A 288,358-nucleotide genomic window follows, 5' to 3' on the forward strand; every position below is an offset into this window, starting at 1 on the left:
AATATTGACCTCAAATCGCAAGATGAGAAATTCGCGTTATTAACACTCTTACATTCATCTACGCAATAAAGAAAATCCATCAATCTTTTGCATGTGATGTACAGATTTCTTTTTTTGAGCCGAGTTGAACTCCCTATTGTAAATTAGAACCATGAATTTTTTTCCCTACCTATTCGCTGGTAGCCTAAGAGGCTATTCCAGCTACGCTAGAATGGTTGGAGCTCACGGGTTCAACCTGAGAGAATTTGCTAACAAGAGCCCTAGCAAGAGTAGTGCTTCGCAGAATCTACCAACGGATTGGAATCGCGACCCACTGAGAAGATCCAGCCAGAAACTTAGTGGGCTAAGAACCATGGAGGATAGAACTCCATGATTAAAACAAATGTAATTTCTTTATGTATGTATAGTCCGGTGCGTTGAATCGTGACAATCTACGCAGCACCTTACCGATGCCCCGCGGACTTTTTGGTGGGAACGCGAGGAGTGAAGTTGTGTGATTTGTTTTATTTTGTTTATTTAGTGTTTCTTCAGGTTAAAATGTGTAATAATTGTAGTTTATTAACTGTTTAATATATGTGAAAGTGCACAAATGTAGGAAAATTAAAAAAAGCCGCTGAATGTAACTTCTCGGGATCCTCCAAAAAGTCCACTGAAAAAATCTCAGTAAATGAACACCATTTTACTGAGATTACTCAGATTATATTTCATCCCATATCATCTCATCTCATCTCATTTCATTTTATTTCATCCCAGCTGGTTAATGTCTGAAATTAATCATCTTCATATAATTTCACTCCATATTATCATTTTTCAAAAAAATTATAATATAAATTAGAATAAGACATGACTTAGAAGTCTTAGTTACCAGGTCTTAAAATTCTTTAAAAAACACACACACACCCCGCGCCCCGTTCGCAGCTTAAAGTCAAATAATTTCATTCAAGTCAGCTTCAGCAGCATAGATAATATACCTCCTGATATACCGATCAGCAGTCAGATTCGATTTCTTGGTTCAGAATTTGGAATTTTCATTTAATTGCTTGTTTTCAGTATTAGTGTTTTGTTATTTTTATTTTGGTTACCGACCGTCATTATCTTATTATGCTTTCATTCTAATTTCTGTCAGCGAGATATCTTTGTAACCGGTGAATTTACAAGCCAAAATAATGAATGACAATGGTTGCATACACCTAAATAATTTTAAGGCTGCTAAAGGCACTAATCCATATAAAATCGTACATGCGTTCTTTGTTTCCTGTACATCGTATGAAGCACGGAGATACAAGGTAAGAACTTTTAAAAGAAAGGCTATATTTAAAAAATGCGAAAGACCTGTACAAAAATGTTTCTGCGCCGCAAATTGTTCCAATAAAACTGTTTGATTTGTTTATGAAAACTAAAGAAAAATGAGAAAAATAAGGATTGTTTTATTAAACTAGTATGAAATTATGTGAGATATTTTTGTGCTAAAATCTGTAATCAGCTGATTAGTGATCTTTGACCTCGAAACAGCTGTTTGCGTTTAGTCGCAATTACGATGCGCCGTTCAATCTTGAGCGTTGCACATTATTGATTTTACTTCAGCAACATTGATATTAACTACAAATATGATTTCTTTGTCATCCATTTATGTATTTCAATGGTAAATTTAACTAAACAGCACAGAATTATGTTCTGTTTTTAGAAATTTACACATAAGGGGAGGAATTTATAAAACGCGTGGTCTTTATTCGTGATAATTTAGCGTAGCTTTCATATAAATACTATAAAATACACACGACTCCTGATTAGCCCGGCGACACTGACATGGTCTCTAGAGACTAGACCATCAACTTAGGTAGTAAAAAAAAATAAAAAGATTCAAAAACGATTTGCTTTTTCAGAAGTTTCTATAATTACAATTCTTGTACTAATAACAATTTAAGAAACAATGCCATTTAAATTAAACTAATTGTTAGTAACAATTGCACACAACATTGAATGATTGATGTTTCAGGCAACATCCTGTCTCTGCTTTGCTTGTGGCCAGCCTGGACCTCGTATGCATTCATGTCTCCATTGTATCTACTTTGCATGCTATGCTGGTCATATTCAAGAACACTCCAAATCTAAGAAACACTTCCTGTATGTTGACCTTAGCTATGGAAATGTCTTCTGTGCCCAATGCCAAGATTACATTTATGATAGGGAGCTTACTGAGATCGCTGCAATACATAAGGCAAAGGAGGCTAAGTATGCATCTTTTATTAAACAAATATAATTTACTTAATTGTACAACAGCAAGGAATTTAGATTTTTTTTTATTTCACCAAACATATTATGCAACTCTAAAAGAAATTGATTATTTTAATGATAAATAGGTATATATTGACAAAGATATATGTAAACCTAACATTTTATTATTTTTCAATTGAACTTTTCGACAAACTAAGCTAATACTATATTTTACTACCATGGTATATCTCAACTTCGAATGTGAAAAAACCTTTACATTTTGGTGCAGGTCCCTTGGTATAAGCATACCTTTTATGCCATGGTTACCAAACCATAATGAAGCAATGGCTCTTCGTCGCCTACGTAAACGGCGCCTTATCAGTCCTCATACTACAATAGGTTTACGGGGCTTACAGAACCTAGGATCGACATGCTTCATGAACTGCATTGTTCAGGTAACTTATTTTAGATGGTTTAAAAGTGTAATCCATAAAATAAAATTATGTGTTATCTCTTTATTTATTATTTACCTAAGTAAATTAAAAGTTTATACAAGTATTTTTCACACATAATTTTATATAATATTTCTACTATTCAGTTCTGAGATACATTTCAAGCAAGCTTAAGTTTTAGGTGTGCTGTTCATCTAGACGCTAGTTTAAATACAATTGAACAAGCTGTTTTTCATTTAAAATCAATTGAAAAAAGCAGACAAACACAAGACTCCAAGTTAATACTGGATGGTTGTCTGCCTTTTTTTTTTATTGTTTAGATGGGTGGACGAGCTCACAGCCCACATGGTGTTAAGTAGTGGCTGGAGCCCATAGACATCTACAACGTAAATGCTGCCGCCCATCTTGAGATATAAGTTCAGTATAGTAACAACGGCTGCCCCACCCTTCAAACTGAAACGCTTTATTGCTTCGCAGCAGAAATAGGTGGGGTGGTGGTACCTACCCATGCAGACTCACAAGAGGTCCTACCACCAGTAATTACCCATATTATAATTTTGCGGGTGTGATTTTTATTACACGATATTATTCCTTAACCATGGAAGTCAATCGTGAACATTGGTTAAGTACGTATTTCATCAGAAAAATTGGTACCCGCCTCCGAGATTCGAACACCAGTGCATCGCTAGATACAAATGCCGACGAAGGACGTCTTATCCTTTTAGACCACAACGACTTATAAACTCACGACTTACGAAACGGCTTATATTCTCAGCAACAAGCTTAAACTTTCAGGTCTCTCCTTCATTGACAAGTTAGCTTAAAAACAAAATTTGTGTGAACAAACAAACAAAGACAGACCAAGACAGTAAACATAAAATGGTTCTCTGAGTGTTAGGTATTAACTAACTTAAATCATTAATTTCTCATCAAGTGAAAGTGATTATAATTTGTCAGTGATTCAACTCTATTATAACAGATATAATTAATAAAAGTTTCATGTTTCAGACACTAATTCACACTCCACTCCTGAGAGATTATTTCTTAGCAGAAAAACACAAATGTAAGTCGCAAAGTTCTAGCAAATGCTTGGTGTGTGAAGTTTCCAAACTATTTCAGGTAATATTTGTTTTGGTGTTCCTCTAAATTACATTATTACCAATGTAGAGAAATATACATTTTCATTTTCACTAATAAGGAGGTAGTGGTCTATCTGTCATTTATATAATGTGTTCTTGTCTACACATACAGACAAATAAGTACACAACAATTTTAGCATATTATGTTTCAATAAAACTCAATCAAATACTTCTGTTAGCATTGTTAAATCCATGAAATATACTCATTTGTTGAAATTTCTGACCTAACCTACTTTTAAGTAACAAGTTTCATGTCAAACAGATAAATCATCTGCGGATATTAACTATGAACATCCAAAAAAATGCACTGACTTCAATATAAATATTTAATGAGTCTGAACAAACAATTTTGATTCGATATCACAGACATAATTATAGTTTCTTTAATTTATTTGTACAGATGTAGATGATTATATTTCTAGGAGTTTTACTCTGGAGCAAAAACACCGCTGACTTTGCATCGTCTATTACATTTAATATGGACTCACGCCCGTCACTTGGCTGGATATGAGCAACAGGATGCTCATGAATTCTTCATTGCCACTCTTGATGTGCTGCATAGGTGAGTCTGAAATTACAGACATAAGCTAAACTCATTAAAACGCTTTATTTACCACTTCGATAAAGCGGCACGACACGAGAACCCTCTAATCATGGCCGCCGATAACTACATTCCCGATCCTGCGAAAAGAATGGAAAGCAGTCGACGTCGCCCCAAACACGTCATTTCGGATCCTCCCGATCCACTAACGGTGCTTTTAGGTCCCTCAAGCACCGGTCATCGTTCTCGTCGAACCCGTCGCTTGCGACGGAGGGCTCGGCAAGTAAATTAACCCCCAGACACAACCCATTGAGTTTCTCGTCGGATCTTCTCAGTGGGTCGCGTTTCTAATCCGGTGGTAGATTCTGCGAAGCACGGCTCTTGCTAGGGTTCGTGTTAGCAACGTCGTCAGGTTTGAGCCCCGTGAGCTCACCTACTGATTAAGGTTACGCTGATATAGCCTCTGAAGCTATCAGCTTAGGTAGGAAAAAAAATTCTTGATATATTGTAATTTACAGACATTGCATGAATGGCGTAGAAGATACAGAAAAAAAGGAAAATGGGCGTTGTAATTGCATTATCGATCAGATATTCACCGGCGGATTACAAAGCGACGTCGTGTGCACCTCCTGCTCTGGAGTCTCCACAACCATCGATCCATTCTGGGACATCAGTCTTGACGTGGCCGGGCCAGGTTCCCTGCAAGCCTGCTTGGAACGCTTCACCAGAGCCGAACACCTGGGCTCGGCGGCAAAAATAAAATGCTCCAACTGTCGCGCCTACCGTGAATCCACCAAGCAGCTGACTTTAGAGACTTTGCCGATCGTAGCGAGCTTCCACCTCAAACGTTTCGAGCATTCGTCTCAGATCGATCGGAAGATATCCGCCTTCGTATCGTTCCCGGCTGAATTAGACATGACTCCGTTTATGTCGTCGCATCGTCGTGCCGTCGACGTGGGCGCGGCCGAGAACAATAACACGCCGGAAGGAATGTTCGAGGACAATCGCTACTCTCTGTTCGCTGTCGTCAATCACTTGGGATCGTTGGACGCAGGACACTACACGGCATACGTCAGGCAAATGAAAGGAAGCTGGTTCAAATGCGACGACCACATGATTACTAGGGCGTCACTTCGAGAAGTTTTAGATAGCGAAGGGTGAGTGTGTTATTACTTGAAATTTTACAAGAGTACAATTTGAGTTTTTTTTTTATTGCTTAAATGGGTGAACGAGCTCACAATCCACCTGGTGTAAAGTGGTTACTGGAGCCCATAGAAATTTACAACGTAAATACGCCACCCACCTTGAGATGTCACTTCTAAGGTCTCAGTATCTTCAGACCGAAATGCATTACTGCTTCACGGCAGAAATAAGCGGGGTGGTGATACCTACCCATGCGGACTCATGTACTGAGAGTGTAGGAGATGTAGTGTGAGTAAAGTTTTTTTTTTCGTTTTTCAGATATCTTCTGTTTTATCACAAGACTGTGTTGGAGTATGAATGCGACGTTTCTTAAAGCTTTTGTTAGGGAGCTTATTATTACTATTATTCTAAATCATGTATCTGTCTGATGGTTACGCAGTGTATCCATCGTTTCTTTGAGGTTATTGTACGAAGGGAAACGTATAACTTTTTGGACATTATGTAAGAAAAAAAAGTCATATTTTCTAGTGATATTAGTACATAGATGATAAAAAGTCTCGATAATCCTTATATTTAATTTTGCCCTGCAAAATTATTTACGAATTTGTTAGTTTGTAAGCTTTAATCTAAACGTACGTAATTTATGTAGTGACTGAAAATTATTTGCTAACAGCAAGAAATTTATCTGCCGTTATGAGGAACAAATCTTTTATGAATCTTAAATAAATCTAGCTTCCTGTTGCGTTTAAAGCAGCTTAAAACAGTCATAGGTGCAGTGTTTAAAGTAACAGTAGTAAAAACATTTTCTGCATAACCTTACCTGTTCAATAAATGTATTTAAATGTTGTTCAAGTGAAGTGTTATTAGTGTTAAGGTTCATGTGTGTGTGTGTTTGACGCGGAAAGCGTATCATTCCTAATTTGTTGTGCGAACAAACAATTCAATCTACCTCGCTGTTTTATCATTTATGGCATTTGATTGGAAGCCTGTATTGTTTTTAAATCCCATGTGAGTGTTGCTTCGTTTTAATGAAATTAATTTTATCCGTATAACATTATGATAACTTCACTATTAGTTTCTAGTATTTGATTCATTTCCTGAATAGTAAATAATTTAAGTATTTTATAGTGGCTCATATATTACGCATTATTGCTATTTTCCATAACGCCAAGAAGGTACATTAATTTTTTTTTTTTGTGATGGTGGCTTAATCTGGAAATATAGTGTAATGTGAGCGCCGCTAGAACTGGTGTGATCTTTAATCAGCTCGTGTGTAGAGCACAGCGGTGTATAGAGACAAAATGTACAAGGAAGTAATTAAAGTCTTGCATAGATATAAGCCGCGCCAATAAAGAAATGAATCGAAAATGGCGTGTGCGTGACGGATGGTAGGGTCAACAAATAAAAAGAAAGATAGAAAGAAAAAGTTTTTTTTTTTTTAATTTTTTTATTATTCTTTATTAGAGCCATACACCTATTAGGTTAGTAGGCTAAAGAAAAACTTGTTTATTGTAAAAAAATAATGAGAATGTACTTTACTTTACTTCATGCCCTAGCAGAGGGGGAGGTGTCTCATCTGGGATGCAACTTGCGTACACACTTTTGCTGCCAGTCATCTAAGTAGCACAACTCGAAAACGAAAAAACTCGAACTCAACAACAAAGTCAGAACTGATTATTTTTTTTGCGTGCAGTACGCGCCGTGTGCGACTAAAGACAGCAATAGTTTAGAGTATGACGCATGACCGCCGCCGCCATTTTAGATTCGTTTCTTTATTGGCGCGGCTTAAAAGTCTATCCAACTTCTCCATCGGTCTGTGGTAATAATATTTTATTTTGAGAATTGGATTTTAAGTGACAGGACCGACGTCGTTGTCCATTTTTGCTGTGAAGCAAGCTTGCTTTTGAGTTTGATGCGTTTAATTTTATATCATTAACAGCCTGGCCACGGGACATTCGCCGATGCGAATATTCGCGCGGTGCGAACGGCGAAGCGTCTAGCGACTAAAACAAGCGCATAGAAATGTACCTAACAAGCCACGCGCACCGGCGACCGGCGAAGCGACCGGCGAAATGTACCGAGCGAATCGCGCGATGCGGCGGGCGAACAAAACAAATGCATGAATACGGACGGCGCGAGCCACGGAGTCGAGCGGTAGTCGCGGCGAATAGTACAGTGATTAAATGAGTTTAGTTGTTTTCGCCGCGAAAAATTAACGCCCAAATTTTTATATTTTTTATTTATTTTTTATTTTATATTTTTAAAGTCGTCGTGGCCTAACGGACGTCCGGTGCAATCGTGTTGAGCGATGCACCGGTGTTCGAATATCAGGCGGGTACCAATTTTTGTAATGAAATACGTACTCAACAACACTCAACGTTCACGATTGATTTCCACGGTGAAGGAATAACATCGTGTGATAAAAATGAAATCTTCAAAATAATAATTTGCGTAATTACTGGTGGTAGGACCTCTTGTGAGTCTACACGGGTGGGTACTACCACCCTGCCTATTTCTGCCGTGAAGTAGTAATGCGTTTCGGTTTGAAGGGTGAGGCAGCCATTATAACTATACTTGAGACCTTAGAACTTATATCTCAAGGTGGGTGGCGCATTTACGTTGTGGATGTCTATGGGCTCCAGTAACCACTTAACACAAGGTGGGCTGTGAGCTCGTCCACCCATCTAAGCAATAAAAAAATAAAATAGCTGAAATACTAGCTAGACCAGCTATTTGGAAGTCTAGCCACCCAAAGTATTTCTCGTACTTCTTGTGGAATTCTCCATCTATAGGTATACTCCGATTCTTATTCAAATCATGTACTTCACAATCTTTTCCAAATAATAGGTCCTGAACCAAAAAATTATTAATTTGTAAGCAATATCGAGATAATTTCGATATAGACATTTCGCTGTCGGACTTCCTTACTAGTCGCGGCGGCGAACGTGAGTACCCGTGGCCTGCAAACGGTGCTGCGCGAATGGTCGCCTCGCCCACCGCTTCGCTGTTCGCACCGCCGATCCCCGTGGCCAGGCCGTAAGGCATCGATGATAATATCTCAACATGTCTTGCGACATTCATGCTGTTATGTCTATAGGCTCCAGTAACTACTTTGTCTAATATAAACTAGGCTTTTACAACAAGACACACTTTTTATCTTATTTTACTCATTTAGCAATGATAATTATTTTTAAAATACTCTTATAACCTGTACTATTTATTTCTTAGTTATTCTGTCTCTATACATAAACCCACCAATTTGTAATGGTTTAAGTAGTTGGTAATTATGACTGAACTGACATTAGCTTTATGTGATATTTAATATTTATGACATGTATTAAAATATAGTTAGCTGTATGAATTTACAACGATATTAAGAAAACTAGATTTTTAATTTTACAATTTGTTTACAATCAGTTAAAGGTTCGCTATATTAGTCGATCATAGTTTTTAATGTTAATTTTAGTGTTTTTCTGTCGCCAATACAAATATGTACATACTTGATAATATTAATAATGTTTCAGATTGTCTACATTAATGCAATATTCATAAGTTCCTATGATCTTCATTTTATTAATATGGTCGACTAATTTATTTAACGATATATTTTGCATTTAACTTGTGTTAATTCGATCCGAACCTATTCAATTATGAAATATAAAAAATTAAAATAATGTGAATTAATTAATACGCATTGCGTTTAATATATTATATGGAATCAAGATCCTCATAATTATTTTAGCAATTGATGTGAATTATAATATCTTAATCCAACTTTTTATTTTACCTGTGTAGTATAATATCTGGATTGTATTTTATTTAATCACTCCGTATCTCTGTGTATGTGCGTTAGTTCCACTAAGGCTATTTTACATGTAGGTGTAACATGTACATTAATGTTTTGATTAAGATCAATATGTGTATACTGTCTGTATTCGATGTCAGAACTATATTAAAATTTAAAGCGTAACATACTATGAAAAGGGTGTTTTACTTTCTCTTGCTATTAATATCTTACCTGTACTGGTCTTGGTTATGAATCTGAACGAAAACCATGAAAAAATACCTTGGTCAATCATAAAAGAAATTAAAGGTATAGCTCACTTACAATATCTCTGGACCTCGCTGGAATGTGAAGCCCCTCCCTATTTCCCTTTCGCCAGGTCCATAGGTAATGTAACTGGGTTTTATTGTCGAATTTGTGTTTGCATTATGGTGATTTTGTGATGATTTTTGTAAATTACATGAACTATGTATCGAATCGCATCGAATTCGTTTCTTGAAGAATTATTGAATGCATAAAATTGTAACGAAGCTTGTTTCAATCAATTGCAGGCAGCGGCATGTTGAAACGCAGTGTGAATAGCAACCATAGATTATACAATTAATTGATAGCAACTGTCCAGCTAGCCGCCATCCGGGCCGGAGTCCTCAAGAGCTGAACAGTTTGCCAAGTGCGAGTTTTTTAACGTTCTCGATAGCGTAAAAGTTAACCAAATTTTGTATGCAATTGGAAGAGCGCCCCTAGCGGCAAACATAGGCAAACGATCCCATTCCATACAAATATGAGCTAACTTTTACGCTATCGAGAACGTTAAAAGACTCGCACTAAGCACACGAGAGAAATAAACGTTCCGCAATTTTTTTTTGCTTTATGGCGGATAATCTAATTATGCGTATTAGTCCAAAGTGTCATTATAGTTAACTATTAGCAAACAATTTACAAATTAAATTCATAAATATCAATACATATTTGACAACTGAACTTATAGTGCCCGTTGGTAATAATTTCTTTATAAGATTCGACCTTTTTTCTCGTAAAGCTAATATCACTGATACCCCTTTAACCATCTGTACCTATCCCATCGTCAATTTCCAGTGAGCCAGTGCGTGTAGGTGGACCTATCACGACATTACTTATCTGAGCCATAAGCAATCACAGGGATTTCAGTTTGGTGTTGTTATATCAAAGTATTTGAGGGCCCATCGCAAAATGTAAGCAAGCTAGTCATTTTAGGATCAATCTTTCGTATCTGCATCCACAAATGATGCTTAAAATTATTCGCAATATCAAGATTTTCCCATCTGCGACATCCCTAATGGGAATTTGTCTAGTGTCTCTAGATGGGCAGTAAAACCAAGACCAGATATCTATGAGGGCCGGCAACTACTTGACATCAGCCAATAAATTTGACTGCCCATCATAGCTATGTAATGAAGTAAAATAGGGCAACGCTGATTTCTTTGCCTTCCTTTCTTTATTCCTCACTGCTGAGGATCGCGACCACATGGTGTTTTGATCATTGGTGGAATGGACCGCGCGGTATGGACTACCATAAACCGCTTTCATTATTAGATCTGACCATTTGGCTGGTGTACTGTCCGTACGCACTCGCCTTCTATGCGATCCAAAATTATTTGCTTCTTTTATTCACGTCTGGGAGATCGAATGATATCTCCGATGAAGCTCGTAACACTACCACGAAGGCTCGAAGTCGCCTAAAGGATAACACATCCGGTGCATTCGTGTTGCACCGGTGTTCGAATCCCGCAGGCGGGTAACAATTTTTCTAATGAAATACGTACTTAACAAATGCTCACGACTGACTTCCACGGTGAAGGAATAACATCGTGCAATAAAAATCAAACCCGCAAAATTATAATTTATGAACTTACTGGTGGAAGGACCTCTTGTGAGTCCGCGCGGGTGGGTACCACCACCTTGCCTATTTCTGCCGTGAAGCAGTAATGCGTTTCGGTTTGAAGGGTGGGGCAGCCGTTGTAAATATACTTGAGACCTTAGAACTTATGTCTCAAGTTGGGTGGCGCATTTACGTTGTAGATGTCTATGGGCACCAGTAACACCAGGTGGGCTGTGAGCTCGTCCACCCATCTAAGCAATAAAAAAAAAAGAATACACAATAATAAAATTCGCAGATCTAAAAAATTTTTTTATTACTTTTGTCATACATTGTGATGGCATGTCTGGGACATCAGCAATACTGGATAGTGACATCTTCCAGGTTCAAACGAAGAAGCGACGTAGCGGTGCTTATATTCTTAGAGAGAGTTCATAAAATACGGTATAAATTATCTCTGGAAACGGACTGTGGAAAGCGCCGTGGTTCCAGACAACATGGACGAACTCGTCTTACAGATGATGATGACAGATGGGATATAATTTTCATTGAAAGTACTGATTAGTGTGGTGTCTGAATGTTTAAGGTTCCATTAGTCACAATATTTTTTATTTATTACGAAGACAATTCTAAACGAGGCCGTACTCGTAAGGGGGTTGAGGATTTTTTTTAAGAACGTCCAAGATTCGAAGTTTCAGATGAAAAGGACCTCCATTTTAACCTCCATTAAAGCACGAGGTTGAAATGTCAATTGCATTTGATATGGTATGTAACGTCTCATATTTCCCTTGAGCGTAAAATTATAGATACTACTGTATCTGTTAAATTTCGACTCTAGTCTAGAGTTAGAATAGAGACAAATCTGGGATGTCACAACACTTTTGTTGAGTTGTTAGATTTAACTTTGTTGACCTGAAAATGACTTTTATTTAGTGTTTAAGAATATTAAATAGTTTAATTTAGTCATCAGAGTTTTGTAACCCATTAAAGATATTAAAAAGTTAATTACCTAAAGTTAGGTACCTACCTAACAAGTAAATAGTGACAGCCCGATCGAAAAACTTTATTGTTGCTACCTGTTGGTACCTAATTCACCCCAAAGCCAAGATGAATCGGATCAAGCTAGTTTTTTAAATTTTTGTGTATATTTTGTAATGAACTATGTATAATAACGCAACGTATATAAAAATGTAAGCTTCCGGAAACATTTTAAACTCAATTTTATTGGTAAACCATTGAAAATTTGTGTTGGATTTGGAAAGGGTCCCAATTCCCCCCAATCTACGGTATTAAGCTTTTGCCTACAAAACCAATATATGCGCTATTTCTTGGCGACAGCAGCGGGTGTTTCGTCTAGCAAGTTCTCGAGTTGTTTGACGTCTGTGAGGGGAAGCGAACACGCGTAGCGGCGGCACACGTGCGCGCGCGGCCCTACATTCGCAGGCTTCACATGGTGCAACACTGGAACAACAAAATTAAATCTGCAATTGTCAAACAATTTTTTTTATGGCTTAGTTGGGTGGACGAGCTCACAGCCCACCTGGTGTTAAGTAGTTACTGGAACCCATAGACATCTACAACGTAAATGCGCCACCCATCTTGAGATATAAGTTCTAAGGTCTCAGTATAATTACAACGGCTGCCCCATATTACTGTCTAATGGAGAAACTTTTTTATTGCTTGATATATGGACGATCTTATGGCTAACCTGTGTGCTTAGCGCGAGTTTTTTAATTGTCTCTATAGCGTAATAGTTAACTCAAATTTGTATGAAATTGGAACGTTTGCCTATGTTTGCCGCTAGGGACCCTGTTTCAGCTGCATACACATTTGAGTAACTTACAATATCGAAAACGTTAAAAACTCGCACTAAGCACACTGGTGTTAAGTAATTACAGAAGCCCGAGCTAGGCTATCTTATACTATGACGATAATCTTGTTATTAGTCTTATGGATAGGCCACCCCAGATTCTTCAGTTGGTGGTCGAGCAGGATAGAGGGAGACCTTGTTTTTTGCATCGCTTGCCTAGGTTGTGTAAAAACCTTATTCATACTTCGGGTAGGGCAAATCCAAAGTTTTTAAAACATCAACTTCATGGCACATTGTGACATACATTGGTGACACATTTATAGAATCCGGTAACCGCAGATATTTGTATCAGGTGGGCCATGAATTCACCTATTTACTCATGTTTTTTTATTTTTTTTATTGTATAGATGGGTGGTTGAGCTCGCAGTCCTCCTGGTGTTAAGTGACTACTGGAGCCCATAGACATCCACAACGTAAACGCGCCACCCACCCTGAGATATAAGTTCTAAGGTCTCAGTTATAGTTACAGTCATGTACGTTAATGATAAGAAGAAGAAGAGAGAGTCCGGACTCACGTATGTCGGACATACCGGCGGGCGTGTCGGCGGGGTCGGCCACGCACAGCACGCGGCCCGGCAGCAGCCGCGTCCGCACCGCGCGCACCATCTCCAGCGTGCGCGGGTCCGAGCGGCCCCCCGAGATCAGCACCTGCCGACCACACCTTGCTCTTACCCATTCTTTTTTTTAAGGGATTTTATGACCTGGTAACTGAGACCCTTAAGTCATGTCTTATTTTTATTTATATATTTATGAAAAATTATATTATGGAGTGAAATGAAATGAAGATGATTAATTTGAGACATTAATCAACTGGGATGAAATTAAAAGAAATGAAATATAATCTCAGTAAAATGGTGGTCATTTACTAAGATTTTTTCAGTGGACTTTTTGGAGGATCCCGAGAAGTTACGTCCGGCGGCTTTGTTTCATTTTCCCACATTTGTGCACTTTCACAGATATTAAACAGTTAATAAACCACCGTTATTACACATTTAAACCCGAAGAAACATTAAATGGACAAAATAAAACAAATCACACAACTTCACTCCTCGCGCTCCCACCAAAAAGTCCGTTACTCATTTAAGCATTCGCTGGTTACAGATCAAATTTAATATTCGAAATTTAAATGATACAATTGGTAGCTAATATAAAAATATGTATAGATATATTTATTTTTTATGTTTTGTTAATTGGTTACTAGTACTTTAGCTTAAAGCAAAGTGGTCAGCGGATAAGTGGGACGAAGTTACAACGCGAAGAAGTGTAGTGGTCTGTTTGTTAATTAATACTGGAATAATTAAGACATTTGTGAATGAGTATGGAATGACGTTTTGTGACCAATTCAATCACAATTTAATTTAAAAGGGTGTCATTAAAACCAGTGTTTTTTAATCCGGCATCTTAGCTCGTAATAATAGCTAAAATTGTTACTCTTGGCTTTGCTCTTTGTACCTTCACAAAATCATTCAATGTACAATGTCATACAGTTACCTTTTTTAATTATATGATGTAATTCCTTCACCAGAGGTTAATCCTGAAAGCGTGTTAGGTACGTATCACCTTAGAAATATTGGTATGGTCAACTACAAAATCATGGAAATCAAGATCAACAACCCAGTGAGTACTTGAATATGATAACAGATGGCGTTAGTGGCTTAGTAATGACCCAGTAAGAAATCTGTGATTATTTAACTAACTACCGATTAATTATGAAATTATATTTTATCACTACTTCTTTATTTAGAGGGAGTTAATTGTCAATTTTTTTCCAATACTTTCCATAAACTTCTTGCTTGTCTTATTATTTAGGTCACGGACGATCTTTTGTAGAATTAAATTTAAAAACTGGTATTTAGAAGGTTGGTAAACCAGATATTCCAAATGGCAGAATCCGTGCTTCGTAGATCAAAAGAGTATAGTGTAGTTATTCTTATGAATACTACTTGCCTTTGTGGGAGAATCATTGTAAAACATCAATGCGGACATCATTTCGGGTAGGGCAGTGGGCGAGTCATTGAGACGTTTTGCAAAAGCCACAAGTATCTTTTTAGCCATATCTCTTTTCTTCTCACCGCTATTTTCTTCATCACTCTTGTCGGCGTGAGCCGCGAGCCGAAGCAGGTTGTGGCACGAAACACTATTACCCGACGGTTCGGCACCATCGTGATCTGAAAAACAATAAATGCTTTCAATACTACTTTTTTATTTTATTGCTTAGATGGGTGGACGAGCTCACAGCCCACCTGGTGTTAAGAGGTTACTGGAGCCCATAGACATCTACAACGTAAATGCGCCACCCACCTCGAGATATAAGTTCTAAGATCTCAGTATAATTACAACGGCTGCCCCACCTCTCAAACCGAAACGCATTATTGCTTCACGGCAGAAATAGGCGGGGTGGTGGTACCTACCCGTGCACTCATAAGAGGTCCTACCACCAGTGAAAAACCACTTTCAAGTATATACAGGGTGGTAATTTATGAGGGTGCAGTTAATTTGCTCAGTACTTTACCCAGTAAAGCTAGCTACAATAAAAGGTTATAAATTGAGATCGTAATAACGATAAGACCGCTTTTTCTAATCTAATGTTCGATGAACATGAAAGCAGTGAGTTTGTAAAAGATTTAATTTTAATGTCATTCAATCCTAGTGGTTAAAAACTTGAAGACTTCAACAATGTAAAATGGAGAAAGAGATGTTTCAAATGTTTTAAAACTGTGCCCCTATTTTATGTGAAACAGCTAAAGCCACTCAAAACGAATATTTTAGTGAAAGAAAAATGATAATTTGGTTGGAAAACGAATCCACATTTTTTCTAGACTGGTACACGAAATATGTCGCTTCGCACCCAGCTTGAGATATAAGTTCTAAGGTTTCAGACTGGTTACAACGGCTGCCCCATCCCCGTTGCATCTAGACGAAGAAATGAATTAACTGAGAAACCAATCAATTGAATTGAATCACTGAGCTACTGAGCTAAATGAGTGATATATATCTTTAGAGCGAAATGATATGTGACTATCTTTTCAGCTCAGTGATACATTTTGCGCATGACTAATAAACATGGCAAAAAATATTAATGGGAGCGATTGTAACCGAAACTGGCACACTGCCATCTGTCGAACATTGGTGGAAAACTATAATTTCCGCTTACGATATTTAATGTCCTGTTGCACTACGAGTGAATTTGAAATTTTGTAAGCTAGGTATCAATTAATTGTTCCTGAGAATATTTATACAAAGTTACAAATTAATATAACAAACAAACGATCAAACGAAAATATATATTTTTTAATATATACTTATTAAAATTAACATTTATTTTGTTCAAAAATATAAGGTAATAATTTATCATTATTTACGATATTTTCAATACTCGATTCCAATATAGGATCTTAGCTTTTATTCCAGTATGAAAAAAAAACCGAATTGCATTAAAAATTGATGAAAAGGGAAGGTGATGAAAAATGATCACCTTTCCTTTTCCATCTAGGTGCACAGCGCGAAATTTATCCACATTTTTATTTTATTACACTAGACGTGTACGCGAATTTAGGGCTTATTAAACGGTTACTAGAGCTCAGATGTTAGCCTACTAAGTTTCTCGCCGGATCTTCTCAGTGGGTCGCGTTTCCGATCCGCTGGTAGATTCTGCGAAGCACTGCTCTTGCTAGGGTCAGTGTTAGCATCACTCCGGTTTGGGCCCGTGAGCTCATCTACTTGTTAAGGCAACGCTGTTATAGCTTCTCAAGGCTATCAGCTTAGGTAGAAAAAAAAAGTGGTATATACCACCAGGTGATTTGAGGTCGACGTTTCAATTATTTTGACGGTTTTCCTAGCACAATCAAATGGCAATTGGTCACACACATGAATATTAGACAGCTTTAATTACGAAATTTTACCAAATTTAAGAAGTTTTCTTTCATTTTTAGATTTATTGGATATTACAATGTTATCTTCGAAGTAATTTGTGAATACGTATTAGCTTAAAATAATTTAGAAAACACGGTATTTACTCTATACTCTATATGATTAGGGTGTGTATTTTTCTGTATTCTGAAGGGTGTGTTATAATTTAATGATGTCTTGTTTGTAGACAAATATTTACTGTCGCAATAAGGGTTAAAGAACTTACTTTTTCTGTTCGATATTCACCTTTTACTATTTATAACAGTTGTTCAAATACTTAAATTGAAAAGATGCAATTAAAAACACAGAAATACCTTCTTTAAGCCTCAACACTATAGTTTTATCTTCGGTTGAACACGTAAAGTAACCACCATCTTTTGAATCCCAGAACATGTCATTTTGCTTCAATTGTAATTCACGGGCCCAATTTAACCAACGCCGATCAAACGATGCTTCGTACAAATCGAGAAGGCCTTTGATAAGAAAAGCGTAATCATCCAAAAAAGCTTTTATTGGATTTTTCCTGTAACAATAAAAAATAATCATATCGACGCTTGAAAGGCAAACGTGACTTAGCGATAATGCGTGAAATTTAGCGTAGACTAATTTAAAGTTGAAATACCTGAAAAAAAATCTATTTTAACGAATCTAGCTGTAGGATTGAAATAGACCTACAAATATATTTTTTTGCGCATCGAATATGGTTATTGCCTATCATTTATGTATAAAGCAGTTATTGTCGCTTAGTCACGTTTGCCTTTCAAGCGTCGATATACACCAAACAAATATCAATTAAAAAACAATATTATTGTCACGCCGGTAAGAGTAACGCCATCTATCGCCGAATAGCCGAACGAATATCAAAGGATCTAGTAACTAGTGCGACTAGCGTAGAACGCTCGAGAAGTACAACGCCATCTATTGTCAGATAGCGGAAACACACACGTCGAAAATACTCGACTTGTGAGGAATGTTTTCGACGATTCTTAGGGATATCGTATCGATTATAAAAGCGTTGCAGAGATGGCACGCAGTCAGTTAGTAATCGGAACAGCGAACGGATCACCTGAAGCGAAGCGGAAGAAGCGAATGAGAATTTTAAAGTGTTTGTGAAGTGTTTTAAGTGCAAATACAGTTTTAAGTTGTACTTTGGTGGAACATTTATTTATCCCGAACCTCAGCGCGTAACATTATGTATTATGGATTTTATAAACGTTAATCTTACATTTTTAAGATGTCCCCATTGTCATCTCTGTAGCAGGAGTGCAGTAAAGTGGTGGTGCTTACATCGTATAGGTATTTTTTTATAAAATAGGCAGTCTTAATGGCATCATCAACAAAACTATTCTCTCCCAAACCTTGTCCAGCTTGTGCCAATGCAGATAGCATTAGCCCATTCCAAGAACACAACATTTTTGTGTCTAAGTCTGGCCGGGGACGATTTTTTCGTGCATCATATACAATTTTAATACAGTCTTTGATGACTTGGTTAAATTCTTCAGTGCTTAAATTAAATTTTTGGATAATTTCCTCTTTACTGTCATAAATCATTAAGGCATTTTTGTGTACTAGTTCTCCGCGCAGGTCAGTAATCGGAGATATATTTCCTTCTTCATTAATAGAAAAATATTCACAAAAAATTTCCAAGTAAGATATATCATTTATCTTTTTATCATTTAGTAGTTCTTTTAGTTCATTATATTCCCATAGACAAAATGCACCTTCTTTTTTATAAGTAGTTTCAAAAGTGGGAAACGAATCTGAATCTTCAGCACTGAAATATCCACCAGATTCATGTCTCAGATCTCTGTTGACATATTTGATTATGTCATAAACTACATCAGCGTAAAATTCATCCTTAGTTGCCAGGAAGGCATCAGTGTAAGCAACTACCAACTGAGCTTGATCATACAACATCTTTTCAAAGTGATGAACATGCCAATCATTGCCATCTGAATAACGTGCAAATCCACTGCATACATGGTCATGAACAGCTCCTTTAGCGATCTTAGTCAAAGTGTACAAACACATTTCTAGACATTTTTTTCCATCAGGGTTTGATTTATCTCTAGCATAGTAATGGAAATGGAAATTTAAAATTGATGCGTGTGGAAATTTAGGAGCCATTCCAAATCCACCAAACTCTGTTTCATATAACAACATATATTTTCGAACACATTTGTCCCAAATACCCTCTTCTAAGACTACCGTAGATAGATTGTCATCAACAGATAGTTGTTGTAATGCGATAATTACATGTTGACCGACCTCAAGACACTGTTGTGGATTTTCTTTCCATTTCTTAGCTAAAGTAAGAAGGGCTGTTTTGAAACCGAGATGCCCCCAGCGATCTTCTGGAGGGAAATAGGTACCTCCAGAGACCGGTTGAAGATCTGGAGTTAAAAAGACAGACATTGGCCAGCTTCCATTTCCTGTGGATGCAATGACAAAAGACAAATAAACAAGATCAATATCAGGTCTCTCTTCTCTGTCAACTTTGATGTTAATATAATGATCATTCATCATTTTTGCAACATTTTCATTCTCAAAGGACTCTTTTTCCATAACATGACACCAGTGACATGTAGAATAGCCTACTGATAAGAATATCAATTTCTTTTGCACCTTTGCCTTTTCTATAGCTTCTGGACCCCAAGGATACCATTGCACAGGATTGTGAGCATGTTGAAGTAGGTAGGGCGATTTTTCATTGATTAAACCATTTGTATATTTAGGTTTATCTGCAACTGATTGAGTTTTTGAACTTGAGGATAACATTATAGTTTTACCATCAGTAAAACTTCTTGTAGTTTTGCTGCTGATTTTATTTAGCACTGCAGTTGATAGCCTGCAAATAGTGAAGGCAAAACTTAATTATAAAGAGTAGAGATGATGGTATCAGCTTAACTCAAATTATGTCTCTACAGGGTGTTATGGTTAAAGATCACAAACAATTAATCAATATATATATATAAAACAAAGATACTTTAATATTATCTAAAGGATCACATTTTTCTTTAATTATTTAATACTAACTAATATCCATATTAATATACTAAAATGTAGATGCTAGCACTCTGTATAAAATATAAATGTACTATTTGTTTAGATTAAGATGTCTATCTTTTATTCTTTTCCATCTATATACCCTTTAATTATAATAATATATATAATACAATAGTAATAACACAGAAGTCGTCGTGGCCTAAGGATAAGACGTCCGGTGAATTCGTGTTGAGCGATACACCGGTGTTCGAATCCCAGGGTACCAATTTTTCTAATGAAATACGTACTCAACAAATGTTCACGATTGAGTTCTATGGTGAAGGAACAACATCGTGTAATAAAAATGAAACCCGCAAAATTATAGTTTGCGTAATTACTGGTGGTAGGACCTCTTGTGAGTCCGCGCGGGTAGGTACCACCGCCTTGTCTATTTCTGCCGTGAACTTATATCTCAAGGTGGGTAGCGCATTTACTTCGTAGATGTCTATGGGCTCCAGTAACCACTTAACACCAGGTGGGCTGTGAGCTCGTCTACCCATCTAGCAATAAAAAAAACACATTTTTTTCTAATATTCATATATAATTTCATATTATATACTATTCATTATTGATGGTGCTATATTCATTTAGGAAGCCTACCAGCAGAATGACCTTTTTTAACATTTCATAGGTTTGTTGCCTGCTCTGTCAACAACTGTTTTAAAAAGGTTCTCTTGAACTGAATCTTGGCCATTGTGGTGTAAGATATAGTCATATCCTATTATGAGTTTGGCTTTCGACGGGCATTCCATAATTAAAATTAATAAAAATTACAACAGGGACAATTCACACACTGTCACCTAGCCCCAAAGTAGGATTAGCTAGTTTGGATACCTGAGACCAGAGACTGATATACATACCTCCTACTTATGTGTTGATTAAGAAGTGAAATCCAAAAGTAAGTGAAGTCATCAGGGTGGCTTTGATACAAAAATTATACTGTTCATATTATTTTACATAAAGTAAAGAAAACCATTCCATATAAATTCTATTAGATCATATTTCTCAGACAGGTTGTTCCATGTGAAAGAGGGTGGTGACTTATTTTGCAACCTATATACACTGTATATATTGTAGGCATCTTGTTAGCACCCGAATCGACAATAACAATGTATGAGGATGATACTGCTGTCCCGGCTCATAGCATGGCAATACTGCTACATAAAATATGCTACAAAGGAACAAAAAAGAACAAATTATTTACAGACATTATTCTAGCTTATAGCTTTCATAAAATCGTGTTCATTCTAAAATTGTTACCAATGTCAGTGGCCTAAAGGGTATGTGGGTTTCCACTATACTTGTACTGAGCGAGGTCTGTTTAAGGTACTGCAGCCTGTGGCTGGTACCATTTTTTTAGAATGACACACACAAACCTAAAACATGATCACAAATGACTTCACAAAGGATTATCACAGTGTAGTGAAAATTGTACCTGAATTTTTTTTTTTAATTTACCTCTTGGACCAAGGTTATAGGACAATCCATGTCCATCATTCTGCCTGCCACAAAAGAAGTGATGTTTACTTTATGTTATTATTGGAGCTTAGAACTGCCATATCTATGGAAACAATGTGTGACAAAATTACTTGGTATTTTCATATTTGATAATAAATACAAGACAAATTGATTGTGCAAGAAACAAACTCAAATTATTCTTATTCATGAGGAATTAAAGATCCCTTAGATTCTTCACGGCATTCCTTCAAATCTAATTCTTGAATGCTGTGGGTCACTCACACTCACACTGAAGGTAGTGTGAATAAAAATGTGACCTTGTATGATTGACCAAGGCGATAATAAGCTGGCCTAAGAAAGGCTCAAACTGATTATGTGCCTGCTTTATGGCTGTTTGGACAAATCAATTTGGTAACATACTAGACATAGTATGCTAACAACAACCAAAAACAGCTGAAACCCAAGACTAGGCAGCACTTAGTCTGCAGACATTTGAGGCAAGCCTACTACGGGGCAACAAGCATCCCTCTTTTGAGAACTAGTAAATTTCAAAAGCCTACAACTAAGCATTTTGAGGTTCCTTACTGGTTATTGTGCCGCACAAATACCAAAATGTTTATAAGTGTAACAAAGAGTCCTCTATACAGGTTTGAGATGGATGGAGGGAAATGAGACTGCAGCTCACATCCTTCTGGAGTATAATGGAACTGCATACCATGGGCCAAAATAATTTGTTACTTTTGAGATGCTTCCCAAGATTGTTGTCAAGAGGACAGGAGGAAGATATATAAATACGGCAAACTTTAATGCCGGCTGTACACGCTCGTCTCTTTGTGTCGCGTGCCTCTCGCCGCGTACAGTCTCGACACGAGCCCAGTGTACACACTCGTTGTATCAAATGAAGGTCGGATACCCGTTGCGATGGACTTAGAAGAAATTGAAGCAGTTGACGGACGATTGCGTACAGGCGCGCTCTCGTTTTCATCGCGAGACTCCCCGAGACCCTTTGACTCGAGCACAAAAAACCGACACGCTTCCGAGAGCGAACGAGAGCCACGAGAGGAGACGAGGGTGCCATGTACACACCTGTCCTCGGCCTACTCGTGGTGTCTCGAAGAGCGTGTACAGCCGGCGTTAAAGACTTAAGAATCAAAATATGATGACTAAAATTTCATATTATACCTATGCGTCTTTTCATTTTTTCATTTCTCATTTCATTTCACTTGATTTTAGTTTTAGTAATTAAGAAAATCCCATACATACTTTTCCATTTTTTGTGTATTTATTTTGTATTATGTTCAGGTTTGGTTTTTAAATAATATTCAAAATTCAAAAATAATCAATTTTGCAGCACGCAATCATGTTAGTTATTAGCTGATATTGTAAGCATTTTTAACTAAACAAGATTTCATTTTAAAATTAAATAAGACTTATTTTCTTTGTTGTGAAAATGCTTATAGGTAATACCTTTTTTGTGAACATAAATTCCTAGGAATGGACACACGATCAGCGATACGCTCTTTAGAAGCATTTTGGTTCACAATTATGTTTTTGAGCACATTATCACTCGTCAAGAATTTTCGAAGTAGCAAAAAAGATCGAACACCCTCCATAATCATTCAGTACGGTAAGTAATCCCTAATTAAAACGTTTTTGATCTAGATCATATTTTGTTTACTTTGAAAATAAAACAATCACTTTTTGCGGGAAAATAGATTTTTTTAAGGGATTTTATGACCTGGTAACTGAGACCTTTAGGTCAAGTCTTATTTTAATTTATATTCTTATTTTTATGAAAAATGATAATGAAGTGAAATGAAATGAAGTTGATTAATATGAAACGTGATATGAAATGAAAAGAAATGAAATTAAATGAGATGATATGTGATGAAATATAATCTCAGTAAAATAGTGGTCATTTACCTACTGAGTCTTTTTCAGTAGACTTGTTGGGTTGTTGGAGGCTTTGTTTCATTTTCCCACATTTGTGCACGTTCACAGATACTAAACAGTCAATAAACCACTGTTATTACACATTTAAACCTGAAGTAACACTAAATAGACAAAATAAAACAAATCACACAACTCCGCTCCTCGCTTTCTCGTCCAAAAGTCCTGGGAAAATACGTACCACAGACACGTAATAAAGGGAATAGAAAGTAGAAACAAGATACCAAATAATCACAGTATCACAGACTGTGTTGGATGGTTAAATTTGAGGGGACTGGGTTCTGTAGGTTGATGAGGGGCTATTTAAAAACACACTGTTTCATTATAATTATATTCCAAATACTTTGAACTCTGTTACACCATTACAAAATTATTATCTTTATATTTTTATAAAACTCTTACATGTTGTTCTGACCGTGTCTAGATGCCCCCAGCGAAAAAGTCCCGACTTTTTCTTACGAGAAGACAATCATCTGTTTTTTAAACATTAGAAAACAGGTAGAAAAAAAAGAAAAACCGATTTATGTCAATCGTATTTTTTATTGATAAAACTTGACTACGAATGACTAACGGATTGGATCGGATAACTAAAGAAAAAATTGGCTTACTTACTTTATTTTTTTTTGATTGCTTAGATGGGTGGATGAGCTCACAGCCCACCTGGTGTTAAATGGTTACTGCAGCCCATAGACATCCACAACGTAAATGCGCCACCTACCTTGAGATATAAGTTCTAAGGTCTCAAGTATAGTTACAATGGCTGCCCCACCCTTCAAACCGAAACGCATTACTGCTTCACGGCAGAAATAGGCAGGGTAGTGGTACCCACCCGCGCGTACTCACAAGAGGTCCTACCACCAGTAATTACGCAAATTATAATTTTGCGGGTTTAATGTTTATTACACGATGTTATTCCTTCACCGTACAAGTAAATCGTGAACATTTGTTGAGTACGTATTTCATTAGAAAAATTGGTACCCGCCTGAGATTCGAACACCGGTGCATCGCTCAACACAAATGCATCGAACGTCTTATCCGTTAGGCCACGACGACGTTAAAATGTTTTTATATTATTATAAAGCTCAATAGTTACTAAATAAAAAGCGATAAGGCTAAACCGAAGAGCCACATTCAACTAATTTGATTATTATTATTATTATTTTCACACAATTGTATATTTAAGAGATACTAAGCGGTTACGAATACCATGGACGGCCCGCCGCACCAACATATCTATTCTCAGGCAGTTAAAAATAGAAAAGATTCAACGTCTATCCACAATCTGCCTACAAAGAATATTGCGGTATTTTGGTCATGTTGCACGTAGGGATACCAGCAATTTGGAACGCCTTGTGGTGACCGGTAAAATAGAGGGTAAAAGGCCTAGGGGTAGAGGTCCCAAACGATGGTCGGACCAAATAGCGGAGGAACTAGGGATACCTATCAGCGACGCACTCCACCGGGCTGCAGGGTGGGATCGATAGAGACAGTTGGTTGACGAAATCGGATGGAGTCACGATCCTCAGCAGTGAGGAACCGATCGAAGAGAGAGAGAAGCGGTTAATAAGTCACCATTATTACGAGATTAAAATAGAAGACGCACTAAATTGAGAAATAAATAGTAATTTCTATCTGTTTAAGGCGAACTAATTTGTAATCAAGCTTTGTTCACCGGATTTCTTCTATTCTTTATAGAATTAGCAAACGCTAGAATGCAATATTTCTTTAATCGCTGTGTAGATAATGAACGCGGCTAGGCGTGTTTTGATAAATGTTTTAATTATGGTCATTAATGTGTATACTGTCTAAGGTTATTATACTTACTATGAAATATGCTCACCGTGGATCTCAAATAAAACTGTAAAAAACTTTCATTTTCAATAAAACCAAAAGATAACGTTTAATATTTATTAAATAAAATATCACGAAAACTTAAAATATGCTCCAAGCAATATGTTTTTTCAATAAATATTATGAAATAAACGTACCGTAATAGCCATTTCATGACTTTTCGTGACTTAAATTGCACGTCATCACAAAACAATTCTCAGACTGAAATTTCGAATGAGTGAACTAATCAGTTTTCTCAGCCTTAATATTTACCTTCGAGCGACTTAAAATTTATTTTTCAATTAAACAATATAAATGAAGATCATCGATTAAAATTATGTGTTTATAGCTAATTTAAATGACTGACTACTACTACTTATAAGAGATATTTAAATTTTAAACACGCGTTGAGATCTGAATTTGTCAGATCTTACACTTTTGTTAGTTAAATAGCACTATTCTAGAGATTTCGATAAATTTAAATATAAAAGCGGTTAGATCTATTTCACAAAATTAAAGGGTAGAAATCAACCTTGGTTATAAGCATCTGAAACCGAAGTTGGTGTTTGTTATAGTTTGAAATAACCAATGATCTGTTAAACATAAGGTCTACTTTAGTATATCCCAAGCCCCGAACACTGTAAAAGTAGTTTCTAAGAAAAATCGGTATAAAAACTCTTGTCTGCAATCGTTATATAATGTTATCAGCTATATCGTTTTGTTTGCAAAATTACAGCACGGCTATGGCTAATTACTATGTCACTATGTTATGTAATATATATTATGGGTAACACGAAAAAGTATAGTTATGATTAATCATCACATAAACAATCACGATTAAAAAAATCGTAGTTCCATATTTTATTTATTACGAAAAATGGTGCTCTCTAATAGTTTTAACAGAAGCGTGTATTTTTGTTTACTAATAAAATTGTCAGGAAAACATCAACACACATTTGGCAATCGAATCAATATATTTTTAATAGATATATTTTAACGGTACATGACCAATAGAGGAGTACCACAATAATAAGACTAAGTATTTTTATATTTCTGTTCCAAATGAAAGTCTAAAACAGCACATAATAAAACTCTTCTAATTATGTGCACCATGGAACAATTGCAGTGTCATTTGTATACCTTGTAAAAACTAGCGATCCCGCGATGCGCCTCATTAAGTTGTCAGCATTCTGCATTGTTCAATATCAGAATGTTATGCGTCTATAGATTATGCACTCTATGGTATCATGAGATTTTTTTTCAGGTTCTTTCAGGTGATAGGGCTGAACTTGCCTGTGGTGGTCGGTGGTGCGGCCTCAGAACTTTACTTAACGAACTTCGAAATCTTCCGAATATTAGAACAAATTTAGTGATGGGATATAATTTTCATTAAAAATGCTGACTAGTATAATTTATAGGCATATATAGGTTCCCTATTAGTGTAGTCACAAAACTGATATTCTTATTGCCATAGCGTAAGGATAATTAGAACTTATTTTTAAAGAATTTCCTTTATGTTGGGGCATCACCTCTGCTAGCAGACGGTGTATGTGAAAACAGACCAGGAAGAGGGTCTCACCGCCCATCCGTGTGCTTAGTGTAACAGCGCCCCTAGCGGCAAACGCAGGCGAACGTTCAACTCCATACAAATTTTAGTTAACTTTTACGCTATCGAGAACGTTAAAAAACTCGCACTAAGCCCAATGGTGTTAAAAGGTCACGAAAGCCAGAGCCCGCAGATACCGTGAATACCTTAGTTTTTCCTGTAAATAAATATTTCAATGTTATATTTGTAACAGCAGTATATGACTTCTGCTAGGCTACTTCTTAGCCACGGCAGCTGGTGTTTCGTCTAACAAGTTCTCGAGTTGCTTGACGTCCGTAACGGGAAGAGAGCACGCGTAGCGGCGGCACACGTACGCCGTGGGCACGTCGCCCGCAGACCTCACACGGTGTAACACTGGAACAGCAAATGTACAATTAATAAGCCCCGTATCACTACATAGTATAAACATCTGTATGCTTAAATCTTTAAAACTACGCAATGGATTTTGATGCGGTTTTTTTTAGTAGATAGAGTGATTGAAGAGGAAGGTTTATTGTATCATAACATCCATTAAATAGTGGAGAAATCCATAATAAATTACAGTTTCCGAAGCGAAGCGAGGGTGGGTCGCTAGTTTACAATATGTAGAAACATACGTTACGAACACATCGGAACGGTCCCAAATGAAATTGTGTGTATGTAACGTATAATTATTAATGGGTTATCCGCTGACATAGATAACCCAAGGAATATCGCGAGGACTTATATGACACAACAAACAACAAAGATCAAGATACATTAGTTTTTCATTAAAAAGTATAGTAAAATATTGTGATCGTCATCCGCCAACTAATTATAATTGCTTCATTAGGCAGTCTCCATATCTGATTTCTCTACCTATCTATGACCCTAATTTCTGCTAGAGTACGCAGCCCGCATTGGTTATCCATTTATGTTTTTTTTTATTGCTTAGATGAGTGGACGAGCTCGCAGTCCACCTGGTGTTAAATGGTTCAGTGGTGGAGTCCATAGACATCTACAACGTAAATGCGTCACCCACCTTGAGATATAAGTTCAAAGGTGTCTCAGTATAGTTACAACGGCTGCCCCGCCCTTCAAACCGAAACACATTACTGCTTCACGGTAGAAATAGGCAGCGTGGTGGTATCTACACGCGCTGACTCACAAGAGGATCTACCACCAGTAATTACATGTTGCAAACCAATCACGCTTTTCTTTCGTTCAAACTCGAAAACCATCCATTTACTCATGTACGTTAATGATAAGAAGAAGAAGAGAGAGTCCGGACTCACGTATGTCGGACATACCGGCGGGCGTGTCGGCGGGGTCGGCCACGCACAGCACGCGGCCCGGCAGCAGCCGCGTCCGCACCGCGCGCACCATCTCCAGCGTGCGCGGGTCCGAGCGGCCCCCCGAGATCAGCACCTGCCGACCACATCTTGCTCTTACCCATTCAATCATTCGCTGGTCACAGATTAAATTTAACCAGTGGCCCCGCAGTAGTCGAAATTCGACTATAATTAATTGAAATTATAAGTTTAAACATTATGATGGTTCTATTGTCAAACACTATTATAATTCGATAATATAATTACAGTATTCGCCAAAACTGCACTCTAGATCAATAATATTAAAGACAAACAATAGTAATCTATTTTCAATTCGACCAGACTTTAAGCAATAACAAAAAGTTTCCAAATTGACAGCAAACAAAGAGTACCTATATTTTTATGTATGTGTTGTGTCAAACACATGGTAGGGTGTATAATGATTTCTTTATTGATTTAAAGTATCTTTTATGTATTATTTTAAAAAAATATTAGCATTGTGCGCTCCTTCTCTATATTCTCCATAAGTGTGAGAAATTTCATACTTCTCCGTCCGCGCAATTTTCGTAAAAAGGGATACAAAGTTTTTGCTTCACGTATATAGATATTCGAAATATAAACGATAGAATTTGTAGCTAATATAATATGTATAGATATATTTATTTTTTATGTTTTGTTAATTGGCTACTAGTACTTTAGCTAAACGCCAATGAAAGCGGTCAGCGGATAACGGAAACTGTCGAGTCCTCGAAATAATCGGAAATTGTTGTCAAACTTTGTAACTTACAAAATGTACGTATTTTCGTAGCATTGTTTATTAATGTGTGTCTTAGGCGTTCATTCATCGCCTTTTAGATTAAGTTAAATTTTATTAGTTGTTTCTTCAGGGATGATTTCCCGAAAGTTAGGTTGATTGGTACGCCGCCGCGCCGGTCGCTTTAACTGGTGGCTTTTTATTTCAAGACGCAGGAACAGTCTCATTGCCCAACTGGTGTTAAGTGGTTATTGGAACTCATGGACTTTACACCATGAATGGCGAGACCATAAAACCGTGAGACATGAGGTTTAAGTCTAAATTGTATCCCCTCCCTTTAAAAATAAGAGCTCGTTGAACTTCGCGGTAGAATTTGTTTTTCCTAAAGATAACATTATTTAGATACTTATTTTTACAACTTGTCATTTTTTTTTATATTTTGGATATAGCCAAAAGGCTGAATGACAAAGAAAAAACTCGTGTGCAACACTGTTGTCAATAACAGTGCTGTCAATTTTTATTGACAGCAATCTGCGCTCCAGTCCCCAGTCAAATTCGATGGATTGAAACTAGCTGTATATTTTAGTAAATTTAAACATTAACTTTTCACCTTATAGCATAATTAAAACTTAATTTAAACGTTAATTCTTGCCTGTGTAGGAGAGTCACTATAAAACATCAGTGCGGACATCATTTCTGGTAGGGCAGTGGGAGAGTCATTAAGACGTTTGGCAAAAGCGACAAGTATTTTTTTCGCCATCTCCCTTTCCTTCTCGCCGCTATTTTGTGGATCACTCTTATCAGCGTATGCGGCGAACCGTAGGAGATTGTGGCATGAAACACTATTACCGGACGGTTCGGCACCATCTTGATCTATAATCAAATAATATAAAGGCTATGTTTGAGAAGGTAAAACAAATAGCTGCTTTACCTATTATAGTTACAAAGTCTGAAAAAAAAACTAATAAATAGCCATAATAGTAAATGGTTGTAGTAGATAATTTTTTTTTTTGTTCTTTTAATTGGCCTATTATCTACTTTCGGTCAGACAGTGCTTTTATAAAAAAAAGCTATGCTAGCTAGCTAGTTATAATCGCTGCTCTATTTCAAGTTTCTTTCCCTACCTTATCGCTGGTTTGGTAAATATCTATTTACTGTATTATTCATGAACAGGTTCTAATTCCACGTCATTTAAAGTTCTTTTTGAAGTGCTATTAACAATTCTGATTTGTTAAAAAAAATGATTACTTCATAAATTATTATGCAATGTATTTCCAAATATTAAATTACCTTCTTTAAGTCTCAACACTATAGTTTTATCTTCGGTTGAACATGTAAAGTAACCTCCACCTTCTGAATCCCAGAACATTTCATTTTGTTTATCTTGCAATTCACGAGCCCAATTCAACCAACGCCGATCAAATGATGCTTCGTACAAATCGAGAAGGCCTTTGATAAGAAATGCGTAATCGTCCAAAAAACCCTTTATTGGTTTTCCTCTGTAACAAAAATAATGAATGCAAAAATACTGGATAATTAGCATTGCAAACATATTTATGGACTTTAATAACATTACATTTGTATGACGGCTCCATTTTCATCTCTGTAGCAGGAGTGCAATAAAGTATTTGTGGATACATCATAAAGGTTCTCTTTTATAAAATTTGCAGTCTTAATAGCATCCTCAACATAGCATTTTTCGCCCAAACCTTGTCCAGCTTGTGCCAATCCTGACAGCATTAATCCATTCCAAGAACACAGTATTTTGGTGTCTAAATCTGGACGGGGGCGGTTTTGACGTGCTTCGTACACAATCTTTATACAGTCATTGATGACTTGGTTAAATTGTTCAATGTTTAAACCAAACTTTTTTGAAATTTCTTCTTTGCTCTCATATATGATTAAAACATTTTTGTTTACCAGCTCCCCATGTGGATCACTACCCGGAGATATATTACCTTCTTCACTAACAGAAAAATATTCACAAAAAATATCCAAGTAAGATATTTCATTTATCTTTTTATCATTCAATAGTGCCTTTAGTTCACTATATTCCCACACACAGAATGCTCCTTCTTTTTTCTTGGTAGTTCCAAATGTAGGATATGAATCTGCGTCTTCAGCACTGTAATACCCACCAGATTCATGTCTCAGATCTCTGTTAACATATTTGACGATATCATGGACTACATCAGCATAAAATTCATCTTTAGTTGCCAGGAAGGCATCAGTGTAAGCAACTACCAACTGAGCTTGGTCATACAACATCTTTTCAAAGTGAGGAACATGCCAATCATTGTCAACCGAATAACGTGCAAATCCACTGGATACATGATCATGAATGCCTCCTTTTGCAATTTTAGTCAATGTGTATAAACACATTTCTAGACATTTTTTTCCATCAGTATTTGATTTATCTCTAGCGTAGTAATGAAAGAGAAAATTGAAAATTGATGCTTGAGGAAATTTTGGGGCCATACCAAATCCACCAAACTCTGGTTCATAAATCAACATATATTTCTGAACACATTTGTCCCAAGTACCCTCTCCTGGAACTACCGAGGATAGATTGTCATCAAGAGATAATTGTTGCAATGCTGAAATTACATGCTGGCCAGCTTCTAGACACTGTTGTTGATTTTCTTTCCATTTCTTAGCTAGAGTCAGAAGAACTGTTTTGAAACCCGGACGGCCCCAGCGATCTTCTGGAGGGAAATAGGTACCCCCAGTGACTGGTTGAAGATCTGGAGTTAAGAAGACAGACATGGGCCAGCCTCCACTTCCTGTGGAGGCCATGACAAATAATAAATAAACACGATCAATATCAGGTCTCTCTTCTCTATCGACTTTGATATTAACATAATGTTCGTTCATAATTTTTGCAACTTCTTCATTCTCAAAGGACTCTTTTTCCATAACATGACACCAGTGACATGTAGAATAGCCCACTGATAAGAATATCAATTTGTTTTGCACCTTTGCCTTTTCTATAGCTTCTGGACCCCAAGGATACCATTGCACTGGATTGTGAGCATGTTGAAGCAAGTAGGGTGATTTTTCATTTATTAAACTATTTGTATGTTTTGGTTTATCTGCAACTGGGGGGGTTTCCGAACTAGGTGATGCCATTATTATTTTATTATCACTGAAACTTCTTGTGATCTGAGAAGGACTGATACTATTTGGCACTACAGTTGACAGCCTGTAAATATTAAATTAAGAGTTTCTTATTTACACTATTTTTTAATATAAACAACTTATATTTGAGACATTCAATAAATAAATATATTGTTCAATAAATTTTGTTTTAAATTTAGAAAACAAATCTTGCAGCAAACAAGTCTTGTACCTATTAGAAAACAAAATTTTTAGGTTGAAGTGTTTAAAACAAGTTATTTCATAAAACTGTCTAATCTACATAATAGGTACAGTGAAAAGAGGTAATTTAACCTAGTTTTGTTTCAAATTAATTTGTAGAAAATTTACTTTTAAATAAAAGATTTTAGTTACAATTTATTATAATAATAATTCTTAATGAATTTATTAACTAGGACTAATAAAATTCTTTTTTTTTGAACCCCGTTGCACAAGGTCATTTACGTTGTTAGTAAAGCCACCATGTAAACAACAACAAGGTCAATCAGTAGATATTGTGGAGGGAATGAATTTGCATAGTAAAGTTAGGTTTTGGAATAAAAAAACAGTTAATACTCATTTTGGTCCTAATAATAAAATATTTGTAAAATATACATACCTTTTGTGTAGGCCCAAATCCCTGTGAATGCACACAGGATTGGTGAAAAGCTCTGTAGAGATATTTTGGTTTAAATTAATGTTTTTCAACCTGTTATCACCCGTTGACAATCTTCGAAGCAACAAAACAGCTCGACCACTAGGCATAATAATGTAATAGAAATGAAATTATTGATTTTACCACATGAGATTTCCCTTTATTTTTGTTTTTATTACATAATGTCATAATTCATGACAATATCGATTTTTCTTCGAACGTCATTTATGAAGGCAAAGGCCTATGATATTATTATTCCAGGTTTTCGAAATTACATTTTTTTTATGTAGCAAGATGAATCCCGCCGTAGTTCGGTGAAACCAGATGTTTCATGGTCCTTCGAGAGTAATTGGTAATTAGGTAGAGAAAAAAAGAGATAAAGGTGATGCTTGATTTCTGCAAGATGGAGTGTCAGGGTGAATTTTCAGCTCTTCTTTTGTCACACCGAATCTCCACCCGGATCCTGTTCTCGCAAATTCTTGTCAAGAGCACGAGCTTGGACACCAGTGAAGCCACTAATGAAAATCACGCTTTATCGCTCTGTGCGTTGCAATTATGATTAGGAGGAACCGGGCTACCGAAGGCCACGGTCCTAGATTCACGCTAATTTTGATTGTGCAGATGAATTAACGATACATGTGGCATATTATTGGTGAACTTCGAAGAGTCCGCTAACCGAAAAATCCGATGAAAGTCCGACGAGCGTCGGACAGACGTCTCGTGAAGCGCGTATCAGTTTAGTTGAGAAAAGGTTGGTAGCTCTTTTCAAATCTTATCTCAGCCTAGGGATAGAATGCTTGGGTGGAACAGCGTTCTCTATTAAATTTTTTATAATCCATTCTCTTCTACCAGCCGTGATCTCAATACTCACTCTTCTCTCTCACATATTATCATTCACACACTTCATCCATGTTCTTCTTCGGTCGACCTCTTCCCCTTATATCTTGCACTGCCCTTTCTATACAGCTCCTAGTAACATGCAATTTTGATAAAATAAATACAGAATTTATTTTAATCAAAATTACAAATTAATATATTCTGAATAAAAAAGGCAAAAGTAGCTACTGAACTTTAATTTTTTTGAAGTCACAACCTTAGTTAACATTTTATCATAAATATTATGTATAACAAATTAAAAGAAATGGGTTTCATTTCATTTCGACGAAATTGGGTGAATTTAAAATAACCTCTCAATAAAATGCTATAGAACTCAGATTCTAGATGTTGTACTATGTCCAACCCCAGTGGAAGTAGCCAGACTATATAGCACGTTTTGAGGATGATAGGTGAACGAATGATAGTCACTGCGTGGACTAGTTTTCATAGTACTACAGGCACATTGACCCCAGAAAGGTTAGGGTTATAGTTTCTAAAAACTGCTTGTAAAGTCTTTTGGAGTCCTATACCCAGAGAAGGATCTTGATAGAAACAAAGTAAAAAAAAGTTTTTTTTTTATATTTACACGTGTTATTTTTAATTAATAATCTAGCAATTTTAATTATTTTATAGATTTTTTTTATTGCTTCGATGGGCGAACAAGCTCACGGCCCACCTGGTTTGAAGTGGTTACCAGAGCCCATAGATATTTACAATGTAAATGCGGTCACCTACCTTGAGATATGAATTCTTAGGACTCAGTTTGTATAGTACAACGGCTGCCCCATCCTTTAAATCGAAACGCATTACTGCTTCACGGCAGAAATAGGCAGGGTATAACCCTTACGGACTCACAAGACGTCATACCACCAGATAAGTTTTGTAAATATGTATATTTTTTATTCAAAGGCGTCAAAATATTAATTACCATTATAAAATAGAGACAATTCACTAATACGTCCCTGGAATTCACCTGAAATTCGCCAAATTTCAATTTGAAGAAACGTCAAATTAATAAAATAAATCAATTCATCTTCACGCTGCGAACTAATCATGAACTAATCATTCATTCCAATTTAAAGCTGTTATTCACAATTAAGACTTCAACCGCAGTCAGGTCTCAAGGTCAAGGGTCGGTTGCGGTGATCACGTCGGATGTCTTTGTGTTCCAGTAGCCTATTAACAGCAGTAGGACCGTGAGCTCGTATCTTTCATCACGTATCTTTACAATAAAAAACAATATTGTCACTGGATGAATACAATGGATACAATGTAACTAAGAAGGTTTATTTAGAATTTCTTATTAGATTTATGATTAAACACTACGACCCGGAAAACCCTAAAAATTTATTGATTTTTTTTGCTACCAAATGAACATGTAAATGTAGTGCGAACATTTCAAACTAAAATATTGTAAAACGCGGTATGAAACATATTATTATGCAGTTATAGTTGTCCAAGTTTCTTTTTTTTTTATACGTTTTAATACGTGGACGAGCTCACGGCCCTCCTGATATTAAATGGGTACTGGATCCCATAGACATCAAGAAAAGCCACCACCCTCCTTGAGACATAAGTTTTCTCTGCCTTACCCTTCAGACCAAAACGCCTTACTGCTTCACAACAGAAATAGACAGGGTGGTGGTTCTCGTGCTGGCTCACAAGACGTCCCACCACAAATTCTTGAAAAATGAAGAAAATACAATAGTGAAGAGAGCATTCTCTTACAACATACTGTTCAATTATGATTAGGCAAGAACCCTTTTTCATCAGACATTTTTATGGCATTGTTTGTAGCTACATTTTCCTTAGGTGAATGGGTTCCGTCGTTCATAGACATCATTCGCAACGCTAAGTACACAGCCAATCCGTTGCCCATTGCTGGGTATTCTCTACAAATTTTGTACGAAGAATGACATGTCAAGAAATACTATGGAGGGAAGTTCATTGCTTAGCCGAATGGTGCGTGGCAAAAAATATCTCTAGAAACGCACTGTGGATGAACGCAATAGTTATGGATTAGTATGGATTAAATATATTTCGGTGGCGTTAAGTGCGATAATATTCTGAATCCTTGCGCGCCGTAGTATCAGCCAAAAGTAATTGGCAGCTTTTCGATGATATTCCTTCAACATTAATATGCCTTAATTTATTAGTTTGGAGTTGTCTTGTCTACAAGGAACGGTGGTCGTGGCGAGGTCGAATCAATAGGTTTTCGTAATTTCGGTTTTGCAATTTAACATAATATGTTTATTTAAATTTCATCTGATTAAAGTTTTAAAGACAAGTGGGTCTCAAACTAGTAAAATCAGTACTTATTTTATGTGAGCGTTTTACTATCAATGACACCGCGTTCTAAAGACTAAGAAACAAGTCACTGTGCAGGCCAATGTTTTAACATGAAGAGTAATGCTACCTATGAAAGGGCTCCATTCATATCCCCGCAAAGTTCTCATTACATATTTTATAGTGTGCACCCTAAGACCTCAATGGCTTCAACCCCACGACGCATGCGCAAGAAGTTGGGCGCCATTCTCGTTTCCAGCCTTAGGACTGTTTTGACGTCCTACTTATAATAAATGTACACCATGCTACAAAACGGTCTGGCCTAATGTGTTCTTGACACGAACAGTAAATTTCGTGGAAATGAAGTCCAGTGTGAAGTTTCCTTTATGATGGTGGCGTAAATTTGGTGAAAATGAAGGTAACAATTTTTTTTGGTTATGTTTTGTATTGCGGTTTGTTTTCATTCATGTTAAGGATGAGGTTATGAAATTAAAAGAATCTGACATGTAAGGGTAATCTCGTAAAAAATTAATTAACTATTGAACGTTATGATGATTGCATATATTAGATTAACATGGATGTATCTACAATGTGTAGAATCTAATTAAATACAGCCTGAAACTGTGAATGAGATTTTTTAAATTTGGTTTTGCTGTAATTCCAGTTATGTTAGCTGTATAATTTTTTTACGAATTTAACGATAATAATATATCGAACATAATATTTTTATGCAACATCATTGCATTGAAAAAAAATATCGTAGTTTTCATTATTTTTATACTAATAAAGATAAGTTTATATTTTACGCTGAAAACGGAAAATCTTAAAATAAAATTCGACAAAAAAATATGATTATCACATTCAGTATTGAATACGTGGGCTTAGAATTAAGCGGGGCATGAAACTGTGTTCTGTTGCCATGACAACAACGAGAGGGTAACAGCCCCTGATGGTCTCACGTTTTCCTCCCTCAGCTGATTACCTATCTCGCTACTGAGAAAATTTTATTTGATTCCATAACAACTTTTATTCGAAGTCTGTGGGTAAATGTATCAAACTGAACTGAAAATTTAATGAATTATATAATTGCGTTGAAGAATTCTGTATAATGAAAAATTAAGTTGAATATATTTTATAATAAAACGAAAAATTGAGCGGTTAAATTTAATTCCGCGATTACCTTAAGACATGATGTTAAAAACTCAATTGTATTCTCAGTGGTCAACCCTACAAACTACAACGAAATATTGCTTCGCGACTAAATTTAGTCGGATGGTGTGCTATCCGCGCAAGGCCACATTACGCCCTATCAATCGTCACGGGCTTATGAATTACAAATCTGCCAAAATGACAATGCTTAGGTCAGAAAATGAATAGGTATTGTTTCCTGATCACGTTAGGGAAGCCCTTCTTTATTTCCGTTTCGACTTCCGGAGCCATTGATTTACACTGTCCGGAGCAGTCGCTTTACATTCGGTGTTCGTTAATTCGACAAATTACTATGTCGATTTAATAAGGAATAATCGATAAATATTTAAGGACAATAACCTTTATACCTTTATACTTAAGTATCACTGTTGCACTGAACATAAGGTATCATATATGGTTGATATTAAAAAAGTAGTTGTAAATGAAATATTTAGTGAGAAAATTTATGAAATATTCGAAAAATTTTAAGTGTTCTAATAAGATGAATTCGAATGTAAATAATTCGTGAGTTCGAGTCATTCGTACACCCCTACCATGTCACCCATTTTCAAAAACAGCTTTTGATAGTAGGGAGCTAATTCTACTCAAAGATCGCTTTTGTCCTGAACACAAAAGTTCTGATAAAAGATTTTGACTTCAAGGTCGTGAACATAAAATCTGTATTGTTTTAGGAAAGGTCAAATCAATTTTGTAGTGAGGGGTCCGGAGCCTTTAAATAGAGAGAATCAGCTTGAAGTTAAATTAAAATTATTAAAAATTCTTCGTCTATTGTAAGTCTACCCTACCACATAACGAAACTGAGCAATTCGATAATTTTTCTCTTTAAGATTGAAGTCTATAAAATATTACGTAATTTTAAATTTACTCACAATATTTCTTGTCTGGATTCAAATGTTTATATATAGTAATAATATATATCTTTATATTTTGTTACAGAATCAAAAATTTAATTATGGAAAATGCTAAACGTAGTGCCTTAATATCTTCCTATTGTACTAAATATCCTGTGAGTCCAAATAAATCGTCCATTCATTCAACGGTTCCATAAAATCTGTCCAAAGCTTAATGTACAAAGAGACTTAAAAACTGGTTAATAAGTTGTTGAAATTACCACAATATAAATATTAAAGGCTAAATAAATATCTAAATTTCGAGTAATGTTATTACAATTTTGGCCTGTCATTGTGAAATTAGTTCGAAAACCAATGAATTGTTGAATTAAAATCATAAAGTAGCCAATTCGGTGGAGTGGATGCTGTGGTCAGCAAGATGTCCGTTTGGGTGGGGAGAGGAGGCGAAGACCGGGCGGAACCAGCCGGTCCAACGTCCTCCACTCTCTTGTCGAATAACACCTCCATGGAATCTGGGATCGAAGCCGGGGTCTTACCCACAGTCACGGGATCCTTGGCATCAGCACGGGATTCTTTGGGTTCCTTATCACGCGCCGCAGAACCTCTCTATGATACAGATCACACAGATCTTGGTTCGGAATTGGATGAGGCGGAAATACGAAGGGAGTTGATGCACGATGTGAGTTTAATGTGAAACGAATTATTTTAACATAAAATATATACATACTTCTAAAACTTCGACGACTTAATTAATTTGTTTGCTTTCAGAAATGGCGGCTACTTTTCGATCGAGTGAGTGTCTTTCGATATACTCTATATACATTCACTTCTCTGCATCTCTTGTCAAAACATTTTCAATTTCCAGCAATCTAAATAAAATTTTCTCAGTGTTAACATTTTGACAAATAATGGGTTTAAATAGTCATAAAACAGATGGAGTCCTCCTCACAACGAAGGTTCTTGTTAAAGGCTCATATTTCAAAAATGCTGTCATTTACGATCCGGAAACAAATTTCACAGAATATTCTTTGTTTTGGGCTGATTAAAATGTAGAGGGTTGTGGTATAAAATGTCCTTAGGCAGATAAAGCTCGTCGGTAGCGCCAAGGATCAAACGGTGAGTCGTCACGTACAAAACATTGAGATAATAACAAGCAAGAGATAGGGGCGCTTGTGGGTTTTTTGTTCGTCTGTTTTTGGAAATACATGAAAATATCGTAACTGAACTACGCACATGTGTGAAGTGGGAGATAGCACGTGATAATGACGTTCGGATGCTATGTTGAAAACATAATTAGATAGATGGATCTTTGTACGTGACCGTGACTGCCTACTAAAATATTTTAAATACGTTCTTAAGAAACATAACAATTGGGTTGTTAACTCAATGCTTTATTGCAGTTCGATCCAGAGGGTTTTGGCGAGATCCCGTGGCCTGACTTTCTACAAACACTTCAACATCCTGATTTTATAGCACAGGTCCCGACTCATAAAAGAGAGGCAAGTACAGGAATAGTACTTTTTTATTTATTGCTTAGATGATTGGACGAGTACACAGCCCGCCTGGTGGTTACTGGAGCCCATAGACATCTACAACGTAAATGCGCCACCCACCTTGAGATATAAGTTCTAAGGTCTCAGTATAGTTACAACGGCTACCCTACCCTTCAAACTGAAACGTATTACTAAGGCAGAAATAGGCGGGGTATCATATAAGGTACCTATAGGTTAGTTTTTATAGTTCGTACAGTAAAATAGAAATAAAGTTTGTATTAAACGGTTGTACTCTAAAAAATGATTAATAAAGATAGTTATTTTTTTTTTCAGATCCTTTTAGATAAAGCTCAATGTTCGAAAACTAGTGCTATAACATTCCAGGAGTTCGTGAATGTGGTAAGTATGTTATGTACATATATTGAAAACAATTAGAATTTGTAGGCAGCGGCTTGGCTCTGGCCCTGGCATTGTTGAAGTCCATGGGCGACGGTAACCACTCACCATCAGGTGGGCCGTATGCTCGTCTGACTACAAGGGCAATAAAAAAAAAGAATAGCTACAAGCAAATCAAAACCTTTATAATTATAATTGTAATCGAAGTTATTACCTTCGATAAAGAGTGGTATTTGATATGTAAAATTGACTTTTTTATGCTGGTATACCACATGCCTATCTATACGTCGCTATATACCTTTACAGTGGGTTAGGTTATGTCCCACCGCCTCCCACTTTACAAGATAACTAAATTAAGATGCAACATCGATTACGGTCGAGTCTTAACAAAAACCAAGACGTCTCACAAAAATAAAAACACGAATCGACTTAAGTTATACTGAGCGAGATTCAAATTCAAAACATAAAGGTGTCTAAACGCAAACCACAAAGTTAAGTCACTTGAAGCCAGTGTCCAAAAAGCATTCCTTATCGGGTCCTACTGTCGGTTCTCGAAAGTCGATAAGGTCTTCCACGATTTATTAGGTAGACATTTATTTTTGTATGGTTAAATATATTATCTTAAATACGTATTAACACTGAGCACGGTCGTTTATTAGGAATTTATTTTTTATTTTGATAAGATCTTAAAAGGATTTCTACTCGATTCATTTTAATTTTATCTTCGGGTTAAACTAATTTCATTTTATTTCGATGTTAGATACAAAGAGTACTTTTGAAGTTCTTTATCAGATAATCGTAATTTACGGGAATTCGTAATTAATTTTGTCAATAAAATTTGATGACAACAGCTTAAACAAAATTAAGAAATGAAGAGTCTTTTTTTCGTACTTAATAAAGAACGGAATTTACGAGCTGTTTGAAATAATTAGGCAAAAGGATCAACCGTCGTTTATCAACTTAATGTACGAATACGCCAGATACGAGTGATCATCCAATTAATCTGGTCAACAGGGTTAGAAGATATTTTTAATAATATTTACATAAAGGAATTTTAAGGAGCACTTTAAGCTGACCTAATGCGGTACGTGAAATATATCCTTAAGTCTTTATTAATAAAGTTATTTGAAAGGATCGAGTCTTAATTTTATATAAAATTTTATATTAATTTGTGTGTGAATACGATTATAAGAAAATACTTATTAGAACTGTCTCAGTTTTAATTAGCGTTGTTATAAAAATTTAAACCAGTTTGCTCTTCTTTTTTTTTGAATAAAGTCATTGCTTGTATTATTAAGGTCTTAAAGATCAGAATACTGCACTATACATTTTTTTCATGGTTAATGTTGTCTTATGGAAAACGGTCTTCTATTTGACATCCTCATCGTACTGGACAGGGTAGGCACATGTTCTCATGTTATAAATTAATTTGCTTTGCTTGTGGGGATGTTGGTGATCTTAATCATATTTTCTTTGCCTGCCCTTTGAATGACGTTTCCTCCTTTTATAATCATCTCGCCTCCATCCGTGTTCCATTTCCTACTTCTATCAAATCTCTTCTTTCATGTTCTAAATCTGATATATATATACAGCTTTGTCTATTTTCCTGTTAAATAATAATTTGAAATTATTAATATTTATCCTGTTCCAATTCCGTGAGTGATGTCCTTTTTAATTCGTGATAAGCGTTTCCCTGCTTTTGTCAGTGGCATATGCGCAAACCGAGCGATGCCAATTCAAAAAAAAAGAAAATTAATTTTCCTTTAAATTTCGTAACCTCTCTTCTGAGAGATAGGTAAGACGCTCGGTGTAATCGTCTCGAGTCTTGCAAATATGTATAACATGGTTCGAATCTTGGTATCAGTTTTTGTACCGTATACCGTAATACGTATCTAACTCACTTTTTTATTTCATAGATGGGTAGACGAGCTCACAGCCCACCTGGTGTTAAGTGGCTACCGGAGCCCATAGACATCTATAACGTAACCCACCTAGAGATATGAGTTCTAAGGTCTCAGTATAGTTACAACGGCTGCCTCACCCTTCAAACCGAAACGCATTATTGCTTCACGGCCGAAATAGGCAGGGTGGTGGTATCTACCCATGGGGACTCACAATAGGTCCTCCCACCAGTTCACCAACTGTTCCGCGTTTTAAAGAAGCAATAGACTCATGGACCTTATTTCTCCATACAGGCCGTCAGGTTCATCTATCCATCTAGGAAAATGAAAAAAAAACCATAATAACATTGACATTATGTGTATAATGTTACTTCATTTGCTTATATAACTATTAACTAAAGATTTATAATTATAACCAATAGATTTCGTGATTCGAATTAATTTATTTTTATAATAATATATGCATATTTAATATTGGACTGGTTTCCGGAACCTGATGATGGTGACGATCTTATGTTTAATAGATAAATAAAACAACAACTAAAAATACATGAATTTCCGTACTTATTGAGAGATTATCGAGCCTTATGTGTGTCTAATATTATAAAAATCAAAACATTTATGTGTTCAAAATACTATATCTCTATACAAATTAAGTTAATTTAAAAAGGTAGGACCTAAAAAAAAAACAAAATATTGAAATGATTTTACATGAGACACATTTATTAAGTAGATTGTTTCGTTATTCATGTTCGGGCGTATGCAAATAAAAATGTGGCATCCGAATTATTACTGTATTAGTAAAATAATTTAAATCCTAAATTGAAATTGTGAATTCGAAGTGTTTTTGTACGCGTCGTTGTCAAGTTCATTCTTGGTTTCATCGAATATGATTTCACGTACAATTGTGTTTACAGTCGTAAATCAAAATTAAATTCGACGTATAAAGAGACAACGAGGGACACAGGGTCGTGGGCGGCTGTGATGTGGCATTCTTATGCTAATCCGGGCAAGGCACACGAACGGGGTGGGCTAAATTGTTATTTATATTGTCACCTCGCGCTTTTTTGTTTGGACCTACCAAAACTGAGCTAAATTACTGGCTGACTTCATTGCAAAGATATCTCCGGCTATAAATAAAAGAAAATGGCGCACATATTCTTGTTTTCATTTTTGGTAGTATATTTTACATTTAGAGCAAGCAATAATATCGATTTCGACTCAAATGTATTTGTAACTATTTTAAGACGTAAATATTATTTGGTTATTAAGATTTTTTTTCGAAATACCATACGTGTATATTCATCAAGTCGTTTACACATTTAAATAGCTGAACTGACATACGTCAAAGTAATAAATAAATTAATTAATCATTGGGAACATTTAACATTCATCTAATCTTAAGCTGGAATTCTCTGTTTAATCACCGAATGTTTACCCGTTGACTCCGTTGTGGGATTTGAACCCACCACTCACAGTCCAACAGTCAGCGCTAGCTATGACACCAACGATTCAGACACTATAATGTAAACACACTATAATAGGAGTAGTATGATTGATGTTCAAACGCGGCGCTGACTAGAACGGAGGCTTTTAGGGGGAACTGCAGTTGGCAAAGCAATTTCCTAACCGGAAATTAGCCCACTCAATGTCTTTAAGCTTCTTTCACATTTATATTATATGTATAGATGTATATATGGACCATAAATAGTATTCATCTTCTATTTTTGATACTGAACGTTTTTCTAAAAGCCAAAAAGATTCGATTTTGTTTAAAATGCAAATTATCTATATATTTTACAATTGTAGGCTTAATAAATATTAACTACTTATAAAACATTTAAATTGAGACATTCATTAGAATATTCTGTATTAATTCAACGACCATTAAGCATAAAGAGGCAACGTCCAAACATACCTGTGTTGGATCACAAAAAATCTTTGAGTGTACCGCGTTCCCTTAATCAATTTATGGGGCGCTAACTGGAACACGGAAAATGTATTAAAGCATGCTGTGGGAACGAGCCGCACGCCAAACATAGTTTCAAAACACTAATACTGTTAAATTATCACCCTTAAAATGATATCCTTTTATAGATTTTTATATTGTTTACTGGTGGACCTCTTGTGAGTCCGCACGGGTAGGTACCACCGCCCCGCCTATTTCTGCCGTGAAGTAGTAATGCGTTTCGGTTTGAAGGGTGGGACAGCCGTTGTGACTATACTGAGACCTTAGAACTATATCTCAAGATGTGTGGCGCATTTACGTTGTAGATGTCTATGGGCTCCAGTAACCACTTAACACCAGGTGGGCTGTGAGCTCGTCCACACATATAAGCAATAAAAATAAAAAACAGAATAAATGATAAAGGTTTTCCAGTTTTAGACGACAACAGTTTTCGAATGTGGATCGAATCGTTTCTATATGAAGTCTACGAACTTTGGGGTAGTAAACAAAATGAAATACAAAGAAAAACAAACTAGACTACGTTGCGTTTCAAATCCACATTGGGAACAAAAACAATTACTTAATAAAACACACCTCAATCAAAATTAATTGCTTTACGCATTAATCTCTTTATCTACCCTCACCTACAAAACAACGTGTCCGATCTCCAAGGTAATGGAAGCAATCATTTCAGATAAGATCCATCTAATGTGAGAAAAGGTGGACGTTCCGTTTGGATCGTTAATTTAATTTGAAATAATAAAAGTTATATCCATCATTTATCACTTTCGACAAATTTATTTTTAAATGCCCACTTTGAAGTCCTTATCTGTGACTGGTCAGCATTGTGGGGGACAAAAAGAAAGGTTGCTTATAAATAAACATAGGCGTGCCTTGTCAGCAAGGCGTCAACTCATGTATATCATGTAATTGTTGCTAAACGACAATGTATTGCAATTACATATTTACTCGTAATTAATAAAGTCGTTACTGCCAATTAAATATGATATGCACCTGACTGGATTTTTTTCTTATCTTTATTAATGAGTAATTATTTATAAGGCCCACCTAGTGCGAAGTTTTTATTGGGAGCATCACAAAGTGGCCTTAGATACTTCCCGATGAATTGATCTGATCCACTCTCGATGCTGTTGTACGCTTCTAATTCTATGAGACATGTACACATAGGTTACTATACCTACTTGTCGAAGAGCTCGAAGTAATGCTAATGAATTGACTTCCACGGTGAAGGAATAACATCGTGTAATAAAAATGAAACCCGCAAAATTATAATTTGCGTAATTAGTGGTGGTATGACCTCTTGTGAATCCGCGCGGATAGGACCACCACCCTGCCTATTTCTGCCGTGAAGCAGTAATGCGTTTCGGTTTGAAGGGTGGGGCAGCCGTTGTAACTATACTTGAGACCTTAGAAATTATATTTCAAGATGGGTGGCGCATTTACGTTGTAGATGTCTATGGGCTCCAGTAAGCACTTAACACCAGGTGGGCTGTGAGCTCGACCGCATCTAAGCAATAAAAAAAAAGTTAGCCCATGGTATCAGCGCACTGAATTTTTCAGCCAAAATGTTAGAAGCTTGGGCTGTTGTGAACAACAATTGTGAAGAACAATAATATTAATTAGTAAATGACTATTAAGACTTAAATAGCACTTTTCTTCTGTACCTATTTAATTAATTGTACGATTTTTTTTTTTGACATAATTTCGCAAAAGTTATTCGGACCCGAGAATAGTACACGTTTATCTTGATTTATCAACACCATTAGGCGATAAAAAATAAATAAGAAAGACGTCACCGGGAAAAAATACCGGAGCGAGTACCTAATTCGTTAGCAGGTCCTGTCGCGGGGCACATTCCATCGTCGAGTAAGTTTTCGTGTTCAGTCTGACTGTCCGTCCGTAACTCACACGGTATCGGTGCCATCTAAATTGAGATTTTATTGACGATTACTGTTCTAGCGACGGTATCGTTGCGATCTTGGCGCCCGCTCGGCTTGACCGTGCCGGCCTCGCTTTGATCCCACCCCCGTTGAAATGTTCATATTAACCTGAACCCGACGAAGATTTTACGACTGCTTTAGATGGCGTTGGTTTTAATCGCATAGTTTCAAGGTACCTAGATTTCCAATCTTCCGAGATTGTGCTACCGAAAATGCAAGACATGATATTTTATTCGCAACGAGGGTACGTTCCTGTCTATTAAAAATGTTGCAAGTTTTAATTCCCACTAATATGAATATATTCCTTCTGTGTTTGTTCGTCTTTTCGTAAATCTATTAACAATTTTATCTGTTTTAAATTTATGTGAAACTATTTATACGAGGTATAAATAAGCCGTTTACAAAACTGTATTTTGTAATATCATGAAAAAAGTACGTAGATCGATCTTGGGGTAGGTTTTATTAACTTCGTTGATCCCGGATCTCCACTCGGGAGAGGATCCGAAAACTATCAAGGGAGCGCAAGGATGCCAATATATTAAGTCGTGAAGATCTTGTAGGAGATTTTGTCAATACCCCAAAAGAAACAGTTTTACTGGTTACAATTTAATTTCAATTCAGGATTCACGAAGGGCGTTAATTAAATCAGTGTATCTGCGGACTTTTGTAAACGCCGCTAGTATGCAACCACCAAGTGGGCCATGAACTCAACTGTCCAAACATAGCGATAAAAAGAAAAACTACTATTTCTTTTGTTTTTGAAATAGTTACAGGGGCTCATAGACTTTACAACGGGAATGCTGACATTTATTTTAAACTAGAGGTCGAAGGTTATACTGAAAAATGGCTTCTGCCACGTCAACCCCAATGTCCCACTCTTAAAACTGGAACTCATGACTAGTTCGCGCTAGCCAAGAGGACGGAACCTGGCATTGGGGATGAACATTAACCCTACCACCAGTAAAAAGTTGTTGGTCGTATAGCGTCTTATGGACAAACTCATAATGATACTACTCTTCGTTTTTCAGTTTGTAAGTTAAGGTAGCATTATTCTAATGTGAATAATCTGGACCATATTCGGTTTCAAGAAAATTGCTGCAATAAAAACGATAAAGCAAATATATTTTAGGCCATCTCTCCGCGTGCTAATGTGATCGGGAGGGACAATATCCATGATTGAGAGGTCTCCGTAGCGAATCAACATCGGGGGTTGGACGTTGATGGCTCGTGTAATCGTAATATTTTTTATAAGACCACACCGAAGTAAATTTACAGTAATTTCACGCGCGGTGAGTTCACACGCACCTGTGCCCTTTACCTCAGTTTGTTTACGTTGTTCCAACAAAAGAGTTTAGTATTAATGTATAAATTTAATGTCCTAGTGTGACGAAATCGTAGCTATCAAATAATTACTAAAAACATAAAACCTTCTCAAAAACACGTTTAACACGAAGCTTCCTTCTCTACTAGGGTGGTAGAAAATAACGCTGGCGCCAGATGAAATTGAACACAATTTAAGTGTTCAATGTTAAGTTTAGTCTGGGAATAAATTAATTGAAATAATATGCGTAAATTTAAATACGAGCAGGCATACGTTTTGCGCGGAATACAATAATCGGAAACACAGCGAATACAAACAAGACTCATTAATGCATTCCATAAACTTTGTCGGCTTCGTAATATAAGGATATGACAAGGTAACGTAATTTAAGGATATGATAATATTAAGTCACGGATATGCTCATCGGAACGAAAATAGATAAATGTTAGTTGACAATGACATTCATATTAGCCTCGGTGAATGAACTGCCGCGAATATGTGGAGGTGTCGATCGTAAAGATTCCTAAACGGGCCCCCTCGATGATGGCATGGGACCGGTGACATCACCCAGTAACAACAACACCCAACATTAGTCCAAATAGGAGCCGGCCAGCCGCGTCCGACAACAACAAGTGGCATTTAAAATAAGAAATTGAGATCCAAAAAAGCGTAATAAAACAATTCGACAGTTAAGTGAGAACAGGGCGAGTTGTCGGTGGAATGCCGTTCTCTATATTTAGCGAGCTCGTTTGCGTTGTTTCGAAATGAATGATATTATATGAAGTGGCAGAAGTCGAGAGGCCTATAAATTAGCAGATTATCGATCTGTATCACCTGTCGATGCCCACGCGCACGCGACTCATAACAAACAGCACAGCCCTATGCGTTGAGTGCTGATAAGTGAGCTACTACTCAGTTTAACGCTGCCGTTTCAAACACACTTCACTAGCGTCTGCTGCAACTCTCAAGTAAATAAACATCTTAATTATCCGATTTAAGGAACTTTCTCAATTATTGTTTAGCCACCACTTTCTAATCATTATTTACAAACCTGTATCCTGTGTGTTATCGTGCCGCGCACGTTCACGCGTCCGATTGAGAAATAAGACAAGGCCAGTGCCAGACGCATCCCGGACTAAATATTTACAGTGCGACTGTGAGGAAACATAAATAGTGCACGTCCGACAGTATTCGTTAGTTGTTAATTGTATTCGTCATGATGCTGTGATCGACAGTAAGATACTTACTCGCCTGAAACGCTACCCCGCATTTATTTGATTGACAGCTTTAGCGATTCTAAAATTGTATAAGTAGTTTTACATTCGCTTATTCTTAGAAATCACACATTAAATATTAATAGAGATGGGACAGGAAATAAAGCAATCCATTAAATGAAGCGAGGTGCATTTGTAATGGGAATGCTCACAAGCGCAAATTATTAGTGATAGCTGTGCCTACAAAATAAATATAGGGTTAAACGCCCATACTAGCAACGCCAGCGTGCATTTGACGTCCAGATAATAACATGTGTCGTGGCTTTACTGACAATTAACCGAGGTTCCCAGGGAGCCAATTAAAAGGAGCACTGGATTCGAACTTCTCAAAGCCAGAGAATGTACGATAGTGTTTATTTCCCTTTAAAATTAGTATAAGATGGTGATTTAGTATTTCGTAGCTCCTTAAAATATACCAGGTGAACGTTCCCGAAAACGAAGATAAGTCAAAAAGATGCATAATTCGAAAAAAAAGCAAGAAAAAGTCGTACATAAAAGTTTAAATTACTATTGTTTTTCGATTTCGTGTAATATAGCGTGTCTTACTCGTAACTATCCAAGAACTACCACTTTGCTGTAAATCCGTTAGTATGTAAAATCACGAACAAAACTCGTTTAAACATTTTTGCGTAACCAAGTAACAAGCTTCCAAACATTTATATTATTAGTAAAAATTAGCACGGATTCCAAATTATGGGTGAATTATAAATATATTTTGAAAAAGGGAAGTTACGCCAAACTATGTATTAAGATTTAATCGGATACAAACTTCTTTGTAAACAGTATTATGTTAACTTTAAATAACTTCTATAACAATGTTAATGTGAGAGTGAATGATAACAATCTTTTGTATTATCTGCTTTAATTTGTGGTTGCCTCACACGGGATGATTCTGTATGAACTTTCACAAGATCTATATATTTTTATTATGACTTATCTGCCTTCTCCACGATTTGCGTTCCGCTAGTTCGAAGCGACGCCGATTTGATATTATACTTACTAATAATTAAATATTTACCGACGCTACTTTTTGATTAACGTCACATTGTATTTTTTCATTGTCTTCGTCAAATTCTAAATGTGAAATTAAAATACTCGCGGTAAAATAAAGTAAAATTTATACAGAGTTATGTCTTAAAGAGGTCCATGATGCGATGACCTCTTTTAAAAACAAAACGAGTACGTGACAAAGTTGTTGAAATTATTTTTTTCGTTTAACATTAAAAACTTTCAATTGGTGAATGTTTCTCTTGCCCATTTAAAATTACAAATGACATAAGTTTGTAAAACCATGTCACCGCCCACATGTTACATCCATACAAAAAGTACTTATGCGTAAAAATGAAGCGAAGAGAATGAAGTGAAAAAGTCCACCGGATTACTTAGTTGTAATTATCGAGTTTACATCGACAAATTAAACAAGTAAAAACTTCATTTTCAGTGTAGAAAAACTCGCGTGAATTTCATTAGATGTGGCCTAATGAGTTTGTATGTATACAGGTGAAATCCGGTCACGCTCCGCCGTAGCTGTCGTTCATTTTATGAAAAACCTCTTTTCCTTGAAACTACTTGGAGCAAAACTTATAGCACGTTGATTGTTCCACATTTATAATCTCTGTGGTATTTTGATGTATGCATAATCTTATTACACAGTGAATTTTCATCAAAGTCAGTCTTGCAGTTTTTGCGTGAAAGACCATCAAGCAATGCTACTCACAATTTTTCCCATTTATAAGATCGGATAAATTCGTGTAATAAAAATATTCATGGTATCGTCGAATTCTTATTATTTATTTAATCACCTTACAGATAACTGCATGGTAAGTGGTTATTAAAACATATTAATATTCATATACATATCGTCGACTACTATTTGCTAAAAGGCTTTCTACCTTTTAAGGCAGAGCGTGTGATCGTTACGCGGTAAAACCTAACGAAATCTAAAATTCTATTCGATGTATCCATTTAATATATATGTCAATAACACCTATACAATAAAATAACGATATTCTTATATAATGTTATTAAGTGATTTAAATACTAGCTTTTGCCCGCGACTTTCTCCGCGTGGAATAGTTACTTTAGCTTAACGCTAAATTTTACCCCCACTTCATTTACGTAGAAAGTGAAAATATTTTTGAATTATAGAATGTTAAGGAGCTATTTAAACCCCTATTTTGAAAACTTCTTTATTCGTGCTCCACATGTATTGGCCTTGCCGTGATGTTATATATATATAGCCTTCCTCAATAAATGAGTTATCTAACACTGAAAGAATTTTTCAAATCTTACCAGTAGTTCCTGAGATTAGCGCGTTCCAACAAACAAACTCTTCAGCTTTATAATATTATAAATAAGTATAGGTGTTGGTGTTATCAAGAAAACATGCCTACCATGACAATTTTTGGTTGAAGCCGCGCCCGAAAAGCAGAAAATAACAACATTAAATTATTACATTTTGTGACATTTAATATATTCGTCGATAAGGATTTTTTTACTTATCGGCATTAATTAAATTATTAACATCCATAAATATCAGACAAAGTAAAGTCTTGTACACCTATAATTCAACAATTTAAACTAGTAGTTCCACCGATGTATGTTTGAGCATTGTGTTAGTACGGCCTCCGCCCTCGTAGCTTTCTCACGCCCACGGTCCAGCCTGGCCTTTCTTCTTTATTGCTCGCTGATTCATTTGGAAAATATATTACGGTACAATTAAGAACACTATAATGTTAAATACTTTACAACATGCAAGATATTCTGTTCTATTCATATTGTAAATTAATATTTGCACAACACAATGAGCAATGTTTCGAACAATCAATAAAGGCATATGAGATTATCCCAATATCTGAAGTCTTATACTTAATTAATCTCGTAATGAAAAATTACAATTCCATTACACTTTAGGCATTTTGAATAAGTAGGGAAACTTGTAAATGTATCAATAATTTAAATTAATATTTACTTCGTTTTTCGCGAGTTGTAAACGTAATTAAAACTAATTTTATGGAATAAAATCGTCTTATTTTTATTGTCTATAATATAATATAATATTCTCGAATTTTTGAACATTTTACAGTTTTGGTGGTGATAAACAATTAAGGTGTGATTCGTCGACAGTTAATTATTTTGTGTACTACTTTGTAAGGTATTTATAAAAAACATTTTTATAAAGAGGCGTAAATTTATTTTCAAATTAATTAATTAGTTTACTACAGATATTTCGATGAAGACAACACAATATCATACACACACATAATCTAAAACATCTGTAATAATCAAGATATTGCAAATTCTAACGAAAGTATCTTGATTTGAAATGACACATAAAAGTTGCTCAAATAATTAAGGGCGTGAATTATAGCCACCCATGTCGGTATGCTTAATCTTTTTTACTAAGAAAATATACATAATGAAGCACCGGAGGTCTCCACAACGTGTAATTGTAACGGCTGCTTAATGTGTTGCTTATTTTTCTGTGACGTAAATAGATGCTTTTGTTGCATTTTAGCAAAGAGATTTATAGTTTTATAAAAGGTACTTAGAGCACGGTGTGGTCCGTTTGTGTCTAATCCGATAATTCTTTACAATTTCAACGGCATGTTAAGAACGAAGGCGACGCGAACACCGGATCTGGTAGTTTTGCGGCCGCTTATTCATCTTTGATTCTTTGTATAAGTGTTGAACGAATGATTTCAATAGATTTTCCGAATTGCAGTGATTCTAGAAAATTAAAATAAATATTAACAACAACAACAATTAAGAATAAGGAGACAACAATAGACAAATATACTTGGAAAAACAAAATTCAAATTAAATTTATTAGACTAGATAATATAATAATCTGTTCTATTTATTAATCAGATAATATGTACTTATTATTTTCGAACTTGAACATACACATTTACGATCACCGTAGTATCGTCACATTATTTACCTATCTCACTTATTTCTGGACCATCTATTTCTTCTTATGATAAACACAGCCCACTGAATTTCTTGCTGGATCTTCTCAGTGGGTCGCGATTCCGATCCGGTGGCAGATTTAGCGAAGCGCTGCTCTTGCTAGGGCAGATATTTGAAGGGCGGAAGTCCGGCGATTTCCTCCTGACCAAAAAAAAAAGGCCAGAGTTTAGCAAAGTCTTTCAGACTGAGCCCCGTGAGCTCGCCTAAGCAACCGGTGAAGTGAATATCACCTTTTGAGAGTACTAAGATTTGATAGGCAAAAATATATCATAATGGTCGTACGGCATATTATGATAGCATGTGCCCTCGATTTTTAAAATCCTGTCCATTTGTACTACAAAGAAGCTCTATGAAGACTATGTCAAAAGATTTTTAATTATTGTGTATGTGTAGTGTATTGTGGTTATTGAGCCCATAGACATGTACAACGTAAATGCCGCCACCTAAATTGAGATATGAGGACTCAGTTTTTACAGTACCTTTTGAGCCATGAATTCATGATACATGACCAGTTTTCTTGTGGGGCTCGTTCTATTCCCGGTCATAAAAATATCCATTCAACGGGTCAGATTGAGACTTCTACCGAGCACATGACTCGTTTAAAGTAATTTCTCATGTAAGGTAAGTGGAATATGTGAGCACCGGGATTCACCGACAAAGACCCCGGGGGGCGCCCACCGCTGCACGCTGCGTGTGCCTTCTGCTCACCCACTGTCATACGATAATAACATGACACTTTCGGAATTACTGATGCTACCTCTTTATATCCTTGCTTATAAAAATAATAAAGACATCTATTTTTTCTGATGGATAGAATAGTTTTTATCGAACGTTATTTGTTATTTAAAGAGCTCAACAAACTGGATTCATAAGAATGTAATTTTTAATAAAATAAAAATTATTGCTGATATGGGTGGACGAGCTCACAGCCCACCTGGTGTTAAGTGGTTACTGGAGCCCATAGACGTCTACAACGTAAATGCGCCACCCACCTTGAGATATAAGTTCTAAGGTCTCAGTATAGTTATAACGGCTGCTCCACCCTTCAAACCGAAACGCACTACTGCTTCACGGCAGAAATAGGCAGGGTCATGGTACCTACCCGTGCGGACTTACAAGAGGTGTAGGAACTCTCACCAGTAAATTTGTTGTTTTTAGACAAAAATTCTTTTTGGAGTTGAACATAAAACGCTTATTTTTATAATGTACGATGCACTAATCACCAAACATAGCAACAAGTGTGTGATTTAACTTATTATCCTTTTAGACAATACATTGAGTTTTTGATCAATGAATTTCATTTACCATTCAAATGATGTATGATTTACAAAATAAACGTTTTATAACATTTTTGTCACTAATTAATTTACAATGTTAAATTGACAAACAATAAAAAAAAAGGTTAGTAAAAAAAATTATGGTTTTTGCGAAAGTATGCTACACGGTGATGTGCGATTTTAGCCATGTCTTCTAGGTTATTGTACGTTTTCTGCATTATACGCGCAGAAGAGCCCACACGATCGATTTCGTATTAAGCGATTACCATAATTCACAGTAGTATATAAACACACACAGCATAGAACCGGCGCAATAGAGGTTTAAGTATCTAATTGTTATGTAGAAATATGGAAAAAGCTCGGACTCATAGCGATTCAAAAGATAGGTATATAACTGTTCTGTAAAGCGGAGTAACAAATATAATTTGAATCGCATCCTTGAACAAACATTGGCCAACAAAAAACTACAGTTGAAGTGATCACGAACGATTATTGTCGTAAGAAATAGACCTGATGGCGACGGTGGGGTCGTTTGCCGCGACCGGTCGCGTAGGCTCATATTTTGGGCCCAGCCTCCTACACAACTTTATCTATTGTCTACCCACATATGTAGCCAACTTACAGACTTGAGGTCACTTTATCGAGCACACGTGACGTACAATTAAATAATGTTCACTATTGATTGGAAACCTTATTAGAAAAACGCTTTATTTTTATGTAGATTTTAATTTGAATTCTTAAAACAGTGTTTTATGAGTTTAGTTAAAATTCGTATTATTTAAGCATTCATTATCATCTGCTTTTTTTTTTGCCTAAGCTGATGGTCTAGGTAGCCCATATCAGCGTCACCGGGCTAGTAGGTGAGCTCACGGGGCCCAAACCTGAGGTTGTTGCTAACATGAACCCTAACAAGAGCCGTGCTTCGCAGAATCTACCACCGGATCGGAAACGCGACCCATTGAGAAGATCCGGTGAGAAACTCAGTGGGCTGTGTCTGTGGTATAATTCACTCGCCGAGCCCTTCGTCGCAAGCGACGGGTTCGACGAGAATGATGACCACTGCTTGGGGTACCTAAAAGCACATCGGCAATATAGTTACCGGCGGCCACGATGAAAGGGTTCTCGTGGTGCCGCTTTGTCGAAATGGTTGGCTAGATGATGGGCGATCGAGCACTCTATGCACACAGCCGGCTCATACACGAAATCGAAGTTTCACTTTGCATGATTATTGCATTATACTCGTAGTTAAATGTCTAGTACTGGTGGTAGGACCTCTTATGAGTCCGCACGGGTAGATACCACCGCCCCATCTATTTCTACCGTGAAGCAGCAATGCGTTTCGGTTTGAAGGGTGGAGTAGCCGTTGTAATACTGAGACCTTAGAACTATATCTCAAGGTGGGTGGCGCATTCACGTTGTAGATGTCTATGGGCTCCAGTAACCACTTAACACCAGGTGGGCTGTGAGCTCGTCCACCCATCTAAGCAATAAAAAAAAAGTAGCATAACAATTTTTTTACGATGGTTTTATGTAACACCTTTTCTTCAATTTATGTTATGTTTCTTAGTGCTGTGAGCTTTCTCTTTCTGAAAAAAAAAGTTGATGCAACTAATCGGTATGTCGACACAATTTCTATGAAGTCGTCAACGCTACAAAATTGATTCAGCGGCGGTCAATAGATGTGATTTACTGCTTCGTGACAGCAGGTGCGAGAGTTGAGCCAAAACGTGAAACGTAAAATATTACAGAAGGCTCATTTCGAAATGATTTAAAAACCAAATTGTCGAGAACTTAATAGCACGTAAATAATTATTCGGGTTTAAATACTATTGTCAATATAGAATTAAATAAAAGACGTTGATGAGTAATTTGATTGTAAATACTACTAATGGAATAATAACGCGAATTATGCCTCAGCTCGTTTGAATTGTGTTTCAAATAGTAGTATAACACTGATCGTGTAATCCTTCTCTAGAACGAATTATTTTTGTATATATCCCGGATCAGTAGCGACATGCAGCTCGATCGATTATTTACAAATAATCCGATATCTCGAACGTAACCGGACTTTTAGTCTATTCTTCAGTCACGTCTTTAGAAAAAAAAAATATCGTAAAAGTCGTGCGGAAAGCCTTCGTCAGCTTCACATCCGTGTTCCAATTCGTTTAAAGAAATTTTCTCAGCTCTTAACAATCTTCCCATGGAAGTGAAAACATAAAAAAAAACAAATAACCTCAGCTGCTGCAATCGCGTGTAGTAAAAAAAATTGGTGATTCATAATTCAGGATGCTGTCTGGAAGGTCTTTTCATAAACAAGCAAATTGCGCAGTATATTGCACGATAAATAACTGATCTCTCGATATACTTGGCATGAATAAGTTCATTGTTTTGTGTAGATTCGATTGAACGCTACCAAAATAGCTAACTATATCATTTATCCATGTTAATCCCATTTAAAAGAATGTTAATTTGACTAAAGATACATTTCCACAAAATCAAATGTTCAAAATTTTAATTTGGAAGTGTTTGGTCCTTAGGTATGCGTGGATATTATATGTGTTTAAATAATTGATTTAAAAATTATAATCTCGAAACGAAAAATAGAACAAAACCATAGACGAATGCGTGTTTAGGCTACTTTTCGCTTTTGATGACATTTGATTTCAAATCAAATAAAATTATGTTCAGAAAGTTCACTATTGCATACAAAGTGTTGGTAAGTCCACACTAATTATAACAGGAATAAAGTCTTCAATAATTTATTAAAATATGTATAATTTATTTTTTCGAGAAGGATCCGTGAACCGATTATCGCTAACAAGGTGGTCCTGACGCCATGCTGTCTCGTTCTCGCATTTACATTTCCAATAATTATGTATCTCTTTTTGTTAATGTGATTATGGATTAATAAAAAAAACTTTTTAAGAAAAGCTTTGTTTGAAACGTTATTTCTCTTTTAAAACAAACACTGCCTTGTTCATTCTTTTAATGGTTTAATTAATAAACAAACAAATTTGTAATTGCATTTTTTATTTAACAATTACTAATCGATAATTATACTTAGTCTGACCATAAATACTGTTACAATTAAAAATAAACAAAATATTACATTTGAATTTGGAATCTGTCATTTTTATATGATTGCTCATTGAGTTTCCTCATTTTGGCGCCAATACATTGTACAATATTTTGCGATATTAAAATGGAGTGGGGTGATAAAGAGAACCGAATCGCTGTGATTGCATTACACAAAGTAGGTATGGAGCCAAATGCAATACTTAAAACTCTCCATACGCTTGGTATTAGTAAAATGTTTGTGTACCGGGCTATTAATAGGTGCAATGAGACCTCCTCTGTTTGTGACAGAAAAAGATCTGGCCGTCCACGTAGTGCTAGTACGAAAAAGATGGTCAAAGAAGTCTCTCCATACGCTTGGTATTAGTAAAATGTTTGTGGACCGGGCTATTAATAGGTGCAATGAGACCTCCTCTGTTTGTGACAGAAAAAGATCTGGCCGTCCACGTAGTGCTCGTACGAAAAAGATGGTCAAAACAGTAAGGGAAAGAATTCGAAGAAATCCTGTCCGAAAGCAAAATATTTTATCTCGGGAGATGAAGATAGCTAGCACCTAGTACCATGTCGCGTATTCTAAAAGATGACTTAGGACTTGCAGCCTATAAGAGACGTACTGGTAATTTCTTAACTGATAATTTAAAAGAGAATAGGGTGGTAAAATCGAAACAACTACTGAAGCGGTGAACAAAGGGAGGTCATAGAAAATTTTTGTTTACGGATGAGATTTTTTTTACAATTGAGCAATATTTTAACAAACAAAATGACCGTATGCTCAAAGCTCTAAGGAAACTTCCCAATTAGTCGACAGAGTGCAACGTCGGCACTATCCGACTTCAGTGATGGTTTGGTGGGGTATTAGCTACGAAGGAGTGACTGAACCATACTTTTGTGAAAAAGGTATCAAAACATCGGCACAAGTGTATCAAGATACCATTCTTGAGAAGGTAGTGAAGCCCCTTAACAACACCATGTTCAATAATCAAGAATGGTCCTTCCAGCAAGACTCGGCGCCAGGTCATAAAGCTCGGTCTACGCAGTCTTAGTTGGTCAGAGCTGAAGACTGGCCGTCGTCTAGTCCCGATCTTAATCCGTTGCATTATGATTTATGGTCAGTTTTAGAGAGTACGGCTTGCTCTAAACGCCATGATAATTTGGAGTCTCTAAAACAATCCGTACGATTGGCAGTGAAATTTTTTCCCATGGAAAGAGTGAGTGCTTGTTTCTCTATTGATAACTGGCCTCAACGTTTAAAGGACTGTATTGCAGCCAATGGAGACCACTTCGAATCAGCTTTTTATACTTTAAATTGTTTTATATTTATGTATTAAACTAACACACTGTAAAAGTAATAAATGTTATTTGCAATAGATTTTTTTATATTTTTAATTGTAACAGTATTTATGGCCAGACTAAATATAACTAGGCTAACCGAATATACGTATTGTAATTTCAAATATTTCGTTATTTATTCATTGAATAAACGAGCTCATAGCCTGAAAATGATTATCGGAGCCTATGGACATCGTTACGTGAATACCGTCACACACCTTGAGACCTCACGTCCTTACGGATCTCCAATAACCTTTGCATTAGCTCTAGGCTCTAACATTAGGAGCAGGCTTAGGGACTCCGGTAACCGTACTCGTCGGACTCGACAAAGAGGTCGACGTGCAACCCAACCCATGCATCAGCCCGCTGAGTTCTCGCCGGATCATCTCAGCGGGTCGTGATTCCGATCCGGTAGTAGATTTATTCGCGAAGCAGCTGCTCTTGAGTTGTTAGGTCTCCTTAGAGGCGCTCGATCAGCTGTTAGCAAATACCACCCTTCCTGGCTGAGCCTTTACTCCCCCTTCTGTCCTGGTGAAACTGGAAAGCCTCCAAGCCACCAGTAATCCTTCCTAAAAAAAGTTATTAGTACATCCCATATCGCATATTAATAATAATCGCACATTGAACATTTTATACTAACTAGAAATATACGTGTTACGTATGAAACGAACTTTATACTCTACTTATTACCAGGATATTAAATAGTGAATCAGTACAATGTCCCGAAGTGCTTCCAAAAGTACCAATATTTTTAATGTACGGAAGTTCTCGGGATAACATGATCAAGAGAACTTGATACAGGCCGACACAGCAGAAATATGGGCGATTTTAATATTATAATCTTTGAAAACGTTTGGGAAATGTAAGAAGCATCGATCTATTCACGTGAAGCTCAGTATCGCCGGTGCTATTCCTGTCTTGTCTCGGGATAGCAGCGATTCTCGGAAACCGACGGAAGTCCGGACGGATCCCGCGAGCCGTCTCCTTATTAATGGCCTGTTTAGACCAACTACTTTGTTGTTCACTCACGTCTTCACACTATGTTATACTTACAAGACGCTGCAATACTATTCGATATCCTTTACACGTTTTGTGGGCATCAGTTTATATAATATTTAAGTGGAAAGCAATAGTCAGAACTTCTTTTCTGTTGTAGTTTACAATCAAAAGTCGCCCGTTAGTTTATTTCTTCCCTGTTTCTACTAGTTTAAATTGACGTATCCTGTTGTCAGATTTCCTGGCGTTAATCCTTTGGAGGTGTTTTAAATTAGTAACGAGCGGTTTGAGGTGTCCTTTGAAGTTTGATCACGCGTGACTTCAAAGAGAAATTTTAAATGTATCGATTAATTTATCGAACAATTTTTTTTTCTGCAATCTCGTTTGCCGAATTGATATGTCACCTGGCTGGAATTGACAGTATAATTCAAAACCTTTATTATTACTTAGGTTCCTCTCAGTCAACCGTAGAAGTAGATTTCTCGCATTATTTAAGTTCCTCTATTCCTGCTCTTCATTCCTATTTTGAGTAATAATAGTAAGTAATGCTGTAAGTCATGATACCACTCTAAAAATATATTCTTGCGTTGTGATTTATTTACCTGAAAAATGTTAGATTTTTTTTGTTTTTTTTTTAGATTCTATTTAGTGACTTAAAATGTAAATAAATAGTTATTCGTAAATCACGCGTGAAATATGCAAGTCCACATTTGTAATATCAGGCCGATGGTAAAACATTTGAAATTGTGATATGAATTTCGAAGTGAGCTAATTTACTTTAATCATTGGACAATGAGTCACAGCATTCCGCTGCACGTGAGTCAAATTTAATTATGTGTATCGAATCCGGCGACATTCACAAGGCCGGTCGCTCTTCACACTAGACTTTGCATTAGGTTGCGTCTTCGTTACTAACTTCGGGTAGGTTTACTGCTTTCTATTGTAATAATTTGGCTATAGTACTATATTAAGAATATACTCATTTATTAAGAATAATTCGATAACTTTACGATACCGTCGATTCGGACTAGTGATTATGTGTACGGTCAGAAAAAACAATTGGAACACACAATAAATAAAAAAAATGTAATTTTTTTTAACCTAAATTATATTGTAAAAAATAGAATATTATGCCATAATTATAATTTGATTAGTCCCCAAAAAAGCTTTTTTTAGAATCAGACCAAGGTGTTAAAAGCGTTGTCTAATATTACAGATTTCACGAGCCGCAAATTAAACGCCTTTTACGTTTTAGCATAGCATTTTGGTTTTACAATTTCCGATGATTCCAATGGTTTACAGTTTTTCACGAAGATACTAAAATTCAGCGAGCAAGTACTCGTTTAATAATAAAAAAGTAAAGTGTGTAACGATAAAAAAATATTATTACCGTTATAGAAATTGCGATGCAAAAGAAGGAATAGAAAAAAGCACTATGGTAACAACGATCAAACGTTAGTTGACGCTTCACGGTTCTTCAATCTAAAAGGTCTTAAGAGAATTTTACTGCTGGTGGGACGTCTTGTGAGTTCGCACGTGTAGGTATCACCACCATGTCTATTTCTGCCGTGAAGCAGTAATGCGTTTCGGTTTTAAGGCCGGGGCAGCTGTTGTACCGTTAAAATGACACCTTAGAACTCATATCTCAAGGTGGGTGGTGGCATTTACGTTGTAGATGTCTATGGGCTCCGGTAACCATTTAACAACAATTGGGCCGTGAGTTCGTTGACCCATGAAAGCAATAAAAAAAAAAGCGTAATAGGATTTTAAATTTAGAGTGAATTTTTTTAACTGTAATACACAGCATGTCAAAGAGGATCATTCTGGGATTTGATTTTCTTTCAATTGTACTGTGTAATGACTACCCTACCTTTCAAACCGGAACATATGGCTACGTCGCGGCTGGAATTGACAGTATAATTCAAAACCTCGATTATTACTTAGGTTCCTCTCAGTCATCCGTAGAAGTAGATTTCTCGCTTTATTTAAGTTCCTCTATTCCTGCCCTTCATTCCTATTTTGAGCAATAGCAGCAAGTAATGCTGTAAGTCATGATACCACTCTACTAGGAAGTAATCACGCCTGAACTGAATTGTAGTCTGAACTTTTTTGTTTTCTAGGTGGTTGGGTGAACGAGCTCAAAGCCTACCTGTTGCTAAGTGCTTACTGAAGCCCATAGACATCAACAACTTAAACGCCGCTATTCACCTTGAGACGTGAGCTCTAAGTACGCATTTGACAGTACAACTGCTCAAACCGAAACGCATTACTGATTCACGGCAGAAATAGGTGCGTCGTGATAATTACCCGACTGGACTCCCAAGACGAACTACCACCAGTAAAATTCACGCGACTGAATTACCGATTTAATATCTCAAATGACAAGACATTCATCTTGTAGTTTATATAAGGTTGAGTAACGGTCTAACATGTTGTTATCTTAAGATGAATTGTGAAAAAAAAACATTACGTACTTATTGTATTTTTGCTGCGTTTAAATAACAATTTGATTCAAACACTTTGTCATTCGTAGAACACGTTAATACAAAACAAAACAAATAATGAATTTCATTTATTTTCAATCCGACGCTTACCGCAGCGGCTAGAGTAGATGATTGCTCAATTACCAGGACCTCCTTAGAAGTCTGACAGCGGTAATTTTTCCACAAAACTTTCGACTTTATGGAACTGGAGATAGGTGCTTTTACATCGACACGCATTAACGTCGGCTCCACACAAAAGGTGACTTCGAATCAGCGCCTTGTCATTAGAGTACAATCAAACATTGTGTTTAACGATCGCCGACAGCTTAGCGTCCGTTTTTCATACATTTCATAATTTGTTATTCGGTATTATAGGGTAAGTGCCGGTGGAGACAAAGTAAACATTACGAGTTACCACCACGACGGCGAGGTGGTCGGCTCCTGCCGCGATGGTGATAATTGACCTTCATCAAGTTTTTTTGCACCGTGCGGTAGGTTGCAACGGGTGTGCCCAATGTTTTACTCGTAAAAAAAAAACTAATGATGCGTTGCGAATTTTGTGTATAACCCAGACACGATTTCGGTATTGAATTACTTATCTGATTTATTCGCAGTAAGTAAATGTGATTTAATGACAGTTAAATAACCAATAATTATTACAAAACAGTTATAGATACGATAAAATAACCATTCCATTTTACAATTTTTTTTTTATTGCCTTTGTAGGCAGACGAACGTACGGCCCACCTGATGGTAGGTGGTTACCGTCGCCTATGGACTTCAGCAATGCCAGGAGCATAGCCAAGCCGCTGCCTACTTGAAATCTGACAAATAATTCTATTCCGCTATTCCGGACTTAAATGTTTATTAATGTTTGTTTTATTATTGTGTTCGTGATTTGCTTTCGTCTCCGTATAATAAAAGGCAGACGGGTACGGTAATCGGTGCAGTACTGGTTTACGGTAAACTCTGTAAATGCTAATTCGTCTTATTAGTTCCGCCACATGCCGCCTGCGACCGCTCGTCGCTCCGTTTCACGTCGTCACGCTCCGGGGATCCCGGCGATCGGTGTTTGTTTCCATTTTTATTGTCACTCGGAACTATTTGCATTATAAATTACATTGCTAGAAGCATAATAAAAAAAAATTCACAATCTATACTACAATATTATAAAGAGGAAAGATTTGTTTGTTTGTTTGTATTGAATAGGCTCCGAAAATACTGAACCGATTTGAAAAATTATTTCACTATTTGGAAGCTACACTATTCCTGAGTGACATATACTACAATCATTTTTGAAAAAAATAGGGATCCGTACTAAAACTCCAATAATGTAACCAAAGGTGTAAAAAAATTACCTAAAATATTCTTTACATCGCGTGCCCTGCGAAAACTATTGATGATAGAATAAAATAATGTACTAAGACTTTGTAGAACACATTATTATTTACAAAAAGTGTCGCGACAGCATATGTCTAACTATTATAGTTATGCCGTAATAAGTATTCTTTTATTTTTAAAAATTAAACAACGTCAAATATCGTTGAAATTTTTGTTAAAGACCCGAGCGGAGCCGGAGTGGGCCGCTAGTTATAAATAAAGCGACTTAATTAAATCTAAAGTGCCAATATATTCAACGTAGTCGAACACAATTAAATATACGTTATTAAGGTAAACCCAAAAACTACTGGTCAGTTCTTGACGGATCAAATGAGAAGCAACAGCTTACAAATGACAAAAGAAAAATCATCAAAATCGGTTCACTTAGAAAAAAGTTCTGAGGTAATACACAAAATAAAACTACAGTCGAATTGAAAATTTTTTTTTTGAGGTCGGTTAAAAATTAAATGTATTTTTATTTTCCCTGTGAGAGTACCGTAGATGAGTTAGTCTCGGCAGTTATCCATTAGAGAATTAGCTGTGAACTTCAAAATGTGTCAAAGACCCAAGTTCATTGAAGCTTAATGCATATTATATCGCTTGAGATGTATATGTATATATGTGTACATTTATTATTGTTGTGAGATATCATTATTTCGTTTCGGTGTTGAATTAAGAGAGCCTTGAATAAACATTTACCGAGCTATTAAATTTGAATCGGCGAACTGGATTGCATTACGCGTGCAGCTCAATTGTGAAGATTGTACATCGCAGCTGATGCGTTCCGACGTTTTTAGGTAACAAAATTTGCGAATTTGCAAACAGTAGAATCGAACAAAGAGCGACCCGGATCTAGGATCTCCTACCTGCGGCTTCCGAATCCGCGGACAAAAAACGCAAATGATTCAATGGTAAGGCACAAAAAGCTACACTGTGTCCCCTGTATTTAGTGGAGCCGATTCGACTCGACAAATAAGGTTATATTGTTCGGAAAAAATAAGGATTATTGGTATTTGAGTAGCAATTTTCACAATTGGTAAGAAATATTTGTACAGGACAACAACAAAGGTGGATACGGTTCATTTGTTCCGATCTTTTGATTGACTATCGACCTGAATATCATCATGTTGGATTCCGGGAATATGGGTCAGTGTTAGATCACTCCTAGACGTATTCGGTAATGACGGACAGGATGCAGCCAATGATAGTTAACAGAGCTGGTTATTGCGACCCACACAATATACCGCAAGATGTTGTTTCAACAAAATAGTCCTTATTTTTTGGATGTTTAAGCTTTACACATACTAAGCCAGAGCGATTAAGTTATTTCTATTAATTTTTAGTATGAAATTTAAGGGTATATTTTTGGTTGCAATATTTTTTTGCCAAAACTTGCCGTACATAAATTTGCCGCATGATTTTCTAAACACATTAACTCCGGTAGTGGTGAACCTATCAAAGGAAATTTTGTGTGATACGTGACGAAAAAAAAAATCAGCGAATTTATGCGGCGCGTGCGGCAATGAGGAAATGCCTGGGATGTCATGGAGGTCGACACGCGTCATCCATCTCGCAACATTGTAGCTCAATCAATGTACATACATGTGATATTTAATATTAGCAATAGCTGTTTGCATAGTTAATTTGGTCGTAATAAATATGGACATATAATACCCTAAATCAGTTTATATTATGTAGATTTTTAACTGTAAACAAATATTTTTCCGTGTCACATCGTTGTTTTTATTTGTGGAAACACTCGGCTTGGATATAAAGTTTATAAAAGTTAATTGTATAAAAGAGTGATGCTAATGTTATAATGTGAAACGTTACATTAATGTTTTTCATAATCATACAAAAATGTTTGACGAATGTGGATGAAGTTTCACAGAAAGATAGTTTTTAAATATAATATTTATAGTGAAAATAGTAATTCTTTACACAGGACAATACAACGTTTTTAATTTTATTTAAATACAAATTTAATCTGTATGAAGCCGCGGACAACGACTAAGTATTCCTTTTATTTTGTAATAAAAAAAATTGCCAAAATAATATATTTTGATTTTATACAAAAATTACTCGTAGATGCTTTAATCTTATATAAAAAAGAACAACTTTTTTCACATAAAGAAGTATATCATACAAAGCCATCGATTGCTTAGTGTCACGACACAAAAGTTTTATTTAAAAGTGAATTTTCGAATAACACACTTGTTTTTTCTTTCATGCGCGCCACGTAATGTGTTAAATCAATGGTACGTGATTACCAATTGTATTCGTCTTGATCACAAGTGAACGATTGCGATCTTCCGCCGCGAACGACGCGACGACGCCACATAATCACATCACTGGATACGGAGGGCCTTATAAAAATTATTTATTGCTATTATTACTATATACTGCCTTGATAAATTATCGTTGAATTTGCTTAGTCTCACGCGGTGCTACAATCAGTGACAGTATTTAAAATGTAACGAAAGGAATTGTACTGTTAACTATATTATATATCATATAATGCGTTTCGGTTTGAAGGGTGGGGCAGCCGTTGTAACTATACTGGAGACCTTAGAACTTATATCTCAAGGTGGGTGGCGAATTTATGTCGTAGATGTGTATGGGCTCCAGTAACCTCTTAACACCAGGTGGGCTGTGAGCTCGTCCACTTATCTAAGCAATAAAAAAATAAAAATAAAAATATTTGATTGCACTTGGTAGCTCAGTAATTAAGAAAATGTACAATATTAAAACAACAAGTTAAGCTGAAAAGTAGTAAAACCGAAGGCCGTAAACATATTAAAAATCGCAATTGCGAATCAGTTCCGAATGTAACGAAATCGAAGGTTTCGACTACTCAATCGTTTTCTTTTATTTCTAGTACATTATAAATTAAATTAGCTGTAACGGTGAAAGTTTTGTTTTTAACGGGATATGAAAATAATCACAATTTTCCAATTGCCTAAAAAGTACTATTTTTTTTTATTTTTTTTTATTGCCCTTGTAGGCTGACGAGCATACGGCCCACCTGATGGTGAGTGGTTACCGTCGCCCATGGACTTCAGCAATGCCAGGGGCAGAGCCAAGCCGCTGCCTACCAAACCAACTAGTTGTTCTTTCATTGAATTTCCTTACACTAAATTATCAAAGCTTCCTCCAAAGGTGAACACGCTTACGGGCCACCTGATTTTAAGTTGTTTACCAATAGATGGCATGCCCATAGATATTTACAATGTAAATTCCGCCACCCACCTTGAGACATGAATTGTAAGGTCTTACTTTTAACAGCACAACGGCTGAGCCGGCCTTCGAACCGAAACGCATTACTGCTTCACGGCAGAAATAGGCAGGGTGGTGGTACCTACCCGTGCGGACTCACAAGACGTCCTATCAAAATTAATTATTTTTATTATGCCAATGAGCACTGACTGCCGCTACTGTAAATCGATTGGTAATCCGTCTGACGTCAGAAACGGCAGTGAAACACGTGTGCCGTAACTTACGGTATATCGTGACGTAACAGTGAAAGCGTTTTATAAAACATTTCCTCGGCTAAATGCGAAAAGAATACACAAGATTCCAATATAATAATAAAGCAGGTTACCTATCACTATCCTATTTCTACTACAATAGTTTGAGGGGTAGAGATTACATTTTCATTATAATATTACAATAGAATTTTGTGGGGCCTTAAATTTGTGAATTCGCTCTTATTTATTGAAAATCTATCGCTTAACTATTACTTTAATTAACTTTCGCGAAGAAAACTTTCGAAAAGGTTTTTCAAGAACCTTTCGTTTCCTGTATTGTGATATTATGAATGCCATTATATAAATTGGTTACCGATGGCGGTGCCGTCTTGTTCAGAGGCGTCCCGCAGCGCTCAATCGCAATCATTTAAATCATTACCCATAATTGTCAAGGATAACACACTCAATGCTACTGATTTGTTATGCTGATTGATTATGAAGTAATGTTACCATTCTAATTAAGATATAATTTTTTTTCGGATTTTCACGAACGTCTGTTGCAAAAATAATAATATTATTATTTGATATGTATGCTATAATATTTATATGCTATAATAGTTTATATACATAAGAAAATGGAACAACGCATACCATCGTGAAGAACAGTTCACGAAGATAGTAAATTAAGGAAAAAGTAAATTATATTATTTACAAATATCATAATTTTTTTCGAATTTGTTGAGGTTTCACGAGTTGTAAACATAGTTAATAACATCTCTGTGTTTTTAAAGGATTTTTTTCCAACGTTTCGGTTTTTTATTCATGATCTGGGAAAATTTATCGTGCGTCATTAGGTTTGTTCGTATTCAGTATTTGAATACAACCCTAATCAATGACTCAATCGGTTCATACGTAGTTTACACTTAAAAGATAGTGTTTTTATTTTTATTTTTTTAGCTTAGATGGGTGGACGAGCTCACAGCCTACCTGGTGTTAAGTAGTTACTGGGAGCCCATAGACATCTACAACGTAAATGCGCCACCCACCTTGAGATATAAGTTCTAAAGTCGTATAGTTACAACGGCTGTCCCACCCTTCAAACCGAAACGCATTACTGCTTCACGGCAAAAATAGGCGGGGTGGTGGTACCCACCCGTGCGGACTCACAAGAGGTCCTACCACCAGTGAATAATACATTAATTGTACATTAAAAATTATATAAAAAAAACACATACATAGATTTTCTCTCTCTTCGATTGGTTCCTCACTGCTGAGGATCGTGACTCCGTCCGATTTCGTCAACCAACTGTTTCCATCGATCCCGCCCTGCAGCCCGGTGGAGTGCGTCGCTGATAGGTATCCCCAGTTCCTCCGCTATAGATAATTCTCAAATTTATGAATTACTAGCTTTTGCCCGCTACTTTGGCCGCGTAGAATAGTTACTTTGACATAACGCTACATTTTACCCGCCTCTTCATTTACGTAGAAAATGAAAATATTTTTAAATAATAGAATGTTAAGGAGTTATTTAAGGTACTAAAATCACGTTTTTTAACCGACTTCAAAAAAGGAAGTTCTCAAAAGGGATTAAAATTCCGATTTTGAAACATTCTTTATTGGTGCTCCGCTTGCATTGGTCTTAGCGTGATGTTATATAGCCTATAACCTTCTTCGATAAATGGGCTATCTAACACTAAAATTTTTTTTCAGATCGGACCAGTAGTTCCTGAGATTAGCGCGTTCGCGTTCAAACAAACAAACTATTCAGCTTTTTAATATTATTAATTACTAGTATAGATGAATTACTAATAAATAACTTTGTTGAAATTACTCGCACTTTTCGTGCCTATTTGGTTGCTACTCTCATACTATGTATAAAAACATAACCATAAGTGTCAGCAGCAACTGTGCAAAGTTTCAGCTCAGTCGAACAAAAAGATTCACAGTTCGCAAACAAACACATAAATTCACATTTAAATTTAAGTCCGAAAGTACTATTCAGAAAATGTTATAAGTTATTAATACGTGAAGCAAAAACTTTGTATCCCTTTTTACGAAAATCGCGCGGACGGAGGAGTATGAAATTTTCCACACTTATAGAGAATATAGAGAAGAAGTGCACAATGCTAATATTTTTTTAAAATAATGCATAAAAGATATTAAATCAATAAAGAAAACATTACACACACTACCATGTATTTGACACACACACGCATGCATAACTACTATTTATTTATTGTCCAACTTTTGTTCTTGACGTCTGTGGTCAAATTGAGAATAGATTAAATATTGTTTGTCTTTATTAATATTTTTCTATAGTGTAGTCTTGGCGTTGAAAATACAATCATAATAGTGTACAAACTTACAATTCCAATTAATTATAGACGAATTTCGACTACTGTGGAACCTCTAGTATTATAAGTTATTTGAAAGAATTTTGTCCTTTTTTATTTCATTCGACATAGCGGTCGTCAGTAAGTTAAAATAGTTGAATTAATTCGATAGCGTTGACGTTCTAAAATGTTGAAAGTAAAATGGGGTTATTCCGCATTCAACAGTCGAACTGTTCAAGTGATGAATGCGTTTTTCTCCATTTATAGAAGTTATATATATATAGACAAAAATTAATTCGAAATACTGTAAATTATTTTTCTTATTTTTTTATTGCTTAAATTCTCTCATTGAATGTCAGTGCGTGATGGTCAATAAAACAACAAGTGGTTAGTGGTCTATTATAAGATCCTATTTTAAGATTTTAAGATTAAGTAGGTGTTGCATCACTTAGATTTATTTATCAGTCGGAATTCAAAAGAAATAAGACATTAAAACTGAAATTAGTACTACTGAAAAACATTTTGACTATTTGACATATTTGACTTTCAAATTCGTAGAGTCATAGTAGTTAAAAATTATGGGTTTGTTATTCAAATAACGGGGATAGTGACAAGGTTGATTTAAAAAAGTGTTTATTTTTATTTATTACTTAGATGGGTGGACGAGCTCACAGCTCACGTGGTGTTAAGTGGTTACTGGAGCCCATAGACATCTACGACGTAAATGCGCCACCCACCTTGAGATATAAGTTCTAAGGTCTCAAGTATAGTTACAACGGCTGCCCCACTCTTCAAACCGAAACTCTGCTTCACGACAGAATCACGTAGCTTAAGGTTTGTTTAAATCAAATAACTCAGTACGAATGCAAAAGTGACAAACGACTAATTATAAACAGGTTAGTTTACGAAGAAAAATATTTTCCTCTATCATCGCAAAAGCTAGACGGGCAATACCCAAAAGCGAGTCGACCCCCACTTAACCAGCTTAGTCCCGTCTGATTATTTCGTCTTGTTATGAACCGTTAAGATCAAGTACCAAGCACCGCTAATCATGCGGAAAGTGACAAAAAATACGCCGTGATTGAGAACTCAGCATGATGTCGTGAATATCCTCAATCCCAATAAAGTATAGCACACCAACATGCTGAGAATTATTGAGATGTTCATTTTAAGGTTTTTTTTTGTTATTGATTAGATGGGTGGACGAGCTCACAGCCCACCTGGTGTTAAGTGTTTACCGGAGCCCATAGACATCTACAACGTAAATGCGCCACCCACCTTGAGATATAAGTTCTAAGGTCTCAGTATAGTTACAACGGCTGCCCTACCCTTCAAACCGAAACGCATCACTGCTTCACGGCAGAAATAGGCAAGGTGGTGGTACCTACCCGCGCGGACTCACAAGAGGTCCTACCACCAGTAACTATTTACATTACAGTATTTATAAGTAGATACTTGTTTTTATTTAATGTATTTAAGAAATGCTGTCCACCAAGTCAGTCGCAAAGAAACGCATTTTTTACAGACCGTAAAACAAAAAACGTTGCTGTAAATTACCCAATATACATATTAAATAACAAAGCTTTTGAATAAAATAGAATATGCATTCATAAATAAGTACATAGGCTGAATATCGTGATAAAAAATATTTTTTTTATGTAATTTAATTTAATTTAACGTTGAATCACCACATAGTATAAAATACAAAGTCGCTTTCTCTATCCCTATGTATGCTTAAATCTTTAAAACTACGCAACGGATTTTGATGCGGTTTTTTTTAATAGATAGAGTGATTGAAGATGAAGGTTTATATGCATAATAACATCCATTAAATAGTGGAGAAATCAATAATAAATTACAGTTTCCGAAGCGTAGCGAGGGCGGGTCGCTAGTATAAAATATATAATTCCTAATTCATACCACTTTTATTAAATTCGAACGCTGCGAACACAAACTCTCGCAGCTTCCATTGCGGTTCCCATAAATTTCGAACAAAACACTCTTCGACACGTCGCCCATATTTGTTGTGAGCGGCAAACTGGCTACGCAAACATCTAGTGGTCAAATCCCTTAAGTAGGCAGCGGGTCAATATTTTTGTTAATAATTTAGAGTGGGCATATTCCCACGGTCTCCCGGCGCTCACCCCGTAATGGACGGCTCGGTTACAGATCACCGTACGTACAATGAGGGTCACTTTGTTTGATCTATATACACTGTATTCTCAAATGAAATGTTTAAAAAAGCATATAGTAGATATTATTCTCTTTAATACAAAATTTGAGATTGTTTTTTTCAAACCATTCATCTGTTTTCCTCATTTGATCGTGCGTTTACGTGTGAACAGTCAAACATGTAATGATATTGAAAAGAAAATATGACTTCGTGAAATGTTTCTCAATAAATCATTTGTTTTATATTTAGCCTTTTATTCAGTTACAGGATCGGTTATTGCAACGAATGGTACGAGGCTGATACATGATGGGCACAGTCGCTCAAAGATTTATCGCCGCCATTGCCTATTGCTGAATTAAATTTTCTCATTGCAACGTACAAAAATTGATGCTCGTTTCATTGGTTTAGCATTTAGAGTAACAAAATAACGTGATTTTATTTGATAAGTGGTGAAAGTAATTATCGTCGCAAAATATAGGTTGTTAATAAAAATCTGTGTGTACCTATTTGTTATAGTATCATACGTGTGCATTAACACACACAGGAGAAAATTCAAGCTCAGGAACGTTTAATGTAGGATGTTTTTAATACTTAATCTTCCAATAACGTTTATTATTAGGATTATCTTATTTGGAAATACCAGGAAGAGTGATTACCATGTGTTTCGGGAACGTTGTCTTCATGATGTACATATCTTTATACATACAAATATTCCCTATGGTTTTCACAAGTTGACGACTCTTAAAATAATAGACTAATCAGGTAAGCACCTATTTCTCCGATGTTGATCAACCGATTCTAATTTTTCATAATGAACTTCGACGACTACGAGCTTTACTACGAGCTTTCAATGGTTTATTTGGAATATATTTATAAATTATTTTGGAAATAACTAGATAGTTCTTATTCAAAATATCAGCTACAAAACAAAAGAGAAGATGTAATACATAAAAAGAATCTATACATTGAAGTGACCATGATTATGCTCGTATTTTATTCATAGGATGAAAACTAGTTTTATGAAAGCAACGAGAACGTCAATGCGTATACGAGTTATAGTGGAATTTAGATTTAGTACTGTTCCGGTAAGTACTCTCAAACAACAAACAATAGGCTCATTCACACAGGCTGTCATTTAAGATCTGCTAAGTACAGTTAAAAGTTTCCGTGCGTGCTATTCAAATTGCATAGTAACGAGACCGTATCGAATATTGTCCTTTAGTTGAAGTAATTAAATTAAGCTATATCTGATTAAAGTTTAAAGAACAGCGGGTACTTTTTTCAAATAATGTTTATTTTTATTACAAAATAAAGGCGTAAAGAACGCAAGGAAACCGCTATGAAAGTCGAGACATGAATCTCCTGTCTAACCTTTTTCTTCTTGCCCTTATCCCACAGTACGCGCTGCGTGTACTATTATCATGGTGCATAGGCATGAGTTTTACGACTGGCCGTCTGTTTGATGTCAACCCTTATTATGTGCAATTCTCTGCAACCTTCAATTATCTGCAACGTGCAATAAAAAGGGACCTTTCCGTTTCTTCTTCTGGTGTTTCTTTAACCTCATCCATATTTGGTTTTATCATTTGTATTTTACTATTATAAAGATTTACACTAAAATTTCAAATACCAGCAAGTACTATAAAGATGATCTGTCTAACCTATTTATTTATTCATCGTGTATAAGTTTTCTTTTTTTCCGTTTCGTTATTCGTTAATTTTAACGTTCTTACCATGATTTTTAATTTTTACTAGTTTTCGATATTTTGACGCTGTTAAACGTCATAATCACGGATAGACCGAATCCCGCGGGTAGGATGTTATTAGCAAGCAAATTTGTCTACCCTCTTTCTGTCCATTTCTGTATCTCAATATTAGATTTCTTCTCTAAAACATCATATTATTATGCAAGGCTGATGTGCACTTTTATATTGAAGACCATTTTTATCAGTCCTCAGTTACAAGAAGATCAGGACGTTCTTCATTTTTTTAATTATCAATGTTTCAAAACTTAAATCAATCTTTCTTTTACGATCACCGCTATCCGTCAGGTATCGTCGCTTAGTAATTTGAAAAGAAAAGTACATAATCACTTTTTTATTCAACAAGATCTTATATATTATCATATTATATATATTTGAGCAATCATCAATCTGTTGCTTTAAAGTATCCATGTAGTACAATATTTTCTTCAGACTTAGCAAAGTCGTACACTATACATAGATAGCTATTTTATGGTTTCCCTTATCTTATTTTCATTATTATATCCGACATTTTGAATATTTTATAACCACAAAAATAATCCATTTTTAAAGGGTTTGCTTGTAGCAATACTCAATAGCAATAAGGCTGTGCTCGTCTTTTACTTGCAATATATATCTTTCTAGTTCTCTATATAACTTTATTGATAAAGTTCTTCCTTATACCATGAAAAATATGAAACGAATAATATTATTTCTTATATCATGAATCAGCTTGTAGTACTTTCTATGTATGCAATGTATTACGTATGCAAAAAGGGTTGTGAATCAAGAAACGTTGCTAACAAAAGAATTGTGCTGTAACAAAATAACACAATGTTTGTGGACAGGAAACGGTGTAAACCAAAAAAGTTCGATTGCACATACGAAGATTGAATGAACAAACAAATGATTAAACAATTGATTGTTTTTCTTGACAAGACGAATTGAATTGTCTTGATTAGTGGAATTAATATAATCATTGACGACTTTTCCATTAAATCGTAATTATAATTTTAATATTATTACAGTTTAATTGATTCGACTGTTATTCCAAATTTTTTTTTTATATGTCCAGAAAATTGTGAATGAATACATGCTGTGTAAGTTTCTTTGTTATATTTAAAATCATGAAAAACACCATTGTAGCGTATACACGCGTGCATAATCATCAAAATTTATTTCTAGTCTGTTTTTTTTACCTATCTATTCGCTGGTAATCTAAAGGGCTATTCTAATTACGTGCGGACCGGTATGCGTGCTCACGGGCTCAACCTGAGAGAATTGCTAACACTTACTCTAGCCAGAACAGCGCTTCGTTGAATCTACCACCGGATCGGCATCTCGACCCACTGAGAAGATCAGGCGAGAAATGTAGGGGGTGGTGTCTATGGGCTAGTACGATAAGAAGGTTATCGCGTCGCGCCGCTTTGTCGAAGTAGCGTTCTGAGGCTACCTTACGATACTTCAGTACTGCGTATCGGTTCTAAATTTAGATCGTCGTGAAGGTTAATATTTCTCAAGTACTACGGACTACGGTGCTCCAATGGCTATCTTGTAAAAACGGGATTGGGTCACCTGGAGATAATTTATGTGCAGGCGGGCCACGCGAGCGAACTTGCTTAGGTCATGACGGAACGTATGCAAGTTTTGTAGAGTGTATATTTGTTATTTTTCAAACATCGAATCGTGTTTAAGATGTCGAAGTCTGTATGGTATAATATAAAGGATATCCTGTTATTTAAATATGTAGTAAGTTCATCAAAATAAAGTAATATGGGTGATATCAACCTACCCGTACTACTACTTTTTTCCCTACCTAACTACCTAGGGCCTTGAGGGATTATTCAGGTTTCACTGGACGCGTAGGTGAGCTCACTGGGCTCGCCCTAGAGAAGTCGTTACCTGGAGCCACTGCGTTCATCTACAGTGCGTTTCCAGAGGTCTTTTTTGCCACGTACCATCCTGCTTTGGAATGAGCTCCCCTCCACGGTGTTTCCCGAGCGCTATGACATGTCCTTCTTCAAACGAACCTTGTGGAGAGTATTAAACGGTAGGTAGAAGCTTTGCTCTGCCCCTGGCATTGCTGATGTCCATGAGCGACGGTAACCACTCACTATCCGGTGGGCCGCATGCTCGTCTGCCTACACGGGCAATAAAAATTAAAACATTTACGTGAGCACACAATACCCCCTTCCCACTAGTCAAATGTCTTTGCAAAATCGTACCAATCCGCAAATCCGCACTTACAAAACACCAATTAGAATTTTATATTTAAAATATTGTTATTTTTACTTAGTACCTAATTATGCGCTATGCATAAGATACACGATGTTCGCTTATATCAAACATTTAATAATACGGCTTTAATTCAAATTCAAATTTGATACAGATAAAGATATAATCCAGGTAAAAATAAAAATATAGGTACGTTAAAAGGTCGACTCTGCATTAAATTATGAAAATCAAGCACAAAAGAACGAACGACACAATGGTCGTCCTTGTTTTTAGTAAAACATAAAAATAAATGGTTTTCAACAGAAAAGGGATGTCGGTGTGAAACTGTTAAGTAGCGGCCGAGGACTGACTGCATACACGTGGTGTGAATCGCAAATAACACAGGGCTCTCAACACTACGAGCTCCTCCTCGCTTAAAGCGCAAGTCTCACAGCTTTTTTTTTTTAATTATTCGTTTTTGTAGGAAAAGTGATGTTACATTTTTTTTATGATTGAAAGATTACTGGTGGCCCGGAGGCCTTTCCAGTTTCACCAGGACAGGTGGGCGAGCAAAGGCTCAGCCAGGAGCGGTGGAATTTGCTAACAACTGCCCGAGCGCCTCCGAAGGAGACCTAACAACTCAAGAGCAATTGCTTCTCGAATGAATCTACTACCGGATCGGAATCGGTGATGTTACAATCTATGAGTTTAATTAGGAAAACTTCTAAATTAAAACTCAATCTCATTCATGAATATAAAGTAGGTAGTTTTTTTTCCCTAAATCTGACCAAGGTTTAGAGACTGCCGTAAAAGTGGAATCAATAAAGTTTACTTTTCTTCCGAATACGGTAATCCCGTTAATTTCATTAAATAACGGTCATTAAACCTAAAAAAAATTAACACTAGCTGACCCCACCGATCGTTTTGTGTATTTTCTAATTTTTTGGGTCAATGGTGGTTTTCCGAAATGCTTTTTTTTTTTTGGGACTTAGCTTACTAAGCCGTCTAGTCGTTATTAAATAATATGCTTTCCGTTAACCAGTATTCAATTTGAATTTTTATATGTAGAATAATAATAATAATAAGGATGATAATAATAGCTTGCAGCGGGTTAACCTCATCTCATAACCTCATACTTAATTGATGGTACAACGCCAGAAACCTTGACATAAAACCTCCCGTAGGTTCCGTAATATTTGCTAATTTATCCATCCAATTCAACAAATAAGATGCTAGAAAATTTCTAAGATGCAAACTTTCCAAATTTCTACGACTTTATTTGTAATATATGTGCATCTTATTTGTATATATATACATGTATACTGTTAAATTAGAGTATGTGTGTAACCCTATCAGTAATACATATAAATCCACGGCTATGTTTCAAACCTTCTTAACCTTCGTTAGATGACATTAAGAAGTATAAAGCGAATTATTTATCTATATTTATATATATTTAGGTAAAAAAAAATTTATTGCTTAGATGGTTGGGCGAGCTCACTGCCCACTTGGTTTTAAGTGGTTACTGGAGCCCATTGACATCTACAACGTAAATGCGCCACCCACCTTGAGATATAAGTTCTAAGGTCTCAAGTATAGTTACAACGGCTGCCCCACCCTTCAAACCAAAACGCATTACTGCTTCACGGCAGAAATAAGCGAGGCGGTGGTACCTACCCGTGCGGACTCACAAGAGGTCCTACCACCAGTAAAATAAAATAGTTCTTTACCTATGAGTTTGCTATTTTACAATACTGCCCTTTTGAAACTTAATTTATGTATGGCTGCCTAATCCTAAATTGAAATGAATTTTATTTTAAAACTAATGATTTCTATTTTAAAATTGAGTCATTTATTTATTATTGATTTAATGGTTTGTTTTTACTTTCAAATTTTCCAAACACATAATAGGTTTTTAGAGATGTTTTTAGAGCAGGTAGGTATTGTGATAATTAACTGTCTGATTGCGATGTAAGTTTTAAAAGAAGGCTGCCCTTGCTCGAACATAATTTAGAGCAATCGTATGAGAAATGTAAACATTGGAAGGTTGTACAAAACTCGTGCTCATTAACGATAAATTTATGAATATTAGTGTTAGACTGTTAATGTTTGGCTGTTTGTGTTCCAATTGATTTCAAACAGTTATGAAGGAATAAGACATGTTATCCTGACGTTTTTTTGGAAACTTTTTCATGATTGTACGACAGATTTTAAGTAGCGTGAGTAGCAGTTTTAGAATCACGATATCTCTATAGTTTTTAAGTGGATGTCTCTATAGTTTTTTAGGACTGTGGGTAGGTAAGCTGATAACTCTGTACATAAAATTGAGCAAGACTTTTAACATTAATTTGAGCATTATTAATCCTCTTAACATCAACTGAGCCATGAGCTCGTCTTCTTGCTAACGCAAAGTCAATTGAGACACATTTCCGAAAGTTTGCTGAGTCAAATGCGCGTGTGTTGAGTAGTCTACGGCACGGACCTAGCCCACTGAGTTTCTAGCCGGATCTTCTCAGTGGGTTGTGATTCTGATCCAGCCATAGATTTTGCAAAGCACTGTTCTTACTATGGATAGTATTAGCAAATTCTATCAGGTTAACCCCGTGAGCTCATCAACCCGTCCGCGCGTAGTCGGAATAACCCCTTAAGCTCGTGATCGGAAGCGTCCGCATCGAGATCGAGGCGACTAGGTTGCGGTATCTTGGTCTCGTACTAGACGGTCGTTGGAGTTTCCGTGCTCACTTCGAAAGGTTGGGTCCCCGACTGATGGTGGTCGCGGGTTCGCTGAGTCGAATGTTGCGGAACGTCTGTGGGCCTGACGCGGAGGTTCGCCGCGTCTACATGCGTGTGGTGCGGTCGATGGCACCGTACGGGGCTCCCGTGTGGTGCGACGCCCTGATTCACGACAACGTCGCGGCGTTGCGACGTCCGCAACGCGCGATTGCTGTCAGGGCGGTTCGCGAGTGCCACACCGTCTTGTTCGAGGTGGCGTACGCGCTCGCTGGGATCTGAAAGCGGAGGCGTTCGCTGCAGATGACGCGTGGCGATGCGATCTCCGTTCCAGGGTAGAGCCGTGTCGGATGGCGGAAGTTCGAGCGCAGAAGCTTCAATCCCGGCGTGCCGTGCTTGAGGCATGGTCTCACCGTCTGGCGGACCCCGCTTACGGGCGACAGACCGTCGAGACGATCCGCCCGGGCCTCTCGGACTGGGTGAATCGTGACCGAGGACTTCTCACCCGTTCGGCGGTTGGCGGTCGACGTCGACTATCGCCTCAACGACCCGTCGGTCGAGCATCGTCGGGGTGGCGCCGCAAGTCTGATTATAGTGTTGACCGTGAGAAACCCCCTACTCTGACCGGGTTATGACCCCAAGCGGAGATCGGACGTCGGGTGTAAAAGTGCAGGGGAGTCGTTTAGTGCGGTAATTAGTAGCGGTAGGGCTTTAAAACATCCTTGGGCCCACGGTCTGCTCCGAATATGTCTAAATATAATAATATAAACCTGGCATTCTTTTGCGACAATGTTCGATCATCAGCCATTCTCATCCGCATTAAAAAGTTCCTATCAAAACCATTAGGCCTGTGAAAATAACAGTTTAACTATATTTGATATTAAAATAGCTAGATGACGAATCTGTTAATTTACAACGGACTAATGAAGACGCATCTAACATTAATTCACGATGTTTGTGCGTGTGACCCACGTGACATCAGATTTGGGCACAGCACACATGGTACAATGGGTGCACACGATAATCTGTGAATGGACGAACGACAAAGGGAGCGACGCACCAAAACTACAAAACAATAACAACGCCACCGGGACGGCGCGTGCGCCGCGTGCGCAAGTGTAACTAATTGTTTCACACAAACACACCGCGCCGCGCCGGAAGAAATCACACGCGTTTCACAATTCAACAGTGCAAGGTTTTTTTTTTATAGCATTACCTACACTCAGACGGAATTACGGTAGAGCCTCTTTTCAGAATTACAAAAATTACAATTACCTACCTGCATTAAAGATATCGAAGTACACGATTTAGATTTAATTAGAATCTGTTTGAGGTTTCATTAAATCTAATATTGTGTAACCGTGAGTTTGATGATATGTTTGCGACGGGTATAACGGTGGTAAATGTTATGAGAGTTAATTTAAAAAGACTCTACTTGAATTATTATTACGCGAATCGAAACAAATTGTAGCCAAAAAAACTCATCTCTCAAAAAAAAACACTCAGGTTATCTCGTTCAAAATAAATGTACACACTCTTTACACCAATAAGTGGCTAGAAATGTACAATCATTTAGAAACATTCAAATCGTTTTTAAGGCGCACAGTAACTTCGTCAAATTCTATGAGCACTCTGGCTTTTTTAATTTTTTATTCTATTATTATTATTATCCCAATTACAATATTTTAATGCGGTTCATAGAATATGTCTATGTTCTGAATTAATTTGCATATTGAAAATATCTAAAACGTATTCAACGACATCGATCATGTAATAAACACCTACAATTATGTACAGACAATATTTCCCACATTTTAATACAACAATAACATAATGAAAGTTAATTAAAGTCGCAAAATTATAATTTGCATTCCGCTTTAAAGTGTGAGACATCTGTTAAACAATACAAATAGTTCTATCTCATGTCTCAAAAAAAATTGACACTCCGAATATGGGCTACAATGGTCACTTAACCTCAAGTTGGTCGTTAGCTCGTCCAGTCATCTAGTGCAAAAAAAATAAACAAGATAGAATCATATTGTAATCCGTATAATATTAGAGGTCAACAAACTTGGCTAGAGACTAATTTGAAGTTTTCTCATAATTAAGATTCATTATTCAACGTTTTAATTGGATTAAAAGCTATAAGCATAAGAAATATTGTGATTTTTTTTAACATCAAATCATGTGAATGAAAAACACATCGCAACTGTACTTTACAATAATTAAATGCCTTCAACAATAGACCAAGAATAGCGAACGGCGAAGTTAATTTCGTCACAGAGTTTTCGTATGAAATTACTGGTGGTAGGAACTCTTGTGAATTCGCGCGGGTAGGTACCACCGCCCTGCCTCTTTCTGCCGTGAAGCAATAGTGCGTTTCGGTTTGAAGGTTGACGCAGCCGTTGTAACCATACTTGAACCTTAGAACTTACATCTCAAGGTGAGTGGCACATCATAGATGTCTATGGGCTCCAATAACCACTTAACACCAGATGGGCTGTGAGCTCGTCCACCCATCTAAGCAATAAAAAAAAATTAATAGAGTACTTAAGCTGCATCATCTACGAATTCCTGACATCCGGCCCGTTAGCCACCCAATGTGTTTGATGAATGGGTGAATCATAGAGTTGACAAACGGAGCTCGCGCGCCGGAAGCTCGAACGGACATGAATGACGTCGGCTCTGCAATGCCTGCAGGTGAGTGCAGCCCGCAATACAACGCATTCCCGCCAAAGAATAAAACTGATAAAACGGCCTAAGAATTTATCAGCACAACATGAAGTTTCAACTAGTGTTTTTTGAGCATCAAAACTTTTTCTAACCTTTCTTAATTCAGCGATTACCGGGGCCTTTTTGTAGGCTTAATTTAACACTTGTCTAGTATGCTACCAATCAAAACAGAGCGCACGATTTCTTCTCGACGGAAATAGGCAGGGTAGTGGCTCCAACTTGTGTTTTTTTTTCTACCTATGCTGATAGCCTTGAGAGGCTATTTCAGCTTCGCCCTAACGTTTATAGGTGAGCTCACGGGGCTCAAACCGGAGTGTTGCTAACACTGGTCCTAGAAAGAGCAGTGCTTCGCAGAATCTACCACCGGATCGGAAACGCGGCCCACTGAAAAAATCCGGCGAGAAACTCAGTGGGCTCAACTTGTGTACGGATTCACACACACACCAGCAAAACACTGGTAAATTCATAAAATAAAGATGGAGAAATTTTACGTTTACAACAAGCCTAAAACTGAATGCTACTTAAAGTAAATCTGATTATCGTTATCCTGTCCACAAAGCGTTTTTGTCTTACGAGTTAATCAAAATACTATACAAAAAGAACGTTCGTGTATTTTCAAAAAGGTAAGTTTAAAATATCGTAGGAGCGTATCATACGTATTTATTGTGATTTATTCTTTGACGTCGATATCATTTACTGAATTGAACGGCAACCGGTCGACCGTACGTGACTGTACTACGGATCGCGCGGATAGCGGCCACAGATTCATTCAGTAAACTTCGGCGCAGGACAATGACATCAGGTGATAAACCTTTTTAAAAAAGTTTCATTTTCATGTTTACATTTCACAAGCTCATAGAACAGAACAATGAACGCGGTAAACGAAACGTAACGGGCGTCCCCCAGTGCGCATTGTTTACAATGGATACGGAACGTGAGAATGTTGTTTTAAGTCAACTTTATCCTGGACGTGGGTTCTCTACGTGCCCGTACAAAGACGGCACACGACAGACAAAATTTTACATTTTATTGTGTGGGCGGTCCCACAAAAGGTGTAATAAACAATGAATATCTATGGGCGGTATTGGCTGGCTCGGTGCGACACCTTAAGTCAACTTAAGCTGCCGAACTTGCATAGAATCACGTAATAATATTCAGTCGAGGAAATGCAATTGTAACTTCTGTGATTTACCCGTGGGAAACTATTCTGAAGCTATTTGCATGTTTACCTGTAACCTTAGCCGTTTTGCGACTCTTGTATGTATAGTTGCGGGACTTGGCCAGGCGTACGGTTTTGTTACGTCAATGTGATTTAATTTAGCGTGATTGTAATTTTGAGTAAAAAGAAAAGTTTGCAAGTCTACTTAAAAAAGAAATCACGTGAGAAGACCATTGCGTGTCTTTTTATTTCATCAAGAGTGACAAATATTATTTAAAAAAAAAACGATTAACTCATAGAAATTAATAGTAGTACTTCATTATGAACAAGTTCATTATACAAGTAAGTAGATACTCAAATGATCGACGGTGGGACTGCATCCGGCGGACACGTGAGCTTCCGTTTCCTCTATTGTTCTCACCCTCGTCATCAACCGCTTTAGATCCGCAATCAGCCTTTACATATCCCAGCCTTGAAAATATAGTGCTGTGCCTTGTTCGAGAATTTTTGGCCGATCATTAATCGTTTATTAAATCCGTCTTTGTCAAAATAACCAAACTGCGTACGTTCGTCGTCTCAGGTCCTTCTCGATAGTTATAATGCTGTAAAGTAGGTAAAGCTGATTAAATTGATTCCAAGGGCTTAGTAGTAAACGGGTTGGGAGCTTGCATGTGTTGAGGTACTATGATTTCTTCTGCTGCATTTTTTAATCGGCCTTTCTACCAGTAACCTCGAAGGATAATTCTTCAACACATCACTGCTAGGCGAGGTCATGGTGCTCAACCTGAAAAGCCCTTGTAGGCAGACGAGCATACGGCTTATCCGATGGTCAGTAGTTACCGTCGCTCAAGAACGTCAGCAATGCCAGTGCCATAGCCAAGGCGTTACGTACCCTTAAGTAGTTTCCAAAAATTTCATTTGAAGAAACACATGTCACAGCGCTCAGGAAACACCGAGGAGGAATTCTCGTTCCAAAGCCGATTGGTACGTAGCAGAAAGATATCTGGAAACGTACTGTTCTTGCTAAGGCAGAGATTAGCAAAGTTTCTGGCCTCGTAAGCTCACCTACCCGTCCGGTAGAACCAGAATAGTCCCTCGAGGCTACTAATAATTATGTACGAAAAGCATAGGTTTGTTTTTCAATGCTATAGTACTTTGTGTATGTACTTCGTCTGCAAATAGAACAAGTAGTACAAATTATTTCACGACCTATATCTCGTATCACAGTATTGTGACGGTGTGTTGCCTAGCAACCTGTAATCGACCGGCCGTAAAAGGGTAACTGAGCATTACCGTACACGAATACATAACCACATACAACACGAATAGCATTTGGCATAAGGCTAATTAATTATAAGGGAATGTACCAAGCGATTGTATAAAAAAAATAGTGTGTACTTTTTTGTTAAAAATAAACAATTCCTTGCCCAAAAAGTATTAGGCATAATGCGAAGTTCAATAGAAGATTGAAAATTTTTGTGATGCTTTTTGACTCGGAATCGTTATCTATACTTTAAATTGTAAGATTCAAATTAAATCCGAACGGATTTAAGTTTATTTTTATATACCAAGAACGAATATTCCGACAAAATAGTGTATAATTGTAAAACTTTATTAATGAATCTTAGCGAGTACAGTCTTTGCATAATATGACAGATTTGTAATACCAACTTAGATAAGTTTACCAGCCGAAACAGATAACGCAAAGATTTGCACATGAAGTTAATTTCGAATGCCTTAAACGATTTTACGATACTCTGACATGGAAAGGGAAGTTTGGTAAATGTTAATTGACTTTTAACAGCTGTTTAAACGGCCGTAAAAACGACTTAATCGACCGGAGAGACGATTAAGCAAAATGTTCTCTGCCCAAATTAGAGCGCCTACACTTAAACAGAAAATTATCATGTATTTTAATACATTGTAACAGTTTCCGATAATGGGGTTAGGTTTTTTTTTTACTTGGAAGTGGAGACGATGGCTGCCGATTGTCAGTGGCCATGCGACTTCCGCAATAGGGCTGCTTCACACCTCCGGAGTCATTCGAGCGCAGAAACTGCAATCTCCGTCGAAGATTACTGCCTATCCTACAACTTATCTAAGTTGTTATTGTTAGAAGTAGTACAATTTTCAAAACAAGGTCGGCTGCTTATGGCTAATCGTTCTATTAGTCGAAGGAACTTCTCAATCATCAATTAAATGAATACGCGATCATCAATATTCGCGAAAATACTTCAGTACCTGCACGGTCGATTAACAATCTTCTGTCGAATTCTAGCGCAAAGCAGTTATACTTTCCTATTTAAATATGTACATATACTCGGATAGAATCATTATGTCATAAAAGGGATCAAGGTGCTTTTAGGCACCACAAGCACCGTCCTCGTCGAAACTGTCGCTTGCGACGAAGGGCTCGACGAGCGAATTAACCTATAGACACAGCCCACTGAGTTTCTCGCCGGATCTTCTCAGTGGGTCGCGTTTCCGATCCGGTGGTAGATTCTGCGAAGCACTGCTCTTGTTAGGGTCAGTGTTAGCAACTCTCCGGTTTGAGTCCCGTGAGCCCACCTACAAACTTTAGGGTGAAGCTGAAATAGCCTCTCAAAAAAAAAGAAAAAAAAAAAGTCATATTCGTATATAACCAATGTTTGTAATTGTTGATATTAAAACTATCCCGTGTTTCAAAGTCGAAGGTGGTGTTCAGGTGCCGATGTGGTTCCCGAAAGCTGTTTAAAACCAGATATGCCGTGTGCCTATTTGCTTATATATATACGCATATAAAAAATCTTTTTACCGAAAAATTTTACTTAAGATTCTGATATTTACATAACATCGACTACCGTGTGAAAATACTTGTACTGATTCTATAATTAGGTGTTACATTTAAATAGTTTTACTTTTCAAGAATAATTACCATAAACTGTCTAAGTGTGATAATGACGTCCTTAAAAGGCTGTTCTAATATGTATTCCCATTTACTCCTATTATAGATTTAGTTTGAACAGTGAGGTTCCCGTGTTTTCCTGGAACAGTGATGACATCAAATTGTGTATTTTTTAACTCGAACCTATCGAGAATTCAACTCAATTTAGATGTCTTATTCGTGTAATTAGACTCTGTGATGTAAGCCCTTAAAAAAACTGGTAGCAGAAATAACCATGACGGCGGTGCTTACTCTTTCATAGACTAACGAAATAATAGCGCATAACTTAGCGCACTGAACTTAATGAAATAATTTTACGTTGAAAAATTTTTTTTAATGCTTAGATGTGTGGACGAGCTCACAGCCCACCTGGTGTTAAGTGGTTATTGGAGCCCATAGACATCTGCAACGTAAATGCGCCACACACGTTGAGATATAAGTTCTAAGGTCTCAGTATAGTTACAACGGCTGCCCCACCCTTCAAACCGAAACGCATTACTGCTTCACGGCAGAAATAGGCGGGGCAGGTGATACCTACCCGTGCGTCACAAGAGGTCCTACCACCAGTAATTCATAGTAGCCGTTTTTTGTTTCGACTGTACAGAGCGTTACATATTGGAATACGAGTAGCTTCTACCTACGCAACAGAACAGTTGACAATGCGTCGCCAAGTCACCGTGGAAGCTGTTACAATTACTCAATCCGGAGCGGTCCGGTTGAGGCAGCTCGTTGTCACAATGTCACTCGGACCGGTTATGGCATCATAAGATAATTAATGTTGCAAACAAAACTTTCGCTCGCTCGGCACACGTGCTTTGACACGGTTATTAGTTGATATAGATTTCATCCGACCGGCTCATTGTGATTCGTATTACACAATAGGCGATGCGTTTACTATTATCTGTATTAGTAATTACATTTTCTGAAAACATTTTGTGCTCGAAGAGTAAGTACAAAGTTAAATGGAGCGTTTGACCGTAATCCGTTTACAAAAAAACCCATGAAACCGTAAACATCTGTTGAAGAATGTCACTCTTCGTTACGCTTGTATAAAAAAAAACAGGATTAAAACGCTTTAACTGCATTATTCTAAATTCGAATGCATGTCCACCTTGAAATGCGTTTAAGTAAAGGAATTCTGATGTACAATCGGCCGGAAACGGAAGGCCCGCGTTTCGCGATCTCTCGGCGAAATTCGGGCGGCAGCTGTGCGTGGGGCCGGTACCCCACCACAGCTGCTATCAAATAGGCCATTTCCGTTTTGTTAAGCGCACCGCACGCACGGACCGATGCGGTACTTAGAGGTAATACAGTATACGGTAATCTAAATAAATCTAATACGCTGTCTATTTCTGACTTCGATGGTAACGTGGTTAACGTCTTAATTTTTCCGAGCTTAAAGAAATGCATCAGGGTTAGTTAGAGAAGCAATGATAGATTTAAGTTTTGTGGGTTATAAAGTGAATAGAAACAAAAAATATATAGAGTGATTGTTTGATTTTAAGACACAATGAATTTAATAATAGAGTACCCGTTTTTTATTGAATTCAAAGATACACGAGCATAAATTCTAATATCCGATCCATAACCAAGCCGCTTCCTTTATGAGAACAACTCGCAGTTACTACTAATTGCTAAACTAAATTAATAGTGAACAGATGCACACTTTTTATTTGTGTCATCTAAAAATATGATTGCATTAAGTTTAAATATAGATAAGTCGCTGGGGAGATACGGTTATGTGCCGCCGTCAAATTTTCATCTGCTTAATACAAACAATCGCTTAAGAAATGCACATTAATATATCTTTTTGATTGCTCTAATGTATGAATCGCGGAAGCAACTTTGGAGATACTTCAATCTCTTGGATTCCACGATTTTTATATTATTATTAGCTGACCCGGCAGACTTCGTAGTGCCTCAATCGATAAATAAGAGTCCTAAACTTTTGTATAAAATAAACAAAAGGAATCCGTTCGACGCGGGACACATCAAAGGAAAAACAATATTGTTAGTTTTATTTAATCCCGATCATTTTCATATTTATCTACCTTTTAAACCTTCTTTGGACTTGCACAAATAATTCAAGACCAAAATTAGCCAAATCGGTCCCGCCGTTCTCGAGTTTTAGCGAGACTAACGAACAGCAATTCTTTATTATATATCTTTATTATTACGATAATATATTGTCGGGAACGTGCTGTATTATAAATATCGGTTTAAAATACTCCTATTTAGCATTTATCATGCAGTACAATTTTTCATTAAATATTAGACATTTTAGACTAGGTTAGCAGACGACCTCGTGGTCTTGGTGTTGAATGGCAACCTAAAACCATTGGCATCACATCAATGTCACCGTCCACCTTGAATCCAATTTTGTTCCAAGCCTTAATTAGATTATCATTACGGCTATACCGTTCTTGAAAGATTTCATGACTGCTTGGGTGGTAAAAATAGCCAAATCGATTGGGCTTAAGGCACCAGTATAAAATGCATATTGTTATAATATTGAGGGATGAAAAGTCATTTGGTTTAAGCGGCATGTTGCAAGTTTACAATTTTACAAGAGAAGACCTCATGTGAGTCCGCACGGGTAGGTACTACCGCCCTGCCTATTTCTGCCGTGAAGCAGTGATGTGTTTCGGTTTGAACGGTTTGACAGCCGTTGTAACTATACTGAGACCTTAGAACTTGTATCTCAAGGTGGATGGTGCATTTACGTTGTAGATGTCTATGGGCTCCAGTAACCACTTAAGACCAGGTGGGCTGTGAACTGGTCTACCCATTGAAGCAATAAAAAAAATAACGTGTAAGATTTGGAAAAAAAATCATAACAAAAAATCGTCGTCAGCTATTTGAATGGATTAAACTTAATTGAAGTTCAATTAAAAACATCGAACTGGTGATGCGAATAACAAATATAACGCACCTTTAATTACAAAGATTTTTTTTATTTATTGCTTAGATGGTTGGACGAGCTCACAGCCCACCTGGTGTTAAGTGGTTACTGGAGCCCATAGACATCTACAACGTAAATGCATCACCCACCTTGAGATATAAGTTCTTAGTTCTCAGTATAGTTACAACGGCTACCCTACCCTTCAAACCGAAACGCATTACTGCTTCACGGTAGAAATAGGCAGGTCAGAAATTTCGCTTATTAAGGGAAATGTCGCTTAAACCAAACAACCTTCCAACACTTGATTATGTTTTCATATTTCCATATATCAAACGTGGAACACGGTAGAGCACGCTTCTAGATTAAGAGCGCGATCACATTGATTCTTCATAAAAATCGTTAAAACTTTTGATGTGATTCACGAGTTGTTATGCTTGACGTTAACTTGTCCGGAGTCGTTAATTGGTATCTCGCGAAGAGGAAATTTAATAAACCACCACGATTTATTAACTAGTGGAGTAGTGAGTGACATAACAGGAAACGCTATGAACTGAATGAGTGGACGTTTAGCGGTTTCCTCACCTCGATGGTCACTTTGTATCTCGTTTTATGACGTATTCTTTTTGGTAAGGAATAGTCTTATTATTGTGATATATAAAGTTCAACGCAAGCACTTGACACATCAATTCCTCGTGGAGTCGTATTTTCTTTTTCTAAACCTCAGTTTTAATTTAGAAGTAGGTGGCTGCGTTAAAAGTAATGATATTATTAATCGATTCAATGAAGGCTCTATAAGTACAATAATCTTTTTGGAACGAAGTTCCTTATGGGACGATGCGAAGGGGTACCCTAACCGGGAAAAAACGTCCGTAACGTAAGATTTTTATTAGTAATGCACACAGTGTACGACTTAACTTTGTAATAACGTACAAAAAATAACATATTTTTTATCATTAATTGAACACGATCTCAGAGCGTTCATTTGAGCAATACAGTAACTCTTATACAAACACCCGTGAATGAAGTGTATCACAATAAGTTCGCACGTTACTGAATGACCGTGGGTTGTTGCGAAACCTCCAGTTTTATTTTCTTTATACCTCGAATAGAACTTTAAATTAATATTTTTATAATAAGGAACTTCGTTCCTATCCGGTGTCCCACGACACATACGAAATTTATTCATTATTTATTTGTCCTGAATCAATTATGATACTAAAACAACTACCAAAATAGTACATAGTACTTTATACTGCTATAGAGGTGGCACTTATTTATTTATTATCCCAAAGACCCCTCAAATTTAAAACGTAAGTAAATATTGCTAAATCATTTTGAGTTAACCCTCGCGCACATGTGGTTTGGAGCGAAGTGCCTCTTTGGTTTCCATCTGTCGGTGAAACCGTACTGGCAACCCTCTATAGGGCTGCCACAAAAACGACACGCGCCTTCCGCCAACCTGCTTCCGGGACGTTTTTGTATGATTTTTTTTTCTGAAGTCTTTTTCAATATTTCTTTATGGCTGTTTGTTTTGTTTCGTTTGGGTTGTTAAAAAAAATTTAGGAAAATAAGATTATCTTTGTGTCCACACCGTTTGTTATTAAAATAACAAATTTAAGCTTTTTATAATCATTTTTACTATACATACATTTTTATGCATTCTAAATATAATATGGTGTAGCATACACACTCATACTTGTGTATTTCTTTAAAACGTTTGCGTGAAATGGTAACAACTGTATAAGAGTGATTCAGGAATGGCTACATTTGCCGGCTACACGTGTTGTGTTGAAGCGTTAACGAACTGCAAGAACATCTCTGAATACCTCCGTATCTGGCGTGAAACTTATGTTGACAAGTAAACATACGGAAAAAATAATTATGCTCTCGGTACAGATGTTCCTAAATACTCCTTTCAAAATTTATTTTAAGAAATGCATGTTGCAATGCATTGGAGAAACTTTGAGGAAGAAATCTCACTTATACATATAATTCACTCATACTTCGCACACATTCATAGAATAATACATAAATAATTTATATAATAGAAATGCAGTGTGATGAACGCAGTGATACTAAATATATATTCTGGATGAATTCGTCTTGGATGTCGGTATAAACTCCAATAATTCCTCGCGGCACCCGCCAGACAACATTCAAAACTAATATACAAAATTCAATGGATAAATTATAATTAAATTATGTTGTCATTAAATTATTAAAGTAATCTATAAAGGCGGTATTTATGTATGTAAGCGTAATTGGTTGAAATTGTTTGGTTCCACGAATTTGTTTGTTTTATTTATTTTATATACCTGTTAATTTTTCCATTGAGATCTAAATACGATTCATATGTCACTTCCAATTCATATAAATTAGCGAGAAGAGCTGTACAATACAGTAGCGCCGTGTAATCTCGTTACAAAATTCGTTCGAGGTCCTTGTAAAATGAGATTAAGCTCTCAGCTCGTTTTTACGTTGGAAATCCATTGTGTTTGTGGTGTAATCCTATTGTCCCAGCACAATCTAACGCCTGGCGTAACAGTCTTATCTGCTATAGTTATCATTTAACGGCGCCGTCGCAGTAATATAGATGCAAAAACTAAACACCGCTTACGAAAAATAAATAACCTTCTCAGCATAAATGTACGAATACGATTCCTGGATTGTTCTAGCATTTTTTAAATGATAAATTTAAATAGAATTCGAGCAGTTCGTCTAAACAGAATCTATAAATATGAAAAGTCGATGTATGTTCCCTATAAAGTCCGAAAAGGCTGGATCGATTTCGTAAATATTTTCAGTATATCTTCAAATAGGCTTAGTGAGTGACCCTCCTCCGGTCTGAGTTCCGAGAGCTCATCTACACGCTAGGGCAACGCTGAAATAGCCTCTCAAGGCTATCAGCATAGGTAGGAAGAAAAAAAAGGAAGGGCGATCCCAAGAGTTTGGTAGCAATCGGGCAAAGTTAAATCACAGAACAGCCAGCAGACCGGGTTGGGTTTTACTAGATAGTAGAATATAACACATTTTGTTGTTAAGTACTATACGAATCAAACACAATCACTCCTGGTGTTAAGGTGCATAATGAGCCTATACGGGCAGGTATCATGCCAATCGTGTTATATCCTGAAAGGACAGCCGTGTTACGTGATAATATTGTGGTGCGGTGTGATGCGTATTGGTTTATAGTATAGATATTATATAGTATAGATATTGTATAGTATATATAGTATAGATATTACCACAAAATAAAAATTGTAGAAGTTAAAGTTAATTTTGTATTGAGTTCAATATAATTAAAAATAATGCTAATTATAAAGCATTCATATAGTAGGAAAACTACATAAAATGAGTAATGTTAATAATTGAAAGCTCATAGTTATTTATTTACAACAAAAACTGACATAAATGTTTCACTCACTAAAACGACAAGATGTTAATAGTATAATCTGTAAAAACTGCATTTAGATATAGCTTATCGGTGGAGCAGCACCTTAATCAAGTGAAAGATATTAGGTAACTCGATACAAGTTATCTGTACAGCTACTTAAGTTGTTATCTCTTCGGGTGCGATCTTTGTCGCATACAACATCTTTATTTGTATCAATTTGTATTATAATTTGTAAGGGATTTTATCGATTTGCGATAGTCTGTTTGTTTCCTTCTACAGACTGTTTATTGGGGCTTTTATCGATAATGTTTAAATATATTGGATGTAATATTCGTATATCTCCTTTCTCTTATTCGACTAAGTACGCACAATACGTATTCAGGATTCATTTTGAGTTCATATACGGAATTACCAAAGAATATCTATTTTAAGCTTATTTTAGACTTGTTTTAAAACTGTAGACCAAGGTTTAGTTAGAAACCATTACGAACCACTAAGAACTATAAAGCTTACAACTTACCTGATATGAAACAGTCAACGGTGCCTATTGACACCACATGTCGAATGACATTACCCGCCTTGAGATACAACAGAATGAAAAGGAAAATAAATTGATACTAAATGTATTTATGAAGTCGCATTCAGTATCGTTCCAATACATCTGCAATCGAACAGTGCAATAGCGTTAAAGCTCGATCCATCAATGGCTTACGCTGATATCATCTGTGGGGCAAGGTGTCTGCCGTTACCATACAATGAATTGTCACAAATAAATATCATAACATTAGTCGATGGATTATTTAAATGACGGATAGCGTTCGTAAAATTATAAGTTTAAAACTTATAACTTTACGAATCAAATTACCAATGACAGGGTACGACTAAATCGCTGCACACTTCTAATGACAATATTGTTTGAAGTCGGACTTGCAATAGCGTTTGGGATACCCCGTGAAGGGATTTCATTAACGATACAAACAACATTACAAAGTATAGATTTGTCGCGAATGTTAAAAAAAATAATTCACAAAGTAGACCAAGGTCACAGATCTCATCGTTAAACGAAATTGTTACCAGGGCCGAGATTGAATCTAACACAGATGCCGGGTGCTGATGCATTTTTTGTAAGACATGTGCTACTATACTGCTAATTTACAGAGTGGCAAGGTGTTCCCCACACGCGGCTCTCGCAGACTGCACTGATTTGACATGTGCCGACACATGTATCTATTTCGGTCACAAAGTAAGCTCGCAATGTGTATCTTTTCATTCAATTAATTTTGTTTCTCATTTTTATCTTTATGTTGATTATTTCGGGTCATTGTCTTGAAAAATACTTTGTTTAATTGATCACATTTATTTAACCAGCTACGATACTTTGAACACTTAACAAATTTAGTTTTTGTGATCTACAGTGAACATTCACTTTAATTTCACTTTAATTAAGAATCTTGGGCAAGTAAATAAAGTAAGTTCTCGGACAGAAGATAAGTCGAGGAACGTTTGTCAGAGTAGAATTAAATCGGAATAATAGAAGCTCGACGCTTTCGCTAGCTCAGGAACAGATGATCATGATGATGACTTTCGTGTATGTGTTTTGTTCAAGCTGAAAAAGTCTGGTAGGACGGCCAAAAAACTGCTTAATTCATGATATTGAAAAAGTTTTCGGAGTTCAAGAGTAATTTGCCGTTTCGTAGTAGAATAGGGAGGAATAGAGATTTTTCTTATCGAAAGCTACCTTAGATCATTTTCGGGTCATTGGGCCACTATAGTAATTAAATTAAGAAAAAATTTGATTGAAACAGATGCCAAAAGGAATCAGAGTATCAATGACTCAGGTTTTATTTTTTTAGTCGTCCCTAATGTTACTAGATACATGGTGCAGGTAAATAGAGTTTTAAATCATTGATTACACATGAAATTGCAACTATAGCTTATCACAGCGTGCACGAATTTTTTGAAGTCACTTTAAAACATGCATTTATTTCAGGTGGGCCTATACAAAAGCTTTAGTAAAAAAAAAATTGGGCTGTTACTATCAACCATATACTGATAGTACTGTTTTTTCAGTATGTATCATAACTATGAAATAAAACAAGAAAGTAGTCAATCAATACTCGGCATAGCGTGAATCCCCATGACGCAGCGGTCGTAAATGCGGAATGCTGAGAGGGTTCCGGTCCAAATATTGATAATACCTGAAAGTGAACTAGGTAGTACTATTTAATAAAACTTCTAGCTAATTATACTAAGGGCGTGCCGAAGATGAAATGGTCGAAGAGAATCGAATTAGTATGAGAACTCGTCGTAGGATATTTATATTCACCGCGAATGCAGAATGCCATTTTCGTCTCCTTATTAAAAGATGATTCAAAACAAACTTACCTGTTTGTTTATTAGTTTATCGCTTAATTGATTATATTAGATAAGGCTTTGTGCGGCTGCTGTAATTCGTATAGGCTACAGGGTTTTTGGCCCAGAACCCTGCACGTACCTCTACTATGTTCTGCGTAATTTTTTTATTTTATTTCGTGATTTTCATAAGAAAGCGTGATAGAGCTTACTTAGTGATATAGAAGACTTGTCTTCGGCTTAACCTTAGTGTTGCTAATATCTTTAAGCTGTGATATTCACTAACTTTCATATGTTCGTTTACTTTTGAAAACAATTAAAAACAAATTCAATACCATTTTTTATTATCTTTTATTTTCTACGAAGTCAGACGCAGCATACAGCAAAAGTTTTAGTTTTCTAAAATTATTTACACAATTAAACTACATCTGACCCGAGTTACATTGATTACATTATTATTTTATTATTTGATTACATTATTACATTCAAAATAAATTAACCCATTTATTATAAATTTGCCAATTTCAAAATTGGGACATACCAATTGTACTGTAGAAGTAGAATAACATTAAAATACCATTGTAAAATATAATAATGACAAAACACAATCGTAGGTAAGGAAGGATACGTTGAAAATGAGTTTAATTGCTCGCGTCGCATTCATATCAGAGTTTTGAAGAACTCGTGGACCCGGTAGGTACAATAATTATTTACAAATGCTTCCTTTTCACTTCACAGGCCCTATACAAAATGACAATTATGATTACCGCTCAAAAGATTTATTGTTAATATAAATATTATAAATCATACGTGACTTACGAAACCCTAAAAAGATTTTTATTTAAATGCGTTTAAAATGTTCGTTATAATTTATAGCGAAGTTGAGAATTGGATTTTACTATTCTATTTCTAAGAAATATTTGTTTTTTAAATATTTATTTACGATCTAGGTTAGAATTCCTAGGTTTTAATCATTTGTTTTCGAGAATCATCACAGAATAGGGATATAACTAGTGGTAGGACCTCTTGTGAGTCCGCACGGGTAGGTACCACCACCCCACCTATTTCTGCCGTGAAGCAGTAATGCGTTTCGGTTTGAAGGGTGGGGCAGCCGTTGTAACTATACTGAGACCTTAGAACTTATATCTCAAGGTGTGTGGCACATTTACGTTGTAGATGTCTATGGGTTCCAGTAACCACTTAACACCAGGTGGGCTGTGAGCTCGTCCACATATCTAGGCAATAAAAATATATGAATATATATATATATATATATTATATAATGTCTAAATTAGATCATTTTACAATAATTTTATTATTGATTATTTTTTTTGGGAAATATAAACGTCAAATGTTATTGATCTTACTGTTTAATGTTTCTGCTTGGTCATGATGTAATTGACATATTGATTTCCTCATTTTGCACTACGCTCCAAATGAGGTTCTAGAATTTAGGACAAACAATCTTCGGCGCCACAATGTCAGACACGTCTGACTGAACGCTCTACATACGTCATACAATGAATACGATGACAAATATGCCAATGAAATCATGCTATTCTGTGGAATACCTATTAACATGTATAATTCGACTTGATGACTGTCTGAACTAAATTTTTTTTAGTAACGATTATAAGCTGCAAGAATATCTTAAATAGTATATTAGTAGTAGAAATAGTAATAGAAGTGAAATAAAATTGGCCCAAAATTCAAAATTTGTAATATCTGTACACTCTATGGACAAACAGATAGCGCTTTAAATTTTACTAATTAAAATGTCTTGAGAATCAGTTTATTAGTAGCTCAGAATAAATGTTTTCCTATCGTATTCCTGACTACACATTAACACGTTATTACGGATCCTCCCGATCCATTAACGGTGTTTTAGGTACCTCAAGCACCGGTCACCGTCCCCGCCGAGTCCGTCGCTTGCGACGAAGGGCTCGACCAGTAAATTAACCCATAGGCACAGCCCACTGAGTTTCTTAGTGGGTCACGTCTCCGATCCGGTGGCAGATTCTGCGAAGCATGGCTCTTGCTAGGGCTAGTGTTAGTAACACTTCCGGTTTGAGCCCCGTGAACTCCTCTACACGTCACCTACAAGGTCAAACTGAAATAGCATCTCAAAGCTATCAGCATATGTAGGAAAAAAAGTGATTGCACGACACGAATTATTTAAATAGTGCTCCTATATTAATTACTGTTTTTCTTTAAACAATATCTCAGTATTCAGTTAATATTATTAATATATGAGCAACGGAAGCACATAGGTGTTTTCCTAAAAAAAGGTTCATTGTTTTGTTAAATTATTATTGTTATTTAATGTATTAATACAATCTCCTTTAAATGTATACGTATTATAACTTGTTATGATTTTAACAAAATAATATACTGTAACGTGTTCATGATATAAAGAGAGGAGTAGTAATATTTGTGTGCACGCTCGGTGAAACTGGTATAAAAGTTAAGCAAAACCTCTACTATCAAAGTTAAGCAAAAAAAAAAAACTTATTACGAGTAAACGTTCCGTATAGAAGGTACATGAAGCCCGTCAAAAGCGGAAGACGATGTCGCGACACTCGCGACTCCCCTACCCTCCACCGAATTTATTGCAATTCGATACAACGGGCTCGCATGTCGTTCAGGGGAGAATATTTTCGAACTATGCTTATGGTATGTATCAATGGCGGTATTGAGGAAAACTGTTACATAAATATCAAGAATTAGCATTAATATTGAAAGAAGAATTACTCCCTGTTTAAAAATTAGGCTACTCTTTATTATTATGCCTCTGCCACAGTAAGCAGCGGTAACAAATGTAACATCTATATTATATTAAAACTATCAATTCGATTATAAAAGTACATATATTAAATTTAAACATATCAATACGTTATGTACATACGTACGTATAAACGATAGGATGAAGAAAGAACATCGCGTAGAAAACAGGAAAATTTATGATTTGCGTACCTACTCATAACTACAGCTAACCGGGTGTATTGGGGTACTTACGCGGAAAGGTATCATCACTATTCTGTCAATTTTACCCACGAGGCAGCCATGCTTTGTTTCTCAGTTAGGTCAACTCTTTATTACACAACAGAGGCTTCGACTTCATGTCTCATTTAACGTCAGATGGGCCATAAGATCGTCTACTCAGCCAGAGGAATGAATACCCTACAAACTGAATCATTCACATCGTCCCACAGCCCACTGAGTTTCTCGCCGGATCTTCTTAGTGGGTCGCGTTTCCGATCCGGTGGTAGATTCTCCGAAGCACTGCTCTTGCTAGGGTCAGTGTTAGCAACACTCCGATTTGAGCCCCGTGAGCTCACCTACACAAGTTAGGGTGAAGCTGATATAGCCTCTCAAGGCTATCAGCATATGTAGGAAAAAAACATCGTCCTTTCGCAGCAGAATTACTTTAATTTTGAGATCTCAACAATGTTCCTTGAAGTACCCATTGAAGCAATGTGAAACTCAAGCACAACGCAGTTAATATTTTAATAGACAAGGAATGACGTTACCCTGACATCGTGAACTTTCTTCGATTATGCGCGTATTATGCTCTATTATTGCCGATTCGTTCTTATCTTACAGAGAAAGCATGCGATAGAGGAAAACGTGGGAGCCTGGCGAATGAAAGTACTACAATACCGTCATTCAATTATATGGCTTTTGCGCGTTTTTTTTTCCATGAATAATTGGATGAACAATAGTATGTAGTAGATAAAATAAGCTAAAAAATAACATCAGAATAACAAAAAAACAATTACGGAGCAGGTTTTTTGCTTAATTATAAAACAGTATGACCCTATAAAAGACTCTTAACTCTTTTATTCTTAACGAATCACAGCCATCCGCTTAAGTGAGATTTTGTTATATAGTTTTATAGAACTAATTTTGCAATTTTAAGTTTCTAATAAAATATTATGCCCTACGTTACGGAAATTTGTATTTAAAATTTTATATTCCATAATATAACAAACATTTTTCGAGTAGGTAATGCGTAAGAAAAATGTATCGAACTGAATGTGGGTAATCCTGTTTGTCAGAATAAAAAGTAGCATGAGTCGAACTCGCATTATTGAATCGGCTGGTGGTACGAACATTATCGCACACCTGCGCATGCGTTCTTAGGGAGCTCAAACATTGATCTTTTCTTGAAACATTTATTTGCTTTGATCTACTTTTGCTGTCAAACAAACCCGTTAATAACATCGCTCATCTTAGCTAAAAATGATCCACTACTATAAACTCGCGTACAAATGTTTCATAATAAGTAAAACTAATTTAATAAATTCAATTCAAATTAAACCCAAAGGCCCAATGCACCAGCCACATCCTTATACCCTGAGTCTTGAGCAATGAAACAAAAGAATATTTAATCGAATAAGCGTGTAGCAGCCCTGATTTTTACTCCTCAGTCCGAGATGAGAGACGCGTGCGCGGAAACTTGTCCAAGAAACGCATCCGCAATCAACCACTTCCATTGAATTATTCAACGTAAATACCGGCGAGTACTTGCCTCTGTGACGTCATTGGAGCCATCGCGATTTTATTTAATACGTCAAATTATAACAATGTTACTCATTAAAATGTAAAAAATATTTAAACGAGAGTAAAATCCCAAATAAAAGTTGTTGTAATACAATGAGAACGATGAAGTAAATGTTTATGTGAAACATAAATAATATCTGTTTTATATAAACAGCTTTTTATTTCAGAAAGTTCATGAAAACAGTAATAAATTTAGAAGTTTCATTTTTAAAAAAACCAGTTGTTTCTGAATTATCTTTAATAGTAGTTAGTGAACTTAATGAAAGTTTAAATAGTTGACTTTTTCAATATTGTTTATCTTATTGAGAAATATAAATATAAAAAAAATTGTTATCATAAGAAAAACAATCGAGATTCCTTTCATAAAACTTATAGTCTCAAGAATGAACGCATCAATATCAAGTTTCAAAAGAAGTTGGCCAACATCTCGTTTCTTCTAGTTTTTGTTTTCTCATACGCGACCGCGTTAAGCGTCCTCAATGAAGCATACCATAAGAAGGTTTTATTGTATTTCTTTGATTTTAATTAAGTTAAAAATATATTTCCATGAATGGGCATGGTGACATTGTCCGATTCGCTACATAGTGAATAGATTTAGATTATTTTTTTCACTTTTTTGTGACAACCTGCTTAGTTGGTCGTAAGTTTTTTTTGTTTTAAGATTTTTCCGGAGCCAGAGAACGTTGGTTATCGAATATAAAGTATATGCCTATTTGCTTATGAGGTACCTCGAAAACTCAGGTCGTTTTACGAATAGAGATTTAATTGTGAAGAGAAAAATGTATGCTTCACGGTCAGCTGCTTCTTTCCCACAGGTGCACCCTAAAATGCTCACAACGTTTTACGAAATCACAACTAGTTATGAATACTTATGAATGCAACTTTTTCTCCTGATTTCCGTCACGCTTTCTAAACACTATTTTGTTACCTTTACGCTCTTATTGGAAGTATTTTAATGATCGTAATTATTAAACCACTCACCGTCAGTTAAAGCCGTCGGTATTAATTGCCGGAATTACAATGAAAATGTACGAAAAGTAAAATAGTTATCAAATAATTTGCTGTGTTTTTTTTTATTGCTTATACGGGTGAACAAGCTCACGGCGAAACGCCGCCCTTTTGTTTGAGACTTGAGGTCTATGTAATTGTAGTAATTATGCAATTTTTTTTGTGACCTGTCTGCATAACTTGAACATCGGCATAGTCGCCTAGCTATAAGCATACTTTACGTCGACTTCGATCTCTACTTGAAAACATTCAGAATATCGTTTTCTATCTTTATGTACACAGAAAAGATAACAAAACTGTTTTGGAATATTGGTATCGAAGGTTATCTTTTTTCTTTTCCCAAAACAATATTTTTCTCGTCTCTCCAAAAAGTCATCCACGGCAGCACGGCCGTGTTATTGTGGTCGTATTTAGTCCCACAGAAAAGCTATTTTCAATTTCGGGAATTAGTAAAATCACTAAATGCTTAGTCCCGAGAATATAGTAGATGTTCAAGGTTCAAGTAGATGTTCAATATCTGCCAGTGTGAATTGTCTCGAGTGCAATTTTCGAAGGGAAATCGAAGGGCCGCCAAGCTTATCACAATATTTTTATCCGAGTACATACTTAGTTCGCCTTTGACTGTTTTCAACGATACGAACCAAATTATTTATGCTCTAAGAACGGAACAACGACATTAAGTGAACTGTATCAACCACCTTAGCGTGGTTGATACTCGACCACTTTAGCGTTTACTCTGCGAAATAAATATCGAACTCAAACAGTTGATATTGATATGCGTGTCTGACACTTCGTCTCATTTTACCATCGATCACCCGCTATCGGGGCAAAATTTATCCCGACCAATTTGAACTATAGCGCTCCACAATGTTCTTCCAGACGCAGTTTTTGGCGTATCACTTTAAAACGAACGTCCTTTACAAAAAGGACGGACGTTGCGGGTATACAAATACCCGCAAAGCTATATAGTACATTCTTCTTCTTTGTCGATACACAGTGGTAGTGGCTGTCATGCTTTCAGTAATGAGTTTCACAATCCATTGCTACTTCTTCCATCCGATCGCACGTTTGGTGCTTATGTGTGGAAGGTAATCCGCTGTAGCCTTCACCAGGTCAGTTCACCTTGCGGGAGATCTGCCGCGCAGCCTACCTAGCCCTGCACTAGCAGGCGGTCCATAGAAAGATCTCCACATCGCGACACATGTCTAAAAAATGTCAGGATACGAGAACGCAGCGTGCAGGAGAGACACTAACTATTCTCAATTCTTCAAAATCGGACTCTCTCATTGGTGCAAAATTCGTTACGAAATTCGAAACGCTAGGCCGAGCATTTTTCTTCAGCACCACATTCCAAGTGCGTCTATTATGTGCTTCTCATCATCTTGCAGGGTCCAAGTTTCAGCGGTATATAAAAATAAAGGGAATACCAAAGATCTAACTGATCGTAGCTTACACGTCTTCGCAACGTCTTCGTAGCTTAGTTACATTACGATTCCGCTATATTTTTTCTATTGCAATTTCATAACAGTCTCTAGCAATTGCCGTTCGCGTCTTTATTTCATCCACGCAGCCCCTATTGTTGAATATGAGGGAACTAAAGTAAATGAAAGAGAAAACGACGTCGCAGTCAGCGATATGTGTGACTTCTGGCGAGTTATTTTTGTCTCTATCGATAATCAATACTTCGGTTTTGCTTCGGCTTATTTTGACGCCGAATCCAAGGCTCACCGTTTCCATCTTTGCCAGAAGATTTTCGATGAAGGAAATACTAGTTGCACAAAAGGTGGCATCATCAGCGCAAGGCAGACTAGATATCACTGATCTTCGAACGGATATGCCATCGTTCTAGTCCTCGAGGGCAACTCTCATGATGTGCTTCTGTGTAGACATTAAATAGGATCGGTGATCTTATACACATTAAATAAATTTATACTTTTTCGACATTCACGTTTAAAGTTTGCAGTCAAAATAAGCAAAATCATTTATGGAAACGAATCAAAAATTCAGTTAGAATAATCTAACCGTGATGTACTATTAACGAGCTTTTAATCCGTAACATCATTTTTTTTATCGTTGACAATATCCGCCTTCCGATTTTAGTCTCAAACGTCAAAATGTGCAAAATCATGTAACTGTTCGAATTCAGGTTTTTAAGAAAAAAAAATAATAATTTTATTGGCGTATAGGCAGACACGCATACGGCCCACCTGGTGGGGATTGGTTACCGTCGCCCATGGACATCAGCAATACCAGGGGCAGAGCCAAGCCGCTGCCTACCGTTTAATACTCTCCACAAGCCTCGTTTGAAGAAGGACATGTCATAGCGCTCGGGAAAACAACATTAAAGATTAAGTGTCCCATGGCAACTGTAATGCCAGCAGATAGTCTTACGAGATTATCTACTCTTTTCAACTAAACGAATGCTTCGTTCTCGGACAATCCGAAATCGTACTGCGAATGTGTTTATGAGAAGTTCCGTGGGAGCGTATTAGTGAGCGCGTGTGAAAACCGCATGACAATGGACCCCGTGTCACACATGATCCACAGAGGAGCTCTGATTTAGAAGACACATTACGCCGAACAAAGCCGGATTGTAGTGTCGTAACGTACGATAATTATGTATGTAGCCTATTGCGTAGGACGCATGGGAATCGGTGTCCTCTAGATCTCGGTCAGAATCATTCCTGAATGCTCAGTTCTCACTAATTCAGTTGATCGTTATATTCATTGAAGTAACGGACGGACAAGGTCACGATTTATTTGCGATTGTGATTTTCGTCAAACTTCATTGAAGTCAATGAACTCGTTTTCTATCATAATCATATTGATGATGAATGTAATGCGTTCTATACAAGACCGAACCCTTTTTGTTCTTTATAAAATCAAAGATATCATTTACGACAATCATACAAGCTGAAATTAATAAATGACTGCAAGATTAAATAATTTTCGGATGTAATAAAGAAAATAGAATAAAAATGAAGCATATCAAAACAATTCTAACACGGTAGCATCATCAATCTAGATTTACAGTTAAATGTAAAAATTTAACCATAAGATATTCGAGAGATTGGCCACTGTTTCTAACCGACCTCCGGGTCACAGTCCGCGTGAGAAATAGATACGTTTAACAACGCGTTCACAGATATACCTTTAAAATTATCTAACTTTTGTTTGTGTACAAGCTCGCGTTTCTCAATAGTCGTGGCTAATAAAGTTGCGGCAGTTCTCGTGGTCAAATGCCACCGAACAGGGAGTGTTCGAACGACATTTGCCCTTAACAAGTGTAGATTATCGCAAAAGGAATTCTTCGAATAATAAGAGCGATCTGATCTTTAAAGCAATCGGTCAAAGGTAACTGAACAGATAACAGAATAGGAACGGAATTCTGAACAAAAACACGCATTGTATTGATTCTAAATTTATAATTTCTATTATTTACTTAACGAAAGTGACCAAAATTATTTGAAGGAACCCGATCAACTCGAAACAATGCATTATCCATGTTCTTTCAAAAGTATAAACGTTCAAATCTATTCCAAAAGCGACAGTAACATCAGTCAAAACTAAAACTCGCAGAAAAAAAAAAGAACAACGAAGAAGACAAATTTCGTTAGCGCCACGATCCAATTTTATCCGGTCATTTGCGTCTAAACTTGTCCCGTCGTTCAGATGTCTGAGTCCGAGTGAGGACAAGTCCTTAGCGTCGCGACGCAGAAAAGAGAGAATGTCGAGTGGAACGGCGGGCGACGCGGATGTGGCCGGATTTAGCTGAGGACGGGTCGGCGGAAGGATTTGCGACGCCGCGCCGCGCGACGTGCCCCTCGTGTTGCGAATTGTTTGAACTAATTCCGTCGCCGTAACATGCAGAATCCTTTTGGACAGTACCTACCTTGTTAAAATGTTTTGCGTGGCGTTCTCGGAATTTTCTTTTATACTCCCCTTAATGCCCCTCTGTCGAAATGTTTACTCCAAAGGAATGCTGTCGTAAATAGAAAGACAAAGTTAAAACACTATTTGATCCCCGATCACTGAAGATGCGTTAAATGATTCCTTAAATGCTATATTAAATTGACAAGACAATTGAATTACTTCTAAGCTTATAGAAAGACAGTATACATAATAACGTGTGCGAGCCATGAGATAATTCGAGCAGCGTATACTTTGCACCTGTGTGCTTAGTGCGAGTTTCTTCACGTTCTCGATAGCGTAAACGTTAAGCCGATCGATACAAATATGAGCTAACTTTTACGCTATCGAGAACGTTAAGAAACTCGCACTAAGCACACTGAAGAGCCTGTCTGTCCTTGAACGCGTGTGCGACCAGCGGTCCGGCCTTGTGACCTACAGGACCTTGCAGATGCGCTGCAGGTGTACTGTTTTATTGTAATTATAGCTGTTTGAGCCAAGTGTATACACGATACTCTATATCGTTTAAAGCCGTGAATTATTGTCGTAAATACGAGAACGTAATTACGGAATTGTATGTCCAATCATTGATGTGCGTCATGAGATTGAGTGGATCAATTATGATTATGATAGTACATGCGACAATATCGATTTATTGATGTTTTCTCGTAAAACTATATATGTTTATAATATATTGTATTTATTAATCTTTTGTATTTCAACACAAAGCCCTCTACATATTTGTATAAAATGTTTTTAGCAGAAATTTGGTTCAAACAAAGTTAGAGAGAAATCACAACAAGTATACATTTGTCTGGGTTTTCCTTATCCTTGTTCAAACTAGTACAAAAGACATCGATTCTCAAATGATACTTGCCGGTGTGTAAATAGAACAGTGAATGACGCGCGACTTCACTTGAAAATAAGATAGCGTTTGTCCGCCCTAACGAGTCACAAGCTATGACATGTATCCAAAAAAACATCATAATTATCTATAGTCAGTGTCTATAGGGCATTAAAAAAATTTACAGTATTTTTTTTAAATTTGGAAATCACATTTATCAATGCTTTATGCAACGTCCATTGTATATAATACCGATTAAAAGTAATATTAAAATCTCACATCTTACGGAAAAATATTTTTATGACAGCAAATGTAACGTTGTTTTATGTTATGTCGGCTGTGTTTCAAACAAGAAGTGTTTGCAAGAGATAGCAGTTATCGCCTGGGAACGTTAAACAGGCGGGTCGGAGCCGCGTGCCACCGCCTCTTGAAACTTGCACAATACAATCTATGTACAAAGGGTTTATCCGTAAATGGAAAGCCTTAAATCTAGACCTCTACCTTAAGATTGTCGACATTTCGTTTTAACGTGTGTTGGTACAGAAGAATACGACAATAACGACTATTTTTAAGGGGGTAAACATAAAGCTATCGGTGTCAGGAACTGGAAGGAGAAAGCCTTGAACAGAACAGTCTGGAGAGACATACTGAATCAGGCTAAGGTCCACCCTGGGCGGTAAGGCCTAATGATGATGATGATGAAACATAAAAAGAATACCAGCGAATCATTTTGCAGGTATATTATACGCTACATGAGTGTACTTCGTGTATAATAGAGGATGATAATGATTTTGATCAGGAGGGATGATACTGCAATAGTATAAAGGACTAGCCGTACTCGCCCGCTTCGCTGGGCATTTAAAATTAAAATTTCGTTTTAACATTAACTTAAACGGTATTGAAACGTAAAATTTTCGGTGATCATATTTTATTTATGCATGTTACGTATTGAAATACTATTACTACGAGAATAAATTTCAACACCATATGTTATTATAGTTTTTTTGTATAATAAGTACAAATTCTAATTTACAATATAAGTTAATCATGTGTTCCTAAAATTCTTTTAATCCATCTTCATATTATATTCTACACAAGCTTTACTGCGACCACTCGCAGATTTTTGATCACTTTTATCTATTTATTTATCCTTTATATTTTATCTAAATAAAGTGCCCATCAGTGTTTCAGTGGCAAATAAAAATAATAAATTGAGGAAACATACACCGAAATAGATGTTGCACTTCCGTATCTATACATAGTTATAAATTTCTTTGATGCGGACAAAAATATTTTATTTTTAGTGGACGTTGAATTAGGAAATTCCGCATATTTTATCCACCGCGCTCGTAATCCGTCGTCTTTAACATGAAAACCACTTAGTAATAGGGGCTGTCGTATTCTAAGCAGCTTTTAATCTAATTTCAGTCTCCTTCCTACTTCGTATCCGTGATTTTGTACTATATAATATGTAACTGTATTAAATTTTGCTTACGCCAATGGTAATAGTATAATATTAGAAGCAATGGGTCTAGTATCAACTTATCGAATTTCTGTCAATTTATGTACCTTTTTTGTATTTGTGGTACACAGTGACTACACCGGCGTTGTCGATATCCATAAGCAACTGTGAAAATACACTATCAGCTGAGCCCGAACGTATTCGAAGGTAATAAAAAGATTAGTAGTCTGACAGGACAAGTGTTAGGGTTATCCGCCAGTCTACCCAGACACATGAAGTCATAGAATTTACTCTAATAACGGATGTTTTATGTATCGGCAAGTAATGGTTGCGGTTGACATAGGTAAGATGGGGTAGTAAACTTACACGCCAATTAATGTATTTGCTATTAGGTTCCAAATTCGATATTTTTTACCTATCTATCTACCTGGATCTATTCTATCTATTCTGGCTTCATCTTGACAGGTGAACGAATACACCAGACTTAGGCTGCACCAGACTTAGGCTGCATCTGCTCAAACAAGAGCATATCTTCGCTGAGCCACACGATCGAAATCGTGACTTAGTGAGGAACTCAATTGATACATTCCCAATTATCTGCAGTTTTCAATTATTTACATTTAAAATGTTACTTAATAATTTGCAATGACCACAGTTACCGTTATGAACATTGGTGCCTCTCTCACAGAAGTGGATAGCAAAAGAAAATGTGATTTGAATATGACTATGTATGATATTTGATTAATTTTATGAGGATCGGAACTGATGTGATTAGTATGCACAGCGTTCTGCGTCCGTCTATGCGTCCGCCGGCGTCGGTCCACTGACGTATATATGTATGTACATGTACCTGCCATAGCGAAAGCTAAAAAACACTTCATTAGAAGCTATGATCTGATCATATTTTTTTTGGATTCTTTCTTGAATAGTGTTTGCATTCTTGACTGCCAGAGTTAAGTATCCAAAAATTTGGTAATTGTAATTTGGTAATTTGAAAAATACTAATAATGAAACTATAATATATGAAAATATAATAGTAAATTTCTCTTGTACACGCGAGTCGCACACGTTATCACATATCGTTCGATGAAAACTACGCAAACTGTAAATGTAATGTAATAAACTACCTTTTCTTTTGTACGCAAAGTACAACCATAAAGATGTTTATCGTAAACGGTGGCGTGACACAAGTTGTTAACCAGCGCATTCTATTGAAGACAACCACTTAATATCGGGGCGGTTATCTGCTCAATTACTGAGGTACAACTGCTGCGAGGGAATGGCCTCATAAATATCACGTTGACCCAGTGATTTTTACGGATGAATTTTTTATTTCACTTTTCATGTCAAATTTTTTCATTTAAGTTGTTGTTTACCCGTCCGCGAGAAACTGGAATAGCCCCGTAGGCTACCAGCTAAAGGGGGGAAAAGAGCTATTATCTTTATCTATCTTCTATCTATATATATAAAAATTGCTATTCGTTAGTCTCGCTAAAACTCTAGAACGGCTGGACCGATTTGTCTAATTTTGGTCTTGAATTATTTGTGGAAGTCCAGAGAAGGTTTGAAAGGTAGATAAATATGAAAATTTTCGGAAATAAATAAAATAACAATTTTGTTTTTCCTTTGATGTGTCCCCCGTCGGACGGATTCCTTTTGTTTGTTTTAAGTTTATTTTATACAAAAGTTTAGGTCTTTTATTTATTGATTGAGGCACTACGAAGTCTGCCGGGTCAGCTAGTTTAAAATAAAATATAACATGGTACATGAACTCCCGGGTCGGGCTGCCTACGATTTCGCCCTGGCCTACGGCTTCTCCCAGCTGGTGACACAGCCCACCCGTGTCCCAGATATTGAGGGGCACGAGCCCTCCCTGTTGGACCTTCTGCTGACCACCGATCCGGCCGGATACAGTGTGGTGGTCGACGCTCCACTTGGATCGTCTGACCACTGCCTTATCCGTGCTGCGGTACCGATCTCTCGTCCTGGTCGTCGAATGACGACCGGGTATCGAAGAGTTTGGCGGTATATGTCAGCAGATTGGGATGGGTTGCGTGAATTTTACGCATCCTACCCATGGGGGCGGCTCTGCTTTTCCTCTGGTGATCCTGACGTCTGTGCGGACCGACTTAAGAACGTGGTGCTTCGGGGGATGGAACTGTTCATTCCTTCTTCCAAGGTGCCCGTCGGGGGTCGCAGTGGACCCTGGTATAACAATGCCAGTCGGGACGCTGCACGCCTCAAGCGGTCCGCATACGCGGCATGGAATAATGCTAGGAGACGCCAGGATCCTAACACCTCTGAGGAAAGGCGGAAATTTAACGCCGCTTCTAGGTCCTATAAGAGGGCTATTGCCAGGGCGAAGTCGGAGCACGTTGCCAGAATTGGCGAGCGACTGAAGAGCTATCCCGCCGGGAGCCGTGCTTTCTGGTCGCTCGCTAAGGCTGCAGAAGGTAACTTCTGCAGGTCTAGTCTCCCACCACTACGCAAGTCCGATGACAGTCTGGCCCATAGTGCGAAAGAGAAGGCTGACCTTCTGGTCAAACTCTTCGCCTCGAACTCGACTGTGGACGACGGGGGTGCCACACCACCGAACATCCCCCGGTGTGATAGTTCCCTGCCGGAGATCTGCTTTACACAGTGTGCAGTCAGGCGGGAACTCCGACTCCTGGACGTCCATAAGTCGAGTGGGCCGGACGGCATTCCTGCTGTGGTTCTGAAAAGGTGCGCCCCTGAGCTGACGCCTGCGCTAACGCGTTTGTATCGCCTCTCTTATTGCACTAACAGGGTTCCGTCTTCATGGAAGAACGCCCACGTCCACCCTATCCCCAAGAAGGGTGACCGGTCGGACCCATCGAGCTATAGGCCTATCGCGATAACTTCCTTGCTTTCCAAGGTGATGGAGCGAATTATAAATATACAACTCCTGAAGTATCTTGAAGATCGCCAGCTGATCAGTGACCGACAGTACGGTTTCCGTCACGGTCGCTCAGCTGGCGATCTTCTTGTATACCTTACTCACAGGTGGGCTGAAGCCTTGGAGAGCAAGGGCGAGGCTCTTGCTGTGAGCCTTGATATCGCGAAGGCCTTCGACAGGGTCTGGCATAGGGCACTTCTGTCGAAGCTACCATCTTACGGAATCCCCGAGGGTCTCTGCAAGTGGATCGCTAGCTTTTTGGATGGGCGGAGCATCACGGTCGTTGTAGACGGTGACTGTTCTGATACCATGACCATTAACGCTGGCGTTCCACAAGGTTCGGTGCTCTCCCCCACGCTTTTCATCCTGTATATCAATGACATGCTGTCTATTGATGGCATGCATTGCTATGCGGATGACAGCACGGGGGATGCGCGATATATCGGCGATCAGAGTCTCTCTCGGAGCGTGGTGCAAGAGAGACGATCAAAACTTGTGTCTGAAGTGGAGAGCTCTCTGGGGCGAGTCTCCAAATGGGGTGAATCGAACTTGGTTCAATTCAACCCGTTAAAGACACAAGTTTGCGCGTTCACTGCGAAGAAGGACCCCTTTGTCATGGCGCCACAATTCCAAGGAGTATCCCTGCAACCTTCCGAGAGTATTGGGATACTTGGGGTCGACATTTCGAGCGATGTCCAGTTTCGGAGTCATTTGGAAGACAAAGCCAAGTTGGCGTCCAAAATGCTGGGAGTCCTCAACAGAGCGAAGCGGTACTTCACGCCTGGACAAAGGCTTCTGCTTTATAAAGCACAAGTCCGGCCTCGCGTGGAGTACTGCTCCCTTCTCTGGGCCGGGGCTCCCAAATACCAGCTTCTTCCATTTGACTCCATACAGAGGAGGGCCGTTCGGATTGTCGATAATCCCAATCTCACGGATCGTTTGGAACCTCTGGGTCTGCGGAGGGACTTCGGTTCCCTCTGTATTTTGTACCGTATGTTTCATGGGGAGTGCTCTGAGGAATTGTTCGAGATGATACCGGCATCTCGTTTTTACCATCGCACCGCCCGCCACCGGAGTAGAGTTCATCCGTACTACCTGGAGCCACTGCGGTCATCCACAGTGCGTTTCCAGAGATCTTTTTTGCCACGTACCATCCGGCTATGGAATGAGCTCCCCTCCACGGTGTTTCCCGAACGCTATGACATGTCCTTCTTCAAACGAGGCTTGTGGAGAGTATTAAGCGGTAGGCAGCGGCTTGGTTCTGCCCCTGGCATTGCTGAAGTCCATGGGCAACGGTAACCACTCACCATCAGGTGGGCCGTATGTTCGTCTGCCCACAAGGGCAATAAAAAAAAAAAAATATATCGATAGCTCAAATAGCATGGCAGATAATTTAATTCCAGTGAAGCTGAATTAATTTGAATTTAAGTTCTAAATGCGCTTTATTTAAAGTCCATAATTACTAGCATAGATACGATCGCAAAGCCATTTCAGGGTAAATCCTTCCAATCGGCTAGTTCGACATGTCTGAAGAGATTTCTATCATTTTGTCACTAGCTCGCTCATTACTGATATACAGTACTTGATTGAAGAAGAATCCAGTCTGATATGTATCGATGTCCGCACGAATCCCGGGTAGTCGATGTAAAAATATGCGGAATTGCCAGTTATAATACAGTAACGAGTATACGTGTATTTTAAAGACTCGATGTAATATATAAAAGAATGCAGCTTCATCTTTTAGTGTTAAATTAAATTGTGAGACCACAGAATCACAATGAAAGGATTTAAACACATTTTTTATTTCCCAAAAAGTTTTTTAGCTATATCTTGTACATGTATATAGTATATAGGTTTTTGTTTGTGTATCGTTCGGTTTTTTTTTAATAAATAGTCTATTAATTCTCTAATTTATTATAATTATCTCTCATGTCTAACAAAACTGACCTAATGCAATCCGCCTTTTTTACCCGAAGGGTAATTAAAATATTGTACTCGATTGTTTTAAATTTAAGTTGAATATTAATGGACATAGATTATACACGTGTATGAAACTAATAAAGATATATATCTCCGGTACAAATTGAATTGTTGTGAACATTAGCATCTCCGAGACAAAGACGTTGTAACAAGGCTATCAGCATAGGTAGGAAAAAAAAAAGACGTTGTTATTTTCCTTTATAATGTACTAGCTGACCCGGCAGACTTCGTGGTGCCTCAATCGATGAATAAAAGACCTAAACTTTTGTATAAAATAAACTTTAATTAAACAAAAGGAATCCGTCCGACGGGGGACACATCAAAGAAAAAACAAAATTGTTATTTTTATTTAATTCCGAGCATTTTCATATTTATCTACCTTTTAAACCTTCTCTGGACTTCCACGAATAGCTTAAGACCAAAATTAGCCAAATCGGTCCAGCCGTTCTCGAGTTTTAGCGAGACTCACGAACAGCAATTCATTTATATACCTATATATATAGAATGTATTTGCACTATATTTTTAGTCTCATTAACCAAATGGACATTCGGGTTTTTACTAAGAGCGTTTTCAGAATATTTTCGAGTACGTCCCCGGCAACCCTGTCGGAATGCTGTACCGCACAGGTGCACACACACCTGCCGTGTAACATGTGCACTGACAATTCGCATCTCGCGATCCTACACATATCGAGACACACAGTTAGTTTGCATTCGATATTATAAACAAAGAATAATCGAGTCCGATTTTGCTATGAAGTACTGAGAATCCAACTAGGTAAACTAAATATTGTTTCAAAAAAAAAAAAGGTTTATTAATTCTAAACAGAAACATTTTCAAACGCGTACGTACCTTGTGATGTTTCGTTTAGTGAAATCGTTGTTGTAAAGCAAAATAAACCTAAACTACAATCGGAAACAATATAATCTGAAATTCTAAAAACAAATATTGATCTCGTAAAAGCAAACGTAATCCCACGTGCTAATAAACCGTTTTAAAATCTTCGCGTAATTGAATAATAATGAGTCTTAATTAAACAAACACAACACGTAAATGGGATCCATTTCGAACATCTCACAAAATAAATTTTAGTGCTTCCGTCACGATGTTAGCACGATATTTTCTTATTTCGAAACGGGAAATATGTACTTTTATTTTAATAACAGCGATGACCAAATCGTTTGGTGATATTTTCATTTACAAAATCTGTATTCTGATTATTGTAGACAGACAGCGTTTGTTCGTAAATGCGCAGGAAAAATCATACAATTCAGCATTGTGATGTATTAAAAACATATTTTATGACATATTAGTAACCGTATCACTTTCACAAAAAAATTGATATTATAGAGGCCGTCATAATTTATTTAGAAAATTGTGAGGTTTACAAACTTAGCTTAGTTTTCTTAAAAAACTGAAAATAGCATTGGTTTATTTATGAATACACGAGAATTCGCATTTACTTTGTACATTTATTGATCGAATTCAAAACTTCAAAGTCGGACGAACGAAAATCCAAGATCGTATCGGACCACATAAATAAACCTTCAAGTACACAAATCAAAGTGAATATTGCAAGATCGACGGGGGCGGATGAACTCCGCTGACCTAAATACGAAATCTCAACGGAGTGCGGACCGGATGTATACCGTAACGTCATACGGTGACCTAGACGTATGTGAGATGTTCATTGAATAATAATACATACATCATCTTATCTGGATACTATTTTTTATTACCTAGCCGAATGAGCGAGCTCAAGGCCCACACGGTGTTAAATGGTGGTCGATGGCCAACATACCGTACTCACCGTAAGACATGCTCCAGGCCGGAAACTAATGACAGTAGGCAGGGTACCAATGAAATGTCACCCTCGTAACTTTTTCTTCAAAATGTTGAGAGCTGGAACTTTTCTTACTATGGCTCTGGATGTTTCTGGCACGATGTAATCATGCTTTTCCATTCGAATGGTAAGATAGTTGTTATAGAATTAAACATGCTTTTCCGAATGGTAATTTGGTCGTTATATTCCTCGTCGAACCCGTTGCTTGCGACGAACGGCTCGACGAGCAAATTAACCCATAGACACAGCCCACTGACCGTCTACTCAGCCAGAGGAATGAATACCCTACAAACTGAATCATCCACATCGTCCCACAGCCCACTGAGTTTCTCGCCGGATCTTCTCAGTGGGTCGCGTTTCCGATCCGGTGGTAGATTCTGCGAAGCACTGCTCTTGCTAGGGTAAGTGTTAGCAACATTCCGGTTTGAGCCCCGTGAACTCACCTACTACTTAAGGTTACGCTGATATAGCCTCTCAAGGCTATCTATCAGCTTAGGTAGGAAAAAAGAAGTCGTTATAACAACGCAAAATTGAGATTATCTCCTTTGTAGTGTCCCTCGGCAGACGAATCACGACTGTACGATCAAGAGATAATTTTTCCTACTTAATAATCAACTCTAGAACGAACACCTTTTCTCCGAGTTTCCCGAACTTCTCCGAACGTGTTCTTGGTCAAACGAGGGTTAAAAAGCGTCACCGGCTATAGCCTCGTACGAGGTCTCTACTCTAGTACTTTTGAGGCCCATCGCTTGTCAATAAAAGGACAAGGTTTAATGGTTGTTTTACACTAAAGGTGCGTTGTTTATCAAAAACGTATTTGGTGCATATGCTTAATTCCCAGTTCTCAACAAAGACTCGTCATAAAACTTTTGAAAGATATAATACTCAGAAGAGCTATTCACTACAACGCCGCTATCCATTGCAAATAATAATATGATTAAATGTCAAGCTATAGATTTGAGAGTACCTATCGGGAGTCACTACGTGTCATTTCATATGACTATCAAAATTGTATCATTGATTGATTAATAATTAATATCAAAAAAATGCGAATAATGAACATCATAAAACGCATATCGCATCGTGGGAATAGCTTAATATGTAACGGTAAAACAATTAACCTACTTTGACTAAACATTTCTTAGATTCTACCGAAAACAAATTCGGATGAACGGTAACAATTAGTTACGCTGCGCCGGATAAAGTATGAATTTTTCGTCAATTCATAAACTAGGTACGACGATTAATTATACGGCCAAAGACATTCGGTAAAGTGATTCGTTATTCAGTGTAACAGTTCAAAAGAGCCGGCGTTTATCATTGTGGAACGAGTGATTTGTGGCTTGCAGGGCTGCCAACCGAGATGCAAATAAATTCTTCAGTGTGTAACAGTTTTTCGCATAGGAATGGACACTTTGTTTTGAGCTCTCTACTTTTTTTGTTTAAAACTGTTCTACGTAATGCGTCTTTAGAGCGTAATATCTACATATTGAAGAGAAGGCACAATCCAATCCTCCAGTCTGCTGTAGGCATTTCAATCTCTTTTGGCAAATTAGATTTATTTTAACACTAAGAGATGATTATCGTATTGCGAAATTGACTGCCAAAACTGGCTGACTGACTTAACAAAATTAATTGCTTCTATCACAGAAAGTACAGTAAATTCATAGTTGTTAAAAGTTGCAACAAAATATGAAAACTGCTCTCAACGAAAGTTATTATTAGGTGTAGCAGCATTACTTGTCTAGACGAGAGAACCAATTCGTGGTTTACTTGCGGTTTACTTGTCGCTGTTATAGACCTATTGTGGATCGGAGATTATTGGCACAATTATGCGCTAAATTCTTTTTTTCTCCACGTTATCCGACTAGGTGGAGTCGGTACAGCTAATTTTTCGTTTCCATTCTCTGCTATCAGCCGTCATCTCAACACTCACTCCTCTCTTTCTCATATCGTCATTCACACACTCCATCCATGTCTTCTTCGGTCGACCTCTTCCTCTTCTACCTCTCACTTATTAGAGTAAAACTGAGTTGGAATGCAAAATAGTAGCAATCGCGTAATTGAATTACTCAGCAAACTTAAAATCGAGGGATGGCTTATTTTTAACTAGCGACCCGCCCTTGCTTCGCTTAGGGAACTGTAATTTATTATTGATAACAGTATTTCTCCACTATTTAAGGGATATTATTATACATATAAATCTTCCTCTTTAATCACTCTATCTATTAAAAAAAACCGCATCAAAATCCGTTGCGTAGTTTTAAAGATTTAAGCATACATATGGACAGACAGATATAGGGACAGAGAAAGCGACTTTGTTTTATAATAAGTAGTGATGTAATTATTTGTAAAAATGTTTAGAATCTACCAAACATCAGTGAACAAAGTCGGCACACGGCGCCAGCTCCGACGCCGTGAGAATCGCACTCTCTGTTAACTCGACCGTGACTCCGGCCTCTATCCGGGAATGTACACGCAAAAACATGTCACGGGAATCACCAAATCGATTTTCGATGACAATTTCTATCGATCCCATTCCTCGGTCCCGATCGACGTCTGACGCTTTCCTTACAATCGATCAAATAAATAGTTGCATCGCAGTCATCGATTTTGAACGGCACTAATTCGACGCTCAAACCAAAATGTGTAAAGAAGTAAATATAATATCCGGCGGCGAGAGCAAAAGAAGTGTTCGTTACAAGTACTTAATGGGTCCAGGCTAAGGATTAAATAGCTAAGCATAGTCGTAATCGTCATTATTTCAAACCAAAAAACATTGTTACTGTTTTAAAACTAATTTGATCATATTATTTTCATATTTTGTCTTTTTAGATTACCACTATTAGGGCATTTTGTGGGTTGGCATGGCTAAGTACTATCATTTTGCTTACTTCCGCGTAACAGTAATACGTACCGGTTTGTAGGGTAAAGCCTTATTACGACGCATCCACGTCGTGATGTCTATGGGCTCTGATAATCCTGATGGTACAAAAATATGCTTGTACTGTATATTAATCAGGGTAAATTCGAAGAGCGTAATGTCATTACATTTCCTTTAGAAAAAAACGGTGCGCGTGCAACTTGGTGCACGTGAATGAAGTGAAACTTCTTTTTCGATGTGTAGTATTGTGGTTTTCTTTATTTGTCATCCTTAAATCAGATTGCTTTTCTAATAAAGAATGCTGCGTATAAGAGATGCGACATTTTAAATTTTCACATAATATATTTTTTTAATTATAGATAGGAAAATAAATAAATATATATTTTAAACTCCATTAAAATATTGGACGCTACTCGTTGCTAACGCTCGCGCTGGCCTGTAACAGGTATACTATGCGCATGCGTTCGAGTGTCACGCATTCACTCTCACTCTGTCTCTTTCTAGTTTAACGCAACCTTATTGGAAATCGCATTAGAAGTTTCACTTCAAAAAATTGTTTCGTTTCTCAAATTGAAATCGAAAACGATAACAAGAGCGTTACCGTAATAACCCCTCAGATTGTGTGCGCGAGCCGTGGCGCCTGTGTCGGCGGCGCGCCTCTGCATCGGTAGTGTTTCAACAGCAGTTAAGTTAGGGTTAAGGTGATTAAAACTGGCCGAACGGCGCGTGCCCCCGGGCCAATCGCCGCCCGCGCGTATATCACATTCCAATATAAATTAGTTTCGAACGGACGCAGGTTTATGTGCCGAAATAAGCTCTCCGGCTAACCCACGTAATTAGCCGGTGCATGGAATAAACAACGATTGCCTTACCCGATGTAGGTAAATTGTTTTTTGACCGTTTAAAATGAAGCATCTCGCCTCGCTCCCATCTTATTGTTTTAAAAACACCGTCACTAGACGCTGCTAAGGGTAAATTATGACAAGAAAAGTTCTTCCATTCAATAAATACTAAATAATAATAAAATGGTAACTTCAACCAAGAAGACTACTCTGCCTTACCCGATGTAGGTGAATTGTTTTTTGACCGTTTAAAATGAAGGATCTCGCCTCGTTTCCATCTTATTGTTTTAAGAACACCTTCACTGGACGTCGCTAAGGGTAAATAATGACAAGAAAAGTTCTTTCATTTCATAAATACTAAACAATAATAAAATGGTAACTCCATCCAAGAAGACTATTTTGTTGTAATTGTATTTTTTTTATAAGCGCTGCCGTGTGCTGTCGTTACCAACACTTATTTATGTATAAATAGTTGGGAACGACAAATATATAAAACATACAAACTTAAAAACTGTAAGGTTGATATCTTAAAAACAATTGAACTTTAGTAAAAAAATGATCCAGGGTATTTAGTGTAATGAGTCAGAATATTTGTGATTTTGAGTGAGGAACTCGGTCGGGAACATTAATACGATTTATTTTTTCTTTTCAAATGTTCACGATTGACTTCCACGGTGCAGGAATAACATCGTGTAGCAAAAATCAAACCCGCAAAATTATAATTTGCGTAGTTACTAGTGGTAGGACCTCTTGTGAGTCCGCGCGGGTGGTTACCTGCCTATTTCTGCCGTGAAGCAGTAAGGCGTTTCGGTTTGAAGGGCGGGGCAGCCGTCGTAACTATACTTGAAACCTTAGAACTTATATCTCAAGGTGGGTGGCACATTTACGTTGTGCACGTCTATGGTCTCCAGTAACCACTTAACACCAGGTGGGCTGTGAGCTCGTCCACCCATTTAAGCAATAAAAAAAATCTATAATTTCCAGGGATACCTACTTGATACAGTTTGACCTGAGTATATTCCGTTTTCTTGGAAAAAATCTAGTAAAACCGACATCGATGCAGGTATCACTTACAAGAAAATGTGCATAAATTTGGAACACCAATAACGGTTTTGCTCAAGTGTCATTAATTAGTCGTATTGGAATTTACGATTCGTAATTGAAGAGTGAATTTTAAGGGGCTGATCGCCGGCTTGCGGTCGGCACTCGTCTGGTACAAGGCGCACGCGATACCTTCGCATTTGAGAATATCTCGACTGCAAAGTTGTTCCGCTGAAACAGCGCAATTTCCGAACTAAGCCCGCGGCGATCGCCAAATTACAGTATACGCCGCCGGCATAATTACACGCACTCGTTGGACGCGTGCGTGGAAACACCAAACGATTTATTAAGATTTAATTATCGTCAATTAAAATCGAACTAGATTTATACAAAAAGACGATTTTAAGATTCGCAGCATTTCGAGTTTCTCTAGTGCAGAAAGAAAGCTGCTACGGTTCGCAGTAGCTACGATCCGTAGCGCGTAGACGTCGTAGAGAATTGCAGGTTTGAGGAAGTTAATTAATTATTTATTTTTATTGTCTTATCGACTTTATGGACTTTTGATAATTTTTTGTCAACTCTGTTTTGATCTGCAACAATGACTTTGATTCGTTGTAAACACCTTTCTTTGATTCAATGTTCAGAACATATAAGACAGATACAAAATAAATAATTTAATTAGTTAGCATTGCAGATCAATAATACAAAAGGGTAAAAGTCGAGACGGGGTCTTCCCACGAGCGCACGAGACCTCCTCGACGTGCATACATTATCGCAGCGCGCATTGTCGCGCCGTCTCGCGCCGCCCTCTCGGCCACACGCACACCCAAACTTCTACGCACATCCAGTATTTTTGTTAACAACTATGTATTACTTAAATACATTCGTTTATAATATGGAAAACTACCGCCTCGGACATCGTCGGAAGAAAAAGCTTATCTCTAATACTTGACGTAATATCAGTACGCCTTTGAAAGCATAGTTCGTATCTATAAAATATATTTCTCAAAAGCAAATATTCGAATAGAGCCTCTCAGTGAAATCTATGTACATATTATAAAGTGACAGTGACTTTTTCTTCTTGAGAATTGTTATATACAAAAAGCACGATACGTTTACTTGACGGCTCGGAAGAGCCTTTATGAAAAATTAATTCCTTTAAGGCTTTCAAATGATTGACCCAATAAGACGAGGGAAGGAATCCCTATCGTCCCAGAACCTACATTAGCATGTTAATGAAGGGGCGTGTCGGTCCCGATGGCTCACACAAATCACGTCCCTCGTGTCCCACGCGACGCCCGCACTCTTTACCCTTCCACGCTTGTGATATATGCCTTTTTTAATAACCAATTACGATTTTAATACTTAAAATTTAAAAGTACAGTTTCTGACATCAGGTAAATGAAGTTGCTGAATCTGCTGTTTGAAAAAATACATTTTTAAGGTATTCGTCGTGTCTATGTAGAGCATTAGAAGTCGAAGCGAGAATATAATTTTCAAATCGATTATTTATGTACATAATTCTTTATCCCAAAAAGGGTCGCAAGAATATCCACAATGCCTTAGAGACATATTGGAACGTTAAAATTCGGAAAAATTAAATTATGCATATCTTTTTATGTTAACATGAGAAGATTATTTTAATTTAATGAATTTGTAAGCTCCGTTGTGCTTATAACATAACACCTAGTAAGTCAACTATGGTTATTTTTAACGTAGATAAGTTACTATTAATAAATTCATGCTTCACTTGCTATTAAGGAATGGCGGAGCCTATAAACCCCCTAACGTGAATACAACCGGCCATGGTCCGATTCAGACATGAAGTCGAAATTCCAATTGCATTAGGCTATTGCACCCTTCACACCGGAACGTAAAATTGCTTCGCGATATACATAAGCAAGACTACCAATCCGTTTACGTCCTATTATTAAATCCTAGTGTTAACTATTAGTACTCAAAATGGGAATTAAAGAGAGAAATAGAAAAATTCAGCGAGACATGAAATGATGCAGAGATAGAGCCCAAAAGAATAGGATCGCTCAGCATTATATCATGAGTGTACGATGTGATGATGGGGTCTCCCAAGATAATTGGTTTTTCAAGTCAGTTTTTTTTTAATTAATAATTCGATGACGTGATATCGCCATCTCCTTGATGCGTAAAGCAAGATCAGGACTTCTCTAATTCCCGGAATGCTATCGTACTGTGAACAAAAAATTTAAATACAAACAGATTTTACAGAAATCGGAATTCATAGGGACAAACATTTTAAAATAAAATGAGACATCAACTCAAAATCTCTATAGCCGCATGTAAATGATTAGACACTTCATTAAAATGAAAAACTGTATTATGATGATCATAAAGAATAGTTCTTGTTTTTATTTGATGTTAAAACGAACCGGGAGTCGATGGTAGCGTGAATTAACATAGTAACGAAGAGGCGGGTCGACCAGTAACTCACGCCCCACACAAAATAAATAATTTTAGGTCTGGAATGCGGATACCTGAGTTCCTGTTTCAGAATCCTGTAAATACAAAATTAATGAACGAAAAATATAAATTTGAATAAGTGATCATGAAAAAAAGTGCATTAAATATTCTATTATGCTTCTACTTACTTGTAGAGCACGATATTGTTGTCTTTTAGCACGCAATGAAATAGTCGAATATGAATTTTAAGTATTGTTGTGGGAAATTCAATTTCTTTCTTAATGTTTCATTCGCAGCACACAATTTATTACACTAATTAAATGGATTTAGTTAAAAGAACTCCTTTTCAAATTTATTTTATTAATATGCGGGTAAATAAAGATGTCGTCTTAATCTAATCAAAATTACCTTTATCTTCTCATACGGGTTCCGCGTACATACCCAACAAAACCTACAATTTAAAGTTAAATTTATCTAATACCTGTTCTTTTATCTTCGCTTTTGCTGTTAAGACCTCGATTAGTTCAGACTTTGGATATTATTTTAATCCATCCAATCATAATAAAAACATTAATAGTGAATTCTACTTCTAAACGTTTCATCAATAAATAATCTGTCATAATTTAACTATAACAGTTTCTCTATCGAAAAAAAATACACGCCTGGCTTCTTAGTTCAAATACTTAAATGATCAAATGACTTTATTATTCTATATTCCTTTATTAAGGATTTTGAAGAATAAATGATCTTTTTTCCACTTATCTGCATTGACTACTGGGCTTCGTGGGGTCATTTTAGCTTTGCTTTGTTTGGTGTGCGAGCTCATGGGGCCTGAAGAATTTGCTAACGTCTGCCCTAGTCAAAGCAGTGCTTTTTTGATTCTACCACTGGATCGGATCGCTTGCCTCCGAGAAATATTAATGATCATAATCTGTTCGACTGATCTATTCCGATCTCTTTACATCTTGCGCCAACCATATAAAATATCCAAATGAATAAATATATCATGTGTCTGACAATACCCCAGATTTTTTTTATTGCTTTGATGGGTGGACGAGCTTACAGCCCACCTGGTGTTAAGTGGTTACTGGAGCCCATAGACATCTACGACGTAAATGCGCCACCCACCTTGAGATAAGTTCTAATTTCTCAAGTATAGTTATAACGACTGCCCCGCCCTTCAAACCGAAACGCATTACTGCTTCACGGCAGAAATAGGCGGGATGGTGGTACCTACCAGCGCGGACTCACAAGAGGTCCTACCACCAGTAATAACGCAAATTAAAATTTGCGGTTTTGATTTTTATTACACGATGTTATTCCTTCACCGTGGAAGTCAATCGAGAACATTTTTGTTGAGCACGTATTTCATTAGAAAAATTGGTACCCGCCTGGGATTCGAACACCGGTGCATCGCTCAACACGAATGCACCGGACGTCTTATCCTTTAGGCCATGACGACTACAGATAAAGATAATCAGTCAGGCACTAATCAGCGAATGATTTCTACGATCACAAAACATTATTTCTATAATACTCGTACTACATATTTTAATGTTTTTCAAGATCACGAATATCAATCAATTTTGTCTAAAAACGATATGTGATTAAAAGCAGACAAGAAAAGATAAATCGTATACGAAATAAATAAAGGTAAGTTTAAAATGTGTGTCGTATTTATTGGATCGTCTCGGTGCGGCGAGAGTCGTGCGTGTGGTGGGTGGCATCGACATTTGTCACACGAGGACCTACGTATAAAATGAACTTGCTTTACCTCGCTTTTTAAATTTTACAAATCATATATGATCGTAATCGTGTCCGTTGATGTTTATCTGCTATGTAAATAATGATTTAATAAAATTAATAGGTCACCACAATGTTTTTCGCCGGGCACTAGGAAAATTCAGTTTATTGTTAAGTTAATATCTTCGATGGAGTTAATTTTCTTAGTGTCTTCGTATATACGTATATATAATGCGAAATATATATAAAAATGAATTGCTGTTCGTTAGTCTCGCTAAAACTCGAGAACGGCTAGACCGATTTGGCTAATTTTGGTCCTGAATTATTTGTGGAAGTCCAGAGAAGGTTTAAAAGGTAGATAAATATGAAAATGCTCCGAATTAAATTAAAATAACAATTTTGTTTTCCCTTTGATGTCCCCTGTCGGACGGATTCCTTTTGTTTGTTTTAAATTTATTTTATACAAAAGCTTAGGTTTTTTATTTATCGATTAAGGCACTACGAAGTCTGCCGGGTCAGCTAGTGCGAAACAAAAAAAAAATGTATTTCAATAAACAAAGACTAAATCTTTAAGAATTTGACCGCTGATTTGTTACATATGACAAATAGAGGGCCAATATGCTTCGTTTGATGAAACATTTATCCATAAATAAACAAAAGCCAATACGATAACCTAAAATTAAATCAATGTATTATGGTTCGTTTTTATTCTTAGGCTGTGATTTCCTACTGTTCTATACGTAGGGCTGATCCTTTACAAATTACGTACGCATTGCGCATTGGAATAGGCATATAGAAATGAATGTGTATTTAGCAGTAGCTGTAAAATTACAAACTCGTTTACCACATCCGATTTTTACTAGCTCTTTGTGAGCGCACCGAGCTCGCGGTGGCCACTATCGCGACAAGCATCGAAGCACTATGCAAATGCAGTTTTTGCCAGCAATCAATTGAGCCTGAACCGTCTCTCTAGCATGGTGGCCTCACTCTACATTCATAACAACATTTATTTACAATTCGATATCCGATTTGTTTACGTGACGGAAAGTGTTTTGTAACATTACTTTTCTCTTACAATTTAACGTTTCTCAGATGAAAAAAATATATACAAGATTATTAATGGTTTTCAAAGTTTTAAATGCCTAAAAAAAATAACCACGTTTATATCTCTAGTTTATACCCATACGATTATCTGAAGTCTATCGGACTATTGTATACGCTCTGTGACATCGCAACAAAAAAGTGACGTCTGTCAAACAATAATACAAAACAATAAAATTATATTCCGAAAACTCACTTGTAAACATAACATTCACGAAGACAATGATTGTTCTAATAATGTCACTAATTGTATAAAGGATCAACAAAACATTTCTGACGGACAACATCTAGTTAACATATTATAATATTCAAAATTGCTCCAAACACTTGAGTCATCCTCGATCGGTATTGTGTATGTAGTCCTTAATATACAATAGCAGTGAATACGTTTTAAAAAAGCCTACAACGAACTGAAGTCGATAAAACGGGGTACAGTTTGCATTCAAAATACAATTTCCACATCAGACAAAACAAACTGCATAGTGTAGAATTTGGTCATCGTGGCCTAAAAGATAAAGGGGCGCTTTATCTTTGTAATCGTATTGAGCGATGCGACAATCCCGGCGTTCAAATCCCGCAGACAGGTTTTTTATTGCTTAGATGAGGACGAGCTCACAGACCACCTGGTGGTAAGTGGTTACTGGAGCCCATAGACATCTACAACGTAAATGCGCCACCCACCTTGAGATATAAGTTCTAAGGTCTCAGTATAGTTACAACGGCTACCCCACCCTTCAAACCGAAACGCATTACTGCTTCACGGCAGAATAGGTATCATTTTTTCTAAATATACAGACGATTTACTGGTAATAGAGGTAGGATAGAGGTGGTACCACTATCCTGCCTACTTCTGTCGTGACCCAGTAATGCGTTTCAGCGTGAAGAGTGGGGTAGCATTGTACTGTAAAACTGAGAAATAGAACTCATGTCTAAAGGTAGGCATGGGCACGGGTGGTATTTGCGTTATGGATGTCTATGGGCTTCGGTAAACAGTTAACACCAGGTGAGCCATGAGCTCGTCCACCCATCTAAGCAATTAAAAAAACACCTAACACGTATCTATGACCAGGATGAAGAAATAATATCGTGTATAGTTGTTGCAAAGTACGAGCGCGTGTGGCCTTTATTTGTAGTTGTAATTCTAAATACACGTTTTCGTTAGTGTATGTAGGTACCCCACAGAGCGGTCAGTAGCTACATTACCTACATATAGCCTACATTGACGCGTATATAGATTGGCCACTCACATAACCAAGAGCGGCCCGCAGTCGTACTTTGCAACAACTTTAATAAAAGTCCTCTAAATTTATTAAAAGTAATTACTCGTGGTATGGTGAGCCTTCACAGGAAGGTAACTACCATCTTGCCGGCTCATTTCTGCCGCGAAGCAGTCACGTTGCCCTGGTTAACGAATGGTACAGACAATACAATACAATTTTGCGGTAGGCAGCGGTTTGGCTCTGCCCCTGGTATTGCTGAAGTCAATGGGCGACGGTAACCACTCGCCATCAGGTGGGCCGTAGGCTCGTCTGCCTACAAGGGCAATAAAAAAAAAAAACCGTTGAGATATCGAGATAGCATGTGTCAACGTGTATAGAATTCTCGTTGTGATGTCGTTTCACGGTAGGCAGCGGCTTGACTCTGCCCCTCGCAATGCTGAAGTCCACGAGCTACAGTAACCATTCAGCATCAGGTGTGCCGTATGTTCGTCTGCTTAAAAGGGCAATAAAAAAAATAAAAATGTCTATCAATGGGCACTGGTGACTACTTCATATCAGGTATCTCGTCTGGCATATTGCAAAAATGGTGGCTAGCATTCGTTCACGTTTTCAATTCAACGTTTACATTCCAAGCCCATTTTATCTTCTACAAAAAAGAAGCGATTCGACCACGTTTCGCCATGACCACCGCTAAATGTTAAGAAAAGAAAAAGATAAATTGTAGTAGCTATTTCTATTGAATCACTATAATTAAAAGATTAATTAAGTAGCCTCTAGACTAAATTTTAATTCTTATTTAATTTTAATTCATTGTGATTTAAATACTAACAAATAAATGTTTTAAAATTAATAAAACTAGCTAGTAGAAGTGTTGACCCACCTTACTTTCAAAGAACAATTAATGTGGAAATAATAAATTTTTTCGTGGCTTTTTTGCTCAGCCCCGGCGCGCGGTGTACTATTGTCATCCGTACTCACACGTCCTCCGAACTCCTCTCTACCGAGCCATCGAGCCTGTGACCAAGTGTACAACCTGCAATTATAAGATAAAATCGGTCCACGGCAACGAAACAATCAATGGACCGCTCATAAAATTTAAATGGCATCGTGTATTCAAACGTTGTTAACGACAAATAAATGACTAGTGCATTAAAATTGAAAGCGAATCCTTAGTAAGCTAATGCTTAGATTTAAAGCGATCTTTTACAACTAAATATTTTTTATTGCCCTTGTAGGCAGACAAGCATACGGCCCACCTGATGGTGAGTGTTTACCGTCGCCCATGGACTTTAGCAATACCAGTGGCAGAGCCATGCCGCTGCCTACCGTTAAGTACTCTCCACAAGCCTCGTTTGAAGAAGGATATGTCATAGCGCTCGAGAAACACCGTGGAGGGGAGCTCATTCCAAAGCCGAATGGTACGTGGCAAGCAACATCTCTGGAAACGGACTGTGGATCAACGCAGTGGCTCCAGATAGTATGGATGAACTCTACTCCGGTGGCGGGCGGCGCGATGGTAAAAACGATATAAAGATCAACTCGAACAATTCCTTAGAGCACTTCCCATGGAACATACGGATTTGAAATTGATTTTAATGGTTTTCATAAACATAACGATGCTTAAGACAACTACTGTATTCGTCGATTGACCATAAATAATATAAAAGGTAGATAAATATGAAAGTGCTCGGAATGAAATAAAAATAACAATTTGGTTTTTCCTTCAATGTGTCCCCCGTCGGACGGATTCCTTTTGTTTATTTTAAGTTTATTTTATACAAAAGTTTAGGTCTTTTATTTATCGATTGAGGCATTACGAAGTCTGCCGGGTGAGCTAGTATTTAATAAAGTTTTAATAAATGATCAAACAACAATTGAGTTTGAATCCACGGCAATAAATGACCAGATAATTGGACAGCAGGTGATGCCCGATAGAGGGCTGCACGCCTGACGCACACGACAATTGAACTTTACTAGAAAATTATTGCAATCGTTACCGACTTTACGCTTAACTTACCTTATAATCAAGTAGATATGACAGATTACAATAAGCAGGGTAGCCAGGTATGACAATAATCCATTCATAGATTTTTTTTATTGCATAGATGAGTGGACGAGCTCACAGCCCACCCGGTGTTAAGTGGTTATCGGAACCCATAGACAACGTAAATGCCGCCACCCACCTTGAGATATGAGTTCTAAGGTCTCAGTATAGTTACACCGGCTACCCCCACCCTTCAAACCGAAACGCATTACTGCTTCACGGCAGAAATAGGCAAAGCTGTGGAACCTACCAGTACGTACTCATAAGAGGTCCTACCACCAGTAAATCTTCTGTGCATCTACTCTTTAAGTACAATGCATCGAATATAATTCATTCCTACAAAAAAAACCTTATATTCTAATTATATTAAAATCAAATTATTATAATTAGTTTACGCTGGCGCTGGCTAGAATGATAAGCGGGCTAAACACAATCGAAGCTCATACTACTAACAAACAATGTAAATCCAGTCGCTAGCCGCGAGGTTTTTTTTTTTTTTTTTATTGCTTAGATGGGTGGACGAGCTCACAGCCCACCTGATGTTAAGTGGTTACTGGATCCCATAGACATCCACAACGTAAATGCGCCACCCACCTTGAGATACAAGTTCTAAGGTCTCAAGTATAGTAACGACGGCTGCCCCACCCTTCAAACCGAAACGCATTACTGCTTCACGGCAGAAATAGGCAGGGTGGTGGTACCCACCCGCGCGGACTCACAAGAGGTCCTACCACCAGTAATTACGCAAATTATAATTTTGCGGGTTTCATTTTTATTACACGATGTTATTCCTTCACCGTGGAAGTCAATCGTGAACATTTGTTGAGTACGTATTTCATTTGAAAAATTGGTACCCGCCTGCGGGATTCGAACACCGGTGCATCGCTCAACACGAATCGTCTCGTGAGCGTTGCGCCTTATAGAGAAGCTGATAGCCCAGTGGTAGATACAGGTCATTTCACGAACCAGCGGCATAATGAGATGCATTATATTACTAGACAGTTTGCATTTTCGCAAGGCTACTGCTACTTCAAAAATACTTTGTAGGCAGCGGCTTGGCTCTGTCTTTGGCATTGCTCCATGGGCGACGGTAATCACTCACCATCAGGCGGGCCGTATGATCGTCTGCCTAAAAGGGCAAAAAAACATAATTTTGACTAAATTTTTAAGAATGGAATCTCCGTTACCTTTGAAATATTTTACTGCACAAGATAGGACACTTATACGGCACCATTATATCCCGACTCATTAATTAAGCAAGCTTTTGCCTTCCTGCTTAATTTTCTTTGAATTGCATTATAAAAACCTCATAAATTTGAATGATCGTACTCTACGTTAATTTCAAACTTCTCTTTAAAGATGTTCACTTTGAATGCTATGTTCCAAAATCAATTATATTTGACAGTATATTACTTGACAGTTTCAAACTTTTTTTTCTATTATAGCAGTTCTTTTGTATGTAATATTTTAATTCCTAAAAGATGAATATTTACATACAATCAAAAGGCAAACAATCTTTATTTAAATTTCGTTATCAAATGATTAGACCAAGAATAAGCAATTTATTTGGTATTGTAGAGACGCAACGTGCCAGCAAGCTGTTACAGCAAAAGAACAGTTTTTACCAGACCACCTGGTACGCCAACCGCGCCATCGCCCGCTATATAAAAAAATGTAAAGAAAAAACGTCACAATATTTGAATATATTGTTATAAAAAAACAATTAAGGGTGCCGCACGTCACCTGTCGCTGGCACGAGATACGTATTTGCATAAAACCAATTTCTAAGGTCGGGGATATGGGAACGTGAATAGCGGTTATATCTAAATTCTAAAACGCTTTTTAAAAACACACATATTCATATATACATACGTATTGAAGTTGAGATATTATTTTTTTGTTTAAAATAGAATATAATTTTGCATTCTACATTTTGAAATAAAGTAAAATTCAAAATACGTATTTCTTTATAATTGTATTTCTATTTGATTACGTAAAAATTGCATATTCTTCTCATTATGAAATACTCAAATTACATTCTATTACTGTACTTAAAGACAATGTTTTTTGACTTTAATGATGTTTCAATTTTAATTACGTTAAATTATGCTAATCGTTTTCATAACATGTCTCACCCTCAGAACGATCTGACAACACTTTGTTTTTTTTTTTTTTATGAAATATCTTTTGTTAAAGGCACACGTCTTTTCTGGTAGGGTCTCTTACGCGATTTTATCAAACAATGTTTCTCTTTTAAATCACTTTCCATTTTTTATAAGATGACAAAATAAATATTAACAGAGTAAAATATGTTTTCGTATAAGGGAAGTGCTTAACGATAACACTGATGACAAACAGATTCACTATCAACAAAAATGATTGCAGTATTAAAAAATACTACTAAATGAATTTCAGAATAATTTACGCTTCTCACGAAACTACTAACTGATCTTTGGCTGGCTGCTACTAGTTACCAGCTACGACACATATCTTTAGTATAACTGCTTTTTTTATTGCCGTATAGGCAGACGAGCATTTGGCTCACCCGATGGTGAGTGGTTACCGTCACTAATGGGCGCTGCCTACCTTTTAATACTCTCCACAAGCCTCGTTTGAAGAAGGACATGTCATAGCGCTCAGGAAACACCGTGGAGGGGAGCTCATTCCAAAGCCGTATGTATGGTACGTGGCAAAAAAGATCTTTGGATCACTGTGGATGAACGCAGTGACTTCAAGTAGAATGGAGTATCTAGTCGCAGTACTTCAAGCCATGAAAGATTACTCAAAACAATATCTTACATATTAGTTTGCCTTTGCGCAGATGCTTCATGATCAAGTTTACATTATGAAGTGTGAATTCTCATCCGCTATTGTCGCCGGAACAATCGAATGTTATAAATGCCCTCGCGCTGAGTAACAGATCTAACTGAATCCATTCTTTTGTCTATGTTTTGAATAACTGTTTCATGTGTTTAAATATGAAATTTAAAACAAATTCAATAATAGTGAAAAGTTCGTAAAAGATTTTGAAAAATGTTCTATCTTAAATTAAAATACACAGATAAGACAGTGTGTTTAGAAATATTTTTTTATTATTGAATCTAAATTTACTAACTTTTATTTTAAATTTTAAATTGTATTTTAATAAAACCTGGTTTCATGATTGTTCTACAATACTGTCTAATATATCTAATCATTCATATTTTACTATTACTGCAGAAAATTTAGACCCCTTAACTTTATGTTTTACGTTTATCTTAAATGTAGGACCAGATAGCCTTAAGATCGGCTTTGAAGATTCATAAAAAGTTAAAAGTAGCATTAAAACTACCGCACGCACTGTACATTCTGCGGTTTGCCACTGAAAATTATTGACTTTCTTTTAAAACGTCAAAACCGCTATTGTACTTCGAGTGCAATTTTCAGTCTTATACGTGAATGATAACAATGAAATTGTACTGTTTTAGTATTCAACGTTAGCGTTATTATTCGATTTTTAGGAGCTAAGCAGGTGCAGCGGCGGCTTTGAAGCCCTTGATGGCCGCTGATCCGTGCATTGATACAAATTGCCTCGTTATACCTTATTCCCTCGTTTCGTGTCCACTATCGTGGTAAATGTACTCACGAGATTGTACATTGCAAGTTTTATTATAATATGATGGAATACTGGAATGCCATAATTATTTATACTAGTGGTCCCGCAGTAGTCGAAATTCGACTATAATTAATTGGAATTGTGAGTTTGTATTATGATTGTATTTTATACTTCTATAATCACAAATTTCGCCATAGCTACACTATAAAAAAATATTAATAAAGACAAACAATATTTAAATCTATTCTCAATTTGACAACAGACGCCAAGAACAAAAGTTTGACAATAAATAGTATGCATGCGTATGTGCGTCAAATACATGGTATGTAGTGTGTGTAATTTTTTCTTTATTGATTTAAAGTTTTTTAAATGCATTATTAAAAAAAAAAATTGCATTGTGCACTTCTTCTCTATATACTCTATAAGTGTGGAAAATTTCATACTCCTCCGTCCTCGAAATTTTCGTAAAAAGGGATACAAAGTTTTTGCTTCACGTATTAATATATAGATATGTATACATAGCTCAACATTTCATTTTTTTTTTTTTTTTTTTTTATTGCGTAGATGGGTGGACGAGCTCACAGCCCACCTGATGTTAAGTGGTTACTGGAGCCCATACACATCTACAACGTAGACGCGCCACCCACCTTGAGATACAAGTTCTAAAATCTCAGTATAGTTACAACGGCTACCCCACCCTTCAAACCGAAACGCATTACTGCTTCACGGCAGAAATAAGCAGGGCGGTGGTACCTATCCGCGCGGACTCACAAGAGGTCCTACCACCAGTAGTTACGCAAATTATAATTTTGCGGGTTTGATTTTTATTACACGATGTTATTCCTTCACCGTGGAAGTCAATATTTATTTCATGAAAGAGGAGGTCTCAGTTCTATACAATTATTTGCTGTCAGCGAACGGGTACGTGTCACCGTCGGGCCTATTTCGGCCGAGTCAGACTCATGCGTTCTGGCTTGATACAATATAATTGAAAGTTCGACCTCATGTCTCAAGGATGAAAGCGAGTTTGCCATAGTAATAAAACTGGCAATATGGTTAATGTCTTATTATGAAACTACCGCTCATGCTTGCTATTTTTTTTATTGCTTACATGGGTGGACGAGCCCACAGCCCACCTGGTATTAAGTGGTTACTGGAGCCCATAGACATCTACAACGTAAATGCGCCACCCATCTTGAGATATAAGTTCTAAGGTCTCAAATATAGTTACAACGGCTGTCCCACCTTTCAAACCGAAACGCATTACTGCTTCACGACAGCGATAGGCAGGGTGGTGGTACCTACCCGTGCGGACTCACAAGAGGTCCTATCACCAGTACAATTTTAAACACTAAACAAATATTAGTTTTCCTAATTATAAACAACATTAACGATACGAATAAAATCGACAAAAAATAAACGATTAAGAAAAACAAACAAACAAAAATTCAAGGTACATACTGTAATTGAAATTAATTTGAAAGATTAAACGGTTGATTACGCGGCTAATAAGCAATAATTCATCAACCGTTGACGTCGCGTAGCTCGGAGCGACGTGATGTCACGCAAACCTTCGATAAATAATTTGGAACAAAAATGAAAAGATTGAAATTTTGTCATGCATTCAATATTACGATTAAAACCACAAACTTCGAATATGATTTTATGTTATTAATTTGTTTTATTGACAGATGATATGTTGGATGTTTTTAGTTGTTTATATTATCTTTTATCTTGAGGTTAATAAAAAGTCGATCCCAAATAATTTAATAATAATAATCATAACTGACTGTACCAGTCATTGGTAATCATTTCGCGAACTTACCTGATTTAGTTCATTGAATATCGATCAACTCGACCCTGATCCGGTATAACTAAATACTCATTTCCTTTTATATCGTGCGATTCTAGTGAAATATTATACTTTTAATTTAATCGATCTTCTTGAAAGGCGAATCGTTATAATAAGAGCACGCTTGCTCCCTAGCGCGTGCGGTCGGTAGCGCTCAGCCTTGGGCGCTCGTGCCATTCGCGTTCCAATTTCGAATGCAAATTTTTATTTTTAAGAAATTATAAAACGGAAATTTGTTTTTTATGTATGTAGTAGTAATTTAACTGATTTTTATACAGATCACTAATTTCATAGAAGCATGGATTACAACAGAGTAATACTGTGATGTAAATTATACATTCTCAGTATTCGACCATATTCACACGACGTTACTTAAATGTATCCTAACTAGACTAGTAAAAAGTCATTTAAACAGTATAAAATACAACAATATAAATGTTGAAATCTTTAACCCGAAAAAGGCGATTTTCCGTTTATTAACAAATGCCATCTGAATAAATAGGAATTTGTAGTTCCTTGGGCCAAATAAATTTTTGGGCAAATGTAAAGTCCTTTTCTACTTTAAATCTATATATGTATGTTGAATTGCTGTTCGTTAGTCTCGCTAAAACTCGAGAACGGCTAGACTGATATGGCTAATTTTGGTCTTGAATGAAGTCCACAGAAGGTTTAAAAGGTAGATAAATATGAAAGTGCTCGGAATTAAATAAAAATAACAATTTTGTTTTTCCTTCAATGTGTCCCCCGTCGGACGGATTCCTTTTGTTTGTTTTAAGTTTATTTTAAACAAAAGCTTAGGTCTTTTATTTATCGATTGAGGCTCTACGAAGTCTGCCGGGTCAGCTAGTGAGAAATAAAATATAAGTACTGAGTCTTCTATATTATTTTGTTTGTGGCTAACTACTTTCCGAAGGTATTAGCCTGTGTTGCTCTGAACTTGACAGGATTTTGACCGTTCGCGTGTTGCGTTGCAACTTCTCCGACACCCTCGGGATATTATTCATCAAATTTCCTTTAACACGGCAAATCCATCAGGCCCAAAACACAGTCAGCTGTGTGAGGAATATGCAATCAAAATAAATGCTAATTAATCTGTATTTTTATCTGTATATTATAAATAAGCAGTTTTAGTATGTACAAATTACAGTGTGCTTAGTGCGAGCTTCTTAACGTTCTCGATAGCGTAAAAGTTAGCCAATTTTGTATGCAGTTGGAACAGCGCTCCTAGCGGTAAACGTAGGCAAACGTTTCAACTCCATACAAATATGAGCTAACTTTCACGCTATCGAGAACTTTAAAAAACTCACACTAAGCGCTCAGTTGTCTGTTTCCACCGAGTCTTGTGTTCTCAAGGGTGGTCATTTTCCCACAAAAGTTGAATGTTCTACCTACCTACTAAGTCACGTGTTTTAAAAAAAAATATCCGATAGATACTGAACACCAAAAATAAAATAACTTGGCTGCATATTTTAAGCGACGTGAAATGTATTATACTTATTAAGACAATTTTATTAATCCTATCCCTGGTTCCCGAGTTGAAGGTGTTTCTTATTTTATTATTGTTAGGACGTTTTGTGAGTCCGCACAGGTAAGTACCAACACCCTGCCTATCTCTACCGTGAAGCAGTAATGGGTTTCGGCTTGAAGGTTGGGGCAGCGGTTGTACTGTAAAATTTGAGATCTTAGAATTCAAGTCTCAAGATGGATGAGGGCATTTACTTGGTTGGTGTCTAAGGGCTCCGGTAACCACTTAATACTAGGTGGGCTGTGAGCTCGTTCACCCATCTAAGCAATAAACTAAAAATTATAAATTGAGGATTGATTATAGTAGGCTCTTTCTTACTATTAGTCAACAATCCATCCTCGGGAACAGACAGCACATTGCCATCTTATGATGTGAATCTGGACTAGAGTAACATTTTATACTTTCCACCAGATCATATTTGTTTGGTATTAACCTTGTAGCAGCGTCTATCATATTTTGGCGGTTGTCGCCGATGCTCCTAGCAATGTCACTAAATTATTATTAGGTATTTGTTTTTATTTTTTTTATTTCCCTTGTAGGCAGACGAGCATACGGCCCGCCTGATGGTGAGTGGTTACCGTTGCCCATGGATTTCAGCAATACCAGGGAAGAACCAAGCCGCTGCCTCCTAAACCCTATCCTACTCTATTCTAGGGAACGTCTTATAAATCCTACCTATTTCTGCCTCGAAGCTGTGTATCTTGTCTGTGTGTGTGTGTGTCCTCATGACGGCTTGAAGGATAGAAGTCAACTAATACAATTGACACTTGGACCTCATGTCTGAAAGTAGGTAGCAGCTTTCACGTTGTGATGTCTATGGAGTTCCGTAACCGGCTTAAATCATGTGGACCGTACGTTCAGGCACCTATTTTTTTTTATTGCTTAGATTGGTAGACAAGCTCACAGCCCACTTGGTGTTAAGTGGTTACTGGAGCCCATAGACATCCACAACGTAAATGCGCCACCCACCTTGAGATATAAGTTCTAAGGTCTCAAGTATAGTTACAACGGCTGCCCCACCCTTCAAACCAAAACGGTTACTGCTTCACGGCAGAAATAGGCAGGGTGGTGGTACCCACCCGCGCGGACTCACAAGAGGTCCTACCACCAGTAAACCAATGCAACAAAAAAAAGTTTTATTATGCATAAGTTATTCCGGTGGACTTGCTTGCGATGTTCTTACGAATATGTTTTTAGATGAACTTTTTAATAATAAAAATATATTGCTTTTTTATAAAACTTTATCACCCCTTTTCTTTAATATTATAAGTTAGTTCGAAATTACGCGTCTGCCTCCGTTTAGAAATTAGGTCGACTCGAGGCTAATGTCCTGAAGCGTGCCTAAACCCCACTAATGGCAGCTAATATAACAAAGTAGTCTAGCGTTAGCTCACGCACTATGAACTAAATTAACTCGTGTATTATAATGTTTGACAAGGCTTTTTTCATCATAATTTATTCAAATAATTACATTAAATTAAACAACGTCACGAACAATGAAAACTTGAATAACTATTTTATAATTTATTTAAATAAGGTTAACTGTAAATACGCTTCGTTATACAAGATATGTAATATAGCATAACTAATAGAATCAAACTAAAACACTTAATAACTAAAGACCCCCTTATCGGTAAAAGCGATCACTTCTCTTCCAGAGAACGCGTAATGGAAAGAACATTAGCTGGAAAACCGTTGACGTACCATGAAGACAGTGTATTCCTTTTGACATTTAAAATTATTACACTTTCGAAATTAAGTTACTTACTTACATATAACTACTACTTCAGGCAATCCACAATACACATCCAAATAAAATTGTATTACAAAATTTTATTTAGTTCTTTTTTTAATAATATAATAATTATTTGTTATTTAATATAATCATTTCTCAGTTTGCATCTGAACTTGACAATACTTTTCATAATTTAAGTACAAAAACGTGAACTGACACGGTTAAAAATCTACGCAAATTTTAATAAAAACTTCTACTAATATTTCTCGTGAACATATATATAATTAAAATCAATACAGTAATCCGGCTGTCGATCATTAAACCCCAGTTGTCACATTCGAAGCCTATTTATAGTACATTGCCGGCAGACATTTTTTTCATGCATGATCCATCTAGTTTCTGAGAAGCTATGACGGATAGCAGTTTTTCAGCTGTCCGCAAGGTCGGTCACTAGCACCGTGTGATTGTTAGAATACGCTCAACGTCCACTAAAGTAATTTGGTACCGATTTAAATACGTTTTTTTAATTAATTTTTTTTATTGCTTAGGTAGGTGGACGAGCTCACAGCCCACCTGGTGCTAAGTGGTTACTGGAGCCCATAGACATCTACAACGTAAATGCGCCATCCACTTTGAGATATAAGCTCTAAGGTCTCAGTATACTTACAACGGCTGCCCCGCCCTTCAAACCGAAACATATTACCGCTTCACGGCAGAAATAGGCAGGGTGGTCGTACCTACCCGTGCGGACTCACAAGAGGTCCTACCACCAGTAAGAAAACTTTTGTCTAATTGTAATGAATAAAGACTGGTTTGTAATAATAAATAGAAGATAAATAAGTTCCTATAAATAAAAGTCCTTTTCAAACGTACTTATATTGAATTTTACTGGCAGCCCTAAATTTAAAGCTTATTGTTTTGGTAAGCAGCTGTCATGGCACGGCAACCTAATTTATTTATTTATAAAAGAAGAACCAATGCTATCATAAGGCCTTAAATGTAAAAATACATCAAAAGTGTATTGCCAGTTCTTACACTGGCAAAGTTACCCCGCTCTTAATTGGCTACTTAATTGGCCATTCGCCCACAATTTTTTTGTCAATTTTGTGAGATTTGCTCTCTATGCACATGCAAAATCATTTAAAATTTAATTGTAAACGTTTATAACTCACGGATAATCCATATTTTTAATTAATATCCAGTATAACTGAGACAATACGTACAAAATTGTTCGCATGGCGGGACAAAGTTACCCTTATTGAATGTACATTTGCTATATTTCACTTTTTCTAAATTTAGATGTCGCTTATTATTATTTGTTTTGCTGTTTTAAGTTGACACAATTGGTGGCATGACTGTCTCTCTAAGGAGAATTTTAAAAATAATTTGATGGTAGTATGATATAGTGCATAGATGCATTATATAGATAAATGATTAAAGGGATGTCAAAAGACTACTCCGGAAAAAAAATTGAGATGTCGTAGTTTTAAAGAAATTCGTAAAATTATTAATGTAAAAATATTAGTGAATCTTATTGTGACCTACACGAATAGCCTATCCGGCCTATTTCTACCGCTAGGCAATTAGCCGTTAGAGAATTCAATTATTACTTTGAACTCGTTTCTCAACGGCTGGCGGCATTTATGTCATGATATCTATGAGCTACAGTAACCAGTTAAAACCATATATCCATTTGAAATATTTTTTTCCAATTAATAGTCATTAAATCATTTTCATATATGATCATCAGAAGAAAAAAAACTAGATACACCCACAGCAAATGCTCAGTGGAAGTTGTGCTAACGTGAACGGCGTATTTCAAACGAAATCCGCATAGTAAAAGCCAGAAAATTTGCATTACATTCAAAAGAGATTGGAACGTTGCAAATATGAACTAATTATGTCAGAAGTAAACTGTTTTTTTTTTTGTTTTTTTTTTACTGGCGATAGGACCTCTTGTGAGTCCGCGCGGGTAGGTACCACCACTCCGCCTATTTCTGCTGTGAAACAGTAATGCGTTTCGGCTTGAAGAGCGGGGCAGCCGTTGTAACTATACTTGAGACCTTAGAACTTATATCTCAAGGTGGGTGGCGCATTTACGTCGTAGATTTCTCCATAGAAAATTGGAGCCCATGCTCCAAATACCACTTAACATCTGGTGGGCTGTGAGCTCGTCCACCCATCTAAGCAGTAAAAAAAAAAACTTGAACAGAGCAAAATTTTGAGCCGGTACATAGAAGAAAGAATATTTGACATATTTTTTTATTTTTTTCTATTACTTTGAATGGTGTAATGCCGAGTGAATCATAGCCGTGTGAATCAGATTGACGTGTCATTAACAGAGGCTGAGCTCTCACAGACATTAGCAAAGTGATAACTCATTGCATAATATGATTGCTACATTCGAAATTAGTCATAAACTGGAGAAATTATTTCAGGGCCACTTGTTCTGTTTTGTGTATTAGACATGTCCATACACATGAACTTTCGGATATGTGCAAGGTGATCGCATAATGCCGTAAAGATCCATTTAAATCCAACAAAACTAATGTCCCTGAAATTAGTATTGAACTAAATTGGAAATTAAGGCGGGGATATGGCGCGGATGGATAGTAGGAAAGTACTTATTTAATAGCAAATATTCGAAGTGGTAGTTGTTGCATACTCATAGCCAGACTATTCTGGAACGTGATGAAACGACGTTATGGCCTCTAATGGAACCGCGCATATGCTGTGGCGTATCAAGGTCATAAATGTATATCTTTATCAATAGATCAATCATTTAATATGTATACATATACGTGTGTGGGCGTGTGCGCGAATGTGCGTGTGTGTGTGTGTGCGTTTGCGTGCGTGTGTGTGTGTGTGTGTGTGCATGTGTGCGTGTGCGTGCGTGTGCGTATGCGTATGCGTGTGCGTGTGCGTGCGCGTGTGCGTGTGCGGGTGCGGGTGCGGATGCCGGCGTGTGTGTGTGTGTGTGTGTGTGCGCGTGTGTATAATAAAGTACTAAGTTATTAATTTAACATCACTCGACCTAGGATTATCGATCTTTTTAACAGAGCATCCTAAATAGTCTAAATAAATAAATTATTTTCAGTATTGGCATGATTTATCTCTAGTTCAAATTCTATTTAGTACCTAAGCTATGATTTCAGCTAATTCGTATTATGTAGGAAACATGTAGACGTTGTTATGTTATGACGCTAAGCTCTGTTAACCACTTAATAGCAGACGGATCGAGAGCTCGTCTACACGTCTTCAGTGATAAAATAAAATAAACCTGTCCCGCAGAAATATCATTGGACATAGTTATAGATTATGGATACGTATCCTCGTTTCTCGTTCAATGTTTTCAATAAACCTTAGAACATTTTATCGTCTGGTGCCTAAATAATCGATCGTTAAGAACAATAAGTACCAAATAAGACGAGATCGACCAATCGAAATTACGAATCGTTTACTTACCGACTGCATGTAATTGTTGGTTCGGACCTTCTGCTTCGTTCCGATATCGAGTCGAGGGAACGCGTTCCCGGCCCCGTCACGTCACAGCCGGAGTCCCGCAAGGCTCCGCCCTCTCCCCGTTACTATTCAGTTTGTATATCAACGATATACCCCGGTCTCCGGAGACCCATCTGGCGCTCTTCGCCGATGACACCGCCATCTACTACTCGTGTAGGAAGAAGGCGTTGCTTCATCGACGACTTCAGACCGCAGCTACCACCATGGGACAGTGGTTCCGGAAGTGGCGCATCGACATTAACCCCACGAAAAGCACAGCGGTGCTCTTCAAAAGGGGTCGCCCTCCGAACACCACGCTGAGCATCCCCCTCCCGACTAGGCGCGTCAATACCCCCGCCCCCGCCGTTCGCCCGATCACGATGTTCGACCAGCCCATACCGTGGGCCCCGAAGGTCAAATATTTAGGCGTCACCCTCGACAGTAGGATGACATTCCGCCCCCACATCAAGACGGTACGCGATCGTGCCGCCTTCATTCTAGGACGTCTCTACCCGATGATATGTAGGCGAAGTAAAATGTCCCTTAGAAATAAGGTGACACTCTACAAAACTTGCATACGCCCCGTCATGACCTATGCAAGTGTAGTGTTCGCTCACGCGGCCCGCATACACCTAAAAACATTTCAAATTATTCAATCCCGTTTTTGCAGGATAGCCGTCGGAGCCCCGTGGTTCGTCAGGAACGTCGACCTCCATGACGACCTGGACTTAGAGTCCATCAGTAAGTATCTTCAGTCGGCGTCCATGCGCCACTTCGATAAAGCGGCACGACACGAGAACCCTCTCATCGTGGCCGCCGGTAACTACATTCCCGATCCTGCGGACAGAATGGAAAGCAGTCGACGTCGCCCAAAACACGTTATCTCGGATCCTCCCGATCCACTAACGGTGCTTTTAGGTACTTCAAGCACCGGTCACCGTTCTCGTCGAACCCGTCGCTTGCGACGAAGGGCTCGACGAGTAAATTAACTCTCAGACACAGCCCACTGAGTTTCTCGCCGGATCTTCTCAGTGGGTCGCGTTTCCGATCCGGTGGTAGATTCTGCGAAGCACGACTCTTGCTAGGGTTCGTGTTAGCAACATCGTCAGGTTTGAGCCCCGTGAGCTCACCTACTAAAGTTAGGGTTACGCTGACATAGCCTCTCAAGGCTCTCAGCTTAGGTAGGAAAAAAAAAAAAAAAAAAAAAAAACCTTCTGTAGGCTTAGTGCGAGTTTCAAAAATCGAATCGAATGACTCGCATCGAGTGTACGCTCTACACGGTGAAACGTGCGGAGCTCTGAGTGCGAGTTACTTGATTTGCAGGACGTTTATTCATCTTGAGAAGCGATAATTTTTTCTTTTATATTGGTAGCACGCAAGGGTTTTTTAAGGCGTTTAATTGAAATGCCAAGCTTTCTAACGATATTTATAATTATTCGGGTAATGGGTAATGTACCTGTGCTTAGTGCGAGTTTTTTTAATTACTCAGTCGATGTTAATGATATGTTTAATTTGTGTGAGGTTGTATCAGTGCCACCTAGTGGTAAGCTTATGAATCTCATTTTGTGGGAGAGAGAAGGTTTGTTAATGTTGCTGTCTCATGTATCGAATAGCTTTACCGAAGTGAGCCTCTCGATTATTGTATGTGCGAGTGCGAGTTGCAAATTAATGGATTTTGAGAGTATTTCTTCACTTTCAAGGAAGTTAAGTAGTCACTAAAAATTTTGCCGTGAAACCAATACAATATCAAGATTTTTTCTTTCGTTTTTAATAATAATGTTGTTTTTGAAGGTTTTATCTATTCTAATGGTTTATACACATATCTTTTTTCGGTTAGAAAATTTTATAGACGTCTAGCTAGTTGTAAATATGTACATATTAATTCTTTGCTTTTTCATTTAATTCTTATTAAATCATTGCTTTTTTTTAAAGAGTTGTTTGATGAGAGAGAGAGTGTGAGATAGAGTTGTTTTTTTTTTATTGCTTAGATGGATGGACGAGCTCACAGCCCACCTGATGTTAAGTGGTTACTGGAGCCCATAGACATCTACAACGTAAATGCGCCACCCACCTCGAGATATAAGTTCTAAGGTCTCAGTATAGTTACAACGGCTACCCCACCCTTCGAACCGAAACGCATTACTGCTTCACGGCAGAAATAGGCGGGGTGGTGGTACCTACCCGTGTGGACTCCCAAGAGGTCCTACCACCAGTGAAAGAGTAGGTATTCTTTATTGTACACAAAATGAATAAATATTGTGAAACATTCTTTCTTGGTCTTATCGCTAAGAGTGATCTCTTCCAGACAACCATTAGATGGGCAAGAATAATTTCGAAATGAATTGCACACTGTGTACCTATCTATTATAGAAATATATAAACACACGCACATACACACGCGCACACACACACACACACGCGCGCAATATACATATTTACAGGTACATACGTACAGATTTATATTTATAAATTATATAGAAATTTGAACAATGTAATAATAATTTTGCTTCTTTACACATTTATAAATAAGGATGGATGCTCGTAATAATTTTAGTATATTTGGGCCACCTAATGAAGATCATCAACACTATTACCGTAAATACAATCATTTTATAAACGTTCAACGGGTAAATGATTAAACCTATGTAAAACATAATTTCTTAATTAAAAAAGCTGAAATAATTACCTATTCCAAGATTAATTATGTTAAGGTTGTCTAAATATGTAATTACAATTAAATAAATTCTATAATAAACTTCTAATTCTAATACTTCTATTAAAGTTACTAAAAAAATATGTTTATGCTGGGCAGTTTTCGTGTATTTTAAAGGTTACGCCATTACGGCAAAGTTTGTTTACGAAATTGCACCCTTAGAATGGAAGTGGTATAACTAAAAATTTAAGATTAGTTTTATATTTCAAAACACTTATGTATTATTATTAAGAACCTACATTTTAAGTAGGTAATACGTGAAGCAAAAATGTTGGACTCCTTTTTACGAAAATTGCGCGGACGGAGAAGTATGAAATTTCCCACACTTATAGAAAATATAGAGAAGTAGTGCAGATTGCTAATATATTTTTTTTAATTGTGCATAAACAATAAAGAAATAAACTAAATGAATAAAAAAACCTTACACACATTACCATGTACTTGACACACACACACACACACATGCATTTATACTTTTTTTGTTTATTGATTTATCAATCTGTGGTCAAATTAGCCTTGGCGACATAGAGCAATGATTATTATAGAAATGATGATAATAGAAAGGTGACAATAGAACTATAATAATGTTCAAACTTAAAATTTAAATAAATTATGGTCAAATTTCGACCACTGGACTACCATTAGTAGATAATAATAAAATCATTTATTGCCTTTCACACAGATTTAGATTATTACAGGCAGCCTACAAGGAAACAACAAAAAAACAAAACACTATTATATCATTTCTAGCAAGCAGCTCAACATTTGCACTTGTATATTATTAATAGGAATTTTATTAAGAATATTGACAATTTATGAGGAATTTGACAAGTACGGATTAGTTATAGATATATGTAGTTACATATTGTAAATTAAATTAGTTTTATAAGTGCAATAAAAAATAATTTAAATGATAAAATGATAAAGCCATACTTTTTTCCAATGTGACGATTAGAGGGTATCCTATTATTCTTTTCTATATTATTCTATCAGCTTATAAAATTAAACAGTCTCTTTTAGTCTAGAAAAGGACAAAGTACTCTTTCTGTCTTTTTTCAAATAAAATGGCATGCCTTAAAGTGTTTAAACCGAAAAACTAAAAAAATACAATTATTGTATTACAATATTGAAGTTTACCAGAAACTAAGAATTTTGGGTTGAGCCACTTTAATTCTAAAGGTACAAAATAGTTTTGAACACGTGACATTACCCGAATAATTTTGAAAGTGGTTGGTTCCCATTAAAATGCTGTTAAAATGCGTTGTATTTCATTTAGACGGTCTAATGCCAAAACATCACGTGCTACCAATATACGAGAAATAACATTATTGCTGCTCTCGGTGAATAAACGCCCTGCGAAGCGAGTAGCATATCTCAACTCACACTCACAATTCTTCATTTTTCACCGTATAGAACGTAAACTCGATTTGATTTTGATTTATTCATTTACAATTGAACAACTAGGAAAAAAAGATGAAAAGACATTTTGGAGGGACCGCGAGGAGCTAAATTGTGTGAATTGTTTTATTTTGTCTATTTAATGTTTCTTAGTTAATGCGTATTTAATATTTCTTCGTGTATAAGTGTAATTTTGAGACCGTCCTGGCCTAAAGGTTAAGGCGTCCGGTGTATTCGTATCTTGCAATGCACCGGTGTTCTAATCCCGCCGGCGGGTATCAATTTTTCTAATGAAATACGTACTTATCAAATGTTTACGATTGACTTTCACTGTAAAGGAATAGCATCATGTAATAAAAATCAAACCCGCAAAATTAATTTTTGTAATTACTGGTGGTAGGACGTCTTGTGAGTCCGCACGGGTAGGTATCACCACCCTGCCTATTTTTGCCGTGAAGCAGTAATGCGTTTCGGTTTGAAGGGTGGGACAACCGTTGTAACTATACTGAGACCTTAGAACTAATATCTCAAGGTGGGAGTCGGCATTTGCGTTGTAGATGTCTATGGGCTCCGGTAACCACTTAAGATTAGGTGGGCCGGGAGCTCGTCCACCCATCTATGCAATAACAAAGTAACGTGGGTTTATTAACTGTATAGTATCTGTGAAAGTGCAAAAATTTAAAAAAAAATAACAAAACCGCTGGACGTAGCTTCTCGAAGTCTTCGAAAAGGTCCACTGAAAAAAATCTCAGTATATAATCAGCATTTTGCAGAGATTATATTTTATCCCATATTATCTGATCTCATTTCATTTCATTCCATGCCAATTGATTAATGCTTCAAATTAATCAAATCCATTTCACTCCATATTATCATTTTTCATAAAAAAAGATTAGGCTCTATGGCATGATACTTTTGCCTCTCTAGTTGGAAAAATAGAACTACTAAAGAAATACTCGATCGAAACGTTAAAACCCACTAATTTGTAACACGCACTCGCACAAATGTCATTCGTGGTACTCATTTCGATAAAATTACTCGGTTACGAGATCACAACGTTAATATGAACTCGCACTCACAAAATAACACCGGGTACGTTTGCCGCTAGGGGCGCTGTTCCAATTGCATACAAATTTGAGCAAACTGGCTCGCTATCGAGAGCGTTACAAAACTCGCACTAAGCACACTGCTCTCCACGTCGGCGCGTTGTATCGATCACGGTCGAATGTAGAAGCCCCAATTTGTTTTCTTCTAAATAATGGAACAAAAACGCCGCCCGATCTGAATCGATTTGTTTAAAATTACCGCTTCATTTTTATAGGTATACATATAAAAATGTAGATGTAAACAATGTATGTACTTACTATCAAAAGATACGTAACATCAATATCTTTTTTCCAAATGTTTACTTTTAACTGGCCTTAGAATTCATTCAATCATTCAGACAAAGTAGCGGTAGGCAGCGGCTTGGCTCTGCCCCTGGCATTGCTGAAGTCCATGGGCGACGGTAACCACTCACCAGCAGGTGGGCCGTATGCTCGTCTGCCTACAAGGGCAATAAAAATAAATAAAAAAGTACGTGGACGCCATGACGTGAATAAACATCCTTGAGATATGAGGTCAAAAAATTTACTGTTTATTAAAAATAGCTGTCTCACATAGAAATCTATACATACACGGGCGAAGACAAAACGGTTAGGTATTATAAGATATTCCACTCTATTTAAAAAGATTTATTCATATTAATAAAAGAAACATTGGTAAAAACTTTACTTTTACTTAATAATAACAAAACTAAGTATCAATAACTAACTAAGTATCAATAATAACAAAACTATCAATATCTTTTTTTGCTTAGTTGGATGGACGAGTTCATGGCCCACCTAGAGTTCTAAGGTCTCACTCAGTATAATACAACGGCTGCCCCAGCCTTCAAACCGAAACGCATTACTGCTTCACGGCAGAAATAGGCAGGGTGGTGGTACCTCCCGTGTGAACTCACAATATGTCCTAACACCAGTAAGCATCAAAACATCAAACAAATCTAAATCTTGAAGCGTATGTGTTTACGGTCGTATTACAATCAGTAGGCGTACACTAGTAGTTATATATCCATTCACATACCTTAGGGTAGCAATTAGCTGTTTGGGTTTGAAGTATCGTACCCTTGAAGATACTATTACTAAAGGTGGTTATGGAGGAAAGTGCGAATATGAGTACGGTCGGGAAGCCTAAATTCGTATATCGAAACTTGTGATTAATGACCACATAATCTAGACTAAGACTACACGGTTGAGGTGGGGAAGTATTCAGGTTCTGAAGTCTATACATTCCACAACTTAACAAAAGGTAGGTGGTTCACCGGTCTATATAATAAAATATAACAAATTTTACTATCTACGAAACTAATTGGAACTTGGGTGAATTTACTTACAAAATTTAGGATCATTCATATCATATCAATTCAGATTATTTCGTTCGTCTTTATAAGTTAAAAAATATACTATAGTGATAATTTAAAAATAAACATTCTTGCAATGAAACACAAATACGGTACGTATTCGGTCCGTATCAATAACACGAAATACAATATTACCCAATATACCTGTGTACTCTGCTAATTATATAATTCTCTAATTATACTCAAGGCGTTCTTCGCTCGGATTAAGGTAAGGTAAGGTAAGCTTCAGTGTGCTTAGTGCGAGTTTTTTAACGTTCTCGATAGCGTAAAAGTTAGCTCATATTTGTATGGAATGGGATCGTTTGCGTACGTTTGCCGCTAGGGGCGCTGTTCCAACTGCATACAAAATTGGCTTCACTTTTACGCTATCGAGAACGTTAAGAAACTCGCACTAAACACACAGATGACTGGCCGTTTTGGGTAAATTAACAAATTTTGATTGCGCTTCGACGTTGGGGCATTTAGGGGCAGCAGGGTAGGCAAACCAGATGGCACGATTGTTATACAATGATGAGTAAAGCTTTTTTACTTTATCCGTCTCGTTATCTTACGAATATGCTGGCTTATCTATATTTAGTTAATATTCAGCTACGAGAGAAATCTATCTATATATATATATATATATAAATGAATTGCTGTTCGTTAGTCTCACTAAAACTCGAGAACGGCTGGACCGATTTGGCTAATTTTGGTCTTGAATTATTTGTCGAAGTCCAGAGAAGGTTTAAAAGGTAGATAAATAAGAAAATCCTCGGAATTAAATAAAAATAACGATTTTCTTTTCCCTTTCATAGTGTGTCCCCCGTCGGACGGATTCCTTTTGTTTGTTTTAAGCTTGTTTTATAGAAAAGTTTAGGTTTTTTATTTATCGATTTAGGCACTACGAAGTCTGCGGGGCAGCTAGTCTCAAATAAACTTAACTTACAAATTTTCTCATATAATTTCGATTTTAAGTTTTTTTAAATTCAGTTCAGAAAACACTTTCTATAATGCTCAGTTACTACAATAGTCTATAGCAGTTTCTAACCCAAGAGTATCCAGCAAAATTTATGTACCACGTGAAAAAAGCCTATTTGTTTTTGTCGTATAAATTACACTGGTGCCAGTATTCACATTACCTAAGCCACCTCGCCAAATGGTGCTCATAATAACTAATGACCCACGACATGCCCACTGCACGGCGCGGCGCCATCTCGCGAATAGCAAACGTACACGTGACCAAATATCCGTATCAGAAACCAGCTTTAAACAAAACTTATTTCATTTTCCATTCATATTATAAGTAATATATATTTTTTGCCCTTGTAGGCAAAGGAGCATCCGGCCCACCTGATGGTGAGTGGTTACCGTCACCCATGGACTTCAGCAATGCCAGGGGTAGAACTAAGTCGCTGCCTACCGTTAAAATGAAATTTACTTTATCGAAACAGTTTATCCAACAAGTGACAGATAAGGATGCTGTGTTAGTAAATGGGCATTATTATTATTTATTTTATTTTATCAAGTGGACTGTATGCCAAGCCAATAAAAATGCTAACTGACATTTTAGATGTTTTGGAGAAAAACTCTAAACCAACTTTGCAGCTAGAGTAAGCATGACCATGTTATTGCTATTTTTAATTGACTTTTTTTTAATTGAACGTTTACACACAATTAGATGCTAATTTGAATTGCGAGTTGTAACATTTTTTCTATACAAAAAAAAAAACAACAGTAAAAAATTGAAAAATCTATCACCATAGATTATTATGTATTACTTATATGCTTTAAATTACCAAAATATGAGATTAATATACGAACAAACTAATATACTGTTACTCTGTTCATTGGATTAGTTACTCACAGACAGCCTCGAGTAGTCGAATTAGCCGACCCCCTGTCGTACACCTGCCATTGTTGCTAATAATGCTCGTAGCCCATGTGTTGAAGTTGGTGTACAGAAAAAAGTTAATAAAGCGTGAAATGTCATTACGACGGATCAAAGTGTACCGCCACATCTGTTTATCTTTGGAACCTTCTAAAAAAAACAATATTTTATTGATATTCTTATAAATATTTGTGATTTGTAATAAAATACAGTATGGCTAGGCTATTTTATATTCATTACTATGAACTAAAGCGTAACTGCGTTCACTGGGCGAGTACAAACGTCTACTTGATGTTGGTACAACGGAATATAGGTATTTGTTGTTCTCATTGATGATATATTTTCTTTTACTTGAAACTTACTATAGTTGGTATTGGTATTTCAGGGAAGGTTTCTGTCATAGCACAATAGATAGGTGATGCGGAAGATGTTACAAGAATATTTTACATACAGTCTGCAATAGTCACTACGGAGCGTAACTTGTTTACTAGTATGATATAAGTATTAATTATTCATAATGGTAATATTATTTTTACTATTTTACAATACGGAATGTTAGGTATCGGTAAGCAGCGGCTTGGCTCTGCCCCTGGCATTACTGAAGTCCATGGGCGACGGTAACCACTCACCATCAGGTGGGCCGTATACTCGTCTGCCTAATAGGGCAATAAAAAAATATAAAAAAATTATACACCTTTTTTGTAGTATACCTCTTAAATACAGAAATGCTTTCATCGAAGATATTTTTAAATTACGGTAAAAACAGCAAAACGGGTAAAAAGGGTGTATTTAGCGTAAATTGTTTTTTTAGAAACTGATTAAATTCTACAAAATTAACTATTATGATCGAGATTAAAGAGATAGTAATTTGTAACAGATGTTGGCCAGGTGTACGAAAACATTAACTAAGTAATAAGGGTTAATTTGTACATAGTTACAGAGAAAGTAATAGTATACTGCTTTGTCCATTAAAGTTGTTTTAAACATCTGGTATTACAATAGGTTTTACTAATAACCTAATAGTTACTAAAGGTAGTTTAAATAAAATTTAAAAATAGATAAGAATAGATTTTTATTTGCCTTCCTATTCTTTGTTAAGGAATTAAAACACGTGCGTCTTTTGTTCTGGTTTTTTTAATAGGTTTTTCATTTTTTGTGTGATTCGTTGATAATTGTTATATTAATGCTGACCCTAATATTATGTATATTTGTTTGGTTTTAAGATTTGTAATATGATTTTGCAATCCCTAAACAAAAATGATAATTATGTATGTTTATTTAAATAATACAATAAATTCAATTTAGTTTAGTCGATCACCGTTGAAGGCACGTATCGATTTTTCCTGTAATACACAATCTTATGACAATAATTTAATATCTCATTCCATTAGGGAGAGCAACTTTGCGAAAAAATGCTATAGACGCAGCCAACTTCAATTACTTTGAATATGTTTAGATATTGCTGCCATTGACCAAAATAGTGATATTTAACATAATATTCGAATAAACTTTATTGACAACAGATGAGATTCGCATGAGTTTCCCTTAACGTTGGTGGTTCTATTCATTCTCGCTATGATGCGATCTCACACGAGTGATGCGAACACCGATCTTACCATTGCTACATGTAATTAATAAAAACTTGATCATTTTATAAACACTTAATTGTTCTAGAAAAGAAAAGAAGTGGGTGCCTGCCTATATTTTACACGCTAAAAATGCTAGTTTTTACTTGTTTAAAGGTGATGGAATACTCGAAAACTCGAATTATATATCAATTTCTAATTGTATAGTTTAAGAGAGAAAAACAAAACAATTCCCAAATCTTATAAAACTACCCCCACCGTGACGACAAACCCCAATAATTCGTTTTCTTTACAAAAAAAAATCGGTTTACAAAAACCGAAACGATGAACCATGCGACGAAGACGATCGAGAAACAAAACGTAACGTCACGTCAGTCTGCTGAGAGCGCGAAGCGGAGTAGTTTGTGTTGCATGGTTTCTCGAGGACAGCTGATTTACGTTCGCGTCTTCGAAAACATTAGTTAATAACGAACAAAAACTAAAAATCTACCTCAAAATTATTTTAAACTATTACGAATGTTTGTGCTGTGAATAAATGTAAATAATTTAAAGCAGTAAAATAGTAAAAAGTTGTCAAACGAAATAAGTGTATGATTAAATTTTCTGAAACAATGGGTGAGTCTTGTTATTTTTGATATTCAAAACATTCAAGGGAACACATTAAATATTAATGAAATTAAATTTAGTTTAACGACTTCTAAATAAATTGTGTTATATTTCTAAATGAGTGTATATTATGAAAATAAGAGGTTCACTTAGTTTTAGGTTAGGTTTGTAAACAAATACCTAAATTTTGCAAAATATCTAATTGTGTTATTACAGAAAAACCTTTCGTTAAAAGTTAGTTAATGACGTACATTAAGTAATCAAATACGACTTCAATTGTACGTTAATTATAAAATATTTCACGAATAACAGAAATATTTTATTACATTTCACTCTAGCATTTCTTCTGACGTATGGTTAAATTTTATTCGTGCTCGCAGATTTTTGGTTCCAAACACGTTCACGGGATCTCTTGAAATTATCATAATAAATAATTTAACTTCGATTACCTACCTAATTCACTAATACTTCAATAGTTTTGAATATTTATTCTTGTCCTATTCTCGATGTAATGTAATTTAAGATGCGTCAATTTTGATTTTTCCACAATCTGGAGCGCATGCTTTAATTTCGAGTTTCAATAGGTCACACTAATAATTACCTACTTACGAATAATAAGATGCTGAATTGACAACAATGTCAATAGATTACGTGAATAAATTACGTATTCACTATTTAAAAACAAAAAAATAGGTAAATGACGTTTTTAAATGTTTGTTAAATTAGACGAATGTACAAAACGACACCTACACAATTTTATGGCTTATTCCAATGGTCGAAACTGTTAAACGATACGTATTGTAATAAAACAATTGGACCATATCAGATTTAGAAATAGACATCGTAGGTGGATTAAATCTACTCACAACGTTGTGGGCGAAAGTTACAGTAATATTCTTAGCGAATAACCAACCTCTTTGCTATGTAGGTACTCATTTACTAAGATTTTATTTAAATAAGAAATATTTAGATATCGCCTTCTCTTGAATTTGAATATAAATAAGAACATGTTAAAATGCAACCTATCATAAATATAATAAGTACGGACACTACACTGTAATTGGTTCCGCGAACACGATGAATATTCACAGTTAAAGCTCAAAGTAAATAATAGCGGACGGTCGAAAACATGCCTAATTTAAAAAAAAAACGCTTATTTCGGGACGTTGTCCAAACATAATATACGAAAGATACCTTCCAAATTTCATTAACACAGTATTTATAGTGCCAATTTTATTTCCAATTTCAGTTTTTCCCATTTTAGTTTATAATTTATTTATTTATAATTTTAGTTTTTCCCTTTTTAGTTCCAATAGTCTCAATGTGTAATGTCTGTGACATACGTCAAATAGGGCAAAAATATTAGTTACGTCTTCGACATATTTTAGCTACGGAAACCTGAAAAAAATCAAGTACTGACATGAAACTGTCCACAAAAAGAAACACCGGAAACTACCTAAACAATTTAGGTCCTTTTTTTTTTAAAAATATAGTACGCTTCTTACAAAATTTACCCATAAATTATAAAGTTCACAATGCGTACATACTCTAAACATTCACATCAAAACATGAGCATATGCGATGCACTAAAAATGATGAACTTGTACAAACATGTCGCAACACGGACAACGGTCATATAAATACGAATTATTCTATTGAATTGAACATACTATACATTTTCAAGGTCACAAAACTCATTCACGTATCATTTACATACTGTAGATATTAAATTGTAATACAGATAACTGACCTCGATATCCGAACAGGGATTTCCGAACACTTAATAGTATTAGGTTACAGGTTATGACAATTTAACTACAATAGGTTTTATCAAAAATAAATTTAATCGCAGTGAAAATAGCTTGTCTTTAACAATAATTAGCATTATATATATCATTAGTTATATGTGCGCATATACATATTATGTTATTGCCGATTCATAATAAAACACTACGCTCATTGTCTATGGTATTTTTTTTTTGTTTTCCCTTGAACAATATTCTCGTTAAAACAAAGAGTTCTTACTATGTGTACTTACTTTGAAAACCGTCTGGATATTATTCCTACGGAAGTAAAATGTATGTGACCATAGGAAACTTGTATGAATACAGTTTTAGAACACAATTCAAATATGCCGTAAGTTTAATAAAACTCAATAAAAAAAAAAGAATAACCATTGGTCTGTAATCAATAACCGGGAAATCACCGTCTTGTTAGAGACATACCATAGACAGACATGGAAAATCATAATCTCCTAAAGTCTTAACCGGGCAAGTTTTTAGTTATTGCCCTTGTAGGCAGACGAGCATACTGCTTACCTGATGGTGGATGGTTCCGTCGCCCATTGACATCATCAATGCTAGGGGTACAGTCTACCGTTAGATGCCACCGTACCACCGTCGTGTGTATTCATCCCGCGAATCAGCAATGTGTTCCGGTTTTAGGGCGGGCTGAGATAATCTCAAAGATAATTGTGACACCTCACGTTTAAAATTAGGTGGCGACATTGACGTCACATACAATTATATCAGCATCCACATATAATTATATGTATGAGCTCCGATAAACGCTTAGAATTAGATTAGGCCTTAGGCTCAATAACTGCCCATCTACGCCAATAAACAATATTATAGTACAGATTTCCAGAACATTTGGAACAAGAAAATATATTGCGCATAATATCACCTGATAATTCACACAGTGCCAGGGATAAACACATAACAATAATAAAATAGTACTAGAGGTCCCGCAGTAGTAGAAATTCGACTATAATTAATTGGAATTGTAAGTTTGTACACTATTATAATTGTATTTTATACTTCTATAATCACAAATTTTGCCAAGGCTACACTAAAAAAATATACTAAAAAAGACAAACAATATTTAATCTATTCTCAATTTGACCACAGACGTCAAGAACAAAAGTTTGACAATAAATAGTATGCATGCGTGTGTGCATCAAATACATGATATGTAGTGTGTGTAATGTTTTCTTTATTGATTTAATGTATCTTATATGCATTATTTAAAAAAAAAAATAGCATTGTGCACTTCTTCTCTATATTCTCTATAAGTGTGGAAAACTTCATACTCCTCCGTCCGCGCAATTTTCGTAAAAAGGGACACAAAGTTTTTGCTTCAAGTATTAATATATAGATAATCAGAGTCTTAACGTTTTCATTTGTTTTCTTTTTGCCAATTGCCAATGTGGTCATTTTCTCTCGTAACTTTTCCAACAAACAAATAAATCGCGATCACTCTCATTATTTAAGTGTAATAAAACTAAGTTGGGCGTGACCATTTTGCAAATAATTTTGTATAGGTAAACTTTCACAATTTATATTAATAAGAAAGAATATCTACCACAGATTAAAACATAATAGTGCGGAGGTGTGTACGTGGGAACAATCCCAGAGTTCACGTGCTCGACTCATCGCTCCGCCGTACCAAATCTAACATTAATATGCTAGATTAAGATAAAATCCCTCATTTACTGTTGAAGAAGTCATTATTAATATATTTTAAATAATCAGACTACAAAACTACAGTTAATTTCATTACTTAATCTCTTTTATATAAATTAAAAATTAACTCTTTATACTCGTCTTCATTATAATCGATGTTTTATCGATAAAGACATATGACGCAAAGTTATAAGCAAGTTGCACCTACATATCGCTTTAGGTTCATTGTCTAATATTATTTAAAACATAATCGTACTTCGAAATAGCTTACAAGATTTATAAGGCAAATATAAAGTAACCATGAATGAAATATGTAATTAAAATGAATGCTATGTCGTGTAGGCTCGTGCGGCTGTTGACGACGGGCATAGGCAATAATAGTGTCTAGTTAGTGGTTCCGGATACGTATCGGACGTGTCGGATGTCTACGTGAGTCACGCGGCGCCCACGCCGAGTCACCGCGCCCACCGGCGCCCGAGCCGCTTCACATTCTATCCTGCGAAATCTCTTAGCAAATAAAAATTAATATGATAAATTAACGGTAAAAGATTCTTACTGGTGGTAGGACATCTTGTGAGTCCGTGCGGGTATGTATCACCACCCTGCCTATTTCTGCCGTGAATCAGTAATGCGTTTCGGTTTGAAGGGTGGGGCAGCCGTTGTAACTATACTGAGACCTTAGAACTTATCTCAAGGTGGGTGGCGCACTTATGTTATACATGTCTATTGGGCTCCAGTAACCACTTAGCACCACTGGTGGGCTGTGAGCTCATCCACCCATCTAAGCAATAAATAAAAATAAAATAAAAAAATACGCCCATCTAATATAATAATCGTAAAACAAATAAATAATAGCCTTTTGTTTTACATGACTGAAAGATATCCTGTTAAGTAGCGCAGTTCGGTATTGTAACGCAGCGTTGTTACAATCGTAATGAATACGCGGCAAATCTAACACGCACTGTCAACTGAATTAACCCGGACGCCCGTTGCCGGGACGGGTTTAGCTGTGTCTGTGGCGCGTCTAGGCTATTTGTATTTTGGCATTGAACATTTCGCAGTCTCGTGGGAAACTGAGTTGAACGACTGCGGAGACAATGCGGTTGCCTGGTGTCGCGTCCAGTCGCCCACCCGCGCGCCCTCTCGCCTAAACCGTTGCTCATGGTCGCCCTTTGTATAATAAACTTGGACACAATTACCATATACCTTTGTCACTCAAAAATAGACCTTCATTAAAATAAATCGTAAACATATTTGACTGGTGGTACTTTTTACTGGTGGTAGGACCTCTTGTGAGTCCGCGCGGGTAGGTACCACCACCCTGCCTATTTCTGCCATGAAGCAGTAATGCGTTTCGGTTTGAAGGGTAGGGCAGCCGTTGCAAACTATACTTAAGACCTTAGAACTTATATTTCAAGATAGGTGGCGCATTTACGTTGAAGATGTCTATGGGCTCCAGTAACCACTTAACACCAGGTGGGCTGTGAGCTTGTCCACCCAGCTAAGCAATAAAAAAAATGTATATATATATATATATATATATATATAAATATATATATATATATATATATATATATATAAAAGTCGAGAAATCTGTGTGTCGTTCTAATTTCATACAGGCTATTAACTTGCCGTAATGAATCCAAACAACCCTATTTCAGCAATACAGTACTTAAGGGAAGGCACGAGGGTTCGTCTGTGCGACAACGGGGTCGATAGAAATTGGCAGCGAGCCAGCCGACAACGCCGCTGACCATAAATTACACCCTCGCCGTTCTAAAGAGGAAACTTACCACATGAATAGATTTTATTTCGTAACATAACGGCCTGAGATTGCTGAATATCAAAAAACATTGATGGGAATTCTAAATCGTAAATATAATATAACTAAATGTATTGTATATGTAAATACCAAAATAAACAAGTACATAGACATTTTAAATTTAGAGTCATTTAGAACTAGAAGTAAATTTAAATAATACTTAAAGATTCAGTGTATGTTAAAACATACAGATATAATAAAATACAGAGAATAAAAAGGAAATCTTCAGTCCTTTAAATTTAATAGAGATTAAGATAATTAATACTAACTGTACTTTTTTTCACACAAGATGAAAAAAATAATATACGAAATCGGAAATATTAAAAATCCACCCACCAACACCATCTTTGTTAATTTTATATTGATAATCATATTAGAGTAAATGGCCATTTTACTCGTTTATTCCAAATATTTCACGTTACACCCATTCTTAAGAAGCATAGACATAACTTGAAATTTGAATAATAAAAGCGAAATTATTATATCATAATTCAAAATGAATGTTTTTTGCCCACCCTCTATTCACTTCCTCTTTTGACATTATCATCCCTGAAGAACTTAATATTTCCACATAATATATCTAACAATATCACTTAGGATTAATGTATAGTAGTATGTCTGAGTAGTATCTATCAAAGATTCTGCAGGATTCTTAAATTGAGATTTCTATTGTCCTATAGTATGGTTATAAATATGCTGAAACATTAAGTAGAAGTATCATCTAGTAAACTGGTTAGGAGTATTTATATGAAAGAAATTTTGTTATGAATTTACTGTCTTATAAATTCTTGCCTATTCATTCATCCAGCCGGTCGAGTTGATACTTTTTACAGAATGAATGTTGGCATTTGCGTGAAAGTTTCTTAGTACCAGTTGTAAAATCACATAGCCATGTGGACGGGACTTCTTCGTTATTGTAACATGTAGATTTGCTTTTTTCTTTGCCTTAAATAGGGAAATAAACTCACGACCCATCTCTCAAGCGAGTCCATTAAGGACCTTTGTATACTACGTTACTGTAATCCGCAACTTTGCCCTTTAGCGGTCACGGAAAAGAGCCAACTATTTTTTCTAACGTGTAACATGTTTTTTCTAAAGAAAATACAATAGTTTCTCGTGGGTTTTTTTGAAGTTATACTTCTTTAGGCGCGTTATGAAAAATTTATGAGAGTAAAATTTTACGACGCGCGCGCACCGTGACACAGAATTAACAGAATGAAGTTGCCCACTAAATCGCTCATTACAATACGACCGACGTAACTTGGCGAGTCTGAAAATAGCCGCAGGTGAACTTTTCGAACCGTACCGAGAATTACCGAATTTATACGATGTCAAGAAAAGGGATGTCCAATATGCGTGTTTGAGGATGTTGTTTAATCAATTTTTTTTCAAATTGATTATAATTTAAATAAAAAAAAGAAATAAATTTAATAAAAATAAAGTATAACTTCTTACGCGCGTACATAAGTAGGTAAACGCACCCTTTTTTTTTTAATAATACTTAGACGGATAAAAGTTAAGTTAGTTTTTTAATTTTCTCATGTCATGTCGAACAAAACATGTTAATCTGTTGCTTTGATGTTTCGATGTGAAAGAAGGACAAACAAACACACTTACACAATTATAATATTAATATTAGTATGTATGTACATATAAGGGTTGCATACGTGTATACTTGATTAAATCTACACCCATAAGCATAAGTTATGTATCCACAGGAATTATAATAAACCAAAAATGATGGGTTGACCAGAATAATTTAATTATGCAGTTTTTTTTTCTTTCTCAGATGAGTGGAAAGCGCACCCGCAGCTATAGATGCGCAGTTCACCACCGAGATCGTGAAATCAGCTCGGAAAACGATTTCAAGCTTTTACTAGAAGATCCAACATTATTCGCCAGGTGATTAATTTTTTTATTTGTTTTTTCATTGCTTCGATAGGTGGACGAGCTCACAGCCCACCTGGTGTTAAGTGGTTACTGGAGCCCATATACATCTACAACGTAAATGCGCTACGCACCTTGAGATATAAGTTCTAAGATCTCAGTATAGTTACAATGGCTGCCCCACCCTTCAAACCGAAACGCATTACTGCTTCACCGCAGAAATAGGCGGGGTGGTTGGTACCTACCCGTGCGGACTTACAAAAGGAGCTACTACCAGTAATTGTTGTTCTAACAGCCGAGAAATCGGACCTTGTCTTTTCCTTCTTCAGCCAACGCATTACACACTGTATTAATTGTAAATAAATAATACTCTAGAACAAGGATGAGCAACACGCGTCCCGCATTTCTAAAATTTAATTTATTTTATTGACTTCTTTAATTTTTTTATTCTTATTTTTGTGCGGCCCGTCAAAACAAAATAAAATTTAAATTGGCCCATTGATTCAAAAGATTGCTCACCCTTGCTCTAGGACTTCATTGTCGTTACGAAAACGTTTCAAAGAAAATCTTGTAGAGTAACTATACATGTGTATACATGTGTTTTTCATTGTAACAAACCAATAAAGCACGTCAGTCAATGAATTAATGAATCAGTAATTTGAAATTATTTACTACAATGCATAACAGGAAAATTATTATTTGTGATAGACAAAAAAAAAAACATATGAACACAAAATGAGTATTAGATACTCCTTGAATGTGTTTATGGAACAAAATGAAATAAATGACGTTTAAGTCATCATGACAAACGCGAAATGTGCACCGGAAACTATTTGGTTATTGCCACAACAAATTCCAGTGAAATGTTACAATAAATACCTACATTGAAAATATAAATTTTTGTATTACGTAAATTTCAAGTATAATCTGACTCTGAAAGGCCACGTATCGATTGCTGTAGCTAAATATATACACATTTTTATGTTCAAGTGTCGTGTCACAATGACATATGGTGTGATTTCGTATAATAAAAACGTTAAGAAATCGATTTTATACAGGCCGAGAACACAGGGAAAGCAAGTTAACTGATTGCTTCCACGTTCGAAACGGAAACTAATATGTTTTTTTTTTTTTTCGTTTTGTCACTGAACGTGAAACAACTACCTCCTTAAGCCGATCGTAAATTCCTTCACGAGGTATTGAAACAAAATTATTCGTTTTCAGTTTTCACGGTAGCTCGGAGGGTTTTGGAATTGATAATCACGAATCTTAAACAATTATTTTGTAATCGCTTATAGGATGGTGCACATAGTAGCGATGGGCATGCTCCCTGAGGAACGAGATCGGAAGTATTATCAGGAGCGCTACACGTGCTGCCCACCGCCATTCTTTATCATCTGCGTTACACTGTTAGAGGTATGTTGCTTGTTTAATTTTTAATCCAAAAATATAGTTCTCTATATAATTATTTATTATCTTTATTCTATCTTATATATATCAAAATGAATTGCTTTTCGTTAGTTTCGCTAAAACTCGAGAACGGCTGGACCGATTTGGCTAATTTTGGTCTTGAATTATTTGTGGAAGTCCAGAGAAGGTTTAAAAGGTAGATAAATGTGAAAATGCTCGAAATTAAATGAAAATAACTATTTTGTTTTTCCTTTGATGTCGAACGGATTCCTTTTGTTTGTTTTAAGTTTATTTTATCTCTTTTATTTACCGATTCAGGCACTACGAAGTCTACCAGGTCAACTAGTCTCCAATATAAAAGATATATTGATGACGTTGATCTTCGTAACATTATGTTATTATTTGAGAACGTTGTGTATTTTTTAAATGAGCTCGTTCATTTATCGTCAAACATTGGAAATGTTTGTTAATCCCACCTCATTGGAGACGTGAGGTCGAATTAGAATTAGTATAAAGACTATATACTTCTTACACTACGCTGTTCCGATTTTCTGATTTATATAAATGAATGTTTGTTGCTTTGTTTGTTTGTGCGTATCCTCGTCACTATAATCGAATTAACTTGAAACTTATTGTTATTGGTTTACCCATAGACACAGCCCACTGAGTTTCTCGCCGGATCTCCTCAGTGGGTCGCGTTTCCGATCCGGTGGTAGATTCTGCGAAGCACTACTCTTGCTTAGAGCCAGTCACAGTCTGAGCAACACTTCTGGTTTGAACCCCGTGAGCTCACATGTTAGGATGAAGCTGAAATAGCTTCTCAAGGCTATCAGCATAGGTAGGAAAAAAAGTTATTGGACGGATAGGTTTCTGATAATATACAATCAACACATGAATAGTTAAGAGTAAATACGACACGTGCTGTTGTTGTTCGTGCATCGTAACTATATTCCAATTACGAAGTACCATGAGACAGATGTTATTATTATTTTATTGTGTGTGAATTAATGATTTAGATTGATTGTGTATTTTTTTAATGATGCTTAAGACCATGAACAAAAAATGATTATTATTTCAAATTTAATGCGAAACGTGAAGAGTTACGTTCTAAGAAGTGTCAAAAGGGACTTCGTAATTGGAATAGAGTATTATAGTCAAGTTATGATATAAAATATCAACCGTGCATTCTCATCACTTTCTACGGCTCTAGCAGCGGTCGGAGCCCCGCTCTAGTTACCTCGGTTAATTAAAATTTGTAATAGCGGATTTCACATCCGCGCGCGCGAACGGGCGATTTACGTGAATCACAACAATCGTGGCACGCGCGTCTTCGCTCGTCACACGTTGATTCACCGCGCCACGCACCGGCCCAAATACAGGCCTGGCCCGTTCCTGTAACTTACACTAGCTGACCCGGCAGACTTCGTAGTGCCTCAATCGATAAATAAAAGACCTAAACGCTTTGTATAAAATAAACTTAAAACAAACAAAAGGAATCCGTCCGATGGAGGGGGGAGGGGGGATGAAGAACATCAAAGGAAAAACAAAATTGTTATTGTTATTTAATTCCGAGCATTTTCATATTTATCTACCTTTTAAACCTTCTCTGGACTTCCACAAATAATTCAAGAACAAAATTAGCGAAATCGGTCCAGCCGTTCTCGAGTTTTAGCGAGACTAACGAACAGCAATTCATTTATATATATATCTTATTGGAATTTAACACTTGACTGCCGTGTAGGTCACCAGTGCCCTACGCGGCGCATTGAAGCAATTATATCGCTTTCTCCCTTCGATTTTCTTACTAAGGCACCAGAATATCTAGTAGACTCGGTGAAAGATGAATCCTCAGATACCCGAGAATGAATCTAGTTCTAAGAGTCCTAAAAGACTAAAACATACATATCATAACATGAACAAATCGACATAATTACTTCAGTGCGCCGCGTAGGGCACCAGTGACCTATATAGCAGTCAACGTGTTAAGGATTTCCCAAATATTGTACGGTGACAGTATAATTCTGTTTTTTTCTTCTTCATATATAATTATAATGCTTAAGTTTTAGCCCTCGAATCGGATAGAATTGATAAAATAAATGTTTAAATTAAACCGAGCCTGTATACGTGTTGAAATTGTGAGAAAAACAAAAAATTCCCTTAAATTTCATATCTCTTTAATGGTCGCATCACGCCCAACCGAAAAAGAGTTCATCACCTTCCACCTGGTATACCATCCCATTGTCACATTATGAAGTTTTTTACCATAAGGCTCCCAATTTAAACAATGTAATGTAAACTCTCCAATGTAAACGATGACATGTCATTGCCAGGGCTTGAAAAAATCATTAGCGGTGAAGATGGCACGGCAGTTTCGTTGTCTCATTTACTATAATCGCTGCCGAAAAAATCGTTGGATTTATTTTTGAACCACCTTCAAATGTAAAGGAAGTAGTAAGTCTTTAAGTCGTATGTTTTTAAATTATAGTTGGGTGTGTTCGCGTGGTACGCGTGGGGAGCAGGCGGCGTGGCGGCTGCGGCAGGTCCGGTCCCTGTCGATTCTCCGCTGGTGTACCGTCCCGACAGGAGACGAGAAGTGTGGAGGTTCCTGACGTACAGCGTCGTCCACGCCGGATGGCTGCACCTGGCCTTCAACCTACTAGTGCAATTGGCCGTACGTATTAACTTAATACTAGTGGTCCCGCAGTAGTCGAAATTCGACTATAATTAATTGAAATTATAAGTTTGAACATTATTATGATTCTATTGTCAAATTATATAATCACAGATTTCGCCAAGACTACACTAGGCAAATATTAATAAAGACAAACAATATTTAATCTATTCTCAATTTGACCACAGAATATAAGCAATATGAAAAGTTGGACAATAAACAAATACTATGCATGTGTGTGTATGTCAAATACATGGTAATGGTGTGTGTAATGTTTTTTTTATGGTTTATTGTATTTTTTATGTATAATTTAAAAAAAATATGAGTATTCTGCACTTCTCTATATTCTCTATAAGTGTGGGAAATTTCATACTCCTCCGTCCGCGCAATTTTCGTAAAAAGTGTTACAAAGTTTTTGCTTCACGTATTAATATATAGATATCGTCGTTGTCAAACCGAAATCTGCTATGTGCACTTTTGAGATTTTTACCCTTTGACCTTTTCGTATAGTTCACAGCCCTATTTACCGTATCAAAAACTGTTACGTGTCTATAGCTTTAGCTATAGCTAAAGCATAGAGAGGAGATGCATGTGACTAGGAGATGTATAGAAATGGTAGTAGTGCAAGGTAGAGGGGGAAGAGGTCGACCAAAGAAGACATGGATGGAGTGTGTGAATGACGATATGAGAGAGAGAGAGGAGTGAGTGTTGAGATGACGTCTGATAGAAGAGAATGGAAGAGAAAAATTAGCTGTGCCGACCCCGCCTAGTGGGATAAGGTGGAGAAGAAGAAGAAGATGTGTCTATAGCTTTAATATTTATCTATAGCTTTCATTTGATACAGTTCTTAAAAATTCACTTTCATATCTTATAACTTTAAACGAGCAATTCTTGTATATATAATCTTAATCTCGGAAACGGCTCCAACGATTTTCATAAAATTTTGTATAAAGGGGATTTGGGGGCGATAAATCGATCTAGTTACGATTTATTTTCAGAAAATGTTGCTTTTATTCGTGTTTTCAATAATCAACTCTTCCCGACATCTATTGGCGAATAATAATACTATTTTTCTTAATTGAGGGCAACTAACCGCTTTAAAGACACAACAAGATGGCGCTATCAAAAATAACATTTTATACGAAAATGTTTTTACTCGTTAATTCAAAATAGAGTTTTTGCACATAGCAGATTTTGGTTTGACAGCGACGATATCATGCATAGAAACCCTACCTAAATTCAGACTTCCTTATAAGAAACACGTATTAAGGAAATAAATAGGTAAATTGATGCAAATATATAATAATTCTACAAAATGGTAACGTTTATTAGTCATCTAAATTTACGTATTGGAAGCGCCGGGAGAACCCGCTCGGGTTGATACCGTCAGTCCGGTCAATTTAGACATAAAAATAGCGGTCAAATAACAAAAATTCCCATCGATCCTGTGTGCTACAAGAGCTATTCAGGGTCAAAGGTTTTTGGATTTTTCTCGAAAAGGCAAGTTGTATCGAGAAAAAACTTCAAATCAAAGTTGTAGATCTTAAAGCTCTCTACAAAAATAGTCCTTATGACTTTTTTTCCCAAGAGTTACCATTCCTTAGGTATCGCTAAGAGTCATGAAGAGAAATAAACTAATATAAATATACCATCCTCTCTATTCTGCCGCTAATCATGCGGATGTTCAGTAAAACAGTTATTAATCAGACAAACAAACAAACGTATACACATACATACATGCATAAATGAATACACACCTACATACAACATAGGGTAGCATTGAACCAATGCAATTTAATTTAGACTTCAATTTACATGTTTTTTCTTAATTGCTTTGATAGGTGGACGAGCTCACAGCTCACCTGGTGTTAAGTGGTTACTGGAGTCCATAGACATCTACAATGTAAATACCGCCACGCACCTTAAGATACAAGTTCTGGAGGTCCTACTACCAGTAAAAAGTTCTTTATTTAATTGTTAACAGGTTGGATTGCCTCTCGAGATGGTGCACGGCGCGGTCCGTTGCGCCGCGGTGTACATGGCCGGCGTGCTGGGCGGTTCGCTGGCCGCGTCCGTACTAGACCCGGACGTTTGTTTGGCGGGCGCGTCCGGCGGAGTGTACGCGTTGCTCGCGGCGCACCTAGCGAACGCCTTGCTCAACTTCCACACGATGCGGTACGGGGCCGTGAGGCTCGTCGCCGCCCTGGCGGTGGCCTCGTGCGATGTCGGATTTGCGGTGCACGCGAGGTACACGAAGGTGGGTGTAAGAGTCATGTATCGTACAGGGCACCCGCGCATTCACATCAGCACTTTTATATCACTTTACTCAAATCGTAGTATAAAGCGCCAGTACACGTTCAGCACTAATATATAGCGGTACTCATCACGTCAACATAGATAGAATTAGTTAATTGTTCGCGAAGTATATAAAAAAGGGTGCGTGTACTTATGTACGCGCGTAAGAAGTTATACTTTATTTTTATTTTAGTAAATTTGAAAAAAAATCGATTAAACAACATCCTCAAACACGCATATTGGACATCCCTTTTCTTGACATCGTATAAATTCGGTAATTCTCGCTACTGTTCGGAAAGTTCACCTGCGGCTATATTCAGACTCGCCAATTTACGTCGGTCGTATTGTAATGAGTGATTTAGTGGGCAACTTCATTCTGTTAATTTTGTGTCACGATTCGCGCGCATCGTAAAATTTCACTCTCATCAATTTTTCATAATGCGCCTAAAGAAGTATAACTTCAATAAACGCATATTCTATGACTATCAGTGATTTCTTCCTATCTAAATCTCAAGTTGTGTACGCCACATTCAACAGCGCATACATCATTATGGTCCTTCAAGCCGGATATGAACCAGCGACCTATGGATAAAGTGATGTGAATGCGCGCGTGCCCAGTACAATCGTACAGTGGGTACGAAATTTGAAAATTAATCGTTTCGTATAAATATTTAAACTGTCCAATAGGGTTGTACATCCAAAATTTGTTTAAAAATATTAATGTCACTTCACATATATATTTTTTATACCTTCGTTTTTTTTATCATACATAAGATTTATGGTAACACTTTAGTTGGAATTTAAAAGACTTGATTTTGATCTAACGTGACGATGTATCGGCCGTGAGCTCTGTTGATCCAGAGCAAGAAACGGTTCGTCTTACCTGTTAGAACATACGTGCCTATTCTGACTTACTCGTATGATTACTCGAGCGCGTACATCAAGTGCTTAGATGGGTGGACGAGCCCACCTGGTGTTAAGTAGTGACTGGAGCCCATAGACATCTACAACGTAAATGGGCCACCTATCTTGAGATATAAGTTCTAAGGTCTCAAGTATAGTTACAACGGCTGCCCCACCCTTCAAACTGAAATGTATTAACGACCAGTAAATTGCGTGTGCAGGAGGTGCCGCCGGTGTCGTACGCGGCGCACGTGGCGGGCGCGCTGGCCGGGCTCACCATCGGGCTGCTGGTGTTGAAGCACGCGCAGCAGCGGCTGTGGGAGCGGCTGCTGTGGTGGGCCGCGCTGGGAGCGTACGCGGCGTGCACGTTGTTCGCGGTGCTGTACAACGTGCTCGGCCCGCAGCCGGACCGTCTGCACTACATGCCGCCCGAGCCGCCCCCCGACGCCGGCTACTGACCGCACTCGTACTAAACATAACGCGATCGATATAAGAATAGGACGACGACCTCTGACGTTACATCATAATTATGATTTGCAAGAGAGAATATAATAAAGCTGTGATTTCGTTTAAATAGTTTGGTTAGATGCACGAAGGTCGATGATCCTATTCTTGGCCCGATCGGATCACGGGTCCCGTCGTCGATGTCGCGTTTCGTGTGACGTCATTTTCCACAATAGAGCTATAGAGCAGGGTTGGACCCGCTCGCCGCCGACGCGACACTCACAACACGCCTAGTCAATTTACCTTAGTGTGATTCGCTGTAAGTAGTATTATATTGGGGGAGGTCGCTCGCTGCGTCGTCATTTTACACGTATCGTATTCCGCTTGTATTGTGTATTTACGTTTTCGTTTCGACCTCCTCGCAATACGTAATTGTTAAGTAGTATTAATTCGTATTTGGATAGGTGAAATATTTTTGTACCTACTGTCCGTAGTGTGTAGGATGAAGGCGTTACCGCGACAGAGCACGTTACGTACCAATGTTGACTGGCCAGTGAGAACGTACGCAGTCTCGCTACTAATGAGTGCGACATGACCTAAAAGTCCTAGTTACCTGGTCATAAAATCCCAAAAAACAAATTTGTGCGACAACGGAGACTGAACGTATTCCTTTGAGCCAGCGTAGTTATGTCCGTCACCAAAGACTAGTAATAAAACGACGTCCACTATAATAATTACTCGAGTACCCTCATTTCTTATAATTCATATTGTTCATATGATTGAATATTTATTCTAAAGCAATGAATAAACGTATTTGCTCACATCGACATACTTTAAGTATCTAAATCTATATTTATATATATATATATTTGTTTTTTTTTTGTTCACTGTGTATCCGTTTTATTTTTGCGTAATAAAACTGATTGCTCAATTGCATTAATTTTAACCGATAACGATTTAATGCTCAAGAGAGTAGCCTTTTTATTTTATTTGAATCAATATTTTGATTATAGTGTATATATAAATAATGTGTATTCGTCCATTATCGTTACTGTTTCGCATTTTAACTGCCCTACAATAACTTCTTCCTCGTTCGTTACTTGGTTTATTATTATTATTAATAATGTGCCTGATTCCTATTAATGTAAAATTAATGGTTAATAATTTAATTCTAATCAAATAATGTCACAAACGACTGATTTTTTTTTGTATAAATTATTTCAGAGTGTTTTTCATTTAATTTATTTTAAATTTAATTTTTAAGTGTGAATCGAAATTAATTATAATTATGTGATTATATAAATGAGAATGGAGAAAATAAAACATTGATAAAAGATTGCGGTGTTTTTAATCTTCCTAACAAACAATTAATATTGACGGATAATAAAAGATTAGCTGTTTCTACTAAATAAAACAATATTATACAAAGTTTACAATTGAAACAATAAAAGGTAGTAGATTAGAAATAAGCTTGTGAAATTAAAAGTTTTACAGAACGCAACGATGTATTGAATTCAAAAGAATTCTCGAAAGAAAATGGGCGCGACGTCATAACTGACTGCGGCATTACATATTCGTGAATTTGAAATTATTACGTCTCTTTGGTTTTGTTGAATCACAAAGAAATCTACAAAATAGATTATTCTTTGACACTGCGGTTGTTCTCGTATCGAGCGAGTAGAATGATTCTGATCGGATCCCGGGACAGTCAAAAAATTTTCGATACGTACTTAACGCGTTCAACAATGATTTTCTTCACAACGGATGCGTGGCATAGCGTGTTCAAATCGAACCCGCAATTTTGTGATTTTGCGTGGTGCCTATGTATTCCTAGAGCTAATCGATTATGCGGTCCTACTGAGAGGGTGATTCTGCCGTTACAATTTACACGTAAACCTCTTATCCCGGGGCGTTTGTGTCGCAGTGTAGAGTCCTACGACGGGCACCCTGGCTGCAACCTCGTATGACCTCATATGATTCTCGTATGAAAACATTATCAAAATCCTAAACTAACCATAGACACTTGACATTACGTAAACTTACGTAAAACGACTGCAAGCACAATACGATCTGTGTCTCCAGGAATTTGACCTCTTCACAGAGAGGCACCTTTCGCTACGCTAAATGACGATTAGAAAACCGCCATATGCGTACTCGTTAACTTTATCTCGTATCCTCGTATATTATACCTTCGTATTTATATACCTTTAATTTTAATTAGAGGTTTTTATTGAAATAATACAAAAATCGATTTAAAATCGTTAAATTTTAATCGTGACCGTTAATTTCTAAATGCGTATTTTTCTATTTTCTAAATGTTATTTTTTTTTAAATCAGAAAAAATGAGTTTATAGAAGAAAAAAAACTATAAATTCATTTTTTTAGTGGCATCCCTACCTAAGGAATCTATTGCACTTTTAAGCAATTTAAATAATAAGTTTTGATTTCCTAATTAGAAAGCGTTTTGACAGGTAGCTCTAAACAATTGGTAACCAATGTGATGCATCAATGAATAGTTTTTTTTTTTCATATAGATTGTATTATAATCAGGTAATACTGCCGGGTAATTAATATTTATTGACAAACATAAAATAATGAGCAGTCAAAGTATTATAAACTAATACAAATAATAATTTTTATTAAATTACGAACCTAAGTATTAAATCTTGGAAAGATTGGAGTTTAGAGCTGGGAAACCACCAGAAACACACTTCGAGTATATATGAACCTTAATTGAACACAGCCGAAAGTAATTTCATATTGAGAGTAAATAAGCCAATCAATTGATAAAAAAGCTTTATTTCATTAGCTTTTAACTAAAATTTATTTCACTTCTAACAAATTAAAAGTATGTTCTGAACAGTTTGACTGTCGCACGCACCCACTTCGGAGTTTCTCTAGATAAAAGCTCCTCTCCGCACTCTTTAGAGTAACTGTGTAGTCTCTTGGTCTCTTGCTGAAGCCTCGCCTGTACCCAAAAAAGATAATCACTGACCAAATATATAAAAAAAACTAATATAAATATACCATCCTCTCTGTTCTTCCGCTAATCATGCGATCCGGTTTTGCAGTCATTAATCAAACAAACATACACACATACATGCATGAATGAATACATACATACAACATAGGGTAACATTGAACCAATGCAATTTAGACTTCAATCTACAGCGGGCTATGTTTTTTTCTTAATTGCTTCGATAGGTAGACGAACTCACGGCTCACCTGATGTTAAGTGGTTAACCGGAACCCATCGACATCTACAACGCGAATGCCCTTGAGACATGAGTTCTAAAGGTCTCACTTTTGAGGTCTCACTATGAGTTCATTTGTCTGTCCGAGCTAATAAAAAAACAACAAACCCCCAGTTACAAAGTCTGGAGACGTATATATTTAATGCAATGACGTTATACATATTTCTATTTTGGGTGAATCAGAATCGGCAGTCTGCGTGTTCAAATCACGTCGGGGTCACCAGTTTTAGGGAATGCGATAAAGGAAAACTCATCCATAGAGCCTATGAAATTGCTCGGTAGACCGACGTTCCGAATGTATAAAATATGCAAACACATCTCGAGAATGTCGTTAGCGAGATTCAGGCATTGGTCACATATCTATGTGTTCTATAATGGTTACCACCACACTACTATGTAGATATGTACATCGACGCTTGAAAAGCAAACGTGACTAAGCGACAATAACTGCTTTGTACGTAAATGATAGGCAATAACCATATTCGACGAGCAAAAAAAAATTTTTTTCTAGGTCTATTAAAATGATTTTAATCCTACAGCTAGATTCGTTAAATTAGATTTTTTTTCAGGTATTTCAACTTTAAATTAGTCTACTGTAAAGTTCACGCATTGTCGCTTAGTCACGTTTGCCTTTCAAGCGTCGATATGTTCCACAATGGTTACCACCACACTACTATGTATAATTATGCAGAGATAATTTACCTGTAATTCAGGTGATACGGTGAAAATGGCGGCTTGCGCTTCGAGGTCGCGTTTCACTGACCGCTCCCCGAGATTCGCAGAGCCTATTACAGTCGCCCACGGCACGTCACTACCCGGCGGGTAGTACCTGGACAACAAAACTTAATTCAGCACCTCCGACTTTAGATGTCAGTGATTTAGACCGTAATTTTCTTGATTGCCCTAGGTTTCCAAACTTATTTTGTCTACTGCCCATTTTGAGAATAAATTATTTATTAGCGCCCCTATTTTTGCACCTATAAAAACCACAATAGCGAGAGCTCAGTCGATGTCTAAGAGTCCTAGATGAAATTACAAATCGCCTCCCTAGTCTCTACAAAACACCCCCAATTTCTTTTCTGGGTTTCTTACCCCCCTCCTTTAAGCAGCATCCACAAGGGTTTATCGCCCACTTTGAGCAGGGCTGCCCTAGGTGAACATACATACTGGTCAGGAGCCCATAGTCGTAAATGTCACTACCCATCGACAATAAACCGAGTGGGACGGAAAAACATAATTTTGAAGAGGATAACTTAAAATATTCGTTAATTTACAATTCACTAGCTATCTTATAGGATATCAGCCAGTAATTTACTTTAGACATGTTTTTGGTAAGGTTACAATGATCTAAATATAAATTAGCACTGACAAAACAGATAAGAACCATTTTTACCTTTGTTTGACAATCGAATTTATTTTGTTCAATGAATCTACACCTTGAGTCATAATTAAGGGCGAATTTCGAAAATCGAGCAAATGCTAGTTAATAAAAAAAAATTAAAGCAGTATAATAACACCTTAAAAGATTTTACCAACCATAAGCCTTTCGCGTGAAACGTCCACCCAGGACGTTCATATTCTAACATCCTTATTCTACTTGCTTGATTCGAATCAACAACCCTTTGCCAAAACCTGAAAATATAAAACACACGTGTTTATTGACAGTTTCTATAGTTTAATTTGTGTTCAGTAAAATAGGCAAAAGCTTTATTTAATAAGTTCTAGTTTGTATAAAAATGTAGAAAAACTTAAGTTATATACTTTAGTGTACCTACTGTTTAGCTATTAACGAATATGCAAATGGTATTCCTCCTGCTGGTCCCGCAGCTCCCAGAAAGCCGTTAGCCTGGAAATAGACAACGTTACAGTATAGATTAAATGAGTCGTTTATTATCAAAGGTGGCAATCTGTGCATTTGGACAAAAAAATGTTATTGATATGTCAATACAGATTGATTTGAATATAATCGTCTCCTTCAAAGAATACGGTTCAAAACCTGCATTAAATAAAGGTTAATACTTAACCTGTTATTTATCTAAGATGTCGTTCAGAAGAATTTTGTGACTGCCAATGGAACACAAAGTCAATAATTCGTTTTTCTGATTTACCAATAATTGTCCAAAAGTCACATTGCCGGCTTTGATAATAGTCGACTCAAATAACAGTGATAATATCAGCCTTTTAACATTCTCGGCCTAATATGTGAAATGTATTCATAGCATTATGATAATGCTGGGGCTTGATTATCTGGGGAGTAACAATTTTAGTAATTACTGTACCTGATGATTTATTAAAAAATCTTACTTCCCTGCGTACTTACCTGCAGAATTTGAGCCCCAGCCTTAATCAATACAATTATGTACATCAGAAATAATACTCATAATAATAATTAATAATACTATAATACAATAATAATAATACTCATAAAACAATCTTATATTTTTACTCACATTTGGATGTGCCATTAACAGGCTTACATTTGCTTTACATTGATCGAGAAGCGTCCGCGTATATTGCTCTGTGAGATTAAAATATCCGGTTGCAAGTTGCAGGTGAGAGCCTTTTGGCGCGGACACCATCAACTTTCTAGTAACATATTCATCTTGTGTTATGTTGAACTCTCCCATTTGTATGAGTGGGAACACCCAAGTGTCCAAAGTTGAATCTGTTCATTTTAGACAAAAATATTAACAGTATGCTCATTATTAGCAATTATTTTCTTATATATTACAATATAAGATTTACGTAACTTATTAATTTAATCAATCAAAATCTAATTTCTGCCAGAGCAAATACAGATGATGAAAGAATGATAAGATGAAGAAGTTAACAATCTAATTATTAATTTTTTGAAATCTATCCATTAATTGTTATATGTATATTGCAATACTTGTTAAAATAATTTCATAATTCAATCAGTTTAGTAAATAAATAAAAGACCTCCACTTGTAGACAATTTTGAGAGCTGCAACTGCTGCCACTTGTATATGACATTACAAATATTATTCTTCATATCTTGAATCATTTTCTCTTTTGTCAATTTCTTGTCACTAACAATATCTTGATTCTCACATCTCTTGCTGTATTTGCTCACCTCATCTGGAATTAAAACACAATAATAGGACACTAGTTAAATTCCTTGCAAGTATGCATGAAATTTGAGATCACTTATTTCAAAATATTTTTTTTTAATGAAAATGAAATCACACTTCTACAAAATAAAAAGAGAATACGATCAATTTTGTTGGAGTCATTTAAATATGCATTAAGTTACATGTTAAAGTAAATTCAAAAACTACTGTTTAGATCCCGATAAAATTGATATCACTTAAGAAGTAACAGCTTTCAAATAAAAAGGATGATCAAAATTATTTTTGCTACAATATTTATTTGAGATAACATACATCAACTACTTTTCTGAAATAAATGCAAAATAAAAGTATATATTGCTGTGTGAAAATTAATATATTCTTTATTTCTAGCTAAAGCTATTGTCTTTCTTTTCCGCCCATTTTTAATATTATTTATTTAGCATTTAATAGGAAATGTTGGTAGCATTATTTCTACATAGTCTACTACAGTTTACCTTGAGTCATATACCCTAATATTCTGTAACATCTATTAATTTATATAAGTATCTTACTTTGCCATATTTAAGTATCTATTATTATAATTTTTTTCAAAAACAAATGGCAAATAACTCCCTTAAGATTCTCAATTGTAACTGTCACAAGAAAGTGAAACAAACAGAAAATCTACATTATTTTCTTGCCAGAAGAAACATTTCATAATGACAATGCTAACCTAAAAAAAAAAACAAAAAACAAAACAAATAACTTACAGTTCTCATACCTATAATGTCTCTATAGAAGTTGGCAAGATCAGGATCATCTATTTCTATATAGCGGTCTTGTCTCTGCATGAAGTAGTCATTTGAACAATTTGCACCGCTCAGTAAAACTCTGTCATCAACTATGTATAGTTTCATATGTTGTAATCCTACAATTTCATTATATCTTGATGGCAGCACTTTGGACCATAATCCCTGAAGCCTTGGAGTTTGGTATAAATACAGTTTACATTGTTCAGACAAATCAAGGAAATATTTCTGAAATAAAGTTACTGAGTTTTGGTTACCACGGGTTCCTCTTTGATAATCTAATAGTAGGCTTAAAGTTAAAGTTTTTCTATTTATTAAGTTTTCTTTTGCACTCTCAAGAAGATTATTTTCTAAGTTCCCATTTCCAACATATAGACTGGCTACTGATATTCTGTTTTTAGCATTTCCAAACCTATCGCATAAGGTGTCGTAGAACTTCTTAGGATCTTCAGAAATTGATACTTTGGTAGCACTCACAGGAAAACAAGGTGCAACACTGTATAACCAACTAAAACTCTGAAACTCTCCTACTTTGAATCGTATTGGAACATTCATTATCATGATTTGTTTTAATAATATCACAATTCACAGCAAATTCGTACGTTTCAGGAGTTTGATACTTCCATGGAAATGCACTTGCATTTTATTTTGCAGTAGTTTGTGAACAGTGAAAGATAAAAATTAATAATTAATAATTTTTATAATTACTGCTCAAATCAATAATCAAAGTGAGCGTTTTTTTTTTCTGTATCTGAATAGTGCATAAGTAATCTATAGAAATTGTTAAATTTAATCCTTGACAACGCTTCCTCTTTCAACTAATAGCAAATCTAGTGTGATCACTGTGATCAATATCAGTGATGTGATGTGAATTGTGAATTAAGTGATTGTGAAGTGATGTCCCTCTCAAAAGTCGCAAATAATGGCAAAATTGGCAAATATTAAGTTTTTTTTAATGGGATTTTATGACCTGGTAACTAAGACCTTTAAGTCATGTCTTATTTTAGTATATTTTAAAGTACTATTAGTACTTTTTTTTTTTTTTTTTTTAATTTATTGAAAGCATTGGCAACACGGCCATCAGCTTAAACTAATTTTACAAAAAAATAGTACATGAACTAGAACTTACAATAAAAACACAAATAAAAGAAACAAACCAAACCAAGAAACAATTACAAATCATTGAAAACAACAAATTAATGACAAAATGAATTGCAAGAACTTACTATAAAAAAAAATAAAAAATTACAAGTTTTCTTTCAACAAACAACAAAAAAAGAACATGAGTCGTTATAAAAAATAATTAAACTTGCACATAAGCAGGAGACCTATGATACATTCATGAATTATACATTCATAGTCGTTCTATAGTGTGAAGTACAAAATTATACACTATTGAGAATAGTTGTGGAAGCTTTAAAATACCTTGAATGGAATTAGGAATAGATTTTAAGCCTGTGTCTTTACATAATGCATTAAACAATAATCTCTGTTGATTGAATTCAGGACAATTAAAAAAAATATGATCTAGATCACACATGCCAGAGTTACAATAAGTACATGCAGTTGATTCACTTAACTTTAATCTAAAAAGATGCGCAGGAAAATGGCCGTGGCCTATACGTAATCTACAAATAATCGATATAAAGGCTCTTCCCGGGAAGAATCTAAAACTATCAAACCAAGATTTAGTACTAGGTACTGGGACTATTTCAGCTAACCATTTACCTTTCGTTTCTCTGGACTTAGACAAGTAATTATACCAACGTTTCATCATATTTTGTTTAATTGAATAAACTAAATCTGAGTACGGAACTTTAAAATCGGAAATATTTATATCTTTTGTAGATTTGGCTAATTTATCAACAAATTCATTACCCACAATACCACAGTGACCTGGCACCCAGCAAAATTCAATAAATATATTTCTGAAATACAAAGAACTCAAACAACTTCTTAACTTATAAATTAAATAATTTACAGATGCACTAATACATTTATTTTTAAGAGCTTGCAAGGCGCTCATTGAATCAGATAGAATTAGAATTTTGTCCCCTGCAGAGTAATTTACTCGAATGTGCTCTAAAGCATATATAATACCTAGTACTTCAGCCGAAAAAACAGAGAAAAAATTGCTACATTTATAAACTGATCCTATGTTCATGGACGAATCAAAAAATGCAAAACTAGTTCTATCTTTAGTTTTAGAGCCATCTGTATACACTTTAACAAAATCAGTCCTATCTTCAAGGAACTCCAGAAAATCATTTTTAGATTTAAACTTGATTAGATCAACAGCCACATCTCTCAACATGTCATGAAAGTTATATTCGAAACAAGGCAATAGAGTAGACCAAAATACCACATCCTGAAATTCAAAATTCAAGTACGTTAAGGCACTGGATATGGATGAAGAATTAGGAAGCGGAATTAAATTATAATTTGGAATATTTGCATACTTCAAATACCTGTAAGTTACTTGATTATCACGGCTAATAAGCTTAAGGCAATAATTATCTAATATAAAACTTCTTCGTATGAATAAAGGAACAATACCAGCCTCAACTTCCAAGGAATTAATTGGAGACGACATCATAGCACCAGTAATTATTCGTAATGCTCTATTTTGCACAATATCTAATTTCTTAAGAATAGAAAAATTTGCGTCCGAAAAGAACATACAGCCATAATCGAAATGGCTTCGGATTGTTGCAATGTAAATCGTTTTTAAAACTTTGGGATCAGCTCCCCATTTTATTCCAGTTAGCGATTTTAATATATTCAAACCTAATTCAGCTCTTTTACAAATAACATCAATATGAGTTTTCCACGAAAGATCAAAATCTAGAGAAAGACCAACATATTTTACGAAAGATTGAGCAGGAATAATATCATAATTGTATAAAACTTTAGGGTAATGCAATCCATTTTGGGAAAATAAAATTGCAGAACTTTTGGAAATATTGACCTCAAGTTTTAGGGAATTTGTAAGTAAATCGTAAATATTACGCAAACAACTATTCATAACCGATTCACCACTTTTAATATCATTACAGTTTACATAGAGAACAAGATCGTCAGCAAAGAATAAATGTTTAACAGAATTTGGAATTTTCTTTATGAAACATACTAAACTAAGTATGAATATGAGAGGTGATAAAACGCAACCTTGAGGAGTACCTTTTGTAGAAATTTTAGGACCAAATAAACTAGATTTAATTTTCAAAAACATAGAGCGCTTGTTCAGGAAATTGTACAGCCAGAACAGAACATGTCCTGGAAAGCCTAAAGAATGTAGACTTTCAATAAGGTAGGAATGATCTATATTATCAAAAGCCCCTTTAATATCCAAAAATACCGCTAATGTAAATTGATTATTATGGAAGTTATTTTTAATATCGCCAATCAAACAGCTTAAGTTATCTATTGTACTTTTACCTTTACGAAATCCGTATTGAGTACTTGGTATTAAGTTGTTATTTTCAGTAAACCACTCTAACCTGTTTTTTAACATAGTTTCGAAAATTTTCGAAAAACAAGAAGTTAAAGAAATGGGTCTGTGAGAATTGATACAGTTGGGATCCTTGTAAAGCTTTAAAATCGGTACTACATGTTGAGTTTTCCAAATCGGAGGAATACAGTTGTTTTGCCAAAGATCATTAAATATTTGACATAAAATTTCCTTGGCATACTGGGGAAGATTTTTGATTACTTTATAAGGGATGAAATCAGGACCAGGGGAGGTTTCCTTTTTATTTTCTAACGCAGTCGCAAATTCGCCCATAGAGAATGGGTCTACCAGCCATTGAGCCTCCGGTTTTCCGTGGCTGTTAAAAAAATCTTGTAACTTAGATTCGGAAATTTCATTCTCAGAACCAGCTATCGAATCCAAAAACAAAGATGCATTAGCGGAATTTTGAAAAAAACTTGAAGACGTAGAAATATTATTGAGTTTAGCGTGCTTAAATCTACGAATGTGATCCCAAATAATTTTACTCGAAGTCATTCGATTGAATGATGAACAAAGATTCATCCAGCTTGAACGTTTTATTTCATATAAAGTTCTTTTCTTCAAAGCGTCCAGCTTTTTAAAAATAATATAGTTTTCCATATTTGGATAATGCTTGTACGATAATAAAGCAACTTTGGCTTGTAAAACTACGCGGTCACAATCAGCATTCCACCAAGGAACAGCTTTGGAATAAATCCGTTTTTTGTGCGAGTAACACTTTTTGTCAAAAGTCATTAATATGTCATGTAAAATACTCAAAAACTTATTATAATTTTCAAGAGAGTTATCAGCGAAGCTAAAACTTGAAAACTCACTTTCACATAACTTATTAAATTTTGACCAGTCAATCTTATTAAAATTTATGTTAGCTAAGGAGGTATTATCTAGTGTATCAACTTGATTTATTGAAAAGGTGGTCGGGCCAAAGGAAGAAATAAAAGCATCGTTAAAGACTTCAATAAATAGAGGGAAATGATTACTACTGAGCAAATCATCAAGGACAGAAACTGTGCAACTAGAGCTAAGAGCAGGGGATGCGAATACTAGATCCAATACATTACCTTGTTGACCAAATGGAGCAAAGGTCGTGATTGTGTCATCATTTAAACAAACCAACTCAGAACTTTCCACATAATCATGAAGGGCTTTACCTCTTCTATCATTGACTCTTGAACTCCAGGAAGCATGATGTGCATTGAAGTCACCAATTATTAAATAATTATTTGAAACAAATTTAGAACATGAATCTTTCAATAAATTAATAGTGAACTTACCATTTGGTGGTGGAGGAATGTAAACACATAGAATGTCAAAAGAAAAATTATTAATGTAAACTGTAATTAAAATATTTTGAAAATGATATTGAGAAATTGTGTCTATTATTTTAAATTTATACTTAGAGCGTAATGCAATAGCAACCCCACCATGTGGTTGGTTGGAATCTCTTCTTATAACATTAAATCCAGGTAATTTGATGATTTTATGTGAAGTTAACCAGGTTTCATTGAATAAAATCATATCAACACACTTGTCCAGTTTACTGAGGAAATCTTTAAGTTGATCTAATTTAGGAAATAAACTTCTAGAGTTCCAATGAATGATATTAAACTGACCAACAGAATTATGCATATAAGATTGAGTAGAACTATCCATAATTTATGATGTAAAATTTGTTACTAGCATTTCTTTAATTAATTGAGTAGATATAGGTCCAGAAGGGGATTTAGAATCCTTTTTCTTTAACAATTCTATTAAAGTTTTTGTAATGGTTCTGATGACAATTTCTGAATTGATAATGTCTGAAATTAAAGCCCTACCTTGAGGGGTCTTCGCAGATATAGGTATGTCAGAAGAGGTCACGGGGTTCTTAATAACAGGAGTCTTTAGTATGGCTGCATATGATGTTTGCTTGCCGATGATCTTATTTTTTACTTCAGCAACCTTGGCTGCCTTTACTGAGCAAGAGTAAGAAACTGCAGAATGTGACCCACTGCAGTTGGAGCACTTGAAGATGTTGGGAGTGCTGCACTCCTTATAAAAATGATTGCCTGAACAAATAGAGCAAACTTGAGTGGCTTTACAGGCACCACTTCCATGTCCGAATTTGTAGCATTTGAAGCACTGTAACACAGGTCTAATATAATCCGAAACAGGCATCCAAATATGCTCGTATGTGACGTGATCAGGATGGCTAGACGCCAAAAATGTAACCAGCACAGTTTGCAGTGGCTTGTCACTTCCATTCTCTTGTTTTTTGAAAAATCTTTTTACTCCGAGTATTGTGCATGAAGCTTTTAAATTTACTAAAAGAGATTCTTCGTTCAATTCCACAGGAGCTCGAATAATTCCTTGACTCTCAATGCTATCGTAAGGTATTTTTGCTGTCCAATTGTTTAACTCCATAAAACTTACATTTAATAAAAAAGCGTTGGCATCCCGAGCACAGCCAAAGTAAATTTTAGCAAAAAAGTTCCCAGCAGCTTTGACATACTGGACCCCTTGAATATTTTTTAATGCTTTATTTATTTTTAACAGGTCCATTGGGACTCTGTTATTTGGTTGTGAGATGCTTGATTGAAGAAGCACTGGGTATTCTTTTTTTGTAAGGTCTTCGTAAAGAGCATGGTGGTCTTTAAAAAGACCGCGCTTATTTTTAATGAAAGTCATTTTTATTTTGCGGCTTTCGTCGTATTCAGATGACTTCATTCTTCTTTTTCCCATTATTATGGGAGCGGACACAGGGGCGGAGCTGAAGCCCTCACCCCCGTCGTCATCGTCCATTATTACGGAACACACTTATGAAATATAATTTTAAACTCAAACACAGTGAAAAATTAGGAAACAATGTCGTAAAAAAGGGCTAAAACCAAATAAATTAAAATTAACTTGAAAAAAGCGCCTATTTAGTTTGACGTTCCCGCCCTTTTTTTCGTACTATTAGTACTCCATAGCCATAGATAATACACTTCAATATTCTATTTCTAAGTTAACTTTGCAATGGCCATAGAGTTAGTAGGTACTTATTAACTCCATGGCAATGGCACGTACAATACCTACCTACTATGGAGGGTAGGTACCTCTACCCTCCATGTAGGTACCTACCTACTAACGTCAATTTTGTGGTCTGTCGTGTCAATGTCAAAAATGCTATTTTTCTTTTAGTCGTCCATTAGACAACCAAAGGAGAGACCGCCTATTCAGCTTGATCTTTTCTAACAGTAAATTGATTCTTAGTGAAATAAGATTGATGACATGAAATAATCTCTAATTGAAATGGAGAGAATTTACCAAGATTTCAATATTTTTTTTAGAAAAGCAGAGATGCTTCGTCTAGCGCATTTTAATTCGTTTCCACACGCTTGTGCACTTTCAATTATACCAATAACATGTATTCCATTAATTAAACAATGTATTTAACCTTACATCATACGTTACCACCAAAAAGTTTGCCAAAACTTCAAAAGGAAGCTTTTTTATACTTAATTTTTTTTAGGTATTTTATGACCTTGTAACTGAGACCTTTAAGTCATGTCTTATTTTTATTTTTAATCTTATTTTTATGAAAAATGATAATATGGAGTGAAATGAAATAAAATGTTTAATTTGAGACATTAATCAACTGGGATGAAATTAAATGATATGAGATGAGATGAAATGATATGGGATGAAATATAATCTTAGTAAAATGGTGGTCATTTACTGAGATTTTTCAGTGAACTTTTTGGAGGATCCCGAGAAGTTACGTCCAACGGCTTTGTTTCATTTTCCCACATTTGTGCACTTTCACAGATATTAAACAGTTAATAAACCACCATTATTACACATTTAAACCTGAAGCAACACTAAATAGACAAAATAAAACAAATCCCACAACTTAACTCCTCACGTTCCCGCCAAAAAGCCCTTTTATATTTAACAGGTGAAGAAACATGACTACCTGTTTTATTTTATTATTGTGCATCTCACAGTTATTATTTAAATCATCAGTACCCAAAATCTCCCACCATTGTGGCTTATTTCCAATGTGTATCCTAGCCGCGGCAGTACCAGCGCATTCGAGTCCAGTGAATCAATTCAGAGTATACGTCGAGTCGCACTCGCAAGTACTTTTAAACTATATTTCCACTGAATTGTCATGGTTTCTAACAGTCTAAGATCCAACAAGAATTTTTTTGCCCACGGGCTATGTTCATAGGCACTAGACCATTGGGGTGAGTCGAATAATAATAAAATCATAAAGCTTATTATGTACCTAATTTATTTAATGAACTGAATAACTATATATATAACTATTAACAAAAACAAAACTTTTCAAGAACTTAGAATTTAAAGAATTAAAGTAGATAGGTATTTGTTAATGTAGGTATATCAAAGATACGTTTAGGTTTCTTGTTACAGCTGTTATCTTAAAGTGGTTCTTCAAGTTTTTGATCGTGTTCTATTCCGTAGTAGACCTTATCGTTCTTCACATAAGCCCAAGCCATTCTTTTAGAACTGAAGTGGATCCCTACGTCACCGTTTTTTGATAATGTTATTGCGCCAGCAGTGTTGTTCAAGCGTGCTGTCATACCTAAAACACATTATGAGCTATGTATATTATCCATGCGTAAAACGAAAGGAAACGAATTATAGGTATATTTAATTATTATATGGGTACATGACAAAACAATCACTAAGTACATTCATTATGAGTGAATGTAATAAATTTGACAGCGAAAAGTCTATGATGATACATGCAAATGTGGCGATTGTTGAAAATACAAAAATAAACTACAAAAACGTTAATTTTTTATTTATGGTTTGTTAGATATCTATCTCCAGAACGAGACATTTTTAATATGAAAATGAATTCGTTAAATTACCATTTACAGCTTGCCTAGTAGCCGTATCTGCATCGAGACCGCCTTCCATAAGTTTGATAATAGTATGAGCCAAACAATACTTCAAAATTGATTCACCGTGACCTAGAAAAAAATCTTAAAAATACATAATTTTTCAACAAGAACAATCAGACCTGGCCAAGCGACAATCCACGTACAAAACTCGATAAATACGTTAAATGGAAAAACTTCTCTTTTTAAGGCAAACAATATAACAATTGCTTCTAGAGCCATCAACAATTTAGATCTGACCTAGATCTGAAGTGTTGTACTACTGTACATTTCAACACTGTAATTTCTAGCTACCGTTTAATATCGTAGTGGCATCTTTATATTCTGCAAAACTTGGGCAAAAGCGAAATCCGGCTAAAAATCTTGTCAGGAAAAGAAAAGCTATTTAAAATTCAAGTTCGTTCTGTTTACATTAATCATAACATAGTTTTTATTGTTTAGGTACCATTTTTCATTTTTCCTTTCTAAAAGCTGACAGAATAGGTACCAAATATCATAAAGGTTACTGTGTCCGATCGAGAATGAAACTTGCTTCCCCAGAACTTCGGGTAAAATGAAGAAAAGTAGTTATGCGATTTCGCATTTTATTTATTCAAACAAGAATGCAGTATTGCCCTTTGGCAGAGATGAGTACACCAGTTATATATTTTGTTAATATACAGAGACTAAAGAGATTTATTATAATTTTTTTTAGTTATTTCGCATTTGTGTAGTTCTAAATACTCTATGCTTACATTCGTTTTTATTTATCAGATGTGTATAAAAATATATTTAACACGAGCTCACAAGCTGAGTTTCGCGATGTAACCCGCGGTTATTGTCGTACCGCGGGTGACGCCGCGGGGCGAAGCTAGTCCAAAAAAAGTTATTTTGGTGTATGTACCTTATATATATATTATATTAATATGCATGTAGTAAAAAGCGGTTATTTCAATACTACAAACAGAAACTAATTTTATTTATTTGTATACCTAGATGATATTTTAATTTAAAAATAATACTTTACGATTTATATTTATCTTCATAGTACATACATATACATAAGATTTCTTCGATCAAAACGTGTATTTTCATGTCAATAACGCAAATAATTCAACTTAACAAGAGATATGTCAAAGATTAGTGTGAACTAGACGTGGCACGTGGTTTCACACTCATTTAATTTGTACCTACTCAATTAGAAAGAATCAATCACGTACCTATTTTACCGGGATAAAAAATTACACGTATATATCCATGAACTACCAGTCGATTCGAATGCTTGCGCATAAAAATACGAACTATATAGTGTACAAATGGCCAATAGAACCGATGTTAGCCGCGTAATTTCTTACCACATTAAAAAGTATCAAATGTGTGAATCCAGAATCCATAAACTATCTTAGTGCGGAATTTCATTTAAATCCGTTCAATCATTTCGGTGTGATTGAGTCCATAATAATATTAGAACCATTTTTTTAGTTACATAAATAATTATTTACTAGATAATTATTTTATATAATTATACTTATTACATAAATACTTATTTATAAAAACAGAAATGTACCTGTTGTTGAAATCCCACCAACATTGTCATCAGCATAAGTACCGCCACCAATTAGTGGCGTGTCTCCGATACGTCCGACCATTTTTCCATTTATACCACCAGTGCTTGTAGCAACAGCTATATGGCCATCAGCGTCTATAGCTACCGCACCGACTGTTCCCACACCACCCTGTTCAAGAAGTTCAAAGATGAGTCCTCAAAATGTCATCTGGCCATCATCACCACATCTTTAAAAATATCAGTTACAGTGCCTATGTATGCTACGAATACCATGGACGGCCCGCCGCAACGACATCTCTATTTTCAGGCAGTTAAAAATAGAAAAGACTCAACGTCTATCCACAACCTGCCTACAAAGAATATTGCGGTATTTTGGTCATGTTGCACGAAGGGATACCACCAATTTGGAACGCCTTGTGGTGACCGGTAAAATGGAGGGGAAAAGGCCCAGAGGCAGAGGTCCCAAACGTAGGTCGGACCAAATAGCGGAGGAACTAGGGGTACCTGTCAGCGACGCACTCCACCAAGCTACAAAACGGGGTCGATGGAGACAGCTGGTTGACGGAATCGGACGGAGTCACGATCTTCAGCAGTGAGGCACCGATCGAAGAGAGAGCCTAGTATTTACTTTTCTTTTATAATAAAAATACAAAAGTCGCAACATAATATCAGTTATCACTGCCTAATTTTAAAAAAATACAGACGCTTCTCTTATTTGTTAATGTTTATCCAGTAATATACTCGAATCACTACCAATGTATCAAACTATTATTGGTGTTTAGGCATCTTGTAACCCTGCACGGGTAGGGACCACCGCCCTGTCAAATTTTTTCATGAAGCAATAATACGTTTTAGTCTAAGTGGTGTGGCAGCTGTTGTATTATAAAACTGAGATTTAAAAGTCATGTCTCAAGGTTTACGTTGTTGACGTTTATGAACTGCGATGATCACTTAACACCAGGTGGGCCGTGAGCTCGTCCACATAAGCAATAAATGAAAGGGATCGTACATTAATTTCAATACTGAAATGGTTGAATAGGTATCATGTCAATCAATTGTGGATTACACAATTTTTTGCGATACGATATTGAACTAATTTTATCCAACACTTCAGGATAAGTACTTCTGTGTGCTTAGTGCGAGTTTTTAACATTCTCGATAGCGTAAAAGTTAACTCAATTTTGTATGAAGTTACAACGTTTGCCTACGTTTACCGCTACGAGCGCTGTTCCAACTGCATACAAATTTGAGTTAACTTTTACTTTATCGATATTAGAACGTCAAAAAACTCGCACTAACCACACTAATACATATCACCATCAGATACCTGCCTCATCTTTCCTTCCAATTTCTGTTCGCTGGTCATCGCCTTTGTTCAAGAAATCGTTAAGTGCCTCTTTAGCGCTTTCGCTTATCAATGACTCTGGTGGTACTTGTGGAAAACCCTGTAATATAAACGTTATAACTAGTTCAGCAATTCCGTCCAGTAACTAGGTACACTCGTGTACAAGAATTTTACTGTATAGGCACTAAAATAGTCACATTTAATTTAAGTATGAACAGTATTTTTGGTGAATAATGAAAACCATTCTCAGTTCACTTAATTCGCAATTTTATTATACTCGATCATTTGCTTTTGCGTTATACTTCTTACTGAAAGTTAACTCCAAATTAATAGTTTGTAATTATTAAACATTTTTATGTTACAATTAACGTATTTAAGTAATTAACCTGATTTGTGTGTATGTGTGATAACCTCGACAAAGCACATGAACTGATCTGAATGTGATTTTCCATGAGTTAAACTTCAGTTTTTTTATTTAAATAAGAAATATCGAGATCAAATCGAAAGAAATAAGCGTTTTCGAAAAACCAATTACTTTTTCTAGTGCAAACAGCTTAGCTCCGTTTCCTCCTAAGAAGGAATGCGGCGTATCTGTCAAAACTTTACGGGCTATACTTATTGGGTGCTGGAACTCTTTAATTAGGGTAACGGCGCCAGAATTAAGATCTTGACCCCACATTATACTAGCTTCCATTTCTACTTCGCCATTTAAGTTTAATACAGAACCATATCCTGTGAACATATAAAAAATAAAGAATACAATAAAATCATTAATGTCAATTTTTATTTTTATTTTTTATTTCAGATTAGATTCATAAAATAATATTTTTCGTATTTTGACTACGTAACCGAACCCACACTTACAAATCTTACAATTTAAAATTGTTGATTTTATTTTTATTTACTGTTTATCAATCTCTTCCCCTACGCCTCTAAAGACTAGATAAGTTACATAAGAATCGTGTTGACTTAATCCTAACTATATCGTTGAAATTTCAAAAAAAAAAAACGTTACGGTAAATTTCAAGAAAAACGAAGCATTACTTCCTGTGGCTGATTTTGTGAAAGCGTTACTTTCACAATATCAACCACAGGAAGTATATAGGTACTTTCGCTTTTCCTTCGTTTCTAGTTTTAAAACATTATCCACGAATAGTTTTTTGTTGTTATTATTATTTATTATTACATGAAATACTCAAAACTCTGATTAGGAACTGACCTGCATTAAAATTTTCATCCAATTCCATAGAGACAACAGCAGCTTCAACTGAATCTAAAGCACTGCCACCATTCATCAACTTTTCGTAGCCAGCCCTGACTGCGACTTTAACTCCATCAAACTTTCCTTGAATACGACTCTCAGAAATATCACCAGCCCCTCCATGCACGATGATAATTGGCTTCATTGCTCCACTCTCAATGACTAAAGCAAATAAAACACATATTGAAATGAATATGATTTGTTTTAACATTGTTTTAGAGTCAAATGCTCGGATACACAACGACACAACGAGATAATATTGCTGAGTGATACGCGCGGAGAAATTAGCGCACGAGCTGTTATCGATAGTAAACCTCTTTTTTATTGGTAGGCGTTTATGTGATCATATCACAGTGTGTATTCTCGATCTCGTTTGGATTGTGATTATTTCAAACAAACACATGCTAGCTCTCACAATCCCGCCGCCGTCGAGCGGGGGCCAGGGAGGCGGATCTCGCCCAAGCCCTGGCCCTCTAAGTGTTTCGGGTCCTCCTCACATGTCGGTCTGGGGACCCGCGAGGGGGGCCTAAGAAGATGACGAGCAAGCTGCTCTGCACGCGTTTTACGCAAGAGCATCCGAGTGATGGAAGGCCGGCTATCCTCGACCCACGCTGGTTCTGGTCCAGCGGGGTATTCCGTAGGGTCACCCACTCTAACCGGCGCCATCTAGGCGGGCTTCGGACAGTTTGCCGACCGAGAGGGCTGGTGGCCGTGGAGCCGACGACCGCCGGTACGGCGTCCCGAGGGGGAGGGTGATGGGAGAGATGTGCTCCGTACTAAACGCTTCACTTTCCCCCTTTTGCCTTTTCATGAGTTCTGTCTCATGCGAGGTTTGGACGTTGGTTGTTGAGCGACAGGAGGTTTTAGTCAGTTTGACTCTGACATACCCCGCCCAGTATACGCAGAGAAGGGCGGAAGTCCGAAAAAAAAAAAACTAATAAGCAAGTTCTCATCACAATTTCAGATTGAAAACTACACCCAAATTGGTTATCCCAGTACGAAAATCAATTTATAGTCCACGCAAGAAACTAAGCCAATACCTAAAACGTGTTAAGTGTAGCATACCTTTGCAGACCCCTGAGGTTTAGGACCAACTAAGATACACATCCCGGTCCGAGTTAAGGAGTTCATTGAGGACGTCAAAAATAACCGAGTACACAAGCCTGTCAACATCTTCTAAATAGTGGTGCTAACCATCATACAAGATTTGATAAAATCTAAATGCGTACTAGAAAAAACCAATTAATTCCACGTATGGTGCGCGAAACCAATTTAAATGGCTGAACTTCAATAGAGAAGATGGTTGACACTTACAGGGGCTAGCCCCTGGGATTCTCTTATCGTGAAGATAAAAATCCAAGTCTAACAGACTGCCGGAACCTAACATAGCCTTAGTTCGTTCTATGTTAAATGAAGCTTAAAAGTCTATTATTTCATAATTTTAATACAAAAATGAGACGGTAGCAAAATAATCAAATGTCGAGGAATAACACCTTAGTCGTCCATGACCACGAAACTTTAAAGTATTTGAAACGTCGCAAATAATATACAATATACTTAGTATATAATGAAAAGACCGGAATATTAAACCGTAACAGTAATTTTAATTTATTTGTGTTTTTATTGTTATTTTAGGACGTTATGATCACAATGATTGTCTAGTGTCTACATATGGTAATATGTATATACAGATTATGATTATTGAATAACCGCAGCGACTTTTTTACTGAAGTAAGTATCTAATCGTTTTATTTTACTATACATCAACGAAAAAAGATTGAGTAGTGCTGTTCTAGAATGACATCCATTTGACGAGATTACGAATATCGTCAAAAACTTAAACAATCTAAATGAACATCCTTCCACAGCTACTTAATAAGCAATTTGATACTTTACAAGCCTCATTTCAAGATGGATATATTATTTATTAAATATCATGGATAAAACTTTTTATTGAATTAAATTAAATGCCTATATATGTCCATTTAGGGATTTAATCTCTTTCGTCCAACTAGAGCACAAAATAAACATTCAGTCCTGTTATTGATATATTAATTTTTTATTTACTATTTTAAATTCACTGAACACAATTTAATAATTCTAACACTTTTCACCTCAAGATAAAAGCTATATTTTATCGTAAATTACATAGACATCAAAAATGATGATTATGTGTGTCTATTTTATGTACATAATAATATGTATGTAGTAGTGTACGAAAAAGTATGACTTTGGCCCCCAGTGACGTCACACATAGGTTGGTTCTGTAGTTTTGTAAAGTTTGCGTGGAAGTTTTGAAAAATACCTAAGTGATATCCGTCGTTAATGCAATCTTAACAATATTGCAGTAATACTTTCAAATGATTGCTTTACAAAGTATATAATTATGATTAATATTTAACAAAAAAAAATACAATATTATTATATACGAGAACAGATGTAGCTTCGTTTATGGATTTCACTATAGAGAATTTTATATGCAAAGTCGGTTTATTCTTTAACTAAGACTTTTCAAAATTTCAAAATCCAATGAAAACACTTAATTCAAAAGGACCGCAACCCTTTTCTTGCCAATTTCGATTAAGATAGCTCTAAATAAAAATTTAAAGGACAATCTTGATGCAATTATACGTTTGCATAATATAACATCTTTTGTACAATTAGATTTGCAACACTAATTAATATTTATCCAAATACTTCGTATTCACGGTTACGTTAAGTATGTTGTTAAACATACTTAATATTAAAATTTACAATGTTTTTTGTACCTACTATCAACAGTTTTCCTAAATAACAATCACCAACAGCCGTAAAAAAGTCGCAGCGCATTGTAAATATTGAACGCAGTTTCTAAAAGCACGTAATATCTACACAATGCAATTCGTATAGTAACTATTGTGTAGTTGGAGTGTGCATAACGTGACCATGTTTTTTTTTTGTCAAAGAGGGACATCTGCGGAATTATTTAGTGATAAAAAGTATTTAATGTTTTACAAGTATTTTCTTATAGAACATAGAATAATAAAAAAGAATCAAAGCACTAAACACAACATCGTTAGTACTCTGTAATAGTCTGTACCTCTTTTATTAAATTAGCCCATTTAAACACTTCTAGCTCTATGTTGAATTGAAAAATAAATTTATCGTTTGGTCTGTTTGCAAAAGCGGAACTATGTCGGCCTCACTGGGGATAGCGGGACAGAATGCTCGAAAGCGGGACTGTCCGCCCAAATCGGGACGTATGGTCACATTAAGTATGCAGTAAGTTAAAGTTGAATGTGAGTCATTGAGGGCATACAAACGTAAATGCTAAACGCCATTAAAAGAAATGCTTAAATTATTCTATTTATAAATATAAGATGAAAGCATCTGTTAAAAAAGAAGTTAATAAAATATATCTAATACCTATTTAATTATTCTTACGTAACTTTTATATTTGAATATATTTTATTTTCACAGTTCTGAATTATTATAACCGGTATGTTTCCTATGACGTTTTGAGTGACGCTATCGTCTATTTATTCTGTGTTATCATATTTCTGTGCTACTTAATCTGAAAATTAAATAATATTAGGCTTTGTGTCACACTTGATCATTATTTTATATTGATTTTGTACGTACGGTATGCAATATTGTTTTTTAGATATTATTATTAAATAAATCTTCTAAATATAATCCTTATAAAACCTACAAAAAATTATAATAAAAAACGTTAGGTACCTTCGAGGGTCTTAGGTTTAGGTGAATGAAGTTAGCCCCTCAAAAAAATTTTTTTTTCTTATTTTATACTTATTTTCTATTAATTCGTTTGTTCATCATTTGTTTATGATTGTTCACTGTTAATAATTGTTTGTTCTGCAGTTATTTATTTAAAAAAAATATTTAAAAATATACCTACAAGTTAGCCCCTCTAATGCAATTTTTAATATTTTTTCATCCTTAATGACTCGTAAATATTCATTTTCGATTGTTCTTATATAAAACACGTTGGATGGAAAAAATGTATTTGGTCTAACTTAACGCCAATGCACATTATTTCATTTATTTATTTTTTAATTTTTTTAATTAAACTGTATACCAATTAATTGCTCCTTCAGGATTTATATTTGTTTTTTTTTTTCACGATTAACACCGCGTAGAAAGTTTAGGCATTATAGTTGACGCATGCGCAGTACACATATTTTGCATACATTTATTCAACTAATAAAAATAGTAAATTAAACAAAAAACGAGTAATTTCGAAAGAGAACAAACGTGTTTTATATAAGAACAATCGAAAATGAATATTTACGAGTCATTAAGGATGAAAAAATATAAAAAATTGCATTAGAGGGGCTAACTTGTAGGTATATTTTTAAATATATTTTTTAAATAAATAACTGCAGAACAAACAATTATTAACAGTGAACAATCATAAACAAATGATGAACAAACGAATTAATAGAAAATAAGTATAAAATAAGAAAAAAAAATTTTTTTGAGGGGCTAACTTCATTCACCTCTTAGGTTTCATACTTCAGTGAGTTCAGTGGTCTCAGCATACTCATAAGGCAGCGTTCGAAAACAATCATCAAAATAATATTTCGATGTTTTATTGAATTTGAAACTAAAGTAAAGTGTGTAAGCCGACGAACGTAAAGCAAAACTACATTTATTTAAATGATGTTAGAGGCACATATTATGTTAATTAATGTTTACACAATACCTATTGCTGCAAGTGGAATAACGGCTTAGTTATGCAAGCAGACAAACAACAAATAAATTATCAAGCAGACAATTACTTCTACAGTGAAGTTATCGCTTCAAACTTTATGTTGAATTGAAAGGCATTCTATTTTACATTTAAGAAGAAACGTCACTATGATATTTTTATCTATCTTCATATCAATAGCCGTAACCCCTAAATAGACTATTTTGTACTCAATTTTAAATTGTGAAGCCTTGCCGTGTAGGTATGCTATTCGTTTACATTTTGTCAGTGAAACCATTTATTAAAGTGGTCATTTGATACTTTTTTTTACTGTCCTTGTAGGCAGACGAGCATACGGCTCACCTTATGGTGAGTGGTTACTGACGCCCATGGACTTCAGCAATGCTAGAGGCAGAGCCAAGCCGCTGCCTACCGCTTAATACTCTCCACAAGCCTCGTTCGAAGAAGGACATCTCATAGCGCCCGGGAAACACCGTGGAGGGGAGCTTATTCCATAGCCGGATGGTACGTGGCAAAAAAGACCTCTGGAAACGCATTGTCCATGAACGCAGCGGTTCCAGATAATGTGGATGAACTCTGCTCCGATTGCGGGAGGTGCGATGATAAAAAGGAGATGAGGGGATCACCTCAAACAATTCCTCAGTGTGCTTAGTGCGAGTTTTTTAACGTTCTCGATAGCGTAAAAGTTAGCTCATATTTGTATGGAATGAGATCGCTTACGTACATTTGCCGCTAGGGGCTCTGTTCCAGCTCGACTTCTGCGAGTCCACCATCTCGCAGAAGGAGGCGGCGGAGCGAGAGAGGGAGAGCTCTTCCCTTTCCGCACCGATCCGTCGCCGTCGAGCCGGGGGCCGGAGGCGGGAATACGCCCGTACGTCCCGGCCCCTGTAGGTGGCGGCCTCCCCCCGGTGAAGGTCAAGGGGCGACCTGAGGGGGTGAGGCCGCGCGGCGCGCTACCAGCACTCTAGCGCGCTGCCGTGGAGTGAATAGAGCGACCGGTCGACGGTGTATCGCGTCCCGACCCGGCAGGCTGGTTCTGGTCCAGCGGGGTATTCCGGGACACCAGCGGCACCGTCTGGGCGGCCCGACGGGCTGCCGTACCGAGACGGCCGACGTTTCAGGGCCTTCGATTCGCCTCGAAGGCTCCGTCGGCTGGGCGTCCTTGGGGTGAGCCGCGCCGTCTGGTTGTAGTGTTGACCGCGGTAGCCCCCCTACCTCATCCGGGTTCTGACCTCGGAGGGGATCGGACGTCGGGTGTAAGAGTGCAGGGGAGTCGTTTAGTGGGTGGGTCCTAAAATCCTTGGGCCCGCGGTCTGCTCACAACACCATGCAGATCGTTGAGTCTCACATACCCCGCGCGCCCCTTTTGCGCGGGGACCTCGTAGGAGGTTCGGCCCTCTACCCGAAAAAAAAAAAAAAAAAAAAAAAAAAAAGGGGCTCTGTTCCAACTGCATACAAAATTGACTTAACTTTTACACTATCGACAACGTTAAGAAACTCGCACTAAGCACACACAGCACTCCCCATGGAACATACGGTACAAAATACAGAGGGAACCGAAGTCCCTCCGCAGACCCAGAGGTTCCAAACGATCTGTGAGAATGGGATTATCGACAATCCGAACGGCCCTCTTCTGTATGGGGTCAAATGGAAGAAGCTGGTATTTGGGAGCCCAGACCCAGAAATAGGAGCAGTACTCCATGCGAGGCCGGACTTGTGCTTTATAAAACAACCCCAAGTATACCGATACTCTCGGAAGGTTACAGGGATACTCCACGCGAGTATCGAATTGAACAACTGCTCCTAAAATATTTCATATTAAAATTCAAAAACCCTTTTTCCATAAATGGGCAGACGAACTCACTACACACTTCGTATTGAGGAGGTAAGGTAAATACGCAAATTTATTAGTAATATTGTGATTTTATTACACATACTTCACCGTATAAGCTGTTTCTGAAATCGTGTGGGTAATGTATTGACATTGACTTGATCATTCGTTATGAGTACTTTAGGCCATGATAATTTCAGATCGCCGGGCATCCGAAATTTTGCATTGAGACCCCGAATGCTGATTTTTTTAAAATAAATACAATGTCAAACCTAATGTCGAACCCAGACTTCGTGGGTTACGATACTATACTATATATAGTCAGCATCACTACGCACTGAACTAACTAGGCGGTCAAACTTTAAATAATCTTTTTGTGTGCTTAGTGCGAATTAGTGCGCACTAAGCACACTGTTTAATAGGTTAGATACCTATAGGTAGAAAACATTAATAACATTATGCTCACGTTAAAATTGTATTGTTTTCCAATAAAATTGTTTTCTCCCTCGTACAGATGAATTTTATTAATAAACAAACGCATAGCTTGTCCATCCATAGTATGAAAGAGGAAATTCCTGAAGCATAGACAATTATCAAATAGTAAAAGTAGGCTATAAAGTCTTGTGACCGTTGGCCGGGGAAAAAATTGATGAGAAAAATGGCGAACCGAAGTTTAGAAGTTAATTATTTTGTGTAAAATGTTTTTTTAAATCGAACTTAATTTGTTATTTTATAATAAAATGTCGACGCCCATGTCAAATCGTAAATATGGAGCCCAAAAAATTAGACTAACTAGTGAGTAGCCAATAACGAAACACTCGTTTCGTGGACTTCGTATGATCGTATTTAAGTTTTAATGACACATTCTATACATATTACTTATTTGATTGTTTTGTTTTAGTTATATGTGCAAGGAATTTGGTCCGAAAAGATCTCTTTCGTAAGTAAAGCCAACTTCGATATACGCATATTATTACTATTCAAGGTGAAACGAAATTTATGGCATGCTAACATCCAATTTTTCTTTTCATGACCATGATAGTACCTAATTGTGGTGTGAAGTATATATCCTGTCCTTGTAGGTTTGCCAGATCCTTTTGCCAAAATATCAGTCGACGGCAGTGGCCAAGTATATTCAACAAATACAGTGAAAGCAACACTTGATCCAAAATGGAATACACATTATGATCTTTATTTAAGCAAAGGAGATGGAATTACCATAAGGTTGGTATTGATAGAAATATTCAATAAATTGATTATTATGATGTTTTATCAATTAATTAAATAATATATTATATAAATTTTATAAGCACTCCAAACTTATGAAAGTTTGTTGAATGTAAGCACTCATTAATATTATCATAGTAAAATTAATAACAACATGGTGTTCCTATTTTTCATTAAATAACTTTATCACAAACATTCAAACCAATTAAGAATGTAAGCATTATGTCGTTTCAACTTTTATCTTATCCTTTAATTATTTATGTTGCCATTCGCCATCAGTTCGGCTATATGCTCGTATACCTAATAAGGCATTGAAATAGCATAGTATAAACTGAAAATAAAAACGGTAGATCTATAGCAAAAAACTTATTAATTAAAAAAATTTAGTTCTTCAAAATCTTAATGAACGGATTTTAGCAAATTTATACATTCATTGAGTTTTAAGTACATCTATGTTATTATAATTACAAAAATTATTACAGTGTATGGAACCAACGCAAAGTCCACAAAAGGCAAGGGTCTGGTTTTTTAGGATGTGTTCGTATACAACCATCAACTGTACATAAGCTAAAAGATACAGGATGTAAGTACCTTACGATTGATTAGACTTAACACTTTTTATTTCTGAATATAAATGTGGTAGAGAAGATGATGAATGTTTCAGCTATTTTACAAACAAAAATGTACAATAATTTTAAAGATTTATACTTAATTTGAAATTTAAAAAAATCATAAACATTGCCAACATTCTTCATTCAGTGCGGAATCTTTAAAGCTATGAATAGTATTTTTAAAATCATCAGCAACTCCATAAATATGATAACCTATTTTGATTATATTGTTTGTTTTATTTCATATAAGAAGTTGAATTATCTTGAACATTGTATTTGATAAGTTTATCTCTGCAAATCTCTAAGATTTAGGATTTTATAAATGAAAAAGATGTCCTTCATCGTGAATAATTTAAACTGATATTTTATATTTCATTATTGCAAAAAGAAGTGCAATGACATAAAAATTGTGCCATTCCTTATTTTATCATTTTGTATTTTTAAATATTTTAAACATTTTATTTTATAGCCATTGTGACCTAAAATTCTTTTTAAGATAACGTAATTTTACTGGTACTTCGTGAGCCTGCATAAGATGGATAACAACCTTGCCTATTTCTACTGGAAAACATTAATGGTGCACTGATTTGAAAAGTACAGCCATAGTTTACAAAAAAGATTTAAATCTAATGTTTAAATTTGGATTACGCTATTTATATTGTTAAGTCTATGTGGTCCAGTGACTACTTAAGACAAGATAGGCCATGAGATTGTATATTATGTAATAAATAAAGTTGTTATCTAGAGATAGAGTAGACCCTGACACATAATTTTTTGTGATAGGGCAATTAATCCATCAAAAGTTTGCACTAGAATGCCACATATATCTTCAGTTGACACACTTTTTTATTTAAGAATGATACATATAGGTATACACAGTATTATTTTTTTCCTCCACATATGACACATAATTAGGTAATCAAATTAAAGAAACTGGTTTGATGTGAAACAAACTTGTTTTCTCACATAAGTATAATATCTACCTACAGCTTAAGAAGATGAATGACATCAAAAAGAAAAATGTTATGAAACTAATGAGACAATTTCCCTACAGATACACACTTTTTAATAATACCTAATTTTTGTCTTTGACCTACTTGAATGTGAGTGATGCCTAAATGCAACTTATACTCTCGTATACAAAATATAGCCAGGGATTTTGGCTGCCTACCACTAGCAGTACAATCCAAACTTTGATTATTATGTTAAATTACCAGCTTAATCTCACATGTTGTGTAACATGACAGTTCAGTGTGTGTGTTGTGGTTCAGTGCAGTAGATGTGTGCATATGAATATTAAAATATACAGATACACCTGTACCTGATAAATTATTTTTGTGAAAAGGATACTATCATGGTTGCATGGTGGCAGGGACAGAGTCTGCTCTAGTGACAGGTGTAATGATATTTTTTTAAAGAATAAAAGTAAGTAAATAGTCATTTTAACATTTAAATAATAAACTAATGAAAAATATTCCAGACCAATGTCTAGAACTCTGTGAAGATGGACAGTCTGGTGAGACATGTGGAGTCAAAGGCCAGGTCATCATCTCTCTTATGTCAAGAGACAGTGCGCGTGGGGAGCCCGCCTCTGCAGCCGGCGAGGGTTCTCCATTGGCAGTTGTTGGTCCTGCAGGAGAAGTTCGACCTCCTAGAGAACCAGTAGTCAGTCCAAACCCCTCTCAGCTGAGTTTACCACCTCATTGGGAGGAGAGATTCACTTCTAGTGGAAGGTGTGTTATCATTATTGGATTGAAAGTAATTAAATTTTTATACACAACTGAAATATAAAAATAGCGAGGTGTAGAACTTACTGTTTCTAGGGAATGCATGCTGTCTTGTAACCTTAGTAAGTTCTGATACACATGTATGCTCCTTAAATTGTATACTATGGATTGTTTACGTTGAGAAGCTTATTGCAATGTTACCTTCAGTAAAAAAAAACTCCAAAAAAATCAGGGTTTGTTCTTTCCAATAAATTATTAAAGCTGCATAAATATGAGTTTGATTGGGTAGGAAGAGACATGTCTGTTTACTGAGCATTGACTAAGGATCTGTCCATCTGTACTGGTGCTGTGTGAAGCATGCATACTTTTGAAGCCTGTGTGGCTGTTTAAACAGCCCTTTGCTACAAATGTAATCTATTTTTATTTTACCGTTTTCTTACAGATTTTCTCAACTACTTTCATGATCATTATTTACTTTCAGGCCTTACTTTGTAAATCATTCGACACGTCGCACTCAATGGGAGCGTCCAACATCTGAGGGCTCAGAATCACCATCCCCTCCAACATCTCCGGCACTTGTCCCGAGTCCAACCACTTCACCTACGTTAACAAGTGCACCTTCCTCTCCTGGTTCTGATACTGACGTGAATCCTGCTACAACAATATCCTTGAGGTGAAGTACCAATTATATAACTAGTAGTAAACTACTTTTAAAAATGTGTAAACTTCAAATCAGTGTTAGAAATATGTGTATTCAAAAAATATAATAAATACTTTTATCGTTATCTGAAATTAATAAAAAAACGTGTAGTTTTTCTTATCTTGAAATATAGTTCCTATAATAACTTAAACAGTAAAATTTGATCATTTAGATAAAATAGATAATAGTAGGTACAGGACCGGTCCTAAAACATTTATTTGTGGTACTCCAGATTTTATTTCTTTTAGCTCTGAATACGCATCATTATAACTAAAACACCCTATTAGTTACATATGATTTAAAATGAGAATATCTTCAATGCAGTTGAAGGCAATTACTTATGCATTATTAAGGATAACTAAAAACTCTGGTCGGATCTTGATAAAATTGAAATGGTACTACATGATTTCAAATAAAAAATAATCATTGGTTGTTTTTTTTTTGAGATGACACCATAAAAATAAAATTTAATTGTTAAACTCCTTCATTTTGAACTCTGATAAGAAATAAAAACAAATTCATTCGTAATTAAGATAATAAAAACTTTACTCTGACAAAATCACGATTAAATTATTGATATATTCAAAATTAATATCATACTTTCAGACCAGAACCCCAGCCACAGACTGCAGTACGTCGACAACCCGCGACTTGTACGCCGCCGACCAGTCCTTCATCTCCCACCACTCCTAACACAGCTGCGCCTGCTCCGATATCAGCTACAGATTTACCTCCAGGATATGGTAAATATTGTCTAAGATCTTAGAAGATTTTCCCGCAAATCAGGAACATTATCCCTACTACCTACACAACAACAGTATGTTTGCTTACCTAACCCCTACCTTAATTTCTACCTAAAATGCTGGTCCTATTGTGAGCTTTCGTCGTAAATTCAGGCGTATGTACCCGCATAAGGTTGTTGTTAAATTGGCCATTACAAATACTATTAATTTAATATAATTCATACACGTGATATACCTATTTAGAGAAAGGACAGTAAAACTATTGAGTGGCTGCTAGTATACTCAGGTAACAGGTATAATACTCAGCTGAACGTATCGGGATCCTCTAAAAAGCCCACTGAAAAAGTTTCAGTAAATTACCACCCATTTTAATGAGATTATATTTCATCACATATAATTTCATTTCATAATATCATTTTTCTTATAATTAAAATAAGACTTGACCTAAACTTAAGGTCTCTTAGTTAACAGGTCATAAAATCGCTTTAAAAAAGTTATGTATGTATGTTATGGTTGTACTTTCATAACAACTTTCTTGGGAAGATTAGTTGCAGTGGTTTCCCTTTGTCTTCTGCCCCAGTCCTATTGGAGATTATTTAGATAAGTAGCAAAGCATTATTTTTTTTAATTGTGTCTGCTATTTTCCTATTTAGAGATGCGCACCACGGCGCAGGGCCAGGTTTACTTCTACAACAGCGCTACTGGAGCGTCGACGTGGCACGACCCGCGCGTCCCGCCGCACCTGCGGCACTGCGCGGCGGCGGCGGGCCCGCTGCCCCCCGGCTGGGAGATGCGGCACGCGCCCTCAGGACGACCCTACTTCGTGGACCACAACAACCGCACCACGCAGTTCACTGACCCCCGGCTCGCGCTCTCCGCTAGGCTTGTACGTAATCTATCTTCTTTCTATATACCTAGTCAGGTCATAAATTCTGTCACATGTTTAATGTAAAATAATTGAAACAAGTTTATTCATTATGTAACCATTCATATACCAAAATGAACTTAACAAAACATAGATTCTTATGACACTAAAGTTTATTCAAAATGACCTCCGTGATTTTGAATACAGGCCTTCAATCTGCGCGGCCAGTCGTCTATGACAGCACGAACGAGGTCCATGTCAATGTCGGCGGCTGCCTTAATCAAGGATGTCTTGAGTGACTCCAAATTGGGATGAGGCTTTGAGCACGCCTTTTCCTCCAAGTGTTGCCATATCTTGTAATCTAACGGATTCAAATCTGGACTGGAGGAAGGCCAGTCTTCGTGCCGGATGAAGTCGATTTCACGCGCCGACAGCCAGTCTTGTGTGCTCTTCGCTCTATGAGCTGGCGCCGAATCTTGTTGGAATACCCAGTGCCTGTTATTGAACATGGTATGAGAAACAGGTTCCACAAGGTTCGTCAGGACTGTATTTTGATACACAACTGCATTCGTTTTTACACCTTTCTCACAAAAATGTACCTCTGTTAAGCCCCAATAAGAAACTCCCAACCATACCATGAGCGAGGATGGAAAATGACCTCGTTGGACACGCGGAATACGGTTGCTCGCTTCTTCACTACTGTGTGCGTACACCTTATCATTTTGTTTGTTGTAGCTCTCTTCTACGGTAAAAAATTTTTCATCCGAAAAAAGAATTTCCCGATATTTTTTTCCCGCGTACCGCTTCAACAAAGCGCGGCATCTCTTCAGTCTCAGGTCCATTAGACGAGCATTCAAACGATGTCCTGTTTTTCTTCGATATGCCCGAAGCCCTAAGTCTTCATTTAACACCCTTTTCACCGTGGTTCTGCTTAACCGCATCTGAAGGGCCAACAGTTTCTGCTTACGTTTGGGATTTCTTTGAATTCGCGCCTTCACAGCTTTTATCACTGCTGGAGTCCTAACAGACCGAGGGCGACCACTTCTTGACCTGTCATCTACACTAGAGTCTTCATTGTATCTTTTGATGGTACGATAAACGAATCTTTTGGTTATATTCAAATTTTTCAGTATGTTAAAAATTTGAATTGGCGCGTAACCCCAACGATGCAACGCAATAACTGCAACACGGTCTTCTTCAAGCGTCCACTCCATATTAAAAAATTAGTAAAATTCTAAAAGTATACATTTTTATTTTCATGAACAATTCGAAATTCGAATTCAATAAACTTTTTTGTGGCCAGCATTCTAAAAGAAAAGTTTTTACTGTGTGACAATACTTATGACCTGACTAGTTATATATATTAATTAATTGCTGTTCGTTAGTTTCGCAAAAACTCGAGAATGGCTCGACCGATTTGGCTAATTTTTGTCTTGAATTATTTGTGGAAGTCCAGAGAAGGTTTAAAAGGTAGATAAATATATAAAAATACTCGGAACTAAATAAAAATAACAATTTTGTTTTCCCTTTGGTGTATCCTCCGTCGGAAGGATTCCTTTTGTTCCTACCTCATTTTCAAAAGTAATCAAGACACATCTCTATATCATTTTTTAGCTGGGATAACTACATTTAAAATACAACATATGCCGTGAACGATGAGAACAAAGATTATAAAATTGAATTTATTTATTAGACGAACGAACCTGCTCCAACGAGTACTGCGTCTTCGGTGGCATCACCAGCGTCGGTTTCGCTCTCGTCGTCCGCCGCAGCCCCGGGCGCCGCGCCGGAGCCCCCGGACACTGACGCGCTACCTAAATACAAACGGGACCTTGCTGCTAAAGCGCGAGTACTGCGTGCTGAACTGCAAGCATTACAACCCCAGACTGGACATTGCAGAATAGAGGTAATCTCCGATCATCAGATTAATTTATAAAAAAAGAGCTCGTTAAATGATTCCACATTTTACTGGTGATAGGACCTCTTGTTAGTCCGTGCGGGTAGGTGCCACCACCCTGTCTATTTCTGCGAAGCAGTAATGCGTTTCGGTTTGAAGAGTAGGGCAGCCGTTGTAACTATACTTGAGACCTCAGAACTTACATCTCAAGGTGGGTGGCGCATTTACGTCGTAGATGTTTATGGGCTCCAGTAACCACTTAACACCAGGGGGGCTGTGAGCTCGTACACCCATCTAGGCATTAAAAAATAAAACATTTTTTTGTAACTGTTGTTAATTATAGAAAAATAATTCAATCATTAAATAAATGTCCCACAAATTATATGTTGACAGTACTAAGAAACTTGCAATGCCAACAACCGCTACACAGCTAATAAATGAGATAATAAAATTCATTATTTGCCTCAGGTATCTCGAAACGAAATATTAGAAGAATCATATCGACTCGTAATGAAACTTAGAGGTAAAGAACTTCGAAAGCGGCTGCTGGTCAAGTTCCGTGGTGAAGAAGGACTCGACTACGGCGGGGTGGCAAGAGAGTGGCTTCATCTCTTGGGAAGAGAGCTGTTCAATCCTCATTATGGACTATTTCAATATGCAAATGCTGGTGAAGATAGATATGCACTACAAATCAATTCTGATTCAGGAGTGAGGAAATATTTATTTTTACTTTTTTTTTGATAGCCTTTATGCAGACAGTATTTCATTTACATATCTTAATTTTCTTTTTGTTAACAATTTTATTTTTATTCTTTATATATTAAAGTCTTAACTCTATCCTTAACTATTTAACATTGATAACCCCGTCTGTATGTCATTTATTAACAAAGGCCTCCTCCAACCTTTTCCATTCCTCTCTGTCTGGCAGTTCTTGTCCATAAATATTTATCGAATTCTGTGCAAAAACCAGTGCATTCAACCACCGTATTTCTGTTTTTACTTACTAAAAGATAAATTTGCCTATATGAATCATCAATTGAAGCATGTACTGATTTCAATATGTGTTTACAGGTTAATCCGGAACACTTATCGTACTTCCACTTTGCGGGCCGCATCCTGGGCGTGGCGTTGTTCCACGGACATCAATTAGACGCGGCCTTCACAGCTCCTTTCTACAAGCAACTCCTAGGACGACCTATAACTCTGCGAGATATCAAAGATGTTGATCCTGAATTACATCGGTCATTATCGTGGATGCTGTTAGTATTTGTATTTGTTTATTGATTATTTTACTTGGTCATTATATTACAAAACTAAAGCAATCCATTGCAGTAGAAAAAAACTTAGTAGTCTTTTAGATATTTACAATCCTTTTTTATTGTCGAGGAAACGAGTTTAAGGTATTCGTAAATTGTAGCCAAGAGACGCTGGGAAACTCCCACTATTATGAGCAACGAGAGAAATGCGATATATAGGAGGATTGTGTAAAATCACGTGAACTGGCACAGTGTTTTCCCCTATTCCTATTGTAGTGGCCGGTAGGAAACACATTTTTATTTTTATTTTTTTTATTGCTTAGATAGGTGGACGAGCTCACAGCGCACCTGGTGTTAAGTGGTTACTGGAGCTCATAGACATCTACAACTTAAATGAGCCACCCACCTTGAGATATACGTTCTAAGATCTCAGTATACTTACAGCGGCTGCCCTACCCTTCAGACCGAAACGCATTACTGCTTCACGACAGGGCGATGGTACCTACCCGCGCGGACTCAGAATTGATCCTACCACCAGTAATACATAGGATGATGCAGAAATTTTCTCAAATATTATAAAGCTGTGATGTTATAGTACTACATTATGTTTTTACAGTAGAGCAGCTTAACTTATTAATATTATACGATTATACGAAATGTCGTTTATCGTGTTACAGCGACAATAGTATCCAAGGCGTGATTGACACGACATTTTCTGTGGAATGTTCTTCGTTCGGCGCCGTCCGCAGCGTGGAGCTGCGCCCGGGCGGCGCGACCGAGCCCGTCACGGACGGGAACAAGCGCGAGTACGTGCGACTATACGTGGCGCACAGGTCTGTATATAAATCTGTTTAAACTTTATTGACTCAAGTTTTTTATTTTTTATTATTGCTTAGATGGGTGGACGAGCTCACAGCCCACCAGGTGTTGAGTTGTTACCGGAGCTCATAGACATCTACAACGTAAATGCACCACCCACCTTGAGATGTAAGTTCTAAGGTCTCAAGTAAAGTTACAACGGCTGCCCCACCCTTCAAACCGAAACGCATTACTGCTTCACGGCAGAAATAGGTAGGGCGGTGGTACCTACCCGCGCTGTCTCACAAGAGGTCCTACCACCACTAATAGTACAATACATACAATCAAGTACAATAATCACAATGCAAAAGTATAAAAATAACAGTAGTCACTCTATAAAACTTGTGAAATGACACCAACCTACCTTCCAAAGTTCTTTAAACATCACAAATCTAGTACCTACTAATATCCTCTGAGTAAAATAACTGTAACAAATTGAAGTTTTAGTGGTCACAGTAGTTTTATTTTTACCATTTGACCATGGAACGCTAAAGGTGCCCTAATTCACCGACGTGTAGGTTCACTCGAGGCGCCGAGCGGCAGTGGCTGGCGCTGCAGCGCGGGCTGGCGGACGTGGTGCCGCCGCAGCTGCTGCGGCCGCTGTCGGCGCGCGACCTGCAGCCGCTGCTGGCCGGCCGCGCCGACCTCGACCCCACCGACTGGCGCCGGCACACGCGCCTCAAGCACCTCGCGCCCGACTCCGCGCTCGCCCAGTGGTTCTGGGAGATCGTCGACGAATTCGACCAGGAGATGCGCGCTCGCCTCTTGCAGTTCGTCACCGGATCGCGACGAGTGCCTCTCGCCGGATTCAGGGCTCTACAGGTTAGCAAAACGTTTATTAGTGAGAAGACAAATATGCGACCTCGGGTACTATTAGGAACTGCTACTACCTCGTCTGTCCATATCTTTACTCAATCTCGTAGACTCCAAATTTGGATGTTCTCTTGTGTAATTCAGAAACATATACGTCTGAGGAACGAAAGACAAAACCCAATTTTATTGAAGTGAAACTTCTTTAGAATCGTTGTGATTTCAAACTCGATGAAACGAAACGAAAAAATAAGTCCATAGAGACACAAACACATAAATGTATAATTGTATTTTAATTTTTGAAGGTTTCACTTCGTGAATTGCACACATGTTAGTATTCAATTGCTGTGTTTGCATATGGCAGGGTTCAACTGGTGTGGCGGCTCCGCGACTGTTCACACTGCACCTGGTTGCGGACGCGACTCCGGATTCTCTGCCGAAAGCACACACGTGCTTCAACCGCCTCGACCTACCTCCCTATCCAACCAAGCAGAAACTGCACGACAAATTGAAGCAAGCTATTCTGGAGACCGCCGGATTCGCTGTCGAATGACTGACGAAAACGGGTAAATTTACCGGTTAAATTATTTGTACGCACAAAATTATTTGAGGACATAAGAGCGAAGGTGGCCTAAGTTGTTTTTTAATTAAGAAGTGTGCTCGAAACGGTATACCTTGTGTCATAATATCTTAAAATTAGCTAGAGTTAGGCAACATAAAGCAAGTAATACTAAAAATTGAAGAAGATAGGCCTTCCTTGAAATTGTAAACTACTGTGTATAACACATACCATATTATGCAATTACGTCACTAACTATTGTAGCCTCATTTAATCAGTCATTACAAAATGGGATACTGTCGCAATTTATATATAGTATAGAAATTTAGTGTCTTTAAAGATTGGTACATATTTTAACTAAAATGGTACTTAGCTCGAAACAAACATTAGAGAGATCATTGCATTCCGCTATAACGAGTAATGTGTTCACGATAATTCGGGTTACATAAATTATTAAATAAAATAAAATTTTGTGAGCCTGTACAAATCTATTCAGAGTCATGGCCTCAGTGCTTATCTAAAAAAACTGCACTCTAGAATATCATATAAAATGGCCATTACAGATGATGACAAATGTTTGAACTTTGAGCTTTTTTGATGAAGATTTCTAGGTAACGATAATTAAAACAAAAGGTACAGGAAATAAGTATAATAAAATCTTCAAATAAAAGAAATAAATAATTTTACACGATCACAAGAGATGTTGTTAATAACGTCAGACAATAACTTCTAGCGTTTTAGCGGGATATTGCTTAGAAATATCTGGTTTATCTATTAATGAAATTATTATCATATTATTTTATATATGAAATTTGTTTCGTTTAAAAAATATTGGTTTGATTAATTATATGGTCTATAAAATAAGAACGGTTTTAAAATGTTTGTCGACATCTCTATTAAGCTACTCCAGAGTCTTAAATTGCGAATGTCCATGACAATTTGACCGAGAACCATGTGATGTCTACCATCAAATGCACTAAAAAACCGTAAGCCCTATAAAATATATCAAATTCGACGAGTTGGCTGTTCATTATCGGTAGCTTTTCTAATCAAGACTGAGAATATGTGACAAAAGTGCTTTGTTTATTATAACTATGCAAATCAAGGCTTTGCAATTGAAATATTAACTAAAATTCCAGTAACATTATATAATCTATTCAGTTTTCTGGTTCGTTGACTTATCTTTGGTGATGGTCACGACGGTATCACCTTAAAAATAAACGTGTATTTGTTGTAAAGTTCAAGATCGTACAAAAAAACATACTTCGAGAGATAAAAGGCTGTTTGGTTTAAGCGACATTTCGCTTAATACGCAACATTTATCTTTGTAATTAATTATAGGTCCGTTTTATTTGGTATAAGTATCAACAATTTGATGTTTTTAATTGAACTTTAATTAAGTTTACCCCATTCAAATAGCTGAAGAAGTTTTTTTCTTATATTTTCCCATGGCTCTCCTGTAAAGTTGCAAAAATGTCGCTGAAACCAAAATAGCCTTTCACCCCTCTATATTTATTTAAAATAAAACATTGCTTAGATACATCCAGGATAGTATTTTCAATATCATAATTCAAAAGTCAGTGACCTTAATTTAAATAAAATACTACTAGATGTTGCTATCCCGTATGAGTAGTTTACAAATAATAGTAATAATATATAAAATTCTTCATAAACTAAAAATAATAATAAATGTAGGCCATGTTTTCCTTTAAGGCGATACCGTTATTCCCATTTTGTCTACTACACTTCCAATAAATTGTAATAATTTATGTTTTTAATAATCTTCCATAGAAAGAATAAATGGTCAAGTACACATTCATAAAAAATATATTAATGAGTAGACAGATACACATATTTTCTTTTATTTCATTTTTTATGATACAATTACAGAGTCTCTCAATATAGATAACTTTTATTGACAGTAACGAGCAAAAGTACTATTCGTATATTTACAGCTAGTGCAATGCAAAAAAATTGTATAAAGTTTAAGCGTACAAAATGCACCTCTACTGACAAACAACAATCAATCTGAATCGGTCAGTGTTCAGGGTTCATCGAACTCATATTACGTTTTACAGCTAATAAAGAATTCATCTATTAATTAATATTATTGGTCAAACGAAATAATGGAAAACTAATGTATACCTAATTTAACTCGTGTTATTAAGGCCTAACTTAGTTCAACTATCTTTGGTTATTGGTTGTTTGATATGTAGTGTTATGTGTGTATATGTAAAAAAATCTTTTTTTTTTTTTTTAAACCGACGTATTTGTGTACAAAATATACCAATGTTACTGACATATGGAATAGGTAAGTTTATTAGTACAAAACGATATTATATAGATGTAAAACAAAATTTGTGAAACTTTTTTGTCTCAGCTAATGCTCAGTTTTGTGGTGCCTTATAAAAACACGGATATTGTAGTTTCATTTGCATAGACAATATTGATATTATAAACAAAAATGTGTATCAAAAGCGTTCCCGAAAACGAAGAAATGTTTTAGCACTGGTGATTTCCAACACATTAAACCTGAAAAAGATGGGTTATCTCAGTAATGCTTTTTGCGTTCGAGTATTGTCTAAGAAAATTTTAATGATTTTAGACTCCACTACGTCTGTTTACATAAATGTTAAATCTGGTATTATTATAATTATTCATTTTTATTGAAAATTATGTATATTTGTTTCAATGTAATCAAAACAAATTTTACAATCAAAAGATAAAGAATACCCCTCCGTCCGCCAAGCTTGCAGTATTATTTGAAAGCAACCTGGCATACAACGCAATACAATCCAAAAGCGACTATCTTGATGAATATAAGAGGCAACGTTTTATGTCGATCAAAATATAATCTAATACGATTCACGATTTCGAATACCAAATGTTTTCTAATACGACCTTACTGAAAAATAAACGTTTCCGGCTTTAGATTACTCGAACATAATGCCTAGTACTTCCACTGAGGTTCGAAATGAGTCTTCGGTAGGACGCGGCTCAGACTTACCCCTAGCATTGTTGGGTTCGTGCTGCCTTTTAGGGCAATAAAATTCATGTATTGTATCATATTAATATAATTCTCCGTTGGAGTAAGGGCCTGTGCACACCACGTTTTTTAAGCGCGCCGTCGACGCGCTTTTATCCTACAGAGCGGTTTGTTGTCGTCTGTATCGATACAAACGCGCGTCGACGGTGCGTTTTCATCCCACAGAATGATTTCTTGTCGTTTGTATCGATACAAACGTGATACAAACGCGCGTTAGCATCGCGTCTGTATCGATTCAAACGCGTATTTGAATTTGTACAGGTGTGCAAAGGTCTACAGACTGCGTCTGACTTGCGTGCGTATCGCGTCGTATCGCTACGAACGCGCGTCGACGGCGCGTTTAAAAAACGCGGTGTGCACAGGCCCTAAGAGTAGTGATTTATTCCCAACTCGACATCGGGAATGGTTTACTTACACACAGTTAATTCACTTTAAACGACTGACGGTTGTACTATATTATTCGTATTAATTTTAAGAATTCTTCCATTTACTATATCTACTGTTTATATTATGTTAAGATTGTATTTTTATAATTTAATGTAACCGTTTTTATTCTGTAAATTTATACTTTTGTGAATTTTAACTTTTCTATGATTTATAAACTACGCTGATCATACCACAAAACAAACTAATCAAATAAAATCGGAACTAGACTTTGTAAGGAAGATACTTGTAAATCAAAACTGCAAAACTAAAAGTACACTAAAAATAAATTTAATTTCTCAAACAAAACTATTATGATAGATAATGTTCAAAAACAAACTACATATTAATAATTGTATTGTATTTTTTTTAATGAATTGTCTAATAAATAATGCGCAACATAAAAGCAGTAGACAGAATGATTTTAAATCTATTCTTTTTAGTTTTTTATCAGTTTCTGTATTGTTCAGACTTATGTATATTTTACCTAAATTAATAATATTTGTCTTAAGTCTGTAAGTACTCTGAGAACAGTACATGTTCAGGTGTACATTACAAATCATTAATAACAATTTATACAAAATGAATTCCATTTAAAAATTGTAAAACTCAATACTATGAATTAGCTAAAACAAGTGCCTTTTACCTGTTGCAGGGCTGTTAGTTGTAATTTAAAGTAACAAGGACTATCGCTTAACCGAGAAGTTCACTGAGGTACTGGCATGGTGCAGGAGCGACAGAGCTATTCTAAAATGATTTTTATTTTGAATAATACAAAGTTCATAGTTGGAAAACTTAGTTGAATCTATTTTGGTTATGTTATTACCAATAAAAGTAACCCAGATGGCAACTTCTCAACTTGAAATTCAACACTCTCCCCTTTTTCCCCCCTACCTATTCGCTTTAGCCTAAGGTGCTATTCCAGTTACGCGTGGACGGGTAGGTGAGCTCACGGGCTCAATTTGAGAGAATTTGCTAACACTAGCCCTAGTAAGAGCAGTGCTTCGCAGATTCTCCGGCCGGATCCTAATCGCGATCCATCTATTCACTTTAACTACATTTGTATGGCTCTTGTACTTCAATAATATGCGCTTTGTGACTCCTCACGCCTTCAGGACCTCGCATAAAACTGACAGCACTCTGCAAGATTAGCGATAGGCATTTAGTGATGTTATCGTACTCGCTGTCGTAGAGTAAAGTAACAACTAAATCTGTGGGTACTGAAATGTAAAAATGTCGGACCGCGCAGATGTAGATACTATGTTATTGGATATTTTCGTTGATTAGTAAAGATAATTGTCTATTTACTATTGTTCTGTTCCGACAGAGGCGAGCCTTAGAGATATAAAATATTTATTAGCCATAGACAACTTATATTTAAATCATATTAAATATTTTTGCACTATAAGACTGTTTTATTCAATGTTTATTACGTTCATCCACAGTAGTTTCCAGATATCATTTTTGCACCATCCGGCTTTAGAATGAACTCTCCCCTCTACAGTGTTTCCCAGGCACTATGATATGTCCTTCTACAAATGAGACTTCCGGAGAGCAGCGGTAGGCAGCGGCTTGGCTATTCGCCTGCTATTGCTGCTGGCGTGCATGAGCGACGGTAACTAATCACCATCAGGTGGGCTGTATGTTCGTCTGCCTACAAGAGCAAAAAAAACCTTACTATGCGCGGTATGATGTGCAATATAACGTCCAACAGTTTCTGGCATCGTTGTGTGAAGGTTAGGCGATCGAAACTTGTGTCTGAAGTGGGGAACTCTGGAACATGTCTCGGAACATGGTGAATTGAAATCAGTTCAATTCAACCTATTGAAGATACGGGTGTTTTTTCGGCCTGCCCGCCGGATTGGAACGCGACACACTGCCGGCCGGGTTGTTCTTTCACAGTGTATTCGGGGACGACAGCGACAACGGCAATTTGGACCGCAGCCGACAACGCGCCGTCCCATCCTCCTAGTGCCAACACGCTAAAATGACGGTAGCGTGCAGCGCAGCCTCGATCCCCTCAGGTCGCCCTGTGACTATCACCGGGAGGAGACTGCCTTGTCACAGAGGTCGGAGCGGACGAACATCCTCCTCCGACCCCAAGCTCGACAGCAGCGCCACGGCGGCGAGGGGGTAGAAGAGCTTTCCCTCTCCCGTTCCGTCGCCTCCTTCTGCGAGATAGTGGACTCGCAGAATTCGAGCATCACCTGCCAGGACTCCTCGCTGTCGAGCATCGTAGCCACGACGGTCGGAAGCGAGAAATCTGGTCCTAATTTCGCAATGACGACGCGGCGCTGCTCCGTGAAGGCGGGGCAGTATGTACGCAACCGTGTGCTCCGCCGTGTCCTCGTTACATCCACTACAGTGGTGGCACTTCGGCGTCGGCTTCCTTCGGGCGGCGAGGTGCAGGTAGCGGCTGAAATAGTCGTATCCCGTGAGCACCTGCGTCGTTGAGACGTCCTTGGTCGCGATAAAATCAATCCGAGAGGACCAGGCGGATCGCCTTCACCACGCATCGAGCACGGCATTTTCTTTTTTTTTTTTTATTGCTTAGATGGGTGGACGAGCTCACAGCCCACCTGGTGTTAAGTGGTTACTGGAGCCCATAGACATCCACAACGTAAATGCGCCTCCCACCTCGAGATATAAGTTATAAGGTCTCAGTATAGTTACAACAGCTACCCCACCCTTCCAACCGAAACGCATTACTGCTTTACGGCGGAAATAGGCGGGGTGGTGGTACCTACCCGTGTGGACTCCCAAGAGGTCCTACCACCAGTAATTACGCAAATTCTAATTTTGCGGGTTTCATTTGAATTGAATGCCGAAATTGAAGCTTCCGCACTCGAATTTCCGCCGTACCAGGACGCGGTTCGCCCTTGAAGCGGAGATCGCATCGCCACGCGTAATCCGCAGCGAGCGCCTCCAATTCCAGGTCCCAGAGAGGCGTCCCGGCAAGCACGCACGCTACCTCGACCGAAACGGTGCGGTACCTGCGAACCGCCTTGATTGCAATTGCGGGCTGCGGACGTCGCGGGTCAGGGCCTGGTGCCATACGGGAGCCCCGTACAACGCCATCGATCGCCCACCCCCTGACGTTCGGCAACAGCCGACTCAGTGAGCCGGCGCACAGTGGGTCGATACTATGATTTGAGTGACTTAGTGACCAACTTGGTTTTTTAACAAATTTTTTTACGTAGATAGATAGAGCTCGTTAATCTCAATAATAATTGTTTTGGGCAAAAATTACAAAAACTTTATAGTTTGGTCAGAAAAATGTGTTTTGTGATTTTTTTGTATGGAGCGGGTCACATTAAATTAAATTCCTGCTAAGTACCGTGAGGTCCCGCTTTGAAACTTTATTTTTCTTACACCTTGTCTAGTCTACTATCATTTGATGCTATGAACATGTGCATAAAGTTGCAACTCTGCCAAATAAATGGATCGAAAAAAATGAATAAATATGACGGCGTTAACGATATTTATGTTATATAGCACGTGCAATAGGAGTGACTCACACAAGCCAGGTGCGCCGGCCGTGTCGTTCCACTCGTAAACAACAGCTGCAACAGAAGTGACTCATAAGCCAGCTGCGCCGGCTAGTATAAAAAGGTGGAACGTGCCTTGAAATGGACATTCGTTCGACTGCGTTTGCCCGGTGCACTTACTACGTTGTTACGTTGTGTGATTCAGTGACTGTTGTACGTACTGGTTAAATATTGGATAAGTGAAAGTGAATTAAGTTATCATATTGTTGATTAAATCAGGAATCAAAAAGTGACCTCATTTTACTTGGTGTTCAACAAGATAATATCTACCCTCAAGCTTACAAATACATAGAGTAAAAATCTTTATTTTTATTTTCGTAAGTCCTTTTAAGTTAAATTTGATATGGATTAGTAAGTACAAGCACGCAACGATACCCATAATTACATAATACCTAACAAAAATACATTTAGTAGGTCTTAATTAATCAATCTCTCTAAGTATTATATATTTTGTTTCACCATTCGATCTTTAGATCAGAAGACAAAAGAAGATTGTGTAAAATATCCTCATTAGTCGGCAGTCTACTTATCTTTCTAAAATAACAACTCTCTGTATATTTCCGAAAATCTTTATTGCGAGCTTCCGCTGCCTCTTCCGACAGTTTACCTATAGGAATGGCACGAAAGGCAAAGCTTTTTATTATTGTATATCACTACCATGTGCCAACAATTTATGGATACTGGAAGGCATATAATACTAGGGATATAAATTAATATACAATTCTGCAGTATATCTACAAAACTCGGAAAAATTGGAAAGGTCCACGCGCTCTCCAGATGCAACAGTCTGAAGAATCACGTGAAACCTCTCCATTAAATCTTTACGTATTCCTGTTATGCGGGCTGTTCCTTCTGCATTCCTGAAAAATCTTCTGGCAGTATTGCCATCATTGGTTGTTCCTGCTTCTTGCTTGACAACATCTATAAGTAAACCGTATTCCTTTTTAAACGCTTAAGGTATAGCGCTCTTTCTGATTGATATTTTTTCTTAGTCATCGCCCCTTGCAACTCCGTTTCTTGAAGTCCAAACGAAAAGACGCAAACAAAAAAATGTCATTTAAAAAATAATCTCACAGGAAACTACATAGGATGAAAAAATTGTGAAGTAATAAAATTATATTTACCGATATGAAGTAAGCACTCCATGCGTCTTATCCAGGCATGTAAAGATGGCATTCCATACTGGAATATTCCTTCATTATTTTCTCTTTGATAAGCAAGTGACTCCAAAAAAGTCTGACGGTTTTGCTTTGCAAATATCACAGACAGCAGAAAATGTTTCTGACAAATATAAGGTTATTTTGCCGTCTATCATCGTCATGTGCAATTGATGCTTAACTTCAACTTGTTTGATTTTTGATGGCTGAAGTCTTTCTATTTCTTCTGTTATGCTAGCTTTTATAATTGCCACTGTTGACTGCGTTTCTTTTATAAATTTAAACATTATTGGACGGCAACAAAAAGTTGATGAGGGTAGGTCGTTTTCCCAAACAATTGTTCCATCAAATTTCTGAAGCCTTATAGGAACTAGACTGGTCAAGAAAATAGATGAATCATCAAACTCTGTTTCAGTCTTTTGTTTATAATTACTTTGACCTGGGGCTCTATCAAAGCCTATTTGCTTATAAGCAGTAGCTCTCTTGCCGAGTCGAAATCCGAAGTAATCACATTTAAAAGCCTATATACCGCCAAGCTTAGTAATGCTTGCATTTTAATAGCAGCTCTTTCTTCATTAATAACTACCTCGTCTTTCCCTGGGTAACATTTGGTCTTTTCTTGCTTAATTTTATATTAAGAAGGGTATAAATCGGACCCATTTTCATTTGCTGCTTCTCTTAGATTTATATACTGCCACTTACTTAATTTAAGTGAAACTAATAGTGCCTTATCGGGAGAATATGTACTACTTTTCACTTTACTTGTACTTAAACACTCCTTAACTTTTTCTAGATCTTCGGGGTGATTTGACAAATGGTTCATTATTTCTCCTACATCTTCATTTCCAGTGTTTCTCAAACTAGCAACTGTAGTAGCTTTCATTTAATCCGGGGTTAACGAAAGCGATTGGTAAATTTGTTCAATGTGCCTGGATCCCAATTCTTCAAAAGGTTTTCGAGGTGTAAAAGTAGATGTCGAGGCTTCTGTAGTACATTAGAGCGTGGTACATTTTCAACATCTTCAGTATTAGAAATCTCGAGCCTTTCGTGTACAGTGTTGATATCTTCAGGTATCATGCCTTCGGGCCAGTTTATTGCACATTCGAACTAATCACATTTTTTTCTTATAAACTGTGCTAACATGCGACTACTTCGTTTCCATATTGCACTTATATTTGAACAAAAGTGCGTACAGAATTTTTGGGGCTCAACACTTTTCTCTTCGGTCACGTTCATTTGATTTTGTAGGAATTGAAAGTTTTTATTATGAGACAGCGACTGTAGTTGCTCTCTTAAAATCATAAATAATCCTAAATTGTTAATAAAATTATCCATTATAACGGAAAAAGGAAGATCACGACGACAATCAGAAGATGTTAGTAGTAGTACGAATAAACGAACACTAGTTAGTATATAATAAATATTGTCACTTTATACTTCCAGAGAGACACAAATGTGTACTATATTTTCTACTACCCAGTAATGGCTGCTTAACTAATTATCCTCAGTAACTAATGTTAACTATCCTAATAATTACAGAGATTGATTAATTAGAGACCTACTAAATGTATTTTTGTTAGGTATTATGTAATTATGGGTATTGTTGCGTGCTTGTACTTACTAATCCATATCAAATTTAACTTAAAAGCACTTACGAAAATAAAAATAAAGGTTTTTATTCTATGTATTTATTCATTTTTTTCGATCCATTTATTTGGCAGAGTTGCAACTTTATGCACATGTTCATAGCACCAAATGATAGTAGACTAGACAAGGTGTAAGAAAAATAAAGTTTCAAAGCGGGACCTCACGGTACTTAGCAGGAATTTAATTTAATGTGACCCGCTCCATACAAAAAAATCATAAAACACATTTTTCTGACCAAACTATAAAGTTTTTGTAATTTTTGCCCAAAACAATTATTATTGAGATTAACGAGCTCTATCTATCTACGTGAAGAAAAATCTTAAAAAACAAAGTTGGTCCCTAAGTCACTAAAATCATAGTATCGACCCACTGTGCGCCAGTTGGGCAGCCAATTTTTTTTATTTTAATGCTGTACACAATACATTTCCAGCATTATTTTTTGCTACGTACCATCATTCATCATTTTTTTGAATTAAGTTCCCTCCACGGTGTTTGTTAGCGCTATGATATGTGTTTCTTCAAACGAGGTTTGAAGTTTGTTAAATTTTGGCGCTGTATAAACAATGTTCCCTTTGCTTGTTCAATTGAGTTACTTAAACAAAAAACTAAAACTTGATCTTGAGTTTTGTATTCGACTGCTTGACGTGATTTTGGTTTTTAAATAGTGCACTCTACACACGCTTTTCTTTTCTTGTAGTAGTAATTCACGTAGTTCTTGTGAAAGTGAAGTTGTTGTTAAAAAGGCAAGTGCAAAATTGTTTTTGTTCCAAAAGCAAATTCAATTAAAATCAGTGACAATGCCAACGAGTGCCGTGTATCAACCTACGACGGTAACGTACGAGCAGCAGCCTAATGATCAACGGTGGAATTGTCCCATCAGCTACTTTTCACGACGTGTGACAAGTAGTCTGAACCGGGCCGTTTGTTTGCGCATAGGATTGTGTTTATTGGGCAGCACTTTTTGCGTTATTGGTAAGTTTACACGCTGTTAGCTTACTGTCTATATTATGCTGAATCGGGATGATGCATTGGTACTTTAATTTTTATAAATTATTTTTAAACAATGGTGATGCCACAGTGAACTACTCGATATTTTATTTTTGTCAATTATTGTTATCTTTCATGATAATGTTGAGATAATTAAAAAAAAAAAATTAGGAAAGGCACAAAATAAAGTTTAAGAAATTCTCTATGCACCTAGGAATTACACATTATACAAACTCATTTTTGTAGATTTAAAGAAACTAACACCAAACAATACAAAAACCTGTTTAAGACAGTGTAAGTAACCTGTGTAAGTAAACTGATTTCTAGAACATCTATTTTAATACTAAGTAAAACTTGCTAAACACAATAAGCATGGTTCTGCAAAAAGGCAATCAATTGCATGAATGCATGAATCATTGATTCATAAAATAAAAACAAAATAATCTGTATACCTGATTTTGATGATTGATTTGTATATCTGTACTAAATTAAAGGACTCGTAATGGATCAGTGACATGTCATAAAATTTACTATATGAGAATGTTTGTCCAATTTTCAATTTCAGCACACGACACATATTATACACACACTATACACGCTTATAAATGTGATTATAAAAGAAGAAATGGCTTACTTAGCAATAAAAATTATGTGTAAGTAAAATATAGCTTTATCAAAGTGCATAATGGATAAAGCTACATTTTTTTTGTTAATAAGTAATATGTATTTGTGATGCCAACTATATTATGTCTATGGTATATATGTGGTGTCTGGAAGTAGTCATGGGTGATCATGATATTAAAAAAGTGCAGCTAAATAATTTTTTTAATACGCCTTTTTTAGCTTTAGATGTATGTTTTAATGGAATCTTTGAACATGATTTTGACCCCCTTCAAAACGTCGGATTAACTCGAAATTTGATATACTTATTAAGGACCAATGACAATTCAATATTTAAAAAAATATTGAAAAAATTGAAATTCAACTAAAAAATGAAAAATAAATAATAGTTTAAAAAGCTAACAAAATACCCTTTCATACAAAATCCAAATGCATAATATCAGTAGTTATAAATATGTTATGAACAGATATGACTAAAAGGTCTATTTTGATAATATCCTGAAAAGCACCTCACACTTTTTTTACTATAAAATCATTTTTTCTTACACTATTTTTAAATCAAATTTATTAAAATTTATTTTCTATTTTTTAGTTGGATTTTATATAAAAGCGTGTTTTGTTAATTTTTTTTAAACTATTATTTATTTTATTACTTAGATGGTTGGACGAACTCACAGCCCACCTGGTGTTAAGTGGTTACTGGAGCCCATAGACATCTACAACATAAATGCGCCACCCACCTTGAGAAAGTTCTAAGATCTCAGTATAGTTACAGCGGCTGCCTTACCCTTCAAACCGAAATGCATTACTGCTTCACGGCTGAAATAGGCAGGGCAGTGGTACCTACCCGCGCTGTCTCACAACAGGTCCTACCACCAGTAATTACGCAAATTATAATTTTGCGGGTTTCATTTTTGTTAGACAATGTTATTTCTGCACCATGTAAGTCAATCGTGAACATTTGTTGAGTATGTATTTCATTAGAAAAATTGGTACCCGCCTGGGATTCGAACATCGGTGCATCACTCAACACGAATGCACCGGACGTCTTATCCTTTAGGCCACGACGACTTTCATCCATGGTCCAATCAATGAGACTTGTTGAGACCCCTTTCTAAATGGCCCATGTTTTTTGATAGAATTCCATTACAAGGTAGATGACAGGATTCACATTGTTGGTGCTATGAGCTGCGGCAGCGATTCACAACCAGTGGTGTGGGTACTCCTGGGGTATTTTAGTGTCCCATTATGTATGTGTTATGTATGTCCCAGTATGTGAAAATTATATTGGTAATGACGAAAATATTGAGAAGTTATCAGAGTTATATAAGCATTACACACATTCATATTTACATTATAGAACATCATGTTTACAATATTTAATTTAAAATGAACTTTGTGACTAATTGTGATCAGCTAACCTATGAATGTTGGACTGGTAAAATACAGTACATTCATTTGTATACTGTCTGTCTGAGAGGAAATTAATATAAATAGCCTGTTTTTTTAATGTATCAGATAATAAATGGAATTCACTGTTGAAATTAAATCCGAAACCCTTTGACTCAAAACCACCAAGTCTTATAATAATATTGACAACAATAAGTAAATAATAATAAATAATAAAAATAAATAAAAATATAAATTTTCGTTAATGTATATAGAGACTTATGGTTTCGTTTCGCTTTTTTCGTTCCCATAATGCCTATGAGCCTAATGGCTCCGAAATTCTATATAGTTTTTTTTGAAACGTCAATAAATAGCATGAGATATAAAAAGCTTCGATTTCAATAAATCTCTAAGGTGAGTGTGTGATCAAAATCAAAAGTAGCATACGGTAGTAGTAAAGATAAACGCGTTTCAATTACGCTTACGGTCATACAATGAACGGTGGTCGTGCGTAAATGGTATCGGCCTGTATTGAGCGTCCGGTGCAACCAGGCGGTAGGCAGGACGATTGTGGTCGGTGACTCACGCTGTGGCTGTGAATTGCCTTGTGCGGCCGCGTGATGAAATCACTACAACGTATTATATGTACGAAACTTACATAAATTAGCATAAGTGAATATGAATATTATTCAAGACTAATATACTTACAACCGGTAGTTAGTATTCTTTGACGTGCTTCGAATTTACCTACAAATATTTTCAATTTTCATTTAAAATTTATAGGCCTCAAATTTATGTTAATTTATTTATACATATAGAATGGTTGGTAATCATTCAACATTAGAATCGAAATGAAGTCACTTCTTGATTTCACCAAATGAATTAAGTATTTGACGATATTAACCATGATATAAATAGGCAAAGATAAAGTAGTTGAGAGTGACAACTAACATATCACTGTTTGTCCACCAATTTTTTTTTATTTGCTATTGACAGTTTGAATCTACTAACTTAATGAGATATTAAAAGAAAAAAAACGATCATTGAGCGAACACTAGTACCTACTTCTACTTATACATGGTGAATGAAACAGGCTGACCGAACGAAGGTCGACAAACTCTAATAAGCCTTGCTCCGGCGGCGTCTGCCGTCTCGTTTCCTTAATTATAAACTACTAGCGACCCACCCGCCCTCGCTTCGCTTCGGAAACATTAAAACACACATGAAACCAAAAAAAAAATAAAAAAATAAAAAAAAAAGCCTATGTTCATCAGGGACAATGTCGGCTTCTAATGGAAAAATAATTTTTCAAATCGGTCCAGTAGTTTCAGAGCCTATTCGAAACAAACAAACAAACAAATCTTTCCTCTTTATAATATTAGTATAGATTCGATTATAATCCTTGTCCATACCTAGCTATCTGCGTAAGAGAACAAAAAGTGAGATTTGAATAATTATTTCGTTATTTTAGTAATACGTACGTACTCAACAAATGTTCACGATTGACTTCCACGGCAACGGAATAACATCGTGTAATAAAAATCAAACCCGCAAAATTATAATTTGTGTAATTACTGGTAGTAGGACCTCCTGTGGGTCCGCACGGGTTGGTCCACCACCACGCCTATTTCTGCCGTGAAGCAGTAATGCGTTTCGGTTTGAAAGGTGGGGCAGCCGTTGTGACTATACTGAGACCTTAGAACTTATATCTCAAGGTGTGTGGCGCATTTATGTTGCAGATGTCTATGGGCTCCAGTAACCACTTAACATCAGGTAGGCTGTGAGCTCGTCCACACACATGAAACCTTAGAACTTATATCTCAAGCTAGGTAGCGCATTTACGTTGTAGATGTCTATGGGCTCCAGTAACCACTTAATACCAGGTGGGCTGTGAGCTCGTCCACCTATCTAAGCAATAAAAAAAATTAGGTATACATACTTATATCGTTACACCAAAAGAAAAAAAAACCCAATATCACGATTTTGTTACTGACAACCAATAATAGTGAAGATAATGAAAGTAAGTTCTGCTCTGCAGATATCGGAAGTGAATGCTTGGCACTTTTCAATTATTCAGGGAGGGACATTTAAGCAGAACAATCATCCATCTTAATGTAAAAAAACGTCAGATTACCGGTCTTTCAATGCTTTTGATGCGTGACAGAATAATCTTTTTTTAACGCCGACTGTTTATCAACACTATTGATTGCCAAGCGGGCCCAGATGACGTTTTTCAATAAATAAAAATGCCTAGATTATAATGACGGCGTCACCTATCGGTTACAATTGTAAATCTAAACCATCCAAGCACCCCTTCAAAGACACACAAAAAACGTTCCAAAACCGCGTCATCCGGAACAGTACTATCCTAGATAAAGTTCCACGTGGCACTCGTAAAAGTATATCATAAACTAATTTTAGTAACTCGTTTATGTATTTCCGTGTGTTCCGTGTGCTTATTGTTCCATTTCCATTACGGGTGAAAGTGGGGCCTAATGAATTGTTAATTCGTTTAGCTGCCCACTGCCTTAACCCACTGTTTCCGCTGCAGTGTCCTATTTACGCAACAACTCGTCATAATTATTCGTACTAGTATGGTACAGAGAGTAATAATAGAATGAAATTTAAAAATATAAACTACCCTATTTTTTTATTTTTAAAGCATCAGACACCTTGCGCACTCGTATGGAAAGATGCAATAATGTCGTTGTTCAAATCCTGTATGCAAGTACCATTTTTTCTAAGGAAATACATACTTTTTTTATTGCCCTTGTAGGCAGACGAGCATACGGCCCACCTGATGGTGAATGGTTACCGTCGCCCATGGACTTCAGCAATGCCAGGGGCAGATCCAAGCCGCTGCCTACCGCTTAATACTCTCCACAAGTCTCGTTTGAAGAAGGACATGTCATAGCGCTCGGGAAACACCGTGGAGGGGAGCTCATTCCATAGCCGGATGGTACGTGGCAAAAAAGACCTCTGGAAACACACTGTCGATGAACGCAGCGGTTCCAGATAATATGAATGAACTCTGCTCCGAAAATTAATACGTAATTAATACGAGTTTACGAATCCTTTCGCCTTGAAGGAATAATATATTGATACCAAAATAAAAACCCGGAAAATTAAGGGTAATTACTGGTGACAACAGTGAGGGTAGGTAGGTAGGTACCAGTATATTATTATGTGTCTCAATGCCAATGGTCGCATTCGCGGACATGTCTACTTGTTCCATAATCATTTAACACGCGGTAGGCCGTGAGCTCCAGCTATACAACAATTTCAAAACTCTCTATAAAAGATTTTAAAACAACTGACAATCAAAAAGACTAGAGATCGTTTCCATTCTGTTATTTAAGTACAATAACAATGCGTAGGATGTCCGCCTACAACCATATAAATAATTGTGTAATTGCTATTCCATATTGTCTGTCTAATAAATAAAAAACGAATAAAACATTTGATCGCTTTGGTTGAAAATAAACCACGAATGACACATTCTCCATTCAACTGTTTCAATACGTATCTCTCTTAAACTTGTTTTAAGTGTAACGCGAGTATTTTTAGTTTTACAATAAATCCAAGATTAATGACCATTCGCATTTATGTATGACCGCCTTGACGTCTTAAAGGAACGAAAATTTCCATGAAGTTCATTTTTTGAAATCCTCCATTTATTCTCAAATATCGAAAATTTATATTCTACAAATTTTTATCATACATCAGCTCAAATTTATAGTTTTTTTTTTGTATTATGCGTGAAGGCTAGTCGAAGCCTACGGCCCACCGGATGGTACGCAGTCACCGTCTTCAACGACATCCGTAATGGGTTTCCAATCCGTATGGGTTTCATTTTATCAAGAATTTTAGAGATGCATTATTGAGCTTCTGAATAATGTTGAAAATATTTTTGACATTAACTGCTTTGATTGCATTGCATTGCATTATTAAAATATACGGTGTTAACCAATATTTTCGGATAAGTCAAAATATTGTAATATAATAGGCATTTTTTTCACTGTACTAATAATAATCGAGCTCGTGGGCACAAATTCCGTTTTTAATAAAATGTTTGTAAATGTTGATTCTTATACACGTTTCTTTGAATGCAATTAATCATTGCATTGCTTTTGTTTTCAAATCTGTGTACAAGTTCTAAATCATTTTACGAAAAATACGATTTTTTTAACTACTAAAAGCTATCGATTCATATCAATGGGCCATGCGGAAGCGAGGGTCACTCCGTGTGCCCTTGACTATAGTGAAACACGCACCTATGAATTTACTGGAATGGAGGGTGTTGGAACCTTCCTATGACATGTAGCTTAGAATATATTTCGTGCGCGGGAGCACTATGAATTAATTGAAATGATATGAAGTGGTTTCCTCTAGTTTAGAGCCAGGATCGGTCCGCCCTTTGAGGTGGGCCTAGAATTTACGAGTGGCCTAAGATGTGTATCGATTTTGTTTGAAACTCCGCTTCTGTTACAGTCCCTAAGTCCAACTCCAAAGACCCAACGACTGGTGCAGGCAATGGCCTTTCGGGGTTAAGGGTTGTGTTCTTGAAAGAAAAGAGTGCGATATCTCTCTCTTTGGCCTAAAACCCACAACCATGTACTGGCATGTACATTAATGTATTAAAACCGATTGAAACTCCTAAATGTTGGCGTTCTATCCGTTCTCTGTTCCATTTTCCGTTTATATTAAAATAAAACTCTATACACATAAATATACGAGAATATGCAAACAAACAAGGTATTCATTCATATCTTAGTAGAATGACCGATGTTAATGTGTGAAGGTTGAGCCAAGGCCCTGCTTTGTAAGATATTTTATATAAGAATCATGCATGGTTTAATGGTTAAAACGCTTGGTATAAGTTGTGCTCTTATAAATAGTAATACTTCTAAAATAAGCTCACCAAATGTTTTTAGGATAAATGAACAAAGTTGTGTTGTAAAATCAAACTCAATATACACAAATTTTGGTAATACCCTTTAGCGATGCTTTCTTTGTTCTGTACGTTGTAAGCTCGCACAGGTCAACAGGTGGGCTGTAAGCTGATCTGTCCATTAACGCTAGTAGAAAAACCGTTCACGTTAAACCTCTTCAAATAAAACGTGATTGATTGAGTGTGCTTTACTATATACACCGATGAAAAAAGACGAAATAAATGCAAAGCCTTAGAAACTAAGAAACAATCAAATATAAAATAATTCTAGACGTTACTGGTTTACGTTTGAGTGTTTTTATTACTTTTCTTAAATATACTTCACTGTATGCTTTGTGCTCGAAAAGTTTCGAGACTCGATAAAATAATTGGTGCAAATGTTCTAACTACATTCCCGCCCAGACGTCGGAAAATACAGCTGCCGTCGCCCTAAATGCCTCTTGTCAGATTCTCCCCATCCACTCTCTGTGATTTTAGGTATTTCAAGCACCGCTCACCGTCGAATGCGACGAAGAGTTTTTTTTTTATTGCTTAGACTGTTGGACGAGCTTACAGCCCACCTGATCTTAAGTGGTTACTGGAGCCCATAGACATCTACAACGTAAATGCGCCACCCACTTTGAGATATAAGTTCTAAGGTCTCAGTATAGTTACAACGGCTACCCCACCCTTCAAACCGAAACGCATTACTGCTTCACGGCAGAAATAGGCGGGGTGGTGGTACCTACCCGAGCGGACTCATAAGAGGTCCTACCACCAGTTTGATATGCATCTTAATTCACAGACCCAACCCACCGAGTTTCTCGCCGAATCTTCTCAGATTCCGAAGCGGTGGTAGATTCAGCGAAGCACTGTTCTTGCTAGGGCTAATGTTTGCATAAACTCGTAGACTGAGCCTCTTTAGTTCGCCTATCAGTTCGGTGTATCCGCAATAGCCCCTGGAGCGATTAGACATGGTCAGTGTTGAAAAAATTTACACGCCTAATTATCAATATCTGTGTCCAGGTTTGGCACTGCTCATAGCTGGCATCGTACAGTATTCGAACACACCAGACACAACGCCAACAGGATCAGACAATGGGCTGGGAACGCTGATTGCGGGTGGTGTTATATTGCTTCTTGGATTAATATTTGCCGGTAAGTGACCAATTTTTATTTGTTCAACGTGTAGGCTAACAAAGTTTTTGTGCTGACATTTTGATTATACAGTTTATTATGAGAATGATTTATTGTAGGATTAACGAATAAGTTTCAACTACTGATCCCAAGCAGCTTCTTCAGTGACGCTCACAAGTAAATTTTTCAATACACTACTTGTGCTTGAGCCTTTGAGTTCATGTATCACGTTGTGATGTCTTTGGACTACGAAAACTGTTTATCACGAGCTAGTCCGCCCATCTTAGTGGAAAAATTCACGAAAACTAATACTACTGATAGGATTTATTGCTTTATAACAGGACTACATAAAAAAAATGCGTTCGAAATTAGTTTTTTGCACTGCATACAAAACATGATTCAACTTTAAGATCAGACGAGGAACCACACGGGGTCATCGTTCTCGTGTTTGCCATCTGCTTTCGCTTTAGATTTCGGGTTACGTTTCAGGTTTAGTACGTTGTTTCATTTTCGGCATCGGCAACTTTAAACTTATACAGCCTACACAAGTTTACATGTAAATATTTTTTTTTTTTTTAGTTTTGAGCGAATAAGGCATATAAATCTGTAGTTATTAAATACAAACCAACGTTTCACCCGTTTCCAACACTGCAAAATCAAAAATGTTTCTTATCTACTCACGTCATATCGCAGCAATAACGATTTCAGTTGTATTTGATGTACATTGATGATATCATCAATTAGTTGGTCAATAAAAATCAATTATTGACAACTAATTTTATAGGTACATTTCTATAGCATTCATCAAAAATAAAAATTCATCGTTAAGAATTATATTGTATTTACCGATATGGTGAAATTACATTAGAAAAAGAAGATATAATGTTGAAATGTATGTGTTCTTTAGATTGTACGAATAATTAAATGAGTAAAATGTATTAAAACTAGCGACCCGCCCCCGCTTCACTTCGGGAACTGTAATTTATTGTTGATCTTATTGAATATTCTTTTATACAAATCGGGTCCTGAAAGTAACAAAAAAAAATCTAATCTTTCCTCTTCTTATATAAATGGTTCACTATTTTGGCGATACAAAAAAAAAAAAAAAGCTTACAAATAAAACATAGATACATGCTAATGACTGAAAAGATAAGATAAGATGTCATGAGCTTTTGTTGTAGGACTATTTGAAATAAACATTTCCATTTTACACTATATGAGTCGACTATTATCAAAGCCGGCAATCTGACTTTTGGACAATGATTGGTAAATCCGAAAAACGAATTATTGACTTTGTATTCCATTGGCAGTCACAAAACTCTTCGGAACGACATCTTAGATAAATAACAGGTTAACTATTAACCTTTATTTAATGCAGGTTTTGAACCGTATTCTTTGAAGGAGACGATTATATTCAAATCAATCTGTATTGTCATATCAATAATTTTTTTTTGTCCAAATGCACAGATTGCACCTTTGATAATAGATGACTCATATACGTGTAACTCCAACGGTTTTTGAGGCTTACGCAGAAATAGCTCGCAGATGGCAGATTTTTTCCTTCGTACCTTATCGTTATATTTTGGGTAATTGACACTATGTTTTTATAAATCTGTGTTATTCTGATGTGTATGTAAGCTTTGTGCTATATTTATTTACTAGCTTTTGCCCACGACTTCGTCCGCGTGGAATAGTTCACAAATAATGCTTTATTTTAGAACAAATTTGGTTAGCATAAAATATGTTATAGTGAGCCATCCTTAACATATAGATAAATGCTGTTGCTGATTTTTTTTAGATCTTTTAAAGGGGAACAATTCTGTCATACATTATTTTAGCGAAACTTTAACCGTTTCTGCAGCGCACGGAGCGGAAGCTCTCAAAAGGGAAAAAAAACCGACTTTGAAACATTCTTTATCGGTGCTCCGCTTGTATTGGTCTTAGCGTGATGTTATATCTTATAGCTTATAGCCTTCCTCAATAAATGGTCTATCTAACATTGAAAGAATTTTTCAAATCGGACCAGTAGTTCCGGAGATTAGCGCGTTCAAACAAACAAACTCTTCAGCTTTATAATATTAGTATAGATATCGAATCCACAGCCTAAAAAATAAGTTTCAAGCCCTTAGCGCTAAAAATGACGGTCCTTCCATACAACTTTTCATCCCCTTATTTCAACCCTTTACAACCCCTTTTTCGCATTAAACATGCCTATGTCCTTTCTCTAGACTATCTATGTACCAAATTTCATTTAAATCGGTTCAGTTGTTTTGGCATAAAAGCGCGACAAACAGACAGAGTTACGTTCGCATTTATAATATTATAGTATACACTTAAAGTATGGATAAAGTTCTAAACAGTCTAAAAATCATGATAAATCCCTTAATTAACTTAAAGTTAAAGTTAACTTAAAAGCACTGAGGGTGTATTTTATTGTATTCTTTGTGAATTCACAAATCAATAGCTTTGCCATTTACTTGGGGTCAGCCACACCAGTGTGTCTGACGTAAGCTCGACTTCCGGCGACCTCGAGATAAACTCATACAGTTTTATTGGAAAATTAAACCATGACCTTTAGATTTTCAAATTCAAAACTGGTCGTCATAACAATTCGTTTTCATCACAAATGTCTTACGTCATAAAATATATTATCCGTAACAGTGGTGGTAGTTCTGTATATTGAAGATATAGATATAAATAGATATAATAATATATTATCTTCACTACATAGTATAAAACAAAGTCGCTTTGTCTGTCCCTATGTATGCTTAAATCTTTAAAACTACGCAACGGATTTTGATGCGGTTTTTTGTAATAGATAGAGTGATTGAAGAGGAAGGTTTATATGTATAATAACATCGATTAAATAGTGGAGAAATCAATAATAAATTACAGTTTCCGAAGCGAAGCGAGGGCGGTAGGTAGTATAGAATAATCTTTAAATGTACCCGACCTCATGCCACACTAGTATTTTTAGGGGGAACGATAATGGGAAGTTTTTCCACCAAGCAGATGAAATTGCTCTGTACAACGACGGTCCGAATATTTTTGTTCGGGACTTGTATAGATACCAACCTATTTTAAAAATATTGTTAACATCATACAGACATTTTAGATAACACCTTTACACATCTAAAATCTTATGATTATGTATTTTACCAGCAAACAAAGAATAACTTGAAAATATTTGATTCCTACACAAGAACTGACGCCCGAAATACGTAGATGAATCCATAAAACCACAATCTCACAATCAAGTGTAATGAGATGAGATCCCAGTACATTCTGATTATTTATTGTGACGCTGCGCTATCTATTGCTAAATATTATTAAAACAAATAGCACGTCTGCAATCGTACATTGATGGTAACGTGCCAGAAACCTTTTTAACACGCTTTTATTAGCTTGGTATGTATGTACGTGTATATATAATATATTTGTTTTGAATCTAATTGAATCTTTGATCGTAATTACCTCCGACTTCAAGACGTCCGATTAACTTGAAAATTTGCACGCACATCAAGGACCGATGACAAAACAATAATTTTATAACCTGTAATTTCCTTACCACTATCAGTTTAAAAGAATATACAATTAATTGTTCATTCGGTTTGATATATTATTTAGTTTCAAAACTACATAATATAATATTTGAAGTGGGTAACAACCCAACAAAGTTTCTATTCAATAAATGTTTATTTATATCTAATGTTATAAATAGAAATATTTAGTATTATGTTAAATTAGTTGCGAGAAAAGCCGTAGGAGAAACCTAATGTTATCTTATATCGGTCGACGTACTCAGGCCTCATGCGGTAGTGACCGGTTGCCGTAGCATGAGCTTCTAACACATGTGGTCGAAGTCTAAATCCTATTCTGGTCACTGTTTAAAAATAAAATACACGATTGCAACGTGTCAGATATAGTTTTAAGTAGTGGTAACAGACCGCGAATTTGCAATACGGCCTATCTAAATAATAGTAAAACATTTCTAATAACAATTATTGCGACCAGTTTAAAACCACAATTTCTGTCCGAACATAATATTCGTTATCGCGTCTTAAACCTCTGTCTATCGTTCACGAGTAAGTACTACGAGCAATGTATTTTCACTTTAAATGATTAAAATTTTTTTTATTGCTTAGTTGGGTGGAGGAGCTCACAGCCCACCTGGTGTTAAGTGATTACTGGAGCCCATAGACATCTACAACGTAAATGCGCCACCCACCTTGAGATATAAGGTCTAAGGTCTCAGTATAATTACAACGGCTGCCCTACCCTTCAAACCGAAACGCGTTACTGCTTCACGGCAGAAATAGGTAGGGCGGTGGTACCTACTCGCGCAGACTCACAAGAGGTCCTAGCGTTAAGTGACTATAATTTAGGTTAAATGAACTATAAAGAAGCTAAGGACAAAACAGCAACCATTTCCTCGTCTTTTTGTTTATCGTTATTTTTTGTTAGCAATAGTGTTGAAAATTTGTGTTGTTTAGTCGATAAAATAAATAGTAATAGTTTTTTTCTTCTGAATATAAACAACAAAACAAATATTTAATACATTAAACGAATATATTTTTTAAGGTGTCAGTTGATTATGGTCGTATTTCGATCATTTGGGCCAACACTAGTGAATGATAATTCGTTACTACGCAAAGTTTACGTATAAACTCTTTGAGCTAATTACTTAATACATTGTGGATACCCGAATTTGTTAACGGTGACAAACGAACCTACGATTCTTCTAATAGAATTCTGAGTTACTAGTTGACATGGTTGATGCTAATTTACTTTTGACATACTCAATTAACCGAATAATTTAAAACTTATATGAATACTTTAAAATTTTATACACCAATTATACTACCACCACCACCAATAAAACCATATCCAATAAATTAAAATTTTAATAATGTCCCATGAAAGAATAAAATTTTGTGTATCATAAATATTTTCAGCTAATCCTAAACTTATCGTGTCGTACATACTAAATAACAGTTTACCCTCCAACACAACACTCGAATTATCTAAGTGATTTTCGGAAACGGTAAATACATATAGGAATGTTCTTGCAGCTTTCGGTGCTTGGATATGGTCGTCGCGGCTGACAGGCGGCAAGGAGGCGCCCAGCAGTGGTGCTGCTGGGCTGACTGCCCTAAACCCGTCCACGGACCCCCTGGTGGCGGCCCAGTACGCGCCAGTCCGAGACGCCCCGCCTGCTCCTGATGATGAGATGCGCAACCTCATGGACAATAAAGAATGGTAACCTTGTTATTTATATATTGCTTATTTATTTATTTATTTAGACACACCAACAGCAATACACACAAAACATTCAAGCTTAAAATTAACATGTATAAAATTAAGTACGGTATGTCAGCCAGTTACAGGCATGTACAGCAATCTCTTATAACACACTATGACATGTTACAGCAATTTTACAAACAGCGGAAAAATTGGCTAAATTTAAATGATAACAGTGAAAAAAAATGTGAACCACTTAACATTCTCTCATCAATTATAAACGAAGGAACTAGGATACTACTTAGATAATTAATTTCTATTAATTTATTTGTGGACCTGCAATAAAATGTTATTCTATTCTAAGGTCGAACATTATCCAATGGCGGCGTGTTGATGTTAGATTTAAAACGTAATACAACCGACTTTTGTGTTCGGATCCAGGTGTTACAACACTATTACGCCATGAACTTAGTCATGTCATTAGATAGAACAATGCTGTTTATACAACTTTGTGATGATATGTACAAGCGCACGACGGTACTTGTTTTCAGGGTATTCGACAAAATTGTATGTTAACTGATATGTTTACATGAATAACCGTAGGGCATAAAATTAAAAAAAAAAAACAACACAGTAAGATAACTGTGTGATTATTGGTATATTGTTGATAGGGCGTCGTAGTCCGCACGGGTCGATCTCATCGTTACAGTGCAGTCCAGACTGATATCTCGTCACCGGAGCAAAGGCACTTCGTGATGTGTCAATAAATATTAGTAATCACGTCGGTCGTGATATATCGTTAACACAATCAAAACTTGACAAACGAGACGACACATATTACTTATATTATATATATTGTTTAGTACAAATGTGACGACACATATTACTGCTTCGTTTACAGCTTGAGCAGCGCGGAGGAAAGCGACAAGATGTTGGACGGGAGGCCAAGTGTGGCCTAGGCGTTTATTTTCAACGCAACACAGTATTCCGCGAGTGCTTAGGCTAGTCTCGGATATTCCTACTGTAAAACTCAAACAATAATATGGTATACTACATTCGAAATACCGGATTCTCGTGAGACAGCTACAAATAACATTTAATGTTTATTTAATATCCACCTTTCGTGTCCGTAACATTAAAGTTTAGTTTTTTTTTGTACAGATTATATTAGTTAATAGACACGATTTGCTTTGCCGCTATTTATTTTTACAGTTTACCGATTTCGGACTCTTTAAATATGTACTTAAGGGTCTTGTTAGCGAAATCGATACGTGCTCTAATCATGTTTACGATTCGCTAAAACTGTTGTGTTTCAAAATTTTTAAACACCATGGATACATATTCTCTTTTGTGTAACATTATGTATAGTTCGTTTATTAATCACAGCTATATAACTTATCTTTTTTTTTTGTGGCACCCAATGTTACAATATCCAATTATATAATATTTTCAATTGATTAAATTCCTTACATATACACAATGTATAATAATATCATAAGTGTTTGAAGTGTTCAGATAGCGGTACTTAATACGAACTTTTATCTAATTAAATTCACCTCACTTACGATTCATTTATCGATATTCGATAAACTAAAGATGTTGTCTAAATTGATTATTGTAATTAGTAAAAGACATGTGGCCAAACTATCGTCCATATTCACAATACGTTTATTCATAAAAGTAATGTTTAAATATAAGTTTATCATATGATCTTAAATAAATATAAGCCTCACATAAGTTTAGAACGTTTTTATTTTACGAGTAAATACTATTTATTATTTTACATGTAATTTCAAAAGATGCTTAAATACTTTACCCTTTTTTTTAATGAAATCCAAGCTCATTTGTAATTTTAATATATTTTTATTAAGCCGTCCCTTGTAGTTATAAACGTGTGTATTGTATTTCTAGCGGTATTATTACTTATCAAATGTTTATATTTTTCATGTACGAAAAATATTAGTACAATGTCTTATATTATATGTATTAAATGCGTTCATGAATTCTTCTAAATATTTTTATTAATCCGTACTAAATAGAAGTTTTCTTTGTAACTGCAATATTAACAGATGTGTGAATTATGGAATTTTCTGATAAAATGCATACAGTTTCCGGCAAACATCTTCAATACGAATTGACGACATTCAGAAAAGTGCAAGTACAAACCTTCATTAATAATTCAACATATTTTTCCCTAAATCACGTAAATATTAGTAATGACGCTTTTTTGAAAAGTTAAAATTTTCAATTACTATTTGCACAGATTGTCATTTTAAGCTATATTCTAATAGGACCTAGTTTGATCGAAAATTGGTAAGAAGAGATAAAAAAACGTATTTGAATTTCGGTCAACGGTATATATATTTCTGTAAACATTTCTACATTCCGCCTTTCAATCTTCGAATATAATATATCTGCAAATACGATTTTCTAACGATATTATGATTAATTGTTGAAACGTTGGAATTTAGCTGGATTTCGGTTATCTCTTATAGCATTAGATCTATAGTATCAAAAGCAGAGACAGTTCAAAATCATAAGAATTTGTATAGCGATAATGATTATTGTGCGCGCGAGTGTACTTATTTGCAAGGCAACGAAACGTGGGCGCCGCGCGGTAGGAAAGGGTCGACTGATTATTATATTTAAACTATAACCAATTATTGTACGATCGTAAGGATATTTTCTCACTCCGCCGCCCCGCACCCGGAAAAGACAAATAAAAACTAATTCTAAACAGCCGAGATGTTTGCTGAGAACTGTACTTAGTATTAGTTTACTCATTGCTCTCTTTTAATTTAAAATATATATTTTTTGCAACAAAATTGTGAAAGTAGTTTTATTTTGAATAAAATTGTAATTTTTTACTTAAATTTTTTTACTATGAAATTTTTTTCGGTCCACCTCACATGATTGTTTAAACATATTTTATGAAGCATATACATATATTTTTTTTTTATTTTTGTGAAAATTTTATATGAATTTTATTGGTGCAATTGTAATTTAATTTATTATTTCCTTTTAATAGTCAGAATTGTGTGCGAAAAGTTGCACTACTGAAATCTAGCAAGAAACCACCTTATATGTGCATTTCATTTTTATTTTAGTCATTTTTTATTGTGTGATCGGATACCTAATTTATTCAATACGTTTAGTGCGTTCTATATTACGTATTTTTTTTAATCTTTATTATGTACTTAAGCTAAAATTTTATCTCATTTATTATAATAGTATATGAAATAAAAAATTAGTAACGAAAATGTTGTTTCTTTTTCGTCACGTCCACTGTTTATCCTTGGGAGTGGCTGATGTCGGCCGTGAACATCTATAATGATCAAGAAGTCTCTCGAAAAGTCTAAAGCTGCTTTCAGACTACCCTATAACATAATGGCATATAGTATATAGCTCATAGCACAACAATATCGCGCGCCATACATTGTTATGGACACGTTCACACTGTACTGTACTATATATTATTGGCTAAGTGTACGCTGCTATACTATATGAGTCGACTAGTATCAAAGCCGGCAATGTGACTTTTGGACAATTATTGGTAAATCAGAAAAACGAATTATTGACTTTGTATTCCATTGGCAGCCACAAAACTCTTCTGAACGACATCTTAGATAAATAACAGGTTAAGTATTAACCTTTATTTAATGCAGGTTTTGAACCGTATTCTTTGAAGGAGACGATTATATTCAAATCAATCTGTATTGACATATCAATAACATTTTCTTGTTCAAATGCACAGATTGCTACCTTTGATAATAGACGACTCATATGGTATAGCGTAGTCTGAAAGCAGCTTTAATGTTTATAAAGAAGCGTTCGTTCCAGAGCCAGACAGCCGGTGGTAAACTCATTTGTAAGTTTTATATACTTAGTGTCAGCGGTGGAACGCTATTTCGAGACCATAATCATGACCGCCGCTAACTACATCCCTGAACCGGATGACACAGTAGCCAGCCGCCGTCACCGTCCTGATATGTCCTGGTAATTCCCTTTTTTTCCTACATAATTACTGGTAGCCTAATGATCTATTGCTACAGCTCACCTTCTTGTTGTGATGAAGCTGGAACGGCCTCCAGGCTATCAATATTCCATCCATCTCAAAAAAAGGCACGTGGCATAAATATAGTGAAACAGAATGAAGATTAGGGGCAGAGACTTGTGCAGTGATAAACGGTGTTGTTCCAAATAATTTAAAAAGAGAGCAAATGCATGTCGAACTTATGTCCAGGGAAAAATACAAATTATATATAGTTATAGTGAGAAAAGATTTTACTTTGTAATATTTCTGAAAAGTTCATATTTATAGTGCTCTCTCAAATACCCATCTTAGAGCCGTAGGAATATGTCGCATCAGCAGACCAGTATATTTATACAGTGGATATTACGCAGTTCACTATAATTTTAAAATTTTCATATTACATAATAATGATAATGATAAAGATCCGAGTTTTCCCGAAGGAAAATAATTTCTCACTACATCTACATATACATACGTTCATTTTCGATCGAAATTTAAATTTTTTGTGTTAGAAGATAATAAAAAATGTTTCATACAATTTGTTCAATTTAGATTAAATCCGATATCAGGGCTTATTCCAAGGATTTGCAATATCTCGCTGCGTTTAGACTTCCAAATTCTGGCAACGACCTTATCAGTGTTAGGTTTACAACACAAATTGGAAGCATCATAACCCAAATCGTTTTGAAAGCAATTGTTTTACATTATTCAAAAAAAAAGAAACACCATATTTTTCTGCCTATTTCTGCCGTGAAACAGTAATGTGTTTCGGTTTGAAGGGCGGTACAGCCATTGTAACTATATTGAGATCTTAGAACTGATATCTCAAGGTGGGTGGCGCATTTACGTTGTAGAAGTCTATGGGCTTCAGTAACCACTTAACACCAGGTGAACTGTGAGCTTGTCCACCCATCTAAGCAATAAAAAAAAACCTATCATTTTTAGTTTTATGATTCGCGTATTTTGTATTGTACTATAAATACCTGAAACAGCGTCGTAGTCAGCAAAAATGCAAAAACTGAGTCCCATATAATATTTAATTTTACAAAATTATATAGTTCATTAATATATTCAATGCAATATAGATTTTTAAATACAAAAGCTTAAACTTAAAATTAATCAGTCTCATTATTACGACGCCACCACGGGACACCGGTAATGTCTTCATCCGGACATATGTTCGCTGTTGGCCTGAAATTTGTAAAAAATGTTAAATTAATAATTTTAAAATTAGAGTTTACCATTTCTTCACTTTTTTCTGTTTTCAAACATTAAAGTTACCTAACACTGAATAACTATTGTCTATTGAAACTTGAGTCAAATAAACAAACAAAAGTATAAAAGCAAATACGCCTAGATTAAACGTTAATTATGAACTTCTACTGTATTATATAATTTTTTTGACATGATTCTGATGTATGAATATATAAAAAAATCACTAATCAAAACAAATCAAACTTCGAAATGGTTTATGGAGAAAGTTAAGACAAATATGTCTTTGCATTTTAAATTTGAGCTGAACCCTTACGCTTTTATACCCCTAATCTATAATTGATAGTTTCTCTGCAACTGACCTTACTACAATAGGTAGGAAAAAAACCATTGACCGCATTAATAATATAAGTTCGGACTTCGGAGCTGTCGAGGCTATATTTCATGGCCAATAATATCATATCAACTGGCAGGCCATATAACCTACATATCTGACTTCGTAAAAGAATAATTCTGCAGTTATTTCCTTGCATTATTATTCTATTTTTTATTTATTGAAAACTGTATTTAATAACAAATATCTTTATCAATTTCATTGTATCTTTATTAAATCTTCAAATATATTATTCACCATGCCCATAAATAAGTGTCACGGATTCTGTAACCCTGTTATAGTCCATTATACATAAAGTGACCATTTTTTTTCGTGTCAAAGCGGGACGCCTACGGAATTTCGTATATAAATAAATACTAGGGTAGGTATGTCGGGGTAAGATGTAATATTTAAGTGCAAAGTAAAAAATATGGTTTAAAAAAGTAATTGACATAATTTATTATGGTATCTTACCCTCACTGACATCTTAATTCTTACACAAACTTGCCGTTAAAATATTATTTATAAATAATATCGCAACAAAAAACTACTTTTCTACAGCAAAATTAGAGTTACTTTAGGATTACAATAAGGATTTGGGATAAGTAAGTATTCGGTAAGTTTCTAATAAACACATGCACAACAGATAAATGAAAGCGGGACATTTTTGTTCTCGTTGGGGACAGCGGGACGGACAGCCTGAAAGCGGGACAATCCCGCTCCAAGCGGGACGTATGGTCACGTTAATTATACAGTAAACTATTCTTGAAGCAGAAAAGGTAAATAAGAATGGTATTCAATATTATTAATGTACTAAAACTTACAGGGAACGAATTTTAGTTACCTATAAATTTGGCTATGAGGTTGAGAAGAAGTCAATAAAGAACACACTGGTGGAGGTTCCTGCAAAAAAATATACTCCTATAAAATTAAAGAAAGGTTCAATGTTCAGAAACAAGTCAGAATGCATGACATACTCTAATCGCCTGCATTGGAATATGCACATTTGCACGGAATTTTCGCTGCTTAATTTCACGACGCACGCAACACTGTACGCCTAGTAATACACAGCAAACACACGATGAGAGGCATCCTGTAAGAGAACAACTTTTTGATGTAACATATTTACCATTACCTATTATATAATATAATAGATATTAGCATTTATGGCTATAAGTTACATATTTATTGTTTAGAATTAGAGGTGGATACATTTGAAAGCCACTTGGTAATATGATATTATCACCATGTACTGACCACCTTAATAAGTTAGAGGATTTTTTTTTTCATTACGAAGCATACGATTGGATGTCTTAATTTATTATTATAGTCAATAGAAAACAGATTTATAAAATTTAAATCACTCACCAATATAAACTAAAACTCCCAAATCTCCATTTCTGTTTGTTCGTCTTAATACAATACCAGCAATACACAATGAAATACCAGTCAATATACCAACTACAAATATCACCTGAAAATATTAGAAAATATATAAGAACATAAAAAAGAATTTTACAGCAGCAAAGAGAAATGGAATACTCAAGCAATTTGAACTGGTCCCTAAAAATATGGAAAATTTATTTTTCTACATTTATTTTACTACACGAGTCTGATCCTCCTGAGTTCAGAGTCCCTACGGTCCATGGTTAAATAAATAGGTACATGGTATGTTAAGTAGTTATGAGAACCCATAAAAAATAATGTGACTTTCTTTATTCAGACATTTCATCAATCTCAGTTCCTTTATAATATCTATCACACCATGCATGGGAACTAAAGTGCAGAATGCCTATGCTCTTGCACCGATGCTTCAAATAGCTATTATAGAAGAATAGAGGATATGATAAAAAAAATTGGATAATACACATGCATATTAAAGAAATTAGAGCAAAGGTTGAGGCAAAGGCAACACTCCAAGAACTTTTGACTAATACTCAGACAGATTATCACCTTATAAGGACCTGTCACTTATTTACTTTGTAATCTATACCAAATTCCAAAAGGGCAAGTGAGTCGACTATTATCAAAGCCGGCAATGTGACATTTGGACAATTATTGGTAAATCAGAAAAACGAATTATTGACTTTGTATTCCATTGGCAGTCACAAAACTCTTCTGAACGACATCTTAGATAAATAACAGGTTAAGTATTAACCTTTATTTAATGCAGGTTTTGAACCGTATTCTTTGAAGGAGACGATTATTATATTGAAATCAATCTGTATTGACATATCAATAACATTTTTTTGTCTAAATGCACAGATTGCCACCTTTGATAATAGACGACTCAAGTATTAAGTCTCTTTATTCTTAATTACAGGTCTATTACATAACTGTTATGTTGCGTGGGGTTTAAAAAATTGTAACATGATATTTTTAGCAGGCCTCTTCAAATAATATTTCAATTAAACTGAAACTTACCTGCAGAATATAATAACAAACATATTCAAAGCCAGGACAATGACCTCCACAAGCTCCAATGATAGGAACCTCAGGGCTTACTGATGGTATTGGAGGTACTGGTGACCTACTCAAAGGTGGAACATTGGGTTCAGGATTGTACAATGGCAATGAAAATGCTGAAGAGCACTGTGGGAAACAATATGTGTCTTGCATATGAACTTTTTGTGCTTTACTGTAACTCCGCCATGTTCCTCCTCCATAAGGGGATTGGTATACAGGGGATGGAGGATCATCATTCCTTCCACCAACATAGTACTGTGGTAACTGAAAGATAAATATTTTACTGCTGTTATAATTTATCAAGAAGTCTGTAATGTGTAGCAATGAAATAAATTCGCATTTATTATTGGGTTCCTTTATCTTTGATCTACCGATACATGCTTTAAGGTATGCTTGTTGTGCTAATATCTGCTACTTAATATTCTGATGACAGGTCAATAATTAGTGTTATCACATTTATGCTTTTGGCAAATTTATAATCCAAAGTTGGTTAGAAATCTCAAGAAAACTGATTGCCACTGAAAGTTTAAAAGAGAGATTTAACATTATAAAGAATACAAACTTGATATGCGTTTTCTGATATTGAACTATCAGTGCCGGCCTGATACACTGGTGGGTTTATATCATCAGCCCATGGAAACTTAGCTCTTTGTTCAGCAGCCGACAGGATTTGTTGATTGCTTCGTGGTACTACTGTTGTTTGATACGAGTGAACGTTACGAGACGAAAGTTGATGCTTGAACATCTTGAAGTTGAGAGTTCTGGATTTTGTTTACCTAAGAAAATATCGAAACTTTTCTTAAACTTACTTTAAACATACATTGGTGAAAAAGATGTGCATAAATATTTCACTTACATGATTTCGACAAACAGACAAGAACTAAAACTATGTTATTTTGGCCATGAGTAATTAATAATTCAAAGCTTTGTATACATTTTATATCTATGTGTTCATCATATTTATGCCAATTTATGTATTCTTAATCGCAAATTTATGGCCGACGGGTCTAGTATGTAGGTAGCCAGCAATTTGTATTATTTATTTGAGAGCTTTTTTAGTTTACTCCGAAGTATCTATCTATGGATACTTTTTTTATAAGGGATTTTATGACCTGGTAGCTAAGACCTTTAAGTCGTGTCTTATTTTAATATATTTCTTAATTTTATGAAAAATGGAGTGAAATGAAATGAAATGAAAATAATTAACTTGGGACATTAATCAACTGGGATGAAATTAAATAAAACAAGATAAGATGATATGGGATGAAATATATAATCTCAGTAAAATGGTGGTTATTTACTAGATTATTTCAGTGGATGTTGGAGTTTGAATATAAAAGTAATGACCGGCAACACTTGTCACATGCAGGATTACAGATTTCGAATATTGGAATTATTTTAAATGCTTAAATCAAATAATTGTCTTCCCGTTAGCGAAGACAATGACTTCTTATCTAGACACGGTCAGAGCAACATCTAAGAGTTTTATAAAAATAAAATATTAAAATTGTGTAACAGTGTTCAAAGTATTTGGAATATAATTATATTAATCATGAAGCAGAGTGTTTTTTAAATAGCCCCTCATCACCTACAGAACCCAGTCCGATCAAATTTAACCGTCCAACAGTGGACTTTTTGGAAGATCCCGAGAAGTTACGTCCAGTGCCTTTTTTTCATTTTCCCACAATTGTGCACTTTCACAGATATTAAGCAGTTAATAAACCACCGTTATTACACATTTAAACCCGAAGAAGCACTAAATAGACAAAATAAAATAAAATCGCACAACTTTACTCCTCGCGTTCCCGCCAAAAAGTCCTTATCTATGGATACTGTACTACACAGAGTGACCCGTGTGTAGTGGAAGTGGAAGTGGACTAACGGGGTATGCCCAATGAAGTAGGAAACCTATGGAAATGAAACGTCAACCAAAATTTCGTGCCACTGTGACGTCATCTGGCCACAAAACATGGCGGCTTTAGTGCTGTCCAAAAGATTTCAATGTTATCAGGTTTTATCGATAAACGTTCTTGGCTCATTTTATTTTAAATATTGTTGAGTATTATTTATTTGTAGAATTTATACTTTAATGGGAAGTAAATAGGTATATTGTTATGTGCAAATATGATATGATTTAGATGGGTGAAATCTAAGACAAGTTCGTCCTTCGAATTTGCCAAGTAAACGATATGATGATTTTTAAAAGTTGCTACACTGATTTTATAAAGTTGTCGTTTGTCGCAAAACATAAAGATATGGCGTAGTTCAAAGCCATCAGCCCATTTCTAGCATGCTAAATGTTATCGTATTTTGAGTACGTGTTTTTCTTAGACTATAACAATCTATTTTAATTGTTTTGCTGACTCTAAAGTCCGTAACATACTACCGCAGCGCACCCCAAGGAAGGTGCGCCGCGCCGCACCATTTGAATCACTTTCGCTTGAGAGTGATTCAAATTTTAAACTTATCAAGGGACCGCGTGGTAAAAAAAACACCTACAGAACATTTATTCGTTAATTACAAACGTCATTCCTTGTGACTTCCTCTCTAAAATCACTTAATTATTAAATATTTAACAAATTTACAATAGTGTTTTACTCACTGCGGAATAAAACTATTTTATTTAAATAGTTCCGAAGAGATTTTGTCGGTAGCCTTTTTCCCGAAATATCTAAACAGAATGTCTAAATATGTTTTGATGACATATTTTAAAGTGGTATTTATGATTAGTGTCATGAACAATAGATTCCGACCGAAAAATGGATTTTTCGGATGAGGGCTCCATAATGAATTTAAATACATATAGATAATAGTTTTAGGGCATCGACTTTCTTGAGATCCTATAAAATACGTTTTAATTATTATTTTTGTATGTTTTAAGCATGATAAATTATGAAATTTTATATAATCAATCATATTAAATCGATATCAAAGTCAATAAATAATGTACAACCCAAAACAGACGGCCGAACTGACGTGACAATGACATTTGGCGCGCTAAACATAAAGATATTTACGTATATTCATGTTTCATTTTATGTACGCACTGAAATATTGTTATATTGTTTTCCTGCGAGTTAAAGTGCTGAGTAAGAACGAGATAGATATATGTTTATGTATGTGCCTTCAAAATGGGTGCTATTTATATAAGCAATTGTACGTATAGAACAACATGTCGTGTCCCTACTATATAGGTCTATGGGTATGCCGAATAGAAGGAATTTAACAATAACACTTTTTAAGCTTATAGTCATAGATCTTGTAGTTTTGAAGTTATGGATTTTTTAAACATTAAGATTAAATTGTTGTATAATGTACGTATAATTAAAAATTTTATAGTCCTACTATTTTTGCTCTTTTAGATATGTATTAGGTAGTTAACTTCGATCAACAAGTAACTAAGAATACTTAAATGGGCATTACATTGCAAAATAAATTCTTCCCTTTTACAATCCTCGTGTCCCGTACAGGCCCGTCGTGTCACGTATAACAAATGTCTTTTTTGTATCGGAGTCTTCATAAGGCTAACAACTACAAATTTTTCTTTAATAATTGCCTTTTTATTATGGAGGGTAGAGGTATTTTTTATCACCTTGGCACTTGCAATTACAGTAATATAGTAAATCAATTGCCTGTTGCCATAATGAAAAAAAAAATTGGTTGAGCTATTCATAGATTAAAAATAATAATTTATTCTCACGCTTTGTTTTCACTTGTGATTTTAGACAATTTAGCAGAATTTATAGTTAATAAATAATGAATAAAAAAACTGTGTAGGTCAGTCTTCATTCGTCCTCATCATCTTGAATTTTTTGGATTTGATGAGTACAGAAACAACAATAATAATGAGTGGATATCAATACGTGAAAAATGCTCTAGGGGCTGATTTTGGTTTATAGTAGAGGATATGTTTTAAAAATGATAAATCTTCTGAATATGGACGGCATCATGAATGACGACAACGATAAAGTTATTCTTGCTAGCAGATTCTGTAAAGATTATATTCGTGGTAGCTGTGCTCGCGAGAATTGTAAATTTATTCACGAAAAACCACCGAGAACCTTACTGAAAGAATTGTTTCGTTTCTGCCACGACTATCAAAACAAAGGTTGCTATAGAACAAACTGCAAGTTCTTACACAGCACCGTAGAAGATGAAGAAAATTTTTATCATACAGGAATTTTCCCCAGAGATTCACGAAATGTCGCGGTTTGTCAGGCTTATATACATGGATCTTGTTCTAATAAAGATTGTAAATACAAACACCCGTCTGATTTGATCAGCAACGAAGCTTGTAATGAAGTAGTAACAATTCATAATATAACTCAACCACAGTTTCGCATTCCTCTCTCTACAACCCTTAGAGATAATGATTCACCTCCAGGAGCAAAATTTAGACGAATCACATATGAAGATACTGGAATTGAAAATCAAGTTCTGACTCCTGCAAATATTTGCCCTAATTGCGAATGTCTAGATCATAAAGTGAAATTATTGCATGATAACATAAGTGTTTTACTAAAAAAAATTACAGATCTATCAGAAAAGAATTTGCAACTGACTTCAATGAATGAATTTCTTTTGGAACAAACTGCTTCTGTGAGAACCGATCAGCCTTGTGTTATTACATCTCGACATGGAACATCAGCTCCAGTTTCATTGGCTACTGTAAGTGTAACACCAGTTGTCAGTCTTGCTGGTGCATTGCCTACTCTAGTTCCTGCAGCAGCAACACCGAATCTAACTTTGGCCCCAGCAGCATCAAGAGCACAATTGTTGACTCCTGCACCACAAATACTCACTGTAAGCACAACTCAACAACTTATGGGCAATTCTGGAGCCCTCATTGTTACTAGTGCAGGAGCTCAGCAGTTGATGCAAGTTAGTGATTCAGGAACATTGATGGGAGGCGGACAAACAGTAGTAGCTGTACCAGCACAACTGACTATAGCACAACCTGCTCAGCAGTTAATGAGCAATGCATCTCAAACAGCAGTTCAACAACTCGTACAACAGTCTGCGTTACAGTCTCAACTAGCTCCACAACACCAAGCTCCACAATATGCAACCCAACAATCTGTACAACATTTGGCAGCACAGCATTCTGCACAGCATCTGGCGCAACAGTCCGCTCAACATCTTGCTGCACAACAGTCAGTTCAACATCTAGCTGCTCAACAATCAGCTCAACATTTGGTAGCACAACAGTCTGCACAACATTTGGCAGCCCAACAGAATGCTCAACATCTTGCAGCACAACAGAATGCTCAACATCTTGCAGCCCAACAGAATGCTCAACATCTTGCAGCACAACAGTCAGCACAGCATTTAGCAGCTGCAGCACAACAATCAGCCCAACAATTGGCAGCAGCAGCACAACAATCTGCGCAACAAATGGTGGCACAACAGTCTGCTCAGCAACTTGCTGCTCAACAGTCTCAACAACTAGTACCATCGGCTCAACAGCTTGTTCACCAAACATCAACTCAACAAATAACTATATCCAGCACTAGTCAGCCAATGGCCATGGCAAATTCACAGCCTATAAGATTCCCAATTATATCTCAAAGTATTCTGCCACATTAATTTGTGAAAATTATAGTGTTACTATATGAAATATTGTGCCGAGTTAAGTATTTATAAACTATCACATTATAGTTATAAATAATCAATGTTGATTGTAAAAAATCCTGACAATTTTAGGCAATTGTATGATTGCATGTAACTATTTGTGTTATATGTAGGATACAATTTTAGTAAAATAAAGTGATTAACAGCATTTTGATATCTTAGTAATATTGATGTAATAATAGTCACTGACAGTGCTGGTCAATGTTAATAGTAAAATACAAATGCAAAATACGAAGACAAACAAAACAAGAATGTTAATTGCAATATCAAGTAGAGTGAACTATTTCATTCATTTGACATCTAAGTCTGCCTGTCAACCATGTTTACAAATTAAATACCATTGCATATTTTGATGATTTGGCTAACAGATTCTGGCTTAACATAATATTTAAAAACACTGTGTAGTAAACTGATATTAACTACACCTTTATTTTTAAATAATTTAAGTACTAGTATTGTATAGTTATTGTGTTGTGTTCTATGGATTTTTTTAAGTGCATAATATTGCATATGCAATAAATAGCTGCATATTTATAATTCTGATTTCTATTCAATGTAATTTTCTACATGATATGAAGTGTCCCTACAGTATAAAACCACCCATTAAAAGATGGGTGCTGTTATTCATCACTTTCAAAAATTGTGTCCCATTGTTGTTTTGTCAGTAGTGCTGGTAATCAAAATAACACTATAATTTATGATTTTATATATTCGAACTCTTGCCGTATACTGATGATGAATGAAAACGACTAGTGAAAGGCAAGTTTTTAAGCGACATTATTGCAACTTTACAGCAGTCAATTAAAGATTACAATTTGGAAAAAATATCGTGATAAAACAACATTTCTCAGCCATTTGAATGTGGTTAACATAATTGAAGTTCAATTAAAAACATCGAATTGTTGATACTAATACCAGATAAAACGGACCTTTAATTACAAAGCTAAATGTCTTTCACCCCTCGAAAATATTATTTTAATCCCGATTCGTAGATTGGAATCAGAAAAAAAAGGGAACTTAAACAAGCAGAAACGGAACTAGAGGTTTTAATGCTTAGATGAGTGGTGCTAACAACTACTTAGCCTCGAGCCCAAAATCAACAATTACGGATACTGCCATGGACCTTTAGTTTTGAGGCTCAGTTTTATAGCAACGGCTACCCCATCCTTCAAACCAAAATGCATTTCAGCTTCACGGCAAAAATAGGTAAGGTGGTGGACCATGCGGGCCCACAAGACCTCCTAGCACCAATTTACTTGTGAATTTACGCGAGGATGCATTACCATCCTGCCATTTTCCGTGTAAAAGTTTTGAAGGATGCAACAGATGTTAAACAATCGAGTTTTCAAATTTAAGTAGCAGGGTGAAATATATATTTATGAACTCCAGTATTTTGATACTGATGAGCTTGTTCACTGACTATGCGATAAATGGATTTTTATTTTTTATTTCTCTGTTTATTTAGGTCTTTTTTTTATTGGCCTTCTAGGCAAACCAGCATACATTCCACCTGATGGTGAGTGGTTACCGTCGCTCATGCACGTCTGCAATGCCAGGAGCGTAGCCAAGCCGTTGCCTACCGCTGCTCTCCGTAAGTCTAATTTGAAGGACATGTCATAGTGCCTGCGAAACACTACAGGGAAGAGCTCATTCCAAAGCCGGTTGGTACGTGGCAGACAAGTTTTCTGAAAACGCAGTCGATGAAGGCAGTGGTTCTAGGTAGTATGGATGAAATCTATTCCGGTGGCGGGCGGTGCGATTGTATAATCTTAGGTATCTTCAATATAATTTAATCTTTAACGAGAATCCCTAAAATTAGAAACTGGACTGTCATCTATACTAATATATAAATCTACAGTGGCTTTTACGGATGTTTTGTTATAACTACCGAACCGTGCATCCGATTGACTTGAAACTTGGTATCCATGTAGAAAATACATGTACTTAATGGATAGGCTAATATTTATATGAGTGTTGAACTCCCTACACCAGTTGCGGGGGCGTTAATGATGAGAATCTTTGTGGGGGTGAGAAATAATAAGGGTACAGCTAGTTTCTTATAAAAATGCTACAACTCAACTGTGAACATAATACAATATGCTGTGGGAAAATTAAATCCATCGACACGATAAAGCTCGCGTGATTCAAGTCAGTATTAGGTATCTACCTAGCAGCTTTGTTATGCCCCTGAGCGATGGCGAAAACTAATACGCATCTGCCTGCAGTGACAATTAATAAAAAAATTTAATACATTAATGTATCAACCGCTTTGCAGGAAAGGGACAAAAAAATTCAATCGCCCTAAAAGTTCAAACACATAACATTTATTTTATGAATTTATTGGCTGATTTTAAGTTTTTTTACTAAACATGTTAAGTACATTTACAAATGTGAATTTATTCCATTCTGCAGTATACTTATTGGTTTAAAATTTAAATAAATACTACATCAGTCATATACACTGTATCGAATGTTAAGTTTATTTCAATAGTGTTGGTAATTAATTAACGTCGAACTCTTTAGGTAGGTAATAAACCTATTTGTTCTAATGGACTTTGCAAACAAACTTATTGAAGTCTAAAGCCAAGTCTGCCCTTTACTAGGTAAAGCTTTGCTACAGTTATTATAATGTTTGTTTAATGTAAAATTTAATCCATCTTAAAATCCAGTGATCTAAGTTCTATCAGATGAGAGCTATTCGGGTCACAGTTGTTAATATCGTCATTTTCATTCTCATTCTCGATTTGTCCTCCTATTTGACACTGTAAGTATGACGGTAGACGTCCTTGACGTTCTCCTTTGATCTTGTGTATTTTCCATTTGTGCCCTTGCAAAATCTTTCTGGAAATAAAAAAACAGTAGTATAGTTTTAATATCTTGAAGTTAGTAGCAGTGAAACTATGTAAAGAAATATGTGTTTATAGTGACAGCAGAACCATATTGTTGTTATTTAAATTTAAGTTAGGTATATACGATCACTAAGTATTTTTTCAGGAAATTACACCATGGTTAGCACAGTATTTTGATAAGGACCGGTCATTGTTCTTGTTGAACCCGTCGCTTGCGACGAAGGGCTCGACGAGTAAATTAACCCTCAGACACAGCCCACCGAGTTTCTCGCCGGATCTTCTCAGTGGGTCGCGTTTCCGATCCGGTGGTAGATTCTGCGAAGCGGCTCTTGCTAGGGTTCGTGTTAGCAACGTCATCAGGTTTGAGCCCCGTGGGCTCACCTACTAGTTAAGGCGACGCTGATATAGCCTCTCAAGGCTATCAGCTTAGGTAGGAAAAAAATGAATAGATAAGGAATAATTATTTAGTCTTCCATGACCACGAAATTGAACCGTGCTTGCTAACTGTGATAACGTGACGTAACGTGATTGCGTGAAGCACTAATGCGTTTCGGTTTGAAGAGTGGAGTACACACTAAAAACTGAGACTTGAAACTCATGTCTCAAGATGGGCGCCGATTTTGACGTGTTTGATGTCTATAGGCTCCGATGAGAACTTAACATCATACGGGCCGTGAGGTCGTTAACCCAACAAAGCAATGAAAAAAAAAATGAACGGCGACGAAGCGTCAGAAATAATAAATGCGAGATTACGCCGCAAAATTAGTTTTAAGCGTGGCTACGACTCCAGTCCTCGAGTGATGCAGAACTCATTTAAGGCAGGCTGAGAGCAAGGCGACAAGTATTGCGTGGAGCGGATCCCTCCCCACCGGACGACAGACCACGTCGACACCACGACCGCCGCCGGTGGGCAGGCTTTCCGTATCCAGGAAGACTCAATAAATAGCCTATTATTTACAACTGTTTGAATTCGGAACGTCAGTGTCTTTTTTTTTCCTACCTAAGCTTGATAGCCTTGAGAGGCTATATCAGCGTCGCCTTAACTAGTAGGTGAGCTCACGGGACTCAAACCTGATGACGTTGCTTATACGAATTCTAGCAAGAGCCGCTTCGCAGAATCTACCACTGGATCGGAAACACGACCCACTGAGAAGATCCGGCGAGAAACTCAGTGGGCTTCAAAAGTGTCAATGAGCGACGTCCGCTGACACTTTTCCCCTTTTCAATTCCAGCCGCCAAGGGCGACACACCGATTTCATATTTCATATATTCATATATCTTTAGTTTGTCACTTATAAACTAATAAAGATATCAAAACTAATAAATACAGTCCACTCTCATTCACCACAACGCAACAACAACTAAACCATATTATGCAAATATTATTTACACAATCAATGCAGTATGTATTTACTCACTTTGTATTGAATTTCTTATGGCATACGTTACATTCAACCGTTCCCTGTCTCAGATGTATGTCTTTGATGTGCCTTTTCATATCATGTTGATAGGTAAACGCCTTATCGCAGTAGTTACACTGAAATAATAATTAAATATACATTAGACATTTGACTATTAGAATGTTCTATTATGAAAATATTTATTACATTCTCTTCATCCTTTCAAGTTAGTTTTGAGAAATAATTATATATGAAATAGCTTTTGCCAGCGACTCCGTTCACGTGGAATAATTACTTTGGCACAATGCTAAATTTTACCCCCCACTTTATTTACGTAGAAAGTGAAAATATTTTTTAATTATAGAATGTTATGGAGCTATTTAAACCCCTATTTTGAAACATTCTTTATTGGTGCTCCACTTGTAATGCTCTTGCCGTGATGTTATATAGCCTATAGCCTTCCTACATAAATGGGCTATCTAACAATGAAAGAATTTTTCAAATCAGACCAGTAGTTCCTAAGATTAGCGCGTTCAAACAAACAAACTCTTGCGCTTTATAATATTAGTATAGATAAGGGTGTACCTTATGTGGCCTTGCTGTGCTGTGGACATGTCGCATGTGTTTAGCAAGGTTGCTCGAGGTCGTTGTACCTTTAGGGCATAACGAACATTTGAAAGGTTTCTCACGTAAGTGAGATCTTTTATGTACCCTCAACAAGTCCACAGTTCTACCTTTGTATGGGCATACGTCGCATTTATAAGGAAACACGTTTTCGTGTGTGCACCTAAAATTTAATACATTATTTGTCAACATTTTAATTACTATTCTAGACTGGTATGTGTGGATGTTACATGATTTCTTGGTATCATAAAATCTTCATTTGCGTTAATTCTTTATTTTTATTTTATATAATTACTTCGTAATGCCTCAATCGAGAAATAGAAGACCTAAACTTTTGTATAAAATAAATTTAAAACAAACAAAAGAAATCCGTCCGACGGAGGACACATCAAAGGGAAAACAAAATTGTCATTTTTATTTATTTCCGAGCATTTTCATATTTATTTCACTTTTAAACCTTCTCTGTACTTCCACAAATAATTCAAGACCAAAATTAGCCAAATCGGTCTAGCCGTTCTCGAGTTTTAGCGAGACTAACGAACAGCAATTCATTTTTATATATATAGATGTATAATTAAGTGAAACTTTTGTATTTACCTTAACTAGGGTTAACATACCAGTAATAAAATTAAGCATATTACAATAAAGTTGCGTTAAGAAAGCACATACATACATATGTGTTAAGAGGCTTGCCTTAGAAACTGCTGTTTTACCACATATGTCACATAAAAATATCTTTTTCTGGTTAGCTTCTTTTTGTGTTTTTTTAGGTGGCTTAGGAATTGAGGAACTTTCTTCTAAGCTACATTTCATCAGATGAGTCTCGTATGATGTCTAAAATATAAAATAAACAATTAAACTACAAAATTTCAATTACAATATAAATTGATCTACTTCTACTAGATTTTTTTCCCTTCCTATGCTGATAGCCTTGAGAGGCTATTTCAGCTTCACCCTAACGTGTGTAGGTGAGTTCACGGGGCTCAAACCGGAGTGGTGCTAACACTGGCCCTAGCAAGAGCAGTGCTTCGCAGAATTCACCATCGGATCGGAAACGCGACCCACTGAGAAGAAAAGAGTGGGCTGTGTCTATGTGTTAATTCGCTCGTCGAGCCCTTCGTCGCAAGCGCCGGGTTCGACGAGGACGGTGACCGGTGCTTGTGGTGCCTAAAAGCACCGTTAATGGATCAGGAGGATCCGTAATGACGTGCTTTGGGCGACGTCGACTGTTTACCATTCGGTCTACAGGATCGGGTATGTAGTTTCCAGGGGCCACGACAAGAGGGTTCTCATGTCGTGCCGCCTTTTCAAAGTGCGTCTACTGGAACTATTTTGGTTAGACTTTAATTTTATTATACTGTGATAATATAATATTAGTTGTCTTAACAACTGTTTACTTACTGCATCACAAAATTGTTTATTACATATTGAACAGTTTAAACTTTCTGAGTTATCATCTGAAAAGTCTGGTGATTGTACTTTATAAGAGTAATCGATTTCTTTTTGGGGCTTGTCACTGTCTTCGTTTCTGTTGTAGTCCACATCACATTCTAGAGAATAATTTTTTTTTAAAGAAACAATAACTTGTTCATATATCTACCTTACACAAACTCAAGTCCCACCTCAATGGTGTCACTTTTAAACGTTGTCAGTTAGAAAGAACCTTTGCATGTGTTAACATTAGACCTTAAAAATACTAATGGAAATTAAATAAATGTATCCAAACCAAATCCTATCCGTTCTTGCTTTTGGAATTTATTTATTGAATTTATTATTTCTTTAAGCTATTTTCGTAACCCATTCTATTTATCTACAAATGTTCACGATTGACTTCCACGGTGAAGGAATAGCATCGTGTAATAAAAATCAAACCCGGAAAATTATAATTTGCGTAATTACTGGTGGTAGGACCAAGAGTGAGTCCGCACGGGTTGGTACAACCACACCTCCTATTTCTGCCGTGATGCAGTCATGCGTTTCGGTTTGAAGGATGGGGCAGCTGTTGTACTTGAGACCCTAGAACTTATATCTCAAGGTGGGTGGCGCATTTACGCCGTAGATGTCTATGGGCTCCAGTAACCACTTAACATCAGGTGGGCTGTGCGCTCGTCCACCCAACAAAGCAATAAAGATTATTTTTTTATCTTCCAGCCTATAGACGACCACTGCTAGACATAGCCTCTCCTCAGCCTTGCCACAATGACCTGTGCTGCCTGCAACCAGCAGATTCCCGCTAACCTCAATAGCAACCTATTTTTGGTCCAGTTTGTGTAGCTCATTTGTGTAATGTTATGTAGAGTTAATGTTAAAATATAATGAAACAATAATTCTACCTGTTTTAATGGAAACCTCCAGTAACATTTCATTGTTTTTCTGACATATTTCTCTAAACATTATACAACCATTCAATAAATCAAGACAGCTTTGACACATTTTTTTAGACAAATTGTCTGTTTTGGATATCTGAAAATATTTTAAAGTCAAGCAAAGAATATAATTAATTACCTTTTCTATTATGCAATAACAATTTATGTGATGTATATATATAATATAATAATATATTTTTATGCATTATTAATGACACGGTTCATAGTATTTTTAAACTCTCGGATTTCGCTGTTCTTTTGCTTTAATTTGGTCCTTTTGTATTATGAAAACAATATTTCTGTGATGATTATATTTTAATAAAATTTTAAAATATTCTAGAGCTTGCTTTCTTAAGCCATATCTTTGTGAAATATAAAATTTGCAATAACAAGTATCTATGCAAATTTTTGCTTATTTTATGGTGGGACAGTAACACCTTTACAGTTTTGAGAAGATTAACTTACACTCTCGAAGTCTTTTAGTTTGTATTTTCCCTACCTATTTGCTGGTAACCTAAGAGGCTATTCTAACTACGCCCGGACAGGTAGGTGAGCTCAAGGGCTCAACCTGAGAGAATTAGCTAATACTAGCCCTAGCAGTGCTTCACAGAATCTACCACCGGATTGGAATCGCGACCTACTGAGAGGATCCGGCGACAAACGCAGCGTCTATTGGTTCGTTCGCTCGATGAACTTTAAGCATCGAGAGTGAATCTGGGGGATCAGACAAGACATGTTTAGGGCGACGGGATCGCGATGGATAAGTAATTAGCGTCGGTCACAATAAGAGGGTTTTTGTGAAGCGCCGCTTTGTCGAAGTAGCATTCTGACGCTTTCTTAAGATACTTGCGTATTGATACTACATTTAGGTCGTTGTGAAGATTTACATTCCTCCCATACCACGGCGCTCCTCCGGCGATCCTACAGAAACGGGATTGGATGACCTGTAGAGAGTTAACGTGTGTACGGGCCGCGTGAGCAAACACTGCACTTGCATAGGTCTTGATTTTAATTGTGGGAATAGAGTTACCACACCTAATTTGTGAAGAGATACTAGCAGTAGCGTCGGGAGGGCGAGTTATAATTATATATTACAGTTTACTAACAGTGACTCCAGAAAAATGTTTTATCTCCTCCGGAATATTCTGATGTACAAGATTGTCAAATATAGGAATCTCTCCTTTTTCCTCGTTGCATATTCTGCACATAATTATTGTCGTTTTCTCCAAATTTCTTCTGAAAATTAGAATAATTCAATCTAAATTTATGAGCAGTATACATCAAGATTATTCAAAATATAGGTTTTTTATACTTAGTGTGAATGTTATGGTAGGCCTAAATGTAGTAATAAATGTCTTTTGGCTGATGAACGTTGTTTTTTAAGTTTGTAATATAAGTGATTGAAAAACTACTGCTAAATAGCGGTCGTTTAAGTATTTTATTTTTATTTTGTATTGATTAAGTATTTACTCAAATTGTTAAATCTTTCAGCAATGTATTTAATTTACCTTTTCCGTAACTTTCGTATTTTCTTTTTCTTTTTGTTCTGTAAAGCCTCTGCCAGCAGCATTGATTTAATGAGAAGAATAGAAGTCATCACGGAAGGTATTAAATGAAAATATGAATGTCTTACTGTGGGTAAGGGTAATATTTATCTACCTACCTACAGTTAGATTGACAGTGAAAGTTTGTTTGTTGATTGTTTCGTTAACTGAATAGACAAACGGAACGAAAACTCACATAGCTTAATCTTTGGGAACAAATGGACGAAGCCTTGTCTCATGTGGAAACTGAAATGAAATGGGATTGGATTGACTTTTTTAAAATAGATATTTAGTGGAGTGGAGTTGAGTAAAGACATAACTTGTTTGTAATTTATTAAGCCATCAGTGGATTTTTTGGAAGAACTGATATCACATTTTGCTGTTTTATTGACTTGTGGTGGTCGGTGTAGTGGGAGATACGGGGTTGTCCCGGCGTGTTCCAGAATATATCCCAAATTAAACACTCCAACAGTTTAATAGTTTGTATTTGGTAAGAAGCACAAGCACAGGAAAGCAGAAAGAAGAAGTGGATAATTAATTATAAGTTCAAAAGGAAAAATATTTACTGGCGGTAGAACAATTGTTTACAATATTAAAGCAGTGCGTCGCAAGCGAAAGCGTGGTGCGGACTGGCGGGCGGGAGGTGACGTGACCGGCCGTCGTACGAGTCGAGCTTTTTACGTTTGTTTATTCACATTACACCGTACAATTTTTTTTTGCATGTCTGCCGCTGTATGGATGACGCCACAGACTAATGGCTTAACAATCTCGTTACCAAGGCATAAAATAATAAAAAAGCAATCAAAATGGTTCAATAGTCTGGTTACCAGGCCATAAAATTAAAAAATCAGTTAATCAAAACTTAACTAAAAACTGGACTTACTTAGTGCATTGGAAATAAAAAATAATTATGTATTCCAATGTATAATTTGTTATAAATTCTTGTGTTGAATTTTTGTGTTAATGCTGCAGAATTATCTATAATGGCGTTTTACATTACGAAGTCAATGTTATCAAAATTTAATAAGGAATCATATCAACCTTATTCATTTGGCGAAGAAGAGAGAAGCAGCAGCAGTAGTGATCTATGGCAGCAGTTTGACGGGTATTTTGCAACAACAAAGTTAAAACACTTGAAATAAATATTTTAGTTAAATATCTTCAACAACTATTACTTAAAAAACCTTTCTTTATGTAAACACAATACTTCAATATCATTTGTTTTGTTTATGAATTTCAATTTTGGCAAACCTTATTAATTTTATTTACGAACTAGCTTACACCACAAATTGAACGATGATATTAAATACAAAAACTGTGTACCAATTTTCGACCAGCTTATTTATTTACATAGAAAAACACAAACATATGTATGTAATTGGCATGCGTATGAAATAGCATATAAATACTAAAGCAAATAATTACATCGAAAAACATTAACATATTATGTCTGTAATTGGCATGCGTATGAAATAGCATATAAATTCTTATGTTCCAGGAAAAAATCTCTACAATTATCAAAAGAAATGATATGCAGGGTATGTGCAAGAAACGGTTGTACTCCATTAACTGAAAAGTTAAACAGTTATGATATTATTAGTGCCATTCGGAGCATTGCCAATATAACGGTAAGTGTAAATCCTTTATTTTTAGATTTTTAAAAACAAATTCTATTTTTGAATTTTTGTTTTAAACACAAGTTGATGACAGATGAAATATAAATTTTATCATGTTATAAATATTAAGAATAAAATTTATAAATTATAAATATAGAACTATGTTTATGATTATTATTATCTCTAATATTTTTTGACTTTCAGATTGATTTAGATGATTCTTTGCCTAAGTATATATGTACTGAATGCTTAGATATGTTGAAAGTTGCCTTAAATTTCAAAACTAACTGTGAAACAGCTGATAAAAAATTTAGGAAATTATTGAACCCCATGGGTAAGTATCAAATCTTTATTAGTTATAAATTATATTAATTAAATATATAAACATAAACCCATCCAAAAAATTTATATACTAAAATAAATAATACTTGCTTATTTGTTTGTATATTCAAATTGCTCATTTTGAACTTCAAAAGGGAGGAATAAATATTAAAAAAATGCCACTGCCACACTACTAAAATACAAATTACAAATTAATATTAGAATAAAAAAATAAAAACATGGAGATAAAATCTAGGGTCAGCAGACTAAAGCACATAAGTCAAAAAACTCTACTTTACAGGAATTAAAAAAAACTATTTAGAATCTTATACATTAACAAACTTAATAATGTTTATTTGAATTTTATAAGTCTATAACACTAACTTATTATTAAAATTAAATATTTTAAAGTAAATGTGATTATTTAATAATTAGATGACTTAAGTTATAAGGAACACAATAATAGTATGAGTTAAGTGAAAAAGATCAACAATTAAGATATATATTATAATAATATAAGTCATAAATATAAATAACAACTCAATGTTTAATTAAAATTCTTCTTCTTCATCGAGTTCTAAAATATCTGGATCAGTATTTCGTAAAGTTTCCAACGTGGGAAGACTTATGTAAAATTCATGGAAAATATCTAGTATTAAAGGGAGCAGCGAAATTAAATCATTTTTTTTCTCGATGGATATGGGTAATGGCTGTATAGATATTAATTATATCATCAGTTTGAGACCCCCCTATGGATGATCTCCTTTTCATAGCAATTGTCTTTATAAAATTGTCACTTTCATCTAACGGTTTCATTAAACATCCTCGGCAGACAGGTTCACATTTACCATGCACAGTAAAAAAGTATTTTTATGTCTTCATTCTAAGCTTTTGCTTTTCAGGTTCAATAGCTCGTATTCTTAGCTTAGATTTATCTTGAATTTCCATTAATGGCGCCAAGTATCCAGATCTTTTGCATATGACCCCATTTGCCAATATTCTGTAAATATGGCATGCCTATCAGTTAATGGTATAGGTTCTTTACATTTCATTCTGCAAACAGGTAACTCTTTCAAATTCAAAATCATTTATTTCAACTTAGATGTCAGTATAACACACTTGTTGAATGTCAAAATATAAATAACAATGTTATCTCTACCACCGGTTCCAAAAAAAGCCACAGTCCTGAGAAGAACCTGCGAAACAAACTCAGCGGGTTTTTTTTTTGTTTTTTCTCAAATATATTTTTTTTCATAGTGCGATCTGATATACATTTTCCTTTTAAAGTTTTGTATGCCTGTCCTATGTTACGTTTTATTTATTTTTTCTCTTTTTATAGTATGTATACTCTTTTTTGGAGACACATTAGGGATTCATTGAAATTTCATCACAAGTACTTGAACTTGATGTGATTGGAAGTCTCGGTAATTCATAACATGGATCTCGTACAGAATCATCACTAGAGAAGTCAAGTACAGAATAGTATGTTAAACTACTGACTTGATTTGATGATGTTGACGGTATAGGATCGTCTACTACTAGGTTCTCTGTGTTCAAAATCGACTGTTGATTTACATTTTCTAAAAAAGGACAAGATAATTATCTATTTATAATGATATAATATTGATATAATTACGTAATTTGCAAATCACAATTTTGAAGATATGTGAAAATATACCTTCATTGCTTTCCAGATGAGTGGATAACGCCATTTCAACTAATTTCTTGCCTCTTTGAATATTCATCTTAAACAATTAAAATACTTAAGCACTCACACACAACTAACCAACAAACTGTGCCCAATCGACAACATTAGTAAATTAAAACCACTTACCGAAGTATTGTTTACGTTATAAATATTTTTAAGTAACCACTTTCTCTAAAGAAATGTTACATTTTGATGTTCTTTATAACATAAGTCAGACTTCTTACGTTAATAACTTTGTACTTATGGTGTTCCTTAGAACATAAGTCCAGTTATGTTTTTTAGTTCGTTTGATTATATTAGGATTTGATAAGGTTGATACAGAACGCCGCTTGAATACGCCATGAAATACTTGAGCTTGATTTATGTGCTTTAGTCAGATTGTGTGTTGAGCAAAATGTAAACCGATGATGTAATAAAAAATTAATTGAAAATTTTTACTTATGTGCTTTAGTCTGCCGACCCTAGAAATTTTCTCATAACAAACACATTTTCTTTCAGGTAACCCAGCTTTCTATTCATATCCGTATTCCAAGAATGATTTTCAATTAATTTTACATAAGATGAAAACTAAACAGCTGAAGATTGCACAGGAAAAAGAGAAGCTTCGTATGAAGAGGGAAAAATCAATAAACAAAAAAATGCCCAAAGTCAAACAATTCAAATGTTCCCCCTGTGATGTTGTTTTCTCTACAAAAGTAAGTCATGAATTTTAAAGCAATCTGTTGGAAACTCCCCTTTAAAAAAAAAGTTTTTTGTTTATAAATTGCTAATAAAATGTTAAATTAGCCAAAAATAATTACGGAAAGGTTTATCTCATAATTTATTTATAAATATTGTTAATGTTGTCAAACAAAAAATAAATAATTGTATTATAATTGAGTATGTACTTTGTTCTGTATACTGAAGCTAAAATGAACTTATTCTTTTGTTAACGAAATATTTTGAAATAGGAAAAATTGATGGTTCATCGTCGCGAGAGACAGTGTATGAGGCGTGCATGTGACGTGTGTGGCCAGCTTGTCCTCAGTATATCGCATCACATGCGTCAGATACACAAACAGACGGTGCCTCATAAGTGTCCAACTTGCAACAAAGAGTTTTCAATATTAGCAAGACTCAAAAATCACATGTGAGTATTATTATTATATACATTTATATATTAACTGTGTATGAAATACCTAAAAAATAAGAATCACCTCAATGTTAGAGGACACATTACTCATTCATATAAGCATTCTGATTTAAAGAGCACCAATTATAATACTAGAACGTAAGGGAATTTCGGCTTCTTTTCTGCAATAACCTTATAGTTTAGAAAAAAGCTTTAGTCCAGAGTGAAGATTGTTTTCTGTCGTCGCTCTCTAGTTCATAAGCTACCTGACAATTATTAGAAATGTTAGTACATTAAATTGCAAACCGGCAAATTTACCGAATTTCGACAAAATCGGTATGGTTCCGTGCTTTGATCGTGAAATCGTAACAGAGTACGAGAGTTGTACTGTAAAAAGTCGTGACATTAGAAGCCATGTCTCAAGGTGGGTGGCGGCGTTTAGGTTATTCGTGTATGGCTTCCGGTATCCAGGTGGGCCGTGAGCTCGTCCACCCATAAGATATAAAAAAAAAATGCGCCCTTTTTTCCTACCTAAGCTGATGGTCTTGAGGGACCATTTCAGCGTAACTATAACTAGTAGGTGAGCTCATAGAGCTCAAACCTGACGTTGCTAAAATTAACCCTAGAAGAACAGTGCTTCGCAAAATCTACCACCGGATCGGGAACTGGACCCACTGAGAAGATCTGAAAGAAACTCAGTGGGCTGTGTCTGTGGGTTAATTTACGCGCCGAGCCCTTAGTCGCAAGCGACGGGTTCGACGAGAACGATGACCGCTGCTTGGGGTACCTAAAAGCACCGTTATTGGATCGGGAGGATCCGAAATGACGTGTTTAGGGTGATGTAGACTGTTTACCGTTCGGTCCGCAGGATCGGGAATGTAGTTACCGGCGGCCATGATCAGAGGGTTCTCGTGTCGTGCCGTTTTCTCGACAAGGCGCACTGATGCCCACTGTACATATTACCTGATGGATTACTCTAGGTCCATATCGTCGTGGAGGTTCACTTTTCGGATGTACCACGAGGCCCTAGCTATCCTGCAAAGACGCGATTGTATCATTTGAAGGGGTTTCAAGTTAGCGCGGGCCGCGTGAGCGAACACTACACTTGCATAGGTCATGACCGGACGTATGCAAGTTTTGTAGGGTGTCACCTTATTTCTAAGGCACAATTTACTTGGCTTGCAAATCATCAGTTAGATGTGCGCCCATAATCATTACACAGTTCGTGAATACATTTAGCCGTCTATGAAAATAAAATTATTATTTTTCAAATTGACATATTTTGTTCCAGGATGATCCACACAAACACATTCAATTTCTTCTGTGATTTGTGTCCGTACAAATGCAAATACAAGTATTATCTGGTGCTGCATATGCGCACCCACACCGGCGAGAAACCTTACAAGTGTTCACAGTGCAGCGCTACTTTCGTAAATCCTTCGAATCTCAACAAACATAAATTAACACATCAAGAAAAGCAGTATAAGGTTCGTTGTACATTTCATAATATAATACCATTCTGCCTTTTTCTGTTGCGAACCAATTTTGTGTCTAATATTAATACGTACAAAAACTTTGTATCCCTTTTTACGAAAATTGAGCGGACGGAGGAGTATGAAATTTTCCACACTTATAGAGAAGAAGTGCACAATGCTAATATTTTTTTAAAATAATGCATAAAAGAATTAAAAGATACATTAAATCAATAAAGAAAACATTACACACACACTACATACCATGTATTTGACGCACACACGCATGCATACTAGGTATTTATTGTCAAACTTTTGTTCTTGACGTCTGTTGTCAAATTGAGATTAAATATTGTTTGTCTTTGTTAATATTTTTTATAGTGTAGTCTTGGTGAAATTTGCGATTATAGAAGTATAAAATACAATCATAATAGTGTACTAACTTACAATTCCAATTAATTATAGTCGAATTTCGACTACTGCGGGACCTCTAGTTCTATTTTCAAAGGGGTCAGAAAAATGTGAATCTAATGATATTTTATTGAGTTTTTTTTAATTTGACTGACAAAAGCTGCTTTATGTACCCATGGAGCATTAATTAGCATGTATTTCAACATGTACTGATCAAATTAAAGTAAAGTTTGTATGCTGTAGGATTTTTAATGTTAAATCGAAAGACGTTATAAAGATTTTACACTAAATTTTGACATAGGAATTTTTCAAATTAGCGTCCATAAAAATAATTTGGAACCACTTTTAAGAGACAATCCCATTTGATTGATTAATGTATATTCAAATAATTTTTGACTGACTCGGTGGTGTAGGTAACGCCCCTGACTGTTCCCACATGCAAACATTCGTGTGATGGAAAAGTTTGTTTGCTCTTTGTCTGTGTGTTAAATATAATCAGTGGTCCCTCGGTAGTCGTAATTCGACTATAATTCATGGAAATTATAAGTTTGTACAATTGTCAAAGACTATTATACTTCTATAATCACAGATTTCGCCAAGACTACACTTTAGACAAATATTCATAAAGACAAACAATATTTAATCTATTCTCAATTTGACCACAGACTGTAAGCAATAAAAAAAGTTTGACAATAAATAAATAGTATGCATCCGTGTGTGCATCAAATACATTCATTGACAGTTCGGGTGTCATCGTATTCCGATACAGATCAGAGTTTTCCCGAAGGAAAATAATTTCTCACTACATCTCTAGTGGGAAATTTTCAACTTATTTTTTTTTTGTAATCATATTATTAACAAGAAACGGAGAAAATGAAGATATTTTATGTTAAACTTTAAATCTGCGCGCGAAACCTGTCTAGTGATACATGCGCATTCGGGAATTCCGATTGCTCCCGATAACGCCCGATTACGACTTGATGTGCCGCCAGTGTTGTACGCTACATAATCTATATATTAATACGTGAAGCAAAAACTTTGTACCCCTTTGTACAATTGTTCACGGTTGACTTCCACGGTGAAGGAATAACATCGTGTAATAAAAATCAAACCCGCAAAATTATAATTTGCGTAATTACTGGTGGTAGGACCTCTTGAGAGTCCGCACGGGTGGGTGCCACCGCCCCGCCTATTTCTGCCGTGAAGCAGTAATGCGTTTCGGTTTGAAGGGTGGGGCAGCCGTTGTAACTATGCTGAGACCTTGGAACTTATATCTCAGGGTGTGGCGCGTTTGCGTTGTAGATGTCTATGGGTTCCAGTAACCACTTAACACCAGGGCTGTGAGCTCGTCCACACATCTAGGCAATAAAAAAAAACCCTTTTTACGAAAATTGCGCGGACGGAGGAGTATGAAATTTCTCACACTTATAGCATTGATTTTTTTTTAAATAATGCATAAAAGAATCTTTAAATCAATAAATAAAACATTACACACACTACCATGTATTTGACACAACACATATATAAAAATATACTCTTTGTTTATTGTCAGTTGGGAAACTTGTTATTGTTTAAAGTCTGTTGTCGAATTGAAAATAGATTAATATTGCAGTTTTGGCGAGTACTGTGATTATATTATCGAAATATAATAGTGTTTGTCATTATAACCATAATAATGTTTAAACTTATAATTTCAATTAATTACTGTCGAATCTCGACTGCTGCGGGGTCACTAGTAATAATATAATACATAACAATATAAATTTTCATACATTATAATAATATAAATTGTTTCAGTGCAAAATGTGCGAGAAAGCTTTCCGTACTAATTCCGCGCTTAGGCAACACCGCGAGGCGGCCCATCTCAACATCAAGCACCCTTGCAATCTGTGCGGAAGGGACTTCTGTTACAAGTGAGACTATGATAATTTTACAAAGGAGTCGACTATTATCAAAGCCGGCAATGTGACTTTTAGATAATTATTGGTAAATCAAAAAAACGAATTATTGACTTTGTATTTCATTGGCAGTCACAAAACTCTTCTGAACGACATCTTAGATAAATAACAGGTTAAGTTAACCTTTATTTAATGCAGGTTTTGAACCGTATTCTTTGAAGGAGACGATTATATTGAAATATCAATAATTGAAATATCAATAATTTTTTTTTGTCCAAATGCACAGATTGCCACCTTTGATAATAGACGACTCAAAGGATCGTTAATGTAAATCTCGTTGTCGGGTCGATGTTGTGGGTTATCCGGTACGGATTAGAATGAAATCTGCTTTGTTTCCTAAAACCTGCTAAAATTGCTTTCAGACTACGCCATATAGTATAGCAGCGTATAGTAAGCCAACAATATATAATACAGTACAGAGTAATTATTTTTTTAAAAGGATTTTATGACCTGGTAATTAAGACCTTTAGGTAAATTCTAATTTTAAAATGATAATATGAAGTGAAATGAAGTTGATTAATATGAAACATGGAATAAAAGGAAAAGAGATGATATGTTATGAAATATAATCTCAGTAAAATGGTGGTCATTTACTGAAACTTTTTCAATGGATTTTTGAACGATCCCAAGAAGGTACGTCCAGCGGCTTGGTTTTATTTTCCCAAATTTGTGCTCACAGATACTAAACATTTAATAAACCACCGTTATTACACATTTAAACCCGAAGAAACACTAAATAGACCAAAAAAACAAATCACACAACTTCACTACTCGCCTTCCCGCCAAAAAGTCAGTACATTGTGAACGTGTCCATAACAATATATGGTGCGCGATATTGTTGTGCTATGAGATATGTACTATATGCTATTATATTATAGCGTAGTCTGAAAATAGCTTAACGCGCGTCCGGGGACGCGACTGTGCCGGCGTCCGCGTACCACTACCCTGCCTATTTCTGCCGTGAAGCAGTAATGCGTTTCGGTTTGAAGGGTGGGGCAGCCGTTGTAACTATACTTGAGACCTTAGAACTTATATCACAAGGTGGGTGGCGCATTTACGTTGTGGATGTCTATGGGCTCCAGTAACCACTTAACACCAGGTGGGCTGTGAGCGGGTCCACCCAAGTAAGCGATAAAAAAAAAAACTTAATCTAAAACCGCCATTTTCTCCTGCGATATAGTAGAACGTAAAAAATTTTACAAATTTTATTTTCAATTTTTTATTCAAATACTTGATAAATAAATATTTTGATTAAAAAATGATTGTTTTAAAATTCATTAATTGACATCCTTAGCAAAAACTATACTTAAAATTAGAAAAAAAAATCTTTGACCTGAGGTCAAATTTTCATCTGCAATGTGGCCCGACTATCAAAATATTTGCCCACCCCTGGTCTAGAGAGACCATATCAGCGTAACCTTAACTAGTAGGTGAGCTCACGGGGCTCAAACCTGACGACGTTGCTAACACGAACCCTAGCAAGAGCCGTGCTTTGCAGAATCTACCACCGCGTCGGAAACGCGATCCACCGAGAAGATCCGGCGAGAAGCTCAGTGGGCTAAACGCGTTCATCATTGTCCGTGCACCGACAACCTTTATTATTTTTAACAGGTCGGATTTGCGCAAACACGAGATACGCAGCCACAACCGCGCGAAGCGGGACTACGTGGGCGGCGAGCCCGCCTACAAGCAGTGGGAGCGCATGCAGAAGGACGACCCCGCTGACGTCACCAAGTGGCGCTCCGACGACGCCTCCCTCGTCCAAGGGGCCTACATCGAACCGCCCAAGCAGTTTGTACATACGAACAACGGAATGTACTTCTCGGACGTGTCCGGCCTGATACAACACCAGCCTCAAATGGGTTAGTTTTTTTTTTTTTTTTTAATAATAGACGCAGTAGGCAACGGCTTGTCTGTGCCCTGGTTTGCTGATGTTTTTTTTCTCTACCTAAGCTGATAGCCTTGAGAGGCTATTTTAGCGTATCCTTAACTAGTAGATGAGCTCACGGGGCTCAAACCGGAGTGATGCTAACACTGACTCTAGCAAGAGCAGTACTTCGCAGAATCTACCACCGGATCGGAAACGCGACCCACTGAGAAGATCCGGCGAGAAACTCAGTGGGCTGTGTGTCTGTGGGTTAATTTACTCGTCGAGCCCTTCGTCTGAAGCGACGGGTTTGACGAGAACAATGACCGGTGCTTGGGGTACCTAAAAGCACCGCGCTTATGTTCATGGGCGACTGCGTATATTATACCGTTCGGTAGGCCTTAACCGTGATTGACATTCAAAATGAATGCGAAAATGAGTTTGTTTGTTTGTTATGCTTTGACGCCTAAAGGTGTCACGTTCTCATATGTATAGAAAAAATAGGGTACATAATAATATCATTTAGAAAAATGTACTGCCCCTGATTCGAGAGAAGCCACTGATCTAAGTAGTTTCAATCAGAATCAATGTTTATGTTATATTTTATAAATTGTTACAGTTCAACAACAAACTGTGGAAATAATACTGTGAGTATTTAATAAAAAAATTATTGTAACTGCTTTAAAATGTGATGTACGTTTGCTTTTGCTATTCATATTCAAATAACTTGAAGCTTGCGTAACAGCAATTTACAACAAATACAATTGCGTTACAACAAATTACGACAAATAACCGTATTTGTCGTCTGTCTTTGTGTTGCGGGAAGTAAAATTATTTAATATCTCTCTCTCTTTCTCTCTCTCCCTATCTCAGTACATTCTATTTTCATTTTCTAATCATAATTGTATATAATAAAAAAACCGGGTGTGTACTTATGTACGTACGTATGTAAGAAGAAGCTATATTAAGTTAGGGTAATTGAATGAGTTGCTAAGTCAACTTTATGAAATCTATTTGTCGTTACAAAATATTATTAAATAATAATTCCATAGATATAGCTTCAAATTCTATTATATAACGAGCGACCCGCCCTCGCTTCTTTTCGGGAACTGTAATTTATTATTGATTTCTCCACTATTTAATGGATGTTATTATACATATAAACCTTCCTCTTCAATCACTCTATCTATTAAAAAAAAATTGCATCAAAATCCGTTGCGTAGTTTTAAAGATTTAAGCATACATAGGGATATAGGGACAGAGAAAGCGACTTTGTTTTATACTATGTAGTATTTTCATAGTGACATTTTGCGCGTGCAATTTTTTTACTGGATATTTCAATTTAATTTTCGAATGTTTGATTGCAGGCCGGAACTTAATTTAAAAAAGGACGAAGTGACTTTATATGAAACCGATCAAGGAATAGGGTATTTTTAAAGTGAAATATTATGTTAATTAAAGACTTGATGAAGGTGCACCAATTATTTACGAATATGGCTTATAAAATGTATTCGTTTACTCAAATGTAACAAATAAACATGAACGCTTTATACAATAAATATTTATGTTAAAAGCAGTTGTTATTTACTCGTTAATTATAAATATATAAGTAAATAAATTTATTTTTCTTATATGTATAACGGTAGGCAGCGGCTTGGTTCTGCCCCTGGCATTGCTGAAGTCCATGGGCGATGGTAACCACTCACATCAGGTGGGTCGTAAGCTCCTCTGCCTACATGGCCAATTAAACATTTTTTTTAGTGATTTTTTTTTCTTAAATGTTATCTGCCTCTTTACATATATTTAAAAACAGCGACGTTAATCTACATAATAATATAAAGACACTAAAAATGTAATGATACGAGATTGACACTAATTTAGTATGACAAATATTTTAGCTATGGAAAGCAACGGTAAACGGCTCACGTTTTTTGCTGTAGTAGCTTTAACCGTGGGCGCGCTTGAGTTAATGCGCAAATACAATGTAGGGAATACCTACCCCTCGGGAATAGTTTGTTTTACGTTCTTTTCTGTTTCTTGACAAAATCAGTGGCGTGGCACTAGTACAGACTACAGGGCGAAAGAATCTGGTGGTAAAATCTTACAGGCTAGTTCAGAATGTAATATTTTTACACATTTTTACATAGTTTAGTAATTTTTATTTAATTGAACTTAGAATCAATTAAAGCTAGATGTACATAATTAAAGATCGGTTGTCATACCGTACAATGGGGTAAATAGGGACAAAATCGACCTTCAGATTGAATTTTAAAATAGTTCCAATTAAATAGTCACTGCTCAACCAAAGAAATAAGTTGAGTCTTGAACGTACCTAGGTGATAAAAACCGTTACATTATTTTAATTATTCATTTTAAAGAAATAATCGGTAAAATAATGGCCGTCCCAATTTACCCAGCGTCCGGGGTAAATTGACACGGTTAAGGGTTAAATTGGGATATTTGTAAGGGTTGTCAACTCGCAGTACTGCGATATATAGGTAGGTGCCATATAATTATTTATATGGACCGAAATGATGAACACAATCCATAATTTAAGCACAATACACAACATAGTGTAAATTAAGCTAGTTTCTATTCCGAAGCGATGTGACGTGAATGATAATCAACAATACAATGATCAAAAAAAGTATGTGCATGTTATATTTTATAAAATTATTATTTAATTTCCTTAAAAATCACAACTCTGAAACAAAATCATAAAATAGAATAAAAAATAGAAAACAAAAGGACTGGAAATGCAATAATACAATTTTATTTAATCAACATTTTCAAAATAATCTTTGAGCAAGAGTAAGATATCAGGTGAATAAGATAAAAAAACAGCTTTATCTGATTACTGCCAATAATAACAAAAATAAAAGAAATTCTTTCTAAGCGAAATAACTAAACTCAATTAATTCACTCACTCATAATTGGATATCTCGGATTTTTAATTAATGCTACATTTAAAATCTGAGGCCTGTTTTTATTTGTGTGTGTTCATTGTGAATGTTAACAAAATCATGATTCGATGCGTGAATAGATTCTGAAATAACAAAAGTTTTGATTCGTTTGAGTTCTTTTAACTTTTAATTTTTTTTATTGCTATAAAGAACATACGACCGGGCAGATATTACAAGGTAAATGTCGCGAAAAAAAAGTAATTATATAAATACTTTTCTTTTACCTATAATACTTACATAAACTAACTGATAAACACATTAACCTTCTTTACATCACGCAATTAAGTGATAGTATAGGCTAAAAAATCTATTATAAGATATCAGTGACAACCCTAACAAGCCATCCCTATTTTGTCTTTTGGCGTTCCAATTTTGTGTTTTCTCGTCCCTAATTTTTCCAGTCTCGTTCCAAATTACCCTACATACGTCCCAATTTTCCCCAAAAAGAAAGGAAAAAATATACATTTTTTATTTTGTCGAAATATTGTATTTAAAATAAGAATATTGCAACTTACCGTTTGTTGTGGTATTTCCAGGTGTATTAAAAACTTATATAAACTGTGATCTTATTGAAAAAACAACGATAATATCACTTTTTTTTAAAGTTCTTTAAGCTGTTTTAAAACGCACTTTTCAACCACTATTTTAAATTTAATTTGACGAATTTTTGGGACCAACTTAACTCATGTTTAGTACTTCCATAATTAACTTGGTTTTTCTTCTATACATTGATAAATATTACCTTAAAGAAAATTAGGTAGATTCCGTGCTACAAGTACTTTGAGAATCTTCCGCAGGTTTGTCCCAATTTACCCCAGGATCCCAATTTACCCCATGTCATGGTACATAAAACAATTTTACAGACATGTAATACCTACTTATGCTTATGAAAATTTAATATATTAGATATTTAACTAAAATGCCCACGATATTAATAATACCTGTTGCATAATTAGTTCAATGATTTATTAAAATTAAATTACAACGTCACCGTTTCACTGGGATTCCATCGAACGCATTTACCACGGGTCTCAGATTGTATAGCTCTCCACCAATGGACGACATGTATACAAAAGGACAATGCCCAAAAGTGGGCCAACTTTATGTCAAAACTATTTGTACTTGAAAAACTATGCCTTATTTTTTTACGTTGTTTAGTTTATGTATCAACATTTCTTTCGCCGTGGCATTGTTTTACAAAAAAATAAATTACTTATTTGATAACATCCCAAAACTTAGTGCCATAGTTTTTAAATTCGCCAATAGGCAAAGGCCCATAAAGCCTTATAGTAAACCTATATGCTGCCAAACGAAAGAGTTGTCTGTGACTTGAACAACAAATTATAAAAAAAAAAACTAATGGTTATAATTCAGACTTTTTAGTTTATTTTTGTTCAATTCAATATTTATATATTGTAATAATAATAATTACTTAAAACCATGAGCTATTTTATTTCATATTTTTAGATATTAATGATTCCATTAGTAAAAATCTCAATGGCCTACCATTACTCTATTCTTATGATCAGAGAGTTTTGGCAGCAACCCGAGTGAAGCGTCACTTGAAGTTTTATTTTAATGTTATTTTAATAGTTTATTGTGATGTATAATATATAAATTGGGTGTTGTTTTGTGTATTAAACGTCAATAATCGTTGTTCACGATTATTGAGGCATTGAAATAAAACTGTGGCTAACATAGCGGTGACTGTTTTTTTTTTTTCAAGATAAAAGTTCTGCGGAAATTCATGCTCACTCAATGAGCCTCATCGAGTTGACGTCAAAACTCCCAAAAAGCAATAAAAAGAGATACACCGGCTTTTTATTGACATAAAAAATATAACTACGACTGACTAGGCTGTATAGGCTATGCTGTTTGCCTGCTTATTGGCGAATTTAAAAACAACAACAACAATATCGTTGTCGGCTTCCGGATTTTCATTTCATTTTATTATTATTATGAGGATATAATAATAATAAAGTGTACGTAAGGGCTTATTTCTAGCAACATTAACCACAATTAACTTATTTAATACTGTAAATAATGATGAAAGCGATTATTGATTTCGAAAAAAACAATTAACAACTTAATTTTAGCTGCAGAAAAAAACAGATTTCTCTTAAACCTGGGTGAGAATATAAAAATAGTTTCCTGAATATGAAACGATATTTCTTTGTCTATCAAAATAAGTTAAAACCATTATGACGCGACAACTTTTTTTAGGGGCCCAAACGCCCATAGAAAATGGGCATTGTCCTTTGATGATTATAGGTTTACTGGTGGTTTTACTGGTGGTAGGACCTCTTGTGAGTCCGCACGGGTAGATACCACCACCCTGTCTATTTCTGCCGTGAAGCAGTAATGCATTTCGGTTTGAAGGGTGGGGCAGCCGTTGTAACCACGTGTAACTATACTTGAGACCTTAGAACTTATATCTCAAGGTGGGTGGCGCTATTACGTTGTGGATGTCTATGGGCTCCAGTAACCACTTAACACCAGGTGGGCTGTGAGCTCGTCCACCCATCTACTCAATAAAAAAAAATTGATTAAGACCTCAAAGCGTAACAAATAAACTCACTTTGTCATTTAAAATTTTGGTATGGATATTAGTGTGAAATGCAGCGCTCACCTTAAATATGAGGTTAACGTCTCATTAAATTGTTATAACCTAATTCGGTAGCGTGAGATTGATATTAACCGGCAAGTCTAATGGGCTACCAACCGCCATGTCTCAAGCTGCTTTCAGACTTCACTATAATATAATAGCATATAGTATATAGCTCATAGCACAACAATATCACGCACCATACCTAGTCAGGTCATAAGTATTGTTACACAGTAAAAACTTTTCTTTTTGAATGCTGGCCACAAAAAAGTTTATTGAATTCGAATTTCGAATTGTTCATGAAGATAAAAATGTATACTTTTAGAATTTTACTCCTATTTTAAATATGGAGTGGACGCTTAAAGAAGACCGTGTTGCAGTTATTGCGTTGCATCGTTGCGGTTACGCGCCAATTCAAATTTTTAACATACTGAAAAATTTGAATATAACCAAAATATTCGTTTATCGTACCATCAAACGATACAATGAAGACTCTAGTGTAGATGACAGGTCAAGAAGTGGTCGCCCTCGGTCTGTTAGGACTCCAGCAGTGATAAAAGCTGTGAAGGCGCGAATTCAAAGAAATCCCAAACGTAAGCAGAAACTGTTGGCCCTTCAGATGGGGTTAAGCAGAACCACGGTGAAAAGGGTGTTAAATGAAGACTTAGGGCTTTGGGCATATCGAAGAAAAACAGGACATCGTTTGAATGCTCGTCTAATGGACCTGAGACTGAAGAGATGCCGCGCTTTGTTGAAGCGGTACGCGGGAAAAAAATATCGGGAAATTCTTTTTTCGGATGAAAAAATTTTTACCATAGAAGAGAGCTACAACAAACAAAATGATAAGGTGTACGCACACAGTAGTGAAGAAGCGAGCAACCGTATTCCGCGTGTCCAACGAGGTCATTTTCCATCCTCGCTCATGGTATGGTTGGGAGTTTCTTATTGGGGCTTAACAGAGGTACATTTTTGTGAGAAAGGTGTAAAAACGAATGCAGTTGTGTATCAAAATACAGTCCTGACGAACCTTGTGGAACCTGTTTCTCATACCATGTTCAATAACAGGCACTGGGTATTCCAACAAGATTCGGCGCCAGCTCATAGAGCGAAGAGCACACAAGACTGGCTGGCGGCGCGTGAAATCGACTTCATCCGGCATGAAGACTGGCCTTCCTCCAGTCCAGATTTGAATCCGTTAGATTACAAGATATGGCAACACTTGGAGGAAAAGGCGTGCTCAAAGCCTCATCCCAATTTGGAGTCACTCAAGACATCCTTGATTAAGGCAGCCGCCGATATTGACATGGACCTCGTTCGTGCTGCGATAGGCGACTGGCCGCGCAGATTGAAGGCCTGTATTCAAAATCACGGAGGTCATTTTGAATAAACTTTAGTGTCATAAGAATCTATGTTTTGTTAAGTTCATTTTGGTCTATGAATGGTTACATAATGAATAAACTTGTTTCAATTATTTTACATTAAACATGTGACAGAACTTATGACCTGACTAGGTATATTGTTATGGACACGTTCACACTGTACTGTACTATATATTATTGGCTTAGTACACGGCTTACTTACTATGCTATACTATATATCATTATAGTATAGCGTAGTCTGAAAGCAGCTTTACGTAAAACCGTTTTCGCCGACGACTTCGACGATCAGGATGCTTAGTGCGAGTTTTTTTACGTTCTCGATAGCAACAAGACAAGACAAGAAGGGTCGTCGTACCCCCTTTCGGAGGCACGGAACGGGCCTCGGGGCAAACCCCCACTGCCCGGGACGAAGCTCCCTGCCACACAGGACAGGGGTGAAGTGATTGCAAGACGGGATGGGGGGGGGGGGGCTGTTCGTATGCGCGCTCGGCGCACTCCACATCGACAAAAATATATACATAAACATAATACGATGAGCTTGATCTTAAGCGACGGATTGATGCCCGCGGAGGAGTCACCCCGGCGCCGGCTGCTGTCCTCTGCTTTTTTTTTTTTTTTTTTTTTTTCCCTAACTACTAACTAAAACTAAACTACTATACTAACTATTAACTAAACTATTTACATTATATACAAAGCGGGACAACAGTCAGCACCGTGGGGCCCGCCACCGGCCCCATGCCGCGGCCCCACCTCTACAAGTCAGAGGGGGAGCCGCGGCACTAGTTTGGCGCTCACCCGCTAAGGGCTCCCCAGAAGGGGAAGACCGTCGCGGGGAGGGACCGACGTAAGTCACTCCCCTTAAGGGGGAGTGGTCCACCCAAACGGGCGGTAGAATGGGTCCCCATAGGGGGGCACCCCAACAATGTGGGGGGAGATGAAGAGTGTGGACAGCTCAGTCCCATGGGGGCACTCATTATGAGCACTCCCATATCACTCCGGTTAAGCCGACTATCTTACCATAGCCGGGGGTTCCAGTAGCTCCCTTGGTAGCGCCCTACCATCAGGTGGTCTGGCGTGCAAGGGAGCTATATTGTGGAGATGCTCGTGGGGTCCACCGTCAGCCCGCTCGTACATATTACGAGCTAGCCTCCGAATGAACTCCTCGAGCGACTCCACATCTAGATCCCGGGCGATTACGTCATTTCTGACGTAACGCCCTGCTCCGACTATCGTGCGAAGAGCCAGATTCTGCTGGGCCTGTAACTTCACCCGCATGATCTGCGGGATGAGGTGATACCAGGCCGCAGCTGCGTACGTGATACGGGAACGAACATACGTCTTGTAAATGCCGAGTCTAGTCCTGGTCGGCAACCCGGAGGCCAACACCGGCCGGAGGAGAAACCTCGCATAGCGGGCGGCCGCCAACGCCGACTTGGCGTGGGCGGTCATTCTCAAACTCCGGTCGATATTGACTCCCAGGTATCGGACACTGGGCCTAAACTCGACATTGACTCCACGGAGACTGAGCTGTCCTGGGACGACTCTTGTGCGGACCGGACCGAAGAGGATAGCCGCGGTCTTCCCCACGTTGACCGCGACCCTCCATCGGTCCAGCCACTGGGGCAGTAGGTCCAACAGCCTCTGCATCCTCGAAATGGCCGCAGAGGGGAAATTAGAGGACGCGAAGTAGGCGCTGTCGTCGGCAAACAGCGCCAACTTCACGTCGGCTTCCCACGCTTGGAGGTTGCCCTCAAGCGTGGGAATGTCGTTGGTGTAGAGAGCGTAGAGGACTGGTGCCAGGACGCTTCCCTGGGGAACTCCGGCCGTGACTGGGCGCACCGACGACTTTGCGCCCTCGACCGCGACAAGGAAGGATCTTCCCTCCAGGTACGACCCCAGCAGTCGCACATAGGCGTGCTGGAGGTCCGTGTTCTGCAACAGCTTGTAGATCAGTCCCGCATGCCAGACACGGTCGAAGGCCTTCTCGATATCGAGAAAGACTGCGGCCGTGTACTGGCGCGCGTTGGACCGATCCGCCAAGTGGTGCATAACGCGGACCAATTGCAGCGTTGTCGAGTGACCGCTGCGAAACCCGAATTGCTCGGGTCTGAGAAGGATGTGCGGCGACACCCTTCTCAGCAGCAGCCGCTCGAACAACTTGCCCATATGCGACAGCAGAGTGATCGGACGATAGCTGGAGGGATTTCTCCTATCCTTGCCGGGTTTGGGCAGGGCAATAACCTTGCCCAATTTCCAAATTCCCGGGAAGTGTCCTGTGGACAGAATGGAATTGAACAGTCGTGTCATGAATGACACGACCGTTTCGGGGAAGTGGAAAAATGCGAGGGAGGGAATACCGTCCTCGCCCGGCGCTTTGCGCCTCTTCATCCGCTTGATGGAGAGGCGCAATTCACTGGGAGTGATGAAATCACCATCTCCCAACGGTGGCACCGGGGAGGAGAGTAGGCTTGCTACGCTCTCTTCCACCGATTGGTAGAATGCGGCCTCTGAGGGTGCAGAGTTATTTGGAGCGAACTGCCGCTCCAGCATTACGGCCAGGACATCGGCGCGGGCCTGAGCCGAGAAGCATCGGTTGCCCCTCTCGTCCACGAGTGGACAAGTCGGGGCAGGCCGATTTGAGAGCTGGCGGCAAAGTCGGTGGAGGGACACGGACGAGGGGTCCTCACGGGCCTCCTCAATCCGTTCCTCCCACGCATAGCCCCGATAGGAGCTAATCTTCGCCGCCAACTCCGCTTCCAGCTCATTAAGCTCGCGCTTGATCCTGGGACAACGAGTTGTCGCCCAGAGCCTCCTCAGACCCCTCTTCCGGCGAATAATCGCTTTCAGATGGGCCGGGAGTATACCTCTGGGCCCGCCGCTGGGCACAAGAGTCGTCGCCTGGTCGATCGCTCCCCTGATGGAGTCGACAAGGCGGACTGCCGCGTCGTCGACCCCCTCAGGGGTGTTGGGGTCCTGAATTGCGGGAAGGTCGACTAGGCGTCTCTTAAAGAGCTCCCAGTCGACCTTCGGTCGTAGGGGTGAGGTCGCAACCCGGGTCAGCCCCATTCCCAGTGTGACCAGGATAGGGAGATGGGGGGTACCCAGGTCGTACAGTGCCTCAATAGTTAAGGGGCACCGTAGCCCCTTGTGAACGCACACATCCAACACGTCGGGCTGGAGTTGCGCGGCGGTCGGAATGTGCGTGGGTTCGTCGGGGCCGACCACAGAGTAGTCGCCCTTATCGGCATCTTCTAACAGCCGCCTGCCCACTGCTGAGTTGAGTCGGGAGCCCCACGCGACGTGCTTCGCGTTGAGGTCCCCGACCAGCAGAGCTGGGCGGCTGTCGCAATTCAGGACCCGTCTTATGTCCCCGGGGTGGAAATCAGGCCCCGGGGGTCTATACGCGGCATAAACCCGCATATCTCCCCCCGAGGTGTGGATCCTCACACCGATCGACCTTGTCGATGTGAAGGCCAGCAAATCCAACTGATCATGCACCACGTCTCGCCTGACGAGCGCCGCAGTGCCCCTGAACGGCGTCCCGGCAGGACTCACCTCGTCACGTCGGTACATGAAGTAGTTTGGAATCCTGAACACATCCCGAGGACGTAGCTTGGTCTCGCCCAGGAGCACAACCTCAGGGTTGTACTCCCGGGCGAGGACCAAGAGATCGTTCTTGCGGGTTTTTACCCCGCCGGGGTTCCAATAAATGATGCGCAGTTCCTGGCTAGCCATTGAACTGCGCAATCATTCGGTAGAACCCCGACAAGAGAGCCCCGAAAGGGCTGGCTCCCGAGGCGATCTCGCGGATCACTCCGGAGACCACCTCGGACAATTTTTCCCAGAGCGCGAGGAGCCATGCAGCAAAGCCGGCAGGCTGTGAGGCCTGCCGACCGCTGCGCTGCTCGCGCTGAGGGCGGGGGGGAAGAGGGGGCTGAGATGAGGTTGGTTGCGACTGAGGCAAGTTTACCTCAGTCACGGCTTGAACATCAATGGCTTGACTACTTTCGGGGATATGAGGGGTCTTAACATCGACCTCCATTGCTGTTGAGGTTTGGGCCGTTTGTATGTTTTGAGTAGCTGTTGTTGTTGTTGCTGCTGTTGCTACTGTTGCTAGAGAAGGGGGAGGAAGGACTACGGCTGCTTCTATCAATAGTTTTCTCTTTAATTTCCTTCTCTCTTTTTTATTTTTATTTTTATTTTTGCTGACTTTATCATTAGCACTTATATTTCCTGGCTGCGACCCGGGTGGTTGATTCATACCTTGAGTGGCAGCGATAGTACTACGAGGGGCAGGAAGAGGTTTGTTACCCCGTCGCGGAGCATTGGCTTCTGCCATCAGCGTTGCCGCTGACGACTTAGCCTCTACAACAACGACGGGGTGGATGGATAGGGACTGGGGAGGGGGCTGGGGCTGGGAGGATTTCCCTTTCCCTTTCCCCTTCCCCTTAGGAGCTTGAGATGAGGACGGAAGTACCGGAGCCGGATGCAACTCGGCCCGTGGAGCCCGAGGTACCGGAGGGGGAATGGTGACTCCCATCATCCTTGCCCTTCTGCGGAAGACCGGGCACCGTCTGTCGACGGCAGTGTGGTCCCTTCCGCAGTTGGCGCAAGAAAACGGGCCATCCCTCGGCCTCGGGCAGTCCGCTACTACGTGCTCTTCAGCACATCTAACGCAGCGGACCGCGCGGTGGCAGTTGGAGGATGCGTGCCCAAAGGCCTGGCAACGATGACATTGCGCAGGCCCTCGACCTGAACGCCATCCCTCCACTGACACCCCCGGCAAGTACAGCAGCTCTTCAACTGCGTACAGCCGGGCGAGGTCGTCCTTGGAGAGGTGGTCCAAGGCCACGAAAAACACGCAGCCTGGCCTACCCCTCCTGGCCTCGATACATCGGGCATGCCGGGCCGGGAAGCCCAGCTCTCTTAGGGCCTGGGTTACGTCGGCCGCATCGGTATCGACAGGGAGGCCCCGAACGACTACCTTCGAAGGAATGTCCTCCGCCAGGGCGTAACAGTACCATTTAATGGCACTGTCCCTGGCAGAGACCTCCGATAGGTAGGCCTGGACCTCCCTGTACTCCTCGATCGACGACGGGAGGAATCGGAACCCGGCGCCGTAGGGTCGCGCCGAGGGAGCTCTGCCGAGCCGCTCCCTAATGGCCGCCATATGGCGAGGCCAATTAGGGAGGGCCTCCACTACAATTGGTGGGTGACGGCGTAAGTCCACCTGAGCACGACCCCTCGACCTCGGGGGAGGGGTAACTTGGGCTTGAGTAGAGGGCCGTTTGGGGCCAGATGATTGGGATGCAGCCATTGCTGCATAGGAAGTGGATTGTTTTGGTTGGTAGTGTTGTGATTGAGCATCGTTATATGGATGGGAATGGGTAGCCTCAAGGTCCACGTACCTCGTTGATTCGAGGTTGCCTGCCGTGCTGCTTAGGGCAGAGGTACCTCGAGGCCGAACCGCTGGTATGGGAGATATAGGAGGTGAGGGGGAACGAGGAGGGGTTCTCAGTTGCCTGTGGGCTTCCGCCGCCCTGGCAAGAACCCTTGGTTTGGGTATCGGTTTGGCAGGAGGGGAGGGTAAAGGGCTGCCGCTGGATGAAGAAGAAGAGGATGATGATGATGATGTGGCAGGGGAGGAGTACTTGTCGCTGCCACTCTCTTCCTTGGACCGTGGTGACGGTCCAATCCTAGGGCGCTTATCGCCCGCCCCAGATGAACCCTGGTCCGACCCGGACCTGGCCTTCCTCCGAGGCCGAGGGATCCCCGAGCGATCTGCCGGAATTGGAAAGGAACTTTCCCCCGACCCGGGGGGACCCCCGGGCCTCCGAAGAAGGTCCAGGCCTGTTTGCCGGATCAGGGTCCATACGACCTGAGACAGGAATGAATGAAGGGCGGTGGGCAAAAATGACTGCCGCCGCTTTACGTCCCTTTCGGGATGGCCGGGAGTGCTGATTATGGGCGGAGACGAAGCCCCACCAGGCATGATTTGGCTATCCTGTCTGGTCACGCGGTCATCAGTGCTCTCACTGGAAGGCCAGCTGTTGGATGAATTAAGTTGACCTATGTCAAAAGGCCCTAAAACCTTCCCGTCGTAAGGTTGTAAAGATTAAAGAAAAGGAAAGAAAATTAACTAGTTAGTGTAGAATTAAAGTTAGAATAAAATGAAATTATTAAAGTAAGAGGAAAAAACTTATATCAAATGCTACTCTAATGTGAAGTGGTTAAATAAACCGACTTCTAATAACTAAATGAAAAATCGAATCTAAATTTATAAACAAAAACTGAATGGACGAACACAACTTAAGTCACAAGGATGGCCGCGACTGCCGGCTCCAGAAGCGTGCTATTGTGCCAATATTAATACTAATAACTGTAATTTGTAATAAAGAATGATTAAATTAATACTACTAACCGCCTATCTGATTATAATAGCAATAGAATTATTTGAAAGATGATATTAATTATAATGAGTAACAATAATAAAAACCTAGAGAATTTACAATTAGAACAAAAGTTCAGATTAAAAGTAACAGTGCCAGTGGCAGCACAATAAGGGCACGGAAGGGGGGCCGGGGTCCGATCCCTCAGCCTAATGGCTCACAAGGCCGAAGACCCCCGATTCAAGATCTCAAAACAAGTTTTGAGATCAGTAAACCGAGAGGACCACAGCCAAGGGGACCACAGACATCAGAATCACACCACCAACTTCATCAACCGGCACTGGGTCTCGCCAACTGTTCGTTAAGTTATAACTAAATATGTAAATCTAATAACATAATATTATACAGAACTACTTACCAAAAACAACACGACTGGAACCTAGAAAGCATGCAACCGTCGGTGATTCTACAGTTAATAAGGGAATGCAATAGGGACAACTTATGACAGGTGGTCGGTATGCCAGATTATACTAAATTGTGAAGTAAAATTAAAATTATTTGGTAAATAAAAAATATAACATCAAATGTGGGTAGAATTGAAAAAAATGGTATAAGTACGCTATGTAATTAAATTTTGTTTGAGCAATTGCTTCTATTAGCTATCAGATAAGGAAACTATTGTATGTCTATTATTATAAGGAAATTAACTGATCTATTGTATTAATTACATGTGAATGGACGAATAATATTAAGATTAATAAACAAAAGCGAATACAAAGTTATACAGTATGAATATAGAAAATTTACTAAGACAACAATCAAATAATGAATTAAACTAAACTAAAACTAACCTACCTGTAAGGGCTCCGACGCCGCAAACCTGTGAAAGGATTGGCCTGTCGGGTGTTAGTAGCAGCCCCTCCTAACCCCGAAGGGTAGGGGAGGACTGGGAATAGACACGGGCGGCCAGACTCGATGGCGCTCACGAAAACCGATTTTTATCACTAGATAAAATGGCTTCGCAGCTTTCACAGGCTGATCTACACCTACCCGCAATTAACCAATGTTAAGGAATAGATGGTGTCGATCACTTACCTGTTCCCGGGTCCTTCGTCTCACTGTTCGGGGCGTTTCCGCTCCGAGACAGCAACTCCAGATTAAACACGCACACACTTGGGCACACACAATTGTACAGCACTAAACAATAGGGGCCTCGTAGCACTGGTGTCCCGGGCAAGTTCTCGATAGCGTAAAAGTTAACCCAATTTTGTATGCAATTGGAACAGCGCCCCTAACGGCAAACGTAGGCAAACGATCCCATTCCATACAAATATGAGCTAACTTTTAGGCTATCGAGAATGTTAAAAACTCGCACTAAGCACACTGGCGTCATTGGGGTGGCCGCGCATCAGGTTGCATTGCTGACCGCGCTTGACCCTCCTACTTGTTCCAGGGATTCGAGTGCAGAGAAGTCGTTTAGTAGGTTGCTTCCGCAGTCCTATAAAAAGGTGAAGGACTCTGCCGTCAGCTAAAAATCATATAAATCCCACTCGTAAAAAACCCTGTGATTATTCAGACCGCAAACTCTGATAATAAAGCCTTCTGTATAAACTCCTTTGTTTCCGTGGCTGTTTGGTAAAGTAACAGTAACTAATGACGTGTTAGAGTAAAGCTCTTTACAAAGTTAATTATAATTTGATTAATTAACTTTACCCAGAGTTCTAATTACTTTTGTCACACCTGGCTGGTCTCGTTTTCCATTATATTGTATTTTAGATAAAACTCGCGCCAAATCGTTTTTCGTATTAAAATTTGTCAACGTGTTTTTTTCGACTAGCTTCGCCCCGCGGCGTCACCCGCGGTAAGACAATAACCGCGGGTAACATCGCAGGACTCCGCTATCTATATATATCTATATATATAAATGAATTGCTGTTCGTTAGTCTCGCTAAAACTTGAGAACGGCTGTACCGATTTGGCTAATTTTGGACTTGAATTATTCGTGGAAGTCCAGGGAAGTTTTTAAAGGTGAAGAAAATATAAAAAAGCTCGGAATTATATAAAAACAAACAATTTTGTTTTTCCTTTGATGTGTCCCCTTGATGTGTCTTTTATTTATCTCAATCGATACTATGAAGTCTGCCGGGTCAGCTAGTGAATAATAAAATTTAATGTTTTCGAAGCGAAGCGAGGGCGGGTCGCTAGTTTTAAATATTATGTCTGGATGATAAACTAGTCCCATTTAATAACAAAATTTAACTACATCGATGAAAACATTTATAGTATACCTAAAATCTAATCCGATCTCAAAAACTGTCTAACGACATTGAGCTCGGAAGTCTTCAATCATTCTGAATAAACGGACTTTTTTGTGATTTTGCGATGAGGGAAATTCCGAATATATTTTAATTATTTAAGTTTTTTTGGCTTTTTAAATGTGTTTGTTAAAATTATTGACACATACAACGATGGAGTGGTGGTGGTTGGAGTTATTGTAACCACACGATCGGCTTGATTTTAAAAGAAAATTTGCCTGATACCTGACTTGGAATTAATTCCAATAAGAATAAATTTCTAATGATTACAACTATTAAGAATATTTCATATGAGTACTAGATAAGTAAACAAAAATATTATCTTAATACTTACTGAATATAAAAAAAGTCGTCAGGTAAAATACTTTATTGCTTACAATTTTTTATTCGTATTTCTGTGCAGGTAGTAGGAGAATATTTTTCAGTAGTGCGGTGTCCTAGCTCCTTCAATTGAGTCTGTTTCCTTGCCCCTCGAATGTTTTGGAAATAGTATGACGTTATAAATAGTGACGAGAGACCTTCGTCGTTGAAATGGTGCACGCAATGATATATTAGAGACGGAAAACGCAACTCTAAATGCGAAAGTTCGCTGAATTTATTTTTCGTCATTATAAATAAGTCGCACCTGCCACTTTTTTGGTTCGTATCACGTGCTATCACGCCTTGAGGCCGTGAAGTACCCACCCTCACGTTCTTATGTGGGAGTTGAACCCTACAATCGAAGACTCATTATCATGCTGCATTTTTAAAATATTACAGATCTGTCACTGTGTATAATAAAGAATATTGATTAATTGTAAATCATACCGATAAATATATTAGTCTTTTCTAGTCTAGTTTATCTAGATAAAACTATGTGATTCGCTTTTAAAAAGTGTGAAGAACGAAATATATAGACCAAAACTTTCAACTTCCTTATACTACATAACAAATTGCACAGCCTTAATAAGTCTGTGTCCATTTTTAAATATAATATGTCCGTATAGGTATTAAATGTTATATTCTCTATATGCAACCCGAGGGGTGTGGCAAGTAATAACAGAATTATCTAGCCAGTGGAGCGGTAAAACCCGAGGGATATTACTGCTGATAGCTTGTTTGTGGCTCGAACCAGACTTGCCTCTTGAACAAAGCCCAAAAAGATTCTTGTTAAAAAAGTTTTACTATTTAAGACTTCAATTACGTAATCAATGAAATTTCATGTCTGTAACAAAATGAAAATTAAATGAAACTTAGCGAATTGAGTTGGAGCGGAAAATTTGTCGTAAATTATCTCTTAATGGATTGAAAGATAAAACAGTAGCTCGCGAGAGGCGGAGAATGATAAAAGAATAATAAGACAGGTGCTTTTTGAAATATTTATCGCGAGCGCATAAATTTAAATTTACGTAAGAAATGAAGCTATGAATAACAATGCCTTTAAATATTTTTTTGTCTTGTTTGAGGTCTAAAATTTTTATTGTACCTGCAAATTTAAAAATAAACTTGAATTTTTTAAAGCGATACTTGAATTGCGCAACATAAAACATTATTGTATAAGTACGAGCCAAATATATTCTGTCTCCTGTTTATTTTTCAAGTGAATATCCTCATGTCCCTGACATGTGGTGTTTTTAGATACTTATGTAAATCAAGCTTTGTAAGGGCTCAAAAGATCAGATGGGACATAAAAAGGTCTTTTCAGTTCTTTTTCTGTGAAAGCGTTCAGGCCTCTCGTGGCAATACATCAAGGAATACGCTTTGCATTTACAGTCGACTGGAGAATGTTGATCAGATTTTCTTGTTGCGGTCGAAAGCTAACGACCAAGACTCCCGTTTCGAATATAACGTTCGATAGTACTACTGAATGTACGTGTAAAGAATACGGGGCCGCAAATTACAAGGAAAGTATCATTAGCAAGGGGGAGATTAAAATTGCAACAAATGGTTTGAGTCCGTGTTCGCTTGCAAACAGTTGTGTTGTTTTCACGGCGTACGCTTTCTGAATAATCCAACTGTGTTGTCTTTTTTTTTAAATATAAAAACAAAGAATTTACATGTTCTGGTAATGGAATATCAAAATTTCGTTTCGTAATCCATATATTCGCCCAAGTTTTTGACTTATTTGTTTTTTTAACCAGATTTATCCGATTTTCTATACGTCGATAGATACCGATATCGCCTTTTTTAAATATAGATATTTTAGTGAAGATCGTGGTTACTTTTATAAAAACTAAATAATAGATGAGCATGGTGAAAATAAAGCCTTTTCTTGACGTTTAGATAAAACACTGTAAGATTCTGGTACATAGATTTGTTAGTCTCCGAAACAGTATGCTTTGCTTAGCTTGACTGTTTCGTCAGCATTTCAAGTTTTACGTAGCTGTTTCAGAACGGCGCTGTGGTGTATTGAACAAGAAAATAGGTCCCATATATACAGACATAGTAAAGGCTATTAAACAACGAACTGTTTTGTCTTTTTTTTTAAATATACAAACAAAGAATTTACATGTTCTGGTGATGGAATGTCAACATTTCGTTTCGTAATCCATATATTCGCCCAAGTTTTTGACTTATTTGTTTTTTTAACCAGATTTATCCGATTTTCTATACGCCGATAGATACCGATATCGCCCTTTTTAAATATCAATATTTTATTAAAGGTCATAGTTACTTTTATAAAAACTAAATAATAGATGATCATGGCGAAAATAGAGCCTTTTCTTGACGTTTAGATAAAACACTGTAAGATTCTGGTACATAGATTTGTTAGTCTCCGAAACAGTATGCTTTGCCAAGCTTGACTGTTTCGTCAGCATTTCAAGCTTTACGTAGCTGTTTCAGAACGGCGCTGTGGTGTATTGAACAAGAAAATAGGTCCCATATATACAGACATAGTAAAGGCTAATATACAAAATACTCTTTATCTCTCAGTTATCTAATAGAATACGAGCAATTCCCTCTCACCGTAATCGCTAGCTTATATACTGTTGGTATTTTCCACGGTTTCTGTGTATCGTAGACATGATTAGAAATATGTACTTTTTTAATCTCGCGTTTTTTATTGTCATTAAATTATTTCTGACGTTTCGAATATTTTATAGTTTTCGTGGTCACGGACAGCTGAGTACTCTTCCAGCTTATTTATCTATATACCATCTATTTGACACACACACACACACACACACGCGAATTTATACATGTATACTTTGTTTATTGTCAAACTTTTCATTCCCGATCCTGCGGACAGAATGGAAAGCAGTCAACGTCGCCCCAAACATGTCAATTCGGATCTTCCCGATCCACTAACGATGCTTTTAGGTACCTCAAGCACCGGTCATCGTTCTCGTAAAGAGAGTTACCTACCAAGTTAACAAAAATTGAGAAGCAACTGAAACTTGAATGTCTTATCTCGAGTTAACGGCGACATTTGCCTTGTAGTCTAAATGGGCTGTGATAACAGAAAAAAACCAGATGGATCCTTGGACCGTTTAAAAGGGGTCATAAAATTTTATACCATCCTAAAAATCAAATTCATAATATTTGAAGTGGTTTTCAAACCAAAGGTTGTTCGTTTGGTTCGTTTCTTCTGTATTTATGTCGCTAGGATTGGGTCACGTAATGTCTGTTTAAGTATCAAACCAAAAGTAATGCTTATTAAATGGGCCACAATAGTCATAGTTTAAAAATGCAAGATTTAACTATAGTATTATAAATGATCGGCCAGAGAAAGTTCTCGAGTGGCGACCGCATACCGGAAGACGTAGCGTGGGTAGGCCTCCCATAAGATGGATCGACGACCTATTGAGGTTCGCGGGAATCCGCTCGACGCAAGCAGCGCAGAACCGATCGTTGTGGCGAAACTTGGGAGAGGTCTATATCCAACAGTGGACGTCTGTCGGCTGAAAGATAGAAAATAAAAGTTTTTGCTATCTTCGTTCCCTAAATTATAACATGCCCAGTCGACTCGTATCGATTGATGCGACTATACCGCTGTTGGAATCTCCAGACAGGTAGGTTTGATGGAGGTAGGACAGGCGTTACACTATTCAATTTTGGCTTAGACATCATGTTTGGGCGTTATTCTACGGGCTCTTAGACTGTGTGCTCGTTCACCAGCCTAAGCCCTATTAAAAAAAAGGAAAAAAAATGTTCATTTTGACATTTTTAATTTCAGCTGCGCACGACGATACTGTAATAAGTGGCCTCTTACTTGTCCCACGTTACCATATTTTAATAAGCCATAGAAAAGAATATCGTATATTCTGAAAGCTGCATTTATAGGGAAAAATAAACCCTGTATTTTATATTCGTCGTTGCGAATTCTAGTCATATATAACGGTTTTACGAGCAATAAACAGGCTCTTCTTGTTAGCTGACAGTCAGTAGGCGGCGAGATTTATTATGACGGTCCACGATGTATTAATCAACCAGATTAACGTACAACGCTCTCATTTGTTAGCGCCATTGTAATTAAATTTATGAAAAGAGAAGATTTACTGTGTGTAAACAATTATACACATTTTAATACCTTCCTGATTTTTCACAAGTCTGTGTTGTAGGCCCGAGTGGGTCATTACCGTCTTAGCGACAATTATTGCCGCCATTCACTCACACATTTCAGCTCGAAGGGTGGAATAGCTGTTTGTTACAACGCAATTGAGATTTCATCCTCGAGACTACGTTTGGCGGCTATTGGGCTTCTTCTGATTTTAATCTTTTTTTTTTTTTTTGTTTTTTTTTATTGCTTAGATCGGTAGACGAGTTCACAGACCACCTGGTGTTAAGTGGTTACTGGAGCCCATGGACATCTACAACGTAAATGCGCCACCCACCTTGAGATATAAGTTCTAAGATCTCAGTATAGTTACAACGGCTGCCCCACCCTTCAAACCGAAACGCATTACTGCTTCACGGCAGAAATAGGCAGGACGGTGGTACCTACCCGCGCGGACTCTCAAGAGGTCCTACCACCAGTAATTACGCAAATTATAATTTTGCGGGTTTCATTTTTATTACACGATGTTATTCCTTCACCGTGGAAATCAATCGTGAACATTTGTTGAGTACGTATTTCATTAGAAAAATTGGTACCCGCCGGCGGGATTCGAACACCGGTGCATCAACACGAATGCACCGGACGTCTTATCCGTTAGGCCACGACGACTTCATTGCCTTTTGCAATCTGCCTATATAGTTAATTATTCACAACAGCCCACATTTAGCCATTGCTAGATTTAACTTTTTTCAAATTCACGCCACTGCATCAAGGATTTTTCCCTTAAATCCCACATATAAAAATCGACATAATACCTACCTAAATAGACAGAGATAAGTGTGGTGTTGAGCATACAATAAGCGTAAGCGACTTTATTACGTAATTTCCTACATTTAAACTACGAAGTTTAAACGTTGAAACACTTTAAACTACTGTCTCGTACTTCAGAGGTCAAGAATTTGCCGCAGCCCGCAAGTGATTCCGAGTTTAGAGGTAGTCCGGAGCCGTCAAACTTTATAACTTTGCAACCCCTATATATCGTTCGGAGTGAAGTAGATTCTAAGTAAGTCTAAGTAAATTCTAAATAATAAGTAAAATATAAATCTAAATAAATTAGAAGAATTAAAATTTTGCCGTAGGCAGCGGCTTGGCTCTGCCCCTGGCATTGCTGAAGTCCATGGGCGACGGTAACTATTCACCATCAGGTGGGCCGTATGCTCGTGTGGCTGCAAGGGCAAAAAATAAAATAAAAAAATATTCCAAATGATTACTATTGAAATATTTATATTTATAAAGATGCTATTGAATATGGCAATTTGTTTACTGTAGTACTCGTAAGTAGATGTTTTTACACACATAGAATTATATTGTTTCCAAAATTCCGAAGAATATAAATTGTAAATATAAATTTTAAATTTATATTGGATCCCTTAGATATCTACAACGTAGATGCGCGCGCCACCCACCTTGAGAATTTTTCAAATCGGTCCAGTAGTTTCGGAGCCTATTCGAAACAAACAAACAAACAAATCAGTCCTCTTTATAATATTAGTATAGATATTTTAATAACCCCATGGCGGTGAGAAGATTTTACACAATAATAGTTTATCAAGTTCTTAAGCTTTCATATTAAATTTTTTTCTTATATTTACTATCTCGATCCTCGCACTAACTAACTAACCATATCAGGGCTTCATTTGTAACAGCGGATACGTCGTAAAATTAAAATCCAAACAGAATTACAACATGGATAAGAAAAAGCCAATAAATTCGTAGGCTGATTTGATATTGTTCCTTATCTTTAAAAACCTTAAAAAATGCCTACCTTATTAAAAGCTTCTGATTGGATTGTTATTTATTTTAAACGCGACCACGATTAGTTCTATAAGTAGACAATTATTTAACTGTGGATAAAACATAATTGCGGAATCATAATTGTACGTCTATTGTAAATTCAGGATACGGGACTTTTCGGTCGGTAATGAATATTTAATTATTGAAAGGAAGATACGCATTAATCGTTTATTGATTGAACTCTGACCTAGTTTCTTATGGAAGTTTACTGAGCGACAAATGAATGGAAATTTTACAAAAGAATCGATTTATTTATTTCCGATCCTGCTCATAGTGTTAAAGTGATTTTCGGAACCCAAAGTCATAATATAGTGAATTTTGCCACCATCTCCAGACTTAAGGTTAAGATCTAAGCTAAGAACTAACATCGATTGTGTAGTGTACCCACTGCCCTACCCTCTTCAAATCACAACGCATTACTGATTTTGCGACAGAAACACAGAGTGGTAGAATATATTCATATAGGTTCACTAGACGCCCTACCAACAGTATCCGTATAATCAATATAATTATAATTTGTTCCGTCTTTTTATTTTAAGATATTGTTTTTTTCAATCGAAGTTTTCAGTTAATTATTTGTCAATGTTATAGCTATCTGTAAAATATATCGCAATTACTTAAAATCTCGTGTATCGTTTGCTCATCTGTCTTTGTTGTCCTGAAAAAATATTAGTCCATTCATGTATTAGTACATTCCTAATGGAAGAGCATATAATATTTCTAGTACCATGTACCGTTATAATTATGAAAAAAGTAATATATATTACATGAAATATTTCTAGGCAGAGTGAACGAGAATTCGTTGTACCTACTCGTAGCAAAATGTCGATAACATGATTTGTGTAACCATTAGTCTTCTCATAATTCATGTAACATAATATGGAGCTTTATTCTGAAACAGTTGTAGGTATGTATTGTATATTTTTTAGAAATAGTTTTAATTGGATAGACCAACAAGGCAAAGAGCTTAGAAAGGGACTGTATTGTGCGGTTTTTGAAGTGAAAACTTCTTTAGAATCGTTGTGATTTCAAACCGGATGCAACGGAAAAAACGACAGGTAAGAGACACAAATACAAAAATGTGTAGGATGAAGCCAGCAAAGAATGAGACAGAAATATACATACTATTTAATACAGCGCCATCTGTGAGATTTTTTAATACTAACGTGTGTATGAAAGCTCTTGTAGTGAATTTTAATTTAGGATTATACGTGAAATTAAAATATCAATTCACAGAGGGCGCTACCTTACAATTATTTACTAATGACAAAATTTTACATATATATAATGATATTGGGTACTCCAGAATAAATAAACAATAAAAGACTTAATTGCGTTTTCTGTTATGTGTATAATGAGAAAACAACATTTAAAGCCCTTAATTTAATAAAATTATTATATTAACAAACTGAACTTTCTTTTTACTTAATGTCAAACTTCACTGAATGACATTTAAGAAAAATCCTTTTTATAAAACTAAAGAGTTTTAGACTATGAAGGTTTTTCTTTACATCTCCCCCCCTTAGGGAAACAATTACGTGTAATTGTTCATGTAGGAACTGATACTGGAGATAATTTTGTAATGTGATAGAGGTTCGATTCCATTTTTTTGTGTCCGATATCAACTAAATATATTGAATTTGAAATCTTTTTTAGAATTTTGAAGGGTCCAATTCTCAATTCATCCATTTTTTTCCTATTTAATCGATTTCCATTTTCTACATAAACTTGGTCTCCAACTTTCAGTTCACATTCTTTTCTATTAATATCAAATGCTTTTTTGTTATAATTGTGAGATTTATCTGTATTCTCAAAAGCTAATTTTCTGTCTCTCTCAAGATCTTCAATTGTACCATTTGCTTTTAGTTCCAGTGGTAAAACATCCACATTTTTACCTTCCAAAAGGTATTTAGGGGCAAACCGCGTGACCGTGTGTTCAGTTTCATTGTATTTTTCCACACATTTCTGTGCAATCGATGTCCATGCTATTTTTTTATTATTTTCATTAATTTTACATCGAATCTTATTAACTAAAGTTTGATTCAATCTTTCATTAAGCCCATTTGAAAATGGTGCATCTACAGCAGTGAAAACCATTGTAATATTGTCCTTTTTCAGAAAATCTTTAAATTCTTTCGAATTTATGCCAGGATATTGGTCTGTTAATACTATGTCAATATTATAGTTTTGTGTCACACTTTGTATAAGTTTTATAAAATCTCCAGAGCTTTGGTTCTTAGATGTTAAAATAAATGCATATCTTGTAAAATGATCTACTAAAAGATACATATATTTTTTTGTAGATCGTGACCCTCCAAAACCTCCAACTGTGTCAATAGATACTATCTCGAATGGACGTGTTGCTGGACCCAAATGTGACATTAATCCAAATCTTGACTTTCTTCTTGACTTATTCCTTATACAAATTTCACAATTTTCACAAATATTTTTAATGTTTGCGATCATATTTTTGGCCTCGTAAAAAGGCGTAATTTTTTTTATTAGTTGCGATCTCCCTATATGGCAGTAGCTGTTGTGAACAGCTTTTATGAAATTCTTACTAAATTCTTCTGTAAGTACGATTTTTTTTCTTCTTCTGTTTAACTTGTAATATATTCCATTTTCGAAGATATGTTTTCCATTTCGTAGATCTGTATTTGTGTTCTGATCATTTTTTATGTCATTTAGGCTTATTAAATTTACCACTCTTAAAAAATCATCAGTGTTTTCATAAGACTCTAGAACAGGATTTCTGCTCAAACAATCAGCTTCCTGATTCGATTTTCCTGGATAATATTTTATTTCAAAATTATATTGAGATAAATAGTACATCAAATCCCCTAGTTCTTCATCAGTTCTGGCTCTAACATTCATATTCTCTAATGGTTTATGATCTGAATATACTATAAATTCTCTTCCCATAAGCAAGTGCTGCCAATATTTCACAGCTTCTTTTATTGCCAGACATTCTAGATATATTGCCTTCTTTTTCTTCTGAGCCTCTGTTAGTTTTTTTGAAAAATAAGAAACAGGTTTACTTATACCATTTTTTTCTTCTTGTTTTAGCACCGCTCCCACTCCTTTGATACTTGCATCCGTGTAAATATTTATCGGTAATTCAGGATCGAAAATCTTTAAAACTGGTTCTGAACATAGCAGTTCTTTTATTTTATCAAATGACTTCTGACATTCTGTAGACCAGATAAACTTCACATCCTTTCGCAACAGATTGTGTAACGGGTCTAGTATAATTGCACTATGAGGTACAAATTTGTGGTAAAAGTTTACTTTTCCTAAGAATTGACGTATATTTTTTCTTGTTTCTGGAACTGGGAACTTTTTTACAGCGGTTAAGTAATCTTTTAGAGGTTTAACTGAATTATTTTCTATTATATGACCTAAATATTTGGCGGAATTATTTGCAAAACTGCATTTCGAAAATTTCAGTCTAAATCCTTCTGTTAGTATTGCTTCCAATAGTCTTGATAGGTGCATTAAATGCTCTTTAAAAGTTTTCGAAAAAATTAAAATGTCATCTATAAAATTCACTACAAAACTCGAAAGTTTATGTTTCCTAATTACGTTACTCAATATTCTTTGGAAAATGGCAGGCGCTGTCTTTATTCCAAATGGAAGACACGTCCATTGAAAATGGCCTTCTTGTGTAACAAATGCAGTTTTGTATCTGTCTTGAATTTTCATTGGAATTGACCAAAAAGCTGAATTTATGTCAAGGGTTGAAAAATATTTACAATTTACAGTTTTTACCATCAAATCCTCTATCAATGGAAATGGTTGTAATTGGGGTACAATTATTTTGTTCAATTCTCTGAAATCTATACATAGCCTTGATTTTCTCCCATCTTCTTTTTTATATGCCAGAGTTACTGGAGCAGCAAATGGGCTGTAAGACTCCTCGATCAAATTCCTTTTTAATAGTGTTGATATTTGGGTTTCTATTTCTTTTCTATCTTCAACCGTACATCTGTAGGGACGTTTGAAACAATACTTATCCACCATTAAGTCAATATGAGCTTCATAATCTTTTACTGTCCCCACGTCATACTTATCTTTGGCGAAGACTGCTTTGTATTTTTCGACTAATTTATTAATTTCCGACTGCTGGTAGGCATCAAGATGGCTTACAACTATTTCAAATCCTTCCGAGTTTATGTGTTCATTAAAGTTAATCTCACCATTGTATGTAGAATTAATTTCTTTTTTTAATACTTCAGGTTCTGAAAAACCTCCTTCATTTCTGTTACTTAGTACATTAGGAATTTCGACAGTTGTAGGAGAATAATTATAGCTTTTTTTATCTTTCAGATTTTCTTCTGAATTGTGGCATTGTTTAATTTTTAGTTCTTCGGTTTGTATTAGTTTGAATTTTTTTATACAATCCAAACCAATTAAAAAATCATAATTAAAGTTGACGTTATCTATTATAAATACATCCATAAAACCTTCAATATTATAGATTTTTATTTTTAATGTTACAATACCTTTTGTTTTCTTCTCACCATTAATAGTTTTCAAATTAACTTTTTCTATATCACCTGAATTTTCTTTGGGTTGTATTTTCAATAATTTTGCATTGATCAAAGACACATTTGACCCAGAATCATAAATTCCAGATACTTTTAAAGTATCATTTAATGTTAACTTGACTTTTATTAATGGTGGCACCTCTAGTTTTTTGGATTCTTCTCATTTAATTCGATTTCCAATTCAGAATTATTTATGTTTCGTACAACTGTTTTTTTATTATTTTCCTTAAACCAACAGCTTTCTTCGGGATGGTAACGTTTACCTTTTTTTTCCTTTAAACATATTAAGCAAGGTTTTATTTCTTTATTTTTTCTATAATAATATGTAGTATCGGAATATTTAATATCAAATTTATTATCAAATTTATTTTTCCCTACAAGATGTTCTAGTCTTCCGATTTCGTTATAAAGATCTTCTGTTCCCTGTATGTTTTCCCTATCTATTTTGTCAGCAACATAATTAGGTAATCCGAATGCTATCAGGTCTATGAGTGTCCCAGTATCAATCGACTTCCTGACTTCTAGCAACAATTTTTCTTTTTTTAAAGCATAGTCAAGTAAAGATCCAACTTGATATTTGAAAGCTAGAGCATATTTAACGGGTGACCAGCCTTTGCTTGCAAATGTCCTGCAAAAATTTTCTTCCCATTTTTTCCATTCTGAGTCTATATTCAATTTCATTAACATACAATTATACCAATCTACACTACTGTACTCCAAAAAAAATTTTAAAATTTCTATTTTGTTTTTGTCTTCTATTATTTTAAAACGCTCACATTCCTTATTGAAATCTTTAATCCATTGTGAAGCGTTTGGATTTCTCCCAGAAAATTTTTCAATGATGAATTCCTTAGAAATTTTGTTTAAATTTTGAGTTTCCGTTTTATTTATTTTTTCTTCAAGCATTTTTTCTAATAATTTTTCAACGTTCTGATTCGAATCGTCAATTATAGACTTAGCATTGCTCTCCGAAATTTCTTCCAAATAAAAATCATCAAATTGTAAATTTTGATCCTCGTCTAAATAAATTCTTGACATATCATTTGTCAAAGTAATCCATACTTTTCTGGTTTGGTGTCTTTTGTTTAAAGATTTTTTTACCTTTGCATAATTTGAAGTTTTTGTAATTTCTTCATGAAAGTTGGCATTTTGATATTAGGTTGGTATCCCAAAAATCTGTCCATCAGGTGTAGCAATTTAAGTTATGCATATAACATTTGATTTTCCATCTTCCGTTGATTTCACAGCAAAATCAAACCTTAATTTTTCCATTTTATTCATGGTGTTGCAAAAAATGTTGTTTTATAATGATATTGGGTACTCCAGAATAAATAAACAATAAAAGACTTAATTGCGTTTTCTGTTATGTGTATAATGAGAAAACAACATTTAAAGCCCTTAATTTAATAAAATTATTATATTAACAAACTGAACTTTCTTTTTACTTAATGTCAAACTTCACTGAATGACATTTAAGAAAAATCCTTTTTATAAAACTAAAGAGTTTTAGACTATGAAGGTTTTTCTTTACATATACTTAAGACGTTTAGGATAATTGTATTTTAATTTTGGAAGGTTTCACTTCTACCACGTGTGAATTGCACACATGTATTTTTTTTATCTATTTTTTTTTAAAGGCTATTTATTGAAAAATTATTGTGAACTAAATTTACAGTTAGGAGCCGATATAAGTTTTTTAGTAGCACGTTGCTAAAAAGAGCGCAATTCAAAGTCTGATGGTATTCCATGTAATAAACAGTGGGTTGAGTGCGAGTTTTTATAGTTCTCGATAGCGTAAAAGTTAGCTCATATTTGTATGGAACGAGATCGTTTGCGTACGCTTGCCGCTAGGGGCGCTGTTCCAACTGCATACAAAATTTGTTTAACTTTTACGCTATCGAGAACGTTAAGAAACTCGCACTAGGCACACTAGAGCGGTCGTTCAATACTCACGTTTGATGGATGCGTAATTATATACATATTCATATATGGGCGAGAATTTGGCAACTAGATTGATGAAACGAAAGATTGTAATCTAAATGGGTGATTTAAGTGAAACCATTCGACACTGATGAAACTTTTATTTTTGTCTAAATTGCTATTTTTATCTAAATACTAGCTGAGCCGGCAGATTTCTTAGTGCCTCAATCGATAAATAAAAGACCTAAACTTTTCTATCAAATAAACATAAAACAAACAAAAGGAAAAGGACGGGGGACACGTCAAAGGAAAAACAATATTGTTATTTTTATTTATAACAATTCCGAGCATTTTCATATTTATCTACCTTTTAAACCTTCTCTGGACTTCCATCAATTATTTAAGACCAAAATTAGCCAAATCGGTCCAGCCGTTCTCGAGTTTTAGCGAGAGTAACGAACAGCAATTCATTTTTATATACTTATAGTGTATAATTGTTGGCAGCCAAAGGACATGCAGTAAGATCGAGTGGACACATCTGCCCCGATTGTCTCTTGATGGGATAAACATCCCGTTTAGTGACACCGTTAAAAATCTTGGTGTTATCACTGACCGCAGTTTGTCATGGGGACCACAACTGGTGTCAGTCAGTCGCAAACTATTTTCTTCTGCGGGCTCCTTACGTAGGTTGCGTAATTTTCTTCCAACATCTACTAAAATTGCACTTGCACAGTCTCTGTTACTCCCCATTATTGATTATGCCGACGCCAGCTATCTTGATCTAACCGAGGCCCAGCTAAATAAACTTGAGCGGCTTCAAAATTTCATCATAAGGTTTATATTTGGTTTACGCAAATGTGACCACGTCTCTGAGTATCGAGTTAAGTTCAAGTGGCTTCCTACACGTTATCGCCGGAATGTTCATATATTGTCTGGTGTAGTGGTAAGTGACATGGTCACTACACAAGGGGGTCGCGGGTTCGAATCCCGCCAAGGGAAGATATTTGTATGATAAATATAAATGTCTTTTCCAGGGTTATGGATGTATATTAAATATGTGTATGTGTATAATAAAAACCTTACATTTATTTCCGTTATCTGGTACCTGTAACACAAGTTCTTTACGAACTTATCACGGGACCAGTTAACGTGGCGTGACTGTTAGTAAATATTTATTTATTTATTTATTATTGTCTCTTCTTTACAGTGTCCTATTTAATTCCTCTTCCCCGCGCTACCTTCAGGAACGTTTTGATTTCCTACATACTGCAAGCTCTCATTCACTCAGGTCATCGGAGAATTTAATGCTGAAGTTTCCGGCTCACCGGACGTCATTTTATGACCATTCCTTTGCGGTTGAAGCAGTCCGTTTATGGAATGCGCTACCCTTAAGCGTCAAACAATCGTCCTCGCCGGAAATTTTCAAGTCCAGATTAAAATCGCACTACTTTGCACAATAATATGGCTCCTATGATATAACTGTATAAGTTCCTACTTCTTTTGTATTTACTTGCATATTTTTAGTATTTATTTGTATTTAATCGTATGTAAGTCTATCTTATATTGTATTTATTTTTCACATGTGTATATAAGTATATATTTTTATGTAAGTTTATTAAGATATAGCACCGTCCAGTTCACTTATTCCTCTCCCTGCAAGGTTGCCTGGCAGAGATCGCTTTCAGCGATAAGGCCGCCAATTTATATCACCGACTTTTATTTGTTTTATTAGTTTACTCTGTACATACGTGTTAAATAAAGAGTTATATTATTATTATTAATATTTATTTATTATTATTATTATTATGTATAGATAAGGAGAGAAAAAGAGTAGGATCTAATAGAAAACCACTTCCTTCTTTTTTGGAGCTTATAAACGATTTTTTACAACTGATTAATAGCATCGGTTTCGCTGTTTTGCCGATCAGAATGTCACTTTACACCTTTTTTTTTTTTTTTTCTCCCCCCCGTTTGTGGGAGTTGAACCTCACTAAAAACTCCTGCCGCTCACAGCCGGCGCCCTACCCCGGACCGGGTGGGAACCCAGTCGGAGATATTGAGACGGCGGGACAGGGTTTACGCAGAGCATATTACATCCATCCCGCCGTCCCCCAGACGCCGGACCGGCGGCCGCCAGCGACACGACCGCCGGTTCCCTCGGTCGACGGGCCAAGAGCCCGCATTGACGGCGCCGCGCTACACCTTCCCCCGGAGCGGTCGAGGGAACGCGGCTTACCACGCCGCCCCACGCCTAGGCTACTTCCCGCACAAAACGGGTGGAGCCCGAAGCTCTTAGGGGGCCGGGTTACGGACGAGACCCCGGTCCCGACCCCCTGCTCGGCGGCGGCGGATTTCTGCGTAGTGAGGAGAGCTTTGCCTCACTCGCCCCGCCGCCTCCTTCTGCGAGATGGTGCACTCGCAGAAGTCGAGCATAGCCTTCCAGGACTCGTCACCGCCAAGCATCGACGCCACGACGCCAGGCAGCGACAAGTCCGGTCCTATCTTTGCGACCAGGACACGGCGCTGCACCTCCCAAGCGGGGCAGACAGCGAGCGTATGCTCCGCCGTGTCCAGGTCGTGTCCACAATGGTGGCACCTCGTCGTCGGCTCAGCTCCTATCCGGTGCAGATACTTTCCGAAGCATCCGTGCCTAGTCAGCACCTGCACCAGACGGAATGTGAGGCGTCCTCGGCCACGATTCACCCAGTCATCAAAGACTGGGTAAACCGCCTCGACGGTCCGTAGACCCCACGTGGGGTTGGCCAACCGCCTCGACCACGATTCGAGCACGGACCGCCGAGAATGTGCCTTCCGCGCCCGCAACACACTTTTGGAGGGACGCGCCACGCCCAGAGCACGAAGCTCACTGCGCCACCGATAGTCAGCAGCGAGCGACTCCGCCTCCAGCTCCCATGGCGGCGTCCCCGCCAACACACACGCCGCCTCGAAGGAGACGGTGCGATATCCACGGATGACCCTGGTAGC

The 288,358-nt window shown here is 36.6% G+C and overlaps 14 protein-coding genes and 3 long non-coding RNA genes across 26 annotated transcripts; 7 read left to right on the forward strand and 10 right to left on the reverse strand.

Moving 5' to 3' along the window:
- Window positions 1-866: 866 nt before the first annotated feature.
- Window positions 867-6,922, forward strand: not (ubiquitin carboxyl-terminal hydrolase nonstop). 2 transcript variants are annotated; one of them, XM_028171268.2, is made up of 7 exons: window positions 867-1,286; window positions 1,997-2,232; window positions 2,504-2,669; window positions 3,675-3,785; window positions 4,228-4,367; window positions 4,865-5,503; window positions 5,808-6,922. In XM_028171268.2, exons 1-7 carry the CDS (start codon window positions 1,167-1,169, stop codon window positions 5,860-5,862), a joined length of 1,467 nt encoding a protein of 488 aa, XP_028027069.1. In that variant the 5' UTR covers window positions 867-1,166; the 3' UTR covers window positions 5,863-6,922. The 2 variants fall into 2 exon arrangements, with proteins under 2 accessions (XP_028027069.1, XP_089590549.1); XM_089734423.1 differs by lacking the exon at window positions 867-1,286 and adding an exon at window positions 1,560-1,642.
- A 4,492-nt stretch (window positions 6,923-11,414) lies between these two features.
- Window positions 11,415-23,103, reverse strand: LOC114240583 (spermatogenesis-associated protein 20). 3 transcript variants are annotated; one of them, XM_089734424.1, is made up of 6 exons: window positions 22,878-23,103; window positions 18,133-19,755; window positions 17,222-17,430; window positions 14,946-15,166; window positions 13,529-13,646; window positions 11,415-12,589 (listed from the first exon to the last, which is right to left on the reverse strand). In XM_089734424.1, the coding sequence occupies exons 1-6, from the start codon at window positions 23,027-23,029 to the stop codon at window positions 12,450-12,452; spliced, it is 2,463 nt and encodes an 820-aa protein (XP_089590550.1). In that variant the 5' UTR covers window positions 23,030-23,103; the 3' UTR covers window positions 11,415-12,449. The 3 variants fall into 3 exon arrangements, with proteins under 3 accessions (XP_089590550.1, XP_028026963.2, XP_089590551.1); XM_028171162.2 differs by having other exon boundaries at window positions 13,514-13,646; XM_089734425.1 differs by lacking the exon at window positions 22,878-23,103 and adding an exon at window positions 20,813-20,947 and having other exon boundaries at window positions 13,514-13,646.
- Window positions 20,935-21,474, reverse strand: LOC149501146 (uncharacterized). Its single transcript, XR_016324528.1, has 3 exons — window positions 21,411-21,474; window positions 21,213-21,328; window positions 20,935-21,123 (listed from the first exon to the last, which is right to left on the reverse strand). It is a non-coding gene; the product is annotated as an uncharacterized LOC149501146 (long non-coding RNA).
- Window positions 23,104-25,254: 2,151 nt separating the features above from the next.
- LOC114240582 (spermatogenesis-associated protein 20) lies at window positions 25,255-32,847 on the reverse strand. Of its 2 annotated transcripts, none has more exons than XM_028171159.2 (6): window positions 32,594-32,847; window positions 30,416-32,041; window positions 30,130-30,338; window positions 29,492-29,712; window positions 28,050-28,182; window positions 25,255-27,150 (listed from the first exon to the last, which is right to left on the reverse strand). In XM_028171159.2, the coding sequence occupies exons 1-6, from the start codon at window positions 32,737-32,739 to the stop codon at window positions 27,011-27,013; spliced, it is 2,475 nt and encodes an 824-aa protein (XP_028026960.2). In that variant the 5' UTR covers window positions 32,740-32,847; the 3' UTR covers window positions 25,255-27,010. The 2 variants fall into 2 exon arrangements, with proteins under 2 accessions (XP_028026960.2, XP_028026962.2); XM_028171161.2 differs by having other exon boundaries at window positions 28,065-28,182; window positions 32,594-32,825.
- Window positions 32,848-36,032: 3,185 nt separating this feature from the next.
- Window positions 36,033-163,689, forward strand: stet (stem cell tumor). Of its 3 annotated transcripts, XM_089734429.1 has the most exons (11): window positions 36,033-36,209; window positions 37,672-37,770; window positions 37,937-38,530; window positions 38,620-38,643; window positions 39,252-39,350; window positions 39,678-39,743; window positions 154,532-154,644; window positions 155,928-156,045; window positions 158,525-158,710; window positions 160,695-160,967; window positions 162,130-163,689. In XM_089734429.1, exons 3-11 carry the CDS (start codon window positions 38,270-38,272, stop codon window positions 162,364-162,366), a joined length of 1,377 nt encoding a protein of 458 aa, XP_089590555.1. In that variant the 5' UTR covers window positions 36,033-36,209; window positions 37,672-37,770; window positions 37,937-38,269; the 3' UTR covers window positions 162,367-163,689. The 3 variants fall into 3 exon arrangements, with proteins under 3 accessions (XP_089590555.1, XP_028027116.1, XP_028027118.1); XM_028171315.2 differs by lacking the exon at window positions 37,672-37,770; XM_028171317.2 differs by lacking the exons at window positions 36,033-36,209; window positions 37,672-37,770; window positions 37,937-38,530; ... (1 more) ...; window positions 39,252-39,350; window positions 39,678-39,743 and adding an exon at window positions 147,221-147,465.
- On the reverse strand, window positions 51,154-54,889 carry LOC149501147 (uncharacterized). The gene is made up of 2 exons (XR_016324529.1): window positions 52,089-54,889; window positions 51,154-51,874 (listed from the first exon to the last, which is right to left on the reverse strand). It is a non-coding gene; the product is annotated as an uncharacterized LOC149501147 (long non-coding RNA).
- Window positions 163,690-165,133: 1,444 nt separating the features above from the next.
- On the reverse strand, window positions 165,134-170,412 carry PGS1 (Phosphatidylglycerophosphate synthase 1). Its single transcript, XM_089734428.1, has 7 exons — window positions 169,459-170,412; window positions 168,547-168,705; window positions 168,057-168,271; window positions 167,382-167,452; window positions 167,143-167,238; window positions 166,309-166,435; window positions 165,134-165,320 (listed from the first exon to the last, which is right to left on the reverse strand). Exons 1-7 carry the CDS (start codon window positions 170,045-170,047, stop codon window positions 165,195-165,197), a joined length of 1,383 nt encoding a protein of 460 aa, XP_089590554.1. The 5' UTR covers window positions 170,048-170,412; the 3' UTR covers window positions 165,134-165,194.
- Window positions 170,413-170,516: 104 nt separating this feature from the next.
- Window positions 170,517-173,776, reverse strand: LOC149501148 (uncharacterized). The gene has a single exon (XM_089734427.1). The coding sequence runs from the start codon at window positions 173,730-173,732 to the stop codon at window positions 170,841-170,843; it is 2,892 nt and encodes a 963-aa protein (XP_089590553.1). The 5' UTR covers window positions 173,733-173,776; the 3' UTR covers window positions 170,517-170,840.
- An 877-nt stretch (window positions 173,777-174,653) lies between these two features.
- On the reverse strand, window positions 174,654-175,947 carry LOC149501149 (uncharacterized). The gene has a single exon (XM_089734464.1). It carries the CDS (start codon window positions 175,776-175,778, stop codon window positions 174,654-174,656), a length of 1,125 nt encoding a protein of 374 aa, XP_089590590.1. The 5' UTR covers window positions 175,779-175,947.
- Window positions 175,948-177,244: 1,297 nt separating this feature from the next.
- On the reverse strand, window positions 177,245-186,845 carry LOC114240703 (putative isoaspartyl peptidase/L-asparaginase GA20639). Of its 4 annotated transcripts, none has more exons than XM_089734433.1 (7): window positions 186,747-186,845; window positions 182,000-182,203; window positions 181,316-181,512; window positions 180,767-180,880; window positions 179,436-179,604; window positions 177,860-177,973; window positions 177,245-177,567 (listed from the first exon to the last, which is right to left on the reverse strand). In XM_089734433.1, exons 2-7 carry the CDS (start codon window positions 182,184-182,186, stop codon window positions 177,404-177,406), a joined length of 945 nt encoding a protein of 314 aa, XP_089590559.1. In that variant the 5' UTR covers window positions 182,187-182,203; window positions 186,747-186,845; the 3' UTR covers window positions 177,245-177,403. The 4 variants fall into 4 exon arrangements, with proteins under 4 accessions (XP_089590559.1, XP_089590558.1, XP_089590557.1 ...); XM_089734432.1 differs by lacking the exon at window positions 186,747-186,845 and adding an exon at window positions 185,762-185,774; XM_089734431.1 differs by lacking the exon at window positions 186,747-186,845 and having other exon boundaries at window positions 182,000-182,267.
- A 2,351-nt stretch (window positions 186,846-189,196) lies between these two features.
- Window positions 189,197-200,514, forward strand: Smurf (SMAD specific E3 ubiquitin protein ligase). The gene is made up of 14 exons (XM_089734354.1): window positions 189,197-189,378; window positions 189,485-189,523; window positions 189,666-189,807; window positions 190,293-190,393; window positions 191,902-192,154; window positions 192,630-192,821; window positions 193,455-193,591; window positions 194,245-194,477; window positions 196,150-196,362; window positions 196,822-197,061; window positions 197,425-197,612; window positions 198,287-198,442; window positions 198,986-199,289; window positions 199,642-200,514. The coding sequence occupies exons 1-14, from the start codon at window positions 189,324-189,326 to the stop codon at window positions 199,828-199,830; spliced, it is 2,442 nt and encodes an 813-aa protein (XP_089590480.1). The 5' UTR covers window positions 189,197-189,323; the 3' UTR covers window positions 199,831-200,514.
- A 9,721-nt stretch (window positions 200,515-210,235) lies between these two features.
- On the forward strand, window positions 210,236-227,222 carry LOC114240640 (uncharacterized). Its single transcript, XM_028171260.2, has 4 exons — window positions 210,236-210,629; window positions 218,611-218,742; window positions 223,794-223,980; window positions 224,864-227,222. The coding sequence occupies exons 1-4, from the start codon at window positions 210,455-210,457 to the stop codon at window positions 224,919-224,921; spliced, it is 552 nt and encodes a 183-aa protein (XP_028027061.1). The 5' UTR covers window positions 210,236-210,454; the 3' UTR covers window positions 224,922-227,222.
- A 1,792-nt stretch (window positions 227,223-229,014) lies between these two features.
- On the reverse strand, window positions 229,015-233,132 carry LOC114240715 (uncharacterized). Its single transcript, XM_028171368.2, has 7 exons — window positions 232,903-233,132; window positions 232,609-232,822; window positions 232,005-232,310; window positions 230,949-231,054; window positions 230,558-230,673; window positions 230,425-230,483; window positions 229,015-229,186 (listed from the first exon to the last, which is right to left on the reverse strand). The coding sequence occupies exons 2-7, from the start codon at window positions 232,789-232,791 to the stop codon at window positions 229,111-229,113; spliced, it is 846 nt and encodes a 281-aa protein (XP_028027169.2). The 5' UTR covers window positions 232,792-232,822; window positions 232,903-233,132; the 3' UTR covers window positions 229,015-229,110.
- A 2,119-nt stretch (window positions 233,133-235,251) lies between these two features.
- LOC114240659 (uncharacterized) lies at window positions 235,252-238,214 on the forward strand. The gene has a single exon (XM_028171288.2). The coding sequence runs from the start codon at window positions 235,965-235,967 to the stop codon at window positions 237,630-237,632; it is 1,668 nt and encodes a 555-aa protein (XP_028027089.2). The 5' UTR covers window positions 235,252-235,964; the 3' UTR covers window positions 237,633-238,214.
- Window positions 238,215-240,000: 1,786 nt separating this feature from the next.
- LOC114240713 (uncharacterized) lies at window positions 240,001-247,176 on the reverse strand. The gene is made up of 8 exons (XM_028171366.2): window positions 246,425-247,176; window positions 246,023-246,152; window positions 244,884-245,013; window positions 243,952-244,100; window positions 243,224-243,384; window positions 242,512-242,713; window positions 241,945-242,063; window positions 240,001-240,518 (listed from the first exon to the last, which is right to left on the reverse strand). Exons 1-8 carry the CDS (start codon window positions 246,511-246,513, stop codon window positions 240,326-240,328), a joined length of 1,173 nt encoding a protein of 390 aa, XP_028027167.2. The 5' UTR covers window positions 246,514-247,176; the 3' UTR covers window positions 240,001-240,325.
- Window positions 243,584-246,280, forward strand: LOC149501150 (uncharacterized). Its single transcript, XR_016324501.1, has 2 exons — window positions 243,584-243,804; window positions 244,702-246,280. It is a non-coding gene; the product is annotated as an uncharacterized LOC149501150 (long non-coding RNA).
- LOC114240632 (uncharacterized) lies at window positions 247,161-258,497 on the forward strand. Its single transcript, XM_028171254.2, has 10 exons — window positions 247,161-247,565; window positions 247,959-248,088; window positions 248,281-248,410; window positions 250,604-250,800; window positions 251,056-251,234; window positions 252,508-252,703; window positions 254,897-255,012; window positions 256,669-256,919; window positions 257,544-257,571; window positions 258,292-258,497. Exons 1-10 carry the CDS (start codon window positions 247,444-247,446, stop codon window positions 258,359-258,361), a joined length of 1,419 nt encoding a protein of 472 aa, XP_028027055.2. The 5' UTR covers window positions 247,161-247,443; the 3' UTR covers window positions 258,362-258,497.
- Window positions 258,498-288,358: the final 29,861 nt, after the last annotated feature.

The sequence above is a fragment of the Bombyx mandarina genome, chromosome 17 (assembly GCF_030267445.1).
Source record: "Bombyx mandarina strain Sakado chromosome 17, ASM3026744v2".
NCBI lineage: Eukaryota > Metazoa > Arthropoda > Insecta > Lepidoptera > Bombycidae > Bombyx > Bombyx mandarina.

Bases quoted from the DNA above. Each gene is read 5' to 3' on its own strand.
- LOC114240715 (XM_028171368.2), bottom strand. From the start codon at position 232,791: ATGTTCAAGCATCAACTTTCGTCTCGTAACGTTCACTCGTATCAAACA. The intron at 231,055-232,004 runs GTAAGTTTCAGT...TAATATTTTCAG, and splicing joins TTTGTTATTATATTCTGCAG to GTGATATTTGTAGTTGGTAT. The intron at 230,674-230,948 runs GTGAGTGATTTA...GTTCTCTTACAG, and splicing joins GGGAGTTTTAGTTTATATTG to GATGCCTCTCATCGTGTGTT.
- LOC114240640 (XM_028171260.2), top strand. From the start codon at position 210,455: ATGCCAACGAGTGCCGTGTATCAACCTACGACGGTAACGTACGAGCAG. The intron at 218,743-223,793 runs GTAAGTGACCAA...ATGTTCTTGCAG, and splicing joins TCTTGGATTAATATTTGCCG to CTTTCGGTGCTTGGATATGG. The intron at 223,981-224,863 runs GTAACCTTGTTA...CTTCGTTTACAG, and splicing joins CTCATGGACAATAAAGAATG to CTTGAGCAGCGCGGAGGAAA.
- LOC114240713 (XM_028171366.2), bottom strand. From the start codon at position 246,513: ATGACTTCTATTCTTCTCATTAAATCAATGCTGCTGGCAGAGGCTTTA. The intron at 243,385-243,951 runs GTAAGTAAACAG...TTTATATTTTAG, and splicing joins ATAAACAATTTTGTGATGCA to ACATCATACGAGACTCATCT. The intron at 242,714-243,223 runs GTATGTATGTGC...ATTAAATTTTAG, and splicing joins GCAAGCCTCTTAACACATAT to GTGCACACACGAAAACGTGT.
- LOC149501148 (XM_089734427.1), bottom strand. From the start codon at position 173,732: ATGACTTTTGACAAAAAGTGTTACTCGCACAAAAAACGGATTTATTCC.
- LOC114240632 (XM_028171254.2), top strand. From the start codon at position 247,444: ATGGCGTTTTACATTACGAAGTCAATGTTATCAAAATTTAATAAGGAA. The intron at 256,920-257,543 runs GTTAGTTTTTTT...AAATTGTTACAG, and splicing joins ACAACACCAGCCTCAAATGG to TTCAACAACAAACTGTGGAA. The intron at 257,572-258,291 runs GTGAGTATTTAA...GTTTGATTGCAG, and splicing joins CAAACTGTGGAAATAATACT to GCCGGAACTTAATTTAAAAA.
- LOC114240583 (XM_028171162.2), bottom strand. From the start codon at position 23,029: ATGATTATGGAGGGTGTTCGATCTTTTTTGCTACTTCGAAAATTCTTG. The intron at 17,431-18,132 runs GTAAGATTAACG...TTATTGTTACAG, and splicing joins AATGGGGACATCTTAAAAAT to GAAAAATCCAATAAAAGCTT. The intron at 13,647-14,945 runs GCAAGTAGTATT...TGTGGTCGGCAG, and splicing joins ACAATGATTCTCCCACAAAG to GTGCTGATCTCGGGGGGCCG.
- LOC149501149 (XM_089734464.1), bottom strand. From the start codon at position 175,778: ATGGACGATGACGACGGGGGTGAGGGCTTCAGCTCCGCCCCTGTGTCC.
- stet (XM_089734429.1), top strand. From the start codon at position 38,270: ATGTCCGTTTGGGTGGGGAGAGGAGGCGAAGACCGGGCGGAACCAGCC. The intron at 38,644-39,251 runs GTGAGTGTCTTT...GCTTTATTGCAG, and splicing joins GGCGGCTACTTTTCGATCGA to TTCGATCCAGAGGGTTTTGG. The intron at 39,351-39,677 runs GCAAGTACAGGA...TTTTTTTTTCAG, and splicing joins TCCCGACTCATAAAAGAGAG to ATCCTTTTAGATAAAGCTCA.
- Smurf (XM_089734354.1), top strand. From the start codon at position 189,324: ATGTCGACGCCCATGTCAAATCGTAAATATGGAGCCCAAAAAATTAGA. The intron at 189,808-190,292 runs GTTGGTATTGAT...AAATTATTACAG, and splicing joins GGAGATGGAATTACCATAAG to TGTATGGAACCAACGCAAAG. The intron at 196,363-196,821 runs GTAATCTCCGAT...TATTTGCCTCAG, and splicing joins CTGGACATTGCAGAATAGAG to GTATCTCGAAACGAAATATT.
- PGS1 (XM_089734428.1), bottom strand. From the start codon at position 170,047: ATGATAATGAATGTTCCAATACGATTCAAAGTAGGAGAGTTTCAGAGT. The intron at 167,453-168,056 runs GTGAGTAAAAAT...GTCTATTTCCAG, and splicing joins TGTTAATGGCACATCCAAAT to GCTAACGGCTTTCTGGGAGC. The intron at 165,321-166,308 runs GTAAATTATCTC...TTTTGGGTACAG, and splicing joins CCGTATCACCTGAATTACAG to GCGAGGCTTCAGCAAGAGAC.
- LOC114240582 (XM_028171159.2), bottom strand. From the start codon at position 32,739: ATGCCTAGTGGTCGAGCTGTTTTGTTGCTTCGAAGATTGTCAACGGGT. The intron at 32,042-32,593 runs GTATGTATATTT...TAATATTTACAG, and splicing joins GATTTGGGCCTACACAAAAG to GCTGTCAACTGTAGTGCCAA. The intron at 30,339-30,415 runs GTAATGTTATTA...TTTTTGTTACAG, and splicing joins AATGGAGCCGTCATACAAAT to AGGAAAACCAATAAAGGGTT.
- LOC114240703 (XM_089734431.1), bottom strand. From the start codon at position 182,252: ATGTTAAAACAAATCATATTCATTTCAATATGTGTTTTATTTGCTTTA. The intron at 180,881-181,315 runs GTAATTGGTTTT...TTTATATTACAG, and splicing joins AGCTGTTTGCACTAGAAAAA to GGTTTTCCACAAGTACCACC. The intron at 177,974-179,435 runs GTACATTTCTGT...TGTATTTTTAAG, and splicing joins TGGTGGGATTTCAACAACAG to ATTTTTTTCTAGGTCACGGT.
- not (XM_028171268.2), top strand. From the start codon at position 1,167: ATGAATGACAATGGTTGCATACACCTAAATAATTTTAAGGCTGCTAAA. The intron at 4,368-4,864 runs GTGAGTCTGAAA...TGTAATTTACAG, and splicing joins ACTCTTGATGTGCTGCATAG to ACATTGCATGAATGGCGTAG. The intron at 5,504-5,807 runs GTGAGTGTGTTA...TTCGTTTTTCAG, and splicing joins GAAGTTTTAGATAGCGAAGG to ATATCTTCTGTTTTATCACA.
- LOC114240659 (XM_028171288.2), top strand. From the start codon at position 235,965: ATGATAAATCTTCTGAATATGGACGGCATCATGAATGACGACAACGAT.